The following is a 222,760-nucleotide window of genomic DNA, read 5'->3' on the forward strand; positions in this document are numbered from 1 at the left end:
TTATCAACACTCACAAAAGAGGCCGCATCCAAAATGAATAAATTGCCACTTTCTAATCAGACTTGTACAACCTATGGTATATCGGGGTTAGTCCTCTGAATTTATTAGGTAGAGATCTAATGTCTAAATTAGAAATGACAATTTCTGTATCATTGTCAGGAAAAGAATTGATATCAAAGGGTGGAAAAATGCAACCAAATTGGCATTATAACTACGCTTTATCTCCTTCATTTGTACTTACATTGTACTTCATGGTTTGTGGGCCATGAAAGAAACAGTGAGTATGAAGAGAAGTGGTTCACTGAAATTAAATCTTGAATATCCATTAATATCACAGCATTTCTCTGCATATACTGTAAAACACACTCTCAATCTGCTTTCTTCCAACAGATGCAAGTACAGCCTCATGTCTCTGTGGGGAAGAGAGGAGGCTCCTGGGAGGAAGTAGGAGTGTGGCCCACGGAGCAGGTGGAGTCAGGGTTATGGATTTGCCATGATGATGGGTATTATGCAAATGATGCAGGGGTAAGAGCATACCTAATAATGCAGACAGTGACAGTTCACAGGTTGTGCACTGAGGAGAGAAATTTTTTTCCTGATACTTCAATTAAAAACTATTTTCATTTATTATCAGGAATTCCAGAAACCCCTTGGGCTAAAGATAAATTTGATATTGGACAAATTAAGAATCCGGTGCCTCTCGTTATCACACCTATGACTCAACATACACAGCAAAATCTCCAGAGTTAAATTAACTGCCCAGAGAACATTTGGTCCCAAAAGAGTGTTAAAGTAACTCTGAATCAGAGTTAAAGTTAATGAGATAATTAAAGGAACACGCTGACTTTTTGGGACTCAAGCTTATTCACCGTATCTAATTATAGTTAGATAAGTACATACTGTACATACCCTTTTCATCTCCGTGTGTGCCGTAACTATGTCTGACGCACCCAGCACACAGCTTAGCACAAAGACTGGAGGTAAATGGCTCCAGCTAGCATACTGCTCCCAATAAGTGACAAAATAACACCAACATTTATTTCATGTTGTGATTTGTATAGTCACAGCGTGTATAAATAACAGCCATCTTCTAACCATATACATAATGGAAACTATATTCTGCTCCTCACCATGGGGCTTCTCATGTGCTGTGAGCAAATCACTCCGCCCAAGTAGCAGTGCTTCGCCTTCTGAGAATATAGTTCCCAGTGTGTATATGGTTAGAAGATGGCTGTGTCTCATGTGACCTTGTTATTTGTACACACTGTGACTATACATATCACAACATGTAAATAGGAAAATGTTGCCATTATTTTGTCACTTATTGGGAGCAGTATGCTAGCTGGAGCCGTTTACCTCCAGTCTTTGTGCTAAGCTAGGCTAGCGGTGGGTGCGTCAGACATAGTTACGGCACACACAGAGATGAAAAGTGTATGTATGGACTTATCTAACTCTGGGGGATACGGTGAATAAGCTAAAGTCCCCAAAAGTCAGCATGTTCCTTTAAGTGATTAATTAAGTGATGACTGAGTATTAGTGATGAACACCTGCTGGTAACAAGCAGAATCACTGAAGGAAAGAGAAACACAAGAACGACAACTGACTGCCAGCCACAGCCTTAAGGCGGGCATACACTGTGCGATTTTCGTCCGATTTTGAGCCAAATTCTGACTCGTGCGACTCTTTTTCGGGTCGGGCCAATTTTCAGCTTTGTGGTGCGTCGTTTGTCGTGCAGTGTTCGTGCAGTGTTCATGCAGTGTACAGGGGGAAACGAGAGGCGATTAACCTCTCCCGACCGGCAATCGGATGGTCGGATGAATTTCTGGCATGTTCGAAATTATGGTCGCTCCTCGTGACTATATCGCACAATTGAAGCAGAGCTACGAACCGATTGCCCTAAACTCAGTGTTTTTTCCCTCACTGCGCATGCGCGAAAACAGAAGTTTCATCTGCAGCAAAAAAACTAAAAAAAAAAAAAAACACGAAAAGAGGGAGATCTTTAAGTTCTGTAGTTCAAACTAGCTACAAATTACTGTTGCTTACCTCCAGTTCGTGTTGCAAAATGGATGAACCATTACCCAAGTCTTCCAAGCCACCTGCGATGTACACTTTGCCTCTTTTATTAATTTGTTAAACAATGTTTTTGAAATAAAGCTGTTTTAAAATTTTCATTGATGAATTATTGCAGTGTTCGGACATATAGATTGTTAATAATTAATTATATGTCATTCATTGTAATCGACCTAAATGTTTTAGACAATTTTCAATGAGGAGGAGGAAGCTTCTATGTATTATTTTATTATCCTCACAGCGCGTTGGTTTTGCGGTGATGCGCTATGAAATTATTGCGTGGCAATTTAATTATAATAGCCTATCAATTTAATAATAAAAGTAGCCTAGGCCGTCCCTAATAATACTAATAATAATGCAATAATACTAATAATAATTTAATACATAAATTGGAAATGCTAAATCATCTTGATATTGATAGCTGATGCTTGTTTTGACAATATCTCATAGGAGTATTTCACACGTATAGTGTGAGCAGTGAAGTCGCAGCTCGATGTTCGGACCGTACAGTGTGAGCACATCAATCCTGAGTTTTGGCTTTACATCGCATGCGATCTACTCGTTCAGTGTGAGTAAGTACCTTGCTGAAATCACACAGTGTATGCCCGCCCGCCGATTAAATCAACCGAAGATAAAAGAAGACACTAAATCTCTCAAGATCTCAGTAGAGGAGTATTAAACAACATCATTATTACCAGCTTCACTTATTACTACCCAGATTTACTTAATTTCTGTCATGCGGCTATAGAAGTTCTTATTGAGAATTAACAGACGTTTAGATGTTTTATTGAATTTTTGATCACCATTATGGTGATCAGTGTTTAATTTAGTTGGACAGTTTGACTCTTGGCTTTTGATGTGAGTTTGTGGTCTTTGTAACAGTGTTTACCAAAACACATCATTTGTTAAAAAAGAAAGCCAGAAACAAAGATGATCATGTGATATCGTTTTCAGCATCGTAAGGTAATGAATAATTCACTAATATTTTTCCTGACCAAAAGTGGTTATTTGTTATTAATAGATTTTATTCACCAACAATATTTTCTTGCAAGAGATCAGACATTCTGAATTTAGACTTCTAAATACATTATGGGAAAAAAATCTTCAGACACACACAGACATCAAGAATCAGCATATATGAATCTGAACAACGGTGACATGTTTTAGTCACCATAGTATAAAACTCATGGCTCCCAGCATGCATTGCAGCATGAAGCATGTCACCACTGTTGAGATTGCTGATTCTTGATGTCTGTGGGTGTCTTTAGAAAAAAAATTCCTACAATCTATTTAAAAATCTAATTTCAGAATGTCTGATCTGTGGCAAGAAAGTATTGATGGTGAATATAATCTATTAATTACAAATAAACACTTTTGGTCAGGGATAAGATTAGTGACTTATTCTACTTTATGATGTTGTAAACTATTTCACTTGATCATCTTTGTTTCCAGCTTTCTTTGCAACAAATTATGTGAATAAGGAAAGGTGATGTGACAGTGGTAAACATGCCTCTGTCCCAACTTTTTTGGAGTGTGTTGCAGTATTCAAAATCAAAATTTGTATAGCCTATATTTACAAAATACAATTAAGTTGGTCATTGAAAACATTGGAAATATTTTCTTTGTACATCTGTCATTTAAATAAAGGTTCAAGAGAATGAACAAATCACAGATTCTTGATTTAATTGCATTTTGCAAAATCTCCCCAATTTTCTGGAAATGGGGTTGTACTTTTGTTAAAAGATATAGTTTCTGACATGACAATGTTGGTATGCAGCAAAAAATAATATCAGCTGAATGGGCGGTGTGTTTCACATCATAGCTGTAATTACATTTCTACTTAATGCAATATTCCTGATGGGAAAGATATATTTTTTTATATAAATAGAGTGCTAATGGAAAATGTCCTTTTATTTCCACCTGCACCCTGGAGCCTAAAAGTTACATTTGCCAAACATAATGCTTTTAGAAAATGTAGCTTTTAGCGCTTTTTATATTTGTAAAAGATCCAAAGAATTTTGCGAGGAAGACTGTGCACAAAATGGGCAGCACCTATCTTTTTTTTCAAAATTGCTACACATTTGGTCTATATTCACAATACATTATCTGAAAACGTAGTATCTAATCCAATTTTACATCTCAATTCGTTTTTTTTCCTTCTATTCTTAACAATAGTTTTACTGGGTGGAAAACATGGGTGATTTTAGCAGTGTAATCTCTCTTATATCTGTGTTGGAGACTCCTGCAATGTGTCGGCTACTCTTTTTTTTTCTTTTCTTTTTTTTGTCTGAAAGGCAATATGCATATGGAAATTATATGGAGATATAGTCACAACAAGGTATCCTAAGCTCCATTTATGGTTACCTCAGGGATTTCAGAACATTTGAAATAAAGCTTGCGTATGTCCTTACAATCAAGTTAACCAGGTGCAGATTCTGACATACATATGGTTTTACAAATCTAAAAACTTGTGTATGTATACATTTAGGATGAAACATACACAAATCCTTTTCTACAAGTCTGGTAACTTGTGACCAGTTTCTGATATTAAGTTTGTCATGTGAATCTATTCTAGAAGGTCTTCCTTGAACAAATATTGACAAATAACAGTTAATGTGTCATGATCAAGATTTCAACTCAAGATTGAAAGAATAACTTTTTTTTTTAAGAATCACTTAATTTTAAAGTCACAATAAAACAGACAGATCTTTTCATCCGTATTGTGATGTAAAGGCTTTTTTTTTTCTTTCTTAAACATTACTAGGTCAAAACATAAAAAAATGCATAAATTAATCGTTCACAATAAGTCCTATAATATGCAATTAGAAAATAGATATGGAGAATTTTCATTTCATGCCAAAATAGTTCCAACCTCTTTGTAAAAATCTTTGTAATTGAAATATCATAATTCTGTCCTTGAACTGGAATGTAATTGTAATAATGACAAGCCAATAAGATGCAGAGGCAAGGTTTCCAGTGTCTGTCTCTTTAATGTCTATTTTATCCTAATCCACGTATCCTTTTTTTTTTTTCTTAAAAACTTCAAGTATTTGTTGGGAACACAAAAAGTCCAAAAACATATTTTCTTCTAAAATGCAAAGACAAAAAAAGAAAAAGAAAAAAGAAAACCTAATAAAACAGATAACAAGAAATAATAACCATCTTAAAACAACTGTTCAATCATATTATCAAAGCCATAATAATCATTAACACGAATACCAAGTTTTCAGTTTCATCTTAAAAATGTCTAACATCTATTATCTTACGACTAAAGGAAATTCACCATTTACTTAAAAAGTTCACTTTCTGCTTGGCAGTCGGTAACACGACTAAACCAACCCACTGATCTTCATTCCGGTCACTATTTTGCTAGTTTTTCTACCAACACAATAGCAAAAGTGGTCATAAAAACATCAACTTAAAAAAAAAAGAAAAAAAAGATTAAAACCAAAAACCTAAAATAATTGGTCACAATACATGAAAACAAAACCTAAAAAGAACATGTTCCTATAATAAAATTAAATAGCAACAGCACATTTAAAAAGTTTCTAAAATAAAACAACTAATGCACTGCAATTTGCAAATCCAAGTGAAGTCCATACATACATGCATTGAGAGACATTATTGATGAGGAACAGCCTTGATGCATCCAATCGTGCCCTGCGCTTTTGTTGCCACCTGCTGGTAGGAGGCAAACATTTACAGTACTGGGCATTTGAGAATTCGGCCTTCTGCAATAAACCCAGAGAGCACCAACAACTGCTTGTATTCAGTAACTCTGCCTGGATCCACATCTACAGTGTCTACAGTCTAGTCCATATTGTATAATATGAAACCTGAGCTCTAGACGTGTTACTTTTACAAAGGAGTCAGGGAGGTATTACACAAACAGCAGCATTTCTCCAACAAGCATATAAGACTCACCCATCAGCCACCATCCCACCAATCCCTCACTCTGAAGGAAAAAGAAAAGCAGATCGATTCAGAAACAATTCAGGGAGAGATTGCTGCCCAGTGGAGGAGCTCCACACAGACCTGACGTCATTCGGCTGCATTACAGTACATTTTTGATAAACGATTGGGTTCAGTCTATGCACACAAGCCCAGTAGAACTGAGGGCTGGTTGAGGTAATGAAATATTCAAAAAAGTACAACACTGCACATTCCCTAAACTCCCCGAAACTGCGTTTTTTCAAAAACACGCACGGACCACATGACTTGCTCATGCTGCCATGAAACCCACGCACCTGGTCCGCCTAACACAACACAGAAAAAGTTAGACAAGACAATAAATAAAAAATTGAAAATAAATAACATTCAATCTATCTTCTCTGCCTACAGAGCCTCGCCCAATCAGAAAGCAGGATACTGATATCAATCACGTTTGGTCCAAGGAGGAGGGGCCGAGGGAGGGGAGGGGGGCTTTGGGAAGATGCTTCAGGCAGGAACAGCACAGTACCTACGTTCCTCAGATAAACACAAGACGCCATCACCCCTATACAGCATTCTAATACAACTCTAAAACTAATGCATTTGCTCAAGGATCGTTTGCACAGGATGCTTCATTAGAAATGTAGAGAGATTAGAAAGAAATCTGCACAATAAACTCCCCCAAAAATCGAAATAAAATGAAAATAATAACAGAAAGGAAAAAATTATTTTAGAGAAAAAGTCTGAGTGGTATTGAACAGAAAGCATTCAGTTCAATGAGGAAACCGTAACTAAGAAAGAAGACTTTTGGAACTTTTGGTTACCAGAATTTTAAGAACCCAGAAAAGGAACACAGTGATAAAAGTCTATAGACAGAATTTGGAGATACACCACAGTTAAAGATGGCCGCGGGGGGTGATGCTATGGACTTGTGGGCACTGTCATCTCATCTGTTAGTGAAATCATGGTCAGCGCAGTCTCATCATTTGCATTATTCCAGATATCTGTATTGCACAACATTGACGTTGGCTCATTTAGTCAAAATTCAACAATCCATGAGATTTTCTTTTCTTTTTTTTGTGTGGAAAACTCTATTGGCCAAAATCTTTAAGCACATAGTCAGTATAAAACTGTTCTCAGCAGCATCAGAAGCATTATTCATCAGTGTTGTGAAAGTGGAACTGGAAAAATGTTTTTCTGAGATATCCCCATGTTGACTTGGAAAGAGTGCTGAGAATGCGTTCAAAAGCATGTGATCCTTCAGTCATCTCCACTGCAAGCTTGCTCCTATGATCCACATTTCCCAGTATACACCTCATTCCTCATCTCTCTTCTTTCCTTGATACTTTTGACGAATGCCAGGCTGTGGATCTGATACAGAAAGTAAGAAAAACAATGACTTAAGACAGCAAAAATATTATTTTCTTTATTTACTCACCCTCATGTTGTTCCAAACCTCTAAGACTTTTGTCCATTTTCGAAACACAAATGAAGATATTTTAAATGAAATCTGAGAACCAATGAGGATCATTCTCATGTTACACAGCACGCTTGAGCTTCCGCAAGAACCAATGAGGTTCATTCTCATGTTACACAGCACGCTTGAGCTTCCGCAAGAACCAATGAGGTTCATTCTCATGTTACACAGCACGCCTGAGCTTCCGCAAGAACCAATGAGGTTCATTCTCATGTTACACAGCACGCTTGAGCTTCCGCAAGAACCAATGAGGTTCATTCTCATGTTACACAGCACGCATGAGCTTCCGCAAGAACCAATGAGGTTCATTCTCATGTTACACAGCACGATTGAGCTTCCGCAAGAACCAATGAGGTTCATTCTCATGTTACACAGCACGCATGAGCTTCCGCAAGAACCAATGAGGTTCATTCTCATGTTACACAGCACGTTTGAGCTTCCGCAAGAACCAATGAGGTTCATTCTCATGTTACACAGCACGCTTGAGCTTCTGCAAGAACCAATGAATTAAACCATTCAACTCATATGGATTAGTTTTGTGATTTAGCTCTTTATGAACTTTTTGAAGCATCAAAGTGGTAGTTGCGTAGCTGCCAATGGAAGGACAGAAAGCTCTTAGATTTATTTTAAAATATCTTCATTTTTTATTTTGAAGATGAATGAAAGTCTTACGGTTTTGGAATGATATGATGGTGAGTAAATGACAGAATTAAAATATTTGGGTGAACTAACCCTTTAAAATGGAAGTTTGGTGGACACAAAAGGCCTCATGCATTCTACATTGTTTTATATTTATACAACTACTACTACTTACTACTACTTAATTTCATCATTATATAGATTTATACAAATATTTATTTGCATTTATATTTATTCTACTGCTTTATTTATATTTAATGGTATCAACAACAGGCAACAACAATACGTTATTAATATTATATTATTATATACATTTATACATATATAAAATATAAATTAATAACTATATAAAATACATTTATTTAAAATAATATTTTTTATAGAGACCACCCTGCTCTAGATATCAGTATTAACACCAGGCATTTAAAAATTCAACAATAGCCACAATAAATCTTATAGCTAAGCAACTATCAAATGAACTACAAGAATGAGTAAATATTACATCTCCAAATCATTGTTCATTTTGAGTGCATGTATTTGAAAAAGGTTTGTCACAAAAAACGCTTGTTCTTGCACTGACCTAATGAAGGTTTTGAAGGCTGCACTCTGGGGATTGATGCACAAAGGCACTCGTTTGCCTTGCTGGTGCTCTGTTATAAAACGATGGATGAGCTCTGAGATGAAGAGAGAAAACGGGTCATCAAAATAGGTCCTTCATGTCAAAAGAAGATGAAGTTTAATATTGTAACAAAGGGCCAGAGTGATAAAAAGAGAGTCACCTTTGCCCTGCCAGACAGAGTGCATGCTCTGCTCGTAGTTGTGGCTGAAAGGTCGATCTGCAGGCGGCTCAAAGTCTCGGGTGTACACCCTCCCGCTGGGCACTGAGTAACAGCACTTACACATGCATGTGTGGTACCTCAGACGACCCTCATCCAAATACGGATGAGACAGAGCATCACTGCCCGTGATGCGCTTGACCTATGGATGGAGACACACAGAATAAGAATTATAACAACAACAACAACATACTACAAAATAATATAGAAAAATTACTATCATTTTATATAGAAGAACATGAAGCTTACACTACCATTTAAAAGTTTGAGGTCAGTAAGATTAAAACTTATTCAGCAAGGACACTTTAAATTGATCAAAAGTGACAATAAAGACATTTATAATGTTACACAAGATTTCAGTTTCAAATAAATGCTGTTCTTTTGAACTTTCTATTCATCAAAAAATTCTGAAAAATATGCATCACCATCTCCTCAAAAATAGTAAGTAGCACGACTGTTTTCATCTATAAGAAATGTTTCTTTACAACCAAATCAGCAAATTAGCATTCAGCTTTGCCATCACAGAAATAAACCTCATTTTAAAATATTGAAATGTACAGTATATATTTGTTAACATGTATTAATTGTAATATTATTTCACAATATTACTGTTTTTACTGTATTTTTAATCAAATAAATGCAGCAAATGTGAACCTCATTTCATGCGAATCTTTCAACAACAAAATCTTACCGACACCAAATATTTGGATCTTCGTATTTACTTGTAGCCTAAATATTAATAAAGCCTACAGCCCTAATTGATTTTTGATTCATACCAAGAAGAAATGAGAAAGCCTGCTCATTTAAGAACATGCATTTATTGCAAGAACAATGTAAGTGTTTAAAATGCTTACGTAGCCTATAGCCTAGTTCAGTTGAAAACTTGACCTCTTTGGCTTGCTGTTAATGCTGTTACACTGAAGGAACGAGGCAAACTGTCTGCTTAAATAACAGGACTGAAATAAGCATGCGTGGTTTATCTTTTAATCATTTAGGGGCCATTCACATAGGTTTTGCAGGTCTAGTAACGCCTTTGAAAACTTGAGAGTGCCTCGTTTTAGAAAGCCGTGTCATGCACGATTCTCTGCAAAAGTATGGAAGCGAGATGAGAGCGCAACAGTCAATAATGTCTAGGGTGAAGTTTACATTAAAAATGATGGAAAAGTTGCACAATGGAATGAAAAAACACATTCTATGTGTTATTGAATTGCATTTATTGCTATACTGACTAACATTAGGTTTTCATCGCGTTTTCTTTCCAAATTATCACTGGACAGTAGAAAAGTGAAAATGTTAGCATTAAATAAAGTGAAAATAAGATAAAAATGGTCATGCCAGGGAGAGGTGTGTTATAAAATGTTAATATATTAATAAATATAGATTAAATTATTATAATTTTTTTTATAAAATGTATAATTATAGTTATTAAGAATATCTATGGCCTATCTATCTATCATACATCCCCAAAAACATCTAAACATTGGTCAGTGTGCTTCCTGCAGTTTTGTGAGAGTTAACCATTTATGGAAGAACGTGAAAGAATGTTATGATGCGTTTACTGACTAAAATGAACTATTATTTTAAGTGTAGGCTATCAAAAAATTACCACAAAAAGATTTGTCAAAATGTGTACATCATACTCACTGGATCAAAAACTAGCATGCGGCACAAAAGATGAACAGCTTCATGTGTTGCCCCATCCGACAACATGTACAGAACAGACAATGACGGCTAAGGGAGATAAAGCACAAATTAAAGAATATGGAATATTGTATTAGATTTTTTTTTGTATTAAATATTTTAAAGACTTATAAATCATTGTAAGACAGGGTACAGAACTGGTTTGTGGGGTCCTCTAAGAATGTGCGCTCGAGCTCCTTCACACGCAGATGCCATGGCAGAAAGAGGAGGAGTCCCGAGAAGATCAGTGATCAGATCCAGCTGAGAGAAAAAGAGAGGAGAAACTGAGTGAGTAAATGTGAGTAAAAGACACTTTCATTAATACCGTTTCAAAATCAAATTAATAAAATTTCATTTTAGCAAGATTTTTAATTTATTTATTAAAGATGATTCTTTATTATACACAAACATTTAAAAAGTATGTGGTGGGTAAGATTTTTAAGTCTCTTATGCTCACCAAGGCTGCATTTATTTGATGAACAATTCAGTAAAACTGTAATATTGTGAAATAATTACAATTTAAAATAAAAGTCTACTATTTGAATGTATTTTCAAATGTTCATTCCTGTGATGGCAAAGCTGAATTATCAGCAGCATTACTCCCATCTTCAGTGTCACATGATCCTTAAAAAAACACACATTCTAATACGGTTTGCTGCTCAAGGAACATTTCTTATTATCAATGTTGAAAACAGTTACGCTGTTTGATATTTTTGTGTATATGTGATACTTCTTTCTTTTTTAAAGGATTTTTTTTGATGAGAAGGTTTAAAAGAACAGCATTTTTTGAAACAGAAATCTTTTGTAACAAGTTGGAAGTCACTTTTGATTAATTTAATGCATCCTTTCAGATTAAAAGTAGTTATTTATTTTATTTTTTAATGTTACGGGCCCCAAACTTTTGAATGGTAGTGTATGCCATTACCTGTTGTATGGGGCTCTGAGCCTGGAAAAGAATACGCCGGCCCAGCAACTCAGCGAAGATGCACCCAACAGACCAGACATCTATAGCTGAAGTGTAATGCTGGCATCCCATCAGAACCTCTGGTGCACGGTAATACTGCGTCACCACCTCCTGGGTCATGTGACGAGAAGGATCTGGCTCCTCCACTCGTGCCAGGCCAAAGTCACAAATCTAATTGAGAAGGAAAAGTGACATTTCTCATTTTGCCATTATTATTTGACGGAGTACATTTGAGCACATGTGCAGTGTGGTACCTTAAGCAGACAGTTGCTGTTGACCAGCAGGTTCCCTGGTTTGATGTCTCTGTGCAGAATGCCCGCAGAGTGCAGGTACTTCAGCCCTGAGAGAAAGAGAGAGGACACCTCATAAAGGACATGAACAGGAGGAACAATACTAACATATCACACAACATAAACACTACTACCGACTACGAAAAATCAAGACTTCCTGCACTTGCCAATACAAACACCCATGTTTTTAAAGGTGCTGTGTATCCACTAGTTTGGTTGTACAAAACAAAAAATGGTGTCATGGATAAATTTGGAAGGCAGGCATGGAAAACAAATCCCCCTAAAAAATAAATAAATGCAAAAGACCCCTAAAAGTTTTAGTACTTCTGTATTACACACAAGAAAGTACAGTTATGCATTTATTTTTGCCAGGCAAAATGCAAAAAACAACAACAGAAATAAAACAACAACCTTTGCCATTACAGGAATAAATTATATTTTTAAATTATATTAAAGCAGAAAACAGATGTTTTAAATTGTAATAATCTTCATAATATTACGACTCCCTTTCAAAAGCTTCTCTCAATGCTGCGGTGAGTTAGCGCTTTGGGAACACCTTTGTGTGTGACCAGCTGTGAAGCATGTGTGCAAACACACCAAGGAACTTGGCAGCATCTGACGGTGAAGTTCTTGGAATGAGTGCTCATCAGAGGCTATAATTAGATGTGCTACAGGTACACCTTCAGGTTTTCTTTGTCTTCAGACCTTACAAAGCCGTACCGTGTCTGTCACTCTTTGTTAGAAGTGCGCACTCGCCTTGCTCATTGCCAAGGGGCAGCACCCACGATGCGATCGTGGTGCTCGGGTATCGATCTGAGTGAGGAGTCTCTGTCTCTCTCTAAACTACTGTGACATGCCCACCACGTCTGGTAGTGTTTCCAGCGAAATGTTGATTGTTCTGTCGCTTCCTGTTATTGCCCAGGACACATAACATTCAGCATCCCCTCAACAGGAAATATTGAAATTGGTACCCCTGTCAAAGACCTTGGCAAAATGGATGCTACTGCTGGGTATCTCTCCTTGGGCCCTAAAGAGAGTAGGAAAAGGTTACAAGATACAGTTTGCGATTGGTTCGTCATGATTGATCTCAAGGTCGCATGTTTTCAAATAAAAATAGAAATACTGCCACAACACAGGAAGTTCTTGAGGTCTGCTTTAGGGGGTGAAGCTTACCAATATCGGGTTCTTCCATTCGGCCTGGCCCTGTCACCCTGCACAAACACAAAATGCATGGATGCAGCGCTGGCTCCTCTCTAACTCCTCTGCAACTCCAGGGCATCCGCATTTTGAACTACATAGACGACTGGCTGATACTGGCTGATACTGGCCCAGTCTCAAGAGCTTGCACTTTGACATCGAGATGTCGTCCTAGCTCCTCTTGTCTCTCTGGGGTTGAAGCGTTCTCTCTCCCACCCAGAGGACGACGTACTTAGGAGTTGTATGGGACTCGGTCACCAAACGGGCACAACTGTCACCCACACGTATCGGGACCATAAGCAACATCAGGCCAGGTCAGGACGTTACTGTTAGTCAGTATCAGAGAATATTAGGTCTCATGGTAGCTGCGTCCACGGTGATGCCTACAGGCCTTTTGCACATGAGACCTCTCAGTTGTGGTTCAAAGCCAGGGAGTTTCATCCAAGGGCAAATAAGGGTTAGGTAAATGGTAAATGGACTGCATTTATATAGCGCTTTCACAGACCTGTGGCCACCAAAGCGCTTTACATAGCCTCACATTCACCCATTCACTCACTCATTCATACACCGACGGCGGTGTCAGCCATGCAAGGCGCCATCCAGCTCGTCGGGAGCAGCTGGGGTTAGGTGTCTTGCTCATGGACACCTCGACACTTGGTCAAGTGGAACCGGGGATTGAACCACCAACCTTTCGGTTTGTAGACAACCTACATGAACCACTGAGCCACTGCCGCCCCACTAGGTGCCGCGGACTACGAACCCTCTCTATGTGGCTCAGACCCCAATTCCTAGCCTTGGGTCCTAGCACTAGGTGTGTCTTGCCGTTGCAAAATGCTAACGACAGATGCCTCCCAGTCAGGCTGGGGAGCGGTCTTAGATGGCCATCCAGCCCAAGAGACATGGAGGGGTCATCATCTCGATTGGCACATCAACTGCCTCGAGCTGATGGCTGTATTTCTGGCCCTGAAGTACTTCCTCCAGAAGCTCAGGGACTACCATGTCCTAGTGCGGGTGGACAACACTGCGGCAGTCACCAATACAAATCGCCAGGGAGGTCTGCGTTCGCGCCATCTGAACAGGCTAGCGCAGCTCTGGGCTCAGGTCGAGTTCCTGTCCCACAGAGTGATTTATATCCCTGGATATCTGAATGTGGGAGCAGATTTATTGTACAGACAAACTGTGCCAAATGGGAAATGAAAACTCCACCCAGAAGTAGTGAAACAAATCTGGGAAAGAATCTAAGCAGCAGAGTTTGACCTCCTCGCCTCTCAAGAGGCACAATGTCCCCTCTACTTCTCTATGAGTCTCCCAAAGTATCACCTCTCTGGTATTCTCGTTCCAAAAAGTGCTAACTCAGCGCATTGAGAGAAGCTTTTGAAAGGGAACATCTTGGGTTAATTGACTGTAACCCTGTTCCCTAAAAAACGAGGATATGCCCAGACTTCTCTTCAGACAAAGTGATACCTGAAGATGCACCTGTGGCACATCCAATTATAGCCTCTGACGAGCACGCATTCCAATGACGTCACTGTCAGATCCTGCCAAGTTCCTTGGCGTGTTCGCACACATGCTTCTCAGCTGGTCACACACAAAGGTCACACAGACACGTTGCTTGACTCTCCCAGCAACGAGAGTCAAAATTGCCCCAAACAAGATTAACAGTTCAGTAGGATTTTGTTAACAAATTTTATTTTCAAGTTTTCCAAGCCGATTACAAGTTCAAACATAATCCCGTTCTGCAACGCAGGCACAAAACACACCAAGCTCTCATCCGTCCTGATTAAATACTCCTGATAAAAAAAAATATATATATATATTATTATCCCAAAGTAACAAATGTCCATGTGAACTCACCCCTGAGTATCTGGTAGAGGAACACCTTGATGTGATCGGTGGTGAGAGGCTGAGGGGAAACGATGACTTTATGTAGGTCACTCTGCATGAGCTCAGTGATCACGTATCTATACCACAGACTCAGTTAAGAACACAACTGACTCACAAAACATCTACAGCCACAATAACAACATCTACTATGAGAACATAAGAGGGAAAATACCAGTACATTAAAGCAACATTTTTTTTATCATATTCAGTGTAATCGACACTATAATCCGACAGAACAACATAAATAAGGTGGTTTTAGAAAAAAACCCGAGCTTCTAACTCCACCTGGAGCGTGTTATTTGTTTTGCAAAAATCCAGCGCTCCCGCTTCATCAGGTCCAATCAGCGCAGGGGGGTGTGAGATCTGACTGTCAAACACAGGTCGTGCACACGCCACAGATCCCCCCTCACTCGCGCACGTTAATATCACATGCACACGCCACGCCTGAAGTTCGCCTGGAGATTGCATGAAGCGTGATGGCGGAGAGAAAATCTACTAACAAGCTTCCAATTCCTCGGTTATTGCTATCTATGGCTAGATTAGCCAGGGTAGCCTACCTCCGAGTCCATGGTGTTGATAGATGCTGAAGAGACGGACGCGTTCACAGAAAATCAGGTACACACACGCACAGTGACGCACTGACGAGCACGACCTCGATGGGAGGGTGCTCGCTGGTAGTGGGGAGGGGCATGAGAGTTGTAAACATTAAAAATTTTGGCTAATCGACCCAATCTGCCAGACTTGCCGACGGCAGCTTTAAGAGTATTTTTAGATCATCATTGCCATGTGAATTGAAAAAAAAAAAATCTGTTAAATATGTTAAAGTTCCTAATACAGTTAGTTTTCCAACTGGCAAATAAAACTGTTTTATTTACTCGCCAAAGCTAATTTTCACTTGCATTTGGCCCTGGTGTTCATTTTGGAAGCAAACCAGGATATTCATAAATTAATAAGTGCAAAAACACCTTCAACATTATGCTACATTAGAGTTTAACATACTAGACAGTACAATTTGTATTAGAAGGCCAGGACCTGACGCTTACTTTTTTTTACCAAGGAGCGCATGTGTTTGTAAACTGAAAAATGTAGAAGCCCATTAAAAATAAAACTTTAAGGGAACAATGCAAATTTTTCAAATAATGTATTTTAGCTTAATAAGGGTATATGAGGAGACATTATAAGAATACAAAAAGTACAGAAGGTTTTTAAATATTTTCGTAATACATTGAAGCTTTTATCATGGTATGGTATTATCACGTATTGAATTAGGTTATAATAAAGTGCTGCCCTCCCAACAGGTTTAATAACTTTTTTCTCACAATATATATATTTTTTTGCCTATTAGCCTAAGTCTTTAAATAATTAAGTATTTGTTGTGATGAACACCATAGTAAAAAATCTGAATGGCTGTTTAAAACATTTAAATTCTGGTCAGAAACAAAAAGTAGCTGCTTTGTTTACAGAGGTAACGGTAAATATATTTTAGAGTTCACACACACATCTATTTTTAGTCGCAAATGCTCGAAACGGTCGAGCCCTGTTATAAATGAATTTCCAACTCACAGGTATACAAGTTACACTCTATATTAATACAGCAAGTAACTCTTTACACTGTATGTTCTGGTCTGCTATTACTCCATGTCTACGTTGCTTTGTTACCAATGTGAAAGTCTTCATTTCCATCCACCTATTTTTATGTGCATTTTGGGATATCGCATGAAAAAAAGCTGGACGGAAATGCCAAGATGTGCATAAATTCTAAAAAAAAAATTTAAAAAAAAATTAAAAAAACGTATGCACTCAATTAAGGCGCATACTTTTTAAAAAATCCGGTAAGCCATGTTCTTAAACTACAATGGAAACACATTTACCCAATAAATCCTTCAATGCACAGCAAAAACTCACATGGCTTTGCATCAACAGTGGATGTGATTGGATAACTGGACTAACCAGTGGACCAATTTCATTGCACAGTATCTCAAATGTTGGTTTGATCATTCTGAAATGCCTGAGCCAAAAGTCTGTCATCAAAATGATTTGGCATAATGACCGTCATGAAGCCTCACACGATTGCATTCCCAAACACCAGGCATCCAAATGTAAGATAACATGAGAGCGTTTATTACGTTTTGTCTGTGCGCACTGAGGCGGAAGTACTTTATGATGTAGGAAAAAATTGCCACAGTGGCTTCCCCGAGTGCAGCAACTTCCATTTTAATTACAGATATTTTGCGACAATTTCCAAGGAAGTGACGATTCTGTTCTCTTGAACACAATGTTTTATGTGATATTCCAATTTTGCGCGCAAGTTAAATTTGCAACTTTGGATGGAAACATTGCTAGTGATAGAATGCAAACACATATACTGTAGTATAAGATTATACAAGTTGGAACATAGTGTCATCCACTACTAACAGAAACAAATAAATTACTTAATCCCATTATTACATAGGCATTTATAAATAATAATAAATAATACAGAGAAAATGAAAGTTTCAGATGGGAACAGATTTAGGTAAAATATGGGTATGAAGGATACATCTCCTCAAAGCAGTCGATTTGTGGAGGTTGGAGAATGTCAAGGGCAGACAGCACCTGCCAAAGCAAATTCCCATCATTACAAAAAACATGCAATCAAATTCTAAAACTCTGCAAAAACACACACCCACTCAGCAATCAATGCATGTATGATTCCCTTTTCAGCCCGCAAAACTTACGTTGTCATGTTTAAAGAAACACAGCATCCGGAGTTCCCTGAACACACGTTTGCAGGAGACCAGGTTCTGGAAGACATTCGGCATTTTCTTCAGAGCCACCTTACGACCATCCCGAGGGTCCGTCACAGACCTACCAAAGCAATGCAACAGGGTAACCAGATGTTAACATTATTGAAGAAAATGTGAGTGTGTAATATATAAAACCAGTGTTCAAAAGTTTGGGGTCAATAAGATTTTAAATTACATTAAAATATAATAGATACTTCTTTCAAAAACGGTAGAGAGTCATCAGAAATGTGTGTGTTGGGATGACAGCAGGACTTACCAGACCACCCCAAATGCACCATAACCGATAGGTCGATCAGGCTCCATTTCAGCAGGACTTGGAACCTCACTTGCCGGGTTACTGTGAGGTTGTGGGATGGCCGCCCCTCCGCCTGCGCTGCCCCCGAGAGACGCCGGGTGTCTAGGAGTCCCAGCTGGTGCGTTGGGTCCAGTGGGATTTGGTGTTGCACAGAGGCCCGTTGAGGTAGTGCCGGTCGTGGCGTTGACACAAAAATACTTGTGGCCTAAGTCTGATCCAGGGAACAAGTTACCACACACTGTCGGCCGAGTGGATCCATGGAACGCCATCCTACATTAGAACAAACATGAAAAGTCATTAAAGTGATGGCCCACCCAAAAATTTTTATTCTGTCATCATTTACTCACCCTCGCATTGTTCCAAAACTGTATGCATTTCCTTCTTCTGTTGAACACAAATTATGATATTTTGAAGAACGTCAAGCAGTTTTGGTTCCCAATGACTTTGTATTTTTTTTTGTCCATACAACAGTCAACGGAAACAGAAACTGTTTGGGTTACCAATGTTCTTCAAAATGTTTTATTTTGTTCTCCAGAGGAAAGTCAGTCATACGGTTTTACATAAACATGAGGGTGAGACTGAGTAAATGACAGAATTTTCATTTATGGGTGAACTATCGCTTTAACTGATTAAATACACTACCGACAGTGGGTAAATAAAATTAAACATTTCTCAATGACATATTACTGACAACAAAAAACTAAAATTTGTTATTTACTCATATAGTTAATTTTTTTTTTTATGGAATACAAATGGAACAAAATAGCGATTATTCACTGAAAATCTTCACATCCACTGGAGCTTACGAATCTTATTCATGTCAAATATGCTGCCATTCAACACATTGCTACATCAGTTATCATGTTTCTCATAATATGTGGGGTGGAACATGACATTCAAAATGCAGGGGGAGTTTCTCCCCAGTGAATTATGCTTTGTAATTTTGCTTGTTCTTTACACACAAGTTAGCAGATGCCTTCAGAGGACTTGGAATATATATATGAGTTGTATGGACCACTTTTATGGTGTGTTTTTTTGTTTTGTTTTTGGGCTTGACATTCATAGTCGCATACAACTTCATAATGACATGATGTGTGTAAATAATGATTGAATATTTTTGGAAATATTAAGCTTAAGTGTATATTATACAAATGTAACAGTTTTTTTCAACATCATTGTTTGAGCAGTCTTGATGGCAATACGGTAGTATGCAAGTACATTAAGGTAAAGGCTTCCTCCACAATTAACCAGCCCAAAATGAATTAGGTTACAATTAACTATAAATAAAACAAATTGTCAAATATTAGGCAATACAAACAAGTTGTCTCTTAGAGCCAGCGTTCAGTTACAGTGCAGCCGCATTGCAACAGCGCAGGTCACTCAGAAACATTACCAGACCAAATGCATGCCAAAGGTTGATGTACTTTAATCATGTGCTCGGTCGGTGGCCTGACAGCACCTTTATCGGCTATATCAGTTTAAATAGCCTGCAAAAAAATAAGAAACCGTACTTGCAACATGTCTGGAAAGTTAACATCAGTTTGGTTCCTCATCTTTGTTCGCACGGTGCTCTTTTTCCTCTATATATCCAAGCTAACAAGCTACACTGCAACCACACAACTCGTTACAAGGTTAATATTTAAGCTGCTATCAGCCATTCCACACACCACAGAAGTCTGCCAACACATATCTCAATCTTCTATTTGTTTAGTTTAGTTTAATGTCATTTTCAAGCTAGTTAACTCTAATAATAATGTAGCTAACACGACCTCACCAGCTGTTAACGTTAACGTTACCTCTGGCTAGCTGGCTAATTAATCTGCTCCGTGACCTATATCTGATGTTTATATGCACAAATTATGCATTCAGAGCGAAAATAATAACATAAAGTGAATACAACCCCTCCTAATGCATAAAGAAAGGGAAACGCGAACTGTTACTCGTGATGAAGGCTGGTAATGTAGGTTTATTGGCTACAGTTGTTTGTAAAGTTAGCTTTAGCACAGCGGCTAACCTCTCGGAGCTGATGGCAGCGGCAGCGGAGCTCAAATCTTCATGACGGATGTTGCGGATCGCAGCGCTCGCCCTGCATTTCTACTCGCTTTAAATCTTCTGCTGCTGCTGATCTCAAACCTCAACTGTCTCGCCGTGTTCCTCTCTCTCTGGTCTGGAAATCAGCTGTTGGAAATAGCGGTAGTGAGGGAGAAGGAGGAGTTGAGAGAGGGGGATGGAGTGAAAGAAAAGAGGGATGAGTGTATGGGGGAAGGGAGGACCACCGGTGTAAACAATGCGAGAGACGCAGTTTAACCGTTCACTCTTGTCGTGTGTTAATAATACACTCACTTACACGATTAGGGTACAAATTATAGAGTAGGAAACTTAACAAAAATCCTTTTAAGATTGGTGATAGGAGGTGCTTAACCTTCAGAACATATTGTCAGAGGTTTTACCTGAATTTGAGACTGTCTAAATAATACAATTTAATTCCCCTATTTGTGTGATGCTATAGATATGTATGATTTGTGTGTGTGTGTTTTTATTTTATTTTTTTATATATATAATTTGGGTAACAGGCTCGAAAGGTTCAGCTTGATGAACACAGTTACTACAATTTGTATAAAAACTGGGAAATATTATTTGCATGTTTTCTTGCCATGCTATAATGCCCCAATATTTAATCATTAAAGTAATACAAAATATTAATAATTTTCTATATTTGTTGCATGCAATTTATTAATTTCCTATTAAGTTAATATTTGTTCTTAAAATATTAATCCCCCGGTTTCACAGTCAAGCTTTAAGTCTAGTCCCAGACTAAAATGCATGTTTGGGCTGTTGTAATTGAAAGCAACTTGCACTGACAGATCTTAAAATGCACACCAGTAATGTTTTTTATAAGGCACTAGAAAAGCTACTTAAATGTCCTAATTGGACTAAGGCCTAATCCTGGCAAGCCCTGTCTGTGAAACCGGCGCTATATTTATTGATATCTGTCAGTTAGACAGTTTTTTCTTAAATTATGTTGATTTTCATTTTGCACCTTTTATTTTGTATTTTACATAGCAATGCTGTAAAGGCGTTGGCAATATGAATATTTACCATGCCCATAAAGCACCTTAAAACTAAAAACTGAAGCTAAATATATAAAATATTATGACCTATGATATTAATTGTTGTATAGTTTTAAAGTTTGAGACCTCTGAGGTGGGACAGGCATTTGATGTTTTTAAAATGAGCTGTTTTGTGCAATATTTATTTCATATTAGATAGTTTTTTCCCTCCTTTTCTTTCAAAAGAATAATTTCCCCTCCCATTTTTATCACTATAGCAACTGTGATTCAAATAGATAAATGTACATACACATGATATCTCAATAAATCAAGCGAGACAGCAATAGTTAAATTCAGTATAATTAGGTGCATGTTCATTATACATAGAATAATTAGGATAGGAGCACATCGACACCAACACATATTGGCGTTAAACAAGCATCAACACAAACATAACTGGAAACATAGGTTACAGATCTTATTCAATATAATCAACATTGTTACATTTGTTTAACGTCTTGAGTCCAAAAAAATACTGACACATTTTTTGTGTTCACGTATACTATATGTACATTGCAAATATAAATATTTTGTCCTTGTGACCACGTTTAAATGAGAGGAAATGGCACTATATTTGATCCACTTAAATGTTGTCATTCATGTCAAGATCATTTATGATGGAATAATCTCCTAAATTCATTTATAAAATGCATCTCTTCCTGAACTTCAAGATCATGTAGATATGAGCCATTATAATATAAGGAAATGGTTGGGATGCAAAATGTGTCGATTCCTCTCAGTGCTCTACATTCCTCAACAGTGGATTTTTTTAAATTTTTTTATAATGAACTGGGACAGCACTTAATAACAGCCTACATTTAAAACCAGTGAACTCTCCAATGGGACTTTGCAGGAAAATGTAGCGACACCCAAACCAGATGTCTATCAGATCTTCGCAGGCTCTTCTTCAAAACACGGTATCCATATATAGACTATCAATCAGACCAGATCAAAGAATACGCAATCCAGTGAGACTTGCTGCGCGGTCTGCACATAAAAGTGAATCTGAAGCAGGTTCATGTTTCTTGAGTTCATTCAAAAGTCACACCTGTTTTGAGGAGAGTCGTTCATGTCCAGCACAGTGGCAGCAAGATTTGAGGTGGATGGGAGGGGCAGGTTTCCATGGCTATCCTTGTGGAGTGAGAAAACAGGTGAGGTTTGATTGGTAATGCTGATTTGCATACAATCACATTTCTCTATTAATAAACAAATTACATCAAAAATGACAAAAACAGATTGTTTTTTTATCACTTAACATTAGCATGATATAGCTTATTTCTTTTGCTATATCACTCAGTACTAACGTCAGTGATAAAAAAAAAATCTGTTTTTGTAATTTATATTGTCCAAATTTTTTATGTAATTTGTTTATTAATAGAGAAATGTGATTGTATGCAAATATCTAAATATTTATTCATATTCTCTACAGTGGCTAGAAATGTGGGGGGGGGTTATCTTTTTTTATTTATTTTTTAATGTTTTTTGGACCATCATTTTGGACCAGTAAAGGCATTTATAATGTTATTAAGATTTCTATTTCCTCGATTTCCACAAAAATATTAAGCAGCACAACTGTTTTCAACACTGATGAAGACGATAAATGTTTCTTGATCATCAAATCATCATATTATAATGATTTCTGAAGGATCATGTGACAGACTGGAGTAATGATGCTGAAAATTCAGCTTTACCAACACAAGAATAAATTACATTTATAACAGATTAAAATAGAAAACAGTTATTTTAAATTCTAATAATATTTCACAATATTACAGTTTTTACTGAATTATTTATCAAATTAATGCAGACTTTGACCAAATTACCAAATTGTTGATTCATTTAAATTAGGGATGCACGAAATATCGACCACCATATCGGTATCGGTCGATATAGGTTAATTTTTTATGTTATCGTTATCGGCCAGATAAGAAAATGTTGGCGATATACTACAGCCGATAAATAAGGTGTTTGGTGTTTTTAGCCCTCAACGGCGCCTTCCAGGCAGCGAGGGGATGGGTAGGTTTAAGGTTGAGGTTAGGGTTAGCTGCCTGGAAGGACACCATCGAGCATAAATAATGAATTATTTCCCTTTTTTACATTTATTACACTTCAGATGCATCAGTTTGCCCTGATGGTTTTGAATTGCCTGAAATATGACAGTTAAATGCAACATGTCTGTCACATAGATTAGAACATTACTATTGTGTGCTTGGGACATGGATTTTAAATTTGGATTTAGATTTATCGGCCAATATATCGGTTATCCGGTTTCAAATAAAAAGAATTATCGGTTATCGGTATCGACCAAAATTTTCATATCGGTGCATCCCTAATTTAAATGGCAGTTTGAACTGATTCACAGAAATGAAACAAACTTAATACGAATAATAAAACATCCACTAATCAGAAGACAAGCAGAGATCATGGAATCAGTCTTTAGGAAAATGAATGGGCAAATTAAAATTGCATTAAAATCTCTGCAACTTTCAATTATGTGGCAGCAAAATCACTGCAAATATATTGTGAATATCTGATTCATCAATCTAGTTCCTTTGCTCACCTGTCCATCTTAGGCCCATCGTCTTGCACATTTTTCTCCCATCCCACCCATTAATCCCGCTTCATCCACCCCGCCCTCCCTCCCTCCCTCCTCGTGGTGTGCTGTGGGCTAGCTGTGGCTCTGAGGAGCAATGCTGGAGCAGTCAGTCACCAGCAGCCCAACTGTGACTGGAGTGCTAGAAACAGGAGTGGCTGTGCCCACTGTCTGCACTGAACTGCTGCTGCTGCTGATGGGGCAAGGAACGTTGGGGTCCGTTTGGTTGGCGTGCGTGGCCATGTGACCCTGCAGCTGCGTCGGCGTCTTACAGTGTACCCCACACAGCTGGCATAACAGCACCCCGCCTGGGCCTGAGCCACGGCCGACCCCACTCTCCTTCCACTCTTGCCCATGGTGCTTCTGAGCGTGGACGCGCAGGTACGTCAGCGTGGTGAAACCTAGGGGAAAACAAGGATGATTTTTTATGAAAAATGTAATTGTTGTCTCTTGTCACCTTCTCGGTGCTGTAAATTATACAGGGAACCTCCTAACTTGGTACATTATAAAATAATTCATTTTAAAAATGAACAACAGTGCCAAAACTATGCAGTTTATTTTTTATTTATTTAAACTCCCATGATAGAGCATAGAACACTTGTGAGTCTTTTTAAATAATTAATTCAAAGGATCAGCTCATAAGAGTATTTTGAGCCAAAGAGTAAGTAGCCGAATGATTCAGTCTACAGAGCCTTAGTAAAATATGATGTATTAAATTGTTAATTAACAAAAGTTAAAGTCTGAATTAAATTTGATGAGATAAAAAGCCTGAAACAAAACAAAGACAATAAATAGTCAGCATGTCTTTCTTTTAAAATGCAAAAACATACAGCCAGTATAGTCCAATTCACAAGCAAATGGCTGAGTTGTTTTTAATAAAAAGACACTCACTAAAATTATCAGGTTAAATCAAACAAATTTAAAATAAATTATTTGGTGAAACCAGTTACTGATTTTTTTGTAAAAGTTTAAAAGTTTGAGGTCAGTAAGATTTGATCAAAAGTAAAGAATTTTATAATATTGAAAAAAGACAAAATATTTCTATTTCAAAATATGCTCTTTTTTTAACCTTCTATTCATCTAAGAATATCAGTTTCCACATAAATATTAAGCAGCGCAACTGTTTTCAACATTGATAATAATAATTAAAGTTTCTTAAGCAGCAAATCATCATATTAGAATGATTTCTGAAGGATCATGTGACACTGAAGACTGGAGTAATTACAAATTCAGCTTTGCATCACAGGAATAAATTACATTTTAAAATAGAAAATGGTTAATTTAAATGGCAATATTTCACAATATTACTGTTTTATATACTGTAGAATATTACTAAATTTATTATCAAATAAATGCAGCCTTAGGGAGAATAAGAGACTTTTTTCAAAAACATTAAAAAAACTGACCCCAAATTACTGACCCCAAACGTTTGAACAGCCGTGTGTATTACATCATATTTAAAGATACACATTCACAAAAGTTTTAAATAAACAGATAATAATATAATAAAAAAAGGTAACCACTAACCACAAATGAAATAATCAATGACTCACTGCGGTTGCAGAGGTGGCAGATGTGATGCTGTGATTGGTTGTGGACCCTCATGTGATCTGTGATGTAAGCAGGAGAGAGAAGTTTGCCACAGATGTGGCAGGGAACCTTGTCCTCGTGTCTGATCATATGAGCTCGTAACCGGTCTTTAGTAGCGAACGCGGATTCGCAGGTCTGCACAAACAAACATCTCGGTTCATCAAACACAATCTTCATCATGGTATTCCAGCTCTATTCCTATTCGCCTTCATCACGCACATCATGACTCATCCTCGACACACGCACTGCCAGACACATATGGCTGCAGCCCACATACACGTCTTCACACATATGAGCAGAGAAGCACATGCAATACTGTAATAAAATGGCCTGAAGTTTGATAAAGAGCCAAAACAAACAAGGAAAAGAATAATCTGGTCCAAGGCTTTCCGAGGCTACATTTATTTGATCAAAAATACAAAACAGTGATATTTTGAAATATGTTTACAATTAAAAATAAATACATTGTATTTGAATATATTTTAAAATGTAATTTATTCCTGTGATGCAAAGCTGAATTTTCACGATCATTACGCCAGTCTTCAGTGTCACATGACCCTTCAAAAATCATTCTAAGATTTGGTGCTAAAGAACCATTTTTTTTTTTTATAATTAATGTTGAAAACACTTGTGCTGCTTAATATTTTTTTGGATTTTTTTATGAAAAGAAAGTAAAAAAAAACTTATTAGAAAAAGAATTAGTAAAAAAGCCTTTTCTGTTACTTCTGATCAATTTAATCCTGAATAAAAGTATTAATTTCTTTCCTAAAAAAAATGTAAGTGAAGGCTATTTTAAATTGCAGTATTATTCAATATTGTTTACAATAATACTGTTTTACTGTATAACTGGTCAAATAAATGCAGCCTTGGTGAAAATAAGGTGACTTCTTTTAAAAACATTAAAAAATGTAACTGACCTCAAACTTTTGAACAGTAGTTTTATATTACAGCATAATTAAAGATACACATTCACAAAAGTGTTTTGTTTAATAAATATATGATAATAATAAAAGATAAGAGATCAAAGTAATACATACTTTTTTCACGATTATATAAGAAGTAAAGAGTTTATATAGAAAGTAATTATATAGAAGTAAAAGAAATGAACACTTTTATTGTTTTAAAGTCTGAGGAAGAATAGAGGTAATCAAAGGCACGTCAAAACACACAGAGCATGCAAGAGGAAGTTAAAGACAGTGATAAAGAGTAAGAGAAAGAAAAATAGAGAGAGGAAGACAGAGAGACTAGAAAAGTAGAGCTGTATCTGTATTACCGGACATTTGAAGGGTCTTTCTGTAGAGTGCACCTGTCGCACATGACTGTTGAGATGGTCAGGCCTGGAGGAGACAGAGAGAGGGCTCAACCAAAGAATACAATACACACAAAACCACAGTAACCAGCAGAGACCCTTGTGCATGTGTGTGTTCATGCTGCACTTCATCTCTATATGAACTAGAGTCAGCAGAGATCTGTCTGTGGCATCAAGGCTCCTTTAAAACAGCAGGATGGCATGGGTTGTACAGTTGTTTTCGTTAATTATATACATATTTTCATGTAGCAGATGCTTTTACCCAAACCATCTTGCATTCAAAAGTAAATATTTTTTTGATCAGCATTTGCACACCATGGGAATCAAACCTGTGACCTCAAAGTTGCAAGCGCTGTTTTATCAGATGAGCTGATCGAACTATAGTTATACATACAAAATAATATAATGAATTATATATAATATAATGTAGTTTATACTATAAATATGTATATTTTAAGTTTGGAGTTGGTAAGATTTTTTATGTTTTTGAAAGAAGTCTCTCATGCTCACCAATGCTGCATTTATTTGAAAAAAATTTATTTTTTAAATTACTCTTTTCTGTTTTAATATATTATAAAATGTAATGTATTACTGTGATGGTAAAGCTGAATTTTCAGCATCATTGCTCCAGTTTTCAGAATCACATGATCCTTCAGAAATCATTAAAAAACATTTTTCCAGGACTCTAGAAATCCATTTCTAGAACTGGAAATGTTTTGTAACATTCTATTTTCAGAAATCATTCTAATATACTGATTTGATACTCAGTTATTGTCAATGTTGAAAACAGTTGTGCTGCTTAATATTTTTTTCATTTTTGTATACATTTTTATTTTTATATATAGTTTCAGGATTTATTGATGAATAAAAAGTTAAAAAGAGCAGAATTTATTTAAAATAGAAATATTGATCATAATATTAGAATGATTTCTGAAGGATCATGTGACACTGAAGACTGGAGTAATGCTGAAAATTCAGCTTTGCATCACAGGAATAATTACATTTTACAATATTATAGTTTTTTCTGTATTTTTGATCAGATAAATGCAGGCTTGATGAGAGACTTCTTTAAAAAACATTAAAAATAGTAATGATAGTTTATAGGCCTAAGGTCAAGTGAAAATGAAACCAGGCAAAATATATATATTTTTATTATTGGCTCGACTTATTGTAGTGCTCTGCATATGGATGTAGATGTGTGTTGAAATATATGAGACAGATTGATAAATACAGACAGGTAATTTTTTCCACATCACTAACCTATTTTCAGTCTCAAATTAGTAATTAGGTCATTTCTCCATAGCTTTCAGTTAAACACTGTCAGAACTGCAGTATAATGCTCTCACTGCTGAAACCTGCTGTGGACTGGCCTGATAAACAGTTTGTCCTCATAATCTCAGCTCACTGATGGATGAAGTATGTTTATGCAACTAGTGTGCAGGTGAGCAAAGCTTTTTCTCTTACCGTGAGAAGCCCTTGGCGCAGTGCGGACACACGTAGGGTTTCTCCACTCCTCCCTGGTGTGACCGAACATGATAACTCATTCGATCCTTTCTCTTAAACCGCTGTTGGCAGATTGGACAGGAATACGGCTTCTCATCCGAATGGGACAACCGATGCCGGTTAAGATGGTACACGTCCCTGAACGCCTTCCCACATGCCTCACAGGCATGGTTCTTCCTGACTGGATTGGGGTTAGGGTTGGGGTTGGGATTAGGATTGGGAGTTGGATTGATGGGTAACGGGTTTGTTATTGGGATAGATATTTGAATCGGGGTGGGATTACTTAGGTTATCATTGATGTTGCAATTTGGTGCAGCCTGAAAAACAGTAACACAGAATTTCAGATTTTATGAAACAAGTTTTTGTGTTTAGAGCCACAGCAAATCTTTCAGTGTCTTCTGGGTACAACAAGCACAATGTTTGCTGACCTACTAACCAACTGACTGTAAGTGTTCAACAAATGGGGTGAGAGCAGGAATGAGACCATGTTACACAACTACTGACGCCATAGCCTGATTTTTGCAGAGTCTTGGGAATTGGGAGGTAGAATGTTTGAAACCGACTATTTTAGTTCATTACGGGAGAGAAAAAATTATTAAATAATGTTAAATGGCACTTTCCATGAATAGTATAAAAATTAGTGTCCCATTTACTATTTGAGAGTCATAAATGTCATGTTTTTGTGTCATGAGACATGATAGGTAAAACTATGAATCTGTCTAAAATTAGCCATTCAACCCTAAAGGCCGGAATAACTGAAACTGGTTGCAATAATGTCAAACCTCACATAAAATGAATTGAAAAATAAAAGGTTTAGATTTTTAATTTATTTAAGACCCTATTTTTTAATTTATGAAAAGTGCCTAATAGCTTTAGTTAAAAATGAGAGACAATGGCATGAGGGGGAAAGTCAAAGCAAGAACAAGGGAAGTGCAGCAAAGGTATGCAAAGTATTAACCAAAAGACACAAATCAACCTAACCTGCACCATTGTCCCAGTAACCACCACTGCAGTAGGGAGGGTCTGGTTCACTGTCATGGCAACCGTTGCCGGGGCGATAGATACAGCGACTGTTTCTACCTGCTGATTGCAGATTGGGGAAGGATGGACCATGGGGTCGACTGCCGTGGGTATGGAGGCAGGTATAGACAGCTGGAGGAGAGAAAGGGGGATGGTCTGCCTCTCCAATCGTGCTCCAGCCTTCCCTCCGTCTACTTTCTCTCTAGCGGCTCTGTCCTTCATCTTCACTCCAGTGTGGACAGACTGGTGACGCCGCAGGTTGTAGCTGTTCTTAAACTGCTTATTACATATGGAGCAGATGTGTGCAGGCCGCGCTGGTCGCGTGACTGGCTTCACTGGGAAAAAGAAGGTTAAAGAACACTTTCAGTATGCTATGCGTACACAGGTGTAGTCTATTTGTTGCAAACAAACACCTAGGCTAGGATTAGGAAAGAACTCTAAAACATACTACGCTCCTTTCAAAGTTCCTACTTAAGAGCTTGGACGCAGTAATTACAATAAGATGTGAAATCACATTATCCAGTTTCTTTCTCTCCACTTACTGACAAAAACTGGATGGATTTTTTTTTTTGTTGTTGCACTAATGCATCAAACTTAAGTGCAAAAAATGCTTTATCTATGCATTTTATCATTATCTTGCTTTTAGAGTATTTTCAACTAATGGATTAGAAAAAGATTTGCAGTACAGACTTCAAAGACTGAACCAAACCAACCAGCTCCAGTTCCCTGTAAAAATCACGTTCTGTGGGTAAAAATATATTTTTTTTTTTGAAAACTATGATTTTACCCCCCAGAACGTGATTTTTAACCCCCCAGTTTTATTCATATTCATTTTATACATTTTTGTATGTCAGCTTTTGCCAACATTTCTTTAACTTTAATTTAATCTAATACTTATATATATATATATATATATATATATATATTCTTTCAGCTTTATTTCAATTACCAATTTTTAATAGTTTTAGTTAACAATAAAGACATTTATTTGAAAGTTTTTTCAGATTTCAGAAGATTTCAGACCAGATCTTGAATTAGCTTTGCTTGGGTGTTCTGACCCTATCTTGGCATTAACACATTCTCAGCAACTGTCTCTTATGTTTGTTATGGTGGTGGTGGATAAAAGGGTGATTCTGATGGAGTGGAAGTCCACCTTACCACTCCGCTTTCATAAATGGTTGGCTGAAATGGTTGCTGCTCTAAACCTCAAAAGGATATTTTTTTCTAAGGTCGAAGCTTCTAAAAAATGTTGTTGTTGTTTTACGTATAGCATACTTTAAGTATACATTTTGTGAGATTTCAATCTGTTTTATGTTTGTATAAAAACTGTTATAAATAAATAAAATAAACAAAAAGACATTGGTTCATTAACCTGGTTTCTGTTTTTATAGTAACAGCAACTTCTCTGAATGGCAAATCTCTCTTCAGGTATAGAGTGTAACAGAGCCCGCTCCCATTTTCAATGGCGCCGGTTCCAGAATTATTCTTTCTATTCATTTTTCCCATAGGGATTTCCCACCAGCTACAAGGTGAATCACAACAATACAAACTTTGATTCGAAGAATTTCTTTTGAAAGAATTTGAAAATCAGACAAAAATACAAAGGTACAAGACCGTGTACTAAACGGCTTTACTGAGGGAAAGAACTGCAATCCCATGAAGCATTGCGAACAGCATAATCAAAATAAAAATGATGGAGAAATATAAAACTATTCATTTAAAAATGTTGATTATATCTATAAAACAATATATTATTAGTTTATTGCAAAATATGCATGTATACAAACGTTTCAGTATTTTGAGAGCGTAGAGAAATCGACTCGATTACGTCATTCGCAGTGCTTCATGGGAGTGGGTGGAGCTAAAGAGCTTTTTTGAAGTGTGTTACTTTTTTTCGACTCTCTGATTGGTGTAATTTTTTCACCGGGAATTCCACTGTTACACACAATTATTTGAAAATAAAAATAAGCATAATGCGGGCTGACGGCTTCAGCAGAAGCAAATACCACGGATTCTGGATGGATTTTGATGGTCTTAAAAGGTTTATAAGTTATTGTTCAAAATCAATTGCCTTATGGAGGAAATGATTTACTGCCGGAACCCAACAGTAGCACAGAGAGAAAACGTGTAGGCATCCTTAATAATATTCCAACCTTATGCAAATAAATGGATCCATCAGCATTCTCACCCATTCAGGCTACATTATTCTCCAATCTCCGGCAGCCACTAAAGTCACAACTACAAACAGTCTAACCTCGTTTTCTCCCTTCCCACCGTCCTCTTTTGCCCCTCCCTCACCCGGTACAGGCTCCTCATTCAGCGCTGCTGTGTCCACCGTGGATGGGGGCGGGGCTATGTGCTCAGGGGGCGGGTCCTGAGCGGGATCCGTGAGCTCCGGGAGAAGATCTGATTGGAGGGTCGCGTCAGTTTGGGACTGTGAAGGCGGAGTTGTCTGTGAGAAGGGGCAAAATCACAGATTTTAAACATTCTTATGCCTTAACTTGTGAATGAAAGTACATTATGGACAAATGCTAACTATTATGGCATTAATTTTAATTAAATAACAAAATAGCTATTAACATGATTATATGACATATAATCTTTGTCTTACCTGAAAGAGGAAATTGCTCCAAGCTGCATCCATCATGACGTGTAGAACAGGACAGATGCCGTTTGAAATCAACTAGTCGATTTTTCCCCCACAATGAACGACTTCTTCCACTATTTTATCACATGTATATATGCTTTGTATTCAAAATGTAAAACTAACATATGTATAAAGATATGTTATTGAAATTTAAAAAGTGAAAGAATGCAAATTGCTCTGACACTCATAAATTAATATCCATTTTACCCTATTTCAAAATACTAAAAAACATTAAGAAATGACAGCTGTCAATCATAGTCCCTGTTATTAACACCCCATTGCCACATAACAGTGGCCAATCATGCTTAAAATTTTATATAAAATTAATTTCTGCATTTTATGTTTTCTTGTAAATTAGACCGATGTGCAATAATTCATGCAAGGATAATACAATTACAATGGCAGTTTAATGTTTCATTTGCTCTAAGCGGTAGCATGGCGTTGATAAAAATATTTCCATCATTTTTTTTATTATAAGATTCTCCATCCAGGCCCCGAGCGGCATCTGCGCGAGCCTCGGCGTTGCGTTAAATCTCATTCGTGTCAGGCGAGCGGTTCACCGGTCGTCGTCCATGGCTCCGCCTCGGCATTTCAATCGAGAGGATGACATTTTTTCCTTTTTTTTCCTGCAATACTCTCACCCTCCCACCCTCGCTCTTTCTTCCTTTTCTTTTTTTATCCCGTCTTCTCTGCCCCGCTATCTCTCCCCCACCGCCGTGTCCCCCTTGTTTTAAAGGGATAGTATATTTTGAGTGAACACCCCCTCTTGTGTCTTCGTCCCCTCCTCCACGCGATGCTCTCGAGCGCGGTGTCGTCCTCTCGCGCCCCTTCGGCGTTTGTGTTCAGCCGACGCAAATTACACCATAAACATCGAGATCAGTTTAAAGAAACCATCAGCGCATTCTTCTCTAAAACCTAAGTCTACAACACAAAGATTATCTGTGGTAGACAACTGGACGTTCGTATGGGGGAAAAAAATGTCGCAGGTCCTTAAAGGCAAAGACGCACGCAGACGCAGCTGCGGTAAATAATAAACGGCTCTAGATCACTGCCGATAATAATTGTACGCGCCCAATGGGATTAAACACATATATCAGACTCACTCCCAACCAAAGTTTTTTTTTTTTTGGTTCCAAGTGCAATATTTTTTTTTTTCTCTCAGAAAAGCGCTTTTTCAGACGCATTTCTGACTGGAAATAGAACGTTTATTTTAGGCTGTGCGCGTCATGGTTCAGAGAACGTTCCTTCAACGTTCACTGAACATTACACCAGCAGCATAAACGCTGTCTTGTTTCATACATAGTCATGAAAACCAACCAAAATTATCACACATAATATGTTGGATTAAATGCTAAATGCTCTTGAAACTCAGCAAAAGGAAACCGTACACACTAACATAGATAACATATCATCAGTAACAGCTACAGGGCTGTTGTAATTGACATAAATAAATGAAGAAATAACAGCTGCATCTTGGTGTCAGGATAACTTTATTGTCAAATCACCTGTTACAGTACAAAATACTTTTCTCCACAACTGTATAACTCTCATAATTCTGATCATTTATATAACAGCTCTAAAACAGCATGTCTACTCCTCTACCACAACCCAATAATACATTCAGAAGGCTTTGGACAAAAATAATGGCAGAGCCACTTGTATAATATAATAATGGCTTCAAACTAATATTCAAACAGATAAATGCAACAAAAACATAAAAGTCTAATAAAAAACAGGCTCATTTACAGACAGTTCAGTTCATAATTAAATACCACACAACTAATGATAAAACAAACACCAAATACAGTGACACTCGAGTGACTTTCAGTTAAAGTGTGGAATGTGCCTGTCTTTTATGTGAATGCGTGTTTGGAAATGTTGCTTTTAAACAGCTGAGCTATTCTAAATCCCATTAAAATTATGCATGATTATTCAATTAACAAATAAAACAACCAAACAAATAAATAAAAATACTATGATGACACCCCAAAGATGACATAAATATGGTCCACTCATAGTGCAACTAGTTCCATCAACAGAAATGGGAAACTATTACAACTACAGGAATATGGAAGAAACTCGTAAGGTATTTCCCCTGGTATCATACCATTGATAATCTATATTTAAATAAATATAAATTCTCAGTGAGGCTTTGCAAGGTCCCGTGATTGATTTCCATGATCTCATCCTAATCTATATACTTGCCGATGTTCTCATAACACTTTTTCTGCTCATCGTCTTCGCTCTGCCTTCGTCTCTGTTTTCTTGGTTTGTGTATCCTCTCATCCATTACTGTGCTTTGCTCCGCTCTCTCTCACGGTCAGCCACGTCGATAGCAGCCATGTTGCGGGAGGCGGTGATGAGGTGGAGGAGACTTATGCCAGACTTCAGCAGAGAGACCATGGCACAAACTCCCAGCAGCCATTGCAGCCAGACTGGACAGAAAGAGAGAAGTCATTCAAAAATATGATGCAACCAATATTTTAGTCAAATGTAATCTGTGTCCTTTAACTTTGTTGTAGTGTGTACATATTAATTCAACACTACTTCAATGAATAAGACTGGCAAAAGGAAATAATAAAGCAAGACAGTCAGAAAGAGCCTGCTGATTCTCACCCTGGGGTTCCTCGATGTAGTACATTACGTAAAGCAGACAGAAGAACAGTTCATTCCCCATACACATAAAAAACAGCACCGGCTGTGGAAAAAACACTGATGTCAGAACAGCCAGAACATGTGAACTTCTTCACTAGATATGCATACTTTAAAACAACCCATTAAGCTTTTGATGGGAGTTCCTGACTGTGTGAATGAGCGAGCGTGAGTGAGGATGTTACCCTGGATGTGTAGTAGAGTCGTAAGATGGGGTTTCCAGAGAGGTCAATGGTTTTGTGACTAGTTGCTCCCTTCATCATGGAACTGGAAGAAAAGAAACAGAAAAAAGGCACACTCATATTATTAAAACAATTTATGTAGGTCACAGAGGTACTTCAATTAAATACAATATATTTAAATATTATATTATAAAAATTGGATTCTAGAGGTCTGTGGAGATCAATGAAGGTTTTATTTGTATCTACATTCATTTTCTCATGTTCTGAAATGCATTACATTATCTATTAGTGTTGGTTATTGATTTTGATAACTAAAATAATTAAGAAAAATCACAGCCAGTAAGATCATTAAAATGCATTTGCAAAATAGATAAGGTTTCCATTTCCATTTCATGCCAAATTTTAACGATGATTTATGCATAGGTACATTTACTATAAAATGCATAAATAAATTACACAATAAAACAGAATTCTAGGGGTCAGCGGAGATCCATTGTGTACTCTAAGAGAAGATATATAAAATAATTTCTGATTATTTGAAATTAACATTAACCAATATTCTGACATGCATCTACTAAATTACTGATTTTAAAAAGGATTAGTATAAATTGTTACAATGTAAGTCTAAATCTTTTTAATACCGGGGGTCTAGAGGTATAATTCTTCCAATAAATGTGAGAGATTGTGCTTTCAAATATAGCTCAAGACTTTTTGAACAATAAAACTGCAATTGTTTGTCAGTAGTATTATATCAGTAATGGAGGCGCATTTCATTTGGCAATTTCACTGGAATGAAAGCAGACAGCAAATTAGCAATTAGAAAAGTGTAGTGTGCATCAGAGAGCTATGTGTGGGGGTTGCAGTGGCGTCCCATGTTGCACAACTGAACAGTGCCAGTCTAGACAAAATGACTCTGTAGCTTATGCCTATGTGTATCAGCTTGGAGTGAGATCATCTGTAAACATAAAGATAGATTTCTAAGCCTCTAAGTCTTGAATCAACTGTTTTATGCATGCACATATCAGGAGGTGCATATAGGCCACGTACACACTGTAAAGTTTCAGGAGTGAACAGCTTTAATATGGGAGTTAATCCCCTAAATTATTGTTTTGTGTGTGTACGGAACACAACTCACTCCCAAAATAGCAATGCTTGACACATCGGTAACCATAGCAACGTTCTGGCCTCTCACGCATTTGGTATATACTACTGTATTTTTGACCAAGATAATATTACAGCTGTCAAAGACTTCATTTTAACCAAACCACCATTGACAGAGGCGTTGTGTTTTATGCTTGGAAGGCTGCTTCGCAGAACACGCTCTTTAAGTGTTGCCATGTCCTCTTATTATAAGAGTTTTTGGGCTTGTTGTTTAGGCCTGGCTCATAAAGCAAAACGGTTTATAATGGAATGAATAAAGGGGGAAACTGTAGACCGCAATATCTTATTTGCAATATAAAGCATTTGGATCTATTTATGTTTATTATGGGCTTGTTCTTCAATACAAAAGAGTCAAAGCTTTCCCTGTGGTTTACTTTTTAAACGGCATTAAAAAAAAATGTTGTTCAGTTTGGTTCAGTACACATTGTGTAGAATTCTGTAAATGCGGTTGTCACTCCCTTAAATGAATGAACTGTGTGTGTGCACAGAACAGAATTAAGCACTAAAAGGTGACTTGACAACCGAATTTAGCTGAGTGTGTACGTGGCCATAGAGTTATGCAGGAATAATGTAATTTTGTAGGTCATTCCAGAAGTTAGCATCACCCTGGTATACCCATAGTTTTTTTTAGGCCTAAACCCTAATGCCTTATACCTTTATTGGATAAAATATTGGACACACCTGTGCAGGTGCAGCCAGTGGCTGGCCACGTCCAAACACATGCTGAGCTGAAACAGAAAAGTGTAGGACGGGTACAGCAGTGCCAGATTCACCAGCAAACACATGGTGGCACAACGGTCAGTCAACATGTCCAGCATGGCACCAAACTTTGTACCTAAGGAAAAGGCAGAGATGGGTACAAAGAGTGAGCAAGGCACAAAAAGAGGGATAACGTACAACACAGAGCTGCAAATCACAACCTTGATTAAGAGCACGGGCTGCATGTCCATCGAAGGCATCCAACAGGGCACTCAGTAGGTAACAAAACACAGCCGGACCCGGGCAGCAGGGCATCAAGTAGAAGGATACCAGAGCCAGTACAATACGGGCATATCCTATTGAAAGTGTGGGAAAAGATTCAAAGAAAGCATATGAAAAGGAAGAGTACATGCATACACGAGTACTACGAATTAATGTCGGCATGAAACGGAAGTAGCTATAGTCTTTTCTTCCCTGTATATCTGAGTGATACGGCTTCTTGAACAAGAAAAAATGTAGGTTGGGAATTAATTGGATCGTTGTGGTTTGCCATTATTTATGTGATATAATTGACACTCTCGGATAAAAAAACTTCACCAGAGAAGAGATGTCTGCAAGAGGGAAAGGAAGTAATATTGATTGTTGTTTTTGAGATGTGTGCATTGCACTCAAAAGTGGAGGCAGATAATAAGTGAATTCAGGTTAATTGGGACACTTTTTCCCATTTTGAAAAGCGTCCCATTCAACCTGTATTTACCCTATATGCAGAATTTAAAGTGCCCCAAATGATGTGCCACTACAAAACCACTTTAATCCTAATATACATTGCAGCATTGCCTCTTTTCGCACAGTGTCTTCACGGTTCGATAAAGGATTCAGTCTCTCTAAACTCGTATGCTCGGACTGGTGATATGGGAGAAAGCATCATAGGGCAACTTTAAGCAGACTAAATAATTGGAGAAGTCCAGCAAATGTCACCAGAGAGAAGTCTGTCGTTTTCACTGAAAGGTCCAGTTATGACATTTTGAATAAACCTTACGAGGTCAAATTAGAAAGAAAAAAAGAAACATGCACACGGATTAAATTGTTCACAACATGCATGTATAAAATAGGGTGAAGTTGTGTTTCATGTCGACTTTAAATCTTTTATACTACATTGACAGTAGTACTATTAGTGGATGAATGTGCCGTATTAAATTAGTTTCACTCAGTCTAGCGCATTACAGTGACAGCCTATAGCATCATGTCAAACATCAGCAGGAAGTCAAAACAACCGCTGTAAAACACAACGATCATGAAGACTGGACGCTAGTACAGTCGTACAGACTCTATGCATATTTAAACAAAACATACGTGACCTTTATATACACGTTTTTAACGAAATAACTATTATCAGTCAGGCAGCCGCGGTTAAACGTGCGCCGAACTCTGTCGCGCGCTGACGATCCACGCTCGTTAACTCGTTCGATTGACTCACCGATCAAATTCGGGACGAACAGGAAGATATTTTCTTCAGTCATGGTAACGAGCGCTTTTATTTGGACGGATCCCTGAAATGTATCTTCTAGATTTCTATTTCCCTGTAGTTGAGCGTGGCGCGTGACGTCATGATGTCCTGTAAGCGCGCACGCCGTCAAAGTAATCCTCCCCTTTAATTGGCACACGCTCTATCCTCGGTGACATCAAAAGCATCACGTGCCACGGCTGACCCCAAATCAGCTGTGTGTCACTGACAGCACTGTGACAGTGGTATAACGGCAATGAAAACATAATTAGTAAAACATTAGGTTTTTCCAGCATTTTATACATTTGCACCATCGTAGACTACTGTACTGTCTTACTTTCATCATTTCTTTCTTTCTATCTATCTATCTATCTATCTATCTATCTATCTATCTATCTATCTATCTATCTATCTATCTATCTATCTATCTATCGTCTATTAACACAGTGGTTGCCGAAATATACTGCAAAATTAATTAAAAAAAATACGGAAGCAACATTTTAGGTTTTACAGATTATCTAAAAAACTTACATTAACAGCTTTTCACCGAAGCATTTTTAGTGTTTTACCCTTAAAATCACGATCTTTTTTTTTTTTTTTTTACAGCGTAGGCTTACAGTCAGTCAGTCATTATCACTAAATAAATCCGAATATGGGGCACTTATTTTGTGAAAAAGGGATTCGTTTTGCTAACGACTATTTTGCCAGTTTGTGCATTGTCCCACTTTTATAATACGATTATGTTACAAATTACAAACAAGTCAAGTCTACATTTAATCCAATGCTGTATTACTAATTTAAATGTGAGCCATTGTTTAACTTTACAAAATGTAGTTTATGCTTAAGAAACATTTTAACATAAACTGTTTTCACACAAAAGGCTCCCAGCAACGTTCAGGGAAGGATAGTTACTAAACAAACCTAAAAAATAACATCCTTACAATGTTCGGAACATCTCCAAACTCGTAAGCCACACGTTGACTAATTCTCAGGTTGGAAATACTTCTATCTTGAACAAACTGTATCTGTTGTTTAGCCGTTTTAACCGCAATGCCATTTAAACAAGAACACAGCAGAAAAATAGAATATTTAAAATAGTTTATTACCGCAAAATATCCTATAAATGGGAGTAATTTGCTGACTAGGACTAAAAATAGCTCTACACCAGAGCAAACATGTGTCTTTTTTTGTGTAAGCAACCAGTAATTTCCACTTATGGCCTCTGTCTCTATGGAAACTGTCTTTCCTCTACCTTCAACATATCCAGGGTGTCTGTGCATGGCAGATGCACACTCTCATCATTCAGAAAACAGGCTAGAAGTGCTGGGGAAAAAATGGTGCATTAGTCCAGACAGATCACACAGGAAAAGTAATTTTGTTTGTATCCTTTTTAATGACTTGTTAATCATTTTCTGTACAAGTTCTATAACCCATGTGTTAGAGTTCTCCTGTAATCATTTCACCTGAATGTAATTTGGCCTTTTTTCTGAGCTCCCTGAACAACCATGCTCTCCATCAGCCTTTCAAACATCACAATTTTGCAATACATTTCAGCGCAGGCTACACACTTATCCACACATCTGCAACAGCAATTGTCTTTGCACCCTTATAGCTCCAGTCCTTTAAACACTGCAGGATGATGAAAGCAATTTCATATATTTACCTCAAGTTTCTACCACCAGATACTGAAACACCCCCTAAAAGAGGATATACTAATGAGAATCCAGCTGTGTTGCTGTAAACACATTATATGGTAGCCCAGAGTTACAGATGGGCGGAGGATTTTTATTTTTTTCCTCCTCTTCTGTTCATAGATGTTAGTAACCAAGCAAGAAAGGACATAAGGGAATGTGGTGATGGGCGGGGAGGCGATGTGAAGTGAACACTGAAAACGGTTGGCCAGGCACAGGGAAGTGAGGTACTGCACGTCTCCTTGGTTCAGGAGGCCGAGGGAGAGTCCGAGTGAACGCTGGTGTCTAAAGAGAGCTGGCAGTGTGGGAGCACAAAAGATTAAAAATAATAACATTACTGGCAAAATCTAGCTTCATCTTTCACCATGTTCTTAAGGGTATGCTGGAGATTTTGGTTGTCAATGTAAACAGCTTGTGTTGCCTTGTGTCCATTTTAAACATACAAATTTTGTAAGCAAAAACGAAAGTAATGCATTCCAGAAAATAAGATGTAGGGAGAAAAGCCTGCTGGATCAAAGGGGTAGGGGTGGGGGGTGTTTGAGACACTTTACAGTCGTCTAGAAATGTTCTATACAGCTAAAATCTCTTAAAATGTTCTGTACAAGTTTAATACTGGCTCTAAAATACTACTCTCCTGACAACGCACTGCACAAAAGACTCCTACCCTGAGATGTAACAAGGAATGCTGGGATAGGTAGTCCTTTTAAATTTTCTTAATCTAAAACGAGACTCAAAATTCTCACTGAGACACTGCCAACATTTCCCAACTAGTGGTAAGCATTGATAAAAAAAAAAAAAAAAGTCTTTAAAAAAAAAAAAAGAGAGAAAAAGAAATTGTAAAAAGAAAAATTAGTGTACAACACAAATATTGCAGCGGCAGTAGTAGGTGTAATAATAATGACAGTATCTATTTTTTATGTCCCACTTTCCAATTCACATAGCAAAATTATTATTACCCTAAATAAGAGTTAGTGCTTGTATATACACACGTTGTATAAGTACAATATAGATCAAAAGTGTTGAACAGAAAACAATCTGATGACTTTCCCCATCAACCCTTCCCACAGGAGATGTATTATACACATATTTATATACTCAAAGTCATATAAACGTCTGTTGCGTATGTTTGTATACAAATGGTCCCTGTACATCACTCTAATGCACAGAAACCTGTAACCCAACTCTCTTATGGACATGTACATCATATTTACAGTGTGCATTTATAGTCAAGGAGATGGCTTACTCACCTAGCCAGGTTCAATCTCTTTTTAAAAGTAATCTTATCACACCTATGCTAAAAACAGACACTGAATGACAGCCCAGTTTAAACCTAAACCAAACAACTTAAATGGCAGCTTGCCCTTATAAGGACAGTGGGCGGAGTTGCTTTAGGTCAGTTGAGCCTCTAGAATGGCAGTATGACATGTGGCATTGTTTAAAAAAAATAAACAAAAGAATACAGAATACAAAAATCGTTAAAAAACGAAAAAAAGAAAAAAAACTGCCACCCGACCTTGACTCAAATACAAATGTACAGTTTAAAACCCATCACTGATTGATGTTCTTTTAGTATTGTTTTAGTACTATCTACATAATTACACAAAAGTCAGTTCAATCACCCTTTTAGTTCCTCAATTTACACCTTCTCCCTTCCACAAGTTTCTGCACCTTCTATTGCATCCGACTCGCTCGCTAGCAGTAAAATTGAAAAGGACTCATCCTCTGGCTCAAACTCAAGAGATACTCAAGAGAAACTCAATGAATAATTCTGCCATTATTCACTCACCCTCATGTCGTTTTTAACCTATATTTTGTTATTTATCTTCAAAACACAAAGATATTAGAAAGAGCTTAAAGATGAAATTTCTGTCATGTCAAACCTGACTTACTTTCTGCAGCAAAACAAGAATGTTTAAAGAACGTTCTCAAAATATCTTCTATTATGTTCCACAGAAGAAAGGAAGTCATACGGGTTTGGGGTATATTACATGCAGGCGAGTAAATGACGACTTTTGATGAAATGAAGATTTTTCATTTTTGGGGTATATTTTAGTAAACTTTCCCTTTAAAGCGTCTCTTTTCCAAATAACGCAGGTTCATAGCTCTAAAAAAAGAACTACATTTGGTTCTGACGCATGAAAATCCAAGTGGTTTTTAGATGCTTTGTTTGAGCAGATCAATTAATTTATGACCCCATAATTTGGGTCTGAAAATGAATAGTACATTCATGCATTCAAATGGCTTCAGAAAACTCAGACGTTCTAAGAACTCTTGTTGTATAGAAAAGTGCTGCTTAAAAGATACTCCAAAAACTCTCCTTTTGTGTTCTATGAAAAAAATAACAGTATGTAGAGTTTGCAACAACATGAGAGAGAGAGTAAATAATGATAGATTTTTCATTTTTGGCAAACTATTCTTATAAAAATGAAACCCTTGAATTGCACTAAATGAATTCAGCTTAACATGAACCAGGATAAAGCATAAAATAATATCTGTAAAAAGTTCAAATCTTAAAACTTTAGACGTGCAAGAAAATCCCTGGACATGAAAGAGCAGAATTCAATGGGTCTGTCTGACCGTTTAAAATAAAATAAAACTAAAATGGACCAGTTAAGGATGAGCCCAATCTACAGCATTGGCACCACTTGTGTTATTTTCATCCTTTCCCTCCCACACACTCAACAGTATAGCTTTCTGCTCCTGTAACAGTACATCTCGTCTTTTCTGTTCCCGATCTAAACCCTGAGCCCTCCCGAATCACTATCCCTCGGAAACCCTGAGATCTATCTTCTTGTAAGTAAAGGTCTGACCATCTAAATACGGTTTCTCCTCCTCGCCTCCGTTTAACTCCTAAACGAGCTACATCAAGGGCTTTTCTCCCCTGCTAAAGCCCGTGAAATGTTCTGAACTTCCTGCCAGACTTTCTACGAGTAGGAGAGGTGGGATCCGTTGGAGATGTGCGACGTCACTGATGTACTCCGACTCAAACCTCCGTCCCCGCCCGACCCACCGGCACCTCCGCCCGAGGCGGTTCTCCGAAGGGGACCTGGACTGTTTCTCAGAGCCATCAGGCTGGGACCCCTCACAGCCAGGCTCTCGCCCCTTCCACCATAGCCACTCTGAGAGGAGGAAGAGGAGGAGGAGGACTGGGGAGAAGATGTGGAAAGTGAGATGGGTGGAGGAGGAGGTGGTGGAGGGAGGAGAGCAAGGGATTGGGAAGAGCCATGGGATGAAATGTGATGCGAGTGGCCATGAGAGGAGGATGAAGAGGAGTGGTGACCACCTCCTCCTCCTCCTCCACCACCACCACCTCCCCACTCCCTCTCTCGGTTGTCGCGGTACAGGTGTGGCGTACTTTGGTGGTGGTAATGCTGCGGTATGTAGCGGAGGTGATGATGCGAGGACGACGATGATGCAGACGAGGCAGAGGAGCGAGAGCTCGGAAAGCCACGGGCACCCATTCCCTCTAAATCCCTCTCTCGATCTCTCTCCCGGCTGGAGATTTGCTCTGCTCGGCTGAACCCGGCTGTACTGTTCTGACTTCGCCAGGAGGGTGGCGCCGCTGAGTTTTGGACGCCATGGCTCCACTGACTGCCTGAACGAGGCACAGGACGGGACGGCCAGCCCCCAGGGCCGGAGGAAGGAGGGTTGGGGTAGCCCTGATTGTAAGCCTCAGCGGGGATTCCACTCAAGGCCATGTTACTGAAGCCCAGACGCATGCTCTCCGAGTCAAAGGACTCGATTTCTCGAGCTTGGTGCTCGAGCAGAGCCCGGATTCGCTCAGAACGCTCGTTCTGCAAAGACAACATCTCCTCCTCGATCTGAAAACAAAAACAAAAGGGCGACAGAAAGAGAACAAATTAGAAGACACATTGCATGTCTTTTGATGCTCATTATAGTATCAGTGTCAGCTTACTGAAATTAATTGTGAGTTGAGTTTCTGGTGCCTTTGTACTATTTGAATAATGAGTTGTTGCCTATGTAATTTCAAGCATAGGCATTCAAATCAGAAGCATTTCAAATCAGTCACTTAAAAGGTAATTTTTCACGTCAATATGATACAAATTTTTTTGCAATAAGTCTAATACTTACTCTATTTTAATGTTTTAAAATGTAATTTATTCCTGTGATGGCAAAGCTGCATTTTCAGCATAATTACTCCAGCCTTCAGTGTGACATGATCCTTCAGAAATCATTCTAATAGTGCTCTAATTTAGTGCTCAAGATTCTTATTATAAATATTGAAAAGGGTTGCGCTGCTTAATATTTTTGTGGAAACCTTGATACCTTTTTTATAGAACAGCATTTATTTGAAATAGGAATATTTTATTACATTATAAATGTCTTCATAACATCTTTACTGTCACTTTTGATCAATTTCATGCATCCTTTCTGAAAAGTATTAATTTCTTTGTTTAAAAAAAAATTTGTCTCTAAAAGATCCCTAACTTTTGAAAGGTAGTGTAAATATTACAGCAGCTCATTAGGTTTTAGAACAGAGCCATCATAAAACATTCATCACTAATATTCACTCAATTTCTCTCACCCTCTGCTCAAGAAGAGCTCTCCGTATAGACACCCTCTGCTCCAGGTCTTTGGCCTCTCTCTCGTGTTGTGTGTCTGTGTGCATCTTTATTTTGCTCTGATAGGCATTAAGCAGCTCCAATTCCTGCTGCAGCTGCATGCGCAGTGCTCGGTACTCGTCCTCCTGAGTCTCATCCAATCGTAACTGGAGGGAAAACAAAAAGGTGCGATATCAGTAGAGAAGCAGCCAATAGAGAGATTTGGTCTGACTTGGAGGTTTCAGGATCTGTTGATTAACCATAAGTAGGCAAACCTCCCAAAACCAGTCAAAAACATTCCCCATCATATTTCACCTTAAAATGAAAAGAAATACTGAATTTATTTAAGGACCACTAGATTTTTTTTTCATTTTTACATTATTGTAATGAATTTTTTGTTTTGTTTATTAATAGCATTTGTTAACTGCCTTTATCTTATGCAGATAATTTTTTTTTTTTTTTTTTAAACATAAGAATATCCAACTGAGAATAAAAAAATGATTCTTTTGATTTTGGGGTGAAGCGTGATTTGGACATGTTCTTGTCCAGTTTTGTTGAGATTGACCCATGCATGTAAATGTATGCTTATATTATTCTGTACTTCAGTTTGAGAGTATACACCAGTAAAAAAAATAAAAATAAAAAAAAAGCATTAAAGATGGTCTCTCCTTGCCTTACTCACAGCCTGTGTGGACAGCATGTCTCTGATGGAATGGTCGTACTGTTCGGCCAAGATGGCCAGTTTACGTGTTTGCTCCTCTTTGAGTCTCTTCAGTACAGTTTTATGCTCTGATTTGGGCGTGGTCTCCAGCAGGTGGTTCCGCAGGGCTTTGTATTGCCGTGTCTGAATCTTACAGGTGTCTTGGAACTGACGTTTGATCTGGAGCTCTTTCGTCTGAGAGAACAAAAAACAAGAAACATATTTGAGCTAAGTCACTGCAAGTCGACATTCAAAAAAACCATCACCTTCGGATAATTTGTTTACTAGATTTTGTCTTACGAAGAAACCATTCATTGATCACATATTCGACCTTTCTCTTGAACATGAATAAACCAATCTTGTCATTCTTTCATATTTTTATGTTTATCATCACACTTTGTTCTAATTCACCAATTGGAAACAATAAAATCAAAATGGATAAACCACTTGAATATTGGATCAATGGCAATGAAACACACCTTTCCACTAATTGGTCAACTAAACTTCAAACCGTGCCGTCATCAGTTGTTCATCACTTCTACGCAACAGAATAACAGTCATCCGCTGCTACAGTTGTACGAATTCTTAAAGCATTTATTGCAACTGAATTTCATCTCTTTCTCATCAAACAAGCAGACTAATGAATGGCTTGACACAAACTGTACTGGGGCAGAGTCTAGACAAGGCTTTCTTATGTGTAGACAAATTCACCAATGCGTGCCGTGAAATTAGTTCATCCCATAAATATTAATTTACTTTGCATCTGCACCCACAGCCTACATGCACCCTAGCCTACATATCTGGTACACTGCTTGTTTTATTTAGCTGAACTACTATAAAAAAATATGTCTGGCAAAGCTGCGCGATGCACGGGACAGCGTAGGGCTAGGCGATATATCGATCTAAAAAATATATCGATATATTTTTGAAATGCGATATGGAATTAGACCATATCGCATATATCGATATAGTTCAATTTGCGCTGTGATCCTTGCTCCAAGCAGCTGCTGACCCGGAGCTCTCTGCACTGCCCCACTCTGCGTGCGTGTTTAGAGCATGTTATGTTATGAGAGGCGAATCATGACTACTTCAGAAAACCCAGCACAATAGGAACTACCAGGCAGTGACATAAGTGTACGCTGAAATAAAGTCTTTCACCTCAGAAAAACGGACTTTCTTGTCCTGTCAGCCGTTATCCTGTACTAGCGCACACTCTTCAATTGCACGCGCAAATGCGGCGGCGCGCACTGTGTATCGCCTCACTGTATATAAAGTGCAAAAGAAACTACGAGCATGCAACGCGTTACGTTGTAAATTACACAAAATAAAAGTAATGCAGGTATGATTTTCATTCTATTCACCAGGAGCAGTTTCCATGTTTCATTAACAGTTATTGTTAATATTGTGTATTCACCATGGTAACTGTCCTTTCCATATTAACCCCAAAATGCCACTATTTTTCTTTGTGTTATTTTTATATGTATATATATATATATATATATATATATATATATATATATATATATATATAGGCAAATTATAACATGTTTACACAAAATTTGTTTATATATATTCAATGTAAACTTTGATAATCATAATTAATAAATCGCAATTACAATTCCAAGGGAATAATTGGCCATTATGATTTTTGTCATAATCGTGCAGCCCTAAGGTGAGGAAACCTGTTTATTATTTATTCATTTGATTCTGTTCACTGAAATAGCCGGTTTCAATAAAACTAGTTGTGACATTTCATATTTGGCTTTGACTTTGACTGAACATTTGCTCTCACTTTGCGGAAAAAATATTGGGATATATATCGTATATCGATATTCAGCCTAAACATATCGGGATATGACTTTTGGTCCATATCGCCCAGCCCTAGGACAGCGCAGAGCAAATGCTACATTGATGTGAAGCGCAGATCAGTATCGATTCAAATGTACACTTTGAAATAACACTTTGAACTATAAAGCCAGAGATGAAGAGTATTTTTATATTTATTGCCATCACTGTCAGAAATTAACTTTCCCTATAAGGGAAAATATTTGCCCTTCAAATAGATTTTCATGGGTATTTTTTACCAAGGATCTTTTTTCTAACCTTATTAAATATGTATGTAATCTTAAATTCTTAAATTGAGAATTAAATTAGAATCATATGACACTATAGGCTGTCACCAATTAAACCTGTATCAACATATCATCTTTGCACTGAAGAAGTGGCAAAGTAGCTGCATCTGAAGTTGCTTTTAGATGTATTTACGATTTAATGCTGGGGCAGAAAATACATTTACACAGCAATTGCATAATGTAATGAGAATAATGTCAGAACGCAGATTTTTTTAGGAATAAAAAAAAAAAAGATCAAGCGGCTGTCTATATAAGTCATTGAATCACTCACTCAACAGATTCGTTCAAAGACTCGGACTCATTCAGGAATGAAACACCAGTCCGTGCGCCTATGCTCGCACAACAGTTCTGTGACTTTTCTTTGGAAGTTACATCAATTAATACTTAGTATTAATAAATAAACTCAGTGTATTGCCTAAAACAAAAGTTATGACTGCTGCATTGACACAAAAAATATACTGGTCATGCTTCCCTACAATTTAAATGCATTTGCTCTGTGCTGTCCAGTGCATTGTGCAGCTTTGTCTCACAGATTTTAAGAGTTGGCCAGCTAAATAAAACAGGCAGTGTGGTGAATAAGTAGAGTAATGGGTAATGTGGGAGCAGATGAGAGAGGTACATTTATATTTCCGAAATAAACGCTTATAATAGCACCTATAATTTCTCTGGCATGCATAGTTAGCCATAGTGAACCTATGTCTACACAGAAGAAAGCCCTGTTCATTGCACTGGTTGTTTGATGAGAAAGAGTTGAAACGTAAACGCTTTAAGAATCCATACAACTTTAGCAGCGGATAACTGTTATTCTGTTGTGAGGAACTGATAAACAACTGATGACGGCACAGTTTGATGTTTATTTGACCAATCAGTTGAAAGGGGCGTTTCATTTCCGCCCATTTAGAGATCCAATATTCAAGCTGTTTATCCATTTTGGATTTATTATGTTTCCATTTGTTAAATTAGAACAAAGTATAATGAAAACAAAAATCTAAATATGAAGGGAAAAAAATAAGATTACTTTATGTTCATGAGAAGGGTCAAATATGTGATAAATAAACGGTTTCTTTGTTTTTCCATTTTGAAGACAAAAACAAATTATGCAAAGTTACATGCCCCCTGGTGTGTTTTTACATCACTGGAATATTTCATCAGGTGTAGGGCCATGGCCACTTAGACAGTTGGGTTTAACAGAAGCCCTTTGTGGAATCTAATCCTTGCAGTTGCCAAAATTAGTATTTTCTAAACAGAAATCAATTGGTGTACAACAGAGTAATGTGGCATTAAGAACTGAATTCAGAATGCCCTTTAAATTAAAATTCAATTCAATTTGAATTTATGTAACAAATATGATGCACTATTATTCTCATAATTTGAAGGAAGTAAAATCAAAATGGGACAAAAACACCCCACCAAGCACGTAAAGAAAGCTATCCCCACCTTTAAGCTTTTAGGTTGCTGGCGGACCTCCACAGCGTGTTTCTGACGGAGTTCCTGCTCACGCCGCTTATTATACTCCATCTGATTGGCCAGTTCGCTCTGATGCTGCGTTCGGATCAGGTCGGCCCGAGTACGCTGAACCAGCGCTAGCTGCCTGAACTCCAGCTCCTGAGTGGACTCATGATGTCTCAACAACATAGCGCACTCCAGATCCTTCTGGGTTTGACGCTTATTCAGGTCCTACAGGGACAAATAAAAACAAACAAAAAAGTATGGATTATGCATAGAAAGAGATTAATAGATAAAAGGGCAAAAAAAGTGATTTAGAAAGCAAAAAAAGAAAGGGAAAAGCACACAATAACTCATGTGCGTCTCACCTCTCTAAGCAGGTCCTGCTCCAGATTGTGTCTCGCGAGCAGCATTTTCCTTTTATACTGTCTGCACTGCAGCTCGTAATACTGCCTTTGTCGCCGTAATAAAGAAGCCTCTTCTTCAGCCTGGATCTGCTGCATACACTCCTTCTGCCTCACCAGCCATTCCTGCTTCTCTCGCTTCGGTGTGGACTGATTCTCATTCAGCTCCTGTTGCCAAGGGAAAGGATTTTAGGGTGGCAAAAGAAAGTGTTACGTGTGTGGACGTATTTGTAATATGTGTTGCGTACTTGCTCTCTTTCTCTCTCCCTTTCGCAGGCTGTTTTTTTGGGCTTCACTCTTTTCCCTTATCTAGAATTGTGATATTTCGGTGCAGTGGTTTCCAAACTTTTTAGAGTGGCATATACCCTGAGGCATTTAACATGAGTGAGTCAGAGTCATTCATTCAATAACAAAGCAAGCGGCTGCATTTATGAATGGATAATTGAGTTGTTGACTCTCATGAATGATTGGTTCAGGCGCAGATTCGTTCACTAAACACCGCTGTGTGTTGTAGTTCTGCTGTGGATTTTGTTGGAACTTATTACGTTGCAAAATGGAGAAAACAATACTGACAATACGGTGTTTAAAATGTACATCACTTAATGTTACCCTTTTGTTTGTTGAAATGTCATGTTTGCAATCATGTGGGTGTTTGGAAAAAACATAAAAATTAAAAACTAAAACACAGGATGTTTTTGTAACGAAGAGTTTGAGTCTTATATCAATCTCTATGCACAGTGTCTATTTGTTCATGCTAGCATCCTCACTTTTACAAAGGAGGCCTACTTTGTCGAGAATGGCAGTATTGAAGATTAGATTGAAGATTACAGACAGCATCCTCTGCACACAATCATACGCATACTGCTTGTGTGGATGCAGTCTGTTTTGACCGCAAAAGATGAGGTAATTTGATTAGATGCCATGCATTTAATGCATTTTGCTTGTTAGAAATACATGCTTGGTTTTAATGTTATTTTAAGGTGGGGTAGAATTAAATGAAGGGCAAAACTCATTTTGTTCGTCACACACTGATGATGGCTTAGGCTGAAACGCGTCTGTGTGGACATGGTATAAATAAATATATGAGATATAATTAGAGAGTGCGGTTTTTCATCTTTATCGCATACCGTCACCTCACATACACCCTGGGGAACGCGTCCCCCAGTTTGGGAACCACTGTTTTAGTGAATTTTCTCATGTAAGCATGTACAACCGAAGGCGGTCTTTTTCTCTCAACTTTGTGAATGAGTTGCGCAACTGTAAGAGAGCGTGCGAACGCGGAGCGTGTTCTTCTCTCATGTTACTTTTTGATCTTCATTTGTGAAAATATTTTGTTTGGATTTGGAATCCGTTGGAAATTGTGCTGTATTTATGTTAGACAGGGAGCAAGGTAAGGGGCCGTTCACAGAGAACGTGTTTTTCCATTCCAATGCGCTACTTTTCCATTATTTTTCTTTGCAAACACAACTAGAGGGACGAGCATGACCGTTGCCTTCACGTCTTTTGCAGCATCTAGCGCATGGCACAGCTTTCTAAAAAGGCGGCGCTCAAGTTAAAATCAGTTCAACTTTTAGAAAACGCGCCTTTTTCTCGACTTGTCTTTTTTTGTTCCACTGACCTGCGTCAGTTTTGTTGCTTTTCTGGAAAAGGGGATTGAAGTGACCATCAGTTTTTCCCCCACGTTATATGTATCATTATTATTTTTTAATTTACAATAATTGTTACATCCTCTCCTACCCCTAGGCAAACAGGGAGGTTTGTACCAAAAGTTAAAGATAGGTAATGGGTAGAGATGTGACGGTGATAATATTCTCCCACCGGTTAATCGACTTGTGACAACACCGGTATTACCGGTTTCATCGTGGGGGTTGGGGGTGTTAGAGTGATGTAATTTTTTTTTTACATGGTGTCAATTCATCATTGTATTGAGTTTGATTGACATGCGATCTGACCAATCAAATTCCACCATTTTTGTGCGACAAAGCAGTCATAAGAGTTATTGATTAACTTCGGTGGATTTGAACTTGGCTTTAACTGAGGCAATCTGTCACGACACATCAAAGAGCCAAAAAACGGTAGGCCTATTTTATTTTTGTTTGACTGACCAAATTTGAAAGTTGAGACTTTGTTTCATATTAAATATTACCTGCTAGGTCCTGTCTTTCAGCGCGTTGTCAGTGTCCTCTATTTTTCACTGCTTGAGATCATGTTGAGAACAATAACGCCCTATTTGAGGGTATAGGGCGCGATTTCGGATTCAACCACAGTGTTTGAATGCGCGTGTGTGTGTGTAATAGGCAGGACTTTTTACAGCGCGGTCTTGTTTTGTCGCGCTTGAATGGTTGAGCGTGATCATCCAACGCTAGTCAACTGGTGACAGAAAATACGGATACTGCGTAGCCTAATTGCTTTAAAAAAAAATGTGCGGTGGGCAAGTGATGAAACCGGTGTTGCGACTGAACACCGTGTAACACCGGTAACACCGACTATCGTGCCAAGCCTAGTAAAGGGGTTGATGAATATTGTGCAAATCAAGTAGTTACTCTGAATTCATAAACAGGAAGCTCTGCGAAGAGTGAATTCATAAACATGAAGCTCTGCGAAGAGTGGACTCTTTGAGGGTGTACCTCCTTTAACTGCTCCTTGCGTTGCCTGTACTGCCGTTTCTGGGAATCCAGCAGGCCGTTGAGTTCCTTCTTCTGCTGGTTCAAAATGTGCTGCTGAAATTTCTTCTCTTCCGTCTGCGCAGCTTTAATCTAAAAAAAAAAAAAAAAAAAAAACACACATCAGATGAGTATGTATAAGCAACACTAATAATACATATAAATACATACACAAATGTTCAAAGGTTTGGGGTCAGTATGATTTGTAAAAAAAGAAAAGAAATGAATACTTTTATTCAACAGAGTTGCATTAAAATGGTCAATAGGGACCGTAAAAGACAATGTCACAAAAATTCTAAGAACACTGAAAAAAATCAATCAAAATAAATGTTACTTGAAGAAAAACAGCATATTAGAATAATTTCTGAAAGACCATCATGTGACAAAGACTGAAGTAATGGCTTTTGAAAATTCAGCTTTGCCATTACAAAAAGAAAAAATATTTAAATAGAAAAGTTAATAATAATAATATATTTTATTAACTGTTACAATACTATCGTTTTACTGTATTTTTTTATCAAATAAATGCAGCCTTCTGAAGTGACTTCTTTAATAAAAAATAATTGATAAACTTCTTTTTACTCTAAAAGTACTCTACTCCCTTTCTGATAGTGAAATTTAAATCAGAGATAATATTTAAACATCTTTTACCTAAAAGTCCCCTTCTTGCACATCACAAGACTAATATCATCATTATTATTTTTCTTAAACCCCTCACCTCTTTTTCCAGGATGGCCTGATGTTTCTTACTCAGCTTGTCTGCTTCACTTCCAAAGTTGTTTCTCTGGGTCTCCAGCTCTTTGTCCAGCCTGAGCTGATGTTCATCCATCTCAGACTTGAGTTTGTTCTCCAGAGCCAGCAGCTGTTTCTGGTGCTGCCTCCTCATGCGCTTGTACCCGGACATCTGCTCCCTCAGAGCTGAGCCCTGCTCATGCTCCTGAATCTGACGGGTCACCTGGAAAGAAAGGGAGAGAGAAGGTTGTCTATCCCAACTTCAGATCTAAAAAAAAAAAAAAGGACTCTGAGCTGCAGGTCATTCAGATGCTCACCAATGAGGCTGTGCGGATGGTGGCAAAATGGTCTCGGTTTCTGTGCACCCTCCTCCGAGCGGCCGACGACGGCTGCTGCTGCGACTCCATCTCCGGCTGATAAGGATCGTCGTAAATATTATCACGCGTCTGATGAACAAAAACAAATTAGTTCAGAAAAGGACGATTTTTGAAGATTGTGTGTTCTCCGGCTTTGATTACATACAGTGGGGCGGTGTATAATAGAGCTGTTAGAGGTGACAGTCTGTTCTCCCTCCTGCATCATGGCCATCTCAGCACTGTCGTCTGAGCCATCGGCCAGGCTGTTGACTGAGGAACTCTGGGAGCTGGCGCTGATGGACATGGAGGGCACAGACTGAGAGCTCTCCATACTGTTCACCGTGCCTGTCTGCAGGAGGTACTGCTCTGCTTCCTACACACACATACAAAAGAAAACATGTCATAATCTTTTCCTATTTTCTGTAGTTTAGAACAATATAACAAAAGAGCAGAAAATGGGCTGAAGTAGATTGAAGGATCAAAGAAGAGAAAGACAAAGGTTGACAAGCCTTTAGATGTACCTCTTCTTCCTCTCCTCCTTCCTGTGTGGGGCCATTGAGGGTTTCCTGAAACAGGATCTTCTTCATCTTCCTGTACTGCAGGTTGTCCAGCTCTCGCACAGCGTCTTTGGTGCGCGTGATCAGATCCATCACTACAGAATGAGGGCGCTCTCGACATAGGAAATGGTGCTGCGAAGGGAAAACATCGTTTGAATCACAGAGCTGTATAGATGAGCTTCATGACCCAATCTCAGCATGTGTAAACGTGGATGAGCTAGAGCAGGGTTCCTCAAACTCGGTCCTGGAGGGCCGCTGTCCTGCAGAGTTTAGCTCCAACATTGATCAAACAAACCTGAGCAAGCTAATCAGTGTCTTCAGGATCACTAGAAACTCACAGCAAAGTGTGTTTGATCAGGGTTGGAGCTAAACTGTGCAGGACAGTGGCCCTCCAGGACCGAGTTTGAGGAACCCTGCGCTAGAGTTACGCAGAATAACCGGTTACATTTGTCATGCGAGTAATTGCTATTAATGATTTAATTGCCCATTTTGTCACCTGCAGTGTAAGATTAATAATACACAGACTGTACTACAGCTTAAAATGTGATTACTTTGGAATCCAGTGTGAGCTATTAATAGCAGTGGAAGTGTTTAAAGGGATAGCTCACCCAAAAATGAAAATTACCCCATGATTTACTCACGCTCAACTCATCCTAGGTGTATATGACATTCTTCTTTCAGACGAATACAATCGGAGTTATATTAAAAAAAGTGTCCTGGCTCTTCCAAGCTTTATAATGGCAGTGAATGGTCGTTTCTGTTTTGAAGTCCATCAAAGTGCATCCATCCAACATAAAAGTGCTCCACACGGCTCTGAGGGGTTAATAAAGGCCTTCTGAAGTGAAGTGATGCGTTCGTGTAAGAAAAAGACACGAGAGGCGTCAAAGCTTACGCTACTCCTACATCCAACGTCATACACCGTCAAGTGTTACTCTTTTGGCGTAAGTCGACTTGCGTAGGCCTTCTGTCAGAAGCTAGTTATTTTAGTCTATAAAGTTTTAAATATTAAAATTTTTCTTATACAAACGTATCACTTCACTTCAGAAGGCCTTTATTACCCCCCCAGAGCACTTTTATCATGGATAGATGCACTTTAATGGACTTAAACAGCCATTCAAGTCAAGTCAAGTTTATTTGTATAGCGCTTTTCACAATACAGATTGTATCAAAGCAGCTTCACAGTATTAAATTAAAATAATACAACAAAGTTTTTTTTTTTCAAGAGGAATTTATTGATTGATAAAATTAAATTAAATATCCCCAAAATATCCCCAACTGAGCAAGCCAAAGGCAACACTGCCATTATAAAACATGGAAGAGCCGGGACATTTTTTAATATAACTCTGATTGTATTCGTCTGAAAGAAGAATGTCATACACCTAGGATGGCTTGAGGTTGAGTAAATCATGGGGTAATTTTCATTTTTGGATGAACTATCCCTTTAAGTAATGTATACTTTTTTTGAACGTCACCAAATTATGGTTTTATTGGCTTAAGAAAATGCTGATCAAATGTTATTGATTAAACTGTTCACATAACACTAACATCACTGCTTTTTTAATACTTTTTACCCCAGCTGTAAAAATACACCAAACTTAGCATTAGGGCTGGGCGATAATTCGATCTCGATCCGGGATCGCGCAAAAATTTTTAACGATTTCGATAATATGCTTGGGACATATTATTCGATATCACATGAAAAAGTAAGCGCAACAACAACAGTATCAGTCTGCCGGCTGCAGTATATAATTAATGCGATATGGCTCAGGTTTCCGTTGTCCGGTAATGCCGGACATTGGCCGGAAAAAAAATGAAATGTCCGACAAAATTAAATCTCTCCGGACAAATTGTCCGATTAAAATTGCCTAATAATCCCCTCCCCCCTAACACAATCTGAATTTGAGAATAAGCCTAAAATGTATAAAGCAAAAATACACCGACCTTTGGCTATGTTATAAAGGAACAGGCTCTACCGTTTGAAAGTTATTAAAAGTTATTAAACAACATCGCATGCTGCATTTCAAATAAAGCGCACGCCTAAAACGGCTGTAATATAGACCTAAACAACGAACGAATGAGTGAGACGTTTCAAATATGGCCAGGCCCAGGCAGACTAGCCGCCTGTAAAAGCTTTTTTCAGAGGCCAGACGCGACGGACGATGGTGAATCAGGAACGCCTGAAGCCTCAGATGTCCAGACAGCTCCACCACCACCGGAGAAAAAGCAGAATCGGATCAAGACGAAGCAGCGAAGTCGCCTTGCGGAGAACAAGGTTACGCGGCTTATGCGCATTGCAAGTTATGGAGAGACACTAGCCGCGTTTAGGCTACCCTTCAAATTGCACAAATTGAAATTGCGAATTAAAAATACGCACAATGGAATATTTTGCAAAACTGATATGAAAACAGTTTTTTGCGCATTTACAGTCACCTGACTTAGAAGACGCGGTGTGTTTGAGGTCCATGTATAGCTACGCAAATAATAATCATTTTATATAATTTTATTATATTATAACATTTAATAGGCTATATTTAGAAGACGCTTTTATGCAAAAAAGGAACAAAGCTGAGTGTGGAGCGCGCACTGCATGGCACGGAGGTGCGGGCGCGAACACTTGCAATAACAGTGGAAACAACTTAAAATACTCTATCATTTCTGGTCATACAGAAAATAATAATACATTATTCTCAACTACTTTTATTTGTGTAAACTCACAATAACAAGAAAACGTTGTGCTTTTGTAAAATAAAATAAAACAATTAGACGCACTTTCATGATCTCCGTAAACTGCAGCGCGAGAACTGAAACAAAATATAGCCTATGTAGGCTAAAGCTTGAAATGTCCACTTTAAAACGAACAAATTCGAATCGAAAGTTAATACCTTCTGATTATGCAATCCATATGAAAGGTGCATTTCTCTCTAAAAGCGCATCTGCTTAACAGCGGAGATGGAGATATGATTTTAGCCGACACTTAGAAAACAATAGTTTATTAATAATATTAATGACTCTTCTCATTCAGCACTGCGGGAAAAACATCAATTCCAGGTTCTAATTTGGCCTTAGAAAACCAGTAAAATCGACATGTTTTCCATATTAATTTGTGAATATTTTAAATGTTTAATAAAGGGGCAAAAAGTCATAAACAAAAATCTGAAAATTCGTCGGTATTTACTTTTTTGCGCAGCAGTTGGTGTAGCCAGTTCAAATAAAAATTTTGGTGTTCAACTTTGCGTTTTAAAAAGACAACAACCGTTCATTTTTCGTTTTTTCAATTACGGGTTAAAAAAGGAAAAACGAATGGACACAAAAGTAGCCTACATGGATCGTTTGGACAGAATACGAGACAGAGTTCTTTATTAAATTCATAAAAGAAACAATAATTAGCCTATAGGAATACTGGATTCTAAATCTCAAATAAATGGCACAATCAAAACCTCGGAGCAGAAATGAGGGCGAAACACCCAGAAACTCCTTATATGTGTCGTTCGCAGTATAAGGGTCTTTCCCTGCCATTAATGCTCGGATAACACGCCACGTCAGAGAAAAAAAAGGACGTTTTAGTCGCCTAACAAGTAATGCATTAAGTAGCATTAATGGAAACGCCGTCATTTCGCAATAGTTTTTTTTATCGATATTTAGATAATAGCGCAAAACATTTGCGCAAATCTGTAATGGAAACGTGGCTACAGGGAAGTTTTGATTTTAAGTCGGCAGCTGCACAATTCAGCACTGCAAAACAGCGTAAAAAGTAGCCTAAAATGACGCGAGACAATGTTATAGGCCTAGTCATTTGTTTGATCCAGTTCATTTGACAAGGAGTCATTTCACGGTGGCCAATTTAAATGTTACCAGCTAAATGAGACATACTGAGAGAGTATAATTAAGTTCGCTTGAGTAAAAACAATAGGCTACTATTCAGATATTTTATGTGGGGAAGGGGGATTGGTTTGTTAAACTATGAAATGTGAAACCATAGTAAAAACAATTGGCGTTGATTGACGCCAATCGGACGTTCATGTTTTTTTCCGTCTATTTGAAAGTTAGGCTAATAAACATGTTGCATTCTATACGGCCTGATTATGTCATTTTTTAAGTTACATAGCCTGCCTCCAGTTTTCCTCAACTTGACTAATTAAGAGGCGATATTTGACCGGCATATCATCAAAATGTCCGGAAAACGAAACCTCTGCCGGTCAAAATAAAAAAAAATTAAAATATATTGAAAAGTGACCACTGACCAGTCACTTACTAGTTTGCACTTGTTTGAAAGCATATAAAACTCTGTATGAGCGAAAGAGCGCTGAATTTTCTTTTGCCAGTTGTGGGCCCTGCTGCTCTCTTGACCAATGGAAAGATTCATACAATGTGGGAGTGTAATGTGAATCCTTTGGCTGCATGAAGACCTTAACAAAAATATTTTGTGCTCATTATTGGAAGGCATATTGTTTAATTTTTCATGTTATTAAACTTTATTCTAAAGTTTCAGTGAATATCTTGTTTCTTCAAGCTTCAGGATGTCCCTTACACTGGCAGCATCTGCAAAAACTACATATCGTGATAAGAATCGAGATCGATAAATATGGAAAAACATATCGTGATAAAAAAAAAATCCATATCGCCCAGCCCTACTTAGCATGTATGTTCTGGGATGAATGGTTGCTTATCAGCTAGTGGTTGAATTTATTTAAAACAATAAAAACATGCAACAAAAAATAAATAAATCCAAAACTGGCTAACTCATTTGAGATAAAGACTTGCAATATCTCATGGGTTTTGCCATGAAATCTTTTAAAATTTTTGACACTCCAACAGAAGTCATTTCTATATTCCAGTGGAACATAAAGTGCACAATAATAGAGGTTATTTCAAACTAATCACGAAAAGGCGATTATGTAATGACAGGCCTAGCTAGAACAAGGGACGAGAGGGGGAGAGAACATGTGAATGAAAGAGTGAATGAAGAGTCAGAGAGTGTGTGTTCAAGTCTCACATTGAGCAGCACATCTGAGGTAGGCCTGTCCTGAGGGATCTTTTGAAGACAAGAGTCCACAAAGTTACGGAAGTAGTCCGACCTGCATTTAAAATAGGGAGAGAGAAAAGTAAAGTTAACCACACACACATACACAGAAAACATAAAAAGACAAACATACAGAAAAACATGACACTGCAATAGTAAAAGCAGTCACTTCAAACTTATTTTAATTGACCAATGGAGTCAATGGACACTGGCCATTTCAAAAATCTTTGTGGAAGACTTCCAGTAAGCAACTTCCACAAAAATGAGTTCAACAAAAGTAATTGATTATGCTGCTTTATTATTAACCAAGTAATTTTCAGTAGAAATCAAAAACATCATATAGGTTTACTTTGACGGCTGCTTTTAGACTTGATTGTAAATAGATCGAGAGAGAGAGAGAGAGAGAGAGAGAGAGAGAGAGAGAGAGAGAGAGAGAGAGAGAGAGAGAGAGAGAGAGAGAGAGAGAGACCCATTCCTTCTTTCCTGACAGATTCATATTATGCTGCTGTTGTTGCTAACACTACTAAATAATTGTTATTTACCTACCAGCTAATAAAATGTCAGTTTACCCACACACTGAAAAACAAATATATTGATTGCAAATGCAAGAGAACAATGCAAAAGCAAAACCAAACATTTAAGATGAAACAGTGAAAGAAAAAAAAAAGAAAAGAAAGAAAAAAGTAGAACAAAGTTCTCACCAGTGGTTTGACGCCAGGACAGGGCTTTCGTTTTGCGCAATGTGGTATAAGGCACTCATAGCATTCATATTGAACAAGGGCGGCTTCCTTTCAGCTAGACAAAGAGACAAACAGAAATTTAAAACCAGTGCAAGCACACACACACACAAAAAAAAAGATAATTACGTCGGAATAAAAGGATAAGACCAGAATTAGTGCTACAATCAAATAAACAGAAAGTAAGAGGTATGAGTGAATAAAGGAAAAGGCTAGGAGTTTAAAGGAGACACACAGAGTGGGTGAGAACAAGAGAAAGAGGAGTAGAAGTTAGCTTACAACCCAAAGCAGCTTAGACACTAAAACCCAAATCCCTTTCCAAGCAAAAGACGGCGACAAAACACAGACTCGCAAGCACAGTAACACGCTGGCCTAAATGAACCCTCTTAATACTCGAGACGGCCTGAAGTTTCAGGTCAGTGGGAGGTGGAAAGTCATGGATGAGTTACAACATCACAAACCTAGTTCGATAGAGGTGATGCCGAGAGACCAGACGTCCACTTTCCCGTCGTACTGCCCCTCGTCCATGGCTAGGATCACTTCTGGGGCCATCCTAAACACGAGAGGGGATGGATCATGGTAAACACTACTTACTTTGCTCCCTTGAAAGAAATAAAAGCACAATCTACTGCACAGACACACTTTAATATTCACAATGCAGGTTCCTCTCAGTTCACGTAGACCATTTATGGACCTATATTATGTCCGACATAGTGAATGTTGCAATCAATTAATATCCTTTTTATATGGCAATTATGTTTCCTAAAGGTTGTGTTATTAGACTTGTTTTGCAATCCCTGTCATGACTTGAAAGTATGAGTGTTAAAACATTTTAATAGTATCTGAGATTTACATTTTAGCAGAAAACCATGGTGTTAGAATTGGAAGGGTTAATTCGTCTATGCAAACTAATGTAACCTAATTAGTTCAGTGGTTCAGTCCAAAACTCTGATTGTAAGATTATTACTCTTGTCACTCAAAAAGTTAATTGAAGTCTCTGTGGTGTTCGTCTCTTATTAAAATGTCTTTGTAAACATATTAGGTAAATATAATTGTTTATTACTATGTTAACTACCATTCAAAAGTTTGGGGTGACCAAATTAAAATAGAGTAAAAAACATAATATTAGATATAATTAAAAAATAGCCATTCAAACCAAGAATAATAACTATAAAGTTTAATAATCCTTTTAATTCAATGAGAATATGGTAATCCACACCACAACTATAACAATGACACAATATTGTTGGAATCACTTTCAGAATAATAATTTTTTCTCCAGCTGAAGAGTGATTAAAAAAACCGTTGACAGCCAATCAGAATCCAACCCGCCTAAAACAAGTTTAACTTTTTAAAGAGGCAGACAACGTAACTGTGTGTCCGCTGGTGTGTGCACGCTAATATGGTTATCGTTCTAGTCTGTAATAGTTTTTGAAGATTCTTTGATGAATTAAACATTTACAAAGCAGCATTTATTTGGAATAGATTTTTTTTGTAAAAGTGTTTGCTTCCAAGGAGTTGTCCTTTGCTGAATAAAAAAAGTAGTTATTACTGACCCTAAACTTGAACAGTAGTGTACTATATATGCACTAACATGCATAAAGATGATAAAATTATTCTCTCATGCTCATTTATTAAAAGAACCCTTCATATTTGCCTTACCCGCGATTTCCAGTTTGAATTCCATAGAAACCATGAAAACATCAAAGACGCTTTAATATATTATGTGTTTTATTAGACAGGTGATCAACTGTTTGGATACCTTTATCGACAGAAACTAATCATTGTTATATACAGGCATGAAAACTGGTCAGGGGTAAAAAAAGGTGAGAAGGATACGGCAGCAAAAAATCCAATCCAATCAACTTTATATATATAGCACATTTGAAAAAAACAAGGTTACCAAAGTGCTGCACAAAGAATAAATAGAAAATATAATAACACATAAAACATAAAATATGAGACCCCCTGAAAGCCTCAAAAGCAAAATTTGAAGGGGGTCTCAAATGTTGTAAAAAGAAAAAAAAATTGTCGTCACCAGTGTTAATTTTATTAACGAAAAAATGTACGTTGATGACCTTTTTCCCCTGACCAAGACAAGGCGATGAGAGACGACACCCACGTCATTAAACGATAACTGTGACTATATCAACACATGCAATATCGTTGACAAAAAAAATACGAAACTGAAATGTGTTTTAAAAAAATAAAAATTTGACCAAAACCACTTATTTTTGTCGAATAAAGGAGAAGACAACACATTACAGACTGTTTTTACGAGCGTTCATGCTTACGGTTGCCAGATTTCAATCATTTAAACCCCAGTCAGAGCTTTTCTGTTAAAAGAGCATGTTTTTTACCCGGTCTTTTCAATAGTATCTGGCAACCATACTACACTTCTGAAGAAGCGCGGATGATCTGAAAACACAGACAAGTAAGCTGGAGTTCCGCGATCTTCATTTAAGATTTTCATTGAAAAGATTTTCTCTCGCAGCGTCCGACAGCAGCATATAAGCACAATAAAAGCTCCGGAGCTCCTCTATGGGACTTGAGACTGGTGTATTGCGCAAGGGTCTCTTATTAGCATTCACTCCACCGGCCTCGTTCCGCTCCCACAGCTCTCTGCCCCGTCCAGCTCAGTAACGTTAATAAAACTTTAATACATCAGCTTATCCATGAACATGATTTCTCCCTGAGTCCCATCGGATTGTTTTCCATCGGCTGTGGAGGTCAAGACGTCAACTCCCATGATTCCACACTCATTCACGGCGTCATCAAGCTACGCCATTGTTATTGTTTTGAACAAGAGACCTCTAGCGGTGAAAATTACATACTGTGCCTTTAACCAAATAATCAATTGTATTTACAACTCACCAGTAAGGTGTACCCACAAAAGAGTTGGCGGGAGAAACGATTGAGGCAGAGCCAAAATCTCCAAGCTTCACCTGACCGGGCTCAGTTAGCAGAATATTACCTGCCTTCACATCTCTGGAAAAAGAAAAGAAAAGAAATGAGGATCTGTGCATCTTTCAGCGCTAAAAAATAAATATATATTGACAATGGAGTAAAAAACGTAGATGGCACTACAAAAGAACAGCCGAATAAAAATCTCAAAGCGAGCAGGTCAAGCATTCAAGAAAAGGGTCAGCGGTCTCACCTGTGTATCATGTTATGAGAGTGAAGGTAAGCGAGGCCCTGAAGTGCACCGTGGGTAATAGCAGCTATTTCCACCTCCTGCAGAGGCTTTTTATGCACTGTTGGATAAAAAGAAAATAATTCACTGTGGGAAAATATCACAATCCAGAAATGTGACGATTACAATATTTACACCTGCATGTTTCCCTATGAACTGATGATGGTACAAATATAGCACAGCGGAAACAAATGGACACCTCTAATGTCAGACAGGACAGCTGAGGGAGAGCACAACAGCTTTATTTGGTAAGAAGGGAGGATGTGAGGAAGGGTAAACGAACTACTCACCCTCTAAAAGATCAGAGGCTGATCCTAGACAGTATTCCATCACCAGCTAACAGGAGAGACAGACAACATTAGCACACGTCAGACAAACACGTTGCTCACACCACACGCACATGCACTTACCCATGCTGTGTGCTCTCTGAGGTAGCACCCTTTGTATTCGATGGTATTGGGGTGTCTGAGCTTCTGCAAGAACTTCACCTCCTTTATGATGTCCTGCCATTTCTGTGGGCCAAGAGAGAGAACATGCCAAACAGGCAAAAATTTGGTTAGTCTTCGTGAATGAGTTCGAACTGTCTGATTCGATACTGTTGAGATACAAGTTGTATTTTGACTCTGACCTCATTGGACTGCTTGCCACTGAACGACATCTTCTTGATGGCCACGACTTCATTGGAACGCACATCATGAGCCTGAGAGAAAAAATACGGTCATATAGAGAGCCTTATGACACACACGTACAAACACATCCATAGCTAAATATTGGCATGGGTTGCTCACAAAGTACACAGCTCCAAAGCTGCCATGACCGATTTCCCGTAGATCAGTGAAGAGCTTCTCAGGATCATCTCTGTAGAAGAGCTCAGACACCTCCGAGTCCTTCAGGGTCCCAGTACGCACACTGGCAGGCATGACTGGCTCCTGAGACAGAGAGAGAGAGAAAAAAAAAAAGAAAGAACTGGTAACTATGCATGAATGCTGAATAAGCAATCCTGTTGTATTTTGTTCATCTGCAACATCACAAAAACAAGGCATTGAGTCAACAGGCGGACAGAAGGAACTTCTCAACAGGCGATCTAATTCAATGAGACATCAGTCTGGACTTCTATTTTAATCAGGGCTTAAAAAAAAAAAAAAAAAAAAAGTTCTCTCCAAGTAGAATCAGTATTTTAACGTTTCTGTCCTTACTTTCCTTATTATACATAACAGTTCTGAAAAAGGTTTAAATAGAAAAAATATAGATGTTAATAACATCATGTTAATTTAGAATATACTTTATACAATTTTATAGTCAGACTTGCTCAAATTTTCACTCACAATTGACAACACATGATAATTAAGCTTTAATATTTAATGCATCATCAATTTTACAGAGAGACTTATCAGACGAATTGACCGGAGAGATACTGACTGACAAGTTTTTCTAAGTGCTAATCTAAAAAAGTAATTGGGAATGGTGAGCTTATATAGGCCCAGGTGTTCTATGGCTACTACTTTCTAAGAATTAGCTGGCTCACATTAACTACAGAAGTGTTTCATTTCATGTCACTAAACATGTTTCTAAACAGGTTTTAACTTTAGGCTAAACATTCATCTGTACCTCATTTTTTGGATGCTTCTTTGTGGTTATTTAAGACATAGCCTAGAGTTTGTTGTGGCGGTGACAATTAAAATGTATTTCTATAACTGAGCGTGGGCATTTCACTCATGTTGGATGCGTCAACGTCACATTTGCATATGCTGCTGTACTATTTGTATTCATGATTGGTTTTCTGCCAAATTGAAATATTAAACAGAATGATGAAACAACGTTATTGACTGGTTAATGGTAATTTCAAATAAGAGTTTGTTTAAAACGATTAAACTTTCATTTTTGTTTGTTCCTGTTAAATTTTCATTTTTTCCTTTCAATTCCCTGAATGGTTCAGAGCCATGATTTGAATCAAAACAAATCTCAGAGCCAGTAAAAATGGCTTTAGGTGAGTAAACAGTCACCTTGACTTGTGGCTGACAAAGTTTGAACTGTAAGTTTGCATTTAATGAAACAAAGATTGCTGAAGTCAACAGATTTTACTAATGGACTAATAAAATAAAAGAATGATTCAGCCATCTTTCTAAAGTCATTTATATACCCCTGTAAAATGGCTCCAAATCTCAGGTGAAAATTGACATATTTAACACTCTCTACAAAAGAGTGGATTACTCTGCAAATATACATCTGTGACATTTAATATTTGGCCTGCATCACTATTTATGTTTGTTTTTAAACCCCCCCCCCCAAAAAAAAGCAAAATAAAAAATTTGACCCAGGGACCTTAGCATTGGACATGGAATGACCCTTAAGCGACCACACTGTAGATAAACACAGCAAGACATATATACATGCCAATCTAAATTTACCTAGCAAAAAGTTAAATATGGACCTTGTGTACTGTGCACCTGATAACCCCAAGCACAGTTTAAATCCAACCAATCTACAGATAACCAAGAGGGGAAAAACATGAATGCATACAATACCATTCAAAAGTTTCATAAGTTACTTTTATTCAGCAAAGACGCATTAAAATAATCAAAAGTTACATTAAAGACATTATAGTGTTAAAATATTTAAATTTCAAATAAATGCTGTTCTTTTGGACTTTATATTCAAAGTCTCCTGAAAAAAAAAAAAAAAATTATAATAAAATATTTCCAGAAAACATTAAGCAGCACAACGGTTTTCAACATTGATAAGAAATGTTTGTTGAGATCCAAATTAGCATATCAGAATGACTTCTGAGGGATCATGTGATACTGGAGTAATGACTGCTGTAGGGCTGTCAATTTAAAATTGGAACTTCGAATATTCGTCAAAAAAAAAAATAATCAAATCCACATTTAAATGTAAAAACGGTGCATTCGTAGTGAGTTGTAGCGTTTCAATGTTTTTGTTAGCATATCCAGTTGAACTCAATAGATGTGGCGCTGCTGCGTTGCTCAAAACATTGCAGAAATAGAAAAGCTCAATGCGGAGAATATTTAGGTTACATCAAAACCACAACTAAGCTGCAGTCAATCCTGCATTAAACAAACTCTTTCTGCGCTGCTTTTCCATTGTGCACTAGACGGACATCTTTGACTGTTTGCATTTGCATCTCGCATAAGAGAGCCGCATTTTTAGAAAGCCATGTAAAGTCAAAAAGTTAAAAAACATGTCTCGAGAGTAGGGCTGGGCGATATATCGCATGACATTGTTATGCGCATCTCGTCAGTAAAGCCGGTTCCTTGATTAGTAGTAAATCGCCATCACCTGCTTTCAAATGGAGCGGCATTTACTACACAGAGCCGTAGTTCACTGACAAGCTGAGCCATATCGCATTAATTATCGCGGACGTATCGCCTGCGAGATGCGCATAATGTCATGCGATATATCGCCCAGCCCTACTCGAGAGTCAAGACTTTGTGTGGGATTTCTTCCCATTCCATTGCATCTCATGTTTTTAAATAAAAAGGTAATTTGTGTATAATTATGCAATTTACAAAATTATACTTGATTTATAAACATTAGTTTAAACGTCATGAACTTTTTTTTTTACAGCCATGCTATTTTATATGCATTAGTTAATATTTTAATCATTGCACCCTCAGGAGACAAGCCAATAGCTTTTTTCCTCTGAGTGAAATTAAACCTTTTAAATTACAATATAATTCAAATATTAGTAATTTAAGAATAAACTTCAAATTTAGTTTTTCAGCCATTTAGACAGCTGGAAATTCAGCATTGTCATCACAGGAATATATTACATTTAAAAGTAGGCTATATTAAATTATAAGACAACAGTAATAATTAATATAAAAATAGAAGACAATTGTAATGAATTAATATTCTTACAAAATGACTGTTTTGCTGTATTTTTGATAAACAAATTGGGAGCAAATGGCATTTAAAAAAAAGGTTTGTTTGTTTGGGGTGAAAGTGGTTTTCAAAAATTGAACCAAGTGCCAAAATACCACTCTTAACTTGTAAACTCCTCATCTTTTCTCTGGCTTGGCTTAGCCTATATGCCAAAATCTGGCATCTGCAGCACACTATGAAAGACTCAGTAAAGTCTGTGACCCAGTTAGAAGTTGTGACTCTGTGCAGCGCATTAATAAAGAAGATGCTGTAATCTGCCCTGGTTGGATGGATTTTCAAAATCAGATGTTTCGTTCCTTCCTTTTTCATCTTCTTCATGCTAATGATCCAATACTGTTTGTTCAAACTTTTTGAATTGCCAACTATTGTGGAGAAAAACCGACTATTACATTCACATCCAAACACATAAATCCATAATATACACACTGATCAATATGTAAAGAACATATAATTTGCATATGCATTTAAAATTCACAAATCACGCACAGTGGAAATGTAAATATGTATTTAAGCTTCAGACTGAGTGAGGTGGTTTAGTAGAAGGTTTGCGAGGGAGTGAAAAACTACATTGGGTTAAACTTTGCAGCAATTAACCATTTTGATTATGGATTCATCAGTTGGTTATAAGTTCTTTGATTCATTTGAGCAAAAAGTCACAATTCAAAATCTTGAGAAATGTTCCGATAAACAATTTGCAAATTGAAGGCAAAAAAAACAAAACAAAAAAAACAGGATAGTAGAAGAAACAAGTTATTGTAATTTTCTCTTCCAGTAAATGTAAGGAACATTTTTAAATGCTCTTAAATATTTCTATAGAAAAATGCTCATATGTGCATACAGAAATTAATATCACTGAATGGCCTACTTGCACTGAGCTTTGTGACGCACTTCGCCACCTAAAGTGAGTGTACGCAAGATTAAAAAAATCTGAACATTTTTAGAGACAGGATAAAGAGATATTTAGATTTTTCTAATAATCTGAATTTTCCAAACTCAACGGAACATGAAGTAATCCAACACAAGCCGATCTGAGAAAGCAGCAGCTGTTAAACATATACAATTATTTCACTACGGTGTCAGTGCTCCTGTGTGAGACCTGATGAATAAGATCAGTAATATTTATTTATTTTAATTCAATCAATATTTAAAAAACCCTATTGTGTGTAATTTTTCATAGTCAATCATTTTACTGTATGTAATGTATTTTTAATTAATATTCAAAATTGTTAATTAATATTCAAAGTAGTCGACTGTCACTCTCCTCTACGCTGTGTGCGTTACTGTTTAAGATTAAATATTTAACAGTTACATTTATTTAAGGCACGTACTACCGAGCATTCATTCATTTAAATATTTTAAAAGACTGGAATAAGAGCGCCAGTGCAAACAGTCAAATTCATGATTTTTTTTAAATCAACAGGTATGAAAAATATGATCACAGTAAGAGAAAACACTGTTAATGAGAGGACGAGACCTGGACTGCAGCAGGTCAGTGGGGAAATAGAAGCTATGTGTTATTCGGAAGGCACAGTTGGAAAGTTGGAATATATTTAACATTTCAGCAGGTTAAAGATAATTCATATTAATGCAGAGAACAGGATTCGTTGTTTTAATCAATTGACAGCCAAAAAACATAATAATAATAATAATAATCTGCGTTCTCATGCATGTAGGTGCGCTGAATGCTGTAACCGGAAACTCCAAAGTTATAATAAGTAAAACACGGAAGTAGTCGTGCAAGTAGTCCAAAGAAAAACACCAGCAAAGTCAAAGCAGCTGACAGAAACCTGGCCAGATTCATTTGATCTCCTATGCTCTGGTGATGATAATTGATCCTGAAATCTGATCTGAATCTTTACTGGCTAGTTGATGCAGCCCATTTAAACGATAATAATAAAAAAAAACACTGAGAAACAAACACATTGGAGACATTCTTACGCTAGTTTGAATCAGACAGGTGGAGACTTGCAATTATTTGAGATTCTTCATTGTTATCTTGATGTTCTCACCGGCTCCTGAGGCTCAAGCTTTTATAAGAACACGAATATCTATAAGTCAACCAATTCTCTGCACTGTATCACCATCCCTGAATTCGTTGAGTCTGCTGCAGAACTATAAAAATCACAAACACTAAACTGTTAACAAATATCTGTATTAAATCAGCTAAATTAAATCTGTAACACCATGATCTCACATACTAATAGGGCTGGGTATTTATTTACATAAATTTCAGGATTCAATTAGATTTCGATTCACAAGCTTGTGATTCGATTACGGTTAAATTCGATATCAATTATTTCGGATTAGGGGTGTAACGATATTCGAACCGAACCGAAAAACCGCGATACACCACCCACGATACGAATCGCGATACTCTCATGGCGTACCGAACACGCCCGCCCCGCCCCCTGCTGTCCCGGCTCATTGGACCTCATGTCTTATGTGTACACAACGAATACAGCGTTGCCTAACCACCATTAACCACATTTAATCGCAATAAGCTCAGTGTTTTGTTACATTCGATAATAAGCAAGGTGTAATCTTTCAAATTCTGTCTATTTGATGACGAAATTCAAACATTAAATGTCGTTTTGGCGCTCTTTGATGTGGCGTGACAGATCACCGTAGGCTACTAGGCTCCTCATTTCAAGCGGCAGCGCGGAGCGCGAGTAAACGCGATTCTCATCCTCAGTTACAGAATAAACATGAATGGACACCTGAAGGTATGTTGAAAGATACAGTATACTTACTGAAAGGCATCATAACTCGTGTAATCGCTCAGTCAGTGTTTCAACAGCGGAAATATGTCAATAAAACGCTTCTTTTTTCACATAGCTTTATTTACCTCAGGCAAGTCATTCAGTGTCCACAGCTTGTTGGTTTGCTAAGGAAATGAACTCTTTCACTAAATAAATGCACTATATTAGCCTATATATTATATTTTACTTAACCTGTTAATGACATCTTGATTATTTTATGTATGTTTAAAATATCTGTCATGAAAATGACAGCAACTGTGTAAATTATTATATTTCAATAATAAATTAGAGTAAAAACATATGTTAATGTAAAAACTGCCTTATGTGCAGTTTACATGTTTTCATACAATTTGTTACTTGAGTGTTGATTATTATTATATCTAAAAATAAATAGCAACTGAATTTAGGCTAAAAGTCTTGGCTCTGTTGTTAAGCTTTAATGTTATAGTAATGTGCAAGTAAGGGCTCCTATATAGTTTACAGCATTAGCAGATAATTAGTTTTATCCTTGCGAAACGTTTACTTGTAATTGAATTAATTTAAAGACAAGGACACAATTTGTTAATTAAATTATCTGTTTAAAAACAAAAACAACTTTAGCTTTCTAAACCCCCCACTCCACCTAAATGAACCGAACCGAACCGAACCGAGACGTCAAAACCGTGGGACGTACCGAACCGTCAGTTTTGTGTATCGTTACACCCCTATTTTGGATACACGCGAGTCAGTTGGTACTACATTACTATCATATTTAAGGTTAAAATTAACTGATTTGTATACAAACACTAAAAACACTCGAGGCAGTTTTTATTATAATGAAGTTGTACTAACTTTACAATAACAATCATATTTCTACTCCAATTCGTGTTTTGAAATATAAACATGTAAATGCTGTCATAAAAACTTGGACTTATTCAAACATTCCTTAAAAATTGAAGATTTTTTTTATAAGGAAAGGAATGTGTAATGTGGTGCATATTTATAAAAATGCTCCTCTCTAGAATTCATTTTCCTAGCTGACTAACGAGTTTATGTACACTGAATATGAGGTAAATGTGACGTTATGTGAAATTGTTTACAAGCTGTTTTCTTGACGTCTTTCCGCGGTAGAAACACTGAGCGATTACATGTGACATGGATTTCGGTAAGTTGGACTGTATCTTTTAACATACCTTCAGATGTTCCTTCATGTTTATTTGTTGAACTAGGCTAATCGGTTCTTGGGATTTAAGAATCGATATCGGTTGGTAAAAATGAGAATCGAATAAAATCGAGAAACCTTTTTTTTTTTTTTTTACCAAGCCCTACATACTAAACTGTGCTTTATAGGCAGTCAGTCTGAGGTCTAGACCTGAAGATTTAAGACCCCGATACTTCAAGCGAAATCGAAGAACGAACTGGTGTGATGTTATTTCGAATAAAATCAGGCAAAAACAAAGTTCGTTTTGTGTTTGTTTCAGGGGTTTGTTTTTTAGACAAGTTCGCTCTGGCTGGTAAACACCGAACTAACATTGGTCCATGCATGGCGATTATGAAATAGGTAGGTGTGGCTTTTGAGGCTCTGCCTTCTTTGATGTGGAAATGTTCTCCGCTTCATTTCTTCTTTTCAGTCCATCGAGGACAGACAACCATGAGTAAAAACATGAACACACTGGAGAGCCGCTTTATAGTAGAAAATTAAGTTGTAATTCTCATTGCAAAAAGACACTGACACTGTTTTTCCATGTTTAATACTGTAAATCTATTGCAAGTGGTATACATAAACGTAATGTGACTTTACTGGTGCGCCGAATTGCAGAGCTTGTGCAAACATCCACATAGCTATGATCAGATGCTTTCTTTATGGTTTTCTCATCGCTGTCATTTGCGCTGTGTGTTTATTTTATTGAAAGGAAAGCGTGGAGCACATATTTACATATTCGTCTAAACGTCACTCTCAGCACGGGCGCCGTCAGGATGTTCGCCAACAGTATACCGCTGCTCCCGTATTTCGAACTTATCACCCCAAAGCAAAGACAGAAAAGAACTTCGCTGGGAGTATATCGGGGCCTTTACACTAAACACATTTGAAAGACTTGTAAATGAATAGAAACATTTAATTTAAGACATGAGTGAGGTCCATAAAATCAAAATTAAATGCAGTTTGAAATTGATTTTACTTCCGTAATTCGATGAGTTTCTGAATAAAATACGATATTAAATGGGAAAAATGTGGTTTGGACTTGATTTGATCCATTGGGAAATGACAATGGAGTCCGATCGTTGGAGGGGAGGTGTCAAAAATTTAGGAATTCTTGACATCAGCAGAAAAAGGAAAGTTGTTTCCTTATACAAAATAATACCAAGACAACATGGTTTGTAAAGGAATAACATGCATTGTTCGATTTTACATTGTCTTTACAGTTGTGATGAAACAACAAATCTTTTCTTCAGTATTGTGATGTACCAATTGATTTGAGTGTAAAGGATTAGCCTATCAAAAAAAACAAAACAAGAAAAGAAATGAAGGGCGGGTAGTTAGTTCCATGCATCAGTTGTTGATTGGAATTTAAGATGTGGGTGTTGCAAGTAAAGGCAGATAAACAAGCTTGCAGGAGCGGAGTTTAAGAGGACTAAATGACTAGAGAAACTAGAGAGAGAAGTCTGTCATTTTTGCTGGAAGGACCAGTTATGATATTTTGATACATTACAAGGTCAATAAAAAAAACAAAAAAAACATGGCTTATCACACTATGATAAGTTACAAGCATTTAGAAAACAGAAAGGGTAGATTTTCAGTTCATGCCAGCAACTTAAAATACAGTATTTTGACATGGACAAAACAATGATAGACACGGCCATTCCCAGCAAATATGTGTTGGAATCTGGGACAGTCAGCTCAGAACACAACTCTGGAAGAGATGCTCACCCCTGCACAATAAAACAGACGGTGACTCAATCACACCACGGGAGACAAGCAACTGTGCTTCACCCGAGTGTCAAAGCTTTTAGCAGCACAGAAATCTTTCTGGTTGCTGTAATGAAGGAAAAGCATATGTCATCTGAGCTCTGTGGATGACCACCAGTGCTTCCAGCAGCATGATTACAGGGTGGTGGGGGTCTATGGGATGGAGAAGTCTATTGCACATTTCCTGTTTAAAGAAAGGAGGTTCACGCAAGATCTAAGGGAAATCCACAGCTGCTAACCACCAACCAACTTTTTACAACAGTAGGTCTCAATAATCCTGATCATACTGCACATTTTGGATGTCTCTTATATTTAAAGGGTTAGTTCACTCAAAAATGAAAAGTCGGTCTAATTCCTCACCCTCATGTTGTTCCAAACCCATAAGACTTTCGTTTTCTCTGAATCGCAAATGAAGATATTTTTAATGAAATCAGAGATTTCTGTGTCTCCGATGAAAATCCACGCAACCAAACCTTTGATGGCTCAAGAAGTTCATAAAACCATTGATCAATTTGCATAGATGAATACCGTACATTCTACATAAGACTTGTGTTAAACTGCTTGATTAATATAGATCTTTTTGAATCATCAAAGTTTCGGTTTAATGGACTTTCAAAGGAAGGACAAAAGGGTTTCACGTTTCATGTTTGGAACGACATGAGGGCGAGTAAATGATGGAAGAATTTTCATTTTTTGGGTGTACTAACCCTTTAACCCCACTTGATTTGTATCTTCAACTTACAAGTAGATGCTCAAAAGACTTGATCTGGGTGTGTCATCCACAACGTGCAGCGACCAGGATTGAGAACTACAGTCATGGCCTAATGGTTAGAGAGTCAGACTGGTAACCCGAAGGTTGCGGGTTCGATATTCTCAATGCAGCAAAAAATGACTGAGGTGCCCTTGAGCAAGTCACTGAACCCCCAGCTCGCTCCCAGGGCACCACAGCAAAATGGATACCCACTGCTCCAGGTGTGTGTTCACTACTCAGTCACTACTCCTAATATATGTCCACTAACTTGCATGGTTTAAATGCAGATGACAAATTCAGAATATGGGTTACCAATACCATACTTGGCCTTCACATGTCACTTTTTACAGCATTGATGAGGTCCTCCTCTTAACAGTCTACTAACATTGCATTATAAATATCAAGTATTGATTACACATGCCCTAATGTGCTATTACTGTACTTAAATGGTACCCAGTAAAGTTCTTCCTTCCACTCACTGAGTGCACTTAAGTCTATAATGTATTTGTGCAGTTGAAACACACCTTTCACACCACTAAAACCTTTCCTGTTGACTGTGTAGTGTGGATCAGTTTTGTTGGCCTTGGGGCTGAATGAATAGTCAAGTGTGTGGTTAAAATATATACAGAGTTGCATACTATTGTATAAATGCTAATTAGGGATGGGGGCACAGTCTGTTTCCGGTGTTCTGCTGGAAAGGGGGAAACTAAACAATAGAAACAACCCGGCTGTGTCTCAAATCCCCAGTGAAAATGCATTTTGGGGAAATAGAGGCAAAAAATGGTTCCTGATGCTTCTTGAATAGGCAGCTCACTAGGTTGAGACACATGCACCGACTAGACTAATGGTCATAGTACAAACCCTAACTTAACGTTATATTGTTATGACTGAAGATGTCCGGCTAGTTCGTGACAGACTCAAGATGAGCGTCTGTCAACAACAGAAAGTCCGAGTTTACGCGTCTTATCCAGCTATAAATGTCTCACAATCACCAATGGGTTTCAAACGTAAAAGTGCTTAAAAACAATCGATCTTACCGTGGCGTGCTGCGATCCTCCTCTTTATTCCCTGTGAATAAACAGTTATCCGGCTTCCTCCGCAAAAAACCGTGGCGTTTGCTGTTTTTTGCCCGCTGCGACGTTTCAAATCAACACACGGTCCATTTTTTTCTACCAACGTCCGCCTTCTAGCGTGCAGAAGATTATACTTTTATATGCATGAATGTCCTAAAACTCTAGTCTATATGAAGTCTTTATCTCACTCTCTCGCTAACGGCTCGTTAGCCAGCTAGCCAACTGTTTCCACTTTGAATACGGGCCGCGGCTGCTGTACCTGCTCGCCCGCTCCCGTGCCTATCATATTGCACAGTTACATCCGCGCTTTTGATTCTCGATATGATTTGAAGACTAAATTTAATCTGTGTCTGATTGTCTTTCTTTCTTACCCCCTTTTTTTGTCCAGGAAACGCAAAATGGCTACGTGGGGCGGGAGCCAACCGGAAGGAAGGTCAAAATGCTGTGCCGTGTGTTTCCGGTGAAGATTGGCTTTGGGAATCTACCATCTTGATAAGGGCAACGTTTATTATGAAATGTTGTAAATAATAACAATTGATGGATACATTACACAACGTTAAGGTTTGGCATAAATTGTAACAATGCTACATTATATTATTATATATATATTATATAGAGTACTATTTTCAATAGAAGAGATGTATTCCTACATTTCATGGTAGGCTACATGTCAGCTTGTTGTGTGAGTCATATATATATTTAAAATAAAATAAAAATAGTCTAAAACATAATTTTGGCTGTCGTTTTTGCTTTATGCAAATTAAAATCCCAAGCAAAATACAAAATTTGTATCGTGTCATCACTATAGGAAAAGCCAGTGTTACAGTCTATTGTAATTATTATATGAAATGTATTAATATGGATAGAATACTTTAGAGTTGCAAGAATTGGATATATGTATAAGAGATTCTGGATCAGGATTACAGAAAGAAGTCAAGTCAAGTCAATTCTTATTTATTTATTTATAGTGCTTTATACAGTACAGATAATTTCACAGTGGCTTCACATTAATAAACAGAAAAATAAATAACAGTGCTAATGTTGTAAAACTCATCAATTACAAAACAACTTCCATTTTAGCTGTGAAGCAACTCTACAGAGAACAGTATCATTTTCCAGCTTAATACTATCTTATTTTACTTCACTTCAAATGCTGCAAACGTCATACATTGTGAAACAAACTAAATTCAGCTGTAAAGTAGCACAGAGTGTAATTATTCAGCTCAACTCAGTTCAGTGTTGATTCAGTTCAGTTCAGTTCAGTTCAGTTCAATAACAGTGTTAATGATAGTGTCATTAGCTTAATTCAGTTCAATTTTGTTCTCATCCAATAGTGTCAGTGCAGTTAAAATGATAATAATACAGAATATAAAAGGACATAAGTGTGATATATCCTCCCTAAATGTATTAAAGTCCCTCTGGTGAAAATCAAGTTGTTAATGTTGTTTATATGTGCAAATATCCATGTGCAAATTCATAAGTCAACATCATTGCTTAGTATTTTCTTCTTAAAACTGCAGTGAACCAAAGACAGTCTCAAAAACGGGGGTTTGAAATCGCTACTGTTTCTGAAGTCACAAACAAGGAACCTTTAAGAAAGGCATTGCATGAGTAATATTCATACAACCTTTAAGAGCAAATGTATTTTGGTGGGGTGCAATCCGTTCATGGCAAATAAACTGAAGCCAGTGGAATGACTAATGCTGTTATTTGGCTACACTGATATGTTACACTGATATACCACTGAACTCTGTAATGAGGGCGTCAACGTGAAGTTAATTTTTAACCATCTTAAATTGATTAGTTACTAATGAGTATGATTTCCATCTTTATAACTTTTGAGTTATATATTTTATCCAAAAATAAATAGTGGGGACATAAAAATGCACTGCACTGAGGCCATGGTTCATAAATATGATGTAATCAATGAACACATTTCCATTACCACCGAACCTTAAAAAAAGAAATAGTTTTCATGAGTCATCTAAATAACAGTGCCATTGAATGATGTCTCCGCAGTTATGACTATAAGAGAAAAGAGGATCTTTTCTGAAACAGACTGTGAATGTAATTGAGGAATAAACAACAGAATTCATACAAACATATACAAGAGCAGTATATGACATTAAATGATCATATTTTGTTTCCATTGATGTCTTTTCACTGTACAATGGTGTAGTGTATATTCCAGAATATAAATGGAAGCTAGTTTCTGCCACATAAAACACACAAAAAAGTAACTCGTAACTGCATGCCACCTTTTATCTAACAATTTCGTAAAAAAAAATTTTCTCAGAATTAAGGGAATGTTTTCCTTTGAAAGAAACAGTTTGTCCACTGTAGTAAAACCGGTAAAACCATCACTGAGCAAACAGTCACCATCGATAACATTTTAGTAAAATATATGAAAATGCCACTCAGACAGGCACAGAAATAGTAATAATAACAATAAAAGTACACTCTTAAAAATGGTTCTTCAAAGGTTCTTTATACGTAGTAACAGTTCTATTTAGAACCATATCATCCTGAAGAACACTTTATATGCTGAAATGGTTCTTTGTGTTAAAGTTTAGGGTTCTGCATTCCCGCATTTTTGTTTTTCAAATCTGTAACTGTCAAATCCTCATTACTGATTTTCTGGAGCTCAGCTATACAACTACACAGACTGTCAACACACTCTCAACAGGTAAATGATTTCTTTCCAATGTCTATAAATGTAACTTTTAAAATTTGTAACTGGTTTCCAACCAATCGTGTCTTTTTTTAGTTTAGCAGAACATGTAAGTGTGAGCAGCTCTGTTCAGTTAATGATACTCATCTTCTCTTCTCCACTAAGTACGTAACATTGAATTTATGATTCATATTGTTAGATTTTTTTTTATTATTACTTTATGCCTAAACATACCCAGTCACAAAAAAATAACACATTAAAGCTATCCCACTTTATGTCACTTTTTCTTTTGCACATGGTAAAGAGCTCACATAGGCTATACTGTCCATTTTTGCAAATTTTGGTCTGCATAAACATAATGTTTTTTAGCCAACATAATCAAATGGAAGAGACACTGTAACTAAACTCAAATGTGTATTTCAGATGTATTTTCTTTACATATTTTGTTCTACTGTTCTTTCTCTCCTTCTTTCATCCTCTTTGCCCTAATGAACTCACAAGAAACACTTTTATCTTTTATCTTTGAAACACAACCCAAATATGTTCTTTGCATGAATATACATAACTTTTTCTGGGTTAGGTAAGGTTTTTTTGTTTTACTAAACTGATCAAAAGAGTAAATACATTTATAATGTTACACACGATTTCTATTCCAAATAAATGCTGTACTTTTGAATTTTCTATTCATTAAAAAAAATCCGTAAATAGCCTATATAAATCAAATTAGACACTTGGCATAATGTGTAAACGTGTAAAGCGACTTTGAACTGAAAGGTGCTCAATAAGTAATCCATATTTTTTTTTAAAGTGTACGGGGCGTGTATACAGAATAAAGGAGACTCATGGGGGCTCAGAACTCTTGAAGAACACGACAGCATCTGATTTACTGTACATTAGAGAGCTGAGATTATAGAGCAAACTGCAGTCAGAACAGAACAGAGCAAGAATGAAATTGAACACAGCTTTGAGTGTTGTTGGAACCATACTTCTCAACATAGCAGGTATGACCTTACTAAAGTCTAAGAGGAAGTTTAACTGTTTAAATGGTTTATTAATGACAGGCTAATTGAATTCTGTTGCTAAGGACCTTTGTAACTCTCTCTCTGTCTCACACACACTCACACACACACACACACACACACACACACACACACACACACACACACACACACACACACACACACACACCGGCTTTTACACATAGGCATACCACTTGACTGAATTTAGGCTTAGGCTATGCTTACATTTTTGAGATGCAGGATTGGGGAGTAAGGGAATAGGTAGGCTACATGTAACGGGGGAAACCATTTTTATGTCTGGAAATTGCAGTTATTTTGTTTTCAAAGAGGGAAAAGGAAACAACATTGTATTGTATAGCGCAGACGCATGCCTTTCAGCTATGAAAACTTTTTCTTTATCAAAGGACTCAACATCCAACTTAAACATTCACGGGTACGACTAGCACGGACATCGTATAGCTAAAATTTTATGTTTGTTAATGATTTAAAATTCCATGGTTTATTTCTGATCGCAGTTGAGCCTATGTAAGTTTCTAGCAGAAAATGGAAAGAAAAACACCCAAAGAGGAACTCCCAACACTAATGCGCAGGGTCAGTCAGTGAAATTAAGAAAGATCACAGCCTTGATCAACATGTATTTTAAAGTAGACTAATATGTAGATGGTGTAGACTTTTTTAATATTGTGAATAAACTATAAATATATTTTCCCCCATGTAGGCTACATGTTAAATAAATAAAAATAAAACCATCTGTAATACTGTAGCCACTAGATGTCTATAGCCTTTTATACGGGGCTGTGTAAAACTTTCATGATGTGGTGCTTGGATTACGTTACTGAATACTTTTTTTATAAGGTAACTTAAACGGAATACATTTTAAAAGTAACCCTCCCAACAATGTTGAGATGTTTGTGGAAATAAACATAGTGCTTTTCACATGAATTTCTTTACAAATGTAACATTTATTTATAGGCTATAGCCTACTATTTTAATTGAGTTTAATGCATATGAACTCTCAGGATCTCAGGATGAATTTGGTTGAGTAAACGTTCTGAGTGTATAGGAATATAACTGGAATGTATGGCGACTTTGAATAAGCTAAATTGTTTAAAAAAGTGGAAAGCAGAGATGATAGAAACTCTCTATAAACCAGAAACTGTACCAGGAAATGTGCTGATTGCCCCATAAAAATGGAATGGGTTGGTACAGTAAAAACTGTTCACAATTTGGATTTCATCAGACCCCGCATTTAAAGCCCGTGGCTCATTCAACTCTAGTGCTTAAAAGACAAAGACAAAGGCTATTATTTGAATGCAGCCTCATCATGTGCACATAGGACCATTTTTGTTTTGTTGTGGCGATTCCGTTGTGTTGTTAACTTATGTTTGCTGTTTAAATTTCATTGTGTTGTCCAGTACTGGGCCACTAGCAATGTCTTCCCCCAAAATAACTATTTATTTCTTAATGTGAAGAACATTTTAATAATCTAAAGAGCAATTTCCCACTATAGCCTAAAGAAATTGTGCAATGTAAAGTTTCCATGGATGTTAAATGCCATTAAAGAACGTTTATTATTTTTAAGGGTGTAGCTTGAATGCTATTTGTCTAAAATCTATTACATTTTTTATAGTATTAAAGCATAATAATAATTATAAAATAATTTATCTTTATTTTTATTCCAAAGACAAATGCTATTGTTTGTAAGAGATCGCATTTTTTACATTTTCAATCCCTCCCCAACCAACCCAGAACAAACTGCCTTAGACAATGTTAATTAACAGTGATGGTACATAAAAATAAATAGAATGATTAAATAAAATAATAATAATAATGACACAGCAAAATATATATATATATATATATATATATATATATATATATATATATATATTTTAAAACCAATAATTAAATAATGACAGTGTTAATGTAAAATAAAATAGAAAATAAATTAATTTAAAAAAAGGATAGAGAGAGAAAAATAGTTGGACACCACAATCAAATGTTAATGATACAACAGTTAACGACATAAACCCTATTTACATATGTAAAGGTACCTATAGCATCAACCACCACGAGAGGTGTGTAGAAAAGAAAAGGTTACAATATCAATGTAAATTCCATTTCTCCCCAGGAAGTGCATTTATGGCAGAGAAATATGATAAGGGTTGCCAGACATAAGATAATTTATAAGAACCTCTAATTGCCAATAAGGATGCAATAAGGCCAATCAGGATGGCAATATAATTGTCACAAAGGCAATAGTGTTTAGTTGTCTTTGAGTCAGACTCGTTTCATCACCTGGAGTACCAAAAATAGCAAATTCAGCACATGGCTTCAGTTGTACTTCACATAGTTTAGAAAGTGTATCAAATATTGACCAGTAAATAGTAAGTGTGGGGCACATACAAAACATGTGAGTAAGATCTGCTTCTCCAGTGTGACATCTTATGCAGGTCTTGTCGAAAGTAGGATTAAAAGAAGCATAATTATTTGTTATGTACACTGTTAGATATTTTATCGTATTTTTGCGGTAACGTACTGGCAGCACTATTGCCAGTAAGTTACTGTAAGTTCCCCTTTACAGTAGCTTACCTGTAAATGTGTTTTACGGTATGATGCCCTTACCGCAATTTAATTTTACAGTATGCCCTTACTGAAATTTCATTTTACAGTTAGATGCCCATACCGCAATGTCATTTTACAGTATTATCCCCATTTTACACTATTTTATTATTTATATTTTACATGAATGCTATTGAATTTAATAAATTCCAAAAAAGTGACTTGAGTCCATGTACATCAGCATATTCTTTATTCACTGTCACAATCAATTACATCCATTTTATTTATTTATTGTGATGCAACATTAGACAAGGCAGTTTTATTTATATAGCACATGTCATACACTTTGGCAGTTAAAAGTGCTTTGCACAGTAAGGAATTAAAATAATCACAAAATAAAAGCAAGGAATATTAAAGTGCTCCTATTAAGGATTTTTGAAAATGACCTTTCATGTAGTGTGTAACAGCTCTAAGGCCTCGTTTACAAGTGAAATGTAACCCAATTCCGATTTTTTGCTCATATGTGACACAGATCGGATGTGTTCTATGAACGTGTAAACAGGAAAAAAACGCATGCATTCGGATATTTCGAGATCGGTTTCAGGCCTCATTAATATGTGGAAATAAATCAGATATAAATCAGATACACTGCAGGTCTTGATGCCCATTTCTGATTTGTTGCCTATATCCGATTTTTTTGACCGTGCGTTTACACGTTCTTTCAATTGTGACCCATATCCGATTCATGTGTTTACATGTTGCACTTGCTATACTATCTGAAACATTGTGCATGCTTAAAGGGTTCAATTATCTTGCACAGATGGACGAACGCAAAATATGATTGATGCTTGCTCTGCGATATATGCAAAGTTCGCCAAACAACACCATGATTATGAGGCGGAGGAGGACGAAAAGGGCCATCATTTCAGCCTGTGCATTTGCTTCATTTATTGTGTGCGAGAGAGATCAGGACTGGTGGGAGCATATTGTGGCATATTGTGGCATATTGTGGCATATTGAGCATATTAGGATGAGCAAGCCAACCTTTGATATGTTGTGTCAACGTTTGTCCACATTCATCTCCTACGACGACACAACGTTTCGTCGGACCATCCGTCCCTTTGCAGAAGCGTTTCTCTCGTCATTAAACCGCGGAAACGTTGCCTAATGCCTCAGAAAATCTGAATATATTATGAGAAAATTAAACAGTTTTTTTTTTACCTTTGATGCACGTAAACCTGTTGTAGGTAAGTGTTGTAAATAGTATAATAGGGGCACTGTAAAACAGTTATAAAAACAATTAAAAAAGATTTTCAGTACAGTTTTAAAATGAATTAAAAGAGTAAAAAGATGATACATAGATAAACTTCTCATCTGGCAATACACCGGTGTATCATATTTTTCACAACTTCCAGTTTTACTCTGAGATTTTCCCATGGTGATTACACTGTGTCTGTGGTGTTCTTGCGGCACACCTAAGAAATCAACGTATCCAATAAGCCCGATTTTTCCCTAAAATCGTACATGAGGAGCTCTGGGACTGACACACGGGGTAACCTCGGGTTCACTGCCTCATCAGTCCGCACCCCAAAGATTTGTCCGGAAGCTCTAGGAATGGAATCGATCCAGTCCGCACCCCACAGAACCTCGAGTTTAATTACATGTCAAACTCACTACTTCACCACAGACAGATCATCAGCATGGTTTCATCTCTCAATTTCCCCAATTAAGTAATTTATGTTTGTCTCTTACCCAATTCGCAGTGCCATTTGAGTTCAGTTTAGAATCAAAAGGAGGACGCAAAAAGAGAAATTAATTCATAACAAATCAAAGCAGGGATCATGACAATACGCAAAAAAAGCATGAAGCATGAAAAAGCATCCCAGCTGGTCTTGACTGGCCTCCATACCGGTAAACCACTGATGGCTGATCTGAAAAAACAACAACAACAAAAAAACAGAGAAAATGTGTGAGAAATGGTCATGAGTTTATTTAATATAAATTTGTTCATGGACAGACGAGGTAACAACTTGTGCAACAGTAGTTATTACCAGTCGAGTTAGTTTAAACTGTATAGCTTTATTGCACATCCCTTGTTTGGGAACTCTATTAATTGCCTGAATGTACAATTAAGTTAAAGGTACACTGAGTAACTTTATGGCCCTTCAAACTTAAATTTGAAATAGAAAGCTTTTGTAACGACGGTGGGCGCCAAAACCCTCAGAATCTTTTTTTCTTCACTCGAGTCTGGTTTCACCGTTGATGTACGCATTAGAGCGGAATATAGTAAGGAGTTATCCCCTCTCGCGTTCCGGTGGATTATATCATCATGTCTCTTTGCCGCATGTGTGGTGGACCCATCGATTTCCCAGACGCACACGAGCAGTGTGTGCAGTGCCTGGGTCGGGCCCACGCGGAGGCGGCATTCGGAGGATCGGGATGTCGTGCCTGTGAGGAGCTTTCCATCAAGATCCTTCGTGCAAGGCTGGCCGTTACACGTAACAACGGTCTTGTATCTCCTGCCTCTCCCCAGTATGCCGCCCTCGAGCCGCAGACCGGGAGACGGCAGAGAACTCCATCCGTGGACACCCACGCCATCCTCACGTGGCAGAGCCCTTAACTTACTCTGAGGCCAGTTACCGCCCCTCCTAAAGAAGCGCGGGAAATGGTCTCGTTTGGATACGACAGTGACGACGCCATGTCTACCAGTGCCTCCGTCCCGGGAGCGTGGTCCGAGTCCCCGTCTGAAGGCGCCCCCGCCTCGTTGGATGCAGAGCTTATGGCCATTCTCACAGAGGCTGTGGCAGATATGGAGCTGGAGTGGACAGCTCCCAAGGAGCTGCCGTCTAAAAGATGGATGGACGGTTCCTTCCTCGGCGCGGGTCCACGAGGAGCTCACCAGGTCATGGCGCTCCCCTTACTCAGCCCGAGGCCATGCATAAGGTTCCCAGCTGCTTACGACAGTAGAAGGGGCGGAGAAATTGGGGTACGCGCGATTACCTTCCGTCGAGGATGCCATCGCGGCCCATCTGGCATCTTCTCCCCGCTGGAAGACCGCCCAACTGCCTTCTAGGCCATGTCGCCGAGAAAGCATACACTTCAGCTGGACATGCAGCATCTGCCCTCCACACGATGGCAATCCTGCAGGTTTTCCAAACACGACTTCTAGGGTCCCTGGATGAGGGAAGCCCGGACCCGGAGTTGCTCAGGAAACTGCGCACGGCGGCGGATCTCGCTCTGGCGGCGTCTAAAAAGGTCGCCCAGGGAATCGGCCGCAATATGGGCAGTCTTGTGGCCCTGCATCGCCATCTGTGGCTGACGCTGTCAGGGATGCGCAATGCTGATAAAAGGCAGTTCCTGGACGCGCCGGTGAGCCCTACGGGTCTTTTCGGTGTTGTGGTGGAGTCGCTATCTGACGAGACCGTCAAGCAATCTAAGATGATGCCTCATCTCCTGCGCGGCAGAGCGTCGCGAGCCGGAGCCTCCCCTCCGCCAGAGGCAGTTCAGGAAGCCCCGCTTTGGTGCGAAGCCTCTAGCAGCCAAGGGCGTCCGGCGGGCAAGAAAGAGCAGCGTTCCTGATGTGCGTGTCGGGGGGAAGAGAGCGCGGGACGTGTTCGTCGGACCCGCTGCGAAGAGGGCGTGTTCCCGCCCAGAGTTCGGCGTGAATGTTTTGATTTTGAAACCGCTGTGTTCTGTTTCAATAAACAAAGTGCATTACATGTCTCAGCAAAAGAGCTTTCTTCCTCCCTACACTATTACCCGTGTCATAAGCGAAACCTCTCCCCCGGGGGACGTTTCGCAGAGCGGAAGCTCGGGGAAACCCGAGGAGGTGGCTATTTATGTTCCCGTGCGAAAAGCCGCGGACGAGTCACCTGTCATTCATGTAGCGGTCAATGCTTCCCCGGTGGCGGGCGCTCAGCCCCCGCCGCAGCATGCGTTAAAGCCCCCCTTATCGAGCCACCTGAGCGCGTGGTCGACGCTCCCGACGGCATAAAACGCGGCTATACACTCCAATTCGCTCGCAGACCACCCCGCTTAGGCGGTGTGATTATGACAGAGGTGTCAGAACAGAGCGCCCTGCTACTTCGGGCAGAAATCTCCTCTCTCCTGGCCAAACAAGCAGTAGAGATAGTACCCGAAGAGCGGAGAAATTCCGGTTTCTACAGCCGTTATTTTCTAGTACCGAAGAAGGACGGAGGTATGCGCCCCATCTTAGATCTGAGATTACTGAACAAAGCGCTCGCGAAACGCGCGTTCAAAATGATAACTGTGAAGCAGATCCTCGCGCACATTCAGCCCGACGATTACTTCATTGCAGTGGATCTGAAGGATGCATACTTCCACATTCAGATAGCCCCGCATCACAGGCACTTCCGTTTTGCATTCGAAGGTGTGGCATACCAGTTCAAAGTGTTGCCGTTCGGGCTGGCTCTGCCCCCCCCCCGTGTATTTACAATGTGCATGAATACAGCGCTTGCTCCCCTGAAGCTCAGTGGAATGCGCATTCTGAACTATCTCGACGACTGGTTAGTCATTGCGCGGTCGGGGTGTGTTCTCGAGGAACACAAACGCAAACTCCTCGCCCACCTGACAGGTTTGGGACTGTCTGTGAACATGCAGAAGAGCGCGCTTCAACCGTGCCAGTCTATCACATTCCTCGGTATGGTGCTGGACTCGCGCGCTATGATCGCGAAGCGTTGCTTAACTAGGTGAGCGGGGCTACGTTGGTGCGGGCGCCGACTTGGCTCTGTGCCAATAGGTGTTTCAACCAGGTCCGGTGCCTGAACCTGAGCTGTGGTGAGGTAGGGATTAGTGCTTGTGCTCTACTTGAGCTCGTTGCGAGCTGGGCCGAGCTTTTTCCCACACGGCGGGGGTTTTATTGTTCCCCATACGTAATGTCGAGAGACTGACTCGATAAGGGAACGTCTCTGGTTACTCACGTAACCGTAGTTCCCTGAGAGGAGGGAACGAGACATTGCGTAACCTGCCATGTGGAAAAAACTTCCAGTCTCCTTACTCTCGTTCAGCTAAGATTCTGAGGGTTTTGGCGCCCACCGTCACCTATATTGGGAGTTGTCAGCCAATCAGGTGAGGGCGGGGTCGCCATTGGCTATTTGCAAGCAAAAGAGTTATTCAAATCAGACTTCATAATTCGAGGAAAATGGATTTCCCCATACGTAATGTCTCGTTCCCTCCTCTCAGGGAACTACGGTTACGTGAGTAACCAGAGACGTTTTCGGGAGCCTGCATAATTCGGCACTGAATAAAAACTCCTGCGTTCTCCAGAGCGCGAAAACAAATAAGCACAAATATGCACTGGAGCGTTTGGCAAATCTGTTTCGCCAATATATTATAACAGTATCAATCGAGGCTGCTCTTGGCTTGCGTTTGAGGGTGCATAGCATTTTTACATTTACATTTACGCATTTGGCAGATGCTTTTATCCAAAGCGACTTACATTGCATTATCCTATCCAAATACATAGGTATGTGCAATCCCCTGGGATCGAACCCACAACCTTGCGTTGTTAACGCAATGCTCTTACCACTGAGCCATAGCACCCCCATAGAACCGGGCCTGGGGCAGAGAGAGCACCTTTGAGAAAATGCGCTAGGCCTAACTTACTTCAAAACGCCACACATTTAACTGGCGAGTAAAATATGCGATAACTGGTCGTAAAAAAAGACGGAAAACCATTGTTTGTGTAAATATTAGATTGGGTCCATCTACTGGAAAAGGCAGTCAGTCAATTTTATGGCATTTAATGGGATATGAAAGCGGCAGTTTCGAGGAAAACTAAGTAAAGTAAAATTGAGTAAAGTTCCTTTAGACTGTCCTGTTAGCTGTTATTAAAAGTAGGGCTGGGTAAAAAAATATAGATTTCTCGATTTTAATCGATTCTCATTTTTACGAACCGATTTCGATGCTTAAATCCCAAGAATCGATTAGTCATCCTGTTTTCAGCTGATTAATGAATGTAACATATAGCGCGCATCCCATCCAATAAATCGAAATAATCTTTGTGCTTTGTTACTATTGATATTAAACAAAGTCTCATATTTCAAATTACGTCCATTTTCTTACGAAATTCAAAACATAAATACCGTTTTGGCGCTGTGGCGTGAGATCGCTGTGGCGCAGCTCAGCTCAAGAGCAGCAGCGGCGCGGAGCGCATGTGATCTTCTCTTCCGCCTTAATAATACCAGTTACAGCGCTAAATAAACATGAATGAGATTCTGAAAGTATGTTAAAGGTAGAGTACAACTTATCGAAATCCGTATCATGTGACATGGAATCGCTCAATCAGTGCTTCAACCGTGGAAAGACATCAGTAAATCATCTTGTAAACAAAACATATCAAGTGACCATAAACTTGTTTATGAACAAGTTAAGCTTGTTAACAAGTTAAACTTGTTAACAAGTTAAACATAAACTTGTCAGCTAGAAAAATTAACTCCAGAGAGGAGCATTCTGCTAAATATATGCACCATATTACATATTCATTATAATTTTTAATGTTCTTCAATTTTTAATGCATGTTTAAATAAATCTGGCTGGTTTTTATGACAGACACCATTTAAATGTTTATATTTCATATAACTTTATTATTATAAAAATAAATAAGTGTAATTTAAGTGTTTGTATACAAATCAGTTAATTCTTACCTTCAATATTATAGTAGGCTAATGAAGCCTAGTAGGCTACAACTGACTCCCATAGTTTACAGCATTAGTTAAGAGATTTGTTTTCCTTGAGAAAATTTGCCATGTATTGTACCAGATATCCAAAATAATCAATATTGAATCTAATCGAATCGGAATCGAATCGAATCGAATTGCAAGCTTGTGAATCGAAATTGAATCGAATTGTGAAATTTGTGTCAATACCCAGCCCTAATTCAAAGCCTATTCGATTTTATTATTTACTTTCTTCATAAATGTAGCTATATTTAATTGATATTGGTAATGGTTTACTTTGTAAAAGTAGTTAACCGTAGATAAAATAAATTGTATTTTACTGGGCTTTTTTGCAGTAAGTAACTGTAAAATTACGGCAAAGTCTAACAGTGTAGATAAGTTAGAGTCCAAGGTTCAAAGGAAAAGTTATAACACACACACACACACAACCATTTTACGCTTTATTGTCCCCAAGGGGAAAAAAATCTCAAGATGCCCACATGCATATGCACTGACCAATCATTTCCATCCCTCATACCACGCAATGTGTCATATTCAATGACTTTACATTCAACAGTCTCGCACTTAACAACATACCTAAACCATAACACAATTAAAAATATAAGCATCATAAAAAAAATCAGTGTGTTAACCACTGACAAGTAGATGTGTGCAAGTATGCCAATAAATACAAATTTCCTGAAAGTGGCTGTAAGACCTGTTTCTAGCACTACTAGCTGCACGCACCAAGCAGTGAGTAAGTAGTCTGTATTTATTTCAGCACCTATGTTCATTTAAGCATAGTAGTTGAGAGAAGAGTTCGATGCAGAGCTGTTTTGCCACACAGTAAAAATTACATCATAAACCAACACAATCTTTAACAACAAAGGCTTTTAAGAAGCAGCAAAACACTGGAGCAAAAAAGTTCAAACATGTTGCATTGTGATTATTTGTCATTTTGATTTAAATTTGATTCCATAAATTAGATATACATTCAATTTTATGATGATCAGGTTTGTAGTAGTTCTTAGTCGCCAGCTCCTGATAACCATTTTATAACTTGGCCATTTTTTAGACAAATACTCGATCCAGTAATCCAGAAATGTCTGTATTTTCTGTATGCTGCCAGTGTAAAAGCACACAAGCCTGCTGCTGTAGTTACGCTGTTACTAGCATGGTGCGAAACAGGCCTAATTTATCTCACAGGACTAACAATTTCAGTTATACTTTCATGCCATGACAATGAGTCATTTTAACAATGTGGCTATAATCCGTGTGGATATGATCTTGATTCATGCCGATGGTATGTGCCTGCCAACACATTTATGTAAAAGGTATATTTATATATAACAGTGAGGCCTCATGCAGGTGACACAAACCAGTTCATCGGCTCTGTTTCTCTAATTATCTGATCTCTGTCTCCCTCATAGGTTCTCTCTGCCAGTTAGATGGTAAGTTGTCTTAGTCTTAATGACCATAACACTCTTGTTCCACATATGTGTATTGATAGGGCATTTTAGTTGAGAATTCCCACACTTTCTTTCCTATAATCAGTATGTGGTCAAGCTCCCCTCAACAACAAGATTGTTGGAGGACAGGCTGCAACAGAAGGGTCTTGGCCGTGGCAAGTCAGCATTCAAAGTGCCAGCTTCGGTGGCCATTTCTGTGGCGGGAGTCTAATCAATAAAGACTGGGTTTTGTCTGCAGCTCACTGCTTCCAAAGGTATGAATTTGAAGCTTAAAGGGTTAGTTCACCCAAAAATTAAAATTCTGTCATCAATTAATCACTCTTGTGTTGACCCATAAGACTTTTGTTCATCTTTTAAACACAAATCGAGATATTTTTAATTAACTTTTAGAGATGTTTGTGTCAAGCAAGCATGAATTAAATCTAAATTAAAATCTGATAATCAAACACTGTAAAAAAAATTGGTGATCAATAATGTTTGACAACATATGTTTTAATATTGCTTTAAGTCATCAAAATAAGTCAAATAAATATTTTTCAACTTTAAAATAATAATAATACAAGATTCAACACATTTTTTTAAAGTCAGTTTAATGTAATTTAAGTTGAAATAAACATCTAAGTTAATTGTACTTGAAAATTGAAGGCAGCAAATTTTGCGAAGACTTGAATTAAATCACTCGATTCATATGGATTTCTTTTACAATTTCTTTATGAATGTTTTGAAGCTTGAGAGTTTTGGGTGAATAGCCTTTCAATGGAGGGATTTCATTCAAAATATCTTCATTTGTGTTTCAAAGATGAAAGAAAGTGTTGTAACAGCATAATTTTCATTGTTGGGTGAACTAACCCTTTATATACGACTCAAGATACAATACATTTATCACAGTGGAATTAAAACTGAGTTTTCCTATTCACAGCATCTCCGTGGGTACCATTAGGATCTACCTAGGACGTCGGAGCCAATCGGGCTCAAACCCTTATGAGCAAAACAGGACAGCGAGTCAATTGATTTACCATCCTAACTATAACAATCTTAATAAGGACAACGATATAGCACTGCTCCAGCTCTCCTCTTCTGTGACGTTCTCTGATTATATTCAGCCAGTCTGTCTGGCTGCTGCTGGTAGTGTATTTGGTGCTGGTACAGAGAGCTGGGTCACTGGATGGGGCATGTTACAAGAAGGGGGTGAGTAAATTTTTACTTGCAAATACTGTATAAAGCTCAACAATTTACTGTAAATGGCTATTAAATTACACTAAAATGGTCCTCTCATCTATGTCACAGGCACCCAGATTCCTGACATACTGCAGGAGGTGATGATACCAATTGTGAGCAACAGTGACTGTGATAATGCTTATAGAGGAGGCATCACAAGCAATATGATTTGTGCTGGATTGCTAAATCAGGGAGGGAAAGATTCATGTCAGGTATGACATCATCCATTTGAACCTTTTTTAATTTACAAATTACAAAAAAATGACCCAAGCCCAAACATTGAAACTCAAAATATGTCACTCTCACATTTGAAATAGATATTTTACAGTCACTAATATTAATGCAATTAGGACATAGGCTACTGCATCCTACCAGAGACAGTTGCGTCACTTCACTGCTATTCAAAACACCTATCATGTGGCTTTATGTGATAGTAAACAGTCCGTCGAATGTGCATTCCAGAATCTCAACGGAAGTAGTAGATCATCCAGGTACTTTTCACCTACTTTATGTCGAATACTTTAAATTCAGACATACTCCTCTTTTGCAGCAGCATTTTTCACATTCTACATAATTATGGAATACAATCGGACTCAGCTGTCTCATTTTAGTACAGTTTTAGCATTGTTAGAATATAAAATGCGTAAAATATTTCAATACAAGCATTTCAGTCAAATAATGCAATATGTCTAACCTTTAACCCCACGGGGGAAAAAACCCTGCGGCAACATTTTAAAAGAAGCCTTTTAAATTAAAAGAAGAGATGTCGCCGCAAGCGGGAGGAGAGGTTATTTTGAATAAAGATTATGAATATAGAAAAAAAAATGCACAGAAAAAAAATATAGTGATTATAATAAACACTGCAATATTCCATAAAAATAAGAATTGTTCATTGTTAATTTTCCATGGTGACTTTAACAGTTAATTGTATATTTTCAGATGTATAAATGTTAAGTGTTTATCTATGCAGGGAGACTCTGGAGGTCCAATGGTCAGTAACGGCTCCCGGTGGATTCAGTCTGGCATTGTGAGTTTTGGTATAGGATGTGCTAATCCCAACTTTCCCGGTGTGTACGCCCGAGTGTCTCAGTACCAGGACTGGATCAACTCTTACATGGACAGCAACCAGCCTGGATTTGTCGAATTCTATTCCAGTGGATTCAGAAGCTCACCTGACCTGCTTTTATTTTCCATTTCTCTCACAGTCTCCATTATTCCTTTTATATGCTCCCTATATCTCTCTTCAGAGTGCTGTACAAGTTCTCAAAAGAGAGCAGGTATATTGTAATACTGTCATCTATTCTTTTTTCTTTTTATTATAGATATACTGTTCTTGGAAATATACTCCTATTATTGATTTTTTTTTTACAAAACATTAATAGATTGTGTGAAGTTCAACAAACATGTGCCCTCAGAATGTTTGAATAATGAGGGTACAGTTTATGCCATTTGCAATTTCACTCTCTGAAAATTATGAAAAGGTCTTAATGTTTCAAAAAATTTATTAAAATAAAAAGCATTATTAACATTCCATTTCATCTTGCGTACTATATTTAATTTGGAACTCGCATGTGGAAATGTCAAAAACATGACACAAATTCAGATGCAATTTTACTGCCTGGAAAATTGAAGAATGTTTAATTAAGTTGTTTTTTTAAGTTTTCACTTTCGAGTCACATGTAACTCAATTTTGACCTGTTTAGTCAAAATAATTTTTGGAGCATTTGCTTGTCAGTTTAATGAGGCCAGTTATAGGCAGTGGCTTCTTTCCTGACCTCTGGTTGTAGTATGGATCACGCTTTCCAAACTGGAATAGGATAATATACCCATATGCCTGACTTCAACAACAATCTATGACGTATTTTCTTCCTCTCTGCCATCACTATCACTGCTTCCTGGTCCGTCCAAACACGCGACCCAGTGTGGTCACTCCGGTTGCACCGCTTTAAGGACTGCCCTGACTGCTTCATTCCTCCCTGATGTTCAACTTCTTCCTTTCTTACTATGACCTTATTTTCTGATGCACTGCCATCACTATCATCATTACTTTATGGAAAAGGTACAGCTTTTCCTCTCTGTCTTCTATAAAACACACTAACATCAACCTAAAAAACAGGCAAAAAGGCTATTATACTGCCAGCCAGTACTGAACAATAGTGCCAGATACACAGGAAATATGTATCCCCTAAAATTACTTTATCATTTATGCATAACACACAGATTTTCAGTCTTTGAGTTATTGATTTTACAAAATGTGCATTAAAAATGACCAACAACTTTTAGAAAACATATTTGAATGTACAATGATTTTCCCCCCTTTTATTTGGTTAATTTTTAGGTCTGACAGAAAGTAACAATAACATAAATATATTAATATAGTATAAACAATATAGATACATATACATATACACATACACACACACACACACACACACACACACACACACACACACACACACACACACACACACACACACACACACACACACACACACACACACACACATATAGGCTATATATATACATACAACATACAACTTCAGATTAAGAAAAAATAAAAACACCAGGCAAGTACACACACACACACACACACACACACACACACACACACACACACACACACACACACACACACACACACACACACACACACACACACACACACACACTCACACAACAATAGATAATAATAAAATAGGGAGATAAAAAAATATTAAATTAAAATAAATAAATAAAAATTAAGATGCAGTTGTCTCCTTTGGCTGTATAAGGAGGAGGAGCTGCTTTAATCATAAGACTAAGTCGCCTAGCCGGTAGAGTAGCAAAGGCTACACACACTGTCAGCCTGCAATGTGTTTAAATGAACAGATTCTGCCAAGATACCAAACAATAGTGTAAACAATAGTCTTGTTTTTTTGTTTTTGTTTTTTAAAAAGGAATTTATCTGCATTTCCTTGTCTAAAATGAGTTCCCAATGAAGCCTTGACAGCATGTGACCTAACATGGGCTAATGTCTCATTCACTTCCTTGTCGCCAAAAATGTCAAGCACATGGCTAATAGATTTTAATTTTATTGGTTGAAGGGGATGTCATATGATACTAAACTGTATTTGAGTTTTTTTTGGTTCAATATTATTATTGTATTTTAAATGCAATTTTCTCTGCTACATAAATGACGATAGCTACACCATAGAGGAGGGCCAAAATGAGAAACGGGACACGCTTTTTTGGACTTAACAGACACGCGCCATTTGGGGAAGGGGGTTGAAATGATTTCCTGCAAGAGACTGATACCATAGTGGCAAACATAATATCCACACTATATACTCAACCACTCGCATAGCATAGTTATGGAAGCTTGTTTCCGCCACGGAATAAAAAAGAAAAGAAAAAGGTAATTTTTTATCTCACAATTTAGAGAAAAAAAAGTCAACAAGCTTCCATAAACTTTCATTATACCTGGCCACCAATAGGCTATTATTGACTGGAGTAAAAAGTGTGACAACTACCGGTAGCTAAGTATTTCACCAATATGTGTTAAGTAGGCTAATAACATGTGATTGGCATACGAGTTCATAAAATGAGTAAGTAGCTAATGGAAGTATGAGTCAAAATGACATTTTGCAACTTAGTAGCAACTCCAGTTAAGCATTAGAAGTATGCAGGTGAGCGGGATGTGTGTACACACTGGCTAGAATTGAAAACAAGGTGTGTCAGAGGTAAATGAACGTATAGGGTCCCATTGAATGTGGCAGCACTTGTTTTACGTTCCATTAGACACTCAGTGTCTAGCTACTCTCAGTTAAAGAAACAGACAAGAACATGAGGATGACATTGTGTCAAGCTGTGTGTGTTTCAGTGGCCATACTTCTCAACATAGCAGGTAAGATCTAAAATCATAAATGACAGGCCAGATCTTAAAATAACCTTGTTTAATTGTAAATTTGTTTGAATTATTTAGGCCTATTATACATCACAATATAGAACACATTTATTATTTTCTTTGTAACACCTAAAATGAATAGCCTTCCAAACAAATGTTCTCTTTGTTAAAAACTAAGAATAGTATAGAGCAATAACATGACAATATTAAAAGTAAATGGAATTATATATGAACAGTTAGAATTATTTTTCTTAGCATGACTGATGAATTGATTTTAATGTCTTAATGTATTCAATATCATAAAACAAGCATTATTATTTCTGATGACATACATTTTAAAAAGAAATTGGCTGTCATTTTTAAGTGCTGACTGCCAAACTAAAATGCTACGGTACTTAACTGTGTCTCAATTGCTACGTTTAATAGAATGAAAGCAGGTGTTTGAGTCTATAATCACAAAACAATAACAGTTTTCATGGTAAAGATACTTTTTATGTTGTAAAAACTCAAGCTAAATATGTCACTCAATGTTGTTGGTTAACTTAAGTAACCCGCTTGCCCTAAAGTTTTGAGTTCAGTGTTTTCTTTTGAAAAATGTATTTACCAAACAAGAACAATCTCTACATTCTGCATTACTGTAGAAATGTTACAAATTTCTGTTTAATGTTTGTGTTGTGCTAGGTTTTGAACTTAAGTTGAACAGTTTTGAAAGGGGTATGGAAATGTGCAAACTGGTTTGTAATGCTTTGGTGGTGTTTGTGTCTAAGTGAGAAAAGAATTCATGTAAATGAAAACATTTCGTGCCAAAGCAATGCTAAATAATCCACAGTTTAGCCTATAGACTGCTGTTGTGAGTTTTGAAAAGGTGCCCCTATTGAGAAATGTGTCCTATTGATTGTAAAAACAAATAAATTGTATAACAAAGAAAGAGATTGGTTTAATCAACAAACTCCAAATATTGTTATCTAAAGAACATTAATTATCTAAGTTTATTTGACAAAAGAAAAAAAATTACGTAACCTGTAAATGACTCAAAATATGTGTTCCATAGACGGAAGTCTGTCGTACAATTTGGAATTCTTTGACAATGTTCAAAGAAAAGGAAACGATACTCAAACAACCGGTTTTTCAGTTTGGTCAGCATATGCTAATCTCTATGTAAACCAGTTCTGACTGAAATACATGCAAGAAAAGTAACACACAGAAAACCAGTATTCATTTCAAAGTCTCAAAACTGTTTAGCAACTCTAAATATTTGTTATTTCTTTGTTTTTTCTTATTATAGGCTCACTTTGCCAGTTAGACGGTAAGATTCTACACTCTTAATGACCAAAAAAAAAAAAAAAAAAAAAAAACGACATGTTTAATTAATTGGATTATGATTTGTTGATCTCAGGTGATTTAACTCCAACAATCTTCTTTTTTCTCTTTAGTGTGTGGTCAAGCCCCCCGCAACACCAAGATTGTTGGAGGAGAAAATGCAGTTGCGGGGTCTTGGCCCTGGCAAGCAAGCCTCCGTCGAATTTCATCTGGAAGCCATTTCTGTGGCGGGAGTCTAATCAATAAAGACTGGGTTTTGTCTGCAGCTCACTGCTTCAAGAGGTATGATGTATTATATTACGCTTCATATGTAGATAGATAGAGGAATGAAAACTGATATGTTTTCTATTACCAGCATCACCGGATCTAATGTAAAAATCTACCTGGGAAGCCAGTTCCAATCGGGCTCAAACCCTTTTGAGGTCTCCAGGACAGTGACTCGGGTCATCACTCATCCCAGCTATAGCTCATCTACCCAAAACAATGATATAGCACTGCTCCAGCTCTCCTCTTCTGTGACTTTCTCTGATTATATTCAGCCAGTCTGTCTGGCTGCTGCTGGTAGTGTATTTGGTGCAGGTACAGAGAGCTGGGTCACTGGATGGGGCGTACTCAGTTCTGGAGGTGAGTTCAATCGTCAACACGTCAACGATTAAAAACTTTGAATAATGTGTCACAATAAAATTTCCACTGGTTTATGTTATAGCCACCTCTATTCCAAACACACTGCAAGAGGTGCAGATACCAATTGTGAGCAACAGTGCTTGTAATACAGCCTATGGAGGCGGCATAACAAGCAACATGCTATGCGCTGGAGTAAATGAGGGTGGCAAAGATTCATGTCAGGTACATCAGTTTCATGTTAGATATCACTCACTGTCTGTATATACAGTCAAGAGATATTAACATTAAGTGTTTAACAATGCAGGGAGACTCTGGAGGTCCATTGGTCAGTAAGAACGGCTCCCGCTGGATTCAGTCTGGCATTGTGAGTTTTGGTGAAGGATGTGCTGATCCCAACTTTCCCGGTGTGTACGCCCGAGTGTCTCAATACCAGGATTGGATCAACCTTTACACGGACAGCAACCAGCCTGGATTTGTCGAATTCAATTCGGGCTCACCCAGTCTCCTCTTATTTTCCATTTCTCTCACATCATCCATCATTTTTATTTTCTCCTTCTATCTGTTTTCTTAAAGACAGAGGCATAATTCTCAGGTTTTTCTGAGAACAGTACAGTACAAAAGTTTGGGGTTAGTAAAATTTCTTTCTATTCATCGATGAATCCTGAAAAAAAGTATCTTGTTTTCCACAAAAATATTAAGCTGCACAACTGTTGAAATGTTGAAAATGTTTCTTGAGCAGCAAATCATCATTACAATGATTTCTGAAGGATCATGTGACACTGAAGACTGGAGTATTGATGCTGAAAATTCAGCTTTACCATCACATGAATAAATTCAATTTGACAATTTATTAAAATAGAAAAGTTATTTTAAATGGTAATAATATATCACAATATTACCATTTTGACTGGGTTTTTGATCAAATAAATGCAGCCTTGATCAGAGACTTCTTTAAAAACATGAAGAAATTTTTTTTCACAAAATTCTTTTGTGTATAAGCCACACTTTACTTATATTGTGAGTACCTAGAGAATATTAATTAACATAAAGCAATACAAATGCACAAATGCCACTTCTGTATTTAAATAAAGTATTGTGTATTGAAGAACTACAACCTAATAGTCTATTGTGTCTGTCCTTAATTTTGAAAGCTCAAAACAACCAAACTGCGTTTTGAAATGAACAGGGAAGGGTACATAGGTTAACACACACACACACACACACACACACACACACACACACACACACACACACACACACACACACACACACACACACACACACACAGACACACACACAGACACAAATTTCAATCTATGCTTTATTGGGTTCACCACTGTGTAAAATTTAGTTAAGGGCGCCATCTTGTGTTATGGCCGATGACCTGCAGGCTCAAACATTAGATTTTTTTTTTTTATTGTTAAAGAAAATATACAACATTTCGTTAGCCTCATAGCATAATTGCCTAAGTAAGTTCAAAGTATTTGCAATTATGCTATGAGGCTAACGATTTGTACAAATACATACAATTCCCAACAAATATGAAAACAAATACACATATATGAGGAGGAGTGCATAAGAGAAAACAATTTATGCCAGGGGTAAAAGATTACAAGAGGTTAGGCTCAAACATTAGACATTTTTAAGAGAATGGTATTTATTGCTTAATGAAAATATTTTGTTGCTTTAGTTTTTATCATTTCACTTCTCATTCGTAAAGTGCTTTACTTTTTGATGTTTCTTCAGTTACAAGCTGAAACTAAGAAATGCATGTCCAGATTTTTTATAAAATTAACTTTTAATACTTTTCAAATGCCTTTTATGTAGGCTACACTGATTGAATTGCTTTGTCCTGTTATGTAATTCCATCAGAAATTAATGAATTATACAAAATTGTATAGCTAATGACAAATCCAATCAAACAGATAAATAATCACATCCATAAACCTTTCAGTATTTATTTTTGTGAAGAATTTTCACAAGAATTACCACTTTGTGTTCTGGTCACTAAGGAGACATTAATGTGAGTAAAAAGCATGCTTGAGATAAAACATGAGACGTGATGTATGAAGAAAACACCTTTGTTTGACCGGTTGTGAACATGTAGCCTATGGCAAACACGCCGAACAATCGGAATGCGCTATAAATAGATGCGTGACAGGTGCGCTCAACAGGTTCCTTTATCTTCAAAACCGCATTGTGGTCGCGTGTGCACGCTAGGGATGGGCAAATGAAGCCTCATGAAGCACTGAGGCTTTCCCCTAATTGTTCTAATTGTTATGGCTGTGCTGTTATTTTATTTTATAAAAGTCTTCAGTATTTCGGAGAAAAGGAGTTTTCCCCATAGCTTATACGCAATTATCTCAGGGAACCGAATTTAGTAACAGAGACGTTTCCCATGAATTTCCAATCCGATAATTTTTCACCGCGACCAGTAGGCTACAAGTGTGACTATTTTTACAAGACTATTTAACCTTTTCGAGTCATGTCCATGATTGTGTGTGTGTGTGTGTGTGTGTGTGTGTGTGTGTGTGTGTGTGTGTGTGTGAGAGAGAGAGAGAGAGAGAGAGAGAGAGAGAGAGAGAGAGAGTGTCAAGAGCCAAAATTCTTTACCAAGTTTCGTACCATTCCGATGAAGTAAAAAATTCTAAAAAACCAAAACGTTGGCACATTGTGGTTGAAGCAAAGAATGAAAAACAGGATCTATGTGCATCAATCTTATTTATTAACCAAACTCAAAATAACAAAAAAGTTTACTCAGAACAACTAGGCCTAATATAGATAATAAGACACAAAGAACAACTGAAACTGCGGGCAATAAATATACAGAGATAAACTAGGGACTAAACGAGATGTAACAGACGTTACAACGTAATTCTTTTTTTGTCATGAACGAAAATGAACGAAGAGCACCAGAGGGTTAACCATCAAAAATGTCTGGATGATAGCAAGAGCCTTGATCTCACAGTGAGCTCCCAGGATAGCCTACTCCCAGGATACTCATGATGTGGTCGCAATGTGAGGTCACAGCAAGCTAAACGTGTAACCTTACAGCGCACTAACTGTGTGTTCATACTATGGTCACAATGTGAGGTCACAGCAAGCTAAACGTGTAACCTTACAGTGCACTAACTGTGTGTTCATACTATGGTCACAATGTGAGGTCACAGAGCACTCACTGAGGGCTCAAACTGTGCTCACCATGCGAGACCACTGTGATAATGAAGTATGACCATACTGTGATATCATTGTGTTAAAATCTCATTCTGTTTAGTGTGAGTTCACTGTGATCTAAAATTTCTCTAATTGGTCATTTATATCACAAACATTGTGTAGAACATATTTTACTACCATCAACAAAGTATTTCAAAAATTCAATTTCCTTGTTGTTGTTTTTTGGTATTCTTTTCAGCCTGGTGTTGGCACTTGTCACAAATATTTCTATTTGACGGATGCATTCAGATTCTGGTGATTCGTAAAAGTACAGACTGCCCTTATTGTTTTGTTTGCGCAAACAACCCAGATCTGTTTTGAAATGCACATTTAATCTAATCTCCAACTGTCAGTAAAAATATTCTCATTACTTAAATACAGAAAGAGACTGCAAAACACATTGATAAAGGACTAGCTGATTAAAGGAGAAATTATTGGGGTTGCGCTGTGTATCTAAATACTGGCACACATATTACACAATGTGACCAGTTTAAAGAGGTTGCTGTGCAAAACCAGACCAGCAGCTGTGAAGAAATACCTACTCTTACCACAAGAGGGTGTGTGTGAGTGTGTGTGTGTTTATCTCTCAAATCCAAAAGGGGTTTTGTTGTTGATGAATATGATTTAACGAAGTTCAACATGTTCCTGGATCAACATCCAGGAACAATATTTCAATCAACCAATCACATTTGAGGTAGGCCTACAAGTTTACAGTTTATGTCAAGTTTAGGCTTACAACCAGGGTTAGGTGCATCAGTGTTATTCACCTATCATTTCCATAGGGATTAGGTTTAGATGTTGATCCAGGAACATGTCTTACTTGGCAAAATCACAGCGACTGGGGTTTAAACTGCCAGTCATGTATTAGTATTAGTCTTGTGTGTATGTTAGAACAATGTGTGTGTTTTGTAATGTGGTCTTTTGTCTTTTACTTACATAAATTGTGCACTGTCATTACTTGTGACACACTCTACAGACACACTCTTTACATTTTGTAGTGTTGCGCATTGGTGTGGATTACAGGCTGTGTGTGTCTGTACAGCCTGTTGCTGTGATGACTGATGTGTCTTTATCAGATTTGCCCTCTTATGCAATATAATTCTTCCACACCACACCAATTAAGCACACAGTCTCCTAGTTGTATTAAGCACGGGGAACATTTATTTAAAGGAAAAGACGTCACGTTGCTTGTTATGATCTCACAAACACTTGAAAAGAAAGGAAAATATGTTTTAAATTGTGCACTCTTGGATTGTTCAAATACATTTTACATTTTACATGGGGATCCTGAAAGCTTCGTAACAGCTCTCACTCTCTAAACAAGTGTTTATCTCTCTGTGTGTGTTGCCATGCAATGACTCACAACACAAATTGGTTATGCGGGTTATCTGAGAGCTCAAGCACATTAATGATACTGGCACATAATGGTGAAGATACTTCATACCAATAAGCTTCCAGGAGACAGACGGGGGTCAAAATAAGATCAGCTGACAACCCACCCAACCAAAACAGCACATGGACAGACATGCTCTTCAAGCTGGTGATTAGATAGGATGAACAGTGATGCTCCAATCAAATCTGTGTCTCCTAGAATCATGAGATAAAGACTTATATAGACTTGGGCAAACTAATGTTGATAATTTAGTTTATTATAGAGCTTGAAAGGCATTCATGGACGGATTATGGCTGTACGAGGCCCCGAAGCATCAGCCTCTTTCCAGCAAGCAGCTAAAAACAGTTATTGGAAACTGTACATTGCAAAACGGCAACGTTATTTGCAATTTCTAATTTGAATTTTGAATTTCTCATAATTGCAACTTTGTTCCTCAAAAAAATAAATAATTTTTTTTGTATTGTATTGATTGTCTCAATACAAAACAAAATATATATTTTTTTTTTCAGAACTTTCGCAGCTTGTAATTCCATTTGTATATTTTGCATACATTTCAAATTAATTTAGGTCTACAATATCATATCATACTATCATACAAAACCATCTCACAATCATTGTAATATCCAAATAATCAGACATAAACCGTAAACCTGAGTTTCCAAAGCTGGAATGAGGGTAAGAGTGTGGTGACATTTGCAGCAGCTGAAAAAACGGACAAGAGAAGGAACGAGAACATGCAGGATTAAAGGATCAGTGAAGGGGTGCAGAAGCCCCCAGTCTTCACCACCAGCACCTCTCCTCCCTCTCATTCTGTTTGTCTCTCGTCCCTTTGGCTCTGTTGGTTTAACTAAAAATATCTAACAGTCGTCAGTGTGACAAAAGCGCAAGTGGAGACATATTATCACGATTATGACTGGAATAAAAGGATATATTTTAATTAGAGTGAGGTAGAGAAATCAGAAAGAGAAATGATGCGATAGATGGAAAGAAACAGAGAGATAGACGCATTCGAACAAGACAGTGTCCTCTTGGCGATGACATTCTTGGCACTAATTCACTGAATGCATTCTGGGAGATGAACCAGACAGCATGTACCATAGTCACAGCACCACTTCACCCTTCTGTTCTTTCTGAAGCACTCTGTACAGAGCTCAGTTACTAATACAGGCTTATAATATCATTCCATATAGACTAGATTTGATTTTCATCTATAAAACAATCTTATTTATTGCATTAGTAAATTTTTCTAAAGCAGAAAATACCTTTTAAAACACTCCAGGATTTGAAAATGTAGTAACGATTTCACTGTGAAATCAATGAAGTTTAGGTCATTTTCTGTCATAACATATTTCTGTAAAAAACAAAACCAAGCAGATTTATAATGCTGGAATACCTGTAACCCGTAGCTGACCCTTGCCTGACTGCCTCTTTACATTCAATCCATCCTTCTTTGCATTTCCCATCCCACAACACGTCCCTGGGAGAACTGCTAATATTAATAATAATTTCAAAACATATACCATTATAAACAGGCACGTGCACAGTTACACTCACACACCGCTTGGACTTGTTTTTCAGTTTGCAGCGTTTCCCTTAGTTTGTTGTCATGGTTTTTAATTGATTTGTCATTTAGTTCTGCTTTTTACACATGGTTATCACTAGCATTTAAGTTCTTTCTGTTTCTTTTTAGTTTGTCATCATTCACTACCCTCCTCCTCATTCATTTCTTAAAGTTAGACATCAACCTTCTTAGTATTCCTCAATCAATTCTTTATAAACAATAACAAGAATTTTTTAATAAAATGATAAAAGACTGCCTGTTTTCCCATTCGTTTTTTATAAACATTGTTTAGGGTTGCTAATGACCCCAGGTGTGTAACAGTGTTATATTTTTCTGCACAACAATAATTTAATATTTTTTTTACTAAATAAGTGCAATTCACCTTTATTCCACAAGGTGGCAATGTCTGATACATATTGATGATGTGACATTTCACTCATAGTTTCTGCAGGCAGAACACAAAAGAATAGGAAGTATCATCAGCAAAACATGAAATGGCTCAGCGATTTACTGCAGAACTACTGAACGCAATAGAATTTTAGCGTTATTGTCACTTGGTGGATCAGGTGAAGAAGCTATCAGCGATCAATATATTGATTTTGAAGATGTTGAAAATGATAGTTTTGAGAATATGTTTGAGATCGCGGATATGAGCCAGATGCTGAATGTACTGGGAATGTACTGGGAAATGAGCTCCGACGAGGACAGTGACGATGGTATAAAACATCTACTCAAACTGAACCCTTCCAAGCTCCAAAAGGTAACAATAACTATTCCTCACTAATTGTATTCAAAGACAAAATAAAACTTTTGATTTTATCACAGTAAAATTTTATTGGAGTGATTATCAATAATTCCAACAACAAATACCATCTGTCAATAAAGTGCAATTCTTATTGATCAAATACATTTTAACAAAAATAAACTTTTTTCTCTTTTACTAAACATTACATTTTTGCATGACCAACCCTGACGGCATGCAGCAAACATCAACATGAGCTCAAGAATGAACCTGTGTCCATTTAATTAATGGCAACCCAAAAAAGTGCTGTTTTGATTGTATTCTCAATACAAAACAAGCAAATACTATTTACAACTCAAATTTCCATACAAAACCATTATGCTTGTCGTCAAGATCATTATCAGGATCATCATTTTTCTTTATCCCTTCCTGAACATCATTTCATCATTTGAGGTTTCACTCACTGAACGTTCTGTTTGACTATCCCTAAAAACCTGTTTCTACATGCTCAATCCTTCTGTCTCATCCTGCATTTAATAAAGTCCATAAAGTCTTTAACTCATATTTGTCTTCCTGCTTTTCAGCCCCTCTGGGCCTCCTGGGACATGGATCGGCCCAAGGCTCTGGGTGCTTTGGAAAACTCCATTCGCATGGGTTTGACGGGCGGCAGGTCCCTGGTGATCTGTTCCACTGGTCTCTTGTCTGGACAGGCTCCGTCAGGAACCCGGGCAGGAGGGAGATCTTCCAGGGTGTGTGGGGCTCCCCGGCTCAGGCGGACGCCCAGTTCTGCAGGCTTGAAGATGGGCAAGGGCAGAGTGTTCCTGTAGGGTAAGAGCTGGTGCTCCCTTACACCTGTGTCCACAGTGCCCACTCTGAACACACCCGATGGACAGGCTTGATTGAGAGGACGGACCTGCCAATAACGGGACAGAGTCTCTCGGCGAGAGTCGTCCGACATCAGCATTGACTGGCTGTAGAGAGAGAAAAATTTAGAATTATGAATTAAAGGGGAGATTTGATATTTAATGTGTGATCAAAATTATTTTATGAAAGCTGCACTGGAAATAATAATTTTGTTAATGTGTATTTTCATTAAAAATATATAAAGAGGCATAAGATATTAAGGCTTGTTTTCAGAGAACATTTCTTGATTTGAGTTTATTTATTTTTCTACATCTCAAATCAAATCAAATCAAATCACTTTTATTGTCACACAACCATATACACAAGTGCAACAGTGGTGAAATTCTTAGGTGCAGTTCCAAGCAGCATAGCAGTCATGACACAATGGACGAAACAATTTACACTTACATGCTTTACTTAGAACATCTAATAAAATAATACAGAAAATATATGTATCTTATAATAAATATAATCATAGTAAATGTATTATTTTATTTTTTTTACATGTATGCTTTAAACAGCAAAAACATATTTGCCAAGTCTTAATATTTTATTTTAGTCTTAATTTTGCTGCTCGAGTAAATTAAATATCACTATTGCAGTTTTTTTTTAAAGGCAAACAACACTGATAAAATGTATTCTGTGGTGAAGTAAATACTACAGAAAAAACCAAATGTAATTTCTGCCTGAATAAGTTAGTTCAGTCCTTATACAAAAAACAAACAAACAAACAAACAAACAAACAAACAAACAAAGTAAATTCTATATTAGTACTCAATTTAAGCTTAAGCTTGATCGGGCACGAATAATTAATAAGGTTGCATTTTTTCCACTGTTTTCCAGCTGTATTTACACCGTTTTATTATTGCTTTTGTTGTTAGGTTTAGTAATTTGCTGTTTTGTGACATCTGGAGTTCATTTTCTACTCAAAATGACACTTTGATACTCAAAAATGATCCAACAAATGTTACCGTTATTATGTATTGAGCACCAATTATTGAGGTTATAGATATGTTGTGCCTATATTTTCTGTATTATTTTATTAGATGTTCTAAGTAAAGCATACACTTTAAAAAGCATGGCTTAATTCAGTGTTATATTATTTGAGTAAAATGTACTTGAAACAGAATATTGCAAAGTAAACTTCAAAGTAGAAATTACTCAACAAACTTTAACTGGCCAATTTTATTTGTTAATTACTTACTATTTACTTAACTTAATTAAGTCAATTTTACTTAATTCCACATGTGAAATGTACTTAAAAAAATCTGCATGCAAAAACTTGCAAAAGAAAAATGATTGTCTTTTTTTCAGTGAAGATAAAATAGGCTACTAATTAAGAAAATATATATTATTTTGTTAAGCATGCGGAATGATTTGACGGAAGTGTGCATATTAGTACCTTTTTTGAAAAGGTACCACCCTGTGACACCGTATACCTTTTTTTTCTGAGATTGTTCAAGAAAACAAAAAACAAACAAAAAAGCTGCCATCTTGCTGCAGATATGAATATCTATGCACTCACCGATCCTCGGGTTGTGTCTTCATATTGATGCTGCGCCAGTCAGCAGTGTAACTCTCTCTCTTGTTTGGATTTTCCTCCTTCACACTGCAACTGAGCTCGGCTCCAACCACACAGCCTCCTTTCTTCTCCAGGACTGTGCACAGCATCTTCAGCTTCTGTTTATAAGTGGCTTGAAAACTTAAACTACAGTCAATTATCTGTTTTGCAGTGAGATAGATTAGTCAATACTGCTTTGAAGATTTACAATTTTCTTTTCTTTTTTTTCTCTTTTCTTGTCCTGGTTGAGTTTGAGGGAGGACTATCTGTCTATCTGTCTCTTGAGCTGCCTTGTCGTCTGTCTGCTGGAGTGTGTGTCCGACTTTTATACAGCTCTGCTGCTATTTCTGTCCGATGGAGTCACTCTGCACTTTGTCCACAAGGACATCTGACACACACACCCACATTTCAAAACATTCACACACACAGCACAGCACTGGAACAGGGATATGAAGACTTAGAAATCCCCAGCAACTCACATTTCCATGACACATATCTATCTATCTATCTATCTATCTATCTATCTATCTATCTATCTATCTATCTATCTATCTATCTATCTATCTATCTATCTATCTATCTATCTATCTATCTATCTATCTATCTATCTATCTATCTGTTGTTCTATTTATCTGTTGTTCTATCTATCAATCAATCTATCTATCTATCTTTCTCTCTCTCTCTCTCTCTCTCTCTCTCTCTCTCTATCTATCCATCTGTTGTTCTATCTATCAATCAATCTATCTATCTATCTATCTCTCTATTTATCTGTTGTTCTATCTATCAATCAATCAATCAATCAATCAATCAATCAATCAATCAATCAATCAATCTATCTATCTGTTGTTCTATCTATCTGTTGTTCTATCTATCAATCAATCAATCAATCAATCAATCAATCAATCAATCAATCAATCTATCTATCTTTCTCTCTATCTCTCTATCTATCTATCTATCTATCTATCTATCAAACTATCTTTCTTTCTCTCTCTCTATCAATCTATCTATTGTTATATCTATCTATCAATCTATCTTTCTCTCTATCTATCTGTTGTTTTATCGATCGATCGATCAATCAGTCAGTCAATCAATCAATCAATCATTCTTTCTATCTATCTGTTGTTCTATCCATCTATCAATCAATCTATCGTTCAGTCTATCTATCTATCTATCTATCTATCTATCTATCTATCTATCTATCTATCTATCTATCTATCTATCTATCTATCTATCTCTAAATGTTGTAAAGTAATCAAAGTCAAATTATAATCAAATTTGTCTTATCTAATATAAAAATGCCCAGTTATTACCTGAATGGATTCTGTTGCGGATGCTCAAATACTTGATCATGTTGTATCAGCGTGACAGTTGTTCCTCCATGATCCTATTAACAGACATGGAAAGTCTCTCAATGGAAACTAAACAGTGTTCGGATCTGGAACCAGACAGGAGATTATAAACATGTTGCAGCAACTGTTCTTTACTGGTAATCTTCTTTTGCACACATAATCTCTTTCAAAAGACATTTTTTAAATATGAATTATCACAGAAAAAAAGACTACTATGCTGCAATATTTATTTATTTTAGGAGATGAAACATGGCACATTTAGCTGGAAGGTTTTGGAAAACTACCACTGGTTACAGATCAAGACTTTTTTTCCCCAAACAACCAAAATATGGTTAATATAGAAGTGTGGTCATAACATGTGTTCAGTGAGTGCAAGCGCTGTATTCACTCATCAGATGAATATAGTGCTCTGTGGATAGAGGTTGGGACAGTTGTATTCTCATGTTACACACATTCTGTCCCCTGTCTGTCATTGACCGCTCTCTCAGTGACGCAGTGGACGATTACAGGAACTGATCTCACTTTTGTGATGCCCCTCTCCTGCAATGTGGCCACTCAGCACACTATGGTATGGAAATGTAATGCCAGTCATGAAGAGTTACACATGAGAACCAGGAAATGTCACATCAGACCAGGAATGAAGCTGCTACTGTTCATGATATACACACTAAATTTGTTTCCCGTCATGCATGTTCAGACCTAAATATGAATAAATGTCATTGCACTACATTGCAATGATCAAATTGAAATTTATTTTAAAGCACTATCCTTTTTTAAGCATGATTTAAGTGTGTAGGGACACAAGAAATTCAAAATACAAAAGTGTTCAAAAGAATTGGCAACTATTTCCATCAGTCAATGTCTTTTATTGTCATCTATATCAGACATTTTACCAGACAAGCAACATACAAGACAGGACAAAATACACTGAGCCATTTTAACCTAGCGATTCAGTTAATGGACAGTCACCACATCAAAAGAATTTACACTATTTTGTATCCCAGCTCCACAACTGCACATATACATTATATAATAACACATCTGATACATCACCTATATAACTGATTGTATTGTAGCGTTCCTTTTTAAGATTTTAAAATAAACAAGAAATAAAATAAAAAGTTTGCTGATTTAGAAAACAATGTCACTAGAGAAAGGATAAACATTATTCTATGACAACTTTAAATGCGAAACACATACTATTATTATTTTTGATAATTATTTTGGTAATAAATGTATAAAGATATGTTTGTGTACTGGACTATATTACATCTTTGTCATCAAATAAAAATATGCTGGTTTTATATATTCAGGTACATAATTATGAACATTGTTTCAGAACTCAATAAAAAAAATAAAAAAAATTGTATCTGTAATGCATGACCTGCTGCTCTAGTGCAAAAGTTATTACAGTAACTATGATCAAAAATAAAAATATTAAATGATAAAAAAAAAGATGGCCAGATAACACTATGTTTAAGGGTGCTACAAAGAAACTTGTTAGCATACACAATGATGAATAATATTTTCACAAGTGTCAGACCATTATAATGACATGAACATTCGCCCTAAAGATTTATACTAGTCTATTAATCTGTTCTTCATATAGCTTCACTGTGAGGTATTGGCTGGATTTGTGTTGTTAGTCATTAGCACAAATGTTTCATGCTCAGTGGTTCTACGTCTTTTTGTTCACATTTTTGAGTGAAGCATACTTTAATTTCATTGCTTTCGAAGCTGAGCGCTAGTCTGGCCATTTTCCCTCTCAAAAATGTGTTTCAAAGTCTCATGAATTTTAGTGTTGCACCACATATGTTTACATTGGTGATTAAAAGACATCAATAACATCAAAAGTCATCATGTCTAGATCACTGTCATAAAAATGTAAATGTGCACCATGTTGACAATGACATGCACAGCGGCCCTAAACATATGTGGACTCTTAAATCACACTTTTTTTTGTGCATGAAAATGCATGAACTGACCCCACTGTGATTTGTAGTGGTATTTTCACCTCAAGTTTGCACGGGTATCCTAGCAGAGTAACCACAGGTGTTCATTAGATGTTCGGCGCATTTCAGCGGGCGAAATCCAATCATTTCAATAGGTATTCGCATCTGAAATTTTGTGAGAGGCGGAAGTTTTACCCCTTAGATTTCAGATCAGATTCGAAGTTGGTCACGCTAATGTGCCTAAAAAGAAAGCTGCTTGTTTTGAAAGTGGCTCCTGTGTAAGGTGTGTTTCATACATCGCTACACTGTTGACAATATTATATTCACTGGATCTTTTTTGCCCGCAAAATGTGACCGCACCTTACAGTAGCCTATAATTTTAAATTTAATTTAAAAACTTTTGATTGAAAGTGTGTTTGTACAGTATTTCTTTAAAAATAATTGACACTTGGTTTGGTATTTTGTGCAATGTGACAGCCATATATTTAAGTGTTGCTTAAGTGTCCAAACACTGTTTAGGGCCATTGTGCATATGGAAAGAAACAGACCTTAAATAGTGAAATCACAGCCGTACAACTTTGCAGTTCAGCAGCTCTCACATAATTCAATTTCAATAGCCTATATTCACTCTTTTACTTTCACTCTCTGTATTACATTATATACTATTCTTTTTTTCTCCTCTTTGTACGTTCTATGTGAACAATGCAGAGAATGATTTATTCCTAGACCTGATATTGTTAAAAAATATATAATTTAAGACCCTTGGACATTGACAAAATGGCAGCAGAGAGCTATCAATGGAGAATGTGTTCTAGTGACAGGTTAAGGGTTAAAGTAATGTTCTATTGTATCACCTACACAAAAGACACTGTGGTCTTTAGAAACATTTCGTTTGGTCAGATTTTGTCACAAGTATGACCAAATCTAGTTAGCTTCTTTGCCTATTAGAGACAAACTTCTATCAGTTTAGTTTAGATTTTGTTTTCACAAATTGGAATTAAGTGTAATAAACCAAAGTGAAGTTCTGTATTCTATAATGGACACTTTGTAGAGTTTGCTCAGGAGGACACTTCTGACCAATCAATTGTCCCCAAACCCATAACCCCAAAGGCAAAATTTCCTGTTAAAAACAAAAAAACTAAACATTTCGAGAGCTCTAGTGCCACAGTCCCCAATCTGCAAAATATTATATTTTATGGACTAAATGAAACACTCATTCAGTGTTTGAAACGCCCAAAACCCACTATAAATTCCACAAGTGGTTATTATAGCATCCATATTCTACCCCAAGTGCCCAAAGTTCATGTTTGTCCTTTTCACCCCATATTTTGTTTCCCCAACCCCATCCAGCCTAGCTTGTTAAGGCTGTTGTGTACATCCTTATACTTGACCTTAGTAGTCTTGGTTCTGGTATCCACCAGAGCCGTCATAATTAGCTTCCATGTCGGGGGTGTATCCAGTGTACTCCGTGCCAGCAGTGGGCGCTCCTGCGGGATCCTGGCTGGGATCAGTGTAGTCCTGAGAGAAGAGAGATGAGCTTGCGCCTAATTTGTACTTCTGGAATCCAAGGAAAGCTTGACCAGCCTTTAAGAAAATGAAGATGCCGGAAGGAGAGGTTTAGAGGGTGGGATCAGAGGGATTAGCAATGGAAATTACAGGATTATGGCAGCAGGAAAGGAGGATTTTTTCCCCCCAGTTTGGATGGTGAATAGTCAATGAAAAGGCATCAGTTAAGGAAGCCATGTGCGGTTTAATTGGAAGGAGAGAATGAGAATGTCAGGATGGGACAGAAAGAGAGAGGGGAGGGGAGAGAAAGAAAAGCAACATTAGTTTGATTAAGATACAAGATTAAGATGGTTAGTCAGCTTTAAGCTTAACAGAGTAAAGAATAAATGTAGGGAATGCTCAAGTGAGTGGCTAGCACATAGAAAACCAACATCCAAAACAAAATGTAGAACTTGAGTCAAACTTAATCGAGTTTAATCGAACAGCATCTGTCAGTACATTATAAGATCTATCACAAAGGATAAATATACATCATAGATGGCAACAACAGCAGCTCAATTGTAAACAAAAATAAGATCATGAAATGCAATGGCAACAATAGAGGCAAATGAGTGGGAAATAGTGTATTTCAGACAATGTATCAGGATGCGATATCTTGTAGACAACCTATAACGTTACAAAACAATTCTGTAAAGAGCTCAGCTGAACGTTTCATGTGGCACTGCCGCCCCCTAGTCAATTAAAATTGTAACCGCAATTTAAAAAACAATCAAATAATTTTCTGGAGAAAACAGATTATCTGGCACATAATCGGGCCCCTTCAAAGGTTTGGGGTCAGTAAAGTGAATCATTGTTTTTGAAAGAAGTCTCTTATGCTCACCAAGGCTGCAATTATTTACTCAAAAATACAGTCAAAAGAGTAATATTGTGAAATATTCGATTTAATTTTATTATAAAATGTAATTCATTCCTGTGATGGCATAGCTGCATTTTCAGCATCATTCTTCAGTGTCACATGATCCTTCAGATATAATTCTAATAATATGATGATTTGATGCTCATGAAACATTTCTTATAATTATCAATGTTGAAAACAGTTGTGCTGCTTAACGGTTTTGTGGAAAACATGATACATTATTATTATTATAATAATCTCACTGACCCCAAACCTCTGAACGGAAGTGTACCTTTAACCCCAAGAGATAATCAGCATAAAATAACAAGGTACCATTAATATAATAACATGAAGAAAAATTCTGTTTTTCATAACTTCATAATTCCAGGCAGATATGTGTTGAAATGTTATTTGAAGCTCTTCCCAGTTCATACAAGGGGGTTTAGGGCTTGATATGGCACTTGACATGGCAAACAAACAAACAAACAAACAAACAAACAAACAAACAAACAAACAAACAAACAGATAACATGTAATATCTTCATTGGTATTCATTGGTGACAATAGGATTTGAAGGGTGCTTTTGTAGTTGATGTCTATGGCATAGTAAACAAATAAGTATGTATGCTGTAAATGTTAGACAAATGGAGGTGGCGTATGAGGGGTGAACAGTTTGTCGTATTCCTCTTCAAACGAGACTTTCTTTAGGCGCTCCAGGGCCAGCAGTGTAAGAACACCCTAGAGAAAAACAGATCGGCCAGAGCCAGCGATCAACAGAAAGAATGACTGGAAAAACATTTCAACAACACTGGGTTAATCTTATGGATGCAGCTGGGTGGTTTCTGTAAGAGAAGTGCTTTGAGAGATTAGAGGTTAGAAGGATATATGCAAACAGTGAAGCAAAGATTACTGGGGTCAATAATTCTCTGGAAAAGTACAGAAAGGAGATTAGAGAATGAAGCGGTGTTGATGTTCACAGGTCATTCATTGAGAAGAAAGACAGGCATGCAATCTAACAAATTTTCAGCTGAAAGAGAAAATATGCTGAAAAGCTTTGCTGAAAACATGAACAGAACTTTGACTGGATAACACAGATAAATCATTTTCACTGTAAACATTGTCTCTGGATATTTACATGGAAAGAGATTTTCAGTTGATGAGAATGTATTTGAGAAATATTTTTGCCTTTATTGGAAGTTATTACAGGAAGTTAATGTAATCACTTTAAAACAAATATAAATATGTTTTAAATATCTAATTTAATATATTAAATGTATAAAATTAACATTTTGGTCAAATGAGTCCTGAATGGTTTTGATTTGTCATAGTGTTGTTATTGTTAACTAAAATTATTTAAAATTATTTTCAGTGATTGAAAAAAAGTTTTAAATAAATCATTTTATTTATTTAAACTATTAGATGAAATACAATTTTTAGATGAAAAAACGAAAGAAATGACCGAAACTAAAATGGAAATATTCTCAGTACAGACCCATGTAAATATGGAGAAGAAGGCGAAGGTGATGGCTGCTCTGGCTGCGTCTCCGCCCTCTTTGAGGGGGTTGTCCTCTGGTTTAGCCACCTGCCACTGATTGGCCAGGAAACAGAATCCCACAAACCACACGAAAGACCAGAAGGCTGAGAGAAAAAAGGGAAAAAGGTTCAGAATTTCAGATCAATAAACAGCACAATAAATGCCTTTGATTGAAAAAAAAAAAAAAAAAAAAAAAAAACACGAATAAATATAAAATGATCTACAAACAAACCTAAAACAGAGTGATATTCACAATCTAAAGAAGGTCTGATCAAAACAGTCAATTTATATTTACAGGCATAGATGGCGCCATTGCACCACCAATCCAGCATAGCACTGCAGCAAGTTTAGAAGCAGTTACATTTTACCAACAGAGGGCAGTGTCTTAAAGTAATGCTGCGGTACAGGAAGTTCGGATCACTGCTGCATCCGAAAGCTAGAGGTAGAAGGCAACAAGATACCTTCATCTGATTGATTTTTGAAGGCAGCATAGATGTATCCTTCGCTGCCTATGATATCCCACAATCCTGTGCTTTTGATTCTGTGACAGTTGAGCTAAAAAATAAAGATGGCATCTGAAAGTTGCGGTTAGTTCGTGTGTATATATACGTTTTTGATCAAAATTCCATATTTGATGTAATTTCTAGTGTGAAATCACTATTGTAGTAATGAAATTTGCTTTGTTATCACCAAAGCTCTCACTACTTTGTTGTAGATCCTTAAACCATTATGCTGCATCAGAAGTTTGTCCTATATCAGTTTTGTGAGGGACCTTTGTGCGCAAACACTTCCTGCTAAGTCATGCTGACAAGGTAGCAACGCAACAAGTCAGCTTCCTAAGCTTTAGGGACGCAGCCCTAGACTCTAAGTGTGCTTTTGAACCAAGAAGTATAGAAGTGCTTTTGAACCAAGAAGTATGTATATGGGAAACATTATTAAAACCTTCTTAGAGCCACATAAAATAATTTATAAGTGTTCAAATGAATAAAATATAATGTGTGGTTTGTAAAAAAAAAAAGTGAGGCAGATTCAGTAGGAGCCTTGCAGTAAATGTATCTTATTAGTGATATAAAATATTGATATGCAATACTTCCATTCATATCAGCAGTTTACCTGAAACTCCAATATCAGCTAACACAGCCTTCTTGCGGTCTTTGACGCTGCTTATCTGAGGAAAGTAGATGTCCAGTGCCATAAATGCAGCACAGCAGAGGAAGGCCAGGGATCCCATCCCAACGGCATAGTTACAGGCGTTCTGGTTGCGGTTAAAGATGCAAAATTCCTGTACCTCATTTGGACGGTTCACATAGCCCTCGTTAGCAATGCATCCAAAGATCACGATGGAAAAGATCTGAGGAGGAGAATTAAAAGAAGGGAGAAGAAAATATGAGAATTTGGACTTCACACTTTCATTTATAACCCTGGGTTATTTTGCTGCATATTCACATTGTTCATACAGCCAACAGTATCCTTCGTACACAATGCCAAGTTCAAAGTGTAAGCTAGATTAGTACACAGAGAAGATGTGAAATGCAATGTACCAGTTTAATACAAGAAGCAATTTTGAGGAGGAAAAAATGACTGGATTTGGAAATGTCTGTCAGTTTAATTTTACTTTTGTTAGTAAAGTCAGCATGAAACAGAAGTTTGGATAGACTTTTCTTCCCTATTGTGATGTACCGGTTACGGTATATGCTTCTCGAACAGGAAAAAATGTAGAGTGAGACTTCAGGAATTGATTGGATTGTTGTGGTTTGCTATTGCTGTGATGTCATGTGAGTGACAGGTTGTCCCGCCCTCACGCCGGTAAACACGTCATCAGGGAAAAGATGTCGCTGCACCATGAAGTTATTTTGATTAAAGAATATGAGGGCACATGAATTTTAAATCAATAACGATGTGCATGGATCAGTCATTAATAATAAATACTGAAATAATCCATAAAAAAATAAGTATTGTCAATTTTGCCCAAGGCACTTAGAAGAAAGTAAGCTAGACACCCACAAACAGAACTTTATAATTTGCTTTATTTTCTGAGTTATGTTATGCTAAAATAACCAGTGATTTAATAATTATAAAAAAAACTTTGGGGCAGATTTTATATACTATTTTACACTCCAAAGGTATTTTTACCCTACCCTGTAGCCGGGGTTCATAACTTAGGTCTTAGTCCAGCGTTAAAAAGAAACATTAACCCAGAGTTAAACACAGTGTCAAAAGACATAGAGCCAATTAAAGTTGTTGAAATGTTATTTATGTCCACTGTAGTGCTGATTTTAGCTTTTCTAGTATACAAAGGAAATTAAACTGTTTCTCGCAGCCAACCACAACTTCTGGCTGAAAACATTGTGTGCAGATGCCATTTATCACCACAAACATCACTTATTGATTCATGTGTACATCTGTTTTTAATCTCACTTTGTTGCTTTCTACTGGGTTTGTTTTCTACATGGAAGCTAGGGTATATTTGGCACTTCCATAATAATAAGTGCCTATTTAGATTCTGATGAGCCTATGTTCTCATTTTGGCTCCAGGAATAGTCAAAGTATCTTCAAGAGGATGAAGGCAAGTTTTGACAAATGCCAGGGTTTTACCAGCTGGCCTGTGCATCTGTACTATATGTCTGAATGTGTGAGTGCGAGAGAGGCACTTCATTACTCCACTCATGCAATTAAGTTGAAATGCTCTTGGCTGTCAGCAAACTCTCCCATAGTTGTTCCCTAATTGTCAGGTACAAGCCCATGATTTACTCCGAGAATCAGCTTTATCATTAAACTAATGTTAAGGGGTTTGGCAACATCAAATCAAATAAACCCTAAATCTCCTAAGATAAAGGTTCAATGGCTCATTCAAACCTTAATCTTGATCAAGCACATATAATCAAGAAGATTAAAACATAATCAGCATGAGCTAGTGAGCGAGTAGAAAACAAAGAGCAAGATGAATCGCACTTTGGCAATTGTGCTTTTTATGTGCGCTGAGGAGGAAGCGAAAGAGGAGAATATGGACGTGGTCATGGCCAGGGAAAAGAGGTCAACATGGCATACCAATTTTGCAAATGGAACTTGAGGTAAGGAGTTTTAAGTCTTAGCGCAATGTTGTGTTGATCAATTTGCATTTCATGTTGCATTTTTATTGGCTAGTCAGTAGACGTGGGTCGTAGCAGCAAACACAATGGCCCTCATTTATCATTCTTGCGTAGAAACGGGCGTATATGTTGGCGTAAGATTATGCTTACACTCCTCTCACCGCCTGATTTATGAAGCTGTACGTACCTTTGAAATCCAGGTGTACGCAAACCTGCCCTTGATAAATGCCGCGGCTGAAAACGATCGTCATTAGAATAACACGCCCCTATATATTCAAGTCTCCGCTTCCCCCACGCCCTCATTTTACGCCATGGACACACGGAAGACGGCAAAGAAGAGAAACTTGGATGAGCAAATGACCTATCACAATGCATTATTTTACAGCACGTGTTTTGAAACAATTAGCATTTAATTTCGTACCACTTCACATGTATTGGGGTGTACAATAGTGATGATGATGTGATGTGGAGTACCATTCATTCACATTAATAATTGCATGACAATTTGTAATATTATTATTATTATTATTATTATGATTTTTATTATTAATGATGCTTATTGTTATTTAGAAGAAGAATGTCGTTATTATTATTATTATTTAAAAGAAGAAGAATGTCATTTTTATTATTTTGTCAGTCTGAATTATTTTTTGGTCTTTGAAAGCCTTTCATTACTGAACCCAGTCCGTGCGCACCTGCCGGGCCTAACCCTGGCCTAACCATCGTTTCAAAGAATAGTACAACGGCGAGCGCGTCGAGTATAAACGCCTCGTCCGTTTGGGGAGGTGCGCGCGCAGTCTGCGGAGACCCGCGCTGCGGAGCCAGGCGAAAGTATAAACAAGTAAAGCGCACAGGCTCGCAACTGAAGGAATGCATATGCCTACAAATCAAATGCTTTGGTAAAGTCACACAAATTAAACATTGAAGTCCACGTTGCACAAAAATAAACACTGAAGTTTATAATTACTATGCTGTTTTTTTTTTTACAGTGGGTCATAATATATCATATCTTTTAGTTTGTCAGTGCGTTTTGTGGTGTTAGGAATTGTTTTTCTGCGCATTTCCGCACTAACTCAAAACGTGCGTACACCACCTCCTGAGCTGGCGTAAGTTTTGAGCGTGCCATACGCCAACGTCCATATTGATAAATCTCAAAGTCACCGTGGTTTTGGGTTGAAACGCCAGGTGTACGCTGGAAATTTGGTGTACGCACTTTTGATAAATGAGGGCCAATGTGAGGTGATCATGCTAAATTTCTGAAACTGTCAGAAAATGATCGCAGGCTATCTTTGGTCGCAAGACCGTGACAAAGGCCATCTTTGACCCTCTCTCACTGTATGATGTAGAATCACCGTTTAGGAGCCAAGACCACAGTCATCTTTCGTCTGGGACAGCCCAAAATCGTACAATGTGTACCGGGCATAATGGCCCTTTCAGACTGCACAATATGACTCCAATTTTGGCATGATCCACTTGACATGGTCGTTGGGACGCAAGAAATGCGTTTCATTACGTATAGTGTGTCATAGTGGACGATAACCGACGCTGCATCTATGACAATGGTATTGGTGCTGCTAGGTGGAATTATGCAATAGAGAAAAGTTTCACGGAGCTATGGCAACAATACTCCTAGTCCTATCTTTATGATGTTTCCTCAAGGGACTACCACAACAGAGTGAAAAAAGAAAAATTTTGGCGAATGATAGCAGAGGCGCCGCGGCAACCCGGTGAGTACTGGAATTAGCATTAAAGTGCCTGTATTATAGTTTTTCGAATATTCCCTTTCATGCAGTGTGTAATACAGCTATTTGTGAATGTAAACGTTCTGCAAAGTTGTAAAGCCGAAACTGCACAATAAATAGTTATTGCCTCTCAAAATAAAGAATCAACTCTGAACTGCCTATACGAGTCGTTTGTATTTTAAATCCTACTGTGTGACGGTTTTACGTCACTAGAAAATACATTCGCATAATGCCCCCTATGTTGTACGTTGTCCAGCCCTCAAATCTCGCAAAACGCGGGATTCGCAAAACGCTTGCTCTTGAAAGATTGGTCAGTACCCAGTTTATTTGGACCAGCTTTCTCCTCAGAATCACAACCTGTAAGTATAAATAATTATTGATGCATATATTTTCTACCGGGTGTTCAAAATACGTCATTTTTTATTTATATTGTGTACGTTTCCGGTTTACTGGCTAACTGATGTTATTACTGTCTTACTGAAATACTTACTAAGCAGTTGTGGGCCACTATTACCTAAACTGTGTCTATTAATGCAGATTGTCTGTCGTTCTTTCTACTTTGAGTAAAGATAAAGGATGGAGCAAGAGTTGTTTTAAAATGTTTATGTTACATCCATCATTCATTTTAGTGCTGGGCGAACATATGCACCGTTTTTGATACAGTTCGCATGTGCACCACAATAAATTATAAATATACACATCGGTTTGTTGATGGACATACACTTGTTAATGCTGATGGTGAGGAATTACCGTTGCAACATCTCAAAATGTACCTCAAACTAAGTAGTGTATCACTGAGAAACATCCTGCTCAAGTCGTCCTTGTGATGGAGGTTCGGGTTGAATAACTAGTTCTTCCAATGTTTCATCATCGGACTCGCATTTGGATTGATATGGTAAAATCGACATCATCGTTAATGTCTTTACAGTGTGTACAATCGCTGAGCTTTAGGAAGGCTCCGGACAGACCTTAAGTTCAGTTATGGTAATGGCGTTTAGCTTCCGAAACACACGCTGTACACGGTAAACCAATCACAACAGACTGGGCCATTTGGCCAATCAGAGCAGAGCAGAGCAGGCTCAGGGAAAGGAGGGATTTAGAGAGACTGATTCATCTGTCGAGTCATTCGAGAATCGTTGAAAAATGTGCAATGAATATTAGGAGAAAATGAGACTGTTTTTTTACTTTTGATGCATGTAAACCTGTGTTGTGGAAAAAATTAATCTTTTCTTTTGTTTTTATTTTCAATGATTTAACAAATGAATGCCATACATTCATTTGTCTGTATTTTGAGTTTATTTTATGATGTTAATACAGCTGCAGGGTGTGTGTGTGACTCAGAGGTGAGAAGATTAGGGGGTAAGGGGAGCCACAGGGGTTCCTCTGTGTCTTTTGTTTAGTGGGGGCTGTAAGAGATAGCTTTTGAAAGAGATAACACTATAAAAATGCGGGCCCACCTCTGCTCTGGGTCTCACTCCGTCTGCAGCTGGTCTGCGGGTGGACTGGGAACGTTTCTTGCAAGAAATAAATATCTTTTAAGAACAATTTGATCCTGATGTCTCTTATGCCTGATGCTGTTTTGTTAGTTACTTGTTTTTGCCTCAACAAGTTGGTGTCAGAAACGTGGGATCCATGAGGTTTCTTCTGGCCCTGAGAAAGCGGATTGACGGACTGATCACCCTAAAGCACAAAAGGCCAAAACTGCTATCAGGGCCAGGAGGAACCCACTGGATTCAGAAAGAACTCGGAGGCAGTAAAAGCATCTCGGGTAAGAGACAGTTAAAATTATTTTATTTTGTGTGGTGTAATCTGATATGACTGTGAGTGAACGTGAACCATTTTGGCTGAGTTTTGCTTTGGTACGAGCGAAGAGGTGATTCAGATAATCACAATTGTTTGGGGAAGAAATTGAAGTAGCTTCGGATCGGTTTTTTCCACACTTAGCTCGTTAGTGGACAGGGGATCCACTGGTGATTCAGAGAAATCACAGCTGCTGAGATGATTACGTTCTATTCGAAATTTATGTAAACCTTAGAGAAAGTTTAAAACAGGATTAAGAAGTTTCTGGGTGATTGTGCTCTACTCGAAGTTTTACCACATTGAATTGAGTCAAGCGAATAAGCGCACGTGGGGGAACTTTGAGTGGAACGTAATTACAAGACCAGGTTGAATTAATCAAGTAAAAAGAATTGAGCAAGCGAATAAGCGCACGTGAGAAAACTTTGAGTGGAACGTAAACAAGCAGAGGTCCGTCCGATCTCGGAGTAAAAGATCGGGTCTGTCGAAGACGTTTGACAGATTCTGTAAGACACGTGTCGAATTGTGAAATCCAGAAAAGAGGAACTCAGCCAAAAATGGAGTCATCTAACAGTAAAGTAGACCATTTTTACACACCGGTTTTCTGTAAAATGGAAAAATTACGGCCAGAAATGCATGCAAGAAATTGGGAAACGGATGATTGTTAAGCAAAGGGGAAGTGAAAATATTTGTACTAACAAACGCACACACGACGCACACACAAACACATACACTGATTTTCTTTCTGCTATCTGCAATGAAGAAACTGCTTGCAAATCTTTTTGTGTGTCTGATGAAACTTTGAGCAAAGCTATGACTGATGATTTGAGCAGTGTTGTAAATGATGAGCGTATGAGATTGTGCAAAAGTACAGGGTTTTTCTGAAGTGCCAATTTATCCGTTACTAGTCAAAGAGTTGTTGTAGTTTGTTCATGAGTGTAAAAATGTGAACAAACAGTGAATTGTTGGATGGAAAAGAAGCAGATAAAAGAGAACAGAGTCGATAGGAGAAGGAACTGACATGTAGGGAAGAGAGAATGTTTTTTCTGATGGAAAATACAAACAGTGAATTGTTGGATTGAACAGATACGGAAGGAACTGGCATGTAGGGGAAGATAAAATTCATATTTATGAACGCCTGATTAAGTAAATGGTATGAAAAGTAAGTTTTAGATAAAAATAAGGCATTGAGTATGATTAACAGGGATTAACATGATATAAAGATAAGGAATGTTTCATTAAGCAGAACGGGAAAAATTCTATATTTTAGAGATAAAATAATTATTGAAATGATGTTTATTTTGACAACCATTGTCTTTTGAACCTAAAGGGTCCAGCTATGCTGGGAGTATAGCAACAGCGCTTGCTTGTTCAACCCAGCTTCTGGATGTTAATATGTACGTGATTTGTAATCAGTGTTGTTGATGATAACACAATTAGATAGATGTAAAGACAGCTATGTCTGAAGATTTGGGAAATCAATAATGTACAAAGTCAGATATTTTGTTGAAATTAAGTCATTGAAAGACAAGGACATTGTCTGTTTTATAAAGGAAATTATGGGTTGGAAATAATTTCCCTAGACAAGGATGACTAAAAGTTAATCAGAAACTTTGTGAAACCCGCTTAGAATATTTTGATTTTCCATGTCGCTTATGAAAATTAATGTTCTGCCAATAATAATGATGTGGATGTGCTTTATTGTATTAATGTTATGAAAACAAGGTTATTTAAGAGTAGATTGCCATATTTTTATAACAAGAGTTGAAGGTGCAAGCGGCTAGGATAGCTGTCTGTGTAATTTAGAGACTGAGAACAAGATTTGAGGAATCTTGTGATTTCTGTGGAACAGTAGAGATAAGTGGGACTGAGGAATAATGATAATATTAAGTTGAATCTGCATACTAACCATTTGAATAAGCTATCAAACCAGTGTTAATGAAATTAATGACATGCTAAATTTTCTTTATACTGTATGAAGAGTAACTGAATAGTCCTGATACAAAAGAGAGCAAATGCTGTAAGCAGCTCTGCTCTGAAGCTCTCAGTTTAAAGAGAATTGCAGATTATGTTTTTGTAAAAGTTTGATTCTGATTGGAAAGATCAACTTTGACTGGCTCCAAACAAAGAAAGTGCCAAACTAACACAAATTTAAAGAAAAGTCTGTGTTAATATAGAAAGTAGATCAGTGTTAATATGATGAAGATTGTGATTCGGCTATTGTAATTGAATTTGCAGCTGGGACAGTGGGGGAAAATGCAGAGAACTTATCAGTGGCTCTGTTTGCATTTCCTGAATAAGAACACTCTGCTTCAGGGGTGTAAAGTAGGGTGGAGATGTTAGAAAGATCACAGTGATTGTAGGTAGAATAACAGAGAGTGTTTTACTGCGGTCAGCGAGGTCATTCAGTGACTGTAAAATGCCCACTGTATGACTGTAAAAGTAAATGAGGGAGAAAAGAAATTTGATAGATAAACTTTTGAAAGTTGTCAAGAAGATTGAAAGATACTAAGTGTAAGGAATTCCTTTTGAAAGGAAAAGAACTATAAAAAGTACCGGTTGACGTAAAATTACAGATGAGCTAAATGAGTTGCAAAATATTTTAAAAGTACCGGTCACTAAAAGATAAGATTGTGAATTGGCCAAAACAGGTTTGCTTATCTGGATTTGGTATGTGCTGTGACTGAAACTGCCACAGTTTCAGTGCAACAGAGACTCATTCTGAGTGGAAATTTGTAATGTCTAAATTACAATACATGTAATTTATGGAAAAGATGCCTTAAGATGGTAGATAAAGTCTGAAGTTAAAAGTTTATGAGAATGCAGTGTATCAGTCCTGAATGCCTCAAGAGTCTCTCTCTCATTCAGTGTCAGCTGAAAGCTGTTGTTTGAGCCTGTGTAAAGCACAGTGTTTCAGTTGAAAATCATAGACACAGAGATGTTAAAGGAAATCATTGCCATTCAAAAGGGCAATTTGTACTTAAAAACGTTTTAAAAGTAAAACTGAAAGACTTTAAAGAAGTCTTTAAAATAATACTGTTTTGAACTTGTTTATTTTGGGACCAGTGACTGTCTCATTTTAGCCTCCACCATAAAACAGGGCTGATGGCTCCGGCTACAGAAGTAACAGTACACTGAATGTACGATTGTGATCTAAATTCACTGAGTATAATCTAAGCAGCTAGGTTGCTGCCTTTAAAATGATTAATGAATTTAAGTGATTAAATACTGCTGTTATTAATCCGTCTCCCTATGTTTAACACTAGTAGGCAGTCCGAATGGCTCTGATGACTCTTGAATGCGCCTTTTCCTAAGCTCCAGAAAACAACAGATTATGTTGAAGAAAACGGTCACAGATTCTGTAATGGGGAAAAGCGTTACCAGTGTGTACGAGTGATTACTTCAAAGACGGGTAAGATCTTAAGGCCAAAAGGACAACCTAAGACAGAAGGATCACGCAAAAACACTGGGCATTTCCTGATGGAGGTGTTTTTTATGTGAGATGGATATGAGAGTGGCGCTGATTGACTGAGTGGCGATCAGCTTCAGCAGATCATTGAGAGGCGAGATGAGCTGTAAGAAGTTCAGTCTGCCCCAGAAAATGTGAGCCCCTATACCACTCACAAGAAACCGCGTTGATTGTATGGCTTGTCCTCCATTGTGACGTGTCTGCATCTATGCCAGGGAGACAACACCCTGAAGAAAAGAAAATTATTGCTTAAGAGCTAATGGAAATAGGCTTTCAAGAGCCAACTGAGACCGTGAGGTGATTGTCATTATTTGTTGTGGAGACCGTAACAAGACGTATTAATTTATATAAGGAACATGATGTTGGTTGCCTTATGGGCAAAGAAAATTTTTGAACTTCTGAAGGTCGTTAGACATGGTGGTGGCTAAAGATGAGAACAGCTTGTGATGAGTCAAGAGAAATTTCTGAAAAAACAAAGGTTAGGTGAATTGAGTATTTAAACTAAAGATAACCTTAGAAAAGATCATAGCATAATGTATTTTAGATTATTGTAATGGTTCTAATTTGAGTCAAATATTTGTATTTTGACATTTGTGAACTATTAAGGATTGACTATGACTATGATTATTTTAGTTACAGTCCTAGGAGGCTGTTGAAAAGATGATTTGCTTATAGTGAGAGAGAAAGAGACTGTTTGAGTGGACTGCTGAGAGACTGCTTGATACTCTGTCTGTCTTTCTGTTATCAGTCAGATAATGAACCAAAAACAATCCAGCTGACTTTTCTAAAATCAAATGAATAATGAACAGACATGCCTTGAAACTGGTAAAGAGGCCATAAATAAAAACATTAGAGTGTGACACCTGTAACGCCAAGGTCATGGGTTCAATTTCCGAGGGAAAGCAAGAACTGATAAGAATGTAAATGTGTACCTTGAAATGGAAGTCACTATGGACGTCTGATAAAAGTAAGAGAATTTTATTACGTTAAATTTATGCACGAGATGAGTGTCGTGCATAAAGAGGAGGATGAATATGCTCGTGGCGGGAACAAGAGAACGCACAGTAAAACAAGTGGTCAGATGAGCCTTTGAACTTTTTAGTATGGATAATTTGTATTCAGGCCACAAACAAAGACATTTCGGCCTCACAGGGGGGGCTAAACCCACTGTCTTCACAGCAGGCTGAGAGGTTATCTAGCTTTGACCTCATCGGTATGTGAGGACAGTAAAAGTCCAGGAGGAACCCACTGGTGGTCAGATAAGAGCCTTTCAACTCTTCAGGGGGTCAGAAGGACAATTTGGATTCAGGAAAGTCCAGGAGGGGTTAGAAGAACTCAGCGCATAACTTAACATTTTCATTTTGCAGGATGTCAGAACGGATTGAACCAAACAGAACCGATTCTGTATTGTTTTGTTAACATGAGCAACATGGGTTGAATGTTTTTCAGGGGAACAAGGACCCCGAGTGCTATTCAATGAGCAAGAAATTATCCGGTGATATGTTTCAGGTTGAAAATTTCACAGGTCACACCAAAGGGACGACAAGACAAGCGGTCACTAACAAAATCACTTAAGGTCTGCTTTCACAGGTGACAGCAGACAGTAAATGACTCATTCCAGTGGGGGTGCGATCGTGATCTAAGGGAAAATCTTGTAAGGATTTGAAAATGATTGAAGAGTGTTAGACCTGGGTCGAAGCATCTGACCTTAACCACACCAACCAACGTCAGCAACCCAAAACACCAACGCAAAGAATAAAGTGGGGGATCAATGATATGTGCTAGAAACTATCTACCCCGCCAACGTTGGAAAAATCCTCTCTACGGCATGCAAAGTGTCATATTGGTGAAGATGGAACGTCCATGAGGCGACGAGATGATCAACATATCTGGAGAAAATGTTAACCAATTAATGGTTGAAGAAAAGTTTTGTGATTTTTATTTGATTGAATCAAATTAGGGCTTAGTATTGATATAAATCTAATCATTTGACTTGTGCAAAGAAAAAATGTGTTTTCAGGTAGAAGATCTATTAATTAATGTGAAGTATGGTGATAAGAAAAAAAAGACGGTATGTAATGGAAGAGTCAGGGATAATTTCGAACAACGAATGATCAAATTATAAAACTTTTCGGGTTAGATTCTATTAAATAGATTTGAATTAAATATAGCTTTAGAAGTAAAACCATTTCCTGACAAAATATTGTGATTAATTGAAAAAGCTACAAAGACAAATACATAGTGTTATGATTGTATGTGTTATTCTGATAATTTTGTTATTAATGGGTACAGTCTATCCTAGGGATGAACAAAATATGCAGATGGTACGAGTGACGGAAGTTGCAATTATAATCATTTACGTTTTTCTTACTATATGCTTTGAGCTATGTCTGGGATGACTGAGGGTCTGGTTCTCAACCAGGAAAATGCGATAACAATGTTTGTTCATTTTTAGCTCGGTTTCAGAAAAAATGCTTATTTATTTGATACAAGCTTTTTACTTTTTCAAAGTTCAAGTAGAGTGATCAGGTATACGAGAATAAGACATGAAGGGCATAACTGTGATGTAAGAAACTTGAATTAATTCTAGTCTTATGTAAAGACTTGAATTGATTCTATTCTGAAGATTTAATAGCGTAATGGGTTTAATTAAAATTAGAAAACAAGGCTGAATTTTTATATATAGTTTATCAGAGAATGATAAAGAGGAGGAATATTGTTGTGGAAAAAATTAATCTTTTCTTTTGTTTTTATTTTCAATGATTTAACAAATGAATGCCATACATTCATTTGTCTGTATTTTGAGTTTATTTTATGATGTTAATACAGCTGCAGGGTGTGTGTGTGACTCAGAGGTGAGAAGATTAGGGGGTAAGGGGAGCCACAGGGGTTCCTCTGTGTCTTTTGTTTAGTGGGGGCTGTAAGAGATAGCTTTTGAAAGAGATAACACTATAAAAATGCGGGCCCACCTCTGCTCTGGGTCTCACTCCGTCTGCAGCTGGTCTGCGGGTGGACTGGGAACGTTTCTTGCAAGAAATAAATATCTTTTAAGAACAATTTGATCCTGATGTCTCTTATGCCTGATGCTGTTTTGTTAGTTACTTGTTTTTGCCTCAACACCTGTTAGGAGACCTCCAAAACAAAATTAGGAGCCTTTAAAATAGCATAATAGGGGCACTTTAAACTAGTACAACCATTGTTTGTTTACGCTCTTGTTTCGGGAAGTCAGACGCTCGTTCTGGCTTCTTGACATTACGCACATCGTTAAAGACGGCAAGCGATGATTGGTCGGGAAGCAACGTGTAGTCTGACATGTTCATAATGCACGACAGAGCAAGAATTTAGAAGTCAAAATCGCATAATCTGACACAGTGACTATTGTAACAGACAAAAATATTGTGTAGTCTGTACCTGGCATTTCAGTCCTGCATCGCATTTTAGAAAGTGAGCGTCTTAAGAACACATAAAAACATTTCTGGAGTTGTGAAAGTAGGTTTGCAGTCTGTATTGACTGTGATGCAATAAAAAGACGATGTATCCCAAAATTAATGCCAAGAAACATCTATCGAGTTGTCCAAGTGGAACGAATGGAAAAAACACGATGTAGTCTGATTCATGAACTAATTACACTATGAGCTGGAGCCCTTTTTAGTGAATCACAACTATACAGCACAACCATGTTCGTGACAAGATTGTGAACATGGATGTGATTGTAAGGTTAGCCGCAGTATTGTCACGGTTATATATGCGCCACAAGATATCATCATGACAAAGCAGTATCACTGCTGACTGATTGTCCATATGACAGTGTTGTTGTACTTGTAGAAAAGTTTTTTTTTAATAATACATTTCTCTCTCTGAGTCTGTGGATTTAAGGAGCTACTGGTCAAGTATTTTGCATGCTTTTAATTAGCTGTCTGGATTACAAGGCTCCATGGCGAATGAATGCATGAAAGCAAGCATTGTAACAGGCAGCACACGGGATCCTGATCTTGTGATCATCAGGAGCAGAGCTTTACATGCTCTTTTTTTCAACCTGATTGGAATGTTTTAGGCACATGTGTAAATGCGAAACAAGCCATTTGAATGTTTAAATGTTTTAAACAGTGATCATTTGTAAACGTATTACTTGTAAAAAATGTTTTTTTGAAAAAAAATTGTCTTAGTTGTCTTTTTGTTTATCTTGTGACAATGAGGTTGTATAGTCTCTTTAAATAAAAGCATAAACTGTACATATACTATACATATTCTATATATATATGTGCATTTAATTTATATTCTCTGTTTTTGTTTTGAATTATATCATACTGTGCAGTATTGTATTGTATTGTTATTTGCCTCAATTTCCTACAGTGGATTAATAAAGTGCTACCCTAAATATTATATACATGTCACATTTTGTAGAGTTTAGCACCTCCCACAAGTTTAGTGTGTCATATTTTATTGGTTTTCATTGGTCCTCAATGTAATTTATGGTTCTTCAATCATCCAGACATATCAGCTGGGGCTGGTTTATGCTTGCACCGTTTTAGAGCCAGCAACCATGGCTCATTCACCAATAAATCAATCAACACTTTGAGAGGAGGAGAAATACAGTCAAATAGAGCTGTCTAGTTATTCATCAGGGCTCTTTATACAAAGCACAGTGGTGTTCCTGTAGCTGGTTGTGTAATGTTAGATAGTGGCCAAGACAATGACAGGTTATAGGAAACCTACAATAAAGTAAAACTAATCTACAGCTTATCAGTGATGCTCTAACATCATAACATACGATTCTGTTATGAACAAATGTATTTTTTTAATGAATCATTTGACTCAGTTCTGTCTGAATCATTGAATTCAGACTAATCCAATTCTTGAGTCAGTGAATATAGACTTACATTTTTGTATTTTTATTACACAAGGCTTCAGATTACCTTAGCAAACTTGCAAAAGGCATATAGAGTGCATTTGCATTCATTTGGAAGCTTGCTTCCATTTATTGTAATTAATTGCATGAAAAAGAGCAACCATTCTATGTCTTTGATGGTCTGGATGGTGTGAGGATGTCTTCTTGACAACTAAAAATATATAATTTTCTGTCTTTTTCTCAGTCTATTACATGCCTGCCGAGCTTTGCCTCTCACTCTCCCCTCCCCCTCCAATCCCTCGCTTTTAATCTCCCTGACCTTGTGTTCACTATGCGGGGAAAGAGAGATCACGAGAGAGAGAGAGAGACTGAAACTGAGTCATAAGACTACAGATGAAGACCACCTATACATCTATAGCGCTTCCCCACACAATCAACCTGACCATCGCTTCACAGTATTCAAAAATCATGCGTCCATGCAGCAACACTGACCGAAGAAACAAGATTACGATATTTATAGACATCAGTCATATGTACAGTAGAGCAATAGGTCTTCTGTGCTATAAACAGGAAAATTAAATCATACTGCATTGGTAAATGCTCTGGTACATTTGCAAAATAGCTTACTTCATGTTAAAGATATTGTAATAGTGCCTCTGATAAAAACTACAATAGCAAACATGCTGATGTATATTCTTATATATTATATCAATTTTGATCAGGGGCTCCGTTGTGGTTGGGGGGTTGTAAGTAGGTCCTAATCTTCCCCCCTGTTACTGCGCCCCTGAATCTGACATATATTCTTAAAGGGGTCATATGATGGTTCTAATAAGAACATTATTTTGTGTATTTAATTTAATGCAATGTATTTACGCAGTTTTAGGTAAAAAAAAGTCATTTTACACACACTGTACATTATTGTTGCTCCTCTATGCCCCGCCTTTCTGAAACGCGTAGATTTTTACAAAGCTCAACGTTCTGAAAAGCGCGATGTGCTCTGATTGGCCAGCGATCCAGTGCATTGTGATTGGCCCAAAAACCTAAAGCGTGTGACAGAAATTTCATGCCCCTTACCATATTTGGAACATCAGCTCCCAAAGCAATAATGACAGATGATAATGTCGGTACTACCTTATCAATTCGAGCCGAATCTGAACCGGAAAAGGTAGCCTTTAAAAGGTAGATGACCAAGCTGATCGATCAATTTTGAGCGAATTGTATCACAGATTGGTAAGGTTGTATTTCATTTGGGACATAAATTACTGATTATAATGACTTATACGTCTTATAATGTCTTTTTGTACGTCACGCAATCTACGGGTGTGAGAACACTATGTAAACATAAAACTATGTCTGCATTTGTGATCGTAGAATTGACAAGCAAGCGCTACTCTATAGTGCTCAAAACTCGCATTTGAATAGTCAGTAGAAAATTCTTAAAATATGAAAACATACTTACAGGCTGTGTCTGTGAGTCAGAAGCGCCAGACTGTACTTGCAAAGATGGAATTGCCCCACTTTTTAGAATCAGCCTTTGTGCACAGCTGGCCTTGTACTCTCACAGGTTCTGGAAACAGTCCTCCGAAAAATGCGCAGCACACAGTCGAAAATTTTAGTTGTACTTTTCTTTAACAGTGTTGTAAATAAAGCTTAAGCACTGTTTTCTAATTGTGTCCTCTTTTGGAAGGCCAAACAAAGTACTTGGCTTTCGCAACGGGGGGTGTTTGAACGAAGCATTTTAGGAAGGCGTTGAGCCTTAACTTTTATAAAGAATATCTCTTTAGGTTTGACACTTTGAGCTTTGTAACTCTGCAGATCTTATACATGCACAAACAGCTACATAACACACTAAAGAAAAACAAGAAATCGCATCATATGACCCCTTGAAATCAGTTCAAACTTAAAACTGTCCATTTAATTAAACTGATTCAAGAATCAATGATATGTTTGCATCATCACTCTAAACCTTCACTTTAGTTCATGTGGCAGTCTTCATATATTGAAAAAATAAATGCCATCCATCAAATTAATCTTTACTTTCTTTGTGTTTTTTTCCTTTTTAAAAAGAATCACACCATTGCATACAAAAGGCTTCTTATCACAGAATGATTATTATTTTATAGTATTCTATACAGTGATAAAGGCCATGTCGATTGGCATTGCATTGTAAATATACACTCACCTAAAGGATTATTAGGAACACCATACTAATACTGTGTTTGACCCCCTTTCGCCTTCAGAACTGCCTTAATTCTACGTGGCATTGATTCAACAAGGTGCTGAAAGCATTCTTTAGAAATGTTGGCCCATATTGATAGGATAGCATCTTGCAGTTGATGGAGATTTGTGGAATGCACATCCAGGGCACGAAGCTCCCGTTCCACCACATCCCAAAGATATTGGGTTGAGATCTGGTGACTGTGGGGGCCATTTTAGTACAGTGAACTCATTGTCATGTTCAAGAAACCAATTTGAAATGATTCGAGCTTTGTGACATGGTGCATTATCCTGCTGGAAGTAGCCATCAGAGGATGGGTACATGGTGGTCATAAAGGGATGGACATGGTCAGAAACAATGCTCAGGTAGGCCGTAGCATTTAAACGATGCCCAATTGGCACTAAGGGGCCTAAAGTGTGCCAAGAAAACATCCCCCACACCATTACACCACCACCACCAGCCTGCACAGTGGTAACAAGGCATGATGGATCCATGGCATGTTCTCATTCTGTTTACGCAAAATTCTGACTCTACCATCTGAATGTCTCAACAGAAATCGAGACTCATCAGACCAGGCAACATTTTTCCAGTCTTCAACTGTCCAATTTTGGTGAGCTCGTGCAAATTGTAGCCTCTTTTTCCTATTTGTAGTGGAGATGAGTGGTACCCGGTGGGGTCTTCTGCTGTTGTAGCCCATCCGCCTCAAGGTTGTGCGTGTTGTGGCTTCACAAATGCTTTGCTGCATACCTCGGTTGTAACGAGTGGTTATTTCAATCAAAGTTGCTCTTCTATCAGCTTGAATCAGTCGGCCCATTCTCCTCTGACCTCTAGCATCAACAAGGCATTTTCGCCCACAGGACTGCTGCATACTGGATGTTTTTCCCTTTTCACACCATTCTTTGCAAACCCTAGAAATGGTTGTGCGTGAAAATCCCAGTAACTGAGCAGATTGTGAAATACTCAGACCGGCCCGTCTGGCACCAACAACCATGCCACGCTCAAAATTGCTTAAATCACCTTTCTTTCCCATTCTGACATTCAGTTTGGAGTTCAGGAGATTGTCTTGACCAGGACCACACCCCTAAATGCATTGAAGCAACTGCCATGTGATTGGTTGATTAGATAATTGCATTAATGAGAAATTGAACAGGTGTTCCTAATAATCCTTTAGGTGAGTTTACATAATCCTTATGAAAATACCCAAGATGGCTTGAAGAACACAGGTAAACTATGGATGTCTTTGTCCATATTAGGGTTTTCCTGGAATGTCATAGGGTTTATTACTCTTATGAATCTCACTTGTGGACTTTCAGCGAGAGGGTTTCACAATCATTAAAAGAAAATGAAAACAGTGACTGCATTAAATTAAATAAAGCAGAAAGGCAGCGCAATCCTCCTAATATGGCGTCTAAACAAGACAGTTACCCAGAATTCAACACTGAGTGATGTCAGTTTTACATTCTCAATATCGGTATATTGCGACACCGTAACGATATTAAATTTTTTAAATATCACAATTATTGTCAATACCAGTAGGCTATATTGTGACACTCCTACTGTTTATCCAGTATTTTAAATAATATATTGATGCATGTAAATTAAAATTATTCTTTTTTTTCTTGTGTTAATTTTTCTCTTTTTTATTCATTAAACACATTGAATCTACTTAGCTTTTTTGTTTTAGCCTAAATACTGACTTGAATCCAGAATAAGAGTGCAAGATTGTATAAATGTGGATTAGATATGAGATAATGAATGAGTTAATAGTGATCCATTGCCAGAATATCACAACAACCAAAAAAAAAAAAAAAAATCATGCCAGGAAAAAAATGTATCACAAACTATGATAATAATGTTAGAGAGATAAAGAGGCTCTGTAAACCATGTTTTTCCCCTTGACGTAGTAACTGTGCAGGAAAAAAGGTGGACATATGGAGAGAAATGGAGAGTGTTTCACCCTGCAGCAGTATTCAACTGTGCCATTAGTCCCATAACGGACAACAGTAAAATGACTGTGCTATATTTAAAGCATCACATGCGCACTGTAAAGGACTGGGCAGGCAGGAAGGGTTCTGATTATAATATATATCCTTAAAAAAAAGAGAGCAATTGCAACAGACGAGCTGGAAAATTATGAGGTAATTCTGTTTCACAGAAACAGACATGCTGGTGGAATACACTCAGTGTGACAGCTTGGGAAAATAATGAATGAACTGCTGCTTATTCTTGCCAAGAGGTTTTTCATCACCCATGTTTTCAAACTCTTTCTGTGAAATATTTGTCAGTGGAGTTTCCTGTGTGAAAGAGACTGCTCACATAAGTCAAAGATCCAAAAGATCATCAATTTTAAAGCGAGACTGTGTTTACAAACAGCAATGAGGAAAGACTCCAAGCCTATCGATCATCATATTTTCTACCAGATCTGGATCATGACTACTGCATGCTAATGTTACCGTTTACAGAAGGAGTGAAAGTGGAAAGAGACACTGTTATCAGACATAGGATAAATGAAAGGTTTCAAATAAATATTCTAGAGGCAATCCAATTAATGCCTTTACTGTTCATCTATTTTGATTCTCCTCATAGTGAGCCTGTTAGTATCCAGCCTGAGGTCTCTGATTGTTGTCATGCCAATGGAGCAGCATTCACTCAGCCAATCAGAGTATGAATCAGATAAATACACCTCCAATCCATCCTGAAGATTCCATACAGCACTACACACACACACACACACACACACACACACACACATCCGCGCCACTTAAAGGTGAAGGGTGTAATTTCTACATGTATGCAGGTTGCCCGAACACTCTCTCTATCCTCCGTTGGATGGAAAAACAGGAAATCCCACCTCCAACTCACATTACTGGTTGATCTCGGGATACTCAAACAAACAGAGGAACAATAACTAAAGCAACTTAAGTAATTCAGCTTACTAACATTCAAGCTCCAACATGTCACCCTGATCAACAATATATATCGCACAGATGTATCCAATACAGCCAAAACCTTCCCACCCTTTCTGATCAATACATTTCCATGACTTTTCTGGTCATTCATGATTGCTGCAAAAGTATTTAAATATACATTAAATATACATTTTGCGAGGGAATGCAAGATCGTTGACAAATAATTTTTCCTCCCATATCATATTTTTTTCCTTCACCATGTGCCTTTAGGGGTTTCGTACTATTTATGTGTGTTGTTATCATTAACTAAAAATAAACATTATTTTCGTTAATTGAATTAAAGGTGATATATATATATATATATATATATATATATATATAACGTATACAATTAGAAAAGTTGCCATGGCAATGAACTGAAATATAATAAGTTAGAATTACTAATAAGTTGAGTAACTAAAATAACTAAAACCGAAATAAAACAATTAATTAAAGCTACAAATAAATATTTTTTAAATAACAAATGTAATTAAAAATACAAAGGTATGAAAGTATGAAAATAATTGTTTTTATTAAATAAAAAATATTAATACACAACACCAGTATAAAACACTAATACTAAAATATATAAAAAAAATATATAACAATAATTTGTATTTATTTAAATAAATTACAACAATTTATTTGTCAGATTCAAATAATTATTCTCATTTGCGTAAAAAAAAAAATGGCCTAAGATTTGAATGTGGCTCAGTGGAGCTTTCTAAGCCTCCATGTAGAATATAACCACTGAATTGTTATATAGACATTTCCACTCAAATAAATGTCTTTTTTTGTATTTTTATAAATGAGCAATGAATGAGTCTGTGGTCATATTACAAACTCATTATAAAGGCAAATGTATAAATTCTCTGGTAAATAATTTCAATTCTTGTATGATTCCACCTATTGTATAGTTGTGGCTTAATAATCACCACTTAAGACACCTGGCCACCCCTCCCCCAAATCAGCCACCCTCTTATAATCTCCCACCACCCCCTCACCATGTGTCTCTCTCTCTCCACAAAACGTTTTTATCAGCAAACAGAGCACACATGCTCATTCATGCAAGAGGCACATCTTTAAACAAACCAGGAGCCACTTGATTGAGTTCAGATATGATTAAGGAAATAAATGATCAAATAAGCAGTTAAAATTGTTCAGTTAGTTAACATGCAGTCAGAAATCTCTCTTGTAAAGGTAAGAGGCAGACGTTGTCAGGTAGAGTAATCCACTTTTCCTTTATGAATACTGTGCTTCTTGAGCTAGTGTCAGACTGTGTTATTCTCTACAGCTGAGGTCTGAGTCATGATCAAGTTCTCTATTAACAAATAAATTCAAGAAATTGAGCTACATGACAAGTATAGTTTTTTTTAGGTGATCTTATAGTAGGCTATTATAGCCTAAGATGATTTGGTCCATTAGTTATACAGTGTTGCCCTAAACAATGGTTGTTTACAGCAACATTTGTATGCTGAATTTCACAAATTACCAATCAGAATCACGTATTCCAGAGAGCTGTGTAATTAAAAAAAAATCATCTGAAAATTGAAATTGAAGAAATGATTTGCGAGCGCGTAGATTAGCGCGCGAGATGTGCATTTAGGCGGCAAAGCTTTACAAGCCGTTAACGCGTCATCACATGACACTCGGGTTCGCGCTTAAATTATGCAATTAGTAGAATCACTCTCACCCATGACACTATTCGAAGAATAGTCTGCGGTTGCTGAAAGAACGTAATTGGATCGAAGGTGCCGCCAGCCTTGCCAGCCCCGTATGCCTGCTCCATCCTCAGAGGTTTGTGATTTCTCCGTGTCGGAAGTTTTTGTTATAGAGAGATAATTGACCTTGATTTCGAATCAATTTATCCCCGCGCTACACCTGGACTCTTCGTGCTTCAAACTCGTCTGTCGTGCGGTCTCGATCTCGGCTGCCCGTTCGTGGAGGTTTTCTTGTAAAACGATGTCTCTTCCACTCCGTACCTCTCTCATTTCAAGGGTGGAGAGAGGAGACTGAGTAAACGCGCATCCGGGGGAATGCGAGAGCGCGCATTATGCTGTCAAGCTTGATGCGCACTCTCGAGGATAGGCGCGCCGCCGACCACGTGCCCGCCAGACGCGTAGTAGTTACTGTCTATGTGACAGAAATACATTTGAATCACGCGTAGATTACTTTAAAAAACGTAAAATGTGTGTTAATATTCCCCAAAATGACGAGAACCCATAGAATACCATTATATTGGATTTTGTAATTACAAATCCTTGTAACATTGTGCCACCTAGTGACTGCCCATAGCCCACACCCAAAGGACAAATGCTTAGTCATATGTAGACACAATATTTAATAAAAAAAATATTTATTTAGTTTATAATGTTAAGTAAAACCAAAAACAAGGATAGGGGTGCACTGCAAACTGCTCCAAATTCAGTTGCCAAATGCTTTTATGTGAAAATCTCAACTTTACAGGTGATGTACAGATCCAAATGATAAGATTATAATGCAAAATGTTTTTCAAAATGTATTTTGTAACCAGTAATATATAATTTATTATATAATATAATGTAATCAATTCTTTAACATAACTTCAGTAATGATGTAGGAACATCTCTAAAACAATCTATACACTTTCCAGGAAGTTGAGGGCACTTGTGAAAATTCAGCAGTTCATTTGAAGAGGAATGGTGAGAGACTTCTGTCGCTACATGCATGGTAGGTTCTCGTTGAGTGTATAATGTATTCAATGGTAATTGGCTAATGCTTCACAGGTTAGAAGGGCAAGGCTTTAAGTCAGTATTACAATAAAATGTCAACTACTTAACGAAAATAACAGGTACAAGTGTGATATTAATAATTTGGCCAGGAACCAGAGCCCGAAGGTGATTGGTAATAATCAGGCAAAAATAAAATGCATAAAACAAAAGTGAGGGTGTACATTTACTAAGGTGTTATTTACAAATAAGTGGTTCACAGAGTTTAATAAGAGCGCTTAAGCAATTCTTGTAAAAAAAAAAAAAAGAATTGACCATTTTTTTGCATACATTCATCCATGCACATCCATATAAAAGCACAATCTCTATCTTCAGTCACACACAAAAACTCCATAAAAAAGGTTCCATTTTTTACTTCCACAGTTAACAGTTGCAGTGGTGCTGATTTATGGCAAAAATTCTGATGCACTGCAGCAAATATTAGTCTGAAAACATTTTCACAGGTGTCCAAGTAAGTTCCTCAAAACACAATTCCTATTGCTGCACCGATCCAACAGGAAGGCTTATTCAGAGTACAAAATGTGTTCTGTATATAAGCAGAACCTTTTATTCATATCTAAAAGTAGCCTTCCTAGCCAAAACAGTCTCCTTAAACATATTTTTTCTTTAAATGGCAACACTGGTTTTAGATAAGTACAAAAGGGGAACTTTTACCAACAGTACAAAATACAGTGTCATTATCTGTCAACCACTAGGATTCAATAAGTCACATAGGAGTAAACACAAATTTATTTAGCAACCATTTCACCCGTTTGTGAAATGTACGATTTCCACACATCTTAATGGTTCAGGTCTACATAGTCACAAAACAAATTAAATGTTTAAGTAAACCACTACAATAAAAGAAATCTAAACTGATATAATCTCTCAATTCTTACAACAGCCCATATTTTCATCAATATCAAATTTATATTCATTTCCATTCATATTTCTTTTGAAAAGGAAAAAGCTTTTTAAGGCTTATGGATTGCTTCCCAAAGTCAGTTTTAAAATGGCTCATGGTAATTCTTACAAAAAATGGGCATCACTTAAGGAAAGCGAGACAACATCTTAAGTGCAGATTCAAAGTTACGACTCCCTCTGGCCTCATGAACTGCTGCTAGAACAACTTCAGATGTCTAAACCATCTAAAGGACATCTAAGAGAGTGTGAGGACTTCAGACGCTTCATTACAAGCGACATTCAGTGCTAATTCTTGGTACCTAGTTTTGATGGTTGGAACAGATACCTCACTCAGGTAAGTGCCATGTCTCTTATTGTGCTTTTCATCCAACTTTTTTCTCCAGCTCTGCATCTTTACACCTCATCACTACTGAGCATCTATGCAAAAGAAGGGTATAGCCAAGACGGTGCCATAATCAGTCCTGGACAGCATGTGAGTTACTTGACATTGAACACTATGAGGGGCCTCTCTTCACGCTTTTGCCAGGGGCTCTTCTTATTCTCGCCGTCGTCATCTTTGTTGTCGGCTTCGTTGTCATCATCAGGACTGGTGACAGAGTCTCTGTGGACCTCGCTGGCACTACTGCGGGTGCTGTTGTCACGACTGCGGCCCTTACGAGGAAACGTCCCACCTCTGGACTCCGAGGTCTCATCAAGCAGTGGTGCTGTGGAGTTCTCCTCAGGTGAGTACACGGCTGAATGGCCCTCACTGCTCGAGTCTGGCGTTTCGATAACGGGAAGTTTAGAATAAATCTTTCCATGAGCTTTTCTTTCACCTCCCTCCTTCACCTTGCCCTCCTCTTTTGTTTTTCGGTGAGTAGATTTCCCTGAACTCATGGGGATTCTTTTAGTACGGTGGTCCTGGGCTAGATGGCTGGGGCCCACGGGTGCACGCAAGGCTTCATTGCTCAGCTCAATGTAGGAGTGTCTAACAAGAGAGTTTGAACGGCCATCAAGGGAAACAAACCATGCCCGGGGGTGAGGCTTTACCCCAAACTCCAGCAGCTTCTTCTCTGTCATTGCTTGCAACTCTCCATTCATTTGTGCAATAGTGGAGTCATTGAAAAGGACAGGAATACGGACGGGGGCAGTGGATTGTTCAGATCCCCAGTTCTCCTCTGAAGGTCCCTCTGCTTGCTGGCTAGACTCTTCCTCTTCCTTTTCTTGCCTGGGCTGCTGCTGCTGTTGCTTTTGGTGTTGACCCTGTTGCCGTGGCAGTGTCATGCTAACCTGGATGCCCTCCATATCATGCTGCAGCTGTTGCTGCCTTTCCATGGCCTGCTCCACAGCTGACAGGTCAGAGGACAGATGCATGTAATGTGCAGGGATGACCAGTGTGGGCACCATGCTGTGGTACATGCTCTCTTTCATCTGCTCCATGGAGTGACAGAAGATCAGCTGGCCAGGCTGGGTGTTGACAGAACTGGGCCGAGTGAGGGGATCCCCTGCCGATGCATAATACTCTGGAGGTTTGCTGTCCTGACTGTGATCCTGATAGTGACCAGCAAACGGTGGCAAAAGTGGAGGTGGAGACGGTGGGTCTGACGAATAGCCCTGGTTGTCTTTAGCATTATGGTGATGGTATCTGCGCTCATCAGAGTCCTCAGCAGAGCTGTAACCTTTGCTATAGTCGTCCTGTAGAAGCGGATTTCGAGTTCCTGAGTTTGAAGAGTGAGTGGCCTTCAATGGGAAGCTCTCTCCTCGCTTTGTGTCAGCATTCATCCTGGAGTTGCGCTGCCTCTGGGTGGGGCAATGTTTGAAGAAGTCCTCTCGAGAGCTGTGGAGATCACGGTTGGAGGAAAGTTCAGATTTGATGCCGTCATGGTCACCGGCCGAGGAAGCTGTCTCCACGTGTCCACCACTGATGAGATTGAGGTGGGAAGTGGATGTGCCCTGGTCTCTCTTTGAACTCTCCAGAGTGGAAGAGGGGTGCATTTTCCGTCTATGGTGCCGAGGTTTCAGACATCGCCTCCTGGAAAAAAATAATAACAATATCAGTTAGCTATTATCCCACCAAGTACTGTATATATATATATATATATATATATATATATATATATATATATATATATACATATATACACACACACACACACACACACAAACACTGAACAAAATTATAAACGCAACACTTTTGTTTTTGCCCCCATTTTTCATGAGCTGAACTCAAAGATCTAAGACTTTAAGATCCAAGATCCAATACAGTAAAACTGCACATTTTAGAGTGGCCTTTTATTGTGGCCAGCCTAAGGCACACCTGTGCAATAATCATACTGTCTAATCAGCATCTTGATATGCCACACCTGTGAGGTGGATGAATTATCTTGGCAAAGGAGAAGTGCTCACTAACACAGATTTAGACAGATTTGTGAACAATATTTGAGAGAAATAGGCCTTTTGTGTACATAGAAAAAGTCTTAGATCTTTGAGTTTAGCTCATGAAAAATGGGGGCAATTTTGCCAAAAGACAAATACAAATGAAGTTTAGTGTCTTGCTCAATTTGCTCATGGAACTGATCTTGCCATGACATATTCTAGGGCTGCCCCCGACTAAAGATTTTTCTAGATGACAAGTAGTTGTTCATTTAAGCAATTATTCGACTAATCGCATGTTTATTTTTAATTAAATATATACTGAGGAGAATACTAAACCATAAAGAGCGTTTAATATATAGGCGTAATATAGCCTATTCCGTGCTCAAGCGCACACATAAAGCTTGCTGCAAAGCAATGAATGTGTCGGAAAAAATAGCAAGGAGACATTTTATTTATTTGTTAATAAACTATTGTTTTCTGAGTCAGTGTTGGCTGCAAAGATGAAGTTCACGATGCTGATTTGCCATTTCCACATTATAGTGGATACGCCTATAGAGAGAAATGTATCTTTCATACGGATTACATAAGCAGAAAGTTATTTTCATTTTGAATTGGTTCATTTAACAGTAGACATTTTCAAGCTTTCTAATGATATATTTTTCATGTCTGTCAGGCAAGTAGCCTATACGCAGAGTTCATTTTTGTTAAGCGCTTCAGTCCACAGAGACTTGAGACAGCAGAAAACGCATCCTGTTTGTTTTCTTTATTTTATAAAAGCACGTTTTCTTGTTATTGTGAGTTTACACAAATAAAAGACCCTTTACAGTTTTCAGAAAAAATGCAAGTGATCGCGCTGGCGCCTCCATGTCATGCATATTTAACGATTGAATTTCCTGCCCGACATACTGTTATTATCACAAAGAACCGTCGTTAACAATCTGTTCCTCTCACAGACTTTGTCACTAGGTTTTTTTCTGTGACTAACCGACTAATACAATTTTGGCCGACTAAGCCTCTTCTAGACGACTAACGTTTAGTCTACTATTAGGGGCAGCCTTAGTAGATTCAAAACTTGCTATTAATCACTTTTTCGGGCACACAACAAAAATGCACACAGAGTGAAAATACCTGCAGTAGTACAGTAGTAAACACAGCAGAATAAGCACTAGCAGGGCCATGGCACCCAGAATCGCTAGCAGGAAAATGGTGTGGTAGGTAGTGATGTCTCTCAGACCAGAGGTGTTCAGTCCTGTTCCTTCAACACAAAAAGTATTTTTATTTTCCCATCTCTTAAGCATAAAAAAATTAAACCAACTATGTTTAGAAATTAATGTTATAAAAAGATGAAAATGGATATTAAACAAAATTTGAATCTATATAATACAATATAACATGCCATGTAACTGCTGCTGTCCTCACCTGAAGTTGAGGGAAATGCTGCAAGCCAGTATCCTAAATTTGGAGCCACAAAACTCCATGTCATCTGAGTGCCCTCTTTTTTAATGTATCCAGCACCGCTTCTGATCCATAGACCTGCAGCAAACCAGGACTTTATTACAAAATGAGCAGACAAAATATTAAAAAAAATTTTTTTAATAAATAAATAAATGAGCAGACATGGATAATTGCAATGAAATCTTGCTTCAGCATACAGAAAAAGCTCAATTTAATGTGAATGGGCAGTGTGCCAGGGACAGATTAGACCCAACCTGTGCCAAATTACACATCCAATAGCTTTTCTTCATTAAAAAGTCATTTTAGGATCAGCCTAGGTTACCATTCAATATTCAAAATCACATCTGATAATGGAATATGGTACACCAAAGCAGGGCAGCGAGGGGCACACATTTTGCAACAAGCCCTAAGGCCAGACAAATGAGCACAGAGAGTTAATATGTTCTGACAGGGTGAACCCTGACAAATACGATTTCAAATGTCTCCCTCCACTAAAGCCGAAATGTTCTCCCTGTGCTAGACTGGAGCATACAAATTGGACCCGTTACTATATAGTAGTAAAAAACAACAACAAAATGTAATTATTAGACATTGATGCTTTTTATTGTCTATTAAATATGACTTATTTATCATTTCAGATTTCACAGCTTTGTGCACTTTCAGCTCTACAGCAGAATCCAAAGTACCAAACCCTGACTCGTGCACAAAAACAGACCCAGGCAGCTGCATGCAATGTGTAATTATGCACACTAGAAGGTGCTATATGTTCATCTCAGCAGGGGCTTTCAGAACCATGTGCATAAGTATTCCCTGTCTCTGTATGGGCTACTTCCTCTGTGATCTGTCTCCAAAACAAACAGGACCTTAGTAGTCACATGGCAAATTTCAGCAACACAATGAATGTTTTCATAATCTGAACACATTGGGGCATTCAGGCCCCACCCTTTTTAGATAAAGCAGAGGGCTGGGACTCAGCAGTCTGTGACATCATGTAAATTTGTGCTGTGTTAGTATGAGACTCTGTGACTAAGGGCTTTGGGTTGTGCTTTGAGAATGGAATCGCCTTCTCATTTATATTCCCAACATCCACGTTTCTACAGAGCAAAGTCTTAGACAAAACAGACTTTTGTAGTTTACAGCCACACGCGTCCATCACATGGTCAAAGACACACTTACAGAAAGATTATATCTGCCCACACTCAATAATACAGGATCATGTTCTGCAGAACTGACTCATCTCTGGAACGCAGTTCTCTGACCACCCCCACACACTAAATATTTTTAATAAGTAAGTTTTCTTTCTCTAAAACTGTCCAGCATTCTCCATCTAGATTTAGACAAGATAGACTTGTCCGCATCCTTGTAAAAGTTGGCACCGTTTGAACAGCTCCATGTACTAAGCTACTATATGCTCTAAAATCTTTCTTTCCTTGGCTCTAAATGGAGTGCTTGTCCACCTTATCACTCATGAAGAAAAATTGTCTAGAAAAATATCTAGACAAGACTAAATTATAGTTGAAGGACTCACAATATATGATATATAATAAATAAATAAATAAATAAGTGATTACCAAATTATAAATACATGATTCATACACTACCATTCAAAACTTTGAGGTCAGTACGATTTTATAATGTTTTTGAAAAATGTCTCATGCTCACCAAGGCTGCATTTAAAAAAAATTACTGTAAAGTAATATTGTGAAATATTATTACAATTTAAAATAACTGAATTAGTATTATTAATGAATTATCGCCAATAATAATTTAAGCAGTATATTAGAATGATTTCTGAAGGATCAAGTGACACTGAACACAGGAGTAATGCTGAAAATTCAGCTTTACCAACAAAGGAATAAATTACATTTGAAAATACTAGTGCAGTGCCCGCAAAATCAGTTTTTGTGTTTGTTTTTAGTAATTGTTGGTTTGGTGTGGTGTGCTCATTGTTACAGTCAATTACACAGCAAAAGTTCAGTGACATTTTTATTTGTGCATGGTAGAAAGCAAATACTGACACTGACATAATGACATACAATGAATATGGAAAATTGAACTACATGGTTGCAAAACAATTTATAATGGTGATATTAGGTGACATGTATTTGGGTATCTGTGTACAGTTTAGATTAGATTAGATTAGTTTAACATTAGTTTCAACTTTGTTGTCATTGTGCAGATTATAATTATAGAGACAATGAAAGGCAGTTAGCGTCTAACCAGAAGTGCAAAAATGCAGAAAAGTGCAATGTGAACAGTATGGACAAGTAGTGCAGTATAAACAGTACATGACATATAGTGCAGTGTAGACAGTAGTATACAGTTAATGAAATGTTATGGTGTACAGTAAGGATATGGGGATTTGCCGTCACGATCGGTAAGAGGAGAGTTAACCTCGTTTAAGCCTGCATAACCTACATGAGCTATCCTGTTGAATAGGCAGGGCAACTATTTAACATAGCATATTCAACATCAAATAGTTACTGGCTAACTTCAGCGTGCATGACACAGTAATAACTGAGCAAACAGTTTGTGAATAGGCTACTACAAATAATGGCCATAAAAAAGAGACTGTGAACGCATTGAATAGGATATGTTTAGTTGGTGAATAGCATGGTGTTTGGTGTTTTTAGCCCCCAACGGCGCCTTCCAGGCAGCGAGGGAATGGGTAGGTTTAAGGTTGAGGTTAGGGTTAGCTGCCTGGAAGGAGCCATTGGGGGCTAAAAACACCATCGAGCGAATAGCATAGGCTACTATTACACAGTAGGTAGCGATAACGTTAAGTGCACCAGAATAAAATATAATATTCCAAAGTAAACAGTAGCTGACTTACAGATTCAGTTAACAGCCACAAATGAATAAGCGTGACGATTCAGGGAGCAGGCTACACAGTGAACTCAGAGAAAACGCTACTTAAGCTCCGCTGCTTTCTTCGACCCTCTCTGTCTCTGGTCCTGTGCTGTGCTCACTCAGTGTGCAGTGTGAGAGGGGGAGTGGCCAGCTGTGCTCACTCAGTGTGCAGTGTGAGAGGGGGAGTGGCCAGCTGTGCTCACTCAGTGTGCAGTGTGAGAGGGGGAGTGGCCAGCGGCTAGAGTGACAAAAGCCAATGTGTGCTTCTTTTACCGATATATTTACCGATATCTTTTGCATTTCTAATCCAAACAACATCAAACTTGGCACTGCACTTACTCGTGCCCGTAGAAAGACACCTGTCAAGTTTGACATCCATCGGACTAATGGTTCGAGAGATATGCGAATAACAGACACAGACAGACAGAAAGACATTCCTGTAATTTATAGATAGATAGATGTTCAAATAGAAAACAGTTAATTTAAATTCAAATAATATAACACAATATTACTGTTTTCTGTGTGAATATATTTTAAAATTTAATTTATTCCTGTGATGGTAAACCTGAATTTTCAGCATCATTACTCAAGTCTTCAGTGTCACATGGTCCTTCAGAAATCAGTCTAATATTATTATATTATATTTTATCTTATGTATACATATATTTTTATATTATATTTTAAAATATATTCATATAGAAAACAGTTCATTCAAATTCTAATAATATTACACAATATTACTGTTTTTGCTGTATTTTTGAATAAATAAATGCAGTCTTGGTGAGCATAAAAATAATTACATTATTTGTGCATTGTTAAATAATGCTAAATCTGTATGAATATCCATCGAATATTAACAAAAAAAGTCCTGTACTGTAGGGGTAATACTCAGACAACAGAACATCCTTTCAACAGACTTATCTGTCAAGGGTCAAAGGAGGCTTTTCCAGGCCAACTGACTCTCTTATTGCATTATGAATTGAATGGGGACCTCTTATTGAATCTCTTAAATGCATTGTGGGACATCTTTAATTATTGTACTTATATTACCCACCAAGACCAGTTCAGGAAAACAAGCTGAGAATGACATACATGCAATCACACATGGCAAAGGGACCAAGACGTTGAGGCACTGCATACTGAAATGGGTGGGTAAAAGGGGGAGCTGGGATTAGGTTGCCATAGACTAAGCTGCTTAGTTTAAAATCATTTGAGATTTCTCTGTGGAGCTAAGATAGGCTAAATGAATATTTTACCACACTTTAGGAGAGATCCCAATAAGCAGTCCAGACATTACAGAGAAGAAAAAAAAAGTAACACAAAAATACCGTATAACCTGGAATGACGTGAAACTATATCAAAAGCAATCTAAGGGAAATTAAGACCTAAATGTACAGCCAGAAAGTGGGCCGATACCCTCTTTTAGTTGTATTGATTTTTCCACCAGAGCTGTTCTCTTTATTAAGCGGGCACCAGTGAAGGATCTAGGGAATTCTGCAGAGCTTGCCAGGTACTAAATCACATCCTGTTTTGGGAGCTGTGTCATGACAGGGTCAATGTCTGGAGATGATTTCTGCTTTATGAATTGGCAGGCTATTATCTCTCCGTTGTGAGAAGACTGAACAGCTTTCTTTAATTTGTACTGCACATTCACTTCACCTGCTCTCACTTTATCTGAACCTGCTTAAATAACTCAAATAAATTTGTAAAGTTAAACAGTCTTTCTCCATCTCCCCTTTACCATATTTTCTTACCTTTTCTCTGCTTCTTGTACACTTCTTAACAATTTACGACCCCCTCTTCCAAATGCTGCCTTAAGCCCTTGTGGTCTTCCTGGAGGCTTAATTTTGCATGTACTATGACAAGGGTTTATAATCCTGCCTCAGAAAAGTCAATGTCATACCGAGTTTAGCACCAAGCTGCCCCAACACACTTGTCTGGAAGTTTCTAGTAATCCTGAAGACATTGTTTAGCTGGTAAATGTGTTTAATTATGATTAGAGATAAACTAGACCACTATAGAATCTGCATCAGCAAAAAGGGGTGCATCAAGAAAACATGGTGCCCCCTAAAGTGGGCGTCCGTGATCACCCTCCTAATTACATTGGTAACAAAGTTGCTAGTTTGATTAATATAACTGGGATAAAATTGTCCATATACCAGTTTCCAAATTTACCCATATTTTGTTAAATGCTGTTTACCTGTTCTGTCCTCGAACCTCCAGACTGGGACACTGGTGGCAGTTTTGAGAGGAGAGTCAGAAGGAAGAGGGATAGAGATGTGAATGGCTTCTGACACCTGGACCTCAGTGCCGTTGGGCCCAGTGAGCTGAGCACACATTGCAGCTAGTGCAGTTAGCTCCACCCAGCTACTGTTGGTTCCTGAATCAGAAGTAATAGCAGAAAATGTGTAACTCTCAATGAAGCCACAATGTGCTGTGCTGTGCGTGCGTGTGGTGTGGGGTGGGGGGGTAATAGTAATGGCCAGATAGATGGGTAACTCCACAGAAACATATCTCTTTGAAGAGGTGTTTGGATAAACTCACCTGTTGAGTTGTTCTCCAAGGCGAGGGGGTAGGGGAAGCCCCCAAGCTCATATTGACTGCGGGAAGAGGTGAGCATTGCAGAGAGTGTGATTTGGGAGGTGTTTAGTGGTGGTCTGATGGCTCTCCTCTGAATTTGTACCCATGGCTGTCTCCGGGATCCTAGACAACAGAGATAAAGACTTTTTCTTTTTAAATGTATAGGTATAGTGAGTAAGAATGGATTAATTGTAAATCATTTATAGATTCTGTTAATGATAAAGAACCGAGTCATAACTATTTCTCACATTATTTCTCACGTTATTGGTTCCCAACCCTAATAATGGGCTGCTTTTGGGATTTGTTGTTTCCAGCATTCACTCGTGAATGAAGTTTTATAGGATTCAGTAACCACTTCCTTTAACCAGTGTTGCTGTTATAATGAGGAAGTGATTCAACCTCTCTCTGCTATGGCCAGTCCTCTCTCTTGCCAGTCAGAAGGAGAAATTGTGGGGCAGGATAATTAAGTAATTGCTAAAATACCGCAAGAATATAAAGAAAATGTTTCCCAGAACTATAGAGTTCTTCAAAGTTTCCTGAAACATTTTACAAGAATCCAGAGTTCAGAATCTGCACTGCAGTAATCCCTTCCCCTCCTCCACTTGGCTTGCTTAGTCTGCGAGAGGCAAATAGAAAGGCCTAAAAATACAAGCGTGTATCTCTCACTGTAGGCTGTCTGCTCTGATTAGTGCTGGGTTAGCTGATCACTGATCGGCCCAGGCATTCAGGATAGCGTGGCTGCAGTGGCAGTGCTTGGGGACCTTTGAAAGGTGGCAGGCCTGGATATTCACATATATTTTGGTCACAGTTATTCATTTACTTACCATATCCATCTCTTGATGAGAGGAGAAACTAATACAGTCCAAAGGAATCTCTAAAATTAAACCCTATACCAATTATCTGACCATCTATCTTTGGGCAACATAAACAAACATGTATACCAGCATTTAAGACAAGTGTGAGATTCAATTAGGCTATAAATGGCAAGGCTAATATGAGCCTACTCACAGTCTAACTTTAGCTTTCAGACTCTAAGCCTAACTGCATAATCGTGGCACTAGTAGCGATTTGCATCTTACATGATGATAAGGAAGGCTGCAACAGTGTCTGGCCAACAAAGCTTCCAATTTCTCTAGGATTGCTCAAGGATTGGGCTGCAGATGGGTTGATCCCCTGTAAACCTGACACTGAAAACTATGATTATGCAGTAAAAGAACGGAACAGTCTATTTGGGACTGATGCATTCCCAATTGGCAAGCCTCCTAAGGAGCTTGGGCATTATGAATTGCTTTGAGAATCCCCTTCATGTGCAGCATCATGTGGTTGGCCACCTCTGATGGGGCCGTCTACTGTCAGAGAGATGGTTAGTAGTGGTAAACCTCACAAATGTCAGTTGGCTTCATGAACAGAATAACTATATAAAAAATATATTCCCTTTAACATTTCTTGTTGTGTCACAGATTTTCACAGTTTCTAGGTTTCCTTTATTCTCTTTTAGTTGGGCAATTGGGCCTACTTTGAAGTTCTGCCAACAAGCCAAAATCTTTCTGGTTCAGAGAGGAGTGTTCACTGACACTCATAATTTTTAACTCACCAAATAGACATAGCACTCATGATAAATCACTAAAGTGTACTTCCCTCAACTACAATTTATCATAATTTCCATGACAAAGCCATAGATGTTAGTAGCATCAGTTGGCCTTTTGCACAGAAGGCTGTTTGAATGCTATACGCTGATTTCACGCAGCCGTTATTTTGAAATCGAAAGCGAGGCTCCGGTGGGAAGAAAACCGGAAGTGTCGCCTTTAATCACAGGAGAGTCGTGAATGCGATGGCGTATTGTTGTGTTTAATGATGTTGTGTCAATTCAAAAAATGTACATACATTTCTTTCATACTTTAGACTATATACATTGAAATTAATTTATAAATAAAATATTTTTTTTATATATAATTCAGAATGTAAAAACAGAAGCAGGAATGAACTATATACATATCCTATATTGAATATTAACATCCAATAGTGTAAATCGCGGCAGCAGCTTCAGGTTGGTAATCCAAGGCATTGTTGTTTATCTTTACTTCCGGGGTTCTTCCCACCGGAGCCTCACTTTCGATTTCAAAATGGCGGCTGCGTGAAATCAGCGTATAGATTAGTATTGCTGACCTTGGGGTCAAGCTATCTGAGGAAAACAATCAGAGATTACACTGAGTGTCTGTTACCCACTCTGATATAGAGACCTTGTCACGGTTTTGTTTTTGGGTTTGTTCACGTCATGTTTCCTTGTCTGTCATGTGATCCTGCCTTGTGTTCCCTTGTCTGTCATGTTGTCATTGGTTCATTGTTTCATTGTTCACAGGTGTCCCTTGTCTAGTCATTAGTCTTGTGTGTATTTAAGCCCTCATGTTTGTATGTGTCTTTGTCTAGTATTGTTCGCTGTAACCACTGCTTGTAAGTTCACGTTTTTCATGCCTTGCCATGCTTTTGTTTCATGTTTGTTTTTGTTATAAATAAACTGCACTTGGGTTCTCTCAACTTGCCTTCAGTGGATACCTTATTACAGACCTTCAATTGTGGGAGTGGCCAGGTCAATGAATGTGTACCATTTGCTTACTATAAATGAATGTACGTTTGGATAAAAGCATCTGCTAAATTAATAAATGTAACTTTTGTCTTTAAGAAGATTAAATGGTTCATAACCCATCAGCTGGACTTTTGTCATGAGTATCAGAGATGATTGTTACACTATTACATTTTACCTCAGGAAAGTAAACCATTATTATAGCTCATAGCTAGAAAAATAAACTGAGCATATCATCACATAATATAAATTATAATAATTTAAACTCATAACATCGAGGGATGTCCTGATCAAGCTTTTTGTGCCCTCAGATCTGAGTTGTTGAATATTGAGTATTTGCCGATACAGGGTCCCAGTCCGATACTTGTATTTACCTAGTGCTGGGTGCACACAACTACATTACAGTTATTAAAATCAATCAAATGTCTACAGGGATGTGCAGAGTTTCTCAGGGGCTCAAATGTAAAAAAGGGGTATCTATCACTACAGAGTAACTCTGATATAACAATTACTAAAGTAATTATATTTTACTATGTATTATTTTATTTTAATAATAATATTAATAATGAGACTGGCTAAAATCCACTTCAGCTGAATGGGGATAGGACAGCATTGTTTAACATTGAAAAACGTTTGCCCCTCATTTCGCTTTGTAATTCACTACTGGTTTTGTGTCTATAATATTTTATTCGGGTAATTTTTCCAGCCTATTAATTTGTTCTGACTTTATATACTGTAATCAAATATGCTGAAATGTAAAGATTAACCAGAACAATAAGCAGAATAACTGCAAAAAAAAAAAGAAAAAAGAAAAGAAAAGTGGATTTAAGGTTAGAAAGCATGAAGCTTATAGTCCAAAGCAAGACACATCCCATAGTGACGCTTTATGGCAAGTACGTCTCAAATAGTCTGACAGCATATACAAATAAACAGAACATAAATTATTTGAGTAATTTGTTACAAAAGTATGCATCAAATATGTTAAACACCGTATGACGTGCTAGAATAGACTTTATTAGTTTTCACACCATTAAAAGGAAAAGATGAAGCTTGAATGTGCGTGTTCATTTTCCTTTTAATGGCGGTTGAAGGTACCCAAACCCACTTGAAGGTACACACTGCAACCTACTGCATGACACCTCTGTGACATCTGATGTAAAATAAAGGATCGGGTTTAGGATAGCCAATGCCGAGCAGTTCTCCTCTGGATAATGAACGAACAGTGTGCATTGTGGTCGTGTAATAACATTAATATAACATTATATACATTTAACTATTTTCACATAGTTGTTAAAATATATTTTATATTATTTATATTATTATATTTTATTTGAACTATCAGCAAATATATTTTGTGATATATATATATATATATATATATATATAATATAATATATATTTACTGTGATGTGATCAACATTAAATGGTATTAAAAATACTCATACCATGATTGATTTTTGTCATACCACCCACACATGGTAGCAGTCGAATGACTCAATAGCTATCTGTATCTCAATAGGCCCTGTGCCTGGAAGCTATTCATGCAAGCAGGTCTCAGGAGATTTACATTCAACTCACACTCCTGCTTGATTCTCACCAGTTTATTCTCAGAAAAAACACACTTCCCTCCTCTTTCACCCTGCTCCACTCTCTAGTCAAGGGAGTCATTTCTCATCCCTCTCTTCATTGCACATCAGTTACAGATGTGCTTGTGCTCTTTTGGGAGAAAGACAATGCCCCTACTGGCCAGAGAAAACGAGATACTAACTAAAAAAAGGATGTACAAAAACTGATTTATACATACTTGTAATGTAGATTTAACTAAATATTAAGCTATCACGAAATTACAAATATTTTGTCAATCGTTAATTATGATTAACAATATGTGATAAGATTTTAAAGTGCTAAATGTTTGCGGTTATTGCATAAAATCACAATTGTATCAAAATTGCTTTCAGGCGATTCTGTAATCAGGAAAGGACTAAATAGAATAAAATGGGGTTGCATATTTTAAATGTAATTCATTCCTGTTGTGAAATCCACCTAAAGATATCCAGATATACAAACACAACAATGATATACAGCAGTGGCTTTCCAAACATTCAGATTCACCATTTATATTAGCATGTTTCTAAACAAACCCTCAAGCCCAAATCAATTGAGTGACTTCTTTTCAGACGGGCATGCTGTGAACACAAAAATCCACCCACGCTACGGCTCCGTTTATGCTGTTTCAGTCTGTACATTCGATTGACTCACTTTTCATAAAAAATGCTCACAGAAAACATAACCCGAGTCTCTGCAAACAAACAAACTAGAGGTGCGTGTTTGAGCAAAACAATAAATGCATTATATTTTGCATGAATTCGTCCTCTAGATTCAGGGGGCATTAACAAGCTCTTTATAACAGACATTTTGTGGTCAGACAGCAGCAGAACCTAATTGATGGACTAGCCGATTTCAGATCAGGTTTTACATGACACATTCCTCCCACATAACAGAGACAGATATGCAACACTTTAATAACCCCTCCTCTTTCCAAAAGCACATTCTACTGGCACTGCCAAAGTTGCCATGGTAATGGGTTTTGAGGCATGAGAAAAAACACACGCCAATGTGAGTCCTGATCTCCCTCTACTTCCCTCTGTAAGCACCATGTTATTATCTGAGGCTAGATGTACTGTAATAGTACATAAATAATACTAAAATAACACTTTTACAGTTGTTTTTACATTTAAATATATAGTTGTTTATAGACTGATTGTTAACTGTTGAAATTCCAGTCAAATTGATTCATCTTCGGTGGTAGGACAACAACTGAGATATGATGCCTGATGGTGACACCTCTTCCCAAAGACAAAGTTGGGGCCAATTGCATTTATTGTACATTTCAATGGCTGCTTAAATAAAATTCAAAAGAGTTTCAATATTAAGGAGTATTATTAAGAGTCCACACCATAACTACAACGATAATGGCACAAAGGAACGATTTTGTTTGGAATCACTTTCAAAAAATTTGTTTCCAGCAGATGAACGATAAAAACCATTGACAGAATCCAATCATAATACAACTGACTTTAAAGAGCTATAGCATTTAAAGCAGCAGATGACAAAACTGCAGTGCACACTTATAATAACAACAGGTTGTTATAGTGCACTGGTATGGAAGCTATTATTATTATAGTAATCTTTATATTTATCGCTCTTGGTGTGAACGTTTACTCAAGTCAGGTACAAAAATAATACTTTGGTACAGTAATGAATGATTACTCCAGGACTTTACACTCTTACTAAAATGTCTAAATCAGACTGCAAGGCCTTTTTTCTGTGCTGGACCCAACAAGTTGCCCATTTATCTCTGGAAGAGCTTGGAGACACTGATGGTATTCTATCCTCTCTTACTGAATGTAAAGAGAGAATGAGAGCAAGCTGTTGGCTTGTCAGCAGAAGAGGGAATGGGAGGAGGACACGGCAACATTTGAGTGCATGTAACTATAATCACTGATCACATCAGGGACCCACACACACACACACACAGCTACACAGTCCCTTTATGCACAGAGAGATCGAGCTCATTAAGTTGATAAGGATCAGGCAGAAAGAGCTGTGTCAGGATGCCTACACACACATACATAGAAAAAGGATATGCAGGGCTCTGATATTCAAGTTTGCATGAAGCACATTACATCACACTTGGTAGTCCATTGGGTAAAATCACTTCCTACCCAGAAATCTTTCAACTAAAAGTCAGTTTCCCACAACCATAATTTGAGCCATTGCACTCCACATTAAACACCTGACTAGCACTGCAAAACACACAAGCCACCCAGGCAACACAGGCAGCAGTTTCTCTAAATCTTCCTTATGTTTCCAGAGGAAACAACCACCTGCCAAAGCAAATGTGTCATTTGATCATGTTTGTAAATCTTAGTGGACGTTTATTGAGCGTGGAACGTGGTGAAATAGCTTGTAGACACTGCGCCCAGTCTCAGTTAAATTGGATATGCTTATTGGCAGCTCTTGAGATACGAGACTATAGTGTTAGTCTGATTATTTAAACGACCAACTCAGCAGTTCCACACATCTGCACATGTAAACACTGCAGGATGTGTGTGAATCAATGGTGCTGCTTTTGGATCTCAGATTCCAAGCTAACCATGTGGAACAGAGCCTGGCTGAGTCGCAACACAGTATCGGACGGTAACCCCATTATCACTGATGGACATAAAGTATCAGTCAAACCCACAGGAAAACTGCGGTGCTCAAGTGGGAATTACAGGTTTAAGTCCAAACTGGGATGCCTTTCTCTCCCTAGTAATTCCCTTTTTATAGTACTATGCATAGAAAAACTGTGGTGAATTTACTAAATAGAGTTTATTTTTAAAGGCTATGATTAAAGAGATTAAAGAGTTTTCCCACAGTTTTTTACTTTTTACTTTTACACCATTTACTTACCCTCATTTCATTCCAAACCTGTATGTATTTCTTTCTTCTGCTGAACACAAAAGATATTGTGCAAAATGTTGAGAACCAATCAACATTGGAGCCCATTGACTTGCATTGTAATAATAAAAAAAGAAAAAAAAAGATTTTTCAAACTATCTTCTTGTATGTTTCACAGAAGAAAGAAATTCATACAGCACTGGAATGACATAAAGGTGAGCAAACGATGAGAGAATTTCCATTTTTAGGTTAAACTATCCCATTAAGAAAAAAAAAAGAGAGAACTCACCTGGAGAACCTAACAGTAACTGCACAACATCGTCATATAGCAGGAGAGTGGCCGGTCTCTGGGGAAGTAAATATAAACTTACGGAGGCGTATACTGAAACACAAGAGAGAGAGAGAAACAGAGGGATAAGCACATTACTATTCAAAAGTGTGGGGTTAGTAAGATATAATACTTTTGTTCAGCAAGAATGCATTCAATTGTAAAAATAAGTCAAAAGTAAAGACATTTATAATGTCACAAAAGTTTTCTATTTCAAATAAATGCTGTTCTTTTGAACTTTATATTAATCAAAGAATCTTGAAAAAGGTACCAAGTTTTTACCAAAATATTTTCCAAAAGGTTTCCAACATTGATAATAAGAAATGTTTCTAGAGCATCAAAACATCATATTAGAAGGATCATGTGACACTGAAGACTGGAGTGATGATGCTGATAATTCAGCTTTGCTATCACAGGAATAAATTTTAAATGGTAATGATATTTCGCAATATTACTGTGTTTTTACTGTATTTTTTATCTAAAAAATCAGTAGGCCTACATATGCAATAAAATATATAATAACAGTAAGCTTTACATCCATAAATACTGTGCATTCCACTCTATTCTATATATACACACAATGTTTATAATTTATATACATAACAATAAATGAATCATACGGTAGATGAATTGACGCATAGATGTAATTAATAGACCTTAGATCGTCATGGTCCATATGCATGTCTTAAGAGAAAGTTCATTCTACTTCATGCTATATTAGCTTAGCATGACAAACTTCTGGATCTTACTTAGCCTTATTTGTAAGCTATTTGTCCATCCACATGTCTATACAAATCAGTTAAAGGGATAGTTCACTTTGAAATTAATTTTTGGTATGTTTTAGCTTACCTCAAGGGCATCCAAGATGTAGGTGTCTTTTTTTCCGCAGTAGTTTCAATTTTGATATTTTTAGGTCAAACCGTTCTTGTCTGTCAGTCATATAATGCAGGTCTATGGTCATTATCTCAAAACACAAGCACAGAGTCCAAATTAAAACAATTCCCCGTCGTCCAAATTAAACAATTCCCCATCGTAAGTACACATTGATGGCCTAAGACACGAAACGAGCGGTTTGTGTGAGAAAACGAAGAGTATTTATATCGTTTTTACCTCTTATACGCAGCCATGTCGAAGTGATCTGATCTGACGTGTACGCAGACTGGTGCATAGATATATACACTAGATGTCGCCTTGTCTACGGCAGTTCATTGGAACGAATGTCTTTAAGGCGACATCTAGTGTATATATCTATGCACCAGTCTGCGTACACGTCAGATCAGATCACTTCGACATGGCTGCGTATAAGAGGTAAAAACGATATAAATACTGTTCGTTTTCTCACACAAACCGCTCGTTTCGTGTCTTAGGCCATCAATGTGTACTTACGATGGGGAATTGTTTAATTTGGACGACGGGGAATTGTTTTAATTTGGACTCTGTGCTTGTGTTTTGAGATAATGACCATAGACCTGCATTATATGACTGACAGACAAGAACGGTTTGACCTAAAAATATCAAAATTGAAACTACTGCGGAAAAAAAGACACCTACATCTTGGATGCCCTTGAGGTAAGCTAAAACATACCAAAATTTAATTTCAAAGTGAACTATCCCTTTAATCTTCCACCGTCTCATTTTCAGGAATCATTTACCCTGGAGAGCACAAGGATGTTGTTTTTCCTGTAATACACAGTAGTTCACCAGATGTAGCTGCTTATTCACAGGTGTGAGACATGATTATTAGGCTATTACTTAATAATAATATTTAATAAACATGTAGGATAGCAGCAGAGTCAGTTTATTGCAACACAGCAGGAAACCGCGTTCTTGCTTCAAACAAGCCTTTGATGACAGACACCATGTAAAACTTGACAAAATCTTGAGATAGTCCTGCCGCTATTTGTCTTCCTGTCAAACACTACCAGACCATCAGCTCTGTTGCTGTTCAGTGGATCTTTGTTTTGGATCCCTCAATATTTTGTCCAGAGGACAGACTCCTAAAGATGTAAAAACCAGAGCCTTTGACATATTATGTGGAAGTATTATTCATATTATGTGAAGGATGAGAAGCTTAAAATAAATGTTAACTGTTGGCATGCCAACATTAATTATTTCTTTATTTAAAAGTCTTTTTTAGTCATCTATCTTTGTCAGCTAATCTGAAATGTACCTCACCCCTGAGTGCTCCTCTACGGACAGGAGGACATATGCTGGCAGTACTCCAGAAGACTGCTGCATGCTGGGAGCAGAAATCCTCTGTGTCTCTTTCCCATCTGCTATGGCACATTGTAATGTCCCCCTGACTACCCTGAGCTATAAAAAAAAAAGAGCTTGAATAAAATCATGTTCTTATGAAATAAACACTGGAAAACACCAGTGTTTATTTCATAAGAACATGATTTATTCAAGCTCTTCAATGTAATGAATGCTCTCAGGATTATTAGCAAAAAACGAGCAAAAATTAGCTAAGTTTGATCAGTTTCTATGCTGTGTATTTGAGAATTTAGCAGGCCACTAAAAGACATTAAGACCCAAATGCACAGTAGAATGCATTCAGATTTCCCTGAGATCAAGAAAGCTTGTCACTTGCAGGAACAGACTGTAGGAAACATGACACAGGCGATTCATGCACATTTACACCCATGCGGTTATGCATACATGAACGCACACACAGCACAGATGCCCTGAACAGAAGGGGCTCTGCTCTCTTTAATATTCTGCTTGGTAGGTATGTGAACAAAATAAAGGGAACGACAACAATACTGCCCACACTGCATTAGCTAGAAGCTCAAAGAAAAGTGTGTATGAAGAGAGGGAGGGTAATGCATTGGCATTGTGTGGTTTTACATCATTTGTAACTTTAGTTACCTTCTGAAGCATTGTGACGACACATAACACATTTATACACCCTGGCTTTGATCATACAGAATTCGCTCAGAATAATGTATAGAGATGCACAATATATTAGAAAAATATCTGTTATCGGCCAAGAGAGAGTCATCTACCGTTCACTTTATCTTTTTGTAGCTTTGCTGTAGCTCAGTGGTAAGAGCATTGCGTTAACAACGCAAGGTTGTGGGTTCGATCCCAGGGGATATGTATAAATGTATAGGAAAATGCAATGTAAGTCGCTTTGGATAAAAGCGTCTGCTAAATGTAATGTAAATCTTTTATCTTAATTTATCTTTAAAATAATTGATTAACACCGTTAAATGTTATCTTTGACAGATCTCAAAACAAAATGTATATTTTTCATAATGTATAAAATAATGTTGTGATGTCTAAATCGACTTGTAGCATTTTAAACAATATTTTAGGTTTCAGTTTTACTTCAAATATATTTAAAGGGATACTTCAGGATTTAGCATTAAGCTTTGTATTAGTAGAAAACCTGTAGTATTTTCGAATTACCGTGCTTTCTACCCTCATATCCCCCTGAGACAAGAGATTTATGTATTTTTTGTCTGGAAAAAATCCACCGATTACGCAAAAATAGTCATTTTGCGTCATCAGAGGATTTTTTGGCCAGAGGCTAAAGACTACAGCCAGTAGGAGGGGCTGTCCCGTATGTTTTCAACCCGCCCATAGGAGGTGGGATCTCACTCAGTGTCAGACGTCTTTCTTTGGAAGCTAAGCTAGCAGGCTTTTGTTCTGTGGAGAAAGCTGAGTAGTAGGGGTTACCATCCTCTTTTACCCGGACATGTCCGGCCGTCGAGATCGTCTAAAATGTCCGGGATTCAGCTTTTGCTTTCTGCAGTCGCCATTCATTGTTTACATGCACACCTTTTGTTTCAAGCTAACTGAATTCATTCCGATGGGTGAATCTGAATGTAGTGTTTACATGAACGCTAAACAAGTGATCGGTTGATGTGCGTTTTAACATTGCTAAGAAAATTCCCGCTCCTCCATGAGAGATAGGAGACTGGTGTGTCTCACAGTGTCGCTCATCAGTAATCACTCCACCGGCCTCGCGCCGTTCTCCCGCGCCCCTCAGCCTCGTCCTGCTCGCCACAGTAAACATAATGAATGGCGAGTGTAGAACGCAAAAGCTGAATCCCGGACATTTTGGGCGATCTCGAAATCCCGGGCAGACTCGTCGTCACGGAGACTCACTAGTAGCCTAGCCCTGCGCTCTCTTACCGGTAGGCGTGGCTTGGGAGTGGCCTCCTAGGGCAGTGAAAGCAAGTGCATTCTGGGAATTGTTGTCTTTCATCCACATAAGCCAAAAATACATTTTCTGGCTTTTCTCAGTCTAGAAGGCTCCAAATTCAAAACATTATTTCACATTTCTTCTACATAAATGACCCATTTTAAATACAAATTCATCTTTCCAGTAGTATCCCTTTAAAGACAAAATAAAATGGAATTTTAATATCAAGCATTTATTATTTAAATAATTATAAGCTGACCTTAATTGGTGTCAGTGTGAACACTTGTTTAATAGATAATTTAATAGTGAACTGTTCCTTTAAATGCTTTTGGGGTCACTGCAGATGGCCTCATGCTAATATTAGCATGAATTGAAAGACACAGAACCCAATTGTGATATCATGGGCTCTTTAAAACCAGTAAAATATAATTATTCAGTTAAACCATAGTGGACTAAGAGAGATAGGCCAATGGAGGACAGAACAAGTGTTCCCGACTTCAATTGATTTAATCCGAGCCGCAAGCTACTGCCTTATCACTCCATGAGAATGACTCACTCTCTCTCCCGAGTTTGCGTGACTCGCACAGATTATCAAAGTGCTGCAGGGACAGTTAAAACTCCACGACACTGTAGTTTTTTTTAGAAACCCTTTTTCAGCATGGCTAAGAGACAAAATGGAGGAGGAATAGGGGGCAGATGTTTTGGTACCAAACAGATTGGAGTTGGAGTACAGACCAATGCATTATTATCATTCAAATGACTGGCATCAGTGTCCAAACCTGCTCCTGAAGGGCCACTGTCCAGCAGAGTTTAGCTTCAACTTGCCTCGACACACCTGTCTGGAAGTGTCTATTATGCCTAGTAAGACCATTATTAGCTTGTTCAGGTGTGTTTGATTGGGGTTGGAGCTAAACTCTGCAGGACAGTGACCCTCCAGGACCAGGACTGGACACCCCTGATCTACACAATATGTCATCCACATTTTTGACAGCATCTCCTAATTTGGTGTGACTCAATGGGAATGTGTGCAATGCCCCCCCCAAGAGGCTAATGTCATACTAAATATGCCTTCATTTACCAGCCCGGCAGGTCTGGCACGACATGGAGCCACATTTGCTAGCTGTCTCCATATCTGTAACCCCTCTGGCTAAGTGGCTTCCAGCTGCTCGTACAGACAGCTTAATGCTGAAATACATGATTTCACTGCCTCCCCTCTCCAGAGGTCTGACCGCATAACTGGGTGGGGTTTGGGTGGAGAGAGAGGGGCAGAGGAGAGCATGCTGTTGTGCAAACAGAATTAAGCCAATCTTAGAGCGAGAGAGTCAAAAGAGGACACGGCCGTCTGGGGCCGACGTTACCGACTCCGAGCAGCTGCTAGGTATCACAACGCGGGCCGGCACGCTCCACACCCCAGTGAGTGTTGTTTAACATTCCTGTCCATTTGTGTGCAAAGCTCCATCTGGATTACAGATCTAGTTGGTTGATCTAAATAATAGGACGAAGCCAACAGATCGCAAATCACTCGTCAGATTTGGAAAGTTCACTGAGGCCATGAGCAAAAAAATCACCATGTTAACAGTTGCACTCAAAACGGCAATGTAATGGCTAATGAACTAGTAATACGTTTAACTAAAATGCACTTCAAGATGTTTTGAATAAAAGTAAATATGGAATATAAATCAGAGTGGGGTTGATTTATATATATTTTTTGTGTTTTGTGTTTCTTTCCAATGTCACTCAGGGTGACAGAAGCCTAAAATTTGGGTATTTAGATTAGGGGTGGGAATATCTAGGCACTTCACGATTAGATTCGATTACGATTCAGAGGGCTACAGCACAATGGTAAAACTATTATCGATGCATTTTTTTTTCTACAATTGTATGTTAAAGGGGTGGTATAATGCCCTTTTCACAAGATGTAAAATAAATCTCTGATGTCCCCAGAGTGTGTATGTGAAGTCTAAGCTCCAAATACCCTACAGATATTATATAGCATGTTATAATTGTCACTTTTTGAGGGTGAGCAAAAACGCACCGTTTTTGTGTCTGTCCCTTTAAATGCAAATGAGCTGCTGCCTCCGTCTCAGAGGGCAGAGCTTCAACAGCTTGTGTCCTTTTACCTCACACAGAAAATGTCTAAACTTTTAGCCTTTTATGTTCGAGTCACACAATGATGGAAAGACTCAAGAAGAAGTGACAACATGTAGAAGCAATAGGACATTTCTGAATGGTTAGTTGAAGAATTTATGCAGCTGATGTGGAGTTAACTATCTTCTAGTCATTGATTAGCATATTCTGTCATGATAATCTATAAATCGCATTCCCGGGGGCGGGGTTTATGTAAATTCTAGGGTTGGTGATGTCACTAACCCGGGAGGAAAGTGGTGTAGTCCCTACCAGCCCTTTGTTGTAGTTCTTAAAAAGCTATTTAAAAAAAAAAAGCAAATATCTCCCTTTGCTTTGAACTTTGAGCGTTGGAACCTTGCTGATGTTGTTTATGCTCAAACAGCAACATTACACACTAACTAAAGTTAGAAAAGTAAAATCATAATCAACCACCCCTTTAAGAATTTTCAGCTAACTATATAGGCTATACTATAGCTTCAAAACATTCACATTCACATTAATGTACAGCTCTATTTTGACATATCAGATGTTTGTCCTGTCTGTCTAATCCCTTAAGACATACATTACTGTGTTTACATTCATTAGAGTCATGAAAGCAATTTGAGATGCAAGTGCATTCTGCGGTAAAAAAAAAACGAAACTTCATAATCGATTCAGAATTGTTGAAGAGAGAATCCTAAATGCATCTGAGAATTGATTTTTTTCTCTCACCCTTAATCTAGATAGAAGCCAGGAACCTTTTAATCTACAGTCAAATGCTTCAACTATATCCCTCATTTTTAATAAGGGATTAACATGATTCCAGAGATTCCCATAAACACTAACTGGTCTTGCTCTAACAGTTTTGACAGGAAGTCCAGTTAATGCGCGTGTATTTCAGAATGAAACTGAATACTCGGTTTCTAATAATAATCTGCAGGCTTCCCCCAACACAATGTAGAAAAAGTTCAGTCTTCCAATAGTACAGGAAGTACTCACGCGGGATGCGACTGGCATGCCAGGGTGCTGAGTTTGTGACAAATCCATGCTTTGACGCTGTGACGATGACCCACGTTCCTGGCCGGTACAGGAATGTAAGTGTTACAATCCCATCTCCTCCAGCAAGACTGGATGCCAAGATGCTCTGGTTTCCACACACCTGAACTGTGGATTCCTTTAGGGGTGACAGGTCGCTGTTATCGAAAACCTGGACTTTAATCAGCACATCTGTGAAAACAAGAATTAAAGGCTTTTTAAAAGGGGACATATTATGCTTTTTTTATATTTTCAACTTTCTTTAGTGTGTAATGTTGCTGTTTGAGCATAAAAAAGGTCTTTGCAAAAGTTACAAAGCAAAGTCCCTCCAAAGGGAGTTATTCTCTGTATCAGTAACTTGAGTTTCACAATATTCTTTATTTAAAATAAAAATAAAAAGGGACGAAGCCTGGTTGAGTTGTGTTAGTGTGCTGAAACTCGCGGTTATGATAAAGGGGTGTGACAATTCCGAAACATGCTCAAAGCAGTTGACCAATCACAACACACTAGTCCAGCCAACCAATAAGAGCACATTGAGCTTTTCAGAAGGAGGGGCTTCATATGTATACCGTAACAAAACAGTATTACTATGAGAATGGGAAGACAGGTGCTGCTACAACAATGTAAAATATGTGAAAAAATAAATAAATAATATACATATGAAGAGTTCAGATGCAAAAGCCTCTAAGTGCCTTCTGAAATTTTCTTCTAGAATGATCATTTTTATCAAGCTCGTAGATTTAAGTTCAGTAATTTCACTTAACTGACAATTAATAGGTAATTTTCATTGCCATTTAAGTGAAATTACTGAATTTAAATATACAAGCTTGATAAAAATGATCATTCTAGAAGAAAATTTAAGATGGCACTTAGAGGCTTTTGCATCTGAACTCTTCATACATATATATATATATATATATATATATATATATATATATATATATATATATATATATATATATATATATATATATATATATTTTACATTCAAGCATGAAAACCATAGGATGAAAACCTATTCTAGTAGATCACAAAAACAAAATCAAGACTTTGTTAAAGGGCATAATATGGCATCTTAAAGCAAATATTAATTTTTATAAAATAAATCATTTTAATACAGTACGTTCTGAATATACAGAACTGACATGTACAAATCAGGGTTATTATAATTTACTAAAACAAACCATAAACAAATTTTCATTACTTGAAATAAAATAAACATTAAGTGAATACAATTTTAAAAACTTGAATCTGTCACAAACTGCTGAGACACAAAGGTTGAGGATCCAAATGCAGTATTTATTGAAAGGGTAATCCACAATATAGTCGAAAACAGGCAAAGGTCATAAACACCGGGTAATTAGTGCAAACAACACAGGCAAAAACAGAGGAAACAAAGAAAACAGGACAGAAGATCGAAAACCAAGATAAAGAAAACCAGGAGAATGCTTGGAATTGCAGTGTAACACTAAACAAGACTTTGCAGGGAATGACAGAAAGAACCAGGCTTATATAGGGTGAGTGAACAAGAAGATGAGACACAGGTGAAAACAATGAGTGCTGATGACTCCAGTCAGAGAAATATGGGAGATGTAGTTCGTGAATGTCTGGTGATTGTCCGGGTTGGAGTGCCCTCTGATAGTAATTCCGGGCACTCTCTACTGGTGATCATTACAGAACCAAATGAAAACGAGAAATGTTGCCTTTGCAACTAGCTGAAATTAAATGTTTAAGTTCTAAAATAAGTACTACTACCATGGTAAAAATGTAATGGTTTTTATGGTATTTTTATGAAAAACAGTAGCGGATACATTTAGTATAAATGCACAAATGCTATAGCTTAATCACAAAAATTACTGTAATTATATTCCATTACTTCTTTAATGCATTTAAATCATGTCTTCATTAATAATATGCCACATTTCCGCCACAATAATACCATGGTGCAGTTAGTGTTACTATAGTAAATCCATGGTAAATGATTTGTAGATTGAAAAGCCTTCTGACTGTATCGTTGCGCAGTGTTTCTCCTGTTTGTCAGCGCTGTTTCATCTGGCTTTAAGTTTAAATCTCCGAGATATTTGTGTTCTTCACTGAATTTAAGCGCTTCTAAGTTCTCACTGGATCTCACAGCGCTGTTTAGTGGTCATGTGACCGAGACCAGCGAGTAAATGCATCAGCTATAGTAAGCTTCACTGCCATTTGAACTTTGAGCCGAGCGGATAAATGGTCCGTGTGGAGTAGCTGAAATGAGCAGCACTGTTTCGTTCCACTTTTGACGCATAAACATTCAATCGAAAATTGATCGAACTCTTGTTATCGATTTATCGAGGAAAAATATATTATAAAAATTGTCTTTATCGTTTTATCACCAAATCGTGCAATCTATTCCAAATCTACCTGTCCCTCAACAGCACATGACAGCATCCACAAATGCAAGTTTTACATGTTAGTCAGACCATCTTTCCTTTCTAATTTGATAAGTGGTAAACTGGACCACAAACAAACAAAAGCTACACAATACTACATCCGTGTATGGTACTAACATTTTGTCAAGTCTTATTGACTTATTGACCTACACATTCACTAAGAGTTTATCTTAGAACTTCTAGACCCAGTGACCTACACTGAACAAATGACATGACTATGTTTAGAAGTGTCTGTCCTGATCCGACACGTGACGTACTCTGGTTTGTTTACATTGAAGACCATAAAGCATGGAGTGCAGTTGAGTCTCTACTCAGTGAGCCAGATTGTCTGCCACCATGTTCGATTGACACTGGGCAAATGCTGCAATGCTGTCTGGTTTAGTTGCTGGACATGTGCTTACTGTTCGAAACGGATGACCTGGTTCATCCCCCCCAGAATTTTTACAAGCCATTTAAAGACATGTAAACAAGCCAGGGAGATAGCAAGTCTTTGCCCTGTTTTTTGGTGATCTGGGTACACAAGGTTACTTCTGGATTCATGAAGTTTAAATATGGTTTTTAAGTTTCCATTTTTTTCTGCAAATATATTTTTATTGAAAAAACGTTTTACTTTAAAAGTAATATTTTCCAACCTGAACTGCGTACCAATGTTTGTTTTGCTTTCTGTTCACGCTTGCATGCTGCAGTGTCCTTCAGAACCTCTCATTCTTTTGATTCTAAATGGGTCAATTGATGCATGTTACCATGGATACTAGGAGATGTCAGCAGGCTAACTGTGGGAAAAATGGGTCCCTGCATTTCCTGGTGAGGGGATACAAATTCGGTAAAAAAAAAAAAGATCCTTTGAGTTAGTGACGGGCTGTAGATCTAATTGCACACCACAGATTAGGGGTGGGAGATATGACCAAAATCTTCTATCACGATACGAGTCATTTTATTTTACGATAACAATGTAGGCTATATCACAATATAGTTATTTTTGCTTTAAATAAGGTTGACTTAAAAAAATGAAATTTTCTAATTCTCATCACCAATTTCAATATCACAAAAATAGGCTAATACAAGCCTAACTAAATAAAAAATGAGCTTACTGAAGAAAAGTAAACAGTCAATTATAAAATAAGATTAAAGAAACAAAGTACAAGTAATAGAACAAAAACTATAGAACAAAGACACAAATGAAAAAGACCTACCTGATAAACTTCAAGCACTAGAAATCAGAAATACTACATAAATTGTATAAAGTACTCAAAAATGCAAAAAGAAAAAAACCTGCATAGTCTTCACTGTGTAAATTAAATATACATTTATTAATGTAGTCAGTCAAGAGCAGTGAGAGATTTTCTCTTTGTCTTTTGTTCTTTGATTAACATTAATGACAGACGGCAGCAGGTTTATTAGGCTGCTGTCCCTTTAAGAATAAAAGCACGGATCTAATATACTGTTACACATGCGTTTGTTTTCTTAACGGTTTACCTTCATTTAAGACATAAACGACTGTGTTTAAAAGGATACTTGCAAAGACATTTTGACACATAACGGTACGTTCACACGGGGCGTCAGCGTCAACGCTTGACGGAAGGCGTGGCTGAAGTTTGGCACTGACGCCATGGTCATAGCAGCGTCAGCCAATGATTTATCCTCAGTTTGCTGCTCTTGAACAGGATGAACGTGATGAATGTGATTGGCTGCCGCCTGGCTACTGTATTTGCATAGAGCGATCCTGATTGGCTGACGCTTCCGTCTGCGGCGCTTCACTGGCGTTGCTCGCGGCAGAAGAAAAATTCTCAACTTCTGCCGCGAGCAACGCCAGTGAAGCGCCGCCGACGGATCCACAATTCTTTTCGGCAACGCTTGACGTCACCCATTCAAAGTCAATGGGAAGCGTTGACGCTGACGCCCCGTGTGAACGTACCGTAAGTGTGTGTTTTTGCTCTATGCTCTATGAGCAGCGGCTTAATATGCGTGCTTCTCTCAGATAATAATAATGACTGTTTAGTGCGAGTTAAATCAGTGTTTTGGCCCATTTTACCTGTAAAAGAAAACCTGCTTAATAATTATGCACATCTGAATATACGTTTTTCACTTCCAGCCCGCGTTAACAGTTATATAGCCCTACCACTTACATATAAAATTAATAATAGTTATTGAGATTGATGTGGTTTGGAATTGGTAAAATGAGCATGGATTTTTATTTATCAGAATATCGACTGACATATTGACCCTTTAACTGAAAGAGGAATCAGAGACAGCGACATGCTTAATATATTATTACATTAATATATATATTTTTTATATTACACATTCATGATTCCTCAGAAGAACATTAACAGAGCTGAAAAGGCTTTTAAAAACAAAAGAATCTTCACTTCCAACACTTCCACTCAGCCACAAGGATTTCCTGCACACAATTCCATTTCCTGTCTATTGTTTGAGTCGAAGTGAAAAGGCGCACTTAATCCAGGAAATATTTCTGCGACATAAAAGTTCTCAGCCTCAGCAGAAAACTGAACTCACAGAAAAACTTATTTTACTACAACTAAATGTTTATTGAAAACTAAAACTAAATTTGGCAAATATAAATATTTGTCTGCCTTTGAGTGGAAGGTGAAAGCAAACCCTAAATTTTTCTACTCTTTCCATGTTTAGTCCCGTCCACTGTGATAGTCTCTTTAAAACAAACAGCACTTCATTATTTGCTTGTATTAGGGAGCGAAATCTCTTCCACTCACTCACACAGTGGCCGTCAGCGTTTCCCTGCAGGCTGCGTGTTTTTGTTATAGGCAGCTGATGAGACTGCATGGAGACCACAGCACTCGGAGTGAAGCACTAATGGACATTTGCCAGCAGTTTGCAAAGTCTCACTTTTGGATAATAAACATTTTCAACATTTATACCCCGTTGAAATGTCTTCTAGTACCACTTAACAGGCCATAAACATCTCAAATGGCACAATTATCAATATAAACCATTAAGTTATGCTTTTTAAACTTTTGTATGCAAATTTCTCTATATCTTTATCTCTGGTTTTGTTTTGTAAAGCCTTATTGTTCGGGCAAGTGTTACGGCAGAATTGAAAATGGGAAAAGATGGTCAAGTTAGGAAGTCCTTCAAGACAAATTTCTGCTCTATATCTCCAGAAATACAGGTTAAACCCATGGGGGAAAAGGTGGTATTAACTGGTTGAGAGGTGGTCCTGGTGTCACCAATGGCTCCAGACCACCCTGTTGTTTTTTCAGGCAGGCAGATGATGTGTTAATAGCCAAGCAGGAATGTCTGCCTGTCAGGAGCCCTGTTTGCCAAAACCACTGGGTTTCACTGGGATGCTCAGACATAAAGGCAGCGTAGCCGTATCCTTACTGTGAGGGCTGAATAAACAGCACATTTCAGTGCTAAAACACACACAGTGATGTATTTGTGGTAGCAGGGTCCAAAATGAACATTCACTCAGCACCAAAAGCAAGTAAAGATTTGGCCAGAACATAATACATACTTAAAACATAATACATAATTTAAGTTGATTTGTAAATTAAATATTTTACTGTTGCTGGAGTGATGTGCACAAGTATCCACATAATAAGCCACCAAAACAAAAATATAAGAAATGATCTTATGATCATGTGAATGATGACCTGTTCAGTGACACAATGTTCTATGGTATAAGAGAAGGAAACCGCAAAATAGTTACATTTACACAAGAATACAAATATACAAATTAATAGTTTTTTTTTTTTTTATGTAATTCATTATAAATTAACTCATAAATATCTAATTAATGAATGAATTAATGAATGAATTGTATTTTAATCTTCAGTCACACTTTAGATTAGGGTCCAATTCTCAGTATTAACTATTAAGTACAACTTTTGCCTCTATAAACTTCTAAGTACTGCTTATTAATAGTTAGTAAGGTAGGTATTGGGTAGGAATAGGATTGTAGAATATGGTCATGCAGAATAAGGCAGTAATATGTGCTTTATAAGTACTAATAAACAACAAAATCCTAGTAATATGCATGTTAATAAGCAACTATAGTGAGAATTGGACCCTAAACTAAAGTGTTACGTTATTTTCAAAATAAATTAAGATATAAAAATAATAAAATAATTTTACAATGAAATAAAATTATATATAGAATTACTAAGAAAAATTATTCAAAACACAGTGACCATTAAGCAACATTTAAGGCGAGTACGTTTTCAACGGGCATTGTGTATATGTGTGTTATAAAGAGCAAACTCTCACCTCTGACAGACAGAGACAGACAGATGGATAGAAAGACAGACAGATGGATAGACAGATAGGGGCTGTTTACACCTGGCCACTTCATGCGTTTTCTCAGATCGGATAGCTATCTGATTTATCAAAACGATTCCATTTACACCTGGTCACATAAATGTGTTTTTGCGAAACGGATTTAAATCCGATCTTCAATTCCCGCGCTATATGCAGATTTAATGGAGTGCACGTCACCGCGAGATATGAGCTGCATTTTATTGATCATCAGCTAAAATTTCAAAATCAAAGACAGCAATAAGAGAAAGCAGTAACAGCCCTGGTAAGATCATTTCGTTTCTTTACTTTTAATGATGATGATTGTGTGTTAAGCGTCTGCGACTTACTTTCGCTTTGATTTGCGATAGTTTGCACGTTGGCTTGATGAATAGATGCTCAGCTTCTCATCTGCGGTGATGCGTGTTCCAGTAGCGTCGTCATATCTGGCTATAACATTACATATAGCCTATAACACGCTCTCACACGCTTATTTTTTTAGCATTTTTGGGAGGAGTACAATATACATATGTGGTTTCAACAACCAGATGCATTTACACTTGTCCAGTTTCGTCTGGAATGCGGCCCAGACCACCTCCTGAAGTGGTTTGAGCGATCGGATTCAAATCCGTCTCGAATGCGTTTCGGAGGGCATTTACACCTGGTCTTTTCACGATCGGATAGCTATCCGATCTGAGAAAACGCATGAAGTGGCCAGGTGTAAACAACCCCATAGACAAACAGATAGATAGATAGATAGATAGATACGGTCTCTAAACCTGTATAAGATGGTTTGGAGAGTCCTGAGTACAGAACATCTCATAAATCATTCCCAAAAGCCTCACCCTTTCCCTAAGCACCAGCTGGATGATGTCCTTTGTCCAGGAAAACAGTAACTCAGGTCCTACTCAGCAGGACAAAACGTTATGCAATAGTTAGACAAAAAAAACAAACACTATCTAACTGAAAACATATTTCTATTTGTTCTATGCCAATATTAGGGCACACCCACTCTTCATGTGATGATAACACTTTGAGATGCACGTGGTCCCTGTCTCCACACGAGATGCTTATAAACTAGGAGCTTTTGCGGATATTTTCAACATGTTGGTTGTTATGTGAGGGAAAAAAACACTGCTAGGATCCAAAAAAATAAAAAATAAAAATAAAATAACTATGTAAGATCAAATAGCTCAAGGTCTGACTTGTGACTTAGTACACATTTAGCTTGTACGCTCTGGCATCTTTACAGATTTAAAAGGCTGCAAAAATAAACCAGTCATCCAGAGTGCCAGATTTTGCTGGAAGTGAAAAAAATATCTGAAAAAATCTCTTCTAAGGTCTCTGAAGGTTTTGATACAACCCCGGGGAGGAAAAGCACAGCAGAAATGTGTTGACTCAGCTCTAATGAACCCATTGTTGCTCAGGGAATTTATATAGACTTCTGCACGAGGAAATGTTTGTCGAGCCTGAAATTCACAAGACTGCTTGCTTCCTCTGTCAATGGTAGGCACTTAAAGAAAAAGATTTAGTTATCAAGAATAAAAAAGCTTCAGCAGAAACATATCATTTTTATCAATAAAAACAAAAACAGGCTTTACATTTAGAGAGCCAAGTACGAGATTTAAAATGACTTTTAACAGATAATTAACTACAACATGAATGTTGTGCATCAACAATAACATGATTGAATCGTTCCGCTTTTCATTACTAGATTTTATTTATTTCCACTAAATGAGTTGCCCAACAGTAACTGTAACAGTCTGCTAAGAATACTGCATGACGAAAAAGGATTACAAGCAAAATTAGAAACCCTTTTTAAAGCCTAATCCAGATTACTGTTTCAAAACATCACTAAACTCATATTAGACAATAATACTGAGCAAAACACAGGTTTAACCTAATAAACAAGCTGCTGTGCTAGAATATGTCTGGCTGTAGTGTGTTTTATGGGCAAAGGGCCATCTTGGGTTTAATGTAGATGATGTAATCTCCAATTTTTTATGCATTTTTCCCAAAGCTTTTCACGCCCACCAATCAAAACATCTAGACACATTGTGATAATGTGAAGCAGGATCTCCTCAGAGGTCAGGTTTACAGGGGCTCTGCTGCTGATAAATCTGCCATTTCCTCTAAGCACGAGGGTGTCTGGTGTCAACAAAGAAATTCCTACCTTTGAACAGCTGCCTGGGGAGTTCATGGTGGGCTGATGGCCAGACGCACACTCCTTAAAGATGTGACGGCCCGTGTAACCAGAAAATCCTGCCAAGCTATTCTGTACCCTTACGCCCACAAACAGTCCCAGCTATAAAGAGCCTTAAATAAAAGATCTGCTGTCAAAGCACATGACATCATCACCTCAGAAAGACCTTTCTATGACCTGCAAATGCAGGTGCTTTAAATTAGCAAAATCACAAAACAGAACTCAATTCACTTCATATCACTCTCTAATAGTGGTTAATTGAACCATTTCAATACAAGTTAAACTCCAACGACAGCATTGCATATGGGCATGTAAAATAATGCGATCATCAAACATTAAACAGCATATAAATCAAAACTGCCTAACGTTACCGAATGAAATGTCGACCTAGGAAGTGGTTAAGACTGTGCAGCTTTAGGGGTGTTGATGGACTCGATCTACCCCATTTGTTTTGATTGTCATTCTTAATCACGTAGTCTTTGACAAAAACGTGATTTTCTCAGCTTTTTGTTCAAAGTAGCCTTTTTTAAGAAGATTACCCACATTCAAGTTTTGATTAAAACAAAGAATGCATGAAGCTAGAATAAAATGTTTTTTGTTTGTTTGTTTAAAAGAAGAGGCTCTGTTCTTTCTTTTGATATATTGCATGTTCAAATATTCATACAACAAAATATTCTGGGGGCCATGACATTTTTGTGAAAATGATTAAAAATGCTGCCACTGGCTGGCAGGGAAAGAGTTAAACTCCTCGCTCAGATAACTCTTTCCCCACCACTGATGGAATTTTCCATCATTTATGAGACAATGCTTCCCTGCCATTGATGGATTTTTCTGGATTTTTCGCTATATGGTAGAGGGCGCTATTACACATCTTTTGAAATGGTACAGAATCTCCTGATCAAAAGACATGCGAAGAAGAAGCAGAAACAAGCGAAAGCACATGCATATATACGTAAAATAACGCGATCATCAACACTAAACAACAGCATATAAATCAAAACTGCCCAATGTTACTGAATGAAATGTCGACCCAGGACGAGCTATAGGACTGTGCAAGCATTAGTGGTGTTGATGGGGTCGATCTACTCCATCTATATTTTTTTGATTATCGGTCTGAATCCGATCTGGATGTAGTCTTTGACAAAAACACCATTTTCTCAGCTTTTTGCTCAAAATGTAGCTTTTTTTATGAAACTTACCCACATTCAAGTGTTGATAAAAATAATGCATTTAAACCTATAATAAAACTTTTTTGTTTAAAAGCAGATGCTCTGTTCTTTCTTTTGAAATATTGCATGTTCAGATATTCACACTACAAAATATTCATGGGGCCTTGCAAAAATGATAAAAAAATCAAGCCAGTGATAGCGTCAGTTCTGGCAGGTCACGTTAGTCAAGCTCGCATCAGCTGACTCTCAGCTGATCCACGTCTACCTATAGGAATACAACGCCTATCACTGTATACATATATAAGCTCCTTCAGTATTATCAGCAGTTATCGCGTTTCTCAGGAGTTAATTACCCTCCTCCATCCCCAGCTCCTCCTCTCGTCAGCCAGGAATTGGCATTATGATTCCCTTGAATAAGAAAAAATTCTCGAATTATGTTGTACTTTAAAACCTTGAATTAATGACCTGCTTACATTCATGTTGGTTCTGTTCTGTTTACCCTAAGGAGGGTTACTGCTGCTCTCCCTGCTCTTATCCATGCTAGGCTGCATGGATGCACAGGGAGTTCTCACCCAGAACAGAACCATACCGCCAATCCTAACTGTATGCTAATTGTCAATCGTATTCGATGATAGTGGTCCTGACAGAAATGCTGGCGCTTGCTGGCAGCTTTTTTCAAAAACGCTCGCAGGGAAAGAGTTCATGAAAACACCTTTAATCATCAACAATTTTTGGCTTGTTGCAATTCTCTGATCATGCCGATTTCTTTGAAGAATTATGGGGAATGTAATTTTTCACAAGGAATTTCGATGATAAAAATGCGTTGAAATAATGTGGGCTGATATACCATCGTTTAACAACCTCGTTGCTCACAGTAGGTTTTAAGTTCATTAAAAAACAATTCCCCTGTAGAGAACATTTATGGGATATATACTTCCAGAACCTGACTGTAGTAGTCAATTATAAAATGATCTGTATGGCTGATTTGATTTCAATGGAGCTGCATAAAGTCATACAAGTTTCGATGACATCTAATAAAAGCTTCATGCAGAACAATGCAGCGATTGTGTCCCAAATAAAAGCATAGAGTGGCAAGCCGGGGCAGCACTCAAACAAGTGCTGTCATGGTAACACTCGACTTTGCATGAGAGGAGGATGTAAAACCCCCTTAAGGGAATCTCATGAAATCTACTGGAAGTTGACAATGCAATGACTTGCTATGTGGCGACTGGGCGGTATCCTACACAATCATGAACACAAGACAAAAGGGAAGAGCAAAACAACTTTTTTTTAAACGTTTCAATGAAACCACCCCAAATCTGATTTGAATATAAACCAAAAACTATTATAAGAGGAACAATACAGCTGTTTTTAAAACTGCAAAATGGGCAGGGTCAACACCTGCCTAAAGGCAAAGACCAATGCACTAAAATCTCCAGCAGTCAGTTTGCATTAGTGTCTAGGCTGGCCTTCCCTCGCCAGGCCTTTGTCCCGAATCAGAGGTGGCGGCTCTAGGTGTCAACTTGATTAGGACAGGGATGTGCGTGACTTGCCACTGCAAAAACCCATCAGGATAACAATATTTCACGCTCTGGTAGATGCTTCACAGCGTGTCAGTAATAAACATCTGATCCCTCAATGCGATTCACACAACCAAAACTCAACCCTTTACCTCACAACTGTATAATGCTACGCTGTTTAAACAGATGCAAGATCTTGAAAAATCTATGATAATTTTTTTTTTTTTTAAATCCTATATGTACACAAGGACGCAAGTGAAAATCAGTGTCAAATTTCCTGAATGTCATGATGAAACTAGAGAAGTGACAGGAAGCTGCCCTGCCATCCTGCTATTGTGTTTAAAGGGTGAGTTGACAACTTATTTTATGCAGTGCTGAGAAGCATAATCAGATTAGTTTGAAACTTCAAAATATCGCACTTTAAAAAAGTACAGACTTTAGAGGAATTAATGAAAGATGTAGAATGTTGATAATTATGTGAGAAAATGAGTCATGCTGCGGTAATTAGTTGCTGTCGTCCCAATCAAACAGTAATAAATTATAATAATAATAAAACATTTTTTTTAAAACATCAGTCTTTGAATCCTAGGCCAAGTTTATGTAAGACAAACTTTAATGCTGCATGACAAAGCCTGAAAAATCTGAAAGTCAGAAAGACAGATAGACAAACAGATGGATGACAGACAGATAGACGGGCGGGCGGACAGATGACAGACAGACAGATAGATGGACAGACAGACAGAGACAGATAGATAGATGAACAGACAGAGAGATAGATAGATGGACGGATAATGGACAGATAGATAGATAGATAGATAGATAGATAGATAGATAGATAGATAGATAGATAGATAGATAGATAGATAGATAGATAGATAGATAGATAGATAGATGGAAAGATAGATGAGGAATAACATTATCTCTCACTGGGTTTTCAGAACAAATTAATTTTCAAAAACAACTCATTAATATGTATGACATGCTTAATATGTGTATAAAAAGATACTGCACATAGAACAAAAAAAATCTCTGTGGAAGGATATGATAATGCACTCTTGTGCTTGTGCCTTGATCCATTTTTTAAAATCTAATAATTTTACTTTTTCATATGTCAAAAGAAATTCAGAAAACATCACGTTTTTGACTGACTCTGATTTAAATGTTTCCCATCAGCACAACAAGGAGAGCTTAGTCAGCGGAGCCCTTTCCAGCAGACTGCTTTGCAATAAAACATATTAAGGATCCAAGGCTTTTTAAAACGTCATCCCAGGTTTCTCTCAGCTCCAGAACAGGGAACTCACACATGGTTTTATTATGTGGCTTCACCTTTAGGTCTTTCTTCAAAGGGTCCCAGTAAAGGTGGAGTCCACAGGCTAGCGGTAAATTAACTTCCGATGTCAGCTTAAAAACCTCTGATGACTTTTCAGAATTCAGATTACAAACCACAAAAAGTATGCTGACAGTCAAAGTTTCAAGTATTTAGGCTTTCTTTACATTTCTGTATTTAAATGACTCAGAAATACAGGAGAACTAATAGGCCGAAATATCTGTGCCTGAGTTTGTGAGCTGCTCAGTGCACATGAGAGAAAAGACGCTTCAAGCCCACATTAATATTCATTGGAAGTCGCTGAGGAAAAAAAGGGGTTCACAAAAGAGTTTGCACAAACAGCTCTTTAAGATCCGCTTGGTGCTATGTTGACAAACTGGCAAGTAAATTTAAGTAGAACTGTCTTTAACAATTATTTGTAATTATTCTTGATTTTTTTAAATGTTAATTTTAAGATAAAATACATTTATTTAAACTAACATTAATGACAAACACATTTGATTCAAATATGAGTGCATGTATTGTACGTAGGCCTATATTTGCAGAATAGAAGTGTTTTTTCTCTCTCTTATATTTCAATATTTGTTGGCCAAAACAATGGTTTGGTATTTCTATTTCTGTATTACATTTTACATTTTTATTCTTGGATTTTCATAATAATAATACTCTTTAAATTATGCTGACAAGTCCACAATATGCTGTGACAGGTTTTCACTGGGGCAAGTTGTCACAAAGACCAACATGTGTTCGATGAACTTTTTTCCTCTGGTGGAGCTGGGGAAATATTCCAAGAAATATTTTCTGGAATAAAAAGTGTGACAACTAGCCCAGGTCTCCCCTATGTATACTTTTAACGTAGGCCTAAATACATATAGATTAATTCAAATTATTAAGAACTACCGAAGTTAGAGAGGCCGATAGGGAACAATGTTGCCGCTCAGTTAACTTTCTTTTTCATGGAATTTTGGGTGGGCTTGAAAATACGAAACGATGCTAGCTTTTGTACAGTTAGTTACTAAATACTGTGTACTTTTTTTACATTAAGATAAAAATGCCACACACAACTTTGTTTCTGAAGCTCAGGGCCTGTTTAACAAACTTCTTCCATTTACATACACGGAGGGGTCATTTGAGGGGCCGAACAGTTTGAAATCCTTTGTTTCCAAACTGTAACTCCCATAAGGCTCTAAAGTAAATGTGCGCAAAAACAACGGCGCGTGATAAATTGCCGTGAGCCCAAATGCGGCAGTTACATAATAAAGTCCTTCACGCTCTACACAAACATATCCCGCTCAAAGACGGATGCTACAATCTCAAATCAAACTCACCAACTGGTCCTGGGGTCGGCAGTGATTTCGCCAGCGTCCTCCAAGAACTACAGAGGAAAAGAAAAAGCAAAAAGGAACGGGAGGTGTGCGGTGGACGCATTCTTACAGCGGCATCGTCAGATCCTCCTTAAGTAACAGTTCATCCATGTTTGTTTGCGGGATGGCAGAAGACTGACTGCTCTAAAGTGCGGTTGCCACTGATGCCCACTCCCTTCCCGAGTACGGCTGCTCCGCTTCTTTCAGTCCTGTTGTCCTAGATGGAGGGAGGGCGAGATCCTGGAGTGCAGGGCTCCCGTGCGCCCTCTGTCGACCAAGGCTCATGCAACTTTTGAAATTTGAATCATTTGAAGGCCGTTTCCAGTCCTTGTTGGCGGAGCCTGGTTTCTCCCAAGGTTTTCTTTTCCTTCTCCATTCTGTCACTTGATGGAGTTTGGGTTCCTTGCCACTGTCACCTCTGGCTTGCTCAGTTGGGGACTCCTAAAATAAATGGGGGCACTTAATATTCAACAATATTATTGATCTGAATGGACTGACGCTGCTGTGAACTGAACTGGACGATGAAATCATTTTTGCAGAACTGCTTTATGTATTAAATGAACTAATTTAATAATTGATGATCTTTACAATGCAACTGAATCAACACTGAACTGACTTCAGATGAACAAGCCGAGAGCTTTCCTAAAACTGCTCTGAAACAATCTTTATTTTAGGCTATAGCACTGTATAAATAAAGGGGACTTGACTTTTTCTTTGATAATTTATAAAGTTTTACACACATACATAAATTAACAGAGCATTTGATGAATATGATTAAAATCACTCACAAGGTAAAGATGGCAGACAAGTATTGGCTTTAGCTAAACTATATTTCAGCCCACATTATTTTTAAGAGGTGTTTTTTATTCATATTACTTCTACTCTGTTCACAATATTTCACCTCACTGGTCGTGTAAATGTAGGCTACTCACACCCTGAAACTTTGCACGCAAAAAAGTTTAATTTGTTACTCAAACCCAAAGCATTGTAGTTACATGCACGTCCTGAGTTAGACGCTTTCCTGGGTCGACTTATTTTGTTGATCCTGGAACAACATTCCTGTCCAAAAATGTTATAACCGTATCCCTACCCCTAAACTTAACAGTAAACTTGACAAATTGTAAACATGTCCCTTAAATCTGATTTGTTGATTGGAACGTTGATCCATGAACATGTTGTATTTAGTGAAATCACATTCTGCATACAGTGCAGACAAGACATTTTAATGACTGAAAATGAAAAAACAACAAAAAACACCAGAAATTACATGACTTTTGATGAAAGTCAACAACCATTATTTATGAAGTATATGCATAATGCATTTCTGTGCAAATAGTTCATGAATGAGATGAAATGAATGTGACTATTTACATTGGTTTTATTAAAAAGGCTCAATGTTCATAGCCAGTTCTAAAGCTCAGTGATCTCTACTGATAATCATCACCTGCTCGAAATACGAATGTTAACAAGGGCAATGGCAAATATTATTATACATTTTTTATTCTGCCTATTTCTCCTATTTCTGCCTAAAGCTATATGATATCTACTACATGCTGGGCTGGTCACCAAATGCCTGCAACTCCATACAAACCACTGTGATACATGTTTAATAAAACTGCAGAAAGAATAGAAATATAACAGAGCAAACAAACTTTAAAAAGCTACAAAGCATTATAACTCAAGATCTGCAGTCTGACATCTCGTTCTGTTCACCACTCAGTTGCTGCGTGTCATCATCATCATCATCATCATCGTCACATGGAGGACGGTTACGCTTGAAAAATCCCACCTTAAAACAACGTTGTATGTTAACATGGATGGAGATTTATGTGGTATCACATTTGTGTTTGTTTTACAGTGATAAGCTTTGTTTGTTGTTGGCCCAGAGGTCTACATGAGACAAAGCACCCTCTGCTGTTCAACATGTAGAAGTACCTTCCAGAAGATGGTGCTCAGGGCAGCCAGTAGCAGGAGTCCAGCGATGACTGACACTACTATCCACCACAAAGGAACCTCCTCTTGTCCATCTGGCCGTCTCCATACTATATTTGTATGTGTCTAGATAGAGTTTATGAGGGGGTTTAAGAGGAGTTGCATATATTACGTGATACAACCCAAAGAACTGACGTCTCACCTGTGCTTTTCCTCTGGGCAGGACAACTGGCTGGATTTTTGAGGGCACATCTGTCACCTCATAGTGAGCCGTGGAGTGAAGAACGTAATTCACATATGGTCTCTGAGCAGTGAGAGAAAGGGGTATGATTATTAGACAACTTCTTTAAATGTTTAGAGTTTGATCTTTAAAGTTTGGCCCACCTTTAAGAAGGTTTGTACCCACAGCCTGCTCATCACTCTTACAATGGCTCTCTCATCTCTCTGCAGTCCCGCAGCCTCACACTCAAACACAAGACATTGGTCACCACTAGAGCAGTTCTGCACAGTGAGAGATTTAGCAATATTTAACAATAAATTCATTACAATTTTAAAATATAATTGTATGAGTCCTGAAAGATGGAGGCATTTGCACATGCTAAGTGCCTAAAATTAGAAATGTCAAAATCTAAATGAATAAGCAGCTTCTGTTTACAAGAACGATGTGTGATATCCCCCTCTACTGGTAAAGAAGAATCACAACATTACTGTAAAATAAAAACAAAATAAAATAAAATAAAATATTGTTTAAAAGTTTGGGTTCTTTTTCTAAGTTTATTTATTTATTTATTTATTTTTTACTAATACTTCATTCAGTAAGGATGCATTCAATTAATCAATAGTGACTGTAACACTTTTTTTGTTACATTGTTACAAAAATCAATTTCAATTGAATGAAATGCTGTTCTTGTGAACTTTCTATTCGTCAAAAAATCCTGAAAAAAGTACCATAGATTCTACAAAAATATGAAAAACATAAAATATTTTTTCAACATTGTTTATAATAATACATTTTTCTTGAGCACCAAATCAGCAAATTAGAATCATTTCGGAAGGATCACGTGACACTGAAGAATAGAAAATACTTGGAAAATATATTCAAATAGAAAACAGTTATTTTAAAATTGTAATACTATATCACAATATTAATGTTTTTACAGTATATTTGATCGTATAAATGCAGCCTTGGAGAGCATAAAAGACCCTTTCAAAAACATTTTTTTTTTAAATCTACAACTCCAAACTTTTGAACTGTGTGTATATATATATATATGATGTATATGACAAATGATGAGATAGAAGGTTCTGTACCACATGGACTGCATGTTGCCACTGCTGCTCATATTCAGTTTTTTGCGACAGGTCACGTTTGTTGAAATGATGAACCTGGCCTATGGTGACGTTGGAGGACTCCAGCATCACTAACTGTGATAAATAGGTAGTGTAATGTTTATTGCCATTGAATACATAAATGGTATCACAAAAATATGTCATGATAATTTGTGCATGGTACCATGGTTATGCCACAGTACCTTGGGGTCACTGTGATTTTGCCAAGTAAGACATGTTCCTGGGTCAAAATATTTTGTTAATCCTGGAACAACATTTCATGTCTGAAAATTTAGTCCTAACCCCATCCCTACCTCTAAACATAACCCTACCCATAAGTTATCCCTAAAATCAGAAGGAAATGACAGGTGAATAACAAAGCCTGTTTGTAAGCGTAAACTTGACATAAACTGAAAAACTTGTACCTCAAATCTGATTGGTTGATTGGAATGTTGTTCCAGGATCAACAAAAATGTTGATCCAGGTCAGGAACATATTGTACTTGGTGGAATCACATTAACCAGTACCTTGGAGTGACATGTAGATACCAATGTATGATTATGGTAATCGTTCCGTATCATCAGTTATTAAATGTTATGCACATGTTAACACTGTACCATAGTACCAACACTGTACATCATTGTTTACAGATATTGCTGTGCTTTTTCAATAGTGTAATAAAGTATACTAGTATAATATAATAACAAATGACTTATTCAGAGGGTTTAGTTTCAAAATCATAGTCAGTAGGGGGCACTCTCACCCCATGTGGGTCGATGTTGGCGTAGTCTGTTTGACAGGAGATGAGCTCTTGGGAAGCATTAGCAAATACATATAGCAGATAGGACTCATTTTGTGAAACAGGAAACTCCAGTGTAAGCTTTGCATTCACCGGACTGGGGCCCATGTTCCTTAGCTGAGACAGGAAATTAGAAACTTGTACATAAGTATGGTAAAACCGCTTAAGTGAAGGTGTTAACAATAATCCTAGACCTAGACTGAGAATTTTACCTCATATACATGCTCTACGAGTGGGCCTACTTCATTCAAGTCTTCTGGATAATCATTTGGCTCCCATTTAGCAATAGGCAGGACACAGTCAACAGGAGAAGAGATTCTGTAATGAAGAAACTAAATGGTAATTCAAACATGAACCAAACCAGTTTTACTTTCAGAAGAGTGAGAAAGAATATTCAAAAAGAAAATTTAGCAACTGTAGTGAAGCATGTTAATACATTTGATTATGAACACTAGCGTGTGTATATATATATATATATATATATATATATATACATACATACACGCTAGTGTTAACATTTTCTGGGGTCAGTATTTACATTTTTTTAATAAGTCTCTTATGCTAACCCAGTCTGCATTTATTGGATTAGAAAAACAGTAAAAACAGCAATATTGTGAAATAATATTACAATTTAAAATAATGGTTTTCTATTTTAAAATATTTTAAAATGCATTTCTTCCTGTGATGGCAAAGCAGATTTTTCAGCACTCATTACTCCAGTCTTCAGTGTCACATGATACTTCAGAAATCAACATAATATTTTGTGGAAACTAATACATTTTTATTTGACAACATTCTTTAATTAATAGAAAGTTCAAAAGAACAGCATTTATTTGAAATATTTGTTTGTTTTTTAGAACATTATACATCTCATTACTGTCACTTTTGATCAATTAAATTCTTCATTGCTGAATAAAAAGTATTTATTATTTCCATAAAAAACAGTCTTGTGAATGGTTTTTAAATATATATATATATATATATATATATATATATATATAATATGATAAAAGGGGATAAAATGATACAGTATGAGAAAATGAAAGTATAGAACTAACCCACGCATTTCCAGGGAAGCTGCAGCAGTAACATTAACCTGCAATTGGACCAGGTTACTGTCTGGTTTCTGGCTGTTCTTACTGAAAACAATAAGAGAGACCAAGAAGAAGAAACAGAAGATGATAATCATTGTCATCATGGGCAACATGTACCAGAAAGCGTTTGTTATGGAGCAGACAAGCTAGGAAAAAAATAGTTTTTTTCCCCCCTGTTTTGTTTTGCTAACAGCACAGATGTTGTTTGTGTGTGTGTGTGTGTGTGTGTGTGTGTGTGTGTGTGTGTGTGTGTGTGTGTGTGTGTGTGTGGATGTTCAGACCTTCGTATTTGCATTTGGAATGTGATGTGATTCTCCACTTGTTCCAGACCACCCATGCTGAAGTAAAGACCTGCTTTCAGCTAAATGAGAGAAAACAACCGAGAGCAAATTTTTTTACAACAGGCTTATCATGAATGATCAAATGATTTGAGGTGGGTTATTATGTTGATTATGTCACCCTGACCTGATGTCCAGCCTCCATGGGGTTTCCCAGATCACAAACCACAATTACTGAACCATTCTCCTTCTTCTGACCGCAAACCAAGTGACTGAAGTCCTGCAAAACACATTTTACACCTTATGTGACACAACTCAGCAATAATGCTACTATTCACAAGAACATAAAATAAGTGTGCTGACAGAAAGGGGACAGTCAGATATCATTTGTTAGGCTTGATCTAGTTGTCTGGCCAGTGGAAGACAGTTTCTTAAAAATATGATCTGTTTGGAGATCTTGTTTTCGTGAAGACTGTACCAACATCAGTTCCATTTGAGTTCAGACAAACCTTGTACCAGTGTTGTTATTGTTAACTAAAACAATGGGTTTCGTTTAGTAAAATAAAGAATAGAAGAAAATATAAATATTAGGGAAAAATTTTAAACTTAAAGGGCACCTATTATGACCCTTTTCACAAGATGTAAAATAAGTCTCTGATGTCCCCAGAGTATGTATGTGAAGTTTTAGCTCAAAATACCCAACAGATATTTTTTTACAGCATGTTTAAATTGTCATTTTTTGGGGGCTCAGAAGAACGCGCCGTTTTAGTGTGTATCCCTTTAAATGCAAATGAACTGCTGCTGCCGGCCCAAAAGGCGGAGCCTCACGAGCTCCCGCTCAGAGCCAGGACAATCTCATCTGATAATATCAGAACAGAAACTATCGGGGCCCGTCCACACGGAGACGCATTTCGCTGTATACGTATACATTTTTTATCGTATTGGCGTTTCGTCCACACGGATCCGGCGTTTTCGGAGACTGAAACCGCTATTTTTTGAAACCGGGTCCCAAGGTGGATAAATCTGAAAACGCCGCCCTTGCGTTTTCCGTACATTTTGTGAAACGATGATGTCATCACACCAAGTGTCAACTAGTCAGACACCGTTAAGTCACAGCAACTACATTTATGGTTTTTCATATTGTTCAACAAAGTTCTTGATTAAAAAAGAAAAAAGAAAAGAAAAAAAGAAGCTACTGTGCCTAATATTATTGTTGTATACAGCCATAGTATACAGCGCGCAAGGTTTATGCGCATGCTTTAAGTCTTCTTCTCCGTTTTTAGTGTATGTCTGTGGCAGAATTACAGCGCCACATACTGGTCTGGCATGTATACTACATCGTTTTGAGTCGGTTTCAGTGGTTTCGTGTGTACGCAGATATTTCTTGAGACGACGCCGTGTTTACGGAATTTTTTTTTTGAACGGGGAAAAAAAATATCGGATAGGGAAAGCTCTGGCTTCGTGTGGATGTGGCCTCAGTAGCGGTGTTCATTTCGACTCGGAGTCGGACAATAATGCCCACAGAGCCAGAGAATATATACTGTATGGAGATTGAACAGGTATAGTTTAGCTTAATTATGGCTATAACTTATTTGTCATCTGCTTTTATCCACTATTAATACAAGCCTGCTGTAGCAGACCTCGTCCGAATGATGACCAAAATATACTGATGAGTTCAATTAAGTTTATTGTACATGACACAAAAGATGAAGCGTTAGTTTTACTCCAGAGAATCACTGTAAGAACAGCTAACCTTAAATAAACACAGTATAAGATGTGAGCATTTAAGTCTCATCCAAAACTCTCTCTCTCCCTTTCATTAGCATGGAACATACACAGCGAAGTACACAAAACACTCGTTACAACTAACAGTAAACAAATATATACACACCTTTTCAGTCTGTGCTTAATAAACTGGTACACTGTATATCCGTAAAACTATTCGATGAGCTGTCATAAAGTGCGCGCTCCCACTTTCATTTCTGCCGTGGTCAGTAACGTTAGTCCTGTCGCTCCGGAGACTGTTAGCTTGATCACGAACAGTTGGTACAGATCCATCCTCGAGTAACAACGAGAGTAAATGAAGACTGCCATGTTCATTTTTACATCCAACAACAAAACACCTCAATCGCTTAGGAGACATTCTTGTCTACAGCTGCTCAAGCGTGGAAACAATGGCGGACTGTGTGTGGCTCACTCAGGGCGGGTCTATGCTCAAACTGCAGTGTCAATCAACAGTCGTGGGAGGGGCCTGTGCAAAGTGACGTCACATTGCCCCGAAGCTGAGAACAGCTCATTCTGAGACAGTGCTTATGATTTATGGGGATTATAAAAAAAGCACTGGGTGGATTTTTATCATTATAGGGTGGTTGTGTACACACACTGCCAACACACATTTATGTTCAAACACCATGTAAAAGTGAAATTTGCATAATAGGTGCCCTTTAAAACGAAAATTAGAAATGTTGCTTTGGCAACTAACTAAAATAAATAAGTTGGGATGCACCGATATGAAAAATTTGGCCAATATGGATAACCGATAATTCTTTATATTTCAAAGCCGATAACCTATATATTGGCTGATCCAATTTTTTACATAATGTTCGAGAGCCTGATTACAAAAACAAAAGTCTCACCATTAAATCCATGTCCCAAGCACAATTATAATGTGCTCATTATAATTTTACGTAGCCTATATATGACAGACTATTGTCATGTTTTCAGTTTGTGTTTTGATCTGTTTTTCTGTTCAGTTCATGTTTGAATTTCTTTGTTCATCCTCTTGTCAGGTAATTATGTCAGTTCACCTATTTGTCACTATGGTTACTAATTGATTTGAGTAGGCTATTCTGTTCAGATATGTCTTTAATATTATCTCGTTTGCCCATGCATTTAAGCCCTCTGTTTTCAGTCAGTCCCTCGTCTAGCATTATTTCAGTTCTCTGTGATATGTGGTTGTATGTTTTCTTGTTTAAGTATAGGATTAAAGTCTCTTATAGTAGCCTATCTCCTTTGTCGTGCACTTGATTACAGCCACCTAATCCGTGACTATATGACTATGACACATGTTGCACTTAACTTTTTTCTTTTTTTGAAGTGATTCCAATCGTATTTTTAAAGCAATTCAAAACCTAGTGGTGGGTAGATCGAGGCTTCGTGAAACACTGAAAGAGTTGAAGCAAATGTGCCGTATTGTGTTGAGGCTTCGAAACAATCCGACACCTGTCTCCATGGTGACCCATAGTGGTCAGAACAGTGTAAATGCAACAAAAACCCGGGCTAAACATGCATAAAAACAAATCTATTGCAATTTTTTTTATTGAAAGTAAAATCTTTCAAATGTTATCATCTAATAATCTAATAAGATTATCAAATGTATATAGCCTATGTTATTTTATCAATTGTCAGGGTTTGTTTTGTTTGTTCTATCAGTGGCTCAGCTAATTAGGCCACTAAGACTATACTACCATTATTCATTTTAATTATACTAATGTCTAATTAAAACGTATACAAATGTATAAAACTGATCAGAGATCAGGTAAAACCCACAGACACTTGTTCAATGGTTCTCAGTGAATCCTCAGGATTCACGGGTTGACAGATCATCGCCCCCCAGCGGTAAACCATTGAAACTTCGAAGTGTTTCGAAACGTTTCGAAAAAGTTATGACGTAATGAAGCCTCGTTTACTGAACTCACGTGACTCTGGCAGTTTGATACATGCTCCTATCACAGTTGTGTTTTGTTTAGTTTGTTCTACTTTGAAGATCTGGGCTGCGTTCAGCCCCGACAAAACGCTGCACAACGTTTTTTAAACAGAAACGGTGATGCGTTGAACACCCTCTTCTGATGACGCAAGAGTTGCAACTATGGCAGCTGAGAAGGCCATTCTTTGTGTTCTTTGTGAAGAATTTTCTGAGCCTGATGAAGTCGGTATAAATATGTGTTTAATACTACAAAATATGCTTGATGTTACAGTTACTGCACTTGCCGCCCAGAACAAAAGAGAACATCCCAATCGAGTGAAGGGATTGCTGAAACTGAAATGGAAGCACACATCTTACCTAATTCAGACTAAAACACATCTAGGCTATTTAGCCTCACATACTGACTTTATTTGTAGTTCATATAATACCCTGTATTTTCTTTCTCATTTTAAGGAAAAGCACTAAAAGGGTAACTAAACCCTAAACCAACTTTCTTTAGTTAATGATCTGTAAGAATGGGGCTTTATTAGTGCTGTTCATTGATTCAAGTAACTTTTTTGACATTTGGGTATAAAGTGTTTTAACTCTACAATATATGGTGTAAAAACGTCTGAGTGCTGCCCTCTTCAGGTTGAACGGTGGCTACTGCAGTTGAATTTTCCTATTGGATGTTTGCGGTACTACGTGACGTAAGCGGTACTACGCCCCTGGTACGAGCTCACCACGCCCTTGGTATGAGCTAGCGTAGATTTATCTGTATTTAGTACAGTGGTCAGGAGGATACGTAGGTGTAGTGTTGCTGGTTGCAACAGCACTGCTGGACTGCATAGCTTTCCATCAGACTTGGAAATTAGGCGCCAGTGGTTGCATGCACTTGGCCTGGAAGACCGTGAGTGTGAAACCTGCATTTTACGCGGGATTGCTTTTCCAACGCAATAGAGGTGATAATGGGCTTCCCCACACAGCTCGTGCTGATAAGCGACGCAGTGCCAAACGCTGCTCCTCCTGCATGGACTCCACCACCGCAGCGGCGTCTTGATGTGAGTGATCATATATATTTTAATCACAATTTATGGTTAGACTAAAGTTAATCCTCTGCGGTCGACAAATGCGTCGGCGCATTTTGCTGGATTTTTTCACATAGCGGCAAAATATGAAAATGCCTATAGAGAGCACGCGCTATTGACATCAACTCGATAAAACTCATCAGATGCATGTACTTTACGTCGTCTTGCGACACTGTGAGTCACTCTCCATTTTAGAGAGTCTGACACATAGACTGCAAAAAAAATAGGTGCACGCCCCCCCGCTCACGGTTCGTCCCCTCTATCTCCGCTGGGGTCTGCCCACTTTTCTAGCATTTTTCAAATATTGCCAGTGGGTGGAGCCAGGCTCTGACCAGGGGTTTAGTAACCCTTTAATTACCATTGTTTATTTCTATACCAAATGTCAAACACTTGCAATGATCGAAGCTATAATATAAATAACTACATCATTATGTTGATATCCTATATTTTTACAATAAAACTTACGACAAACATGTCTTCTAATATCCTCAGTTGTTGCGTATACCGAGCTGCATCGAACACATTTGAAAATTACTTTCCTTGAACCCATTGTGTGAGTTCACTTTAATACCGCGTGCTTTATATACATGTTGCTGCTGATTGGACTGCAGTTCTGACACACCCACCAAACAAGAGAAAACGTATCTCAAACCCCGTTGCACACCGGTGCGGTGAACGTGATTTCACCAAGTACCACATGTTCCTGGATCAACATCTTTGTTGATCCTGGAACAACTTTCCAATCAACCAATCAGATTTGAGGAACAAGTTTACAGTTTATGTCAAGTTTAGGCTTAAAACCAGGGTGAGGTGCTTCAACATCAGTGTTATTCACCTGTCATTTGGGGAAACTCTGATTTTAGGGAAACATTTGGGTAGGGTTAGGTTTAGGGGTAGGGATAGGGTTAGGACTAAATTTTGGGGCAGGAATGTTAATCCAGGATCAACAAAATATGTTGATCCAGGAACATGTCTTACTTGGCAAAATCACGGTGACCACACCGGTGCACGCCATTTCAAGGAAACATGACGTTCAACCCGGAAACCGTAGCAAAACGTTGCGCACCGTTTTGAACTTGAACGTGCCCCTGGTTCATCTTCAAGACGTTGGACTTCATTGTCATTATCAGTTCATCTGTATCACCTGTATCACCAATCATTGTCATCTGTTTGCATTTAAGTTCCGTCTGTTCAGTCAATCTTTGTCTGATCTGTTGTGTATAATGTGTGTTGCTGCCTGTCCGGCTATCCTTTATATTATTATCATTAAACCATTGTGTTGGAAATGTATCCTCATCTTCGTCTGCCTTCCTGCAAGGCTGCAACCACATGTGACAGCGCCGATCCATTGATTCGGAACAAAAGATTCATAAAGACTTTGAAGCTTCATGAAGCAGTGTTTTGAAATTGCAATTACTATCAAAACCCTTATAGTGAACAGTGTGCATCTAAAGTGTCTCAGCTGAAGGAAATAATCCATTATTTATCAGCTTTAATAAATTGCCCAAATTTTCTTATCGGCCAATAACATTAAAAATGAACATAATTGGCTGATACTGATATAGTGGCCGATATTGTGCATCCCTATAAATAAGTTTACGTTGAAATAATAACATTACTAAATTTGCAACTGCAATAAAATAAAGCTAAATAGAAATGAAAGCTAAATAGAAATAAAAATGACAAAAGCACATCAAATTGCAAAAACTTGAAAACGGAAAAATATAAAAATGAGCAAATTCACAATATTAATAAATAATACAATAAATAATATGATTAATATAATATGATTACATAAATAAAGTGATAAATAAATATGCCTTATTAGCCTATAGTCCATACTCCGGTTAAGTCTCCATTGACTTCCATAGTAAGAAAAAAAAAATACTATTGACGTCAATGGGGCCCATCAACTGTTTGGTTACCGACATTCTTCACTCTATCTTCTTTTGTGTTCAGCAGAAGGAAGAAACTCATACAGGTTTGGAACAACTTGAGGGTCAGTAAATGATGACAGAATTTTTATATTTGGGTAAACTATCCCTTTAATGTTCTGTAGCTATCAACAAAAAACAGAAAAATGACTAAACCCTCACCTCCTGGTTGCTCACAACACCCTGATAGTGTGTGTGCACTGGCGGGCTGATATATAGCTCAGTCTCGTAAGCTCCCTCTCCCTGATTTTCGGCCTCGATAATCAGCAGTGCTGGATTCTCATCGCCGATCAGGATTGGTTCTGTTGACCTGTTTTAGATAAAGTTTCACTTAAGATAAAAGTCTGTAAACATTTCATATCTATACTGTAGCTAACAAAAGAACATACGCCACTGCTTTCAGCTTCAGGTCTGGAATACAGATGTTATCATTACCACAGTTTAGTATTATCCGTGCCTAGACACAACAACAAATTTCAACAGGTTAATGTTAATAAATATGTGCCATTGTAACAACAAAAACTATATGTTCCAGCCTTCACCTGTCCAAAAGCGACACTTTGTCCATGCAGCACTGCATCTTGGGTGTCAGCCAGACTGTAGTTCATCGAGAAGAAGATTGGACTTAGCTTGTCCTTAAACTCAGGCTTAAAAGGAAAGGATTGAGATGAATGATAACTCACGAAACACACTGCAACATTAACATCTTCTTGCATTTTACATGACAAAAAAAGGATAATTAAGAGAATTTGATTGCAGAGAGATCACATGAATGACCCGTTGTGCAGCTGGGAGCACAAAAGCATTCTTGTTTTCATTTTTTTTATTGGTACTCTGAGCAAACTAGATCTAATTTATGTGTGTATAGTTTTTGTACTCTCAAAAGCACTTAGAACAGTCAGTGTTCTGCAACTTGAAGGTCACAGGACTTGTGCTTCTTATCCAATGGTCACATTTTCAGCGCATCAACATTTTGATGAAACCCACCAGTAGGTAGGCTGTGAAGTTCCTACAGACATCTCCTGAGTTTCTTTCCATCGAGAGTTGGAAGGAAGCGTATGGCTGGTTAGAGTCCAGCAGGAGGGTTCGTCTGGCCATGCTCTGCTTCATCCTGTCCAACTGAAGCTCTGTGTTGAGCACTAGAGGAAATATTTTGCAAAAAGCTGAAAAACCTGCAAATCTTTGATAACACCTTTAATGCACCCTACATATTTTATTTTAAGATCCTTTATATGTACAATAAGCTGAATTCAAAACTCTAATAAAGGCTTGTTCACACCAAGGATGATAACTATAACAATAAAGATATAGTTTTAAATGTAAAATGAATAGCAGAGTTCAAACCAGAACTATTTAACGCCAATGAGAAACGATATCGTTGGAATCACTTTTAGAAAGATGTTTTCCTGCTGATGAAACGCTCTGTTTATTACTAAATTATTTCATATGGATTACATACCAATCTCCTCAGGAATTCTGTGTCCAGATACACTGATGCATGCCATAATTACAAAGCTAAGGAAAAAGAGAAAACAAGTGGACATGATAGATATTCTATAGAAGTACCACAACCATGTTGACATTCAAAGCAAAAAATATGGATTGCTGATCAATGGAAGTCCTTGATGTATTGAGATTACTCCTAAAAAGGATGTGGGTGTATCAATAGCTCACTGTACCATTCCTCACACGAACTCTTTTAATCCTTGAGAAGCTTTTTTATAGCTGACTAGTCAAGCATTTTGAATGCCAGCCTCTTGAATCATAATGACACAGTAAAGCTGTCTCTTGTACTAAGTTCAGAAACATTACCAAGTAATGAAGGTGCTGCTCTGGTGGAGTCGACACAATTTGTCTTCAGGGTTCAAAAGTTCAGGGAAGAATAAGAGTCGAGCCTGTGTCCTCACAACAGCCTGTGCTCTAATAAAGTCAAACACGTTATTGATCCAACACACAGAATCATAGTTCAGATCAGTGGTTCTCAATTGGTTGGTCACGACCCTCAGCAGGGAAAAACTGCTTAATGCATATTATATAATTCATAAAATAATATATTAAAGGATTCAAGGATAAAAGGAAATTCTTTGGTTTAGTTTCATATGATAAAGTAATTTTGGCACTGTGTTGGGTCACCATTTGATGTCTAATGTAAATTCCGGGTCCTGAAGCAAAACCAGTTGAGAACCTCTGCTTTAGACAAATATACTGAAAAGGATGAAGCGTATATTGATTACAATAATGAATTTAAGGGTGTCATTCAGATGATTTTAAATTAGCACCTGTAGGTTGCCACTTTGCTCGCACCCCAAGCACCAATGATGAGGTCTAAAGGGGGGAAAAAACAAAGCATAATTATTATATGCCTTGAAATTGAGAAATCTCTCTATCAGCAAACACCACAAAGTGAGTGAAACAGGGATTGAGCTACAAGACAGCCATGTTAAATTGGAGGAAAAGAAGTGTGGGGACTACTTTGTCTGTGATAAGTGACCTAAGAGCACCAAGAGTCCCTCTTAAGAGATTGAGGTGCTTTGTGTCAAAAAGCATTGCCATGTCCACACTGGACCCCAGTGTCAGAGCCCTTTTCCATTTACATCTGTACTAAGAGGGTTGTGGCTCTGACTAAAGCATTCCTGTCTCATGGTGACTCCCAAACAGCTCTTTACTCCTCCCAAGGGATTGTGGGAAAGGGCTGTTAGTTGAGATTGTTCACAACAGACATTCGAACTTTGAGGACAGTCTCTGAAGCTTTTGTTGGCTCTATCATCCGGTTATTTGTGGGTTTTTTACTCCAAGCATGACTCATAGATGGCTATAAGGGGTTGCTGGGAAGGTTATGGTATTTTGATGCAGTGACCCAGCTGAGGTTTCCAGGTCAGATTTTAATGGAAGATAATGGGAAGTGAACAGTGATCTCAGGGTTCTGAGCTAGGTGAAAAGAGCTACAATTTGCTGCCAATGGTTTGAGGCATTATTTTTTTTTTAAATTAACAAAATAAAGTAAATGTGAGTTTTGAATTAAGTTTACCCCAAAAATGAAACCTGTCACCGTCATGATGTTCCAAACCTGTACCACCTCAATTCTTCCATTGAACACAAAAGGAGATCCACAGAATGAAAGTGTTTACATGCTTGTATGGTGGCTTTGATTGTATGATTTGATTGTATTCTTTATTGTTCCTCTTTTTGTGTTCCAGAGAAGAAATAATGCATGAATGCGTTTCAAATATTTTCAAGTAATATATCACATACCTGGATATCCATTATCATCAATATCTATCCCTCCTCTCATGCTGAAGCCAAACATTGGAGGATCTATGAGGGTATGAAACGGGCTCTCGATGACTTGAACATACTGGGTGGTCAAACCATCACTCTGACCCAGGTAAATAAACACCTGACCTCCTTCACCAGAGCCAGGTGCCCCCACAGCTACATCTGAGAATAAAGGAATATTAAATCACATTTGTTTATTTTTATTTAAAGGTGCAATAAATATACAATCATCCAGCATACAAAAAGAGGATAAAAAAACAAAAAACAAAAACAATGACAAAATAACCTTATCAAATCTGTATGATATTTAAAAAGACAATACATGTGCTTTTATAATAAAATATTTAAAAAATAGTGTTATTGTATACTAATTTTGGGGTCAGTAAGATTTTTTTGAAAGAAATGTTTTACTTTATTCAGCAAAGACCCTTTAAAAGTGTCTTTAAAGTTTTATTTGTTACAATGTTGTTTATAATGTTGTTCTTTTGAACTTTATATATTCATTAAAGAAACCTGCAAAATCTATAATTTTAACAGTTCTGTTCTGTATAATTCTGTTTTACTGTCATTGTGTTCTGTTTTCCTCGTTGTGTTTTTTTCCATGATTCATTATTAGATTGTGAAATAAAGACTTTTTGTTCATTCTCATACGTTGTGCGTTCATTACAGTGCACCAACACTGGTTGTGTGAGGCACGTCGAAGCAGACTCAGAAGACAGGATGAAATGACAACAGGAATTTAATATACAGTAAACAGAAACGTACCAAAACTACAACACAGTGTTGACGAGATCCGACAGTTAACAGAGAACAATGAGGAACTTAAATACACAGATGAAAAATGGGAAGACAAGGTGACAACAGCTGAACATGGTGAGTAATGATGATGATAACTGGCAGGTGAGAGTAATGGTGAAGTGAATGCAGGTGTAAGCCGGAGAGGATGATGAGACATGTTGTGAAGACGGTGACTAACAGGTGACCGTGACAAATATTTCATAATATTACAGTTTTTTTCCAATCACATACATGCAGCCATAGTGAGCATTAAAAAAACGTATTTTTGGAAAACATTAAAAAAATCCAACCAACCCCAAACTTTTGATTGGTATAGTTCAGGTAAAAAGTTATAAAACGTCTTGGTTACATATGTAACACTCGTTCCCTGAAGGAGGGAACGGAGACGTAGTCGACTGATAGAATCACGCTTAGGGAGCCTATCATCTTCGAGTATTGTTAAAACGAGCCAATGCACACTGGCGTGCGTGAATTGCATCACACGCTCCGCCCCGCAGCACGGGTATAAATACGGAAGTGGATGCAGGCACCAATTGTTTATTGCTGAGGAGCCAAGCGGAGCCCGGAGTCAGCGGTGGTGCAGCAATAGTGGCGACGGGACTGGAAATCGTTACCCTTTCATTTGAAGGAATATGCTGCGGAAGCCACATCCTGCCCGTAGGGAGGTAACATGTGGGGAATAACACATATGGACTGGGCAGTACAACATATGGAATGTCACTGAGGTGGCTCCAGCCTATAACGGGGGAGATGTAACTGGTCAGTGACGGCAGAGCAGGCTCTGCCAAGGGAAGACACGGGCTCGCCACAGGGAGCTGTACCATGGAAGAATACACATATGGGATCGCCATAGGGATCACAACATATGGACCCAGCCTAGCACAGGTTCCACCAGTGCATACGAGTGTTAGGCCTGGTATCGGACGCTCCGCCAGTTCCATTGCCGAAGGGTGTGGAGGAACTCAACAGGGTTTGGCTAAAGAGGAACTCACTGGAGCAAGAATGGCACCCATATCCAGTCCATAGGAGAGGAATGCAAGCAGCAGCAAGCCGACGCAGCAAGCCGACACTTCGAACCCGGCTTACAGTGAAACTGGCTTCATGTGAAGGGAGCCCACGGGAAGCAACCGGCTCGACACATAGGCTATTTTTCTAGCGAATGTGTTGGTGTTGGCTAAAAACATCTGTCAGACAGGCACCCTGTGTCAACGCCCAGGAAGGAGCTATACTCTCTCTTTGGAGGGGCTCACCACCCAGGGGGCTCGGTGCACCTTGGAAATATACACCAAGATGATGGCAACCACTTATCCAGTGGGCCAACCTCAGCTTGGAAACAGCCATCCCTTCTGCTGGTCTCTGTAACAGACAAGAGCTGGTCTGAGGTCCTGAGGCTTTGCATTCTGTCCAGTTATAACCGCAAGGAGCGGAAGTGAAGGAGAAAAGCCAGGGCTGGGTCTGCCTCCTCCGGGCAGTGCTTGCAGGCTCACCACCTGGTCCCGTTTTAAGGGAGAGGTAGGAACCTTGGGCACATATCCAGGCACTGAATTCCAGGCACGATTCGTCGACCAAAAATGCGTGCAGGTCCCCTACCTTCTTGATAGAGGCAAGCAAGCAGGAGAACTGTTTCTTTAAAAACAGGATTTTTAACTCAGCTGCCTGCAGTGGCTCAAGGGGAGGTCTCTGCAGTGCAGTAGCACCAGAGATAAGTCCCAAGAAGGTATAGAGGGGTGCAAGGCGGATTCAGTCTCCTTACTCCCCTCAGGAACCTGACGATCAAGTCGTGACGGGCGTTAATATAAAGGCAACATACATTTTAAGGGAGACAGCCCTCGCTCTGACCCATCTTGCAGGAAAGAAAGTACGGAAGTGATCGAACACCTTCGGGGGTCTTCTCGGTGAGTAGAACACCACTCAACGAACAGAATCCACTTCAGGCGTAAGCATGCCTCATCTTTAGAGGGTGCTCTAACAGAAGTGATGGTGTCTACAACATGTTTGTGGTAGATCACCTAGAACCTCCGCTTTGGGACCAGATATGGAGGTCTGGATGCGGGTGCCAACGGTGCCCCATTCCCGAGATGTCTCAGATGAATGGGTTAGGAAGGGGCTGTCGAGAGGAGCATAAGTTCGGGGGAACTAGGTCCGGTTGGGCCATTAAGACCCGCTCCTTCTCCCCCCTGACTTAGCACAATGGAAGGCTCGGTGGCCCGAAGCGGGTTCTCAGTGTGTGGTGCAACACTTACCTGTCTCTACATGATGGCAGAGAGTGCGTGAGAAGGCGTGACCGGGTCCTCGAACCGCACCCAGCTGCCGGCTGGCGATACAAGAGGGGGCTAAGTGGTGCAAGGCTTTACAGGGTCGCACACTGCCAGTCTGGCCCTCTTGGGACCAAGGAACAGAGGAAATTGCTCTTTCTTTGAAAATGGAGCCAGCGGCGGAACAGACACACACACAAACAAAGAACTCCACCTGTGAATGAGGAGTAAGGGACCCACGGGGCTTTTCCGGGCGGGGAACCCCTCACTGTGATCCTTAGATCACCAATCTCATCTCACGCGGCACTCCAGATTTCTTCTGGGAAGTTGGCCCAGAAGAAACACTAGAGCGGGGCATGGGAATGGGGACTCCAGCTTCGCGGACGAAGGCGAGTCTCGATCTCAGCACCGCGATGGTCATGTTCCCGCAATGAGAACATGAGTCATCCACAAAAGCTGCCTCAGCGTGCTTTAAGCCCAAACACGTGAGAAATAGCTATTGTGACCGTCAGAGGGGGACAGAGCCCAACCACACCCAGAAACGCACGGATGGACTGGCATCTTGAAAAAAAACACCCGTGTTGCTCTTTCAGGAAATGGGATCCGTCACCAGTGAAGCACTCACTACTTCCGCCCTCAACCAGCCGTCAACAAACACTTTAGAAATTTGATGCTGTTAAAACAGCAGTTGAGAGCTTCAGAAGCTTGCGATCACCGCTGCAATCTCGCTGTAGAAACACCAGCACTGGGAGAGTCTTCCAGAAGAACACAGACACACTCGCTCGTTGCAACACAACAACACTCAGAGACATCGACACCGATCGTTTCCAAAACTAAAGACAACTGGTGCGTGCATCCACTTCCGTATTTATACCCGCGCTGCGGAGCGGAGCATGTGATGCAGTTCACGCACGCCAATGTGCATTGGCTCGTTTTAACAACCTTGACCTTGACCTTGACCTTGACCTGAAACATTGTCATATACTATTATGATGAACAGGATTTGTTTTACAGTGTAATCTCATGACAATGCTTTCCTTAAGATAAGCACTGAAACTCAGCATGAATCTGAATTATATTGTCACAGCTGAAGAACACCTGACCCATTTAGGTCAAATCACTTTCAGATGCTGCTTTCATAACAGAGAAAAATTAGATGGCTTGTGCTCCTGCTGTTATTAAGTAACAAGATTAATTTGATTGCAGCTGGAAAAAAAGATTCTGATGGTGATGAATTAAATTTTATATAACAGCAACCACAGTGCCTAATTTAACACATTGCCCTCTGTAAAGATCAATGCCTGGGGCAACTGACAGATTTTCCTTCTGATTCATACTTTGTCAACATTAAACTCATTTGGCTGTTAATTTTCTTCTTGTACTTCTACACAGATGGTTTGTGCTCAGAATTATCAATAAAAACATTAAACTGCATGTTATTTTCACAGTAAATACTACTTTGTAATGTCAGAACAGTCCTCACCATTAAACCCATCATAGTCGATGTCTCCCAAAGGGGCGATGGCGCTGCCAAAACGCCCATAGGCATATGTCCCTGTCAGCATCTGGTTGGGCCTAGAGGAGAAGGAGAAGCCCTCTCTTTGCAGGTAAACATATACTTGTCCCACTTCTCGAAATTTCTGAGTGGACAGCTGCTCCATAAAAAGCGGTGCTCCAATCAGGATATCATCGCACCTGATGACCACAGAGAGGATATAATTAATTTAAAAAAACATTTAATAAATTCTCATGAACTACCCGAACAAGAAATTAGTCTTTGCAGGAATCATTTACCCATCTCTGTTGATATCTGTTACTGCCACAGAATGCCCAAAATAAGATGCTATCTACAGAAGACAAGACAAAAAGTTAAATTACTGCATTTAAATCTTTAGTGTGTGTCCTTACCTTGACAACATACACTACCGTTCAGTCTGGGGCGATTTTTTATGTTTTTGAAAGAAGTCTCTTTTGCTCACCCAGTCTGCATTTATATGATAAAAAATACAGTAAAAACAATAATAATGTGAAATATTATTGCAATTTAAAATATTAACAATATTATATTTGAATTGTCACATGATCCTTCAGAAATCATTCTAATATGATGATTTGATGCTCAAGAAACATTTATTATCATCAATGTTGAATTGATAATATGTTTTATGACTGATACTTTTTGTTCAGAATTCTTTGTATATATATATATATATATATATATATATATTACTGACTCAAAACTTTGAATAGCGTGTAATAATTGTTACAATATTTTATCGTTAAAGACACTGTATTGTCTTGTTAAATATAATAACAATTTTCACTGTAAATTATAAGGTAATTTATACTCTTTACTGACAAAAAATATATAATTTTACAGTGTAGTTGTCACGTTGTGGGTTTTGTTTCTTGTTCCTTGTTCTTGTCTGTCATGTGATCCCCTGTTCTAGTCATGTGATCCTGCCATGTGTTCCCTTGTCTGTTGTGTCATGTTGGCATTGGGTCAGTGTTTAATTGTTCACAGGTATCCCTTGTCTTGTCATTAGTCTTTTGTGTATTTAGCCCTCATGTTTGCCCTGTGTCTTTGTTGAGTATTGAATGTTTCATGTTGTGTAAGTTTATGTTCTTGTTTTGAGTTCCATGCATTGGCATGCCTTTATTTTATGTTTGATCACGTTTGGAATAAGTTGCATTTGGGTTCTCACTACTACTTGCCTTCAGTGGACTTTATTCGTTACAGAATACTCAAACTAACATGGACCTAGCAATTTATCTCTTCCTCCTCAGCCAAGGTAGCTGTCCTATTGAGGATTACGTGGAGGAGTTTTGTGGGCTTTGTCAGGGGATTGACTTTGGTGACGATGTCTTGAAAGATATGTTTCGCCATGGACTGGATGATTGTATTTATTACTACATGCCTGGCAATACCCCTCACTACACTCTGGCTCAATACATTGACTGTGGCCTTTTATTGAGCGGCTCGTCATTTACTGTGGGCTTTGCGGATGAGGAGCCCCGCAAGCTCACAGTATCCTCTAGAGGACTGACTATCCTCTGAGTCAGTTCACGTCATGCCCACTCTAATGTTGGCAACTCCAGTGCTCACGCCGCTCGCCAGAGCTTCATCCTGTCATGGCCGCTGCCGAGCCTGAGTCACTTCACGTCAGTCCTGCCGAGCCTGAGTCACTTCACACCAGGTCAGCCGTGCCTGTCTTCGGACAAGGTGGCCGCTGCACCTGAGACAGTTCCGGATGATACATCACTCATGATAGTCGCCACGACTATTTTGTGTGTGTGTGGGCAGCACACACATCGGCTCTCGCCCAAGTTGGCTGTCACGCCTGAGAGTTTGTCTCTAGCCAAGATGGTCGCCTCTATGCCTGTGTCTTCGGACAAGATGGCCAACTCTATGCCTGTGTCTTCGGACAAGATGGCCACCTCTACACCTGTGTCTTCAGACAAGATGGCCGCCACGCCAGAGTCTCGTCCCGAGATGGCCGCCGCCACACCAGAGACTCGTCCCAAGAACATTTTGGGGAGGGGCAGTAGGTACCTGATTAAGGCTTCAGAGGCCGTGCCCCCCTGAACTGTTGACGCCGCCCTGGCCCATTGCTAAGCCAGGGCGGCGTTGACAGAGCCTGCACGAGCTTGTTAAATCTAATACATTATAACAGTCTTTCTTTACTATCACTTTTGATTAATTGAATACATCCTTAAATAAAATAATTAAAAATAATAATTCTGACCCCAAATATTTGAACCTATAATAATAGACACTATTGAGAACAATTTAAACACAATTGTACTGGTTCATATCCAAATCAAATTTAACCACAGATACAAGTTTAACCTGAGTGCCACTAATCGCCTTCATGATTTGCAGGGGCTGTGTTGCTCCATTTATTATTTTGACCTAAACAAAAAAAAAGAACAGTACAACGACTGATTACATTGACTAATTCCATAATCAATTGTGTAACTGTGCAAGAGCTTAACTGGAGTGCATAATCATCCACATAAAAGTGTAAGAGCACTTACAGAGCCTGCAGTGTGCAGATCGTTTGGGACGCCAACAACATAATCTGCAATGATTTTAAAATAAGAAAAGTTGCACAATATTGCTGATAAGAGCTGCAGACCAAACTTATGTTTCATTTTTCTAAAAGCTGCTGTTTAAATTAAATATGTAAAAATTAAGATAGCTTGTCAATTATGATTATCACCTGGGACATGGTCTTCATTAAACTGCCCAGCAGCAACAGAGTATCCTATGATGCAGAAAAATGAAGAATCCTCAATGGATGTTTCAGATTTTCATTATCACTTTATCATTATTATTTTTAAGTTTCTATATGGAACCTGTAAAGTGTTCTGTCAGGTGCTTCATATATATAACATTTTAGGGGTTCCCATCGTGGGATCATTTTATGGATTTAGTTCTAAATTAATAGTTAATAAATTAATAGTCTAATTAATTAGCTTTTTTTGGTCTCTGTTTTGAATGACAGCTGTCACATCTTACCCAGATATAGGTCGTAGTAGTCACGCCTTTGTGGTGTTTTGGTCTCACCGTTCACTGAATGCTTGGGAGAGAACGTGCTGCCACTGCTTATGATGTTTGCAAGAGATGCAGTGATTATCTGACCTGAAGTAAAGAGAAAGGTTTACATAGGTATAGTCACAGCACACTTCACAAAGACATATAGTCATATAGGCTAACTCCCACTGAAAGTGCTCTGTCAATTCACATTTAAAACAAAAACCCTCTTTTCAAATGTTTGAAACACACTATCACAGTGAACTTGAAGACAGCCATGAATCTAGTGGACTTCTAGCTTTTCTAACATATTTTACCTTGAAAATAATAGCCTCCTGGTGCACCAAGTATCACTCTGCCATTCTGTCACAACCAACGCAAGCAGTTTTTACATGCAAAAAAAAAAAAAAGAGATGTTAAACTATTTAAAGTCTGTTGCAAATTACTCCACTGCCAAAAAAGAGAAACAAGGAACCTTGGTGATGTCTGTGGTAAATCCAGCCTCACAGTAACGCCTGTCAGGATCTGTACACGGTCAGAGTACTTGAAACATTAGGCATTGAAAGAGTAATAACAATGTATTTGTATTTCAAATTTATAAACACTGCTGTAGATCTATAGCAGAACATTTCTGTATGTGACAGCGGTAAAATTCAGTGTCTTACAGCCTCTGGTGTAAATCGCCTCTACATATTCTTCCCTGCAGGGGGCGTAGTTTGCCAGCTCTCCTGTTTGCATGTTCAAAAGCTGGCAGTTCCCAACAGGCGTATTCATGGCCTCCTCCTTTTCCAAGAGCACGTTCCAGTGGAACATGGGGGCACAGGCCTAGCTCATATGAAACATATAAAACTCGTTTTGAACTCCGAATTAAAACCGGGTAACCCCCCAAAACGTAAATACAAAAAATATTTCTCACTTTATCATATATTTATAGATGACAAAAACGTTACTGTTTTGTTTAAAACATCTTCACTAAAGTACAATTAGGGTTGCTCAAGACAAACCTAAAATTACTGGAAGAAATCCATTTAAAGGTCCCTTAATAATTTACATTCTATGACCAATTATAACAAACTATATCAAACCTAAAAATAAACGGCTTTGGCTGAAAAACAAAACAAAACAAGATGCTTAAATCAATTCTATTAACTAGCTTTTGTGAGGGCTGTTTGTGAAATGCAGTAACTCACCAAGATGTAGTTCATGTAGGTTCGAACTGAAGCGCCCAGCCACTGGTTTGATTTGTGAGCCATTAGGAGCATTTTACCAAATGTGATGTTTTCATCACCTATGAAACATTCATTGAAAAAAGAAAGAAAAAAAGGTGTGGTAGAATTTACTTTTACTGTATTATGACAACATTTCATGATACCAAATATTACATACTGTAGTGTTTCCCACAGGATTTTGTGAAACTGTGGTGGGTGGACCTCTGTCCTTCTAGTGGTCTGGAAGCATGAATACATTGATGTTTTTACATGTTTAAGTTAATTAATCAATCTGGTGCACTTTGAGAGTTCAAAATGAATTGCTCCAAACCATATTCAGTGTGCAAACTGAACAAAGTACATCCGTGCATTGACTTGTACCTGAACTTTAAAGGGGACTCAAACCTCTTTTTAGCTGTGATATAGTGTCTCAGTCTACATTACACTACATAATGATAATAATAATAATTTTATAATATTATTCCTATGACAGTAATAGCCATATATTGTAAAAAAAACATTGCAAAAAATTGCACTGAAAAATAAATAAAACTTTCATAATTAGTTTTGTCCTAATTTCTATACTTGAAAGAGATAAAACACATGAACTTTTAATTTGACAGAAACTGCATTCAAGCTTTACAAATGGGTCTCATTACAAATCTGGTGAAATGCTGTAATCGTCAACTATGCAAATGTGAAAATAATGCGTAACTGGTGGCCGTTAAGTTCCCACATGCACGCTAAACTCAGCTCATGCACAGATGAAGTTCACTGCATTCATTCACTGTGAACTGAGACGCGGATCTGATCACGTGAGCGAGGTGCGCACTTCTCTCTGTGCAGCACAGTCAGTCTTTTGTGAATTGATAAGGACACAAAGCCTTCTCGCACTTTTGATTTTAGTTTGTTTGACAGCAATGGCAAAAAACACGACATTAAAGACCTTTTATTATAAGAAGTTTAAATACATTTTCGGGCCGCCACAGACTTAATGAATGGGAAGCACTTAAATCTATTTGTGGTTGGCTGACACAAATAAATAAATGTATGGGAAACACTGCATACTGCATACTTAGCCTGTACATATTACATGATGCTATACTCACCTTTTTGGTCAAAGTTTAAAGTCTGACACGATTCTCCACTTGTCGAGTCACACATGAAGACAGAGCCACCATGCGAGATCCCAGGCTGTCTGGTGTTTGCTCTGGGTGCTCCAACCACCACACTTATACTGCAGGGTGGACACCAGAGCATACATAATCAGAAATTTTCACAGAAAACCTTCAGCATTTTTACATAAAAAAACAAACAAAAATATAAAACAGAGAGAGAGTGTGAGAGACAGCTTTTATTTTTTATTCAGTTTTTATTCAGCAGGAATGCATTCAATTGACCAAAAGGGACAGTAAAGGCATTTATAACGTAACCACAAGATTTCTATTTCAAATAAATTAAATTCATGAAAAAATGTATCAAAGTTTCCACTTAAATATTAAGCAGCACAATTCTCAGATTTTCTTATCAACAAACCAGCATAATAATGATTTCTGAAGTAATGGCTGCTGAACATTTAGCCTTGTCATCACAGCAATAAATTACATTTTGAAATATATTAAAATACACTGTTATTGTTTTTACTAAATTGTCAAATAATTGCTGCCTTGGTGAGCATAAGAGACTTGTTTCAAAAACATAAAATTTTACTGACCCCAAACTTTTGAACGGCACTGTATAATTGTGGCATTAGTATAGTATCATATTTGGGTGAAGGGCTTAAAGGGATAGTTCACTTTTAAATGAAAATTCTGTCATCATGTTGTTTCAAACCTGTATGAATTTCTTTCTTCTGCTGAACAGAGAGGAAGATATTTAGAAGAATGTCAGTAACCAGGCAGTTTCTGGGTCCCATTGACTTCCATAGTAGGAAAAAAAATATACTATGGAAGTCAATGGGACCCAGAAACTGCCTGGTTACTGACATTCTTCTAAATATCTTCCTTTCTGTTCAGCAGAAGAAAGAAATGCATACAGGTTTGAAACAACATGAGGGTGAGTATATGATGACAGAATTTTCATTTTAAAGTGAACTATCCCTTTAACAGATTCTGGAGCAGTTAACCAGGTAATCCATATGCAGAACGTTTGCTGTGGAGGTCAGCACCACTCACCTTTTGCTGCTTGACTGATAAAAGTCCACTGAGAAACCAAAGTAACTGTCTTCAGGGCCAGAGAAGACTGTATAATTGTTCAGATCCAGGTTAAAGCCACTGATGTGATTTGGATAAATGAGCATGGACAAATATACAGTAAAAAACACCAGAATGACTTTCAGCCTTTTCTCCATCTTCTCTGAGATTTTTGGAGTCGTCCAAACTCTTTCTACACAATTCTCTCTGCCACTAGGAAGAAGTTAATGTTGTTCTGTCCCTTTGGGAGATGTCGGCACAACTCGTTATAATACTATGTGGTTATTGGAGTTAATATGACACTTGTGGGTGTCTGTTTCTGATGTGCTTCCTTCAGATAAGATGAGGTACATGCCATGGGTTTCCTGAATGCTCAGTGTGTTGTGGCATTTACAATTAAAATAAATAAATAAAATAAAATAATAAATAAGATAAATTAATTTTAAAACATTTTCTGTTTTGAGATTGCAGCATATGAACACCCAGCTATGCCTTTCAATGAATCCACATTATAGTAGAGAAAGTGAACATGCCAATGTACCAAAATGTAATTTGACAACAGCTCAAAATAGACAAAAAGAAGGAACATTTTCAGAAGTGATAGCAGAGAAGTGACAGAATTATGTTAGCAGTCAGGAAGTCTCATCCTAAGAGACAACACACTTCTATAGCTACTCATCTAATCGTAAAAACGTTATTACATTTTTCAATGCTCTTTTAGATCTGTTGCAGATTTGGGTCTGAGTGCAGCCTGGAGCAATTCATTAGCTCTTTAAATATGAAATTTGACTTGCTGTTCAATAGCCTTCCAATAAATGTATTAGTTGTTGTTTATCCGTCTAAGTCTGGTGGCTGAGTGAATGTCTTTCCTACTCTCTTTATTGCGTCCTTCCTATATACTGTAGGGGACATACAGGTCAGATTAAGTACTGTATGTTTGGGTATGTTCATATATGACTTTATTTCTGTGCTTTTCAGTGCATCTCAAAGGAGATTTTTTTTTCTGTTTCTGTTTTGTGAAGTTTCATTGTTCTTTTTTATTCACTACATTAGTTTTATTTCACAAAACAAGATGTATGCTTATATTGTTTGAATTAACATTAACCATCCACATTACAATTAGTTTTAAAAAAGGGATGCATGAATAAGCATTAAATATTATGCTTAATGTTTATTTGATGTCGTGCATTTCTATTCTGAGACAATCTGTTCACTTCAGCCTAATAAAAACAAAATGACATGCTAAATATTTACAAGCTTTCATCTTATTTTCTGACATTGGCTACATTCTGTATTGCACTGAATTCATTTGAAAAAACTATGCAAAGATAATAAGAGGCAGATATACTGATATAAGAAACAGTCAAGGACAAGGGAATGACGTTTGCACCAAGAAGTCAGGGTTATGTTGTCATTCCATATTTCCCTGTGTGTTTGTGTTTGTTCCTTTGATTGATTCATCTCACTCACCTGTTGTTAATTAATTAACTCATTAGTTCCCCATGTTTGCTCTGTGTAGGCTTATATAAGCCCTCAGTTTAAGTTAGTTCTTAGTTAATTTTGTCTAGTATTGTTTGTTAAGTGTGTAGTTTTGACTCCTATTCTCCTGTGTCTTCTCCTTTTTTGATTAAAAAGTTTTTATCTTAACAAATCTAACAAGTACCAGTGGAGCAAGAGATTAAATGCTGTTTGGACCGATCCTGATATCATGGCTTTTAAAATAGGGATCTAAGATTGGAATTACACACCTGCAATCCTACAATCTCTGTCAGTAATGGATGGTCTGAGGATGTGCTAATTTGCTTTAGTTAGTAAAAGAAATTGGACGTTCAGTCAGTGATGTCTTAAACAATATTGCATGAGATACAAGGTTTATTTGAATGACTATGATTTTGATTAGATTAGGTAATTCTGTATTAGATTTCTGACAATTCCATGTTGTTTTCAGGATCTCTGGGCTGCTTTGAAAGATCTTTCCAGAGCACCTTACATTCTGTCACCCAGTCGCCAAGGCAGCTCCAACGAGGATGGAGCACCAGATCATGCACTAACCAGGCAAGGAGAGAACCAGCACAAGGCCCCAGCCAATACACCTGCACAAGGCCAGGTGAGACATGAGCATGTTACTTCAGTCACTTTGTTCATACAAAATAAATACTTCATTGACTTGTAAAATTATTTAGTTCATATTTGTATCTGTCTATCTATGATTTGTTTTTCATCACACAAGATTTGTTTACTCACCCAGTGATTGTGGAAGTTCAGTGTAAGCACAGCTGGACCAAATGACCTTGCAGGATTCATTCCACAACCTGTGAAGCCGATCTGCAGATCAAAATACACAGGACAACTACAGTATGGGTCTCCTGCCAAATTCAATCTTCTTGCCAAATCTCTCCCTATTTATTTTGGGGCAAACAAGCAGTACATTTGTGTTTCAGAAAAAATGATAATAATGCAGCCAAGTATGTTCAGCTGTTCATCGACTTGAATTACATGCCATTTCAAGAAAGGAGAATCACAGGAAATAAAGCTCAGGAAACAACTACGTGTAACAGAAACGAGACCGAACACAGAACAGAAAGAACTCGGTGCTTAAAGGGATAGTTCACTTTGAAATTAAATTTTGGTATGTTTTAGCTTACCTCAAGGGCATCCAAGATGTAGGTGTCTTTTTTTCCGCAGTAGTTTCAATTTTGATATTTTTAGGTCAAACCGTTCTTGTCTGTCAGTCATATAATGCAGGTCGATGGTCACTTGTCTCAAACAGCATGCACAGAGTCCAAATTAAAACAATTCCCCGTCGTCCAAATTAAACAATTCCCCATCGTAAGTACACATTGATGGCCTAAGACACGAAACGAGCGGTTTGTGTGAGAAAACGAACAGTATTTATATCGTTTTTACCTCTTGAACTCAGCCACGTCCAAGTGATCTGAGAGCGCGGGCGGGTATAGATATATGCACTAGATGTCGCCTTGGCTACTGCGAAACCGTAACCAAGGCGACATCTATTGTATATGTCCCATCACTTGGACGTGGCTGAGTTCAAGAGGTAAAAACGATATAAAAACTGTTCGTTTTCTCACACAAACCGCTCGTTTCGTGTCTTAGGCCATCAATGTGTACTTACGATGGGGAATTGTTTAATTTGGACGACGGGGAATTGTTTTAATTTGGACTCTGTGCATGCTGTTTGAGACAAGTGACCATCGACCTGCATTATATGACTGACAGACAAGAACGGTTTGACCTAAAAATATCAAAATTGAAACTACAGTGGAAAAAAAGACATCTTGGATGCCCTTGAGGTAAGCTAAAACATACCAAAATTTAATTTCAAAGTGAACTATCCCTTTAAATACACAGGGAGGGTTATTTGGAGCTTGATGGGACCAGCAGAGACACAGGAAACGTGGAGCTGGGATCCACCTTGTATTCCACAAGCCTGTGCCGGGCTGAGCCTTTTGGGGACTCTAAGCAGAATTTGATTTGGGGGCCCCCTCCCACCACACGGAGTCACCTGTGCTTGACGATTATTGACACAAATGTCATGCTATAATGTTACATTATAAATTAATACAATGAGGTTTTATTAATACAAAACAAATACTTAATAAAAAAAAAAAATAGATAGCCTACTTAAATAAAGTTTTAACTTTTTCTTTACTCTTTAACTAACTCTTTTAAACTTCTGAAAACAAACCGTCACAAAACATATTAAATAAATTATTTTCAAAATATCCTCCAACGTTTTGCAACACTTTGCAGTTTGAATGATGTCTTGTATGAACATGACGGAGTATGTTTTTATGTTTCCACTGTTCGATCGCGCCTGCGCCTCTCACACACACACACACACAACATATTCCAACATTGCAATCTTGACATCGCAGCCTGTTCATTATAGCCGTATTAAAAAATAATAATAAAATAGTCAACCTAACATAAAAATTACACTGCTCTGTTTAAATAGTCAGTAGTACAATTCGTACCATTCAGCGTAGGCCTAAGCACCGCTCCACTGTGATGTTTCCAAGCACATTTTTGCGCATGTGAAGAGGATGATTTTTTCCATTGATATTGGAACGTGAGTGAATTACAAAGAAGCCTATAAAGAATAGTTTACCAACCAAATACATCGCGAATGTTGAAGCATTTTGATTCTAATGAGAGAGTTACATGAACGCCGCTTACTTTCACTTTCGCTTTAAATTATTTATTTTTGGCTTGTTTATAGTTATTTTTGTATTCTTGTTCTGTTCTGAATATCATTAAATTTAAAGGATAAATCATTGATTTAAATGTCAATCATTGATCAAATACAATTTTTGTGACATGGCTTAACATTACCGTGACCGTGCGCATGAATTGTCTATGCACGCGTGGTGTCTAGTTTATGCGCAGGACTCAAACACTGGTAGACACAGCTTGTAGGCAGGTGTATTGATCATGAAATCTGAATTTTATTGTCTTAAATTATTCATTCATTTTTTCATTTATGTCACTTGTTTAAGTTAATTAATATGTAAAAAAAAATACATATTTGATTGGTGGCCAGAGGGCCCCAAGCAGCCGCTTAGTTCGCTTATGCCTCGGGCAGGCCCTGCCACAAGCAGTCCCACGGCGATGCACAATGTTGCTGGCTCTCACACTCTGTGGGGCTAGAGCTCCGGGGCGATGGTTTGCTCAGTCCTCTTGTCTGGCTCTGTCATCGTGGCAGGCTTGGGCTCTCCGTCTGCAGTGGGCTCTGGTGTTAACTCTATGCTAGGCGTGGGAGGCGGCTGGCAGGGCTCTGGAGCGGGGCTGGTGATGTCCTCCTTTGCTGGGCAGATGGTGAATGGGGACCCGCAGTTCACCATCACCCACTCCACAAATTCGGTGAAATCGTCCAGAGGACCAACACCAGGCAGACATTCGTTTAAGCTGGTTATGAAAAATACGTACAGCGTGTGTTCAGGAAAATCCGTTAAGCGCAGCAGTTGAAGAAATTTCCTGGTGTGGTCCTCGAGAGTTTGCTGTTCCTGCTCCATGCAGAGTAACTGGACGGCCGATAAGTCAATCCTTAAATACTACTCATTATGAGGGTTTGATCTTCTGTCACAGTTTATTGGCTGTAGTAAGCGTCATGTTTCCACTGTCGGGCCAAAGCGAGCATGCTAGTGCATGCCAGGGCCAGTCGTGTTTACTCTGTCACTTCTGGGGTTTGATTGGGCCTCATCTGAGCTTCCTCTGGGCCAACGACCTAGGTTCTTTGGCCCGCCGGATACCTTTGTCCAAAGCGGGGCAACTGGGACTTGACGAATGGTAATGGACAAAGGCGGAGTTTACTTGAGTCAGGAGAGGTTCAACACCGCTGCTCATTTCCCATGTTATTCTACCAGCTTTCAGGCTGCCAGCTAACTTCAACATTTAAGACATTTAAAATAATTTTCAGCTCAAAACTCACTTTCAGACACCAGCGAGTGTTTGAAATAACTTCCTTGCGATCTGATGGGGATTCTGATCACCGTATGAGGCATATGTTTATGCCTTATGCGATGCTAAAGGCTACTTATGCTAACCATTGCGATAATAAATACATTATGTTTATGGAAAATACCAGAGACTGCTTGAAGAATGTAGACAAATCATATATGATTGTTATATGATGTAATTATTTGATTTTATGTTTTATCTGTCTCTTCCCTGTGCCTTTAATACCGTACTAATGCTTCCGCATATGTCATAAAATAACATGCACTCCGGTTAACTCGTATAACTCATAACTCCTGTTTTCATAACTTTTTCATGAGCTCCCTCTGTTACTCTCTCTGAAAGGATAACAGTATAGTGAGAGGGGAGAGATCGCTCAAACCTCCTCAGATCGCATAATTTCATGGAAAATGTATAGAAATGTTCACTCTTTCTTAAGAAATATGATGAAAACATGATATTTTATCAACATTCTTCTAAATGTGTAAGCCTTTGGACTTAAAAGTTTTAGTGGAGTTGGGCATTCCAGTGATCGCAATAAAATGGAAACAGGTTCAACCGTGTGTTCTCTTTTTATGTGAAATGGTAAATACCAGTTTGATTCAGCGTGATTGATGTGCACTCCTGACACAAATGAATAATTTACTGTCACTGTAAAATGTTTTATTGTAAAGCATTGTTCAAATATCGATGCTGGAATCTTAATTCTTCAAGTAAAGACCAAACGTTCGCTTCTGTCATGCTCATTTTGCGAACTAGCTATTTTCAGTCAGCTGGTGAAATGGTGGAGTTGTGTGACATTGTTCTATGGAGGCGTGTTGAGGGCAGGTTTTAGGGAAGTGCAGGAGGGCTACTGGCCCTACAGTGGAAACGCAACTTGATTTTGGCCCCGGTGCTTGAGGCCCAAGGCTATTGGCCCTGCACGGCACGTTGTTAGCCCTGACTCGCACTGGCCCGAGCCCGACAGTGGAAAAGCGGCTATTCACAAAGGAGATCACACAAAGAGTCCTTTAATAAATTCAACAAGGAACATGTAGGAGAATCACAGGAAGTGATGCTCAGGAAACAACCAAGTCTAAAATAAACGATACCGAATCAAGAACAGAAAGAACTCTTAAATAAGGCTCAAATACACAGGGAGGATATTCAACTGAACAGAAACAAGTGTGTGGAACTAATTAACAACCAAGGAAACTAACTAACACATGCAGGCAGGCAAAACAGGGACAGAACACAGTGAAAACAAAACCAAAACTGAACATATACGGTACAAACTAAATATACACTAAATTTAAAGGATATTTTAATCAAAAAACAAGAATTTTTACTTGACCACTGTTTTCTTGTGCACCAGTGAGCATTCAATTCATGAACGTGAGTTTCAGTTTTATTCAAAATTTTAAATAAAGTCTGAAGTTTTCTCATCTGTCATCCTTACCGCCATGAGATGACCAAGGGTGACCGACAGGCCAATGACTGCAGGGGCCACAGAGGAAAAGGCTGATTTGGGATGAGTGGCAGCCTGGACACACAGCACTAGCTGGAATGTAACAGCCATCTCCACTAACACAGCCTGATACAGATATACCCCCGGGGCCACCTGAAGGAGGGTAAGTGGAGTTTTATCTGTTATTGCTGGACACTATCTGTCTTTTCAGACTGACTCAACTCCTTTCCTCTTTCACTCCAATTACGTGACAAACTACAAACTCGTATTGCTTTTCCTCACTTTCTCTGATACACACATAGACCACTTTTCCCTTGCTCATTCATTTTGATAATTTCTTGCCATTTCCTTCTCAGTGATTACCCGGCCTGTCTTTCTATTATGATGCATCTGTATTTATGTTTACTATTACAAACTTTTTGACAGATCTGTATTGTACCAAAAAGAACACAAAAAAGAGAATACAGAAGAAAATGTAGTGTTCCACTTTGATAAGTGCACTGAGATGTATTTTCATGCTGAACAGGAACAGTACAGAATATAATATGGTTTCTTACATTTCTACCCTGTACTATAAAATTTCTTCATTATGTATTTTCTTCATTAACAACCATCAGTGGTTAATCAAAATTGAAAGCAGAATTAGCTCATTAGAGAATTAAAAGTATAACACTTTGCATGTCACAATGAAATTAAGAATAATTTGCAAGTAATTATTCAATTAGATTGTGGAATAAATGAGAATGGCTTAATAGCTTGGCAATTACCCAGAGTTAACATTATAATGGTGAATAAAAGCCCTAATTTTATCGAGCAAGCGCATTAACTATAGACATAGAAATGTTTTAGATAAATCTAAATAGTTTTTTTTCGAGATTTTCACAGGTCTCCAATGAAACCAAATGGCAATTCATTAAGCTACATTTCATTTTGATTCTGACAAAGTTGAACACAGAGATGAGAAGATCCAGATGACGAAATCAGAGGATCCGAAACACAGAGATAAGATGATCTACAGAACAAAGACATCAGAAGAACCAGAACAAAGACATTAGAAAAATATATACATCAGACGATCCAGAAAAGACATCAGAAGATACAGAAAGCAGACGATCCAGAACAAAGATATCAGAAAATACTGAAATCAGACAATCCAGAATACAGATATCAGAAGATACAGAGTGCAGATATCAGAAGTTACAGAAATCAGACGATTCAGAACAAAGACATCAGAAGATACAGAAACCAGAATATCCAGGACACAGAGAATAATATTAGCGAATCTTATAGACCTATTACCTAGGAGAAACCTGTAGGATCAGAAACCTCTCACCTCAGTAACCCCCAGGTTGCTCCTTAGGGCAATCGGTGTAGTGCCTAACAGCAAAGCACAGGCACTGAGGGCACCAAGCAGCTGGGCTCCCACCAACAGGACAGCCCGCCAGGGACTCACCCTTAAGCCTGCGACCAATGCCAGGGTAACCACTGGGTTGAGGTGAACCTCACCGAGGCAGACACGGGCCAGGGCTAGCGATACTCCGAAGGCAAAAGAAACATGCAGTGGGTCGGTTGAGCATGCCGGAGAAGAATCCAGCGTCGGAAGGGGTTCGTCTGTAATGGAGTCCCAGGACATATGCCCTGGATGCGGCCACAGCACGACAGAAGAGAGGCTGATGAAGAGGAAAAAAACGGTTCCCAAAAACTCACAGAACATGTCATGTAAAAACAAGCCAGTCCATACATCCCTCAGGATCAAACTGAATGTGGACATGGGTTTCATGGTGCTTCTTCTTTTTCTCGTCTTCTACAACTTCGATCAGTTTGTACTGCTCCTCGTATAAGATCTCCAGTAGCAATTAATTTTGAATTTGCAGTTCTGATTCTAGATCTTGAAGAGACATCGGCATGATAAGAATTATCTATTTAAATTGCTCAAATTCACACACACGTCGTTCTTTTATTTGCCATTCAGCATGGGACCCTGTGACGTCTACAGTTGGATCCCTCAGCTTTCACCCTGCCTTCTTTTGTCCACTGGCCTGATCTTTCCTGAACACTGTTATAGAAAAGGCTTTCACCGGGTGCTAGGTGAAGAACCAGGAACTGCTTTCAGACTCTCTCCATATGCTAAATGTCTCCTTTCCAACCCCAATTGGATTTTCTTATCGAAAACCAGCAGTCCTCTCTCTGGGGTTTCACCTGCCAGAGGGGGGTTGAGGGTCTGACTTGATTCAGTCCCTTTATCGAAAAAGCTCTCATGTATTCCTTTGAAGTAGTCATGACTGAAAGGGATTAAGATGTGTCAAATATCCAACATTTTACCCAGCAAGTGTTAAGACGAAGAAAGATTAGATTGTTGTAGGCGTTAACAATCAGAGAGTAGCCAATATTGTGAAGGCTGTAAAGAATGGTGCAAAGCAGACTTTTGTGCTTTCATTCTGAGCTGGACAACCCCAAATACAAACAAAACTCAATTTCAAATCACAAAATTAAAGTGCTACTCTAAGGGATGTGGTCCATGGCTATACCTGCTCATGTTTTCAGCGGCAAGCTCTCTCAAAGTGACTGAGAAGAAAGAGTGGAAACGAAAACTCTTGCGATAACATGGCTGACCACAACAATGGCTGCACAGTTTGAGACTGAGCTTCTATGACATTCTATAGAGGTCAAAGTATGAATGTAGGATCAGGATAAGTTTGATATGAGTGAAACATGATTAGGAACTATAAAGTTACCTTTTTAGGGGAAAACAGTTAGCTCTTCTGTATATGATGAGGCTTTTGACGGAAGGACACTTGGAGGACTCAATGTATGGACAGAGGGAGCAGCTCATAGCCTTCCTTTGTGAAAATGACATGGGAATGGTTAGTCTGTATAATGCATTTGTTTGAAATCAATGTATCATTAACTAATATATAGTGTAATCACAACAACCTGTAGCTGAATGCACTCAAAACACAAGAGATGATTGTGGAGAAACTTCCCAGCTCTCCCCCACTCACCATCATGAGCAGCAACAGTGAAGTTATCCAGGTTGCTGGGCACTAACCATCACTCAGGACTGGAAATGGAACACTCACACAGGCTCCATTGTGAAAAAGGCCCATCAGCTGCTGTATTTCCTACGCCGGCTGAGGAAATTCAACCTGCAACAGGAGCTGCTGATGCAGTTCTACTCTGCAGTCATAGAGTCTGTCTTCCTCACTTCTGTAACTGTCTGGTTTGTATGGAAGTAGAATAATGTCAAATGTTTTTGAAATAAAAAGCCTGTTGAATTGCACTACTTGAAAAAAAAATAGGCATTGCATTAACCATGCTTGCATTTTAATGCATTGTATTTTTAGTGCTTACATTTTTATGGGCTGAAATTCAACATGGTTGAATATTTAAGCTGTGAATATTTCAATTAAAAACATTTCAAACACCTTTTCATTATTAAAAATTCAATAATCCATATTCACCTTTCATATTTCACTTCCACAATATTCAAAGTGTTTAAAAATACAACCAATAATATTCAACAGGCAATTTTCGGTCCATTTTATTTCGCTTTGCAAATTCGCTTCCACAAATTCAGTGGTTCAAATTCGACAGTAAATTCAACATTGACGTCCAGGAACTGCAGGAAAAGCAGTAGATTGCCGAGCATACTCTCCATCTGCTGTTAGTCGACCTCACCAGCAGGAGGTGCAAAAGTGCTTGTTGTTGACGAAGACATTCATTCATAAAATGTATTCTACATGTCATCAGCTTTCTCTACCATGAACAGGATTATAATCGGTTTCCCTCAATACCTCATACTCAAGGATTTCCCTTCCGTTGATAGTGATATGAAAGACCAATCTTGCACCTTATTAGGGAAGTAGGCTGTAGGCTATTATATAGGCTACAGGCAAGAAGATGGACTCATAATATGAATTTAACGCGCAAAGTTTCATGCTGAGCGTTTTGTGATATACTGGCATAAAATCAACACATACATATTGCATTAGCTTAAACTGTCACAGCACTTGCATATTGTCCTCCTATTGTTAGTTTAACTGTAAATCGCTTTGGATAAAAGCTTCTGCTAAATGACTAAATGTAAAAATTGGCTTGACATTGGACATTCGCACATTTAGGGACCGTCTCTAAAGTTGCATACAACATTGGCATACACGTTTCTAACTTCAATAGCAAACTTAAATTTATTTGAATACATATCAAAATTCCAAAGGGTGCGCATTATGCCTGACACTAAATGAACACTTTACAGTTGGTTTTATGACTGTAAGTCGTTCTATTCAAATGCTATCGGAGTTAGAAACGTGTATACCAAAGTCGTATACACTTTAGAGACGGCCCCTAAATGTGCGAATGTCCAACATCAAGCCATCTGTATGCCAATCTATCACTGGGAAACGCTCAGCATTAAGCTTTGCGCGTTATTCTGAGTCCATCTGCTTGCCTGCGAGTTTGGTCTTTTACATCACTGTAGTCCATTAAGCTACGTAAGCGTTTTATATGTCCAGCAGGGGAATCCTTAAGTATTGAGGGAAACCCTAATAGCCTGCATGCAGCACATCCAGTGGCGGATTTAGCAAATCGGGGGCCCAAGGCGAAGGTAGGCTATGGGCCCCTCCACATCCAATCTTTAAAAGAGAACGAAAAAATATGTAGGCCTACAGACTGAATGGTGGATAGGCAGGTAAAGCTAATCTACGGGGAAGTAAAGGTTAGAGAGGAGAAAAAAAAACATCCCCTTTAAACCCTGCATACACTTCTTTACTCCTAAACAGAAACATGTTACAATGTTTACATGGTACAATTTCTGGTAAGCTATGTTTTCTTTTCTTTTTTTTTCTTTCTTTTTTTTTTTTTTTGCTTGACAAATTTCACCATTTCGATTCAATTCTTGTGATTTGATTCAATATTGACTCATTTGGATAAATATTAGGTAAAGTTTCACAAGATATGCATTACTTTTTCTCAAGAAAAATAGCCCTATCAGATGGTATAATTTAAGGTTAAAATAAGTAATATAGTACACATATTTAGCCAAATACTCTCTATAGCTCTTTTGTTTCTAGCCAATTAAATGGCTTTCCTGAGGTAAATGTTATGTGACGATTGTTCTCCAGCTGTTTTACCTCTTTCCGCGGTTAAAAAACACTTATTGATCGATATTATGAATGAGGAATATACATTTCGGTAAGTTATACTTTATCTTTACTGTATCGCTATAGGAATGTCACATTAAAACGACAAAACGGTATTTATTGTTTGAATTTCGTAATAGAATTGACAGAATCTGAGAGAGCTGAGATTTTTTTCAATATCATGATTCATAAGTAACGTTAAACTGCTCAGTTTTGTCTGTCGATCTCCGTGTCCTCTGCACGATTTTTCTGTGCGTTGGACGTTGTTGTTCCTGATCTGTATCTTACAGTAGCCGTAAAAAAGTTTGTCATCTTTGGCAGCGTTCCCAAATACTTATCAGCGTCTTTTCACTTATTTCTTTTATTTGAGCCGCTTGGGTAACTTCGAAACTTTACATTTTCGCGTTTAGACTCGTCTTGCTCAGTTTGTGTATTTCCCAGTCCTCCTGTTACTGCGTGTTGTTTATCTTTTGCGCCGCGCACCTTTACAGACTTTTTGCTTTCCTCCCGCTTCCTCCTTTTTTCAGCACCGCTTGGGTAGCTAGCTTCGCATCATTTTTACTCTGTCACTCACTTCTTTTTCTCCGTCAGTTTTTTGGCACAGCCTTGTCACTTTCGCAGATGCGCAGTAAGTGAGATAATGGAATAGTCCAATGTAGTGAGGCGGGGGGGGGCCCCCTCCTGCGACACTAATGATTTGATAACATTTTTCGCAAATGATGTTTTAGAAATATATAATTTTTTTTTTTTTTTTTTTATTAAGCATTTAATAGGGCATTTTGGGGGCCCCAAGGTAGCTCGGGGCCCAAGGCAATTGCCGACCTTTGCCTAATGGTAAAGTCCGCCCCTGAGCACATCGCCACAATATAAAGTTAAGGCAACTAAACAACCAAGAGAAATATATGTCAACCTCAAAAATGTAACATTGGATCTGTATATCCGCATCGGGGAATAACATTATAATCTCGTTCACGGTAGAGAAAGATGCATGTAGGCTACACAGGTAAAGTAACCGTGAAGACACTGAATTTAACATAAAACAGCCGTCATAATAATCACAAATACACTTACATTGCTGTAAATGAGTTTTATGAATGAATGACTTGTTCTAACTGTTGCTGGTCTTCAACACGCGCTTTTGCACCATCTGCTGGTGAGGTCGACTAACAGCAGATGGAGAGTATGCTCGGCAATCTACTGCTTTTCCTGCAGTTCCTGGACGTCAATGTTGAATTTACTGTCGAATTTGAACCACTGAATTTGTGGAAGCGAATTTGCAAAGCGAAATAAAATGGACCGAAAATTTCCTGTTGAATATTATTGGTTGTATTTTTAAACAGTTTGAATATTGTGGAAGTGAAATATGAAAGGTGAATATGGATTATTGAATTTTTAATAATGAAAAGGTGTTTGAAATGTTTTTAATTGAAATATTCACAGCTTAAATATTCAACCATGTTGAATTTCAGCCCATAAAAATGTAAGCACTAAAAATACAATGCATTAAAATGCAAGCATGGTTAATGCAATGCCTTTTTTTTTTCAAGTAGTGCAATTCAACAGGCTTTTTATTTCAAAAACATTTGACATTATTCTACTTCCATAGGTTTGGCTCTGCAACCAATGCAGACCTCAGAAGACCCCTATCCAAGAACTGTACTCATTCAGAGTGAGTAAAAGTCCAGTGGATGCTGCACACTTGAGGGGAGATCCCCTGATATGATTGTAAAGCGCTTTGGGTGTACAGTAGTACATATGAAAGCGCTATATAAATGCCTCATTCTATTCTATTCTAAAAGGGCCGGCAAAATTACTTTGGACCCATCACACCCAGGCCACTTCCTCATTGAACTGTTGTCGTCTGGCCGGTGCTACATAGCACTGAGCACCAGCCAGGCACAAGAAAAGTTTCTTTCCTCAGGCCATTTACCTCATGAACAGTTAAATGCTCCCACTGGGCAATAAACTGCAATGCACAACACCATTTATACTCATATTTATTTAGCATACCATACCTCTTATTCACATTCCCTTGCATTGCAAATAACATACCTGCACATATGTGACCCTGGACCACAAAACCAGTCTTATGGGTAATTTCTTTTAAATTGAGATTTATACATCATCTGAAAGCTGAATACATAATCTTTCCATTGATGTATGGTTTGTTAGGATAGGACAATATTTGGCCGAGATACAACTATTTGAAAATCTGGAATCTGAGGGTACAGAAAAATCGAAATATTGAGAAAATCGCCTTTAAAGTTGTCCATTTCTATTGGCGATAGTGCTGCATCCATTCACAAAAATAAATGTTTTATATATTTAAGGTGGGAAATTTACTAAATATCTTCATGGAACATGATCTTTACTTAATATCCTAATGATTTTTGGCATAAAAGAAAAATCTATAATTTTGACCCATACAATGTTTTGTTGGCTATTGCCACAAATATACCCGTGCAACATAAGACTGGTTTTGTGATCCAGGGTCACAGATATGGTCTATTTTGTATTTTGTGCATTTTTATATATTTATTTTATTCACTTATTTTAATTTAATTATCTGTCTTGTCGCTGTCATTCTAATTTGACAATCACACTAAGCCATATCGTGATTTTAGTTTTTATTTCAAATCATCGTGTAGCCCTAATTGTCAATTCTGACATTACAAAATCACATTGTTTATATTTATAGACGTTAAGATTCTGTGGGAATGAGATAAAAGCAAAAACCTCTGGAGCAGGGATGATGTCCTCTGCCTTTGTGCTTTACAAGTAGGTTAGAATGGTTGACCCACAACTGTAAAGGGTCCACAAATGTGAAACCCTTGGTTAATATTTGGAAAACAAGCATTGGGATAAAAAATCCACCAGTGTAGACTACTGGAAAATATTTCTTGGTAGGACTGTTCCACATCCAACAATTTTAGCAAACATCCCAGTATGATATAACAGAAGGAAAACATATTTAGACTTAAAACATATTTTAAAGACTTGAAAAGTATTTTAAATAAAGAAAATTGCTTTCACATTTCACATGATTAAGATTGATGTTAATTCTCACTTAACTGTTTTTTTTTTTTTCATGGTAAAATAAAAAATACTTTTTCATTTTCAGAATTCACAATTTATGTATACAGTGCAACAGCAAAACTTTTTTTTTAAATAATTTTTTATTTTTATAAATACAAATAACTACAAGTCAAGCTGCAATACCAAACAGGACAACATGCAGATGCCAACAGACCACTATACCAGCCGTTTCAACCTTACTGCATACAGCTACAGATCCATTCAGAACACAGCAGAACATACCTCAGAGTCTACCTTCGACATCCCTTTATGTGAAATTTAAAGGGGAGCTATTATGCCCATTTATACAATTTTGTTAAAAAACTAAATAAAAGTGAATTTCGTATAATAGCAAATATCTGACATTGACCAGAGAAATAAGGTACACAAATGAGACCGATGACTCAAAATATTTTTTTGCTGATATCCAAGAGAAAAAGGCTGTCTAGGTCTTTCTAAGGTCAATGCGGTATTAAGATTCCAGTTCAATATTCTCGTCTCAGTAGGTTGATGGCGTCTTATCTTACAACCTCAGTCTGCGGTTTTAGCTGGCTCTTAGATTTATGTTCATTTTGTTCAGTCTCTCCCCTGGACAGGGTTGGGTTTATATTCATTGTCCATCCTCATCCTGTGGCCATCTGTAAATCGTTTCTGAGCTTCTGCAGAGCCTCAGGTATAAATCTAATCAGGCCACCCCTCCTGCATTTGAAGATTACATTTGGTCACCCCACCAGCACAAGGGCTTTGTTGTTCCAAGAAGTTCAGAAGAGTATCATTTTGGATTGGATTCCACTGGAGGATTTTTTTGTAATGTATTCAGGCCTCAGGGGTTTCACATCAGTTTCTTTTAGTGAAACTTCTCTGGGAGCAGAAGTCTAAGTCATTGCACTTTTCCGCTGACTTGCATATCATGTCAAGCACTGCTGTTCAATTCACACCAAAGAGCAAATCATGTAAAAAAAGAAAAAAATTAAATAAAAAAAGTGTTCTCATTGTGAATCACATTGCTAAAGCCCCATAACATTTGTGAATATAGCAGGAGAATTAGGTGCATGAATAAAAAAAGTTTCTAGGCAATTTTGTCCATTGGACGATATATCTCTAGCCAAGTCTGTCTTCAAACGACATCCGATATAATTACCTGCAACTTCAGCCGTCCGTATGTATTATTAATGACAAATCTAATATGACTAAAACTGTCAAATTTTTCATGAGGTGAAAAGGTTTCTGAAGTTATGTGATTTCAGCCCTAAAGGAGGCATAAATTTCAGCGAGTCCATTTAGCAAGCGTTTTCTGACTCATTACTCATTTTTAATGAATGAAGTGGGCGCAGTCAATGGATAACCAGTTCCTATTTCATTTTAGACCTCTTTTATTCAAAGGACAGTGAAAAAGTGACAGGATGTTAGTGGGGAACCTGTTTGATAACAGTCATTATTGTTTGCCATAGATATAACACATTTTGCCAAATTATTTGAGTTAAACATACCACTGTCCACTAAAATTCACAAAAAACTCAGCAATACAGACTCAGCCTTCATTCAAGTGTTTCATTCATCATCCATGCATTGAAGACCACACGGAGGTCAGTTCACGCTGGGCAAAGCGCCTCCCCGCACACACCTCTAACTTCCCATAATCGAAGGCGATGACACATCCATTTTCACGCCCCGTCTTCCAGGCTGCTTCTCACCGGCGAGGGTGAAGCTGTGTGTCATGATCATCCAGCTGATAGCTGTGGTCTGTTGACTGCTAGCTGACCTTGAGTCATTGTAACACTCTGTGGAATCCAAACTTCAAACTAGGGCTGTATACCTGTATATATGTAGCAGTCATGATTTTGGACTTTTGGACCTGCCATTACATTACCTAAAGACTGTCAAAGATTGTGTGTTTCTACAAAGTTCTGTCATGAAACTCATTGCTCAGGCTGATAGGTCCTTAAGTCAATCTGCTTGCAAACACATAATTCTCTACAGGGCACAACGTGATGTATCAGTAGCCAATGAGCTCGCTGCTCAACCTTTAAGTACTTAGCATTAACTATAGCAGTTGCAGCTTTCAGAAACCCTCCCTCTTCCCGAGCTCCACCTCTTAAGATCTGCTATGGGTTATTAATGTATGCTATGTTGTACAGCAGCAGCATGTCTTACTTGCTCACAGCAGTGTGGCATAGCAGTAGCAAGTCCTTGCTCCACAGCATTGTCACATTGTCATATCCCATACCATGCCAAACACTCAGAAATACAGTGAACCACAAACTAATGTTCAAAAGTTTGGGGTCAGTAAGATAAAAAAAAAAAGAAAAAAAAGAAAGAATATGTTTGTTCAGATTTCTATTTCAAATGAATACTGTGCTTTTGAAGTTTCTATTTATCAAAGAATCCTAAAAAATAATAATTATTGCATTTCACAAAATTGTTGCTGTTATTACTGTATTTTTGGTCAAGTAAATGCAGCTCTGGTTGAGCATAAGATATTTAAAAAAATCTTACCAAACCAACCCCTACTCTTTACATGTAAAAGGCTTTTAAGCCATTTCAATGCAAAAGCATAAGGATTGTCAAAAGCCCGAGATACATAGAATGTTTTAGCTCTTCCAAAGGCACTGCTGTTGAAACATGCCATTTGTCCTTGACAGCCACAGATGCAGAACTTTGCTAGAGTGTAGAGATTTATTCAATAATAAAATGACAGCCAGTGAAGTAGGACTCAAGGGCACACAGCAATATTACCTTTCAGTAGTTATAAAAGACAAAAGAAGTAAAGTTATTGATTTGAAAGTTTTACGGCAAAAGTCAGATATTAAACGTCAAAAGCATTCTTGATTATTAGCATCATCCTCTTTTAAACCATGTTCAACATGCTCCACTGCTTTTTTAACATTCTCTCACTAGATGGCAACATTACCATGTAACACTTGCTCTCCACAGCAATTAGACAGTATGTTCCAAATCCCTCATTTACCCAGTAATGCTAGCATGTCAGATTTGTGTAAAGATGTATTAAATATATTTTAAACCGCCAGTGATATAATTCATGAATTGCATGAACATGATATTAATGGCAAGGTAGAGGAGTAATGTGGGCAGGCCACTCTCCAACACTTGTCAGTTATTTTACGCACTCTCATTTATTTGTTTATCTGGCTGTGAATGATATTGCACACAGAGGTTTAGAGTGCTCCTCCTCTGCCAGCACATTTGAAAGAGCATATTTCCATGTGGCAAGGAAGCTGATATTTCAAATACCATGGCAACATTTGTGTCATTTTGTGTTGAGCCTAATGAAAATCAGTGTGACACTAATCTGATAAACCAGGGGGATGCAAAATATTTGCTAGTAGTTTTATCAGGGTTCATTACATGATAACTCATTTATATATTTATTTCTTTGTATCTTACAAGAAAGGCAGTGCAAGGAAGTAAACAAAACACAAAAGGTGTTTGGTCTGACATTGTGAGAGATTCTATTGGTTTCATACAAAAGATTCACCGCACTGGCAAATAAAAATCAAGTTCTGTCCGCTTGTCGTTCGACAACCTCTGCTGTTCACTGCATGATAACTGCTTGAAAGAACTGAGATCTGAGAGTACTGCCAGCTCTGCTCTCAGAAACCTGTAACCCATTCCATAACTATTTAACTCTTCTGACTATAGGATAAAAGGCTTCAAATTTCAAACTTCTAAAATCTCATTGCAAACAAGCAAAAATAAATAAGTAAATAATAATAAAAAATTATTCTGTAGCACTAGTGTCGCAAAAAAAAAAAAAAAAAAAAAAACCTGCAAAAATATTGACTGGTTTGAGGGGCGTGCTACCACAGAAACCGAAAATTCTCGGGCCAGCAGCATGTGTCCAAATTTCAATCTTAACCGTTCTATTTCATCAGAAACGATCTGAAAGCAGGGCTTTAAGTGTAAAATACCGAACTTGTCCTTTACAGAAAAATATATTCTTATTTTATAATATTCACATTATAAAAAATTATACAAATATATACATTTTTTATTGGGAACATTGATATTTTCTATTCAGTAAACATGCTGAGAAATGTGAAACATTAAGGTCAAATCCTTATAAGACCGCTACATTTGATCTAAAAAAGTCAGCATTGGTGTCCTATACAGAAAAAATTAAATAAAAATTGAAATATATTTTAAAGTGTCAAAAATAACTTTTTAAGTTTAAAATAAATTTTAAAGTTAAAGTCAAAAATATATGTGGCATATATTCCAAATACATTGAAATATATTTGCATTGTTGTTCACTTATATTTATCATTTTGAAATATATTCTGAAATATAACAAAAATATATGATGTTAAGTGTGAAATATATTCACATTTATAACATGTAATGTAAAATATATGACAAAATATATGGTCATAAAATGTTTAGCTTGCTAAAGAAGGGTCGAAAATGTATTTTGATCATAGTAATTCCTCTACCTTTTCCCCTATACACAACAGTAGGCTACCATATTTCACTACTGTATTATGACACACAGCTATAATAAATACTGTACTTACATTTAAATGACTGCAATGTAAAATGACAGATAGTTGCTTTCCTAGGACTATTAGGCCATATTAGGTGGCACGTACCTAACACTAAGTGCAATTATTAGATTTATTGTTGTTTTATTGACATCTTTCCTGAAGTCATTTAAATATTTAAAATATGCACAATATTTATGATGCAAGTATAACAGTGACACTCCAACAGTGAAGTGCACTTAAACAATAGATAGAACTCAGTGTCTAACACTGCATACACACAATATTAAATAACTGTATTCAATTCTGTAAAAATAGGGGAAAAAACTCTGCATTCTGTGTGTTATTTCCTACATAAAACTGTCATTTTAGGCCAAAAAAGTCAGTAAAGGGGCAGCCATGGCCTACTGGTTAGGGCTTTGGGCTTGTAACCAAAGGGTTGCCGGTTCAATCCCCGACCAGTAGGAAAAATGTGGCCGGGGGAAATGGTAGAGCACTGCTCTCCCATGCCCACATCCACGGCTGAAGTGAAATCTAAAAAATAAATTGTAAATGTGTTGTTTGTTTGTGAAAATGTTAACTTTTTAAATTTCTAAATATATTTCAAATGAAACAATTTGCAAAAGTTAAAACATATATGAACATATATGTAAACATATATGTATTTACATATATTTAACAAAAATATATTTATTGGGCCAATTTCAAATATTTACATATATTCCAAAAATATATTTTGAAAATATATTTCAAATATATTTCTTTCGTGTATATGGGGTCAATAGGCATTAGGTGTGTTGTGTGACTTTGGCATGCTGGGAAGTTCAAATTGTAAATAGCTTTCTAAACCTGTTGCTATAACACATTATAACACTATAACACAGAGTGGTTTAGCCCATATTTAGTGAAGTAGGTATTATTTACAGCAATTGTAGCAATTTTGCTATACAGTAGGTCTTTGAGGATTACGTTGGCAATTGCAAAAAGTATTTTGCAATAAAAAATACACACTTTACCTTAAAGACAAATGGAACTGGGTTGCTCATTAACTCAAATATCATGTAATCACTGTTTTACAAATCTCCAACCACAAACTATAGGTCTCAAACAAATACAGCTATATAGTTGAAAAAACAAACAAACATGGAGATGGTTTAGATTTGAGTTTACATGGAGTAAGCAACAGTTCAGTAGAAAGCAAGTCATGCAATGGTAATCCGCATAGTCTAGCACGCACATCCCAGCACTTCTTTCAAGTCAAGTGTTTTCCAGTGGCCGAGCAGATAGTGTACCAGGCAGGACTATCTGCCAGAATAGATAAAAAAATTACCCTTGCTGTCAAAACAAAACCTTATGTTCAGTCTTTTCATCTGCTTTTGTAACAATTTCATGGTGATTGCACAAAACAAATGCTTTCAAATAATGACACAGCATTCCGTGTTATTTTTTATTTTTAGGACATCAGAAATGTAATTTAGCACATACTTTACGTTCAAAATATTTTGTTCTGAATCAAATAGGTTCACTGGACAATTTTATATTTCTTTTGCTTTCCCATTTCACTTCCCAACAAAGACAGGAAGGTCTTTTACTAATGTAACATAAAACCAACCAAATTAATTATTATTCAGCATAGTTTATCGGCATTCTTCATCAACATAACACAATCATTTACATAAGCTATACTGTATGTCAAGCTATTCTGAATTGCTCATCAGAATCTACTCATTCACTCTAAAAAATACAGGTTCTTTATTTGCATTGATGTATCCATGAAGAACCTTTAACATCCATTAAATCTTTCCATTCCCCAAAAGGTTATTTATAGTGGAAAAAGGTTTAGATTATTACTATATATTTCTTCACAGAGATCAGTCTTTTAAGAACTGTTCAATGAAAGGTTATTTTGTAACCAAAAATGGTTCTTCTATGGCATCGCTCTGAAAGCCCCTTTTGGAACCTTTATTTTAAAGAGCATTCATCTTTGCGATAACCTCAGTGGATGTACTTATGTGTCCGAACGGCCACACCCTTCCATAGTCTACCAAGCAAGTCTAGAGGGTTCTAGTCTTGCGTAGCCAGACCATAGAGCCAGAGCTTCAGACTGATGGCAGAAGGTCTGGACTCCATAGCAGCTTTCATTTGCCAAGGACCACCCATAGGCCGTCTGACTGACATGTAAAGCAACCATCCCAGTTTGTTTTATTTTTGTCTTGTTTAGGGGAGTGAAAATGTAACGTAGATGTAATAACAATCCGGTGTGTAAAACTCTTGGATGTATTTTAAAGAGTCTATGAACCAAACTTTACATACTTCACATACTTGTTTAGTTGATCCTGATAAGCGCTCATTGTCACAGTTGTAAACATGACAGCTTTCTTCTTCCACGAGAGGGTTTGGCATCACAGCATCTTTGTTTCTAGGTTGACCGTTTAAGAATGCAGTAAACATGTCTCCTGGACATCCTGTAGAATTCAACCAATCAGATGATGACTTAAAAACTCCTGAAGTGTTTCAAATTTTGTTTGCGTCGGAAATCTTAAAAATGCTGCCTTCGGATGATGCATTGCAAGTTAAGAAGGCATCAAGGCACGTCAGAATCCAATGTTAGCTTCACTTCCTGTCTCCTGAGATACCTTCATCTTAACGATTTTTGAAGGCAGTATAAATGTATCCTTCTCTTCTTTTATAAAGTTAAATGCCTTGGGTGGTTTCTTGAATGTGTTGTAGCATGCTGAATACAGTATATTTGTCTTTCCTAGCATACATTTATGACTAATTTGAAGCAATTCCACAGGCTGTTTCTGAATGACTTCAATTAAAAGGTAATTACCGTAAAACTTCAAATAATAGCCCGGGCTTTTATTTTCCCAAATCGCAGAACTACACCGGCTTGATTTGAGACAGGCGTCTATATGAGACAGGCCTTTAATTAGTGTTGAGATGTTGTTCATTGAGTGTAGGCCTAGAGATAACGATCCAAATAACATAGGCTGATAGATGGAAAGCATGACAGTAGGAGGTTACCAAATCTGTGTTTGTGTTTAACAAATCAGTTAATGTAAGAATTAGCCT

General features: G+C 37.8%; 11 protein-coding genes across 17 annotated transcripts; 2 read left to right on the forward strand and 9 right to left on the reverse strand.

The window, feature by feature from the left end:
- Nucleotides 1–5,040: 5,040 nt before the first annotated feature.
- Nucleotides 5,041–20,281, reverse strand: nlk1 (nemo-like kinase, type 1). Its single transcript, XM_082184046.1, has 12 exons — nucleotides 20,063–20,281; nucleotides 18,010–18,318; nucleotides 17,685–17,814; nucleotides 17,507–17,562; nucleotides 14,938–15,044; nucleotides 11,851–11,936; nucleotides 11,558–11,767; nucleotides 10,792–10,893; nucleotides 10,597–10,683; nucleotides 8,896–9,094; nucleotides 8,697–8,790; nucleotides 5,041–7,371 (listed from the first exon to the last, which is right to left on the reverse strand). Exons 2-12 carry the CDS (start codon nucleotides 18,315–18,317, stop codon nucleotides 7,323–7,325), a joined length of 1,428 nt encoding a protein of 475 aa, XP_082040172.1. The 5' UTR covers nucleotide 18,318; nucleotides 20,063–20,281; the 3' UTR covers nucleotides 5,041–7,322.
- A 1,161-nt stretch (nucleotides 20,282–21,442) lies between these two features.
- On the reverse strand, nucleotides 21,443–32,907 carry maza (MYC-associated zinc finger protein a (purine-binding transcription factor)). 4 transcript variants are annotated; one of them, XR_014209868.1, is made up of 8 exons: nucleotides 31,785–32,881; nucleotides 31,472–31,625; nucleotides 29,135–29,508; nucleotides 28,115–28,470; nucleotides 26,615–26,678; nucleotides 25,305–25,476; nucleotides 23,719–24,152; nucleotides 21,443–22,284 (listed from the first exon to the last, which is right to left on the reverse strand). XR_014209868.1 is itself a non-coding variant. In XM_082183993.1 (7 exons), the coding sequence occupies exons 1-7, from the start codon at nucleotides 31,818–31,820 to the stop codon at nucleotides 23,827–23,829; spliced, it is 1,482 nt and encodes a 493-aa protein (XP_082040119.1). In that variant the 5' UTR covers nucleotides 31,821–32,881; the 3' UTR covers nucleotides 21,443–23,826. The 4 variants fall into 4 exon arrangements, 2 of the variants coding, with proteins under 2 accessions (XP_082040119.1, XP_082040120.1); XR_014209869.1 differs by having other exon boundaries at nucleotides 21,443–22,289; XM_082183993.1 differs by having other exon boundaries at nucleotides 21,443–24,152.
- Nucleotides 32,908–33,293: 386 nt separating this feature from the next.
- On the reverse strand, nucleotides 33,294–38,151 carry cdipt (CDP-diacylglycerol--inositol 3-phosphatidyltransferase (phosphatidylinositol synthase)). Its single transcript, XM_082184351.1, has 6 exons — nucleotides 37,992–38,151; nucleotides 36,736–36,870; nucleotides 36,497–36,650; nucleotides 34,658–34,739; nucleotides 34,437–34,518; nucleotides 33,294–34,255 (listed from the first exon to the last, which is right to left on the reverse strand). Exons 1-6 carry the CDS (start codon nucleotides 38,032–38,034, stop codon nucleotides 34,110–34,112), a joined length of 642 nt encoding a protein of 213 aa, XP_082040477.1. The 5' UTR covers nucleotides 38,035–38,151; the 3' UTR covers nucleotides 33,294–34,109.
- Nucleotides 38,152–39,800: 1,649 nt separating this feature from the next.
- On the reverse strand, nucleotides 39,801–74,081 carry taok2a (TAO kinase 2a). 2 transcript variants are annotated; one of them, XM_082183807.1, is made up of 20 exons: nucleotides 73,609–74,081; nucleotides 63,000–63,140; nucleotides 62,840–62,911; nucleotides 62,622–62,723; nucleotides 62,502–62,547; nucleotides 62,176–62,272; nucleotides 61,893–62,006; nucleotides 59,480–59,571; nucleotides 58,983–59,076; nucleotides 58,255–58,336; nucleotides 53,226–53,393; nucleotides 52,871–53,077; nucleotides 52,666–52,794; nucleotides 52,335–52,571; nucleotides 51,581–51,709; nucleotides 48,918–49,121; nucleotides 48,541–48,780; nucleotides 44,954–45,166; nucleotides 44,256–44,438; nucleotides 39,801–43,530 (listed from the first exon to the last, which is right to left on the reverse strand). In XM_082183807.1, the coding sequence occupies exons 2-20, from the start codon at nucleotides 63,129–63,131 to the stop codon at nucleotides 42,634–42,636; spliced, it is 3,438 nt and encodes a 1,145-aa protein (XP_082039933.1). In that variant the 5' UTR covers nucleotides 63,132–63,140; nucleotides 73,609–74,081; the 3' UTR covers nucleotides 39,801–42,633. The 2 variants fall into 2 exon arrangements, with proteins under 2 accessions (XP_082039933.1, XP_082039932.1); XM_082183806.1 differs by having other exon boundaries at nucleotides 44,945–45,166.
- A 2,436-nt stretch (nucleotides 74,082–76,517) lies between these two features.
- On the forward strand, nucleotides 76,518–90,791 carry LOC309509478 (trypsin-like). Its single transcript, XM_082184211.1, has 6 exons — nucleotides 76,518–77,316; nucleotides 88,004–88,024; nucleotides 88,128–88,296; nucleotides 88,962–89,230; nucleotides 89,330–89,472; nucleotides 90,231–90,791. The coding sequence occupies exons 1-6, from the start codon at nucleotides 77,262–77,264 to the stop codon at nucleotides 90,546–90,548; spliced, it is 975 nt and encodes a 324-aa protein (XP_082040337.1). The 5' UTR covers nucleotides 76,518–77,261; the 3' UTR covers nucleotides 90,549–90,791.
- A 2,215-nt stretch (nucleotides 90,792–93,006) lies between these two features.
- Nucleotides 93,007–96,055, forward strand: LOC309509486 (trypsin-like). The gene is made up of 6 exons (XM_082184220.1): nucleotides 93,007–93,143; nucleotides 94,429–94,449; nucleotides 94,577–94,745; nucleotides 94,819–95,087; nucleotides 95,170–95,309; nucleotides 95,392–96,055. The coding sequence occupies exons 1-6, from the start codon at nucleotides 93,083–93,085 to the stop codon at nucleotides 95,656–95,658; spliced, it is 927 nt and encodes a 308-aa protein (XP_082040346.1). The 5' UTR covers nucleotides 93,007–93,082; the 3' UTR covers nucleotides 95,659–96,055.
- A 6,007-nt stretch (nucleotides 96,056–102,062) lies between these two features.
- tcap (titin-cap (telethonin)) lies at nucleotides 102,063–104,770 on the reverse strand. The gene is made up of 2 exons (XM_082184387.1): nucleotides 104,425–104,770; nucleotides 102,063–102,967 (listed from the first exon to the last, which is right to left on the reverse strand). The coding sequence occupies exons 1-2, from the start codon at nucleotides 104,568–104,570 to the stop codon at nucleotides 102,577–102,579; spliced, it is 537 nt and encodes a 178-aa protein (XP_082040513.1). The 5' UTR covers nucleotides 104,571–104,770; the 3' UTR covers nucleotides 102,063–102,576.
- Nucleotides 104,771–106,654: 1,884 nt separating this feature from the next.
- Nucleotides 106,655–133,883, reverse strand: syngr1a (synaptogyrin 1a). 2 transcript variants are annotated; one of them, XM_082184328.1, is made up of 4 exons: nucleotides 133,502–133,883; nucleotides 112,810–113,047; nucleotides 111,655–111,800; nucleotides 106,655–109,345 (listed from the first exon to the last, which is right to left on the reverse strand). In XM_082184328.1, exons 1-4 carry the CDS (start codon nucleotides 133,595–133,597, stop codon nucleotides 109,154–109,156), a joined length of 672 nt encoding a protein of 223 aa, XP_082040454.1. In that variant the 5' UTR covers nucleotides 133,598–133,883; the 3' UTR covers nucleotides 106,655–109,153. The 2 variants fall into 2 exon arrangements, with proteins under 2 accessions (XP_082040454.1, XP_082040455.1); XM_082184329.1 differs by lacking the exon at nucleotides 106,655–109,345 and adding an exon at nucleotides 109,725–110,900 and having other exon boundaries at nucleotides 133,502–133,878.
- Nucleotides 133,884–134,729: 846 nt separating this feature from the next.
- On the reverse strand, nucleotides 134,730–174,149 carry fam171a2a (family with sequence similarity 171 member A2a). Of its 2 annotated transcripts, none has more exons than XM_082183922.1 (8): nucleotides 173,611–174,149; nucleotides 159,327–159,554; nucleotides 152,033–152,125; nucleotides 144,684–144,842; nucleotides 144,340–144,519; nucleotides 139,254–139,367; nucleotides 138,963–139,083; nucleotides 134,730–137,490 (listed from the first exon to the last, which is right to left on the reverse strand). In XM_082183922.1, exons 1-8 carry the CDS (start codon nucleotides 173,708–173,710, stop codon nucleotides 135,957–135,959), a joined length of 2,529 nt encoding a protein of 842 aa, XP_082040048.1. In that variant the 5' UTR covers nucleotides 173,711–174,149; the 3' UTR covers nucleotides 134,730–135,956. The 2 variants fall into 2 exon arrangements, with proteins under 2 accessions (XP_082040048.1, XP_082040047.1); XM_082183921.1 differs by having other exon boundaries at nucleotides 138,963–139,089; nucleotides 173,611–174,144.
- Nucleotides 174,150–174,848: 699 nt separating this feature from the next.
- itga2b (integrin, alpha 2b) lies at nucleotides 174,849–200,320 on the reverse strand. The gene is made up of 30 exons (XM_082183895.1): nucleotides 200,034–200,320; nucleotides 198,969–199,096; nucleotides 197,842–197,939; nucleotides 197,317–197,476; nucleotides 197,127–197,176; nucleotides 196,969–197,014; nucleotides 196,637–196,759; nucleotides 196,338–196,382; nucleotides 196,153–196,196; nucleotides 195,965–196,027; nucleotides 193,909–193,961; nucleotides 193,598–193,809; nucleotides 189,038–189,223; nucleotides 188,065–188,110; nucleotides 187,598–187,705; nucleotides 187,245–187,300; nucleotides 186,773–186,924; nucleotides 186,328–186,432; nucleotides 186,175–186,242; nucleotides 185,948–186,095; nucleotides 179,266–179,358; nucleotides 179,082–179,161; nucleotides 178,765–178,845; nucleotides 177,919–178,024; nucleotides 177,671–177,823; nucleotides 176,890–177,003; nucleotides 175,963–176,079; nucleotides 175,781–175,882; nucleotides 175,582–175,704; nucleotides 174,849–175,435 (listed from the first exon to the last, which is right to left on the reverse strand). Exons 1-30 carry the CDS (start codon nucleotides 200,207–200,209, stop codon nucleotides 175,325–175,327), a joined length of 3,147 nt encoding a protein of 1,048 aa, XP_082040021.1. The 5' UTR covers nucleotides 200,210–200,320; the 3' UTR covers nucleotides 174,849–175,324.
- Nucleotides 200,321–201,947: 1,627 nt separating this feature from the next.
- Nucleotides 201,948–208,752, reverse strand: LOC309476344 (aquaporin-1-like). Its single transcript, XM_082139629.1, has 4 exons — nucleotides 208,307–208,752; nucleotides 206,965–207,126; nucleotides 202,296–202,376; nucleotides 201,948–202,144 (listed from the first exon to the last, which is right to left on the reverse strand). Exons 1-4 carry the CDS (start codon nucleotides 208,742–208,744, stop codon nucleotides 201,968–201,970), a joined length of 858 nt encoding a protein of 285 aa, XP_081995755.1. The 5' UTR covers nucleotides 208,745–208,752; the 3' UTR covers nucleotides 201,948–201,967.
- Between the last annotated feature and the right edge of the window lie 14,008 nt (nucleotides 208,753–222,760).

This window comes from Leuciscus leuciscus (assembly GCF_965113295.1).
Source record: "Leuciscus leuciscus genome assembly, chromosome: 1".
NCBI lineage: Eukaryota > Metazoa > Chordata > Actinopteri > Cypriniformes > Leuciscidae > Leuciscus > Leuciscus leuciscus.

Bases quoted from the DNA above. Each gene is read 5' to 3' on its own strand.
- cdipt (XM_082184351.1), bottom strand. From the start codon at position 38,034: ATGACTGAAGAAAATATCTTCCTGTTCGTCCCGAATTTGATCG. The intron at 36,651-36,735 runs GTTGTGATTTGC...CCTTTTCCTTAG, and splicing joins AGCCCGTGCTCTTAATCAAG to GTACAAAGTTTGGTGCCATG. The intron at 34,256-34,436 runs GTGAGAATCAGC...CTTTCTGTCCAG, and splicing joins CTACATCGAGGAACCCCAGG to TCTGGCTGCAATGGCTGCTG.
- LOC309476344 (XM_082139629.1), bottom strand. From the start codon at position 208,744: ATGTCCACATTCAGTTTGATCCTGAGGGATGTATGGACTGGCTTGTTT. The intron at 207,127-208,306 runs GTGAGAGGTTTC...ACCCTCCTTCAG, and splicing joins GCAACCTGGGGGTTACTGAG to GTGGCCCCGGGGGTATATCT. The intron at 202,377-206,964 runs GTAAGGATGACA...TTTGATCTGCAG, and splicing joins CCCTTGGTCATCTCATGGCG to ATCGGCTTCACAGGTTGTGG.
- taok2a (XM_082183806.1), bottom strand. From the start codon at position 63,131: ATGCCTGCCAGTGTGCGTACTGGGACCCTGAAGGACTCGGAGGTGTCT. The intron at 62,007-62,175 runs GTGAGACCGCTG...TTCTTTTTCCAG, and splicing joins TCTCATAACATGATACACAG to AGATGTGAAGGCAGGTAATA. The intron at 45,167-48,540 runs GTGGGGATAGCT...TTGTTCTCTCAG, and splicing joins AGCAACCTAAAAGCTTAAAG to ACGAAAGAGCTCCAGATCAA.
- LOC309509486 (XM_082184220.1), top strand. From the start codon at position 93,083: ATGAGGATGACATTGTGTCAAGCTGTGTGTGTTTCAGTGGCCATACTT. The intron at 93,144-94,428 runs GTAAGATCTAAA...TTCTTATTATAG, and splicing joins CATACTTCTCAACATAGCAG to GCTCACTTTGCCAGTTAGAC. The intron at 95,088-95,169 runs GTGAGTTCAATC...TTTATGTTATAG, and splicing joins GGGCGTACTCAGTTCTGGAG to CCACCTCTATTCCAAACACA.
- itga2b (XM_082183895.1), bottom strand. From the start codon at position 200,209: ATGGAGAAAAGGCTGAAAGTCATTCTGGTGTTTTTTACTGTATATTTG. The intron at 186,925-187,244 runs GTATGTAATCCA...TATTTCCTCTAG, and splicing joins CAGAATTCCTGAGGAGATTG to TGCTCAACACAGAGCTTCAG. The intron at 177,004-177,670 runs GTGAGAGTGCCC...TATTTATCACAG, and splicing joins CCAACATCGACCCACATGGG to TTAGTGATGCTGGAGTCCTC.
- fam171a2a (XM_082183921.1), bottom strand. From the start codon at position 173,710: ATGCGTCCACCGCACACCTCCCGTTCCTTTTTGCTTTTTCTTTTCCTC. The intron at 139,368-144,339 runs GTAAACAGCATT...GGTTTGCTGCAG, and splicing joins GAGGTTCGAGGACAGAACAG to GTCTATGGATCAGAAGCGGT. The intron at 137,491-138,962 runs GTATTTTCACTC...ATTTTTTTCCAG, and splicing joins TTACTACTGTACTACTGCAG to GAGGCGATGTCTGAAACCTC.
- LOC309509478 (XM_082184211.1), top strand. From the start codon at position 77,262: ATGAAATTGAACACAGCTTTGAGTGTTGTTGGAACCATACTTCTCAAC. The intron at 77,317-88,003 runs GTATGACCTTAC...TCTCCCTCATAG, and splicing joins CATACTTCTCAACATAGCAG to GTTCTCTCTGCCAGTTAGAT. The intron at 88,025-88,127 runs GTAAGTTGTCTT...TCCTATAATCAG, and splicing joins TTCTCTCTGCCAGTTAGATG to TATGTGGTCAAGCTCCCCTC.
- maza (XM_082183993.1), bottom strand. From the start codon at position 31,820: ATGATGGATGCAGCTTGGAGCAATTTCCTCTTTCAG. The intron at 26,679-28,114 runs GTAAGAGAAAAA...TGTCTCCTCCAG, and splicing joins TGCGCCAAGGGCTTCTCACG to GCCTGACCATCTCAACAGTC. The intron at 25,477-26,614 runs GTAATACAGATA...TTGTTTGTGCAG, and splicing joins AAAGACCCTTCAAATGTCCG to ACCTGCGAATCCGCGTTCGC.
- tcap (XM_082184387.1), bottom strand. From the start codon at position 104,570: ATGCTGTGCACAGTCCTGGAGAAGAAAGGAGGCTGTGTGGTTGGAGCC. The intron at 102,968-104,424 runs GTGAGTGCATAG...CTCTCTCTACAG, and splicing joins AAGACACAACCCGAGGATCG to CCAGTCAATGCTGATGTCGG.
- syngr1a (XM_082184328.1), bottom strand. From the start codon at position 133,597: ATGGAGCAGGCATACGGGGCTGGCAAGGCTGGCGGCACCTTCGATCCA. The intron at 113,048-133,501 runs GTGAGAGTGATT...TCTCCTCCTCAG, and splicing joins TTCTTCGAATAGTGTCATGG to ATCTTTTCCATCGTGATCTT. The intron at 109,346-111,654 runs GTCTGTACTGAG...ATTTTCTTAAAG, and splicing joins TCTTCTCCATATTTACATGG to GCTGGTCAAGCTTTCCTTGG.
- nlk1 (XM_082184046.1), bottom strand. From the start codon at position 18,317: ATGGCGTTCCATGGATCCACTCGGCCGACAGTGTGTGGTAACTTGTTC. The intron at 17,815-18,009 runs GTAAGTCCTGCT...TTGCTTTGGTAG, and splicing joins GGTGCATTTGGGGTGGTCTG to GTCTGTGACGGACCCTCGGG. The intron at 10,894-11,557 runs GTAATGGCATAC...TTTTTCTCTCAG, and splicing joins CTCAGAGCCCCATACAACAG to CTGGATCTGATCACTGATCT.